This window comes from Equus caballus, chromosome 7, assembly GCF_041296265.1.
Source record: "Equus caballus isolate H_3958 breed thoroughbred chromosome 7, TB-T2T, whole genome shotgun sequence".
NCBI lineage: Eukaryota > Metazoa > Chordata > Mammalia > Perissodactyla > Equidae > Equus > Equus caballus.
In genome coordinates this window covers 37,597,568-37,882,841 of record NC_091690.1, presented here as the reverse complement: position 1 = coordinate 37,882,841, position 285,274 = coordinate 37,597,568, and the positions used below count along the sequence as shown (strand labels likewise).

General features: G+C 43.4%; 1 protein-coding gene and 1 long non-coding RNA gene across 10 annotated transcripts; both read left to right on the top strand.

The window, feature by feature from the left end:
- The first annotated feature begins 12,757 nt into the window (after positions 1–12,757).
- On the top strand, positions 12,758–76,248 carry LOC111774258 (uncharacterized). Of its 2 annotated transcripts, XR_011440560.1 has the most exons (7): positions 12,758–12,885; positions 22,535–22,692; positions 22,797–22,875; positions 23,223–23,415; positions 35,359–35,552; positions 35,843–36,032; positions 75,989–76,248. It is a non-coding gene; the product is annotated as an uncharacterized lncRNA (long non-coding RNA). The 2 variants fall into 2 exon arrangements; XR_011440559.1 differs by lacking the exon at positions 75,989–76,248 and having other exon boundaries at positions 35,843–36,056.
- An 11,167-nt stretch (positions 76,249–87,415) lies between these two features.
- ETS1 (ETS proto-oncogene 1, transcription factor) lies at positions 87,416–212,595 on the top strand. 8 transcript variants are annotated; one of them, XM_023645121.2, is made up of 10 exons: positions 87,416–87,564; positions 100,866–100,947; positions 114,956–115,100; positions 180,101–180,220; positions 181,839–182,039; positions 184,814–184,891; positions 185,870–186,118; positions 190,448–190,708; positions 207,727–207,845; positions 208,789–212,595. In XM_023645121.2, exons 2-10 carry the CDS (start codon positions 100,879–100,881, stop codon positions 209,002–209,004), a joined length of 1,458 nt encoding a protein of 485 aa, XP_023500889.1. In that variant the 5' UTR covers positions 87,416–87,564; positions 100,866–100,878; the 3' UTR covers positions 209,005–212,595. The 8 variants fall into 8 exon arrangements, with proteins under 8 accessions (XP_023500889.1, XP_070129042.1, XP_070129043.1 ...); XM_070272942.1 differs by having other exon boundaries at positions 87,444–87,573; XM_070272941.1 differs by lacking the exon at positions 100,866–100,947 and having other exon boundaries at positions 87,440–87,564.
- The last annotated feature ends 72,679 nt before the right edge of the window (positions 212,596–285,274 follow it).

The window sequence follows — 285,274 nt, the reverse complement described above, 5'->3', positions numbered from 1 at the left end:
TGCTTTGGTTCTGGACACTGAGAACATTTGTTTAATATCTGCTCCCTCTTCTCTTCCATAACCCCTACCCTCCCCCCTCAAAAGGCTCTGGAAATTTGTGACCAAAAGGCAATTGCTAGGATTCCGTTTCAGGAGAAAGCATACTTATCACCCAGATCTCCCCATGTGGGGGGTATGAGGACTGGCAGCAGGGTTATTCATTATTTCCTTCTCAACAATATCCCGATTTTTCTCTCTGTCCCTCCCCCAAAGCTCAACATATTGAAACATTTTGCTGCTTAATAAGAGCAGCCGGGAGAGCTAGGAGGTGAAAGGCCAGCCTGGGACCGTGACTGGGGCTGCCTGGGCTCCGTGCTGACGTCCAGGCTGCCCCCACCCAGCACATTCCTGACCATTGCTTAGGAAAACAAGACCGGGCTTGGGGAGGGGAAGGGGCTGAAGTGTAAGAGTCATTGCCCCCATGTTTTTATTTTTGGGATTCTTGAAGAGATCATTTTCCCTCCCAAGGGGAACCAGCGCACCATTCCAAACAGCCACAAATAAAACAGAAGGTGCTCCTACAGCAGATAATATATCTTACACCCACGTCGTGCATTTTAAAGATAGATTCTTTTTAGGAAAGTTGGAGATTGGGAAATGAGGACTTCAGCTATATCAGAGGAGATGAGTACTAAACAAATTGTCTCATTAATCCCTCACCATCCAGGTGAAATATTGCCACCTTCATCCTTCCTTTAATTTTCTCCCCCTTTTCCTCCCTCCTTCCCTTTTTCTTCCTTTCTTTCTCTCTCTTTCCTTCTTTCTTTTTTCTTTCTTTCCCTTTCTTTCTTTTCCTGAAGGGGATTTCTAAGAGATCACCTCCTCTAGATTTTAAACTCGTTTTAAAGCACCTCCTCTAGATTTTAAAGCACCCCCTCTAGATTTTAAACTCTTCCTTCTCAATGTTTTCACAGTTGTTAGTACATTCTTATTTGCGGAAATATCTAAGGTTTGTCTCTCTTCATTGGATTGTAAGCTCACTGAAGGCAGGAGTTGAGTTCATCTTGTTCACCGGCTGAATGCCCCACGTCCACACTGAAATTGACATGCAGACAAGTGGAACAATTATTTAGTTACATCCCTCCTTTCTGACCAATAACTAAAGAAGGGAATACAAAACAAAACATCACATTGTCCTTAAGGAAAAACTGACAGGAGAATTTCACCTGAGTGATACTGATTTGTTCTCTGCTTTGCAGGGTTACACGACATCAGTGCTCACCTGTTGTGTTCATTTTTACACAAACGGTTTAACCAGGGAGCCGGAGATCCTCCCTCTCCCAAGCACCCTGGGTGTGGTCAGCTGGGGGAGGAGTCCTGCCTCCACTTGCTGACCAAACCCTTCAGGGTTGTGCTTGTGTGTGTGTGTGTCTTATTCCTACTCGTCCTGTAATTTTAAAAACCAGAATGGGTATTTATCCAAGGATCATGCAAATAATAAAATCTTAGTGGTCCTGGAAAAACACATGAGCTTCGAATGAAGTGAAGAATAACCTGGAGTCCCTTTCAGATAGGAGCTCAGAGCTGGGCATAAACCTGGAAGCCTGCCTTGTTGGTGCATGTTGGTGGGGGGCGGGGGGGTGGGGATAGGGAGAGTTGTGGATGCCCACTTGGGAAGTGCCTATAGCCCTAACCACCTTGTCTGGGAGCATGGCGGGGTAGGAGTAGGACGTAGGCTCTCATCCTCCAAGAGGATATGGCCAACTCTCTTTGTCACCTGGAGCCTTCATTTTGCCAGAAGAAAATTGTTGAAATTAGTAACGGCTGCCATAAGGAGGAGCAAGAGAGAGGAGGATGGGAGAAAGAGGCAGGGAAGACTCATAAAAGCCAGCTTTTCCCTCCAACTCTTTACAAGGGGAGAAAGGATGGGAACTTGCTCCATAGTTATTGCTCCCTCACCAGTGTGTACCAAGCTGCTTCCTTGGACCATAGATTTGAAATCCAGAGCTTGGGTAGCAAGTGACCCTGGTGTGGAGTTTCAGAGACCAAGAGATTGGAATCCAAGAAAGGCTCCCAGTAGTGGAGCAGGGGGAAGATATCTGGGTGGTGCCACTCCGACTCATCCCTGTGTTCTATGATTCTAAGCAAGATAATTAGGACTCAGCTTCCTTATTTGGCAAATGAGAGTGCTACAATTAGATCGTCGTGAGATAGCTTCCAATTACAGCATGCTATAATTCTGTGAGATTATTTAACCTGCAAAAAGAACGTGAGTCAATATTAACGTTCTCGGGTTACAAACTTTGGGTTCTAGTCTTGGTTCTGCTCCTGATGACTGGTGTTAGGGGCTGAATTGTGTCCTCCTGAAATTTATATGTTAAAGCCCTAACTCCCGGGGCTTTACAATGCGACTGTATTTGGAGACAGGGCCTTTAAATAGGTAAATAAGGTAAAATGGGTGGGCTCTAATGCAATATGATTGGTGATTAGGATAGGAGATTAGGATACAGAAATGTGGGAGCCCAGAAGAAAGACCACATGAGGACACAGCAAGAAGGTGGCTAATGACAAGCCAAGGAGAGAGGCCTCGGGAGAAACCAAACCTGCCAACACCTTGATCTTGGACTTCTAGTTTCCAGAACTGTGAGGCCACAAATGTCTGCTGTTCAAGCCATCCAGTCTTCTGTATTTTATTATGGCAGCCCTAGCAAAGTAGTGCAACTGGCGATTAGTATTTTGCCATGATTTGGTTTCTCCAAGCAAGTAAAAGGGAACTGGCAATGTTGACTCACTTTACTCAACTCTTCTAGAACCTGCCATGATGATCGATATCTATTTATTTTGTACACGCAATGTTTTTGACCATGTGTGATCTGTGTATAAACCAGTGTTGCTGTCTTTGGGGTTCTTCATACCCCAAATAAAGTCCAAAGCCACATTGAATTTCAGCTTCCTTTGTGGATTTTCTATTCTTTTTGCCTTTAATGATGGGGAAGGAAGGAAGTTGCTTCCTGCGTTTCCAACAAGCAATTTCAGATTTTAAAGGGTAACCAGCAAGGTGTCACAGCCCTTATCTCTCATTATCAGTGTCCTCTTGTAGCCCTTGACAGGCTGCAAACCTAGATTGAGCTCCTGGAAATTACAAGCAGAGAGAAGGAGTGGGAAATGTGCTCCGGGAGATAAGTCCAGGAAATAGAGGCAGTGAGTAGAACAGAGGCCATGAGAAGAGCGGTCAGACAGGGGGCTCTGTGGATTCCAAGATGTGTGTGACCTGGTTGTCCTTTGACTCTCATCACATACCAACACACACACACACACCCACACACACACACACACACACACACGGGCACATTCATATACATACTCAGTGTAAAAGAGGATCTTAGGATGGGTGGCATGGGGTACACAACAAGGAGCATTCTGAGTGAGGATGGACGACTTCTGGGGCAAGAGATCTGCGATCAAAACCAGTGCAAGAGACAGGCCTCCCCCCCTCCCCCGAAGCTAACAGATTCACCCCTCACCCCCGCCTATAAATACAAAATATATAAAGTTCCCCAGGATTGGAGAGGAGGAGGTAAGGTTACTAGAGAATGTTTCTCCAGCTCCCTTAGCAAGTTTTTCTCCTCCTTACGTTATCTCTTTGTGGATGTCAATTAATTAATTTTATTTCATTAGATAATCCCCGAGGCCTATTCCAGCTTAAATTTTCATACTTCTAAGGAGCATGTACTAGTCTCATCTTGGTGATACTTTTCCAGGTTAGTGGGAGATGTTTTCCATCTCTGTTCCTCTTTAAAAACTGTAAAATTAATCCTTTGTAATAATTCCAGTATGATTTCAGTTAGGGTGAGGCTTTTTCTGGTTAAATGGAATAATTTATTCATTCATCCATTCATTCATTCACTCATTTGCTGGGGGTGAGAGGATGGGTCACTGAAAAGGACCTGAGTGGTGTCACTTTGCTATCTCTGAGAAGGCAAAGGTTTCAAAGACTATGTTATCTTTGCTCTATCAACGTGGCCTTACTCAACCCTAAAAGAGAAGAAAGAGAGCAGAATTAAAAGAAAGCACTAGGTTCAGGACCTCTTGTAGAAAAAAGTTGCCATCATAGTTTGAGGGGAAGTGAAATGGTGACTTTAAAGAATTCAAAATTTAATTGCATAGAGTGGGACAACTGGTCCATCCATTACAAGTGCGAGGTGGAAGATGATTGCATTAATTGGAAAAAAAAAAAACAAACCCCAAACCCTTTGGGACACTGTTGAGAAAAATGTCACAGAAATTAAAGTGTACTTACTCCGGCTACTGAGGATAATAGAAAGCAGTGTTGTCCAAAGCACAGATGCTGTATTCTTTGCCCCCTTCTTTCCTTCATGATCCCAATTAAAAAAAAAAAAAAAGAGAAGACCCAGACAAAAGTCAAGCTGGGTCAGTGCCAATTATATTTGACATGTGAGTCTATTGGGTGTAGCTTTTAGGGCAGTTGGTGGGAGGTGGGTGAGGTGTGGAGACAGTTGAATGAGGAGAGGTATAAATAATACCCCTAATACTAACGCCTGAGGATAGTCTTTCCGAGAACTGAAATGCTTTTGGCCAAGTGCTTCCAAATTCTAGGGGAAAAAGAAGCTATGTAAATACTTGCCTGATCAAACACTGGTCTGATGTGTCATTATTATTATTTTGGTGACCCTCAACTTTGAGAGACAGGGGACAATGGAGTCCCAGAGAGAGCATGGTCTCTCAGTATTACTTGAACACACTTCTCAGCTGAACACAACACAATGTACCCCACTTAATACAATAAACACTGGGGACTTGCCACCTTGCAGGTTCCTCTGAGGGAACCCGGTTTCCCGAGATAAGGGATCAAAAGAGGAGGATATGTTTTCCTTTTCTTGGTGTATGTTTTTAAATCAGACTTTGCGAAGTAAGGGGTCTCCTAGATTTTTGGCTGAGCGAAAGGGAGGCATAGATTTATTCCAGATCCTACTTTCTCTTTTAAAAGATCGGGCTTGTGAGTGACACATAGATGCACCAAGTATTCGCCTCTGAAATTCTCGTTGCTTCAAAGGACTTGGTACCATGGACACGGACAGAGTAGGGAATTGTATTGCCCTCTCTTCGCAGCCTGCATGCTGCTTCTTGGGGCGATGATTTTGTTCTGTTTTATAAAAGTTGACCAGAAGAGAAAGGGTGGAATGGAGCGGACCTTGAAGAGTTAAGATTCTCCTTCAAGCGTGTAATGCCCCATTCTAGCCCGCATCACTCCCTCGCCCAGGTCCTGACTGGAGAGTGAGTTGGCCCGTGTGCTTGGTTTACACTGAGCTGGTTCCCCACGTCTTTCATGCCTCCTCTAGTCACCCCTGCTGACTGTCTTGCCCTTTTGGAGTCGCTACCCTTTTCATTCTACTCAACTTTTTCTAGAAGCGGCACTGGCAGTGAAAAGTCAGAGCCAGGGATGAGTGTTCTCACCAAAGACTTCCTGCGTCCCCTGAGACTTCAGCTACCAGCTTGGGGAACCAGATCCCCGATCTCGTTTACTGTGCCCCCAGGTGACTCCAATATGCAGCCAAGGTGGAGGGTGAGATACTCTTAATTTCCTTAGGAATTCCCAAGGCGAGAACACCACTCATGGGGAAAAATCAGCAAGTTGTTTAGAGCGGTTTCCTTGCAAGGACTGACAAGGCTGGATGATCAAATTTTTTAACTGGGCAGTCCTTTCGATTTGGAACCAAACTGAATTTTGTCCTGCGTCTCTAGAGGAGAAACTGGTCATGGCTGTGGGGCCCAGAACCCTGACAGATGATAAGCATTTGCAATCTTGAGCGCTTATCTCCTCCTGTATCTGGCCTTCTTGCATTTATAAAGTAAATCGGGAAATCTCACCACAACAGGCTTTCCTGTGAGGAGGCTGGCATTTCCTGCCTGCCCCACTGCGGACTGGAGAGGAGGGGACACGTTGCTGATGCGTCACCCTTATTTCAGCTCCTTCAAGACTGCCAGGGCACGAAAAGTGGGCACCCAGCAAGATCAACAATGGTGTGAGCTAGAGCCAAGGAGGTAGTTGTTTTCCAGACACAGTTTTCATACAGCTTCTTACACATAAAATAAGAAAAAAAAAATCCATAGCTACTTGTTTGAATACACACATGTGCACATATACACATTAAGCATTTTTGTGTGCATGGATACTCACCTGACATTAATTGATGAAGCTGACACGCTTCTTACAAACTACCATTAAATTGGTTATATGAAAATCAGGTCACAGTTTAATGCACTGGGGAAATATTTACATAAATCCCATGGTTTAGCATTTCAAAAATTTTGTAAACAAATAATGCCTTTGTAAAGAGAATTGCCTCTCTCCACCTCTCACATCTGTCTTTAGGTTAAATTTTATTCCAATTTTAATACATGTGCTATTGAAAAGGTCATCTATGCTAATGAAAGATTTGACGTATCGCTTCTGTCAAACAAAGATAAGAATGTATCTAGAGAACCTGCTCTTGATCTACTATTACAACATTTATATGATATATTTTATGTCGCACTTGGAGTCATATATGATTGAAAAAGACTCTAGAAAAATTCATATTCAATTTCCACATGAAGAAACAGACTCTGAAACAGAAATTACTTCTTTTTTCGTGGCAACATTTAAATATGTTATTTCATTAGGTGACATAATTATTGTAATCACCATCTTTTACTTGGTGAAAACTGCATCACATGTAAGAAACCTGAGTCTCTAGAATCATCTTTTGTACATTATCTAAGTAATGTGTTTTAGACATTATCTAAGTAATTATACAAGCGATTTGTCAAACTTTGCAGGGTGAGCCACAGGGCTTGGCTAGAACCCAGGTCTTTTAACTTCTCATATTCCCTTGTTGAGTTTCTATCAACATGTCCTGTGGAATAGATTAATTTCCATCTCCTTGAGGTGGCGGTGGGGTTGTTCATTAACAATGCCAATTCACTGATTTCATAACTCCCTTCTCTTTCTATGTTTGGAGGTTCCAATATTGCCTCTATTTCCCTTCCTTTCATTCCAGGAGAAAGAGCTGCAAAGATAGTAGAGATTGTTCATGCACAGCTTTCCCCTGACTTCCCCCAAGGTTACCATATTACATGATACGATTATTAAAACTTAGCATTAGTACAATACTATTAACTAAACTACTGACTATGCAGATTTCAACACTTTTCCTGCAATGTCCTTATTCTGTTCCAGGGTCCAGTCCAGGATGCCACATTGTGTTTAATTGTCAGGTCTCCTTAGGCTTCTTCCATCTGTAGTAGCTCCTCAGTCTTTCCTTCTGTTTCAAGACGTTGACATTGCTGAAGAGCATTGGTGAGACATTATGTAGACTGTCTCTCATTCGGGTTTGTCTGAAGTTTTCTCATGATTAGTTTGAGGTTATGTATTTTGGGGAAGAATACAGCAGAGGTGCTGTGCCCTTTGCAGTACATCATTCCAGAGGGCATATGCTATTGAGCTGTCTTATTACTGGTAATGTTGACCTTGATCACTTGGCCAAAGTACTCCACTGGAAAGTGACTATTTTTCTCCTCTGCAATCAACAAGAATTTGGGGGAGATGATTTGCAGTTCACAAATATTTTGGAGGGAAATTCTTTGAGACTATGCAAATATTCTGTTTCTCCTTACTCTTCTGCTCACTAATTTTAGCATTCATTGGTGGATTTCACCTTAAGTAATAATTCCTGTGGTGCTCTAATGGTGATTTCACTCATTCTTCTTATGTTTGTCAATTGGAATTCTTTTGTAAGAAAGAGTTATCACTTCTCTTTCCCCCATCCTCTCTCCCTCCCTCTCCCTCTCTGTCTTCCTTTCTTTCATCATCAGTATGGACATATGGATATTTATTTTATTCTTTGAATTGTAGTACATTGCTATAATTTATTTCATTGCTCAATTGTTCCACTTGGGCCATTGGAAGCTCTTTTGGGTTGACTCCTGCACCCTTTTGACATGCCCCATCCTTTCCGAATTTTTTTCTTTAGCATCTCCTTACTTTCTGTTACCATGTGATGCTCCAGAATTATCTTGCATTTTCTCTGCCCCAGTCCTGAAATCAACTGCTTCTCCAAGGATCTCTGGTTCCTTGTATTGAGAATGGTATTGAGAAACCAAGATTTGGGAATTAGTTGTGCTTCTTGCTACTAGGTGTAACTGCTTCTAGACCCTCTCAGCAGACAGAGCAAGGAAATATATGTACGGACACTAACCTAAATATACACAGATATCTATATTTCTTTCTAAATCTCTTTATGTGTGTCTTAGTCTTCTAGGGCTGCCACAACAAAATACCACAGACAGGATGGCTTAAACATCAGAAATTTATTTCTCACAATTCTGGAGCCTGGAAGGCCAGCATTAAGGTGTTTACTTACTGGGTTAATTTTTTCTGAGGCTTGCAGGCAGCTATCTTCTTGCTGTGTCCTCACATGGACTTTTCTCTGTGCATGCACCTCCCTGGTGTCTCTTTCTCTTCTAATAAGAGCACAAATCATATTAGATTAGGGCCCCACCCTTTTGACCTCATGTAACCTCAATTACCTCCTTAAGGGTTCTATCTCCAAACTCAGTCACATTGCAGGTTAGGGCTTCAACATATGGATTACACAGTCCAGAACTATCTGTATATGTTTTAAAATGAGTTAATGCTGGTATCTCCAATGCCAATCCAGTTCCACAAGGTTCATTCCAGCATTTCCTCTTTGCTTATTTGTAATTTCTTTCTCCAACAGTGAGAAATCTGCCGTTTATTGTCTACAATATATTTATGTATTTGTTCAACAATAGTATACCTATGAACCTGTTTCAGAATTGCTAATCCATACCCTTGGGAGAAACGAATTCACTCAACTAAAGTACAGTGTTTATGCATGGTTTAATTACGCATGTTTGATTATGCATGGTTCTTTTTGTTTTTAGTCTTGCAGTATCTGGTCAACACACTGTTCCTCAAAGTTGCTTAGGTCATTGCTCCTTCTCAACCCTTCATTGTGGTTATGTCCTTTATTTGTAATGCAGTCAGATTCAGTTGTCATAGTCTGCGCTCCATCTCGGGTTCCCCTGAAATTGGGGTTGAGCTTTAAAATTTACACACAGTAAAATTCCCTCTTTGTGGTGTACAGTTCTATGTTTTTGACAAATGTATAGCATCACCAGAGTACTGGAAACAGTTCCATCAGCCCCCGACTTCTCTTGTGCTGCCCTTCCTCCCTTCCCCCACTCCTGAAAAGCACTGGGATTTGCTTTCCATTCCCAGAATTTTGTCTGTTTCACAATGTCATGTAAGTGGATTCATATAATATACATATATAATATATAGCCTTTGGGTCTAGCTTCTTTCACTGAACAAAATGCATTTGAGATTCATTCATGTTGTTGTGTGAATGGCCTATTCCTTTTCATTGCTGAGAAGTGTTCAGTTGTTGAGTAGTACTCGTTCTACGGACGTACCACATTTTATCTATCCATTCACCTACTGAAGGACACCCAGGCTGTTTCCAATTTTTGGTGAATGTGAACAAAGCTATAAATATTCATGTACAGGTTTTTGGTAGTATATAAGTTTTCAATTTGCTTGAGTGAATACTTAAAAGTAGGATTTCTGGACTTTATGACAAGCAAATGTTTAGCTTTATAAGAAACTGCCACACTTTTCTGAAGTGACTGTACCATTTTGCATTCCTACCAGGAGGTTTCAGAGTTCCACTTGCTGTTAACACTTACCAGTGCTTGGTTTTAATTTGCATTTCCCTAGTGACTAATGATGCTGAACATTTTTTCATATGTGTGCTTGCATCCATATAATTTCTTTGGTGAAGTGTTTTTTCAGATCTTTTTCAATATTTCATTGTTTTTTTTCTCATTGTTGAGTTTTGAGAGTTCTTCATATATTCTGGAAATAAATCCTTTATCAGATTTATGTTTGCGAATATTTTCTTCCATTTTGTGGCTTTTGATTCTTCTGACAATGTCTTTTTCTGAGCAAGTTTTTAAAAAATATTTATTTATTTAATTTATTTTTTGGTAGAGAAGAATGTCCCTGAGCTAACATCTGTTGCCAATCTTCCTTTCTTTGCTTGAGGAAGATTGTCACTGAGCTAACATATGTGCCAGTATTCTTCTATTTTGTATGTGGGATGCCTGCCACAGCATGGCTTGATGAGTGGTGTGTAGGTCCATGCCCTAGGTTCCGAATCTGTGAACACCAGGCCACCAGAGTGAAGCACATGAACTTAACCACTATGCAACTGCGCTGTCCCCAGCAAAAGTTTCAAATTTTGATAAATTTCAATTTATATTTCATCTTTTATAAATCTTGCTTTTGTTGTCGCGTCTAAAATCTCTTTGCCATACCCAAAGTCATACAGATATTCTCCTATGTTTTCTTCTAGAAGTTTGATAGCTTTAAATTTTACATTTAAATCTAGGATATATTTTACATTAATTTTTTTATAAGATGTGAGGTATGTGTAGTGGTTCATTATTTAATTACTTAATTTATTTTGCATGTATACATCTAAATGTTCCAAAATCATTTGACGAAAAGATTATCTTTTCTTCATTGAACTGCTTTTGTACCTGTTTCAAAAATCAGTTGACTGTATTTGTATGGGTCTGTTTGTGAGTTCTCTATTCTGTTCCATTGATCTATACGTCTAACTTTTGCCAGCACACACTGTCTGGATTACAGTAGCTTTATAGTCAGTCTTGAAATCAAAGTGCGAGCGGATAGTGTGAGTCCTCCCACCTGTTCTTTTGGATGATTGTTTTAGCTATTCTGGTGCTGTCGTATTTCCACATAAATTTTAGAATTACCTTGTTGAGATCTCAAAAAGCCTCCTGGGGCTGTGATTGTGATTGTGTTGAATCTATATATAAAACTGAAGGAGCTGACATATCAACAACATTGAGAAAAATAAAAATTTGAGTGTATCTTTTTAAGCAGTTATATGTACAAGACTGCTGTTTATTGCTGCATCTGACCATATTGTGCTATTTTGGCTCAACTTTGTCACTAGCAGCTAAGATGAGCCACAAATATCAATATTTAACATCACATAAAGCGTTCAGTGCAGAGATATAAAATATAAACATAAATTTACCCTGGATTATTAAGGGATTAAGGGCAATGTCTCTAGAGGGAGATGTGAACCATCATGCAATGTTATACATACACAAAGACTGATTTGTGCCTATATATATATATAATTATTTGTTGTTGTTGTTGAGGAAGATTGGCTCTGAGCTAACATCTGTTGCCAATCTTTCTCATATTCCTTGAGGAAGATTGTTGCTGGGCTAACATCTGTGCCAATCTTCGTCTATTTTATATGTGGGACGCCACCAAAGCGTAGCTTGATGAGCTGTGTGTAGGTCCGCACCTGGGATTTGAACCTCTGAACCCCACCACCAAAGTGGAGCACACGAACTGCACCATTACGTCACTGGGCCAGCCTCCTGTGCCTATATCTTGATATTTGTAATTAAAAAGAACCTCCCTCCTTTTTTTCCACTGGAAAACTCCTTGAACAAGGAAGATGTACAGAAATTTGAGTATATATTAAGGGATCAAAAATTTGATCGACTAATAGCTTCAAGAATGATTTAATAATTACTATTAAAGCACCAAGCTACCATCATGAGCAGTACAATGAGGCAACTTAGTGTGGTGGTTAAGAACCAGCTTTGTGATGGCTCTGCTATATACTGGCTGAATGACATCGACCGGTTGCTTAACTTTCCTAAGGCTCAGTTTCCCCCTTATTAAAGTAAGGATAGTAACAGCAAAGGATTCTAATATCTCAAAAGGTTCTAATAAAGATTAAATTCTTTTATGCATTAAAGTACTTAACATAGTGCCTGAAACAATTCTCAATAAATATTAGCTATGTTAATAAATAGCTTTTTATCTTAAATGTTTCAAATATTTTTTATAATATGGATGAAATTTGGTTACAAAAAAATTTAAAGAATCCAGGAGCTATCACTGCCAAAGTGTACCTATTCTGAAATGCAGTGACATCCCCAGGAAAACGTCTAATGAAAAAATTTGCTCAATTATTCCCGTTGAAATCAGTCTACGTATAAGGGATGTATTCATAAATTGTCATTTATCAGAAAAACCGAAAGTGTAAGTGACTGAATGCTGGCTGGTTTTTAGACAGAGCTAGACAGCATGATAATCTAATGGTCTTCTTGAATTAGTGGTTGCTGTAAGCAGACGCTCTCTGGGTTCCACATGCACACACGCACGCACACTGTGGTGGGTTGCACAGTGAGTTGTATTCCTTTAGAAATGCATCTAGCTCAGTTTATAAACAATTCTGTTTAGTTACTTTAAAAAAATCCTTACTGTTTCAATTCTCTTGCACACCCTCAGGAAAAGCTGCCTTTCTTGAGCCCCAAATCGTCATCATTTAGATGTATGAGTGTCATCCCGAGCTTGTGTATGTTCAGTCAAAGCCAGCACCAGCCACAGAAAAGAACCTTTGACCGGGAGGTGCCCGTAAACGGTGTCTCCATCACCACCTTCTTCGGACTCTGTCCTTCTACTTTTAGGTAAGTGAAGCAATTTGCATTCAGTTTTTCATTTGGTTAGGAGCAAGGTTGGGACCGCACCACCCGATTTTCAGCCAAGAGTTTCGTGTGTCACTTGACCCTATTGAGTCTGTTTTCAGGAAGCTCAGGACAGCCCTCAAAGGCGACTGGGCAGCACCGGCCAGTGGGGATCCAGACACAGGTTCACAAGGAGTTCAGGAAATGCAGTGCGCCACCTGAGCCCTAAGGGTTTGTTCAGGTGCAAACCCGGCTGGGGGCTTTGGGACCTGGAAGAGCTTGAAGCACCCTGGGCTCTCCATGGTGGGTAAGCTCAAGGCTCTCTTCTCCAATTCCATTTCCTGCCTCTAACTGCCACAGCTTGATCGTTGGGACTTAGCCACCCGTGACTGTTGAGGGAAATAGAGGGAAAATTGAGCTGCTGCATTCATCTCCTCTCCTGGCACAAGGGGCAGGGCCCAAGATAACTGAACCCCAGCCAGAGCCCGTCACTCACTGTCATCCTCTGTTTTGAAACCATTCTGTTAGGATCTGGGCACAGAGATTCTGAGAACCTTGCAGGAGAGCTGCTTCTGCACTTATTTTGCGCTTAATCTTTTTTCTTTGATCTCAGGGATGAGGAACTCAGTTTGTGATAGAGAAAGACAAGAGTAATTAATGCACAATAAAGGGGCAATATTTAATTCCAAGGAGGGAGCCACAAGTGAATATTGAGAAATAGAGATCAGGAATGATGACGTTAGAGTTATCAAGGGGCTGTCCTGCCTCGACATTTGTCCCTGCTCTTTAGTCACTGGGAGCTTATGCAAGTCATTCTCTCCCAGCTGGGCCTCAGTTTCCTCCTTCTTTAAGTGGAGATACTACCCACCTTCGAAAATGAGGTGAGGACAGCCACGGGTAGCAGTGGTCCTAAAAAACACATCCCAGGTCCATGTGCAAAGAACCATGTCTTAAGACTTGGTTCTAAAAATTCACTGATAGCTAAAAATACCCTGTTGACACAGGCCTGTCTGCACCCTCTGATTTTCCATTTTACGTGCAAAAATTTATGTTTTTCCATTTTCTTTGGCCAGGGCTCTGTTATTTGAAGGTAAGGTGTAGGAAGTCCTTCAGAGGTTCAATGGGAGACAGGGAATCGGATATAGTTTTTCTCTCTGGAAGGAACTTTCATCGAGATTTTTTAAAAAAATGTTTGGGCTCTGCTTGCTACTGTAACCTCTAGTCTTCTGCCAAATGGCAGTACAACAAAGGAAGCCTCCTTTTCAAGTTTCTGGTTAATAAAACAGCAAACGCAAGACAAATAAACAGACCCAGAAGGCTTGCACTTGCATAACTTAGTAAGCACACGTGCGGGGCCAGGGATTGCTGGTCTGCTCTGATGGGCATGTGACATCTCCAGTTGACCACCATCCCTCAGACCCGGGCCTGAGATCTTTGACCCACTCTGCAGGTCCCCAGGCGAGTGAAATGGTGGGCTGGAAAAACCTCACGAAGAAGTGGCTTCCTTTTGTTCTTTTGCACCCCTCCTCTCCCAACTTCCAGTTTTTTGTTCACGGAGACTTGAGTCGGTGACTGAGTTTCTGGAGGTTGTGGCCACAGACATGCTGGTTGAATGGTTCTTAACTTAGTGCTGGAAAGAGTAGATATGACTGGAGGCGTGGCGGTGGAAAGTCATTTGGGAGAGTTTGGGTAGAACTTAATGGGCAGCTGACTTATTTAAACTCTAAGATCAGCCTTCTCAGGCTTCTGTTCTTTCCTCTTAGTGATATTATTTGTTAGGACTCACCTGTGAGTGGGGTGACAGCTTGGGGTCTTGTGTGAGAACAAAGGGGAGGGTGGGTGCTGCAGAGGAGCTGGGTGCACCAGAGGCTGTGGTCTGGGCACCCTGTGGGACCTGGAATACTCACATTGCCCTTGCAGCTGTCTGTTCCCACCCTAGTGTGCGTTCCGGGTGGGGAGTTGGGCATGCTTAGGAAACAGTGTAGCGGCAAAATCCACTTATCCATTCCATGCTTCTCTCTCCTTCTCTTTTCTTCTTCAACCTGTAAGAATGCTATCTCACCTCTGGCTTCCACTGGGTTCTCTCTCCGCATTCCACTGGGACATGCAGAGCCATGGTTTTTACCACAGGATTGCACATAAGCCCCAAACCCCTGAGGAAAGCATTTCCTAGTAGTCGCCTTCCCTGGGCATGCAGGGAAGGGTTCTCTCAGCTCCTCATCTCTGTTCTCAGGGGAAGTCTTCAGGCCATTGTGAGGCCGTATCTGGGGATCAGCTGCTGCTAAAACCTGAAAACTAAGGGCAAACCCAACGCTTGATTTATGATGTTTCAGAGGAGAAACTGTTCATAAAAAGCTGACGAGCCAACTTCTCTGCAACGTGTTAAATAACAACCCGAGAGTGTAGCACTGCTTTTCGTTACTTGGAGCAAATTAAATGACAGGAAAGACCATGAAGCAGTTGGTGGGATGTCTGAGTCTTTGGAATTCAGCTATATGGAATTTTCATCTTTTTGAGAATTTCATGCATTTTGTTTCTCTTCATTCAGATTGTTGCTTCTCCTGTTTTTGATAAATGTCTCTAGGAGATCTTCTGGGGTATATGATTCATTCAGTTCTCTCAGAACTCTCCTCAAATCTCACTTCCTTGTTGAGGGCTTTATTAGATTCATCTAAAACTCTTTTTTTTTTTTTTTTTCCATATGATCAGCACAAAGAAAGTAGAAGCTGGGCAATGCCCCCATCAGGAAGTTTTAAATCATCAACACCATAAATGGTTTGATGATTGCCTACTTGGCTTCCCTTCCCTCTTCCTTCCTTCCCGAGAAAATCTTGGCATGGTGTGTACCTCTTTTCTGCTCTGCCTGAGTTTCTCAGGGACGGTTGAGCCATCCTCAGCTCCACGGCTATGATTTGACTACATAAATCAGGGCAAGTCCATCCTTGAACACATTTGATTCAGGAGTGGTTATGTGACCTTATTCTGTTTGAGGCAAAGATTGCAGAGGCTTCTGGGAAACTTCATTCTCACTTTTAAGAGGAGCAGTAAATAGCCATTTTCTCTCTCTCTGCCTCATGCTTCTGCCAGTGGACCTTCTGTGAACATAAGGGAAGCTGCTCTGAGAACAAAGCTGATACTCAAAGGAAGGCAGCTCGAAAGAATCTCCAGGAAATGTATCCAGAGTCCTGATTGTATGTTCTTGGAATTTGCCCAACCTCTGGCCATCCAGTTATGTGTGCAAATAAAATCCCTTATTGTTTAGGCCATCCGAGTTGTCTGACATTGTGCTAACTGGTCTAGGGGTATGGACTTTCAGCACCGTGTGGAGTGGGTCTGGGAAAGAGAACTCAGGGAGAAATGTGAGGGCCTAGCCGCCAGGCCTAGGCTACTGTGTGCTCATTGTGTGTCTTGGAGTAAGTCTGGTCAACCCTCCACGCTTGACTCCTGCGTTAAAAGGGTGTAATGGTCACCGTGTTTATTTCACAAGGCTGAGTGAGGATCAGATAAGTCAGAGCTTCAAAATACGTTGTGTAAAATGTTATTAGCATCATTTGTTAGCTCAATCCATTATTCCATTATAATGAAAATAGTAGTGGCTAACTTATTGAGAGATTATTACATGTCAGGCCGTGTGCTAATTGCTTTAATGACTTAGGTCATTTAATCTGCGTTACAATCCTGTAAAGTACGTTATTATATCCCCACTGTGAAGATGAAAAAAAGCATTAGAAAAAGTAATACATTTTTTTCAATATTATGCATCTGGTAAGTGGAGAAGCTAATAAGTTTTTAAGAATAATGATAATTACCCATGTGTTCAAGGAATTGTCAATTCCACGAAAATTGCCACCAGTCCCAAAGTTTGTATTAGCCTCGCCCCCATTTTCAGTGTTTCACCCCTCATGCCATCTTCATCCAGCTTCTTCCTATTGTCCTTAAGCAAATATAAATTTCTCCTTCACAATTAACTACTGTACGTATTTACTGCACTTGGAAAAGAAATAGTTTGTGCTGGAGGTGGTTTACACTCCACACCTAAATGTGTGTGTGTGTATGTGTGTTAGGGTGTTAATGGAAGTAGTGGGTGCTTCAAATATTTTGAGACTGTTCACATAAATACACTTGTTGGGATAGTGTCTGAAATCATGGTTTGCTGGTCACAAATTGTAGCTGTAAGTGATCTAACGTCTTGCCCTGGAATACTGAAGATGGGTACAGATTCAGTGTAGTAAGAAAGGGTTTGCTTACTGTCTAGACCAGTAGTTCTCAGATGGGGACAGTTTTGCACTCCTCAACACCGCAGGGTACTATTGGCAACGTTGTGACATTTTGATTGTGTTAACTATGAGGTGGTGGCGTGCTATTGGCATCTAGTGGATAGAGTCTGGCTGCTAAACGTCGTGCAGTGCACAGGACAGTCTCCACAACAAAGAATTATCCAACCCCCAATGGCAATAGTGCTGAGGTTGGGATCCTGGTCTAGATACACCCAAGGATCAGTGCTGAGCTTTTCTTTTTATACCCTTTCTGCTTGGTTGGGAGTCAGGCAATCCATCCTGTTCTAGGGGGGCTGGAAGAATGTCCTGGAATGTTCACAAGTTGACACCCACACAGAGGCTTAGCAAATCCTGGAGCCTGGCCAGGTGTCCTTCTACTGGAGCAACCACAGGCCTCTTGAGAGAAACCGATGCTGGAAGGCTCTTACTGGAAAGAGTTGAGGTCAGCTGACATGTACTTCTTGAACGGTGCACGATGGTCTTCTGCTGGGTTGCCTAGTGCAGGTGATGTGTGAGGGTCTCTCTGTGGACTCCTCCCTCTGCTCCTTATCCCCCCAGGTTTACCTACTGTCCCAACCCCTGACATGCTCCAAGGTTCTGACCTCAGCACTTTTGCTCCTCTGCTGCCAACCCAGGTTACCATCACCAAATCTCTTTAGGGTTGAGGGTATGATCGTTTTCCTCTCCTTCTAATTCTGTCTCATCTTTGCTCTGGCATACACATCATGTTCCATTACACTTAGGACCTTCCCTTTTGATACCCAGGAGCTTAGGTTAGAACCCTAAAAAGAATAGGATATTAGAATTTCTTTTCTTTTAATCCTCTTGCTATAGAAGTCAAAATTTTCCTCTGAATAACAAGAAAGGAGTCAGGACATACAACAAAGAAATAAAAAATTCACAAATATATGTCAAGATCTTATTTCACTACATCAGAGATTTCATAAGTTTTCTTCCCCCCTACACTTTGGAGTTAGGAAGGAGGTAGTGGTTGTAGAGGATAGTTTTATGGGTTTAGCCAGATGTTAGGGACATCTGGTGACTGGGTGTTTGTTTTTAAGCATTTCTGAATGTTATGCTCCGAGGACGGGACCTGGGAGTTGCCTGCTTGCTGCTCTAGCCACTCGGATAGACAGTATTTTGCTTTGAGGGAAGAAGTAAGGAGAAGTGGTTTGGGCCTGGAAAAAGGCAACATTTTCTTCTCTGTGCCTCCATTTTTTAATTTCAAGATGAGATTCTACCTATCCCATTGTGATATCATGATCATAATGATTCTATCTTTAATTTACAGAATGCTTATTTAGATGAAAGGTGCTGCACTGGACTTTTTGCTTATATTTTCCTATTTACATTCAGTTTTCATATACTAGAATCTGTGGTGCTCCGTTGAGATGGTTTCTAACTCTTCTAGAATTTATGTCATTATTTTTCTCCATTATCTGGGTGGATGTCATTCTTTAGACTTATACGGTTCTCGCAGTTCGGAATTTTACTGTTACCAATCCTAGTATAATATTTTTTTATTTGCTTTTTTTCCATGTGGTGTTGATGAGTCATCTTAAGTTATCACATTCACTAGTTTAACTTTCTCGGAGAACTTGCTAGGTTAATGGTATTATTTGTAACTGTGAAAGTTTTTATGTGAGATGAATTTCCCCACCCCCAAGTCAAACTTTGGGACCTTTGTTTCATAAACTCTAGGCTCCAATTAGGTAAATCAATTAGTATCTTTGAAGAGAGGACTAGATTTTCTGGAGGAATATCTCTTGGACTTGCGTCTTGTTCCATCAAAGGCAGCCTCATGAAATAGAGGATTGCATTTGATGCTCAAATTCATCCATCAGGAAAAGAAATGCTGCCATGGGAATATATTGGATGTGTGGATTTGAAGGCTGATGGAAGAAGATTGTGAACAGAATTCTACCTCTTCCCAAACACTTTGGTGAACACTATGGGAGTGTTATCCCAGTGAACTCTAGATGGCTCTTAAAGGGAGATTTTCTAGAGTCAGACAGACGTTGTCAGTGGCAGTAGGGAGGAGGTTCTGAGGTAAATAGGAAAGAAGCAAAGATGGATGATATACATTGAGGGAAACAAAAATCCAGAGAGTCTTTAAAAGAAAAGAGCAGTAGGTTCTACGAGTAGAAGGAAAAATATCAAAGATTCAGGAGGTGAGAAAATATCTTGACTTGGGGGCCAGAGACTAGTGGCCAACCAGGGCCTAGAGTAATCTGGGAGTTGCAGATCCAAAATAAAACCCTGGTCAGTGGTCTGGATCATGCTGGCCTTCCAGATGCTGCTCCCCCATCCCAATTGTTGCAGTGGAGCAGCCATGGAAGGATTCAGTGCAGAATCCCATGTGATTCATGGCAAAAGGCTGGGGAATAGATGATACAAATGAGTGAGCCTGTCCCTTGAGGGCCATCCTGATTGATATGCTCCAAGAGGATCTGTCCATCATCTGAAGACTAGAGACTCATCACAGCTTAGAGGATTTGCGGGGCATTTGACTGCTGCGTTGGAGTGGGCAGGCTTGCTGTGCTCAGGTGGGCATCCACAGGCCATGGTGTCTTGTTTTCTTAAACTGCTGGGAAGAATGTAACTAGTCAGGAGGGTCTTCAGGTTCAGGGAGTGGGGAGGGGTATAGAGTGAGGTGAGTAAGATTTACGGTGGAAGACAGAATGTATTTTGGAAGTTTCCTTGCATAATGATACGTGCATACCGCTCTGCTCTCAGGAAAGGAAGCTGATCTTAAAAACAACCAAACGCTAACAAGGAAAGCTTTAAAGAAGTTTATGAAACAACTGCGAAGACCAAAGAGACCCCAAATCAATCACATTTTACTTCTGCTGTTTTCCCGTGACCCTTGCTTTCAGTGTTGAGCAGCCAGAGATATCAAGAATTGACTGTAAACCAGGACCCCTACCCTTTTGTCACATCCTTTAAAGGGGAAAGCTTTTATAAAATTTAGGACCTTAAAAATAAAATGAATAGTTTGTGAATGGATCCTTACAATAAGCAAAGAAAACAGAATGCCTTCTGTGATATCAAATTTCATATACAGCTTAAATATTCTTACCACTTAGAATCAAGAAAATAGTTTCAAGTCTATAAAGTTTCCATTACTTCGTTTAGCCAGAGAAATCTGCCAGCTAATATTTTACTAAGTCTGAAGAAATTTTAACTAGCCCTTTCCATATCTATCAAGTTCAAAGAAATGACATAGTTCATGTATCAATATTCCATAAAGTTTAGTCCTAGAAATGTGGATTATATTTTCAACATTTATTAAAAAATTTTTTCTTTTTCTGTTGCATGACTTATTTTAGGCCCATGGGTGTGTGCTTTTCTTGCATGGTGGGCTTAATTCATGTGTTCAGTCTGGATGACTATAGCATCTTTCTGTTCATGAAAATCATTTAAGATGAAAGGCATTAAAATCAGGTAGACTTTAGATATCTAAGCATCTGTTTAATACAGTCTCTCTCTCTCTGTCACTTATTTCTGCGGCTGGGCATCAAAGAAAAAAAATGAAAAGTCGGCACTGTTCTCTTAAAAATACGTCAAGGGCCCCCAACTCTTTAACAACACAGGAAATGTCAAATATTATATGGATATAAATAACTCAGTAAAACAGGGTTACAAGAACATCTGGCTTTGCACAGTTCCACGCACTCGGCTGGCGCGAAGATATTTCAGTAATACTATCCAGTCGTTGGGTTGTGTGAGACTGCGGGGCACAGAAGGGAATTTGAGTGTCGAGTGAAAAATGTGCTTGTAAAAAGGTCTGAGTTGTTATCTGTCTAATCCGTCCTAATCTGTTCAGTCGTTTGCTCTGGGGGCTCTGAAGTGGGAATACTGACCCCCTCTGGAAGCTAGTCTCTTAGACAGATACCCCCCAGAGCCCCAGGGTTAGGGATGGAGGGCAGGAGGTTAACGACCCTCGAGACACAAGCTGCCCTAATGATAACTGGAGGGATCATTTTTAAAAGGGACATCTCAATTTTCTGAGCAACTTGCAACTTTGTTTCAGTTCTAACACTGCAAACAATCTGAAGGGGTAAATGGTGATATCCATCTCCTTTGCTCTTGCCAGTTTTGCCTTTCATCCTGTTCGGTTCCCCTGTTTGGTTTCTCTCCTCTCTTTACTGTATCACATTCTCTGCAGTAGGTTTTCCTTTTACTTTTAAGATCTGACTTCCTTGGGTGTTGGGCCAACTACCATTTGGGAAGACAGTTTGTGCTGACTATTTGGTGTTCATCTCACTTACACGTGCTTAAAAGAGAAAGTAAGTAACATCCCCGAAACAAATATGCACCAAAACTTCACACACTCCACTTAAGGTTTATGGTTTTCCTCTGTCTAAATTACAATGATCAGCATTATTAAGAATAAGGAAGAGCAACATCATCTGCATAAAAGGAAGGCAAAGCCAAATATAAATGGTAGGTATATCTTGGATCCTTTTGGGCTCATTCCCCAATAACTCTTTTACTTATTTATTCTGCAAACATTGAGTAACTGCTATGTGCCACACACTGTGGTAGGTAAAAACTCAAGGCCTTTCCTTGCCTTCAAGGAGTTATAGGCTAGTAGAGGAGGGAACACATGAGAATAAACAGTGATAAAACATGCAGTACAGTACAATACAATTCAGTACAATACAATACAATACATTCTAACAGAAAGTGAACATTGAAAGAAAATAAATACCAGGTAAAGATAACTTGCTTAAATATCTCTGACCAACGTTTGGAATGTCTAATTATGTTGGTATCTTTCTCTTCCTTCGCGAGACTTTTTGGGAAATTGCTTGATCCTGCATTAAAATCAAGTCCAGGTAGGGGAAGTTCAGGTAGCTTGACAGCTGCAGGGCGCTGCTGCGCAGCACGGCAACAGGAAGAGGAGGGGAAGCCGAGTGCTCTCTGAAGCACTGGAGGAAATTATTGAGCTGAAAGGAATCCCTTTATTTGGAGTGTGGTCGGTCAGCATGCGTGATAACCTGGTTCTTGCAGTGGTTCCTGGAGACTCCAAAGTGATACCCTCATGGCATATTTTTCGTTATTTCTTAAATGACCTTATTCTTTTCATTAATTGATTAATTCAATTCCTGTGTATCTATAGAGCCCTTTCTAGGAGTGGAGGCCCGCAGGAGATGACAACACTTAGCTTTCAAGGAGCTTAGTCAAGCAGGGAAAGTCATGTGAATAGACAAAACAGTGTGATAAGTGTTAGGGATCCGTGCTAGAGAGAGAAGGAAAGATCTGGTTAGAAAGCAAAACCCCAAGGTGAATGGGCTGGAAGCCATAGAATGGCTAGAGTAATTCTCACCCTAAATATTCATGTGTTAAATTGCATTTTTCATTCAAAATTATCCTGATTGGCTACACACTTTATTTGCATTAGTTGGATAATTTCCCAATTCCCTTTCACTGTGTTCTCTGTAGACTTGGCTTGCAGGGAATGACCAACTAGTCACTTTAATTAGAGACTCTGCCTAGACTGTGTTTGGTTCCCTAGAGCCTTGAGAGGGAGCCTCCTTAGGTTGATTTGTTGGCGGGCTCTGCACCTCCAGCCCAGTTCTAGATGAACACTGTGGAGCGTCACTTGCCAGCCTGCTTTTCTGCTGGTTTCTTGCACTCCCTCTCTGCGTTCTCTTCCCACTCTATTCCAGGGATTTGACGGAACAAACTGCCCCAGACACCACTGAGATCATGACATAGGCCAGCACACTTCCGGAAATTCAAACTGACAGAAACTCCTGCCTCCTGCTATTGCAAAAGTGGCTTGGTGTAGCAAGACGCCAGCTCGGAGCCTGGACCGCAGCTAAAGGTTCTTGACCCTCTCTGCAGAGATGGGAGTGCCTGGGGGGCTGAAAGCTTTGGCAGGGTTGACATAAACACTCAGGTTAAGGCATTTTTCATCTGTTTAACCAGATCTCATTATATTGTCAAACAAGACTGCAGTGCTCACAAGAAACAGCTATGGTATTCTTGTTGAGAGTTGGGACGAGAGGTAAGAATTTATTTTTTCCATGGGGGTTAATTTCCCTGATGCTGTGATGCCAGGCAAAGTTTTCACTGGGATGGAGGTAGGGGACGGAGAGAGCAAGCTCTTGGAGCCTTTGAAGAAAAGCCTTATGGCACTACCGCCCCGCCCCACCTGGCGTTGGGGAGGAAAGACGACTTTAGTAACAATCTTGCCCACATCCTGTGTAGAGAACTCCCTTCTCTAGGCCACCTACAGAACCCATCCCAAATCCCCACGTCCCCTTGCTATGTCATTCTCTCACATTTCCCTTCTGTTGACTCCAGGAAAATGCTACTTTAAAAAAAAATAATAACTTCTCTTATCTTTTTCAGGTTGAGTAAAATTTAACAATTGTTTAGTCCTGATGATGCTCAAAAGTTAGGTAAATTACCACGCTACCCAGCCGTTAGTCTAAGTTGTAAAGAAATCGTGGTGATCCATGTGAAAACATTTACAGCCAGTCCTATAAAGGAGTCTTACTGAGTGAGAATAGCTGTACTTTAGAAAATCCAAAGCAAATGTCTGGTAAGTGAACCCTTTTATTAACCACTGACTTCTATCATAATCCTATTTTACATTGGTATAGTGCATTTCACACATCTAGCTCATTTTTGTTTTAATTGTAAAACTATGATGTTGCTTGAAAACTTTTAAAGCTATCCTTTCTTATTCAGAAAACATTCATCGAGTTACTAGTTTGTGAGGATCATCTTACTATGTTCGTTTCCCACTTTTGCAACAAGTATTTTAAGCCTTCTCCACTCACCTCGCACCTCCAGTACTCCCACTTCACCTCCTGCCCTGTGGATGATCTTGGGTCCTGCTTCACTCACTGAGAAAATAGAAGCCATGGTGGGGGGGGGGGGGGGGCAGGGAGGAACTGCTCAAACTTCCTGCCACCAAATCTGCATCTTACATCTGCCTCCATGTTACCCTCCTTCATTCCTATGGCAATGGAGAAGGCTCTCTTAGGGAGCTATTTTATAGAGAAGGAAACATGCAGAACGACCTGGAGAAATGTCCAATATCTCACACCTAGTAAAAAGCAGAATTTGAGCTCAGGTTTCCTGATTTGGGGTTCAATGTCGTTGTTTTTTCTTTTTCCATTTTTTTAATAGACTTTATTTTTTTAGAGCACTTTTAGGTTCACAATCAAATTGAAAGGAAGGTACAATGATTTCACATCCTGCTCCCACAAATGCATAGCCTTCCCAATTATCAACATCTCTCACTAGAATGGTAGATTTTTTTTTTTCAACCAAGGATGAACCTTCACTGACGCATCATAATTACTCAAAGTTTATAATTTACCTAAGGGTTAATTCTTGGTATGTACATTTAATCAGTCAGGACGAATGTGTAATGACATATATCCATCATTATAAGACCATACAGAGTATTTTCACTGCCCTAAAAATGCCCTGTGCTCTGCCTTTTCATCCCACTGCTCTCTCCCCAACACCTTCTGGGAACCTCTGATCTTTTTATTGTCTTCATAGTTTTGCCTTTTCCAGGATGTCATATAGTTGGAATCATAGTATGTAGCCTTCTCAAATTGACTTCTTTCACTTAGAAATATGCATTTAAGTTTCCTCCATGTCTTTTCATGGCGTGATAGCTCATTTCTTTTTAACACTAAATAATATTCTGTTGTCTGGATGTACCACAGTTTATTTATCCACTCACTTACCGAGGGGCATTTTGGTTGCTTCCAAACATGGGAATTATGAACAAAGCTACTATAAACATCTGTGCAGGTTGTTGTGTAGACAGAAGTTTTCAGCCCCTTTGGGTAAATATTAAGGAGCACGATTGCTGGATCATATGGTAAGAGTATGTTTAGTTTTATAAGAAACTGCCTGACTGTCTTCCAAAGTACCTGTACCATTTTGCATTCCCACCAGCAATTAGCGAGAGTTCCTGTTTCTCCACATCCTTTCGAGGATTTGCGGTTGTAATGTTCTGCATTTTGGCCATTCTAATAGGTGCGTAATGGCTCTTCCTGTTGTTTTAATTTGTATTTCTCTCGTGACTTATGGTGTGCAGCATCTCTTAGCACGCTTGTCTGCCATCTCTATATCTTCTTTGGTGAGCTGTCTGTTAAGGGTTTTGGTCCGTTTTTTAATCGGGTTGTTTGCTTTCTTATTGTTGAGTTTTAAGAGTTCTTTGTGTATTTTAGATAACAGTCCTTTATCAGATGTGTCTTTTGCAAATATTTTCTCCCAGTCTGTGGCTTGTCTCCTAATTCTTTTGATACTGTCCTTCACAGAGCAGAAGTTTTCAATTTTAATGAAATCCAGCTTGTCTTTGGTGCTGTATCTAAAAAGGCATCACCATAGCCAGGTCATCTGGGTTTTCTCCTATGTTATCTTCTAGGAATTTTATAGTTTTGCATTTTACATTTAGTTCTAAGAGCCATTTTGAGTTAATTTTTGTGAACAGTGTAAAGCCTGTAACCAGATTCAATTTCTTACATGTAGATGTCCTATTGTCCCAGCACCATTTGTGGAGAAGACTGTCTTTGCTCCATGGTATCGCCTTTGTTCCTTTGTCAAAGATCAGTTGACTGAACTTATGTGAGTCTGTTTCTGGCCTCTCTATTCTGCTTCATTGATCTATTTTCTCTTCTTCTGTCAATACCACACTTTCTTGATTACTGTAGCTTTATAGTAAGTCTCGAGGTCAGGGAGTGTCAATCCTCCAACTCTGTTCTTCTCCTTCAATATTGTGCTGGCTGTTCTGGGTCTTTGCCTCTCCACATAAACTTTAGAAACAGTTTGTTGATATCCGTAAAACAGCTTGCTGGGATTCTGATTGGAATTGCATTGAATCTGTAGATGAAGTGGGGAAGGACTAACGTCTTGACAGTATTGCGTCTTCCTGTCCATGAATATCTCTCCATTATTTAGTTCTTCTTTGGACTTTGTTCATGAGAGTTTTGTAGTTTTCCTCAAATAGACCTTGTATATATTTTGTTAGATTTATGCCTAAGTATCAAAGTTTTTTGGGTGCCAATGTAAATGGTATTGTGTTTTGAATTTCAAATTCTGCTCGTTCATTGTTGGGATCCAGAAAAGCAATTGATTTTGTATATTAACCTTGTAATTGCAATCTTGCTGTGATCTCTTATTAATTCCGAAAGTTTTTTTCTTGATTCTTTTGGATCTTCTACACAAACAATCATGTAATCTGCGAAAAGACAGCTTTTTGTCCTCCTTCTCAATCTGTATGCCTTTTCTTTCCTTATTGTATTAGCAAGGACTTCTAGTGTGATATTGAAAAGGAGTGGTGAAAGGGGATGCTCTTGTCTTGTACCAATGCCCTTTCCACTCTATCATAGTGCCCTTTAATCGTTTATGTTAGTTAAGCAAGTACTATATTTTCAAATTTTTATGGCAGATCTGTCTGTCGAGAATCCATTCCCTTCTTGCCTATTTCCAATAGCCCTGAATTTCCGTTTGGTGATCCATGTGGCTCTAGGGAATCTGAGTGCACCTCCAGCTCTGGCTATGGAGAAATGATCTAGCATCAGCCCCCAGCCACAGTGATTGGTTCAGAAGTAGGCCTGTGTCCTAAGCTGATCCAATCAGAGTGGCACACAGATAATTTCTCTCCTTCTGTATGGTTGGGAATAAAGATGGGAAGCCTGGAGACGTGGCAGCCATTTTGATATTATGAAGGAAGTCAATCTGGGGATGAAGCTAAGCACAGAAACAGACCAAACACAAGGTGTTTTCAAGAAATGAAGCCAGGAACCTAATTAAACCATAACCAAACATTCTTATTATATTAGCCATAAACTCCTGTTATCATTTAAGCCACTTTGAGTTTAGTTTTCTGTAGGCTGTAATGGAAAGCATAATTGACAGATATAACTTTTTTCTGATTAATATATTTTTCCTACAAATAACTTAAAAACTTCTGAAAAATATAAAGAAGAATATTGAAATTATCCATAATTCTACTACCCAGAATAATTGCTGTTAACGTTTTTGGAATTCGTTTCCAGTTTTTATTGAGGAGGAAGTAGAAGTCAACATTGTATTATACAAAACTTTATATCCTGAGTTTTTCTCCTAACCATTATATTGTGTGAAAATTTACGTGTCCCTATATAATCACTGAAAAAGTATTTTTAAATTGCAGCATTTAAACCATTTGTATCTATTTTCAAAGCTGCTGAGATTGAACTTAATGATATTTAGGTTTATGTTTTGTCTATTCCTTTGCAATTTCTTGCAATTTCACTTTTCATCATTTGTGTTATATAAAATAGTTTTTAGATTTAGTTTTCATCAAACAAACATTTATTGAGTACTTACTACATGCCAGTGATGGGTTCTGGGACTGATAAGTAAACACTGACAGCAGTCCCTGTCCTCAAGGGGCTCACCGTCTGGTGCAGAAGGCAGGCCTTAGTCAGAAACATACAAAACTGAATGCGTTATTACACAATATGCTTCTGTTAAAGGACAGGAAATGCACACGATGTTAGGAACGTGTAGAATACATCTAGGCCTGTGCGTGGACAGGAGGGAGGGGAGTAAAGGGAAGGGAAGGGTTCCGTGCAGAAATTGTATTTGAGTGAATTCAGCAAAGGTGAAAAGAAGATAGCTACAGTGAGGGAGGGGCTGTGGGGCAGGGGAGACCATTCACTTCAGAGGAAAAGGAATGGGCAGAGGAAGTGTGCGGGGAGGTAGCGCCACACATTTGAGGAACTGGAAGGTCACCATGGTGGGAATGCTGGGAGAGAGGGGAGAATGGTGGGGCTGGAGGAGAGTGGTGTGGGTGAAATTGATAGGATGGCAAGGACCAGAGCAGGAAGGACTTTCTCTTTTCTCTTATTTTTTTCTGTTCTGTCTTGAGACAAATGGGAAGTCATCAAAGAGTTTTGGAGGGGGAAGCAGGGAGCTGACAGCATAGATCTGTGGCTGGCAAAGCTCCCTTGAGATGAGGATGGGGGAGACCACGCTGCCAGGAGGCTCCCACGACCATCTAGAGAGACTGCGGCAGCTGGTCTGGATTGACGATTGTGGAGGTAGAGGAGAAGTGAATGGAAAGGAGATGTTCAGGAAATACTATGAACAGACCTGCATGTACACTGAATGTGGAGAGTGAAAGAAGGAGGTGTCAAGGAGACATCTTGTGCAAATGGATGGAGAGCTGTGCACTAAGAGAGAGGATCACAGTATAGTGTCGGCAGGGAGAGCCTAAGGCGATGGGAGATGTCACCTGGGAGTGGGCTGGGTGGGGCTGCAGCTCATAGGAAAGGTCTAGGCTAGAGAAACACATTTGTAAATCACCAAAGACAAGGTGGAAATTACAATCTTGGGCATGGGGAGACTGTCCTTCATGCAGGAGAGCATAAGTGAGATTCCCACTCACCAAAGGGTCCAGGGCGGGTCTTTAGGAGCAGCAGCTTCTAATGGCTGGGCACGGAGGATGAACCTCCAGAGTCTACCGAAGGAGCAGCAGAGGAGTCAGAGAAAAAGTGGGACAGTGCGGAGTCTCAGCCTCTAAAGGAAGAGAGTTCGTCAAGAAATGCAAGGTCATGACAAGTATCTAGAGCCGTGGAGAGGTCAGCGAAGATGAGGACTGAAAGGGTCTCTTGGATTTAGCAGCATTGGGCTTTTGGTGACCTTAGCATCAGCTATTTCAGAGAAGTGATGGGGGCAGAAACCTGATTGTTGCGGTTTGGGGAGAGTTTAGGAGAAGAGGGAATCAAACAGGTTTTATGAAAACCTACTAGGAATTTTGCTGAGAAGGGGAGCAGAGAATTAGGACTAACATGGTTCTCAAGCTTGTCTGTACTCTAGAATTATGTGAGGTGCTTTAAAAAATCCAAATGCCAAGGCCACTCTCCAGACCAATTACGTCAGAGTCTCTGGGAGCTGGTCCCAATCTCTGAGATAGTTTCTCAAGCTCTCAGGTGATTCTCATACACCACCAAGACCGACAATCACCGGGGTAGAAGGAGATGTGAGGTTGAAAATATATGCAGATATATTTTGACGTTTGTGGAGACTTTGAACATGCTTAATTATTGATGGGAGGGGGCTGGTTGGGAGGCAAGAGGAGGGATGGTTGATGTGTGAAATCCTGAGCTTCAGTGGCAAGAAAGCCCTTAGAAAACTGTGCTTAAGAAGGAATGCAATATGCTTTTAACCACACTATTGTTACACGACATTTGAAAAAAATTTTTAATCTACATTTCTTTAATTATCCAAAGTCAAGAATAAAGTTGCTTTCTGAAGCATTTCCTATAGAAGATAATGCAATTCAGCCGTTTTGACTATTCCATAAGTCTTTTCCCTTTTCCTGAGTTTTTAATCCAGATGCTGGTTGCAAAATACTTATTTTTTACACTCTATATTTTCTCTTTTAAAACCACTTATGACATTTGCATTTAGTTTTGTAACCATGGTTTAAAGCAATTATTTAGGTTTAACTCTAGACGTAATTCATTTAAATACTGCCTGCAGGTATGAGGACACCACGACATCCCATTCTGGGGTTCTGAAATTGCTCCCTCATTTGGTATGTGTGTTCAAAAGAGATATACGATATTATATTTTCTGAATTCTTGAAAAACTGAGATGTTTTCTTGTTATCTTCACAAGTGAAAACAACATCAATGAGCATATAATTCTTTTATTTCAATATTCTCCGTAAACACTCTGCCAATCTTATTTTCTGTTCCGCTGTAGGTAACGTGGATTCCTACCTCCATACTTGTAGGGTATTTCCTGTCATCCTTATGTTTACAGTAAATTTCCAGATTGTGCCTATTTGTTGTTGACTTAGCCTTGGATGTGGTGAACACTTTTAAGGACATTTATTTCCTCCTCAAAAATGTTCTTTAGTTGTGATTCTGACTGTTACTCTGGTTGGAGCCCTTTTGGCTTATTTCTTAGGGACACTCCCATGCTTATACTAGAACTTCTTTCTTTGTCCTCTGTGTCTAGGATCCTTTCTCTATTTTCATTTTGACTGTTTTCCTTTGCATTCTGGACAAAACTTTCAAGTTTGTTCTCCAATCACCAGTTGGTTTTTCTGCAATTTCAATTCTACTTTTGCGTGCCTTCAGTGTAATTCTGCTATTGTGTTTTTCATAGCTTATAATTTTCCATGATCTTACTTACCTCCTTTTTATCTTTATTTTTTTCTTTTGAGGAAGATTAGCCCTGAGCTAACATCTTCAGCCAATCTTCCTCTTTTTGCTGAGAAATACTGGCCCTGAGCTAACATCCATGCCCATCTTCCTCTACTTTATATGTGGGACGCCTACCACAGCATGGCCTGACAAGCAGTGCGTAGGTCTGCACTCAGGATCCAAACTGGCAAACCCCAGGCAGCTGAAGCAGAACATGCAAACTTAACTGCTGCCCCAGTGGGCTGGCCCCCCTTTTTATCTTTTTTTAATTGTCTTTTTATCACACCCTGTCTCTCTGTAGGCTTTCTGTTACTATTTCAAAGAGGCCGTATCTTTGGGCATCCTATGGAAGTTGCCATTTTAGAGGTCTGATATTTTCCAGAGTCTTTAAGATGGTGGGCTCTTTATCATGCTCTGTAATTTTTTTTTCCCATAAGACCCATGGCTAACCAAACAAAATGTTTGCCAATATTCAAAGTGTGTGGATTGCCTGTGTGTACTCTCTGTATCCTTGGGCACGTGTTAAATCCCCCCTTTTTATTTCAACTGGAGTATATATGCCTGGTTAATATACACTCAGGGTTTAGTTAAATTCCCAACGCCTGGGAGTTCTTCACCTAGCTTGCTCTACTGGCGTGAGAGTGTCTCCTCTCCTACCTTTAGTTTACTCTTCTCCGTCAGGCTGAACATGTAGGCTACGTGAAAACCTATAAACTCCAGCAGTGGCGGCAGCGGACGCTCTCGTGGCTTCTGTCATTCTGCGTTCCCTTGTTGAGCTTTCCTTCTGATGCTTATGCCTTGCAGGAGGCAACACATCACTTCAGTCCCCTGCACCCAGCTTCTGTCAGTTTTATTCTTGGACTTGCACTCTCCAGTTAGTTGTGGCAGCAAGTACTGCTGGGAGTGTGAAAGAGTGCTAGAGAAAGGGCACACCTGGGGATGGAGATGCCCAGACTATAGAGGATGGCTGGACGATTTCCCCCACTGGTGCCGTCCGTGGCCATGGAGCAGAGCGGAGCGGAGCACAGAGCAGACTTGCCTTGTTCCCCGCACCGCTGGCAGCTTTTGTCAGTCAAGTTCTACCAGACTTAGAGTCTGTGGGAAGTCTCCTCAGATTCTATCAAGAGTCAATTTTTGGTATTTTGAATTTTTGTCTTTTTCTATCTTAATAATCATGTTAATGGGAGGACATAAATTGAGGCCAGATGCCATTTGTTACTTTTATTTTAAAATTTGAGTGTAGTACCATAGGAATAAATCTTAATCAATTAATGTGAAAGCTTTTGGCAAAGATGAGGAAATGGTGAGAACCGGTCCAGGGACAGGCAGCAGTGGTCTGTGCACGTGTAACCCCTGGCATGGGAGAAGCCCTTCTTGTCAAGTTTAATTTTTAAAAAATGTACATATGTGGTGAGTGGTGAGCAGCGCACGATCTTTAGCCAGAGCATTTGGGTTTGAAGCCTGGCTCCACTGCTTATGAAGTGTTGGAATTTAGGTCATGTATGTCATCTCTGAGCCTCAGTTTTCTCATCTGTAAAACGGAAATCACAATAATATTTACCTCAATATGTCCTTGTGGGGATTAAATGAGTTCACACATGAAAACTGCTTAGAGCAGTGCCCTATATATGTTAAGTGCTCAGTAAATATTGGATGCTGGTAGCCACATTCTTGTAAAATTATGGAGCTTCAAAGTAAAGGGGAAAATATTTTGAATTTCCAGGCCAGAAGAACACATTAGATATAAATGAGAAGCAATCAGACTGGCATCTGACTTCTCTGCAACAGTAAAGTTAGGAGATGCTCAGATACCCCAACAACTAACGAATAAACCAAATGGATGAAGAGTGGGCTGTGTGGAAATGCACAGTAAGTGCTAAATAACAAGTCTTAAATAACGATATAGACCAAAGAGACTGGAAGGGAAACTCTAACAATGTTCTGGAATTAAACAATTTCAACAAAACAAGCTAGTGAAGTGGGGAAGGAAAACGCTATAAAGATTCCTTTTGGGATAAAGAGAAGCAGGGAGAAGTAAAGTGTTCTAAATATCTCCTCACATTGGAATATGGAGGGGGTGGGGAAAAGGAGCATCTTAGCAGGAGAAATAGTCGGTATTTTGTTTTTAAGCAAGAGTAGAGAATAACGTATCAGATTAAGGGCAGTTGCAAAAGAACGGTAACAATTAATTTCTCCCTTTTAACTTTCACTTTAATTTAGGGTTTTCATAAAATATATGCAAAATGTTTACACTTTGAGTACAATTACCTTTTTATCTTTAAGTTAGTACTGTCAATAGAACATAAATTACTTAAAAAAATTACTTAAAAATTATAACAATATAATTAATAATTTGACCAAAATGTAGCCATGAGAAATAAAGTTTACGGAATAAATATAAAACAATTTATTATTTACATTTGTCTTTATTTTATTCTCACCCAAACTTTGTTGGGCCTTTAAGAGATCAATCGAGCCTTCAAAATAGTAATGAAATTCAGTCATCTTTGATATTTTGCTAACTTTCAGTACTATAAAGACTGTAGGTCTAAAAGTTTTAAAAAATGTCGTCGTAAAGGTTTGTTTATCAAGTTAGGAGGATAGAACATATTTATTTACCAGTTTGTTAGCTTGCGTTAAACATTTAAGTATTTAAACGTGTGCTATGTTGGCCTCCATTTGTCCTCCTGACTGAGACCCCCAAATGTTAGGGGTGGACCAGTTGCGCGGAAGTAGTTAGTGCTGTCACAGCGGCATCACAGAGAACTTGCTTAACCGGACATTTTGCAGTTGGCAATCTACTAGCAGTTGCCATATCACACGGTGGTGATGCATACTCGCATTCCTGAGGCAGTAGCATCCTTTTCTCCTGTAACATGGAGATTAGAGTACTCATTTTTTTCATGTATTAAGAAAATGGAGTTTTCAGCACAAAGTTGGAAAGAGTGGAAACTTAAATAGTGGGAAAAAAATCTGAACAAATTAGGGGGTCTCTGTAGCACTTTATGTCCGCAGAGTCTTCTCTGCTAGTGTATTGCAAATCACGCTCTTTCTGGTATTAGAGGAGGCTGGTAGAGAAAACTCAGTGTATGAGTGTTTGGAGCAGCCCCAACCCTGCTTAACACGGGGTGTCCCTGCAGTTCACGAAGGGCGTCATGCTTGCTCATCTTTTACCTCAAGGTCTGGAAGAGTTGATATGGAGTGGATGTTCGTTGAATTGGAAGTTTCTGAAAGTTACACGAGGCAGGGTTGTGTAATGCTGAGAGAATGGGTTCCGGAGCCAGACTGCCTGGATCCACAGCCTGTATGTGATGCTAATATCCTGAGTGTCCTTGGCAAGAACTCCGTCTCTTGGTGTCTCAGTTCTCTTTTTTATAGAATACTAGTACGTATCTTAAAGAGTCACTGTGAAATTAAATGAGTTAATACATTCAAAATACACAGATCGGCAGGCACTAGATACACATTTGCTGTTATTATTAAGAGGGGCCAATATTTGATTCAATTTAACAAATATTAATTGAATACCTGCCTTGTGCCCGCCCCAGTGGTCTAGTGGTTAAGATTCGCTGCTCTCACTGCTGCGATCCAGGTTCATGTCCTGGTCAAGGCACCAGGCCACCCATCTCTCAGTTGTCACACTGTGAAGGCTGAGTGCTGCTGTGATGCTGAAAGCCTTGCCACTGGTATTTCAAATACCAGCAGGGTCGCCCAAGGTGGACAGGTTTTGGCAGAGCTAAGATAGACTAGGAAGAAGGAACTGGCTACCCACTTCTGGAAAAATTGGCCATGAAAACCCTATGAAAAGCAGCAGAGCATTGCCTGATACAGTGCTGGAAGGTGACAGGATCGTGCGAAAAGACCATCCTCTTTGCTGGAGACGGGGTCACTAGGAGTCAGGATCACCTCGATGGCACTAACAACAAATCTGTCTTGTGCCAGATTGATAGAGGGCGAATGCATAAGTCTCGTGTGCCAGGCATTGTGCTTAGCTGTGGCTATCAGAGTCAATAGGACCTAGTCTCTGCTTTATTTGCATTTACACAGTAAGGGATTCAGATAAGTAATCAGGTGCCTACAGATCAGTTTATTTGATAACATGGTCCTGGAAGCTTTGGGAGCATGTAGGAGAGGTCCTACCCCAGAGTTGGGCAGTCAGAGGTTACTTCCTAAAATAAATGGAGTTTACACTGTGATACAGACACTTTATGCTTATAGAGGGTAGTGAGGAATCAAGATCCATTCAGGTTATAATGGCATTCGATTTTGTTCGCCTGAAATGTTAGGTATTTAAGGAGAGAGCAATGGGCGGGGGCTTATGCATCTCAACAATTGTCTCAGTGCTCCTCTCTGTGGCAACAGCAGTGGCAGCCACAGAGACCACAGGCTGTGGGGTCCCCCTTCGTGGTGGTCTGCCACACTTTCTGTTTTGAGGATCATCGGGTGTCCTGTTTGTCTTAGCTTGTGCCCGACCAAGCACCATCTCTGGGTTTACAGAGTGTTGATTTATCTCCTGAAACACTTCTTCCTCTTCTAGACACTTCCTCACAAGTTTCCTGTTTCCATCAGAACCAACACATCCTGTGAAGACTTTGGGCTCATGGATGGAGCATGTGCAACAGGAGAGTCAGACTGCATTGGACACTCTCCTTTCTTTTCTTGCTTCCTTCCTTCTCTCTTATCTCTCAGCTCCATTCCCCACTTGCCCCAAATGCTCAGACTTCTTCCTCTGTAGATTCAGAGACCCTGAGTTCTTGTGCCTCTATTAGGGCAGGGACCCCCAAGGCCTACTTCACTGTGCCTAAAGCAGTTACTTCGGGGCATGCGTACAAGCAGTATAAAATCTGTAGGTAACTAGAAAGCTCCGAAATCTCCCTTCTGCCCTACAAATATATCTCCCTGGCAGAGGAATCGACATTTCACAACTCTCACTCATTGAGGTTAAGGCAGTGAAGGCTGCTGAAATTTCAAATGTCAAATAAGAGGAGATAAACAGTAGTCACTGCCACCACAGTTTGATTAGCTTCTCTGCTACCCCTTCCCTGTCTCCAGGGGTCCTGAAGGCATGGAGACCCCAAACAGGTGATTTTTATAGGAGTGAAGGAATCTGGAGAATGGGGGATGTTACCCGAGGGCAGAGGAGTCCAACACAGTGCAGAGTCCCTGTTGGCATGGGCTTTGAGCATCTGGAAATGGAGGCAGCCCACTTACCTCCTCCCTCTTCTTTCCTCCTTTCCTCTCTTTCTTTCTTCTCTCTATTTCTCCATTCATTCATCTAATCATTTAACGAGAATTGTTGTGAGTGCCCTTCACAGGCAGACGATGCTCTCTCTCCATTCCGGGATTCTGGATGAAGGCTGCCCACGAGGAGCTCAGTGTAGTGGGAAGGACGGAGCAAACAAATAATCCTACTGTACAGTAAAAAGCGTTATGAGAGCTGGAGAAACACCACACCCTTTCTGGTGGAGTCAGAGCCATTTTCACAGGATATCTGAGCAGGAACTTGAAGGTGAATAAAGATTTTCCAGGTAGACTTGGTGGGGAAGGACTCTGGGGGAAGCAGTGCGAGAGCCTGATGTCATTGGGGAAGGGAAAGCAGCTGTGTGTGCCCAAGAGATGAGGCACCAGGAGGGTCCTGTGCGCCATGCTGAGTCCTGCTGCGGTCCCAGGGTGGCGGAGCCGCTGAGGGGCTAAAGCAGAAAGCTCAGGATGATGTTCTCAGTAAACATTTCCACTGTGTGGAAGTCAGATCAAAGGTCCTCATAGTTCTTTTATAAAATACATGTTTTACAATTTCAGGATGAAAAAATGAAAAGGAAGATGTCCGGCCAAGACTAAAGCAGCCAGTCTGAAGGGAATTGTGGGTTTTCCTCTACGCTGGGCGTCTGGAGAGATTGGAAAGCCTGTTCAGGATCTCCCATTCCAGGATGTCAACACAGTAATCAAACAATGCGAAAATGTGACAAATAGGGAACACACAGTCAATGCGGTAATTAAAACCAAAATCCAATAATTCAGGTTTTATTTTTCTTGGATTTTTCTCTTTGGCTTTTGACAATGATTGAATGAGGTATAATTTGCCAAAGCTCCCTTTCCCTTTGGACTGCCTGTATCAATCCTGGCTCCCTCGGGATGCCTCCTTTTGTAGGAGAGAAAAGAAAAGGAAGCTTAAAGCTTCTCCCCGGCCAGTGTCCAGAGCTGGGGACGGGACGCTGCAGAGGGGACAGAGATTCGTCTGTGGGTGGCCCGTTCTTCTCTGTTCCTTTTTCCTGAGGACACTATGGCCTTTTTACGAGAGACCCTGGAGGGTCTTTCGTGAGCCACATGAAGCGCGGGTGAATACGGTCCAAGTGTGTCCTTTTCCTGAGCGCTCCGGCAGCCCCCGCTTCCCGCGGGTCCTCTGCGCTGCCCCTGTTAGGGATGGAGGTAATGGGAAAATAATCCAGCGGGAATCGGGGGAAGAAGCAAACGTGTTTCTGGTCGGCGGCTCCTGTTGCTTTTGGCAACTCAAGAGGGAGATTCCCAAGCTGCCTGTGGCCGTCTCGGACAGCCAGGCAGGCCAAGGGGACGCTCGGTAGCTCTCAGGTTCTTCGGTAGGTCCTGCTAAGCTTTGTTATTTATTTACTTTTACATTTCAGTGGCTTCTAATTCACGGAAACAGGTGGGGAGAAAGGGAACGTAAGCACAGCGGCCCCGGGGCTTCCAGTCCCTGGCGACAGCCCCCGCGCTGCAGGCCGAGTCCGCGGCCACTAGGCGGCGGCCCTGCGCACCTTCCGCGGTCGCGGCTGCCTTCCTGGCGTCCGAGTCCTGCAAAGGACGCCTAGTGGGCTGCCCCGCGGTGGGGGGGACTTGCCGAGCTGACAACTTCCAGAAACTGAGAATCCTCGATCTGTGTATGATGTCTGGTGCAGGGGAGGTGGTCGCTAAATGCTTGCTGTTGGTGCTAGGAGTAAATTCTAGAGCCCGAGCTGATGGTGGTTCAGGTTCTCACGGCGCCCATCTTTTAGGGACCCTGAAAGCAAAGCACGATTGTGCTGGCTTCGTAACTCCTCTCCCAGCAAAAGCAGGACCTGCTGGTACCATGCTGACTATGTTCAATGTTTGAGAGTTTGTTCAGTAGTCTTTTACGCCTGTTTCTAAAATGTCAGTGTTAGTCTGCAAGTTCCAGCATTGGGCAGCGCTTGTCTTATTCCGTCTGCACCGTGGAGCACCGACGCCCCGAGGATGGTTGTGTTAGCAGGGGGGCAGGCAGCGATGCCCAGAGCTCATATGGCACTGAGAGCGAGTGCTTCTTGTGTCTGCACCCTGGCACCTGGTTTACCTGGTCCTGGCCCCTCACCACTGCTCCGGGCAAGCAGATAGCTCATCTGGGACAGATACGCAGAGATACAGAATGTAGAAAATGGGAGGACATTACCTGAGGGACAGAGCCAGCCGTGACGGACTTTTTGCTTCTCCAAGGCCAAGACTAATTCTGTGTTGGATCCTAGGTCAGTTTTGGCTCCAAAGTAATTTGGACCAAAGCTCAGGTATTTGAGGTCAGTGACATTCAACCGTACAGCTTACCCCTGTGACACCGGGCCATCCCAGGAGGGGCACTCCTCCCCACCACTCCACCAGTGTTCTTTTCCTTCCTGTCCCCTTGTCCTCCTGCTCCTGCTTCACCCCAGCTCCCCTCACTCTCCTTCACGTCCCCAGCGCTTGCAGTGCACACTCAGGAGTCCTCAGTCCAGCTTTTCATTATCCTCTACCATTTTCTAAATATTTAAAAACTACAATTTTACCACTAAAATTCGTGGGCTCCTAATTCAGCTAGAACTTGGCTGTCTCCTTCCACTCTTCCACCTGTTTCTGGTCGGCTCCGGCCTCCCTGCCCCTCGCTGCCCAGTGCAAACCTTCTCCCCCCACTTCAAGCCCCTGTGACTATTTCAGGGCCTGGTTCTGACGGCTGTTCTTATCCCAGTTCACAGAAAAAAAAAGTGAGTCGATCAGGAATGACCTTTTCCCCGTGTCCACTTGGCTCCTTACATACTTCTCTGTACCTTCCTTCTCCCGTCCTTGCCTGCTCCCCACTCAGCCCTGAGCAGACGGGGACTAGGCTCCTGGAGTGTGGGGCCAAGTCACTCGGCTCCGCCCTGCCTCCAGGTCCACCAGCTCTTTCTGTGTCTTCCAAGAGTCTTAACTTTCTTTTCCTACATCTTAACCTCTCCCACTCTGCTCCCTTCAGCTTATAAATGTGTACAACTTTCTCCCATCCTTAGCTCCTCGCTCTCGACTACACTCTTGCTCCCAGCTGCAGTCAAACCTCTCTTCCTCTTTTCGTGCACATTTCCACAGAGCAGTTGTCATTTGCTGTCTCATTCCCTCACCTGACATTAACTCCTTGACCCAGTTCAAATTATGTCTTACCCCATCAGATACTAGCTTATCCAAGAGCCGCGAAGGGGAAGTTATTGTACAGATGTGCACTGAGGCTCAGGAAGATCATCAATTAGGAAATGGCGAAGCTGGAATTCAGACATAGGTTTTGTTTGTTCCAATTTCTATGCTTTTCCCATGACTTGATGCTGGTGGGAGGGGCTGATGAGGTGCCTACAGTGCCTCACCACCGAATGGTATCTAGACAGGCAGGCCCTTGGGGGAGGGTGAGGGGTGGTTGTGAGAGAAGCAGAAGTTAGAGGAGAATGGTTTGCTGGGTGTTGTAATTCCTGCTCACTTGTCTGCGATACTCACTCCCCACCCCCCTCAGTAAAACACAGACGCACAGCTACAGAGACCCACACAGGTGTTTACCGTTCGTCTCACGTGCTTAGCAGAACACGTTGCAAGCACTCAATGATTGTTTGCTAAATGAATGAAAGACCAGCTAAGGGAAGAGGACAATGCCAGCGATATTTGATCCCGGGTTTGTGAGTGGGGAGGAGGCCCTCCTGGCCCGGTCACCTGCTCTGGCTGGGCAGGAGACCGTTCTTGAGGCACCTGTCCAGGGACTGCTGAGTTGGGTCAGGAGGAGCGTGCCTTTGAGAGGCTACACGCTTGTGCGCAGGCCGCAGGTCATCAGGCCAGGGGCGCAGCCCAGCTCTGCGAGCTCTGCTCTCAGCTAGGCACTTTTCTCACCTGGAAAACGGGCTGCTAGTGGTGTCCACCTCATGGGGCTGCTGGGAGGCTGGAGGCCTGAGAAGCCTTGGGTGCTCCTGTTGCTGCTGCTCTTGTTGTTTTGGTGATGATGGTGATGAAGAAGATGTAAGTCTGCTGTCAACTCAGTGCACTCAGTAAACAATGATTGAGCACCTGCTGCATGCTGGACACTGTGCCAGCCAGGGGAAGTGTAGGGATAAACAAGACCCTTGACAGGGAGGAGTCCGGACTTCTTTAAACCTGGGGGTCTCTGTGAAGCTCCCGGTCTCTGTGGCCTGAGTGGCCTGGCTCTTCCTAACAGTAGACATTCCCCACCTGGCAAGGGCCTTGGAGGAGAGACCCCTTCAAGATCTCAGGGAGCCCCTTTTCCTGCTCCTTCCCAGAAAGAGGACTGTCAGCGGCTTTTGAGTCTGTCTGCTCCAGCAGCTAGGGTTATTAGAAAGCCACAGGATGGGGAGCCTGGAAGGATCGTGTTACCTGACGTGGAGCCCCACTTGGTAAGAGGAGCCCGTGAGGCCATCACTGTCCTGGGCTGAGCCGTGGGAGAGGGCAGGCGCTCGAGGAGCCGACACGGGTGAGGCTGCAGGCTTTGGGGTAGTCCCTGGGCTCAGGGTCAGGTCAGTGGCTCCAGGGCTCTTTAGGAGAATGGCACTGCTTTCTGCACGAGCAGAGCAAGCCCTCCATTTGGTTCTTTTAGCCAAATGGACTTTTCCCTTCTCTGTACCCAGGAGGCCCAGACGGCGGGAGGTGGAGCCCATAGCCCAAGGCAGCCCCTATGTGTCTGTTGCATGAGCCACCTGCGGCCAGGCTTCGCTTGAGCTGGGATTCAGTCTTCTGATTCCTGGTCAGTTATCCATTTGGGTCTTATAGGGACCATTTTATGAGCATTTAAAAAATTACAGAGATGCTAAAGGTCTGGGCCTCTTGGGACACAAGTCATTTCAGTACTGGCCCAGCTGTCACCTCTTCCATCATATGAGGGTCACCTAGTGTGGCTGGATTGATGTGATTTATCTTCCTTAAAAACCTTACGTGTTCTTGGGCTGGACCCGTGGCTGAGTGGTTAAGTTCGTGCACTTGGCTTCAGCGGCCTAGGGTTTCACTGGTTCAGATCCTGGGCGCGGACATGGCACTGCTCGTCAGGCCACGTTGAGGTGGCATTCTACTTGCCACAACTAGAAGGACCCACAACTAAAATATACAACTATGTACTGGGGGGATTTGGCGAGAAAAAGCAAAAAAAAGATTGGCAACAGTTGTTAGCTCAGGTGCCAATCTTCAATAAAAACCTCACGTGTTCTAATGGTGAATTCAGTAATGCCTTTCTTTCTTAACATGTTTGTTTTCTCATCTCTTGACCCCCGTTGTGTTGCAAATCTCCTCCAGGCTGGATTCTAGCTGCCGCAGGAGTGCCCTGGAGGAGTAGAGACTTTTCTCTGGGTGATTTGTGTGGTTTAAGTTAGGAATTGATATGGGCCTCCATCGCCCGCCTTGCTGGTCATAAATGCATTGTATTGTGCTTCGGGAAGATGTGATAAATGACATTTAGACAGAAAAATCAAGGATAAAGGAAGATGTCCCTAGCTCTTTGGGAGGCCACTGCCCTGTCATGTTGTCCCTGTGTCATTTCAAACCCAGGCCAGGTAGGCATCCTGGAGGTTTCCCTCGTAAATCTCCATCATCCTCTGAAAACACTGCCTATAGGACAGATTGCAAACCCTCGGCGCAGCACACAGGGCCCTTCCATACCCCCGTCCTGTCTTTCCAACTTTGGCTCCCACCATTGCCCACTGCATACCTGACCTGGGAACGCCCCCGGGGCCTCCCGGGCCTGGTCTCCCTCTCCCAGGCTGCTGCGGCTGCACAGGCTCTTCTCTCTGCCTAACTGCTCTCCCCCCCTTCCGCTTGGCAGGCGGTCTGCTCTAACAGCTCCAACAGCTCCTCTCCTGGGAAGGTTCTGTGTGTTCCTCCGGGAAGGCCGTCATCACTGCCCTGCCATGCCCTGTGGCAAACACCCTGGCACCCGGCTCTCTCCTGCAGTGGGCTCTGAGCCTCTCATAGAAAGGGACAGTGCCTTGCACACCTTTGTCCCCAGCGACTCCCAGCACAGTGCCTGGCACCCAGCAGGGGAGCTGGGGAAGAGCTTGCTGAATGACACCGTGGTCCAGGGTGTGCACAACAAGGATGGAGTGGTGCTCTGACCTATCAGGGGCTAGAGGGGGCTCCCCAGGCCCCAGGTGCGTTTTGGCCTCTGTCTGTTTCCCAGGCATCTCGTATGAGATCTCAGCAGTTGGCTGTGTTGCACCACCAGCATTTGAGCAGAAGGGGTCTCTCCAGGCGCAGAACATGAGTTCCCAAGGCTGCAGTCAAGGGAAGCTGAGGAGAGGGGCATCTTCTAGGTAAGGGACGAGAGCAGACTTTCTGGAAAATCCAACTTATGCTCATTAACTGCTATACTGAGAGGATCTCGTACCTCTCCTCTCTCAAAAGAAATGCCCCCCAAATTTGGCCTCCCTCTGGAAGGCATGTTTCAAGACCCCCCTTTCCACAGAAGGCAGCTTCTCACCTCTCTCCTCCTCTCACTAAACGCACCTATCCTTCTCTTTAAATAAAGTGTGCTGAGAAAGAGTTTTCTCTTCATGCGTATGTGTGTTCGTGTGTGTATGTGTGTAACAGGTATAATTGGGAAGTTCTCTCTGAGCTGAATTTTTCTCCTATTGTCATAAGTTAATACCAACAATAAGAATACTAAAAATTTATAGTGAGTTAATTGTAATTTATAGTAAGAGTAAATACTTAATTTTTTTTTTGATGTGGTATGCCAATTGTCCAAATACTTTTCACTGGATTTTTTACCTATTAATTTGACAGTTTGTTTTCATATTATGTTTCCCCACAATGAAATATCACCTCACATTTGTCGAGATAGTTATTATCATAAAAACCCACAAAAGACAGCAGATGTTGGCAAGGTTGTGGAGAAATTAGAACCTTTGTACACTGTTGGTGTGAATGTAAAAGGGTAAAAAGCCACTGTGGAAAATAATATGGAGGCGCCTCAAAAAATTAAAACTAGAACTGACGTTTGATCCAGCAACTCCTGGATATTTATCCAAAAGAGTTGAAATCAGGATCTTGCAGAGAGATCTGCGCTCCCATGTTCATTGCAGCACTGTTCACAGTAGTCAGGATGTGGAAACAACGTAAATGTCCATCAGCGGGCGAATGAATAAAGAAAATGTGGTACAAACATATAATGGAATACTATTCAGCCTTAAAAGAAGGAAATTCTGCCATACGGGACAATGTAGGTGAACCTAGAGGACGTTATGCTAAGGGAAACAAGCACATTATGCTAAGGGAGACAAGCCAGTCACACAAGAGTTAGTGGAGTTTTAAAATGCAGTAAGTGTCCTCCTAGTTCTCTCTTTTTACCGATTCTCTGCATGTATGGTAACTTTCATGCTAGGTGCTAAATTTGGATTCTTTCTCCCATCCAAGAGCTGGAAGTAGAGCTCAGCCCCGCTAACCAGACCCCATGGTACACTACGTGCATTCTTCCTTCTTCTGCTACGTACACGCGAGTGTGATAGCGTAAACACTGTGTTATAGGGCGGACAAGTGAGCCTGGGAGTTGGGGGGGTGCTCAGAACGCTTGAGAGCCTGCGGACCACCTCTCGGCCTCCAAGCCTGTTCCCTAATCACATTGCAAAGACTCCTAACCAGCCTTACTGTACAGAAGGCTCCAGGAACCCTCATCAAGGGGCAGAGCTGAGGGGAGCCCCTGAGGGTCTCGGCTTTCACGCCTGTGGTCCACCGTGTTCTGTGTCTCTCTCAAGGATCAACAGAAGTGGCTTAAATGTCATTGCACCAGAGGTGTCCTGAAGGATCACCAACCACTTCTCTTCATTGATGAGGAAGCATCCTGAGAGGTGAAGTGATTGATGTGTCTAGTAGATTCTATGAGACCTTTAGGTTAGCGTAAAATATACACTCGAACTTGTCTGAGAGGGCGTTTTCATAGACCCGTTCTCCAGTTGAGGCACAGAGAAGTAACAACGTTTTGCCATGGCCTTGCATGTGGGAGTGGTCAGCCAAGGGTGGGAACTCAATTATAGCCACTATTTATGGAGCATTTATTCTTTGCCAGGCTCAGAGTTAGGCCGCTGACGTTTTCTTCCCGGTCCTCCAGCGGCCCAGCCAGGAAAGTGTGGGAGGCAGTGCGAGGTGCGATTGAGTCCAGGCTCCCGACCACCTCGCCAAGGTTCAAACCCGGTCCTGCCAGTGACCAGCTGTGCAGCTTTCTATCCCCCGTTTCTCCTTTGTACAAAGTGGATAACAATAGTGCATAAATCACAGGGGTTTCTGAGGATTAAATGGGTTAACATGTGCTAAGCACTTAGGACAGAGCCTGACACATAGTAAGCAATCCAAAAATATTACATCGCATTCCATATTACACAGAAAGGGAAACTGAGCTAGAGAGGTTAAGTAACTCATCTTTGCCAGAATTCAGTCCAAGGCCTGCCTTACGCCAAAGCCCACTCTCCTTTCAGCCACGTGCGCACATGCATAAACAGCTCATTGGGGTCAGAGCTGGGCAGTGATGCAGCTACTCGGTTTTGCTGGCTCTGCCTTTGGGCCTAGAAACTGACTTTTCACTGCTGGTCAGAGGCTCTAGCGTCCTCGCCTTATCCTCTTGTACTGCACCCCTCCGTGTTGGCCTTCAGGGGGCACCATTGAGCTGTAGTCACCGAGTTCCAGGCCAAAGGACCACAGCACAATTTGAAATTGCACACGATGAAAAGAAAAACTCAAAGGCTGAAATTCACACTGCTAAAACTTTTGTCTTTGTGACAAAACAGCTCTCAAGAAGCAACACTGCTCCCCTGAAGGAATTTGAGGACTTTCAGAAGTCAAGGTTATGGCAACGTGTGTTGTTTCTTTTCTTACTCAAAGTACTTAAAAGAGAAAACTATTAAGCTACCTTAACACACACGCAGACACACAGACACACAGACACACACACACACACAACGACTCTGGAGACAGTGTCAGCGTCAGACTCTGCAGCCCTAACCTTGTCAGGGATGGTGTTTTATGGCCTGGCTGTCCACCGGCAGAATAAAACAAATGTTTGCCTCTGGTTAATGCTAACAGGAATCTAACACGTCAGAGAGAATGGAAGCCCTGGAAAATAATTGGGACCACTTTTTCCTTTGCTTATTTGCCAAATCCGAGGTCCCAAACTGGGCGGCTTCCCTGGAAGCTTTCAACAGGAAAACCCAAGTGTCCAGATGCTTGGAACACGAGCCGTGCCCGCCTGGGCCATTGCCATGTCCACGTCCCTGCTCTCTGGCCTGACTCTGATGCCAGCCTCTTCTGTCAGCCTCCCTGTGGTCACTGTTTGGGCTCTTGCAGGATTGCCAAAGTGCCCATGGTTAGCTGTGCTTCTGTCCCATAAGGGGTACAAACTATCGTGGTCTGTCTCTCTCTCGCTCTCCTCTCAGGTGTAAGCCAAGTGAGAAGAGAGCTCCCTGGCTTTAAAAAAATGCTTCCAGGCCCACTGCCTCTGGTAACCATTTGGCAAACACTTTCTAACCATCTCTAAATGGAGGCAACTTCAAGTGCATTAGCTCATTTTATCGCCACCAACAATCTCCTGATCGTCCCTGTTTCCAGGGTACGGAGGAGGGAGGTGGCTTGAATGTCACACATTTAGAGGGGCTACTAGAGGGGCTTTGTGGAGGTTCTAGCTCTTTTGATTTCAGTCCAGGGGTATTTCACTGACCACATCCTCAACTTTTGCTGAGCAGCTGCCGGGCAATTCACGCAGCTTCATTGGCTGTCTCTCTTGCCCCTGCAGGACTTCCCGGGGTGTGCAGATCGGGCCACCTTTACTCTGCACTCCCCCGTGCCCCTGCCTCCAACTCATGCCTCCCCTCACTCTCCAAAGTTCACCTTTATCGAAAGGGTCCTCACTTCTGGCAGAATGATTAGGACCAATCTGGTGGAGTCTGAGGTGTGCTCAGAAGGCCTCTCCAGATCCCCCCGGGCTCCCCTGTGCTGGTGTTAGCCTTCCTGGCTTCATGTGCACCATCCACCTCCTGCAGCCCTGACCTGAATTCTTTCACCATGTGAAATGCAAATGACTCTATAAGGGATGGCTAATTTAGTCCCTACTGTCTTAACATGATCCAGTTTACAGCTCCTTTCTTCACTAAAAATAATTCGGAGTAGGGAGCAGGAAAAGAAGGGGTGAGGTGCTGCCTTTCAGGGCAGACCGTGGCCCCAGAGAGTGGGTTCTTAGACCACCCCCAATGAAATGAAGTGTGTTCAGATACAGGGTGTTGATACTTGTTTCAAAACAACCACCCTTACCCTCCACACCTACCCATGTACGCAGGTCTCCGCAGAGTAAGGTGGAGGCCCAAGCTGAATATTAACTACCCGCCCCACAAGCCTTTGATGGCATCAGTGCGGTCTAACAGTAGGTTCTGTTTTCTGCCCTGCGCTGTGGGTGATCTTGAAACGTGCCTCACTCACACCAAGAGAATCACGCGTCATCCAGAAAACCCCCAATTCTGATCTCAGAAGGGTCAGTCGTGGAAACAGAGCTTTCCTTAAAGAGGGCTTTAAAGAAAAAAAATCTAAGCCTTTAATTTATAAAAAACAAGTCAAGCCCATCTGCTTTTTGAAATAAACTGAGATGTAGTTAATAGTTTACAGACTTTGGCTGGGGTTTTTCCTCTTTCATTTGTTTATGAAATGTTTTTGCACCTCACCTTTAAGAAGAAATTTCACACCTCCCTTTGAATCTGTCATGACTTTGAGCGCTGAGCTAAACCTTACATTCAACTCTTTCAGGATCTCTCATCAAATGCAATCCTCAGGATTTAATTCCTGGAGAATCTTGAAGCGGGAAATACCTTGCCACCCCATTAGTAACCCTCTTTCAGAAAGCACACCCTCTGAAGGCCACCGAGGCGTGATCGTGTATAAGACATCTGAGCAACGTCCAGGGTCACTGGGCAACCCCGAACACATCCAGCCTGGCCAGAAGTGGACTGCTGTGTTTTTTTTTCCTTAGGCAGGAGGCAGCTGGATTCTAACTTACTACAAACAGGTCAGCTTCAGTGACTTGGAGCACAGAGGAAGCATTACAGTGTCAAGCAGCACTCTCTCCTCATCACTGTCCCTATTTCTTCCCTTAGTGTTCCACCCGGGTGGTCCTGATAAGAGCTGTGTTGCCAACAGAGAGCTCTTTACTTACAGCCTGCTGCAGGGGTGGCTCCTGAGCTCGCTGGGGGGTGCAGGAGCTAGAGGATGCAGAAGGTGGTGAATAGGCCCCAGAATGTTATGGGGCAGCCTCCCCATCACTCTACTTCTTTCTCTCCTCCACTCTGCCTTTCCACTGTTCCCACTTGGGTGGCTTTCCTTGTTAATCCCTGTCCCCCACAGGGAACAAGTCCCCTTTACCCTGACTCCTCATGACGTTTTCAGTTAAGACTGAAGGACTGGCATGCTCCTTCTAGTGGTCATTCTTCGCAGGACACCAGCGAAGACTGTTACTCAAATTAGCAAAAAGAGCGGCAGTTTCTTTTGATCTCTGGTTTGAGCCCAGTGCTAATTAGGCCGGCCTTCAAGCCCTGGCCCAGCCTCCACTGGGTCCCAGGCCTTCTCCAGATCCCAGTAGATCTCACTGTGGTGCACCAGCAGCACCAGTTAGGGTGGGGGGAGGTAAACTGTGGGGTGGTGCAGGGGCTGGCAAACTCAAGCCCTCGTTTGTCTTCTGTCGCATCTGCTGGATTAGAGCCTTGGCGACCATTCCCGCCCACCAAACAACAATTAGCAGCATCTCGTTGCTCTTTCTTTTCATTTTATTTAGTAACTGGGTTCAGCCCAGGAAACTCCGGCTTCCAATCCTGGAGTGTTTTGACTCAGGGACCGTAAACTGTCTGATTTCTTGGACAAACACAGTCTTGAGGAATTTTTCTCTTTACACAATAGCCGGGCTATGTGAATGTCATCGTCCCCCATTCAGGCCTTGGTAGTTTTTTCCCCTTCCTACAGACGTCAATCTACTTAAAATAAATATTCCCTTTGGTTTGGGGCTCTTTCCTTTGGATTACTCACCTTTATCGCTGGGATTAGAGAGCAGCTGGGAAGCCCAGATAGTGTTATAGCAGCTCGTGCGAGCAGGAGAAGCAGGCCACGCTGAGGGGCCTGCCTCACATTTCATGTTTTAGGGACTCTGAAGTCCACCTTCGGCTTCGAAGATGACACTCCTCTACTGTAGGGGCCATCGACCTGTATGGTTTTCCTATTTGGGGCGGCTACTGTCTCCCTGCTCCAGCTTCCCCTCCCCTGTGACCCCCACGCAGCCACCAGAGTCGTCTTTCTCCCCCATCCTCCTGCTGGGACCCTCAGAGGACTCGGAAAGGTCCCACCCCTCAGTCAGGCACAACTGAGCCCTGCACGTCCTTCTGAGGCTCGCTTCCTATCACTTCTCCTGCGCACCCTGTGACGCAGGCTGCCCAGACACGAGGGCTCTCCCTTCGGCTCCTCGGCATGTGTGATTCCTTCCCCCAAGTTGCCTTTTCCTTCCTTGTTGGACTCTCCCTTGTCCATAAAGACGCATTTCACTCCATGCTGTGTGACGCCTCCCTCCCTCACACAGACCTCCACGCAGGCGCTCGACTTCCATCCATCCAGATGGTGGCCAGCTCACTATTGTCATCATCAGTTCAACCCAAATAGACTGCTAATTGCTTTTAAGTTTTCTTTTTCTCCTTCTTTATCTTTCTCTTCACCTTTATCTCTTCCTTGTCTTTTTTGGTAGCTCATAATATCTTGAAATCTCTGCTGGGCCTTGTCTGGTACCTGACTCTAGCCAAAAAACAAAAGGTTTACATGCTAATTTTTGCATAATCAAAATATCTGCAATGCCTAGATGCCGACCACTGCCTTATGTTTGCTATCTCACCAAATGTCACACCCACCCCGCGAGTCAGATGTTATTTTTCCATTTTCACATGAGATAGACTGAGACTTAGTGAGTTTAAACTACTTTTTCAAGGTCACACTGTTAGCAAATGGGATAGTTCATACTCAGGTCTCTCCGACTCCAAAGCCTGGGCTTTTTTTCCTGCCCCTTAGCTATTGCACAGTGACTCCGGGTGTGAAGTAGGGCTGAGAGGCCCCCGGCCCCGGCTGTGGGTCTGCCGGTAGCTCTGTGTGAGCGCCTGACCTTTCTGCACCTCCACACTCTTGTGTGAGATGGATGTGGAGACGCTTAACACCATCCTCACGGTGGCTGCTCTGTGCAGCGGGTTCAAAACAAATCGTCTGTAGTTGTTTGGCATCACAAAAAAGTAAGATAATGAGGACTTTTACATCCTTCCCTGCTCTGATTTCCTGTCCCACCCTGAATTTATTGTGCTTTCCTGATCAAAGAAATTCATCCCTGGGGAAATCAGCTGCAATTAGTCTGGGTTGCTGGTCGAAACCAGGGGTTTTGTGTCTGGTAGATTTGGGTGCAAGAATGCTCAGAGACTGCGTGGAGACCAGGTATCACTGAGTGTTTGGTGGGAAACCTATGGAAACAGAGTGTTGGAGGATAATGGAAGTCGTTGGGGTGGGGAATGTGGTGGCAATGTGGCCACTGTGCACTGGAGCAGGAAAAGCTCCAGGCAGAGGGGTACTGAGCAAGGACCCCAAGTGTGGGGTCTGATGAGGTGGGTGTTCTTGAAAATACTCAGCGTAACCTGCTATGGGGCCTCCCTGCCTCTTGTGTCTTGTTCTTTGTTCCTTTCCTCTCTTCCAGAGATAGACTCCACTGCAATCGCCAGTGCATGTTTATTAGAGCGCTTACTGTGTACAAGGCACCGGGGGGCAGGATTGTGAGACAGGCCCCGTTCTGCAGCAGCTTAGGCTGGGAAGGGATAAATAATAGATTCCTACAGGACCCACTCTTTCAGCATTACTTATTGAATGCTTTAGTATGTTTTAGGGATAAAGTGGGAAAAGACGAAGGAACTAACACTATGTCAGGTGGTGATAGTTGCTGTTGTTCAGAAAAAGAATGCAAGGTGGAAGGTAAGCAGGAGCGTGACGGAGCGTGTGCTGATTTTTATGGAGCTGTCAGAGAAGGCCTCACTGAGCCGGGGCATGTCTGGTCCAAAGCTAGCCCGTCTAGGGTTGTCCATGGTTCTGGTGACTGCAGTCCATAGTTGAACTAGGACTTGTGGTCTAACAGCTGGGTTCTATTTATGGACACCTTCGGACCAGCAATTTGAAACTGGGTCTTGCCCAGAAACTCCAGTGTGGCTTGTCGCCCTACTGACCTGACAGTGCACTTTAGTCCCATGACACCTGCTCAGGAACCTCCGCACTCCATCAGGTCTTTTCCCGCCATTACATGGAGACTCCGCTGCAGGAAGGCCAGCTCTCAGCAGCAGCAGCTAGCGTGTGTCTCTGAGTCTGTCACCTTCCTTCAGCACTGCTTTCTCCGCTTCATGCTGAGAAAAGGTGACTGAAGCTGGTCAGCCGGTAGCTCACTGAATGCCTGTGTCCGCCCTCCTCGGGCCCCAGAGCCGAGCCCCTGGGTGGCCTCCTCGCTCTCCTAAGCACATGGCCTGCTTGTTTTAAAAACCTCTTGTGCTGGGAGTAATTCTCTCTCACGGTACCTGCCCCAGTTTTGCTGAAGTCAGAGGAGGACTGTTTTGTCAGAGTTGACTGGTGCCCAGAACACATCTCTGAGCTGCTACCCACCTCTTTTCTTCAAAAACAGGAAGTCACCTCAGGCCAGTGTAAGTCAGCCCCCACACCCAGGGGTTTAGTGCTCAGAAAGTCGGATTAAGACTTGGCAAGTCAGGTCTCTTCAGGGCCCAGCCATTTTCTTTTTGTCCCCTTCCAGACTTCTAGATTTCTCTTACTGCCCTCACTCTTACCTTGGAGCTGGACTCGGGCTTCTTGGGTGAGAACTTGAAGAAGAGCCCAGCATGGCTCTGGCAAAGACTGCCTGGATTTGGAGAGCGTGTTTGTTCTACAGGTGGGCTCTTGTCTATGGTAGCTGGAATAAAGGAAAAGGCCTCAGGTTCTGGAATCCACTGTGGTTTTTACGTTATTTGCTTGGTCCTCCTGCCTCAGAGCCAAAGAGCTGCATTCACATATTTCATCATCAGGAGTGAAAATACCAATTTTGCTTTTTAGGAGGAATGCTTTCAGCTTTATCCAAAACTGTTGACGTTGTCTCGGGGTAGATCAAAAGCACAGACACAGGGCTCAGGTGGCTGGTGATCAGGGCGGGAAGAAAGGAGTGTGCCCAGGAGTGACCCCTCCAGCACGCTGGCTGTGCTCACGTGGAGATAAGAAGACTCTTTGTAAGGAAGGCACAAAAGCCGGCCTGAGTTAGCTCCCCGAGGGTCACATGACGAAGCGCGTCCAGACATCTAACCAGCATAGCGTTCCCCTCCTCGTCTGCCATGTAGGCCACAGCCACCACTCCTTCCTCTCTTCTCCCAATCTCTATCCACTCTGATCTCTCCCTCTTCTAAATCTGAATTCCTTTCTGTGGAAATAAGAGACCTGTAGTGCTGAGAGATGGAATGAATAATGAATGAATGTGTTCGCTTGCTCTGCCATTGACAAGATATCCTTGCCACCAGGGCCCCACTCCCGTTTGACTATCAGCTGCGGAAAAATGTTACAACACTGAAAGGAATCCAAAGATGAAATTAGTTGCTGTGGAAGGAAGGGAGGAATTTAAGCCAAGACTCAACAAATCCAAGAAAGAGATGTTGTGGGAAGGATTCTTGCTGGGTAATCTTTGAGGGCTGCCATCTCAGAGTCTGTGCTTCCTGTCCCTCAGGTTCCTCTCAGAGGCATCCTGGAGAACAGACTTTCTTCTCCCAGCTCTTTGCTGCCACCTCATCTGCCCCATGACCATCTCTGGTATCCAGTGTGGGCCTTCTTGGAAACACATGTGGCACAGATTCTGGACTCCTCCAGGCTCTGAAATGCTTCGTGGCCAGAAGGAAGGTGACAGGTTGGGTCTCAAAGCTCCCTCTGTGAGGGAAGTTGAGAACATTTACAGCTCTGTCTTGGGACATTTGCGAAGTCATGTTTTAAGAGACAAATCACATCTGATGCAACATGACCCCACCACCGAGCTGTGACATGCATAGGTTCTCAGGCCCTGAGACCCTATGGGAAATTGCCTATAGGGTCCCACGGCCTGGGAAACTGGCCTAGAGGTTGTATAGAGTGACTAATATCCTACAGGGATCGGTTGGGTCTCAGGACTTGCATCAGAGTCAGCAGACCAGCCCCTCTTTGAGCAACACCCCTGGGACTGCTCATGTCCATCTGGAAGAAACTAGTCTCTGAGTTGGATTCAGGCTCTTTCCCACCTCTCACTCGGCCATGTGATTTACACAGCATTTTATATTTTCTGTTGGGAAATCTCAAAGCATCTAAAAGGCAAACAGTGATCCTCAAGTTGCAGCCAAAGGTGTATGTGTGTTGGATTTGGGGAAGGGAGTGCTGCTGAGGAAAGGCGAGAGAGAGAGGGAGGAGAACGTAGAAGCGAAGTGGCCAGGGAGAAGCTTGGTCTCCAAGGTTTAGTATGTAATATTATAAGTAATAATCCTGTCACATTTGACCCCCTATGACAATATTCAATTTAATTCACTTTTTATAGTTTGGACTATAGAATTGGGTGAAACAGTGTCACAGAAACAAAATTTTTTCTCCCCCATTTGGGGGTATTGATAGCAGGGGATGTTTTGTGTTTAACTGGTTGTCCCTGACCTGGGGGCTTGTTCTCCATTGCCCAGCCAAACATGGCACTTGCTGGTTCACTATTGTCCAGAGGGCGAAGGGATGTCCAAATCTCTAATGACTGCGCGCTCCTTAAACCCTTATTTCACACCACCAGCCTGAGGCTTTGGCAAGTGGCTATATTGACAAGACGTGGTTGTTAGTCTTCTGCATTAAGGACAGGTGCAGCTCAGAGCTGGAAGAGGCCCAGGGAAGCAGATGGATGAAGTGAAAATGCCTGAGACCCGGACGATGCTAAAATGACTTTAAATCCTGACTTGTTATCCGTATGACTCCATTAACCCCTCTGAGATTCAGTTTCTCCCTGGGGTAATGTCTCTGAGGGTCTCATTTGGTGCATTGCGCATGGTAATTGTTCAATAGATAGAAGCCCTTCTTATAATTTAGTATAACTGTCCTGTTTTGCCTACATGAAACTAGAACCCAGACTGGTCCTTTGCATGGAGGAGGGATTCTGTAAGTACTTCTTGGGTAGAATTGACAAGCTACTCAGGGCCCTATAACCCCACATGCAGGGCTCTTCACAATCGGTTTCACCGGGTTCCTTCTCTGAACAGGCTTCTTCTCTGCTTTCAATCATACAGACAGCGGAGGGTCCTGCATGGTCCCTTTTCCCAAAATGGGCTCTGCTGAGAATGTGATGCGGATCCAGTGAGTTTAGCTCAAGTTGCTTTCCTGGGACCAGCAGGAGTGGCTGCTTCTCTGACTAAGAGGCTGAGCTGGGGGTTCCATCCAGAAGAGGAACTGGCAGATTAAGCTCTCTCCCCTGCAGGCCTGGCTAGAGGTTGATAAGCGATCTTCAGAGATGTCGAGGGAGCTGTCTGTGCCTGCTTCCTTGCAAAATCATGACTCAGGAATATTGTTCACATCCTCAGGATGGCACTGAGGCTAAATATAAAACATGACAAAAAGACCCCGGCAAGGGGGTGGGGTGGGGGTGGTGGGGAGCTTGAGCGAGCCCAGAACAAGGAGACAGGAAATGAAAGGATGCCAGTGGAGAGAAGGAGAGAAAGAGGAGAAAGAGGGAAGGAGAGTGTACATTGGACAGGAGACGCACCAAAGGAGAGGGAGAGATGCAGCTAGATCCTTGACACAGGAGAGAGGAGACGGAGGAAAGAGCCAAGGAGAGAAGACTGCTGCATGCGAACGCGAAATTCACAATTTTAAATGGCAAAACAGACAGGCTGGACGCTTGGCTCAAGGTCATTGCTGCTGTCTTTGTCTCTAAGTGAGAGTGTCCCCGCCATTCAGCACTGGACTCTGTCTTCCTCAGAGATGTCGTAAATGTCTTTAGTTATCAGCTCTATGCTGGGGACCCCAAATCTCCCTCTCTGACTCTAATCTCTCAATGAGTTTGGTCTGTATCTCCAACTGCCTATAGCAGTGGGTTTCCAACATTCTTCTGAGGAACCCTCAGAATCTGAGGGGTGGAAAGTGGGGCCCTGAGGGGCTAGGACTCACAGCACGCCTAGTTTTAAACTAATGCATTTCCCTTTTAGTCTATTTTATGGGTTAGGTTTCTCCTAAGATTTTGTTTGCTGCTTAAAAACTATTTGGCAACCATTGGCTTTTGGGTTGAAACTGTCTTGGGGAAAATTGAAAATGTCCCCAGTTAGATGCGCCCCTCTCCTATCTGTTCCCCATCCCCCTTCTCTCCCTTCCTTTGGTATTGCAACCATCCTCCCCATCATTCAGACTCCAGATCTAGGAGTACACTCATGAGCATCGTTCCCACCTACACAGGAGATCCCATCTGCCGCCTTGGAAATGCCTCTTAGACTTGGCACTTTCTCGTCCCACTTGCGGTAGCCCCTTAATCCTATCCTGTTAGGCTTAGATTGCTGTAGCATCTCACTGGCTTTCTTCTCCTCCCCTCCTGTGCTGCACACCAGTGTCTGATTAAACTTCTTTTTCCACCTACATTATTTTGGTGCTCATCTTTCAAAACTCTTCAGTGTTCCCATGGCCTCTCATCGAATTCAACCAAAATTAAAAAGGTACTCTTGGATCCTCAAAAAATTAAAAATACAGCTGCCGTGTGATCCAGCAATTCCACCTCTGGGAATATATCCAAAGAAAATGAAAACACTAACTTGAAAAGATATCTGCACCCCATGTTCATAGCAGCATTATTTACAACAGCCAGGATGTGGAAACAACTTAAGTGTCTACTGACGGATGAATGCATAAAGAAATCGTGGTATATATTTACATATACCATGGAATATTATTCAGCCATTAAAAAAAAGAAATCCTACCATTTGTGACAACACGGATGGAACTTGAAGGCATTGTACTAAGTGAAATAAGTCAGACAAAGAAAGACACATACTGTACGATCACACTTGTATGCAGAATCTAAAAAAACCAAACCAAAACAAAACCCAAACTCAGAGAAAAACAGATCAGACTTGTGATTACCAGAGGTGGAGGGTAGGGGAGAGGAAGTTGGAGGAAGTTGGTCAAAAGGCACAAACTTCCAGTTATAAGATAAAGAAGTACTAGGGATGTAATGTACAATGTGATGACTACAGCTAACACTGCTGTGTGATATACAGGACAGTTGTTAAGAGAGTAGATCCTAAGAATTGTCATCACAAGGAGAATTTTTTTTCTTTTCTTTTTATTGTATCTATAGGAGATGATGGATGTTAACTAAACCTGTTGTGGAAATTATTTCACAATATATGTAAATTAAACCATCATGCTGTATACCTTAAACTTATACAGCGATGTATGTGAATTCTTTCTCAATAAAACTGGAAAAAACAAAAGGCCCCCCGTGGAGTGTGACCCGTCACTCTCCCCTGTCAGGCTGCCCTCCCACCTAGGTGCAGAACTCCTTCAGTGCTGCTCTTCCTCCCATGCTGGGAATGCTCCTCACTCTTTTTTAACTATCCCAATTTTGCCCATCCTTAGGTTTTCCTCAAATCCAACTTCTCTCCTTCCTTCTCTGAGACTCCCCTAATTCTTTTCGCCCATCCTCTTTCTGAATCCTTGCCGTCTCCACAGTCTGGAATGCACAGCTTAGTATTTGTTGGCACACAGATTGACCCAACCCCTGGCCCAGGGCATGTCCCCAGCCCTTGCTGCTGCAAATGGTGCTCCCTAGCCCCTAGCTGGGAGGCCCTCGGGCCTCTGTCTCTGTGGAGCTTGATTCCCTTTACTGCCTTACCTTTCTTAAGGCACAATGGGCCTCTCAGGCTGACTCACCTTGTCCCTGAGCCACAAGTCTTAGGTGGGGGTAGACCTCAACTTTACGTATTCTGATGTCTACTGCTTTGGATTACTTTCAATGTCTGGTGCATTGACGCTACAAGCCAGAATGTCTTAGTGTGCCCAGCCTTTCTCTTTTCCCATCCTCAGTGGAGCCACGGAGGCACGTTCTTTCTCACTGCACTGTAGCCGTGCTGGCCTCTCTGTCTCCTGGACAGCCCAGACTACTTCCAACCAGGGCCTTTGCTCTTGACATCCCCTTCCACCATCTTTGACTGGGTTGCTCCTGTCCTGCTTCACGTCCTGGGGAACATGAAAAGGCACTTCGTAGGGGACACTTTCCCTGACTGAGTCAGATTCCCCTGTCACATGCTCTCAGAGCATCCTATGCTTCTCTCTCATGCCATTTATCACAACTGCAATCCTATGGTCAGTTCCGTGTTTCCACACTTTCTCCAGTGGGCCGCATGCACCCTTTGGCCAGGGACCTGGTCTGTATTCTTCCCTGCTTTGTTCCTAGCACTGAGCATACATAGTGGCTGGCTCGAGCAGAATATATTTGTTGAAAAACTATAGAAGAGTTTTTGGACTTGACTTGGGAGTTAGGGGCCAGTTGGTACAGGACCCGAGGACTCCGCCTGCCAAACACACTGCTGAAGTTGTTCGCCTTTTACTACGTGTGGAGCTGAGGGTCAGCTTGGGGAAGATATCCTTACCCAACTGCATTTTCTCTCATTCCTAGCAGAAAAAATCAGTCTCTGGCTTCAATTCTCACTCCTCCAGCATCCATGGCAGAGCTCGTTCTCTACCACCCCCAACCCTGGCACAGATCCGAGGCTGGCAGACGACCGAACACAAAAGACAACGCTTCTGCCAATCCTGCCCGTCTCATCTCCGGGCCAGTTTCCTTTCTGTCTCCTGGCTCCACGGGCAGCTTCTCACACTAAGGACGGGGAGAGGCAGAGCTGGAAATCAGGAAGGGGAGAGAAACAGTCACCCTGTAGGAGCGCAGCCCTGGCAAAGGTGGCCCGGAGCCCGGGGGAAGGGGCTGGAACCTCGGAGAGAGACCTGCGGAGGATCACTCATGTCAGGCGACAAAGCCCCCCCACACATTCCTTCATCCTTTCATCCCTCCAGCCAGCGTTTACTGAGTGCCCACCTTCCTTCCTGTCCTCGCTGAGCTCCCAGTCTAGCTGGGGCGTCAGACCTCCACAGGGGTCAACAAACCAGAGATTATAGATGAATCTTAGGGCCAGGAAGGAGCAAACAGGATCCTGGGGTGGGGAACTGTGTGACCCCTGCTTTGGACTGAAGGTCAAGCACAGGAACAAGGCTAGGTGACCAGACTCATCTTGCTTCCCCACCTCTATCCTGTGATTGCTCTGTCTTCAGTGACTTCTTTCTTTACTCATCTCTGTCCACTCTCATTTGCTCACCTCCCTGTTTTCTGCTTTCCAAGTTCTCTGCCTGCTGGTTCTTGTCTGTTTGGTTTCTATTTATCAAGAGGTATGAAAACCTAGAAGCTTGCCTTTGCTTTTGCACTTGACTTTTTGCAGTGAAAATCCCAGGTTCTGGGTCATCCTCCCCAAATCACTAGATCTCACAGACTTGGAGGGTGGGAAGGGACCTTAAAAGTAAGCTGCCGAGTCCTTTGGTCTCCTGGCTCTCTGGCTCTCTCTCTCTCCCTCGTTCACCACCGCTCCGTTCTTTTCTCTTCTCTGGTTCTTTCCTCACCTCCTGGTGTTTCTATCCTGTCTGTCCGGCGGGATGACAAGTGGTCACAAGATAGGAAGGAGAGGCTCTCCTAGGGCGGCGCGTCTTCTCCCCAGGCACGTGGAAAAATCTTGTTTCAATTATCGCCTTTTTGATATGGGTCAAGTTGATTTGCTACAGTTCCATGCCTGTCACTTCATCTTTCTCCGCTTTTGTCCTTTGCTTCTTTGTTCTGTCAAACTCATGGGAGAAGGAACCAGGCAATTTACTTGTCTTTTTCTGGAGAAGGGAGAATGCAGGGAGGGGAGGACTCGGGAAGATCTCCACTGTGCTTTTTGGCATGTGGCACCTAGCATTCTTCAATCCTTTCTCCCTCTCCTTCTGGATATAAGCTACTGCAGGAGTAGGAATACTGCACGTAACGTAAGCCCTGATTATGAAGGAAGCTCGACTCAGCGCCCGCTAAGTTAGCAAGCCTAGGGACACCACGGAGATAGAGTTGGCTGATGTGATCCACTGTGGCCATCTATTAGCTGTGCAACCTTGGGAAAGTTACTTCATCTTTCTGAGCCTCATTTTCTCACTTGTCAAATGGAGACAAAAGAGTGATTAGTTCATAGACTGCATGTGAGGACTGACTCTGTGAAAGCATCCGAAGCACCTGCCTCTGGGCCAGGGGCCTGCTCTGCATTTCAGTTATTAGCACACACTGAACACCTCATGTTCAACTCTGCGAATGGTGCAGAGCCTGGATCATGCCTTTGTGGGGCGCAGAGAAGAGGCACCCAGGATTGCGGAGGTCGGCTTCCAGACACGCTTCCCTCCCCTGCCTGGAGGCTGCGTCCGGGCAGGGGTTGGGAGGGCCCCCAGCCAGGTCCTCGCCCCGAGCCGGGGTGCACATGAAAGCCTGTCATACCTCAGGAACCGACCCGCGCCAGCATCTGGACGTTCTTAGATCTCTGTCTGGATTCCTTCTGCTTGTCTTGTAGAATCACTTATCAGCGGCCAGCAGACCAGGGCTTGGCTTCCCTCTCGCGGCCCAGCCCGCTGCCTTCCTCTCCATAACCCCGCGGGGCGGGGCAGGAAGGCCGCTGCAGGGCCCGCGGACCAGGCCGCTCTGCGCGCTCTCCCTCCCGCCTCCAGACCACAGACGCCGCGGTCTTGATGCTACGGCAGGGCCTCTTTGGTGTCCCGCAGGCTGCCCTTCGCCCCCAACACCTGCAGTTGAGAGGTGCTTAGGGATGGGACGGAAATTTCGAAATCGTTCAGAAAGTGTGACTGTTGAGGGCTGTCTTTAGTCTCGGCTCACCACACCATTTCCATCAAAATGCTCCTGCCATGGACCTCCTTCCCTCCGGGTTGGACCTACTCTTCTATTCCTCACATTAATGCACCCGTGACTCCACGCCGAGAGCTGGCTGTGGTTCCTTCGGTGGGGTCCCCTCGCCCCAGGAGGCGTTCTCGGCGGGAATTTCACGCGGGGGCCTGAGGGGACGCCCAGGAATGGGAAGCGGTTTCGGGATGAGGCGTCTGCATACCCCTCCGATCATTTATTCGTAAATAAGAATGCGCATTCTCAGTCCTCTGTAGGTTTTCCAGTCAAACCGTGGGGACACACTCCCCGGCCTCTTGCCCTGCTTTCCTGGGGCTTTCAGGATGCCACCCTCTCTTGGTTTCCTCCTACTTCGCCGATGTCTACTCAGCTCCTTTTCTTGGTTCCTCATCTCTTCCTCCACCTCTTAACTTCGGACCGTTGTTGGCTCTCGGTTATTTTTATTCTCTTCTCTGCCTTGATGAACTCAGCTGGTCTCCTGGTTCTAGAAAGCATCTGGGAGCTGGCAATTTCACGTTTATATCTCCAGCCCAAAGTCCCTTCTGACTCCAGGCACACACGTGAAACTCACAGAATAGACTTCCGGAATCCCTCTGGCCTGCCGCAACCAGACCCCTGGGCTCCCCGCAGGCCGCCCCCTCACCGCCTTCTCCCCTCCCATGCTTCCGGGGCCTGAGGCGGGATCCCTGGAGTCAGGCTCGACTCTGTTTCTCACAAGCCCTATCTAGCATGTCGTTAAGCTCCCAAGGCCGGCGCCCTCCACAGAGACCCAGGCCCTCGCCCAGCCTCTGCAGCTGCAAACCAGGCTATGGGGACCCAGATAAAGGACACACGTGGCCAGGGACGAGGCCGGTGTATGCCAGGAGGTAAATGGCCGTCAGGGACCGTGGGTAATTCTGCATCTCTGCGCCCCGCTCCCTCCACACACTGTCTAACCTCGCCACCACGCTGCCTGCCGTATTGTTCCCGAACAATAAAACCCAGCAGATTACAGCGGCTGCAATCAGGCGCAGGAGCCGAGCCCGCTGCTGCCTCAGCAGAGCCGCGGAAAGCGCTCTATCCGCTGCAGGGCTGGGCAGGCCTCGCTGGAAAGCAAAGGGCAGAGGCAATACATAGATAATTAAAAACCTACTGCTGACGGGCCAGCCAGGTGGCCACAGGTGGCTTCAGGGTAGACCAGCAACGGCTCAGAACGGTCAGCAACCCTTCTCTCCTGCCCTGCCGGCTACAGCTGAGGGAGAAAAGAGGCCTGGGAGACAGGCAGGTGACTCCTCAGAGAGGAATCCGGCTCCAGCCTGGGACTCTGGCCCCATGGTCCCCGGAAGACCTGACCCAGCCCCCATATCTCTGTGTCACGTCTACGCCAGCCACACCTGCTTCACCAGGCCTCTTCCTGCCTCAGGGCCTTTGCACTGGCTGTGCACGCAACTCTCTTCCCCAGTATCTACACTGCTCCCTCCATTTGGGTCTGTGTGACTCTGTCTCTCACAAGCCCTATCTAGCATGTCGTCAAGTTCTGTTGGCTCTACTTTTAAGCTACATGCAGTACCCAGCTGTTTCATGTCCCCTGCATTGCCACCCTCCCAGCAGAAGCCACCTCACGTCTCAGTGGAGTTCTGCACTGGCTTCCTCTCACCTCTCCCACTCTGCCCTGGCACTCCTGCTGGCTATTTGCCTCCCAGGAGAGCCAGAGTGGACAGACTGTGGTTCTCATCCTCCCTCATCTTCCTCGAGTCTTTTCCCAAATGTCACTTCTGCAATCCAGCCTCTTCTGACCATGCTGTATGAAGGAGCAACCCGCCTCTCTGCCGCACTCCTCCCCAGCCCACCCATCCTTATTGCTCCCCCTGTTGTGCTCCCTGGTGCTTACATCATTATTTCCCATGCTTTTTGTTTCCTGTCTCTCTTCCCTCACCAGGTCATCAGCTCTACCAGGGCAGGGACCTCTGTCTTCAAGAGCCTGGTGACACAGCACAGGTGCTCTGTACTGGACAGAGCATTGCTGCATTGGAAGGCTGGCCCCTGCTCACCCTCAGGTCACTGCCAGAATGCTGCTTCCTTAGGGCCCGTCCCAGTAGAGTAGGCTCCTACTGCTCTCCAGTGCTCTCCATCAGGACCCTTCTTCAGAGCTTATTGTCACAGCCTGTAAATACATATTTACTTGTGTACTCACTTTTTTATTGTCTGTGTCCCCCCACAGTAGCCTCACCCAGTGTGTTTGCTTTACTCTCTGTGGTGTTCCTGCTACCTGGCACAGGCCTACAGAGGGTGCATGCTTAATATTGGTTGAATAAATGTGAAACACTTTTTATGTGTGTTCTTTGGTGCACACAGCAATCCTGTGAAATAAGTATTATTATAATACCTATTTGTTTTGGAGGAAGAAACCTGAGGCTCAGGTTTGAGTGACCCATAGACACAGAGTTAGGTGGGGAGCCAACCTTAAAGCCAGGTGTGTTTGAGTGTGTGTCTGTGTGTGTGTGAGCGTGTGGGGGTCTGTGTTCTTTCTTCAGTATTGCACTGTGCAAGCAGCTGCCTGCCCTGTACGCAGGGCTGTCCATGCTGCCTTCTCTTGTTCCCCTTTCACATTCAGTGCAGCCATACGAGACTCCTCCACCATTTACGATTCCTGATTCTCAGGAAACCTGCTCTGGGGGCCCCAATGCGCAGCATCCACTGTGAGGTCCCGTGACTGCCAGGCCTACAAAATCCGTGGCTTCTGAGGGAACAAAGGACCCAAAGTCCTGCTTCTTTGGACGCAGAGCACACGGCCTTGGGAGATTTTGAATGCTGCGCGGCGCCTGCGGCCACCCGAGCCGCCTCCAGCTGTAGGACCCGTCCTGTCCAGATCCCTCCACCACGCGGGAGCCGGCTGCGCTGGCCTGGCTCGGGAGCGCGCGAGCAGCCGTGGGCCCAGCGGGCGGGGCCAGCATCCCCGTTCCTTGCCACCCATACAGGTGTCACGCTCACATCTGTACCCCGCAAGGAACACACTGGCCTTTTCTGCGGGAAGGGAGACGGGGAGGAGGAAGCAAAACAGAGAGCTCTTTAAAAGCAGGTGAGGAGAAGCAGGGCTGCCCTCCGAGTGCGCGGAGAGAGCCCAGAGGCGCTGAGGAGGGACGCGGGGCCGAGCTGCAGACGCCGCGCGCTGGCTCGGCCAGCTTGGCTCGGGCTGGCCTCCTGGGGGGCAGTGACGGTGCCCTTGCGCCTCAGGTGAACGGGATAGCCGTGACCGTGGCCTTGCTGCGGCGTGACTGCCTCCCGGCAGCTGAGCAGGAGGGCTGGCCTGTGACAGGCGCCCAGCTTTGGCAGGTGTGGCAAACCCAGGAACCTGTGGGCTATTGCCCAACCTTGCTAATGCGCGGCCTGATTCACGGAAGCTGGCGGCTTATCTTATGTGTCCCCGGGCAGGCAGGGTGAGAGTAAAATGGCAAATTAAATAGACTCATTTTTGAAAATTATTATCTAGGAAGCTTTTCCACCCCGTTCAGTATTGGACATGACCATTATGACCCATTTGACAAGAGCTCCTTTCCTCTCCCTAGCTAAGCGCACCTTTGCCTCACTGGTAGACACACTGCTCATCAGCAAGGCTACAGAGGGCCAAGCCCGGGTCCGGGCGGCTGCACGGTGGCTGGGAAGGAGTGAGGTGCAAGCCTTTGAGTGGGGCGGGGACTCAGGAGCTGTGAGCACAGCCCAGCTTATTCGTGATTGCTTCCCAGCTTGGCTCACACACATACACACACAAGCACACTTCGTTGGCAATAGGCAATCCCTAAAGCAGCCCATTCAAAGCTGTTGCTATTCTATCAAATAAATATAGATCTATAAATAGACCTCACATTTTGCTTCCATACTGACAAGTGTGCAGAGATGATTTCACGAACAAGCTCAACGTCGGCGAGCTCCGCGTGTCTGCCCGGATGTGCGGGCGCCCCCTGGAGGGTGGGCTTTCCGGCAGATTATGGAGAGTTTACGATTGTGTTGGGATTGTTTCTTTGCCTTCACTGGCTTTTGGCTTCATTGTTTTGGATGAACTATTAATCTGTATCATTTTATTAAACTCTTCCCAGAGAGATACTAATACCAACTGGCATCTACTGGGGGAGAGAGAGACAGAAAAGAAAGAGGGAAAGAGAGAGAGGGGAAGGGAAGAGACAGAGGGAGGGAGTGAGAAAGGAAGGAAGAAGGTAAGAAAAAAAGAAAGGAAGGAAGGAAGGAAGAAAAAAGAGAGAAAGAAAAAAGAAAGAAGGCAGGCAGAAGAAAACAAGTCTTGTGTCTCTCGCGGGGTGCCCATGCCTTGGCTGTGTTCAGGAGAAGCCCACAAACAGTAACAAGGCCATCGGGGCTCCTGCTCCTGGTGGAGGAGGTTGTAGTTCATCGAGCCAGGCCTCTGTCAGCCTTGCTCTGTTGGCTCTTCTCATCCTCACCTGCCTACACCTGTGCTTACAGGTGGGTCCCAGGGTCCATCTCCATTCTGAGCCAGTCCTGACAATGGCACCAAGTATGCCATGATGTTGGCTCCATCACCCATTTTAAGACAACATTAAGTCTAAAGGCCAAAAGCACGTGCCATGTGAGGCCAGTAGACACATGCCACAGATGAACCCACTGTGCTCTGTAATCTCAGTGTCACACATTCCCCCACCTGTTTTGCCAACTGCTTCTTGGTACCAAGAACTTGCCTTGATCTTTTGCCTAATCCTTAAGTCAGTTGTACAGACTGAAGGCCTGTCCTAGAGACAGAAGGCCTCCTAGGCTTTCTCTTCCCCTGGGGGACACTTCATGTGCCCTGTGCAGCTACATGTGCCCTGGGCCCCTGAGTGGGTCTTGTACATGTGGTCAGATGTCTCAGCTCCCAGCCCTGCTGGCGATGATTGCTTTGCCCAGTTCTGCCCCTTCACCCACCTCCAGCACTGAGCTGCACGGGTTGCCTGACCGCCTTGCTGCTGGGCAGAGCCAGCCCCGGGCCCTGGGCAGTTTTCCAGACTGCATCACACCAGGTGTGGCCTCCTCCTCCTTTTTCTGCCATCGGCCTTGATTGCAAGGCCCAGTGGTTTTTGCACCAATGCCTGTTCACGTCAGGGCAGCCTGCAACTCACAGGTGCGAAGACAGACAGGGTCAGCGAGGGGAAACGTCTTGACAAGGACCCTTGGTTAGTTGAAAGCATAGTCTAGACAGTACCTACTGAGTCTTTAGATTTGTGTGTCTGTGAGTTTTCCACCTGGACCAACGAACTCCTACATCTGTGCCACATGAACAAGCGGGAGCCCTGAGAATACTCAGACATAGCACACAACCGGGCAAACCACACGGTCAGATACCAGCCACCCCACACTCCGCTCCACAAGTGGCTGTCCTGCCACCCCAGTAGGAGACACATACCCGTCTCTGCACACAGCACACCGGCCTGCAGCTGCAGGTGGTGATTTGCATGGGGTAGTGCAACCTCTCCCATGAGGTTTTGCCTATCGAAGTTTCTTTTCTGCTCTTGTGAGATGAGCAGCCTCTTTAAAAGGAAAGAAAAACAAGACACCGGTAACTCTCTGCTGGGACTCGGGCCTTAAGGTGTTTCAAAGCCTCCAGTGGCTATTTCTGGCCCCATTGTCGTCGGGGTCTGAGAGGAAGGCCTGATGGCAATTCTTTGCTTTAAAGGCAGAAACAGAACATTGTTTCTCCCGGCTTTGATTTAATGGCCAAAAACAGTTATAGGAAACTGTTCAGCAGATGTTTTATGAAACTCAGAAAAGATCGGGTCTTTTAGAAAGGCTATTTTTAGACAAATGCTTCCTCCTATTGGGGGTTTATGCTCACAAAAGGGACAGAAAAAGGGAGAGAGCAGGAGAGAGGCTCGGAGGGAGCTTTGAACATTTTGATGATCACGTTTTACTTTTCCTTCCACTTTCAGCATTAAATGTACCTGGGGATCTACAGCGGGCGGGGGTGTAGAGGTGGCTCCAGGCCGGAGGGGCTCATTTCACAGTTTCTTTTCTAAAATGAAGGTTTTCTGGGTGTGAGGAAAATCTGTATTTTTCATGATTCTCCGTCTCCTGCTTGAAGCTGAAGTGGTTTGGAGGCGCTTTTTCCCTGGCACACTTCATTCTCTGGCCTCCCTTTGCCTGAATCAGCCTTTCCTCCTCTCGCCCCGTACCTGCCCTCCTCTCCTCTGCCTCTTTTACCTCTGTCATTCTAAGCCCTCGTTGACACTCAGATCAGGCACTTCCTCCCCCAGGAAGCCTTTCCTGAACCCTCTAGAATGAACTGTTGTTCCTCCTGTATAATCTGCTGGCAGTATATCAAATGCTGCATTTGCTGCCTTTCTTTACAATCTATTTATGTTTCTGGCTCCTTCCTTAGGCTGTAAACTCAATGAGGTTGGAGGACTCTGTGTTAATTATCTTTTTAGGCTCATCATTTAGCACTGTTTAGTCCAAAAACCCACACAGAACAAATGTTTATTGAGTGAATGGATCAATGGAAGGATAAAAGGAGTGAGCGAATTAGGGAATTTTGTCTAGTTGAAAAGGTTTTCCTTCACCTACAGGAGCAGAGATTAATCTTTTTTTGTGTGTCTGCCGTTTAAATCAAACCCAAATCCACTACTACTATAGTAGAACAGAATAATTACTATACTTTGAGATGGTTATTCCTATTTCCATAAAACCGAGGCTTTGAGACAATAAGTTGAAGAGCTAATGTGAGAGCGTTCAGATTCAAGTATTTAATTCTGTATCTTTTTGTTATGTCCACTCTACCAGGGAGAGTGGGGCAGAGCGTTTAGAAAGCATCGGGAGCTCAGCTAAGATCCCCTGGTAAGGAAGAGGGCACAGAACAGGGAGGCGGGGAAACTCAAAGCAACTTTTCCCCCTTTGCTGCTTTTCCTGGGGCCACATCCAGCTCGAACAAGAGGACAAGTATGGCTACCCCAGATGAAGACGGACAAATGAGCTTCCATGTTCTCACTTGTCCTGCAGCTTCTGGCCAATGTCTCAAATTCTGGTGAACAGAACAAAAGCCAATTATCTCTAACTTTCTGGAAAGTCCTGGAACTCAGTTCAGGAAAATTGAGGTTCTCACTTCATCTGACCCCTCATTCACCATGGTCTCCCCAGTTTCTTAAACCCTCCTTGAGCACTTTCCAGAGAGCACTTTTAATTGACTGATGTTAGGTAAGTTCTGATATCTAGGAAAAGAATTATCATGGCTTGTGTGAGGGCCAGTGGCCACATCACGTCATATAAACGTGTTTCTTTATTATTAAGGACCATTATCTTCTTAGGTCCTAAAAACTGAGTTTTATCCTTACTCTCGTTTTGCAGATGAGGAAACCCAAATGGTTAGAGAGGTTATGTGAACTTGCACAGAGTCACCCAGTGGGTAGTGAAATGTTGGAATTCAAGCTCAGGCTTGGGGGACACCCCAGGACAAGCTCTGAAAGCCTTCGCTATTGGTTTCAATCTCCCGGTGGTTTTTGACGGAGGTCCCTGTGAAGCTCTCTCTCAGTGGAACATTCGTTTCCAATCTTTGCACACTCTCTCAGACAACCTCTCTCTTTTTAACTCTTCCCGAAGTTCTCTGCTCTTTTCTAGGACAATTCGTGGCATTTCTTATTCTATTAGATTCTATAGACAAAGACAGAATCATCCACTGTTAAGGTAGAGTAGCCTCAAAGTGGAAGAAATGCCAAAAGACATGAAATGTCAATGGCTTTGAGTGGTGCTTTTCTAGAAATGGGAACAACAGCACATGAGAGCTAGCAAAATTTTCTCCAGTGGAGGTGGCTTTTGCCCAGGGAATTACCAACCTGATTTATTTCCCTCCTACTTATTTGCTATTTGCTATTAATTGAGCCATTGTACAGAGCTCAGCAAGTATTTGTTGAGGACTTCCATACCAGTCAGGCCTGGCTAGGTTATGCTGTGGTGACAAGTGCCAAACCTCACGGGCTTGAAGCAACATTTTTTTACTCTTGCTACACGAACGTCGTGGGTTGGCAGGGGGCTTTGTTCCACCGTGTCTGAGTCACTCTGGGCCCCCGGCTGATCAGCAGCTGTCACCTGACACGTGCCAGAGAGAAAAACAAAATGGTTGAAACTATTTATGGGTTCTCCAAGCTTCTGCCAGAAGTGTTCTAATTTCATCAGCGAAAGCGAATCCTGAGGCCCCTCCCAATTTTAAGGGTGCCGGGAAGTAGGAGTCTACCACATGCTCAGACTGGAGGAGATCTGCAATATTTGGGGAACAAATGTGATGTGCTTGATATTAGGCTAGGTCTTGTTGAACAAACGAAATGAACAGGAGTCCTGATCCTGCCCTCAGGAGCTTTCCTGTAGTTGGTGAACCAGCACCTACCACACGTCAAATGTTTGAGGAACGTTATGCACTGATATAAAATAGTGTATCCTGCAAACCACAAAGGAAGGAATAGTAGGATTTCAGATACAGTGTTTCAAGCCCTGCGGAGGCAAATTAGGAGAATCTGATCTGCAAAAATTTCCCTAGATAGTGTGATGTTCAAATAGAAAGAGCAATTATACAAATTTTGGCGATAAAAGGATTCTCAGAGATGATCAGATTTACTTTCCATAACTCTTCCCTCATCTAACCCTTTACAAGCCTCCACTAAAAATTCAGATCATCTTATTCCTTGTTCCCCTGATAAACTACGAGCTCTAAGAACAGATCTTACTTTATCTTTTATTTTCATTTCTTATCAAATATCTGGAACACAGACAGGCTTATTACATGTTGTTTGGATGAGTTAATCCTGTTGAGCCCATTTTGTGGCAGGTTTCTTAGAAGAAAGAGAGTTTGAAGACCACCCGTGGAGGGTCCTCAGAGCATCAGCTGGGCTCAGAGGACTCTTTTCTCAGTGAAGGGTCTCAGCATTTCTGTTCTCTCCCCAGCAGACAAGCTCGCTCTCCCTCAGCCCCATGGCGCACCTTCTGTTCCTTGGGCATCTTATCTACACCTCTTGGCTTGGCCATCCCAGGAAGAAGACAGCATGGTTGTCTACAACAATTGTTTAGAACAAATATACTTCCCCTGCTCAGATCAGTCAGCATGGCCAAGAACCCTAAAAGCACTGAGATTTGAACACTGGGGTGCTATGGGGATCCTCTAAGCCACCACTGTTGTTTCCTTTGCAGAAACTGGGGTTTGGAGGGCTTGGGAGACCCTCCCTCCTGGTCCTTCCTAGGATTCACTGGGAGATCCAGACTGGAGTCCAGGTCTTTTAACTCACATTTCACTGCTCTTTATACTGTATGTTTATAGATCATATTTCTGTTTAGATATGTTGATAAACTTTACAATGATACCTAAGACCTTATATTTTCCTTTTATATCAAGATGATGTTTAAAGCAATGCAGGAAAGACTAAAGGAAATGAAAATAACACGGTTTACCTGCAAGGAGAAGAACAATCCTACGCCTGACATGAACGTGAGGTTTCATAGAAAACCTCTGCTCACCAGGAAAACGTTACCTACGTGAGTGACATCAGTGCTGCACAGAGTGGATCTTGAAATCCTGGACAAGGCAGACCATCTCTTTAGGACGGCATGAAGGGGCAAGCTCTGATGCTCATTAGAGTTTGTCATAGTTTTGTGGAAAAGAGAGATTTGAAACCAGATTTGACTCAAATCCCAACTGTATCTGATTTCTGAGCTTCAGTTTTGTTATCTGTAAAATAGGTTAATAATCTTGCCTGCCTAATTTATACGGATGTCCCACACATCAAATAAGACAATGAGAGTGAAGGTGTTAGATGAGCTGCACACAAATATTAGTTGTTCCCAGACCCCGATTCCTGGGAGGTGGCACTCAGATTATTTCCTCTCTTGAGCTGAAGGCAGGGGTGGAAAGAAAGTGGAGTTATCCCAGGTCATTGACCGTGACCAAGCTTCCTAGTACATCCATCATTGAGAGTTTTAATATGAAAGAGGCTAAAAAGAGAAAGTGGCAGAGGAATAATGGAAGACACCGTAAGGGTCAGTTAAGGACGAAAGAGGGTGGGAAAGGAAAACAACAACCTCTCAGATGTGGGGGTAGAGGTAAAATTATCTGATGAATAACAGCAATGATACCGTCTCTCACTTCTCTTCTCTGAACGCACTGGCTCTCCAAAAATAAACCAAGGGCAGAAAGACAGTATAACATTGTGATCAAGAATATGGGCTTAGGAATCAGACTAATCTGAATTTGAATTCAGATTTACTTGTATGTGATCTTCGGCAAATTATTTAGCTTCATTTTTTCTTTCAGCAAAATGGGAGTAATAATAATACCACCTCCCTTAAGAATTGTTAAATGGGATAATGCCTGTCAAATCAGCTCAGTGCCGGAGGAGTAGAAAATATGCAGTAAGTGTTTATACTTTCTCCTTCCGCTCCTCCCTTATAAAGTTAGACTCCTTTTCAATCAGTCTTACTTAATTAATTAAAATTTTATTGAACGTTTCTTAAGTGTTGGCCACAATCGAAGGCATGAGACAATTAATTTACCCATAAAGAGCTCAGTGAATTAGCTCCAATTTAAGAATTTCATAGGGTGATATAATTTTCTTTCTTTCTGGTGGTCCTATGGAATATGAAAGCAGGAATCTGCAGTATTCTCAAGGTCCTATTAGGGTTGTCAATGCTGCACACTTCAGCTCCCTGATGGTAGATGAGGTTTCAACACAGCCTTGTATGGAAGTGCAAGCTTTGCTTCCAGAAATCCTCCACTGCATTGTTCGAACTGGTATCATAATTAACCAAGATGAGACTTTATTTCCTGTTTTTTGAAGCCATGTTTGCTGTAACCTAGGATAAATAAACCCTGAAGCAGTCGTTAGACCAGGAAGCCTTTTTAGGGCCTATATCCTGTCCTGGCCACGGAGATTGGATCAGATGAGCTAATGGGTCTTTCCATGGCTAACTGCTATGACAGCTACCATGTTAATAATGGCAGGAGCATCAAAACGGCAAGCTGTCAAGGGAGAGAAGGCGTGAATTTTAGTTTCCATCAGCACAGGAAAATGAGCTATCAAGGCAGCCATGTTGATTTTGTTCATGTAGGAATTAAAATTAGAACAGGAGATATTTGAACTCACCTGTTTTAGGATGTGTAGCAGACACGTGACCAGAGGAAATAAGTAACAAAAACCAAAACAGAACATAATGATAATATAAAAATAAACCCATTTGGAATTATGTTTTAGATCTGGAGGGAAAATGTGCAGTTGGACCCCTCCACTGTGTTTGTGGCGGGGCTTCAATGAGCTAGAAGATCTGAATGGCAGTGAGGCGTCATTGAGCTTCTGTCAAAAGGAGAGAGTCATAGCCTGGGGAGGACACGTGAGATCTCCTCCTCTAGCTCTGCGTAGGGAAGACAGGCCTCAAATCTCTCCCACTCTAGCAAAGTTCCCCTGAGCCTTAACTTCCAGCCAAGTGGCTAGCATTTCTGCTGTCAAGCATTTGTCTGCTGGTCAGATAATGACATCTACTGGTAATGTGGTTTGGGGAAAAGAACAGAAAAGAAGGCCAAGGAATAGAATGTAGTCTTATCTGTGCAAATTGGCTAGGATCCCAATCAAATCTGAGCTTCGATTCCATTATTTATTAAATGCAGAAAATACAACTTGCCCCACAGATTTATCTGGAGGACAAATGAGTTAAACGTGCAAGCATTTTGAACTTAGATAGGTATCTACACATGTATCATGTGATACATACAAAATGATTTGCCTTCCTGTCTTTCAATCCCACGGTCTTGTCTCCACTCAAATTTTTTACTTGCTTGGACTGTAGAATTTTCTGGCTGCTTTCTCAAGCTACATTTTGGCTGCAGGGTGACTGGAAGGCAGGTTTGGCGTTCAGAGAGAGTATCTAGCCTGTGGATGTGGGTGGCATATAACAGAGCCAGGAGACTGATTACTCTTGTTGGCTCCCTTCCTCTGTTCCCTGGTCCCTTCATGGGAGCATTTTCTCACCTCCTCTCCAGTTTTTTGAGGGGTGCGTAGGCAATGCATAAAGTTTTCTCCTTTCATAAGCTTGACCACAGGAGATCCAGCTGTGTGGTCACCCTTTCTTACTCTTTCTGGCCCGGTGGGAGGAGAATGGGCGTTGGGCACATTTTAAAGCCATTTCTATAAAATTGATGCTGCAAGTCAATGAGAAGCCTGAACTCAGCTTTCCAGGCAGGGTTTGCCACAGAACAAAGATCTAATTCATACTAACTCATTGACCGCCTTATTTGTAATTTCCCCCTTAATATTATAAATGCAGGCAACCAGGAATGCAGACTTCCCCAATGAGGAGTCACACAAATCATTTTTGTTTTCCATTTTCTGTATATTTCCTGTCCACCCCCATCTCCAACCCAATGCACCCATGGAAACCCCATCGCTCTTGGGAGAGGAACTGGAGGGCCCTTTGTTTAGAAGATAGGAGAGCCATGCATGGGGGGAGAGAGAGGAGTTTTCAAGGTACCTTCCACTGTCCTCTAAGAACCCAATGCAATAAAACGGATGGATACCCAGAGTCTGTTGACAAATGCCTAAAATCCAGGTCTTTGAGATAGGAGGATGACGCTGGCTGCAGGTCTCTGTGAAGAGAGCTTCCCATTCACCACCCGGCCCCACCTGCGTGTTTTCGAGGTGTGCTGTGAGCTGTGTGGGTGGCTGGCTGCAGAGTGCTCAGTAAGTCAGTAGCTTCCTCAGAAGATCTTCATGCAGAAATTTGATTCTGCCGCAGGGAACATTGGAGCTGTTGTCTTAGAAACCATACTGAGTAATTTAAACAACATTTGGCACATTCATTTGCATGCTGAAAATTCATAAGAACTGCCCTGCTCTTTTCCACAATTCCTGGTTCATATAGTCTGAAAACAACTCCTGGCAGAGCTTCCAATAGCTTAGGATTTGAACTTCTCATCTCCTTGAGACACTGAATAAAGGACTAAAATATTACGGACAAAAACCCATTGAATGATGGGAAGATGGAAGCACAGAAATTTGCTGAAAGATTTGTTTACGATTACTATTTCTTTTGATTCCAAATTCTGTAGTCTTACCAAAGGTCTTCGTAGCCTCCTTGTAAACCAAATCAGAAAAATAAAGCCCAATTTTTTTGTTTTGAGGAAGATTAGCCCTGAGCTAACTACTGCCAGTCCTCCTCTTTTTGCTGAGGAAGCCTGGCCCTGAGCTCACATCCGTGCCCATCTTCCTCTACTTTCTATGTGGGATGCCTGCCACAGCATGGCGTGCCAAGCGGTGCCATGTCCGCACCCGGGATCCGAACCGGTGAACCCTGGACCGCCGAGAAGTGGAACATGCGAACTTAACCTCTGCGCCACCAGGCCGGCCCAGCCCAATTTTCATTTTTAGAATTTTCTTGGTCAGGTTTATCTCATCCTGATATACCAAATGTCATGAGAGAACGGGTTACAGGCCAGCACTTTCCAACACAAATGGTCTTCTCTTCTAAAAAGCAGAGATTTTCTTTAAGTATAAAAATTATATACTCGTGATAATGAAAAGTCAAACAGAACAGAATATTATGAAATGAAATGTGAAAGTCGACATTCCCATCCCACAGCCAGTAACACTCCTAAGAGGTAACGACTTAAATTATTTTTAGTTTTAGTTTTTGGTAGTTAATTCAGTATTATATATGATGCCCTTCTACTGCTATTTCTTTAAACCATACAAATTGACCATCAATATGAAGCATAAAATATGTAGCTCACTTACACTACACCCAACCCCATCAGTTTCCCAATCTTTAAATGATTTTGGCTATCATTATAATTTTGAATAATACAGCTCAATTTTTATTTCTTGATTCATCGTCTTTAGACAACATCTCTGATCTCGTGCCATGTGAAATGAGGAAATGAGCCCTCCCACATTTCTCTCCACCTTTTTAGGTACTCTCCACCTCCTAATGTCATCACACTACAGTGTTTGGATTCAATTTTGTAACCATAGTTAAGTCGTTCATGCTTTGTCTATAGATTGATTTTAAAAAATTGAAAGCTCGTTTGTATTGAGATGATTATGTGTTCATATTGGGAGGGTTCAGCACAGAATCAAGTTGTGCAATTAGACTTTATACAACGAGGTATAATTCTATGTCACTAAATCTGTGTGCCAATGGAAAATATTCTGTTTTAAGATCAAATGAATTCTCTTTCTTACATTCCATGAGTTGGTTAAAATCAAATCATATTCTCTTTTTATCATGTAACTTTCTCACAGAGCTTTTTGTCTTTCCTGATGTTTCTGATTGCTTTCCTTTTTTCTGTTAATGAAAGCAGTTTATGTTTTCACCTTTCATCTAACTTTTTAATAATTATACATTACAAGGGACGCTGCCTTCTTTTAAAGACTTTCTCCTGTCCTGTGTTACTGTTTATACCTCCTGCACATCTGGCTCCTAGATAAGGACCGCTATTTCTTGGATCTTATTTTCTCCTCTTTCTTTGTTTCTATTGCTAAAGTACATCTTATTTCTTCAGAAAGACTTCATGGAATGTAATCTTTCACATTCTTTGTATGCCTGAAACTGTTTTTATTTTGTTATTGTACTTGATTGATAGTTTAGGTATAGAAATTTAGGTTCACAATACCTTTTTCTTCAACATCTTTTAGGCGTGACAATTATCCGTTAGCATCCAGGGCTGCTAATTTGAAGCCTGACGCCAATCTTATCCTCATTCTTTTTAAGATAACTTGCCACCTTCTTTCTAAAAGCTGCTTTGTCTTCTCTTATCCTTGGGTGGAACTTCACCTTTACGACTGGTGACTTTCTTTAGCTCTCAAAATTTTCTCCTGATATTTTCTCCCCTTTATTTATAATCTGTCATGTCTTTGGGGAAACCTCATGAGGTGAATGTTGGACATCCTGGATTGATCGTCTGTGTGTCTTAACTTACCTTATTTGATATTTTTATCTCTTTACAATTTTGCCCTTTGTTCCAAGAGACTTCTCTGACTTTTGTCAGGCATGTTATTGCATTTTTATCAGGCAATCCTATTTGTTTAAAATTTTCAACAGTTCGTTCATTCATTCTTCGTTCACTTGTTTAGTAAATGCTTTTTGAGTTCTTGTTACATGCCCAGCATTCTTCTATGGGATACGGCATTGAACAAAAGCTACAGAACGTCTTTCCCTTTGATGAGAGAGGAGGCCAATGATAAACAAATGAACGAGTAGATACGTAGTATGTGAGATGGTGAGCACTCTGGAGGAAATAAAGCAGAGGAAGGTGGCTAGGGAGACCTGAAGGTGGGAATGGTTGATTTTATTTTATATAGGATAGTCAGGCAGGACTGCACTATCAGTTAACATCTTCATGTGACATGTATGAAGTGAGAGAAGGAACTATGTAGCAATGTAGCAGGAAGAGCAAGTGCACAGGCCCTGAGGTAGGAGCTTCCTTGCTCCCTGATCCTTTTCCTCAGTAGCCCAAAAAGTCATTTGGGGAGATTCTTAACTATATCTAAGATTTTAAGGTACTCATGTTTTGTTGCATTAGAGGCTGTCACAGGATCCATTTGCAACTAACCTTCTAGGCTCTAAAATAAATTAAAACCTAGGCATATTTCAACCAAATAAAACTATACTGAGCAGGTCCTAAAGGCCAGGCACCAAGTGAGATGCTGGAGATACAAAGATAAATACATCATCGTCCTTACCCTGATTGTAAACAAATAACTAAGGCATAAGGCAGCAAATACTTACTGGGTTTATGTATAAGGTGATTGGGGATGTGATTACCTGATCAAAGTGATGCTGATGATGAGAGGGTAAAGTCAGACGGGGAAGATTCAGAGAGGAGACGAGGTGAAGACTGAATAATATTTTGCTATGTGGGCAGGGTGAGGGAGGGCATTCCAAACAGTACTAACCACACACAACACCCAACCGCAAACAAACTTCCCATCAAGAATTTTTATTCAACTCAAGCTAGTTCCTGGAGGTCTGAGAGTAGCACATTAACTTAATATTTCCCCTTAAGAAAGAGTCTAAGAAAGGAAGGAGTTATAAGGCAGCAGAGCCAGAAGAAGACTCTCTGCAAATGGTCATTACCACATGGCTTTCCTCTGATTTTTAAAATATGGATTGCCAAGTTTGTGTGGCCTTGGATCTGAGGAGGCATATGGGACAGCGAAGCCAAAACTGGATTAAACGTCAGGAGTTTGTGTCTAACACTGGGGGGTTAGCTTGGGTCAGATTACTCTTCTAGAGTTATGCCTACACGAGCTTGAAATGATTAATTACATAACATTTCAAGTGTTGGAATATTGTTCCTCTGTTGTAGCAAAGCTCACCTTCCTATAACTTCTATCACCTAGGTCTAGTTTGATGCTTTTGAAATAAAGCACTTCCTCTTCTACATTATAGCCTTTTACGTATTTAAAAATAGGAGTAAAGATCATCATAATAGTGGATTCACAGATTCTTAGAGCTGGATGGAACCTCAGCTGTCATCTGGTCCAATGCAAGAAACTTCTCTACAGCATCCCTGCTGGTTGGTCCTATAGCTCTGTTTCAGCGTATCCAGTGCTTTTCCAGCCACTCATTTCTTTTTTGAATGGCTCCAAATGTTCAAAAGCTCTCTAAATGTTCAAAAGCACTTCATCATTTTGATCTGAAATTTGCTTCCCTGTAATGTTTATCTACTGATCCAAGTTCTGTGACACTTGTCTATTATGAGGCAATTTCAGTCCAACAGTGAAATATTATAATAGACTGCTGCAATGAGACAAGGCAGGATTCATCTGAGCTATGATAAACAAAATCTCCAATCCCGTTCACATGCAAAGCATTTTACTTTCAAAGCATTTTCTCTCTCTATTATTTCATTTTTTTCAGCATCTCAGTGAGAAAAGACCTGCTAAGAGCATAGGCAACAGTAGGGAGTAGCGCCTAGTTCAATGAATATTATTGTTGTGTTTAGTAACACTGACAAGGGTGGAGAGAAATAATCAAGAAGGCAATGTCTCAGAAGATGCTCAGAGATGTGATGCCATCATTCTTTAGAATCCTGCTTGCTGATATGTGGGGATATCAGCACCTCCTGAGATAATGAAATGTGCCAGGGCTATTCCTCACTCCCCTTCTATTTCACACCAGAATCACAAGTCTCTGGGGTCAATGGAATTCATGATAAAAGCAAAACATCAGAAGCTTCTTCTATCTTCTCTGTGGATATGCCACAGAAGACTCTGGTGAGATGTTGGCTCTTCTTGACATATGCAAATTGACAGACTCCAGAGATATGCAGAGATAAAATTCAAATCTGTACTTAATCTCTTGACTTTTGTTAGTCTTGGGCCAGTTACATGAGTAGCTTCATTAGACCTGAGGGGGCAAGGAGAGGCGAGGAAGACGGCCTTCCTTTCAGGCAATGGGCATGAAAAACACCTTAAGAACTCAGTTGTCCAAGATCGTATGTGGAAATTTCAGGAAACTTGGCAAATTTCTCTATGAACTATGGTATCAGACCTCAGGAATTCCTTTAAACTCCAAATCATGGGCAAATTGAGTCCTCCATTCATTTTCATAGGCTACAGTGGAAAAACATTGTCTCCTCCTAGCTTCTCTTTGATGTGGAATACAAAACCCTTACTAGCCCCTTTAAAAGAGGAAGAGATTAACGTTTCTGTTTCTGGTCCAAAGAAAATGAATGTGCCTTTTACATTTTCTCATAGTCTCTCTCTGGCTGGAGACTTCTTGAAGACAGAGACTTACTTGAAGCTCCAGGAGTCAATTTTCAACACGAGGGGAATGGAGCTTGGATGAGCCTGGTGGTAGGAACACACGTAGAAGTACCTGCCTTGTGTCTGGGGCTGGAAACAGACCTTGCATTTCACAGCAGGAGAGTGGTGCCGAGTTTGCAGAAGCATGGAAGAAGCCAACCACTCATCTTCTGATGAGCAGATCAAAGGCATCAAGTTTCATTGTTTCAAGGGAAAGGAAATGGAAAAATAAAAGGAAAACAAATCAAAAGATGAAGAGAAAGGGGAAATCCCTCTCATACGGAGTGGACATGGTAAGCAAAGTGGAGCAGTTAGAAACTGTGCATTCTATGATTTATGGATCAGAAGTCCTCCTCTTGGACTTTCTAGAAATAAACTACATAATCCTTTACTTCACAGATGAGAAAACCAATTCCCAGAGACCTTGCCCCAAAACATACAACTAGTTAGTAGAACTAGGAACTGAGTCAGGTCTCATGATTCTTTTCAGTACTAGAAAGGTCAGTATGAAATGAGGGCTTGGTTCTATGCTAAATTTCTAGACTTTTTAGGACTACCCGTGAGTAGACCAGGCAGCATTATAAAAAATTCTGTGGAAGACAACCATTTAATGGCATTAAAAGTAGGTTAAGATTTATAACTAAGCAAACATAGGTTGAAATACTATGTGTAATATGATCTATTTTATTTTATATAAAATAGAAAATACCTATCTACAAGGAAAGAGTGGAAAGAAATTATCCACTGAAATGTTGTCACTGACTATCTCTGGATGGGGGATTATAGATTAATATAATCTTCTGTTGTTATTTTTTTCCATATTTCCCAAATTTTAAACAATAAACATGTATTACTTTTGGATTAAAAAAGGATAATAATTATTTGGAAAAAGATATAAAAGACAGAATTGTTCTTGGACTTAAGGTTAAAGTCCTTGAATTTCAATCTTGGAAAATGATTTAAGAGGAAGAGCATAATTTCAATATAAATTCTTCACTCTCAGCTTCCATCACCTTTAACACTGATCTCTACAATCTGGACAAGTACCAGCCCTTCTGTACCTCTGACCCATAAGAGGATTTTGCCCTAGTCTAAGCAAGGAGCGACAGTGCTTTCTTTACTTTTCTCTTTTAGTTTCTTTTGGCCCTTTTTAGAAGTATCTATTATCCAAAATCCCAGAATTTCTAAAAACTCATTTTCAAAATGCCACCAAAATAAGGTAAAAAGTGCTGGACTGTATCATGTTGTGCTTTGGCCAGGGATGGGCTGTGACGCAAGTTGCAAGAGACAGTCCTAACTAGGAGTTCAATTTCCTTAAATAATGAGCCAGATTCTCTCTGGTTGCAAGCCTCTCCCTGGGAGCAAGGTCAGCATCTTTGGCTATTCCAGATGCTTTCTGGTTGCGCAAAGGTTGAGTTCAAGCCTATGCAACTTACTTAGCTGGCTCTTTAAAAAAAAATAGTGCTGTAAGTAACTGGCTTTTATGCTTATTTGGGAGTTAAAATACTGGATTGTACAACCAAAGTGTTTCTTTCCATACTCTATGCTTGTCCCATCCCAAATCAGTCCTGAGATCCCACTTCCGCACACATGTACACTGTGAAAAGTTTTCTGTGGCCAATAGCCATTGTTAAAAATGAGTGACATATTTCAGGGTTTTTTCGGACCTGAAACACTTTGAAAACAGACTAGGAGAGAAATAAACTCCAGAAGTCTAGATTTGGCCCAGCAATCACAAGTCAATTGCTTCTATTTTACTTATCCTTAAGGAAAAATAAGATGAGGGGTGTATTCAGGCAACTACTCAGATGGAAAAAGAAAAACACCCCAGAGGTAGACTGAATTACCCAGATAACAGACAAATCTGGTGTGAAGTGGTGACTCATTCTGTCTGTTTACACAGCCTGAATTTTCTGGTTAATTGTCAATTCTTCACTTCGTGCTATGTAAAAGATAAATTATTCTCCTGACAGGTTTATTTTTGTGTTGACTGGAAAAAGTTTATTCTGAAACAGCTGTGTGATGTGCATTCCAGGGACAGAGTTGGGTGCCAGAATTTGGTATCATGTTTTCTGACAACAGCAGGAATAATGGGAGAAGGATCAAAGATCAAAGAACCAAAGTTAAGAAATTATAAGTAAATTAGATAGTATATAGCCAATATTCAAATATCCATTTATCCATCTGTCCATCCATCCAACCATCCATCCGTCCATCATCCATCCATCCCGCCATCCACTCCATCCACCTATCAAGTATTTATATAGCCTTTACTTTAGGTTTCAGGGACAATGAGAAGAGTGACAGGAACACTGGTAAACAAGGTTGATCCATTTTTTGCCCCTGTGATTTTACGGTAAACAAAGATGGACTCTATAGAAATAATTAAAATATGATTTTTGCTACAAAAAAGAGAATAGTACACTATTGAAACACATAACGAGAAGACAATCTAGTGAGAGAAGGGGATGGGGGTGGTCAGAGAAAATCTCCTTGCAATGGTAGAATTCAGGTCAAAACCAGATGTATATAAATGTCTGAGACATCTGGATCTTCTTAGTTTGTCTCCCTAGTCCCTGAGTTCAGGAATCTTCTTGGCTATCTTGAGAAAGAAAGGGAAGTATCCAGGATAAAGATGTCATCAGCAAACCAGGCATTTGGTTGAAATGGTGTTGCAAAAAAGCTCAAAAACAAACCAATTTACTTCTAATCATTCATCAGCACCAGGCCAAAATAACGAGTACATTAACAACTGATGAACATGGCTCTCTATAAATCTCTCAACACATTTATGGCTGTAGCTGACTGTGGTTACTGGACTTCTGGTCCTAAGCACACTTTGAAACAGCAAAACCCATGATGATCTTTTGTGGTGCAGTGGATTGCTCTTTCCTCTCCCTGGTCTACTGGGGGCTGAGCTATCCACTGAATCCCCAGGCTTTTTGGGTAAAAGTGGGAGAATTACTCCATCAACAGTTTAATTAATCTGAATTTTGCTGCTTTAGTACTGATTACCTTAGCCCCAAACACTGACCCATAGGCTTACTCAAGGTGCTCAATATGCAGCAACAATGGCTCCTACAAACAGGCTAACCACCTAACTTTGAAGAGGTATGGTCAGGTTATTTATTAGCTTTCTCTTAACCAAGAGATTAATCTCTCTGATTCTGTTTTCTTATCTGAAAGGTGATGAGATTGCAGAATCCCTAAAGGTTTTTCCCAGCTCACAAACTCATGGCTTCCAGAATTGTTGGTCATGATGGTCCTGTTCTGGGGAGCACATCTTGTCTGAGCAGATGCACCTGAGTTAGTCCAGGCTTAGGGCACTGTAGGGAAAATGGGTAAGGCCAGAGAGAGTGTGCACTTAGAACTGAGGTGGCGACTTCCTGAGCACCTTGGAGAAAGCAGAGCTCAGCCTGCCTCCCAGAAGCCCTTACAGCCTGCCCTGGAGGAGGGGGAGTTGAGGATCACTTGTCCAGCATAGATCAGGATATAGATTAATAGTCTCAGTGTCCCTCCAATGAAAGTAGTCTGCCTGCTAAATCAGGACTAGAAAACCTGCTTGAGGGAATTCAAAGGGTGGCCCTGTTGTAGTCTAGGGGGAGAGGGCCTGACTCCAGGACTAGGCTCAGTCTGTAATCAGTGGACTGTTTCAAAAGGAAAAATTAATGCAGTCGACATTCCTTGTCACGAGCCACCAAGACACAGCTGCAGCTGTCCTTCTATAAACTCAGCAGGACACCTCCTGTCAGCAAGCATGTCCTAATTACATTATTGGCGCTGCATCAGCCTCTTCTCCTGATCAGCAAACCAGCACTCCAGCCAGGAGGGAGGATCAGCGCCTGGGGTCTCCTCTGAAGATTCCTGGAGCATGGTGGGGTGACCCTGGGTGGGAAACAGAAGCTTTGGGTCCAGTCCTGGCCCTGCCACTGATAACAATTGTTGATATTCATTGAGTGCAAACTCAGTGAGCTAATACTTAGCACTCACTCCCACTTTAATCTTCACAATAATCCCCGAGGTGTATGTATCACGTTCCTCATTTTACACATGAGGAAACTGAAGATCAGAAACCTTAAATAAAATACCCCTGGGGACCTAGAAAGAAGTAGGGCCGGGATTCGAATGGGGCAGTTTCACCTCAGAGTCTGTGTGGTGACACTGGACTTAGTCAGCCCAATAAAGCCACACACACAAAATAAAATTTTGCCTTTTTTCTTAATACAAATGGAGCATGTTATCATATGAAAATCGGAAAACACAAACATATAACCAGAATAACACAACAAAAAATCTCCTATACCATCAGAAATGACTACTTTAATATTTAGGTGATTTGTGCTTTTAGATTTCAAAAAAATGGTGTCGTACTGTACGTGCTATATTTTGAACTGTCAAACCATAACTTTCTATACTCAGCCAGGCCATGTTACCGTGCATTAGGTTCAAGGGCATATGCTGGGAAGGTCCTTTATATGATGTGAAATGTCAAAAGCACAGACCCTGCTCTCCCAGAATCACATTCGAGTTGGGGAGATAAGGAGGAAAGACGTGGAAGGAGAGATGAAAACTTCAATAACACATTGTAACGACATATGAGCCAGAGATGGCTACATGAAAAAGTGCAGGAAGAGGAGACTGCGGTGTTTGGGGAGACACAGAGGAAAAGGACCTGAGCGGGAACTGATGAGCTATGATGGAGAATCATGGCTTGGTTGCCGAAATGAATGGGGTAGCTCTGCCGGGGCTGACATGGGAAGACGACACCAGCAAATGGACTGCTCAGTGCTTGATAGCAGGTGACAGAGCAATACATATAACACAATTTCACGAAAAGGTATAAGAAAAAATCTGGAGGGCTGCGTATCAAACTATAAGGAGTAGTTAACTTTTTGGTGTGAGATTTTGTGAAAGGTGGCTGGGTGGTGATTTTCGGTTTTTAATTCATACTCTTCCATATTGTTTGAATATACTACAACCACATATTAATTTTGTAATTAAACATTGAGATTTAAAAATAGCTTTGTAGGAGTTAGATTGACAGAGAGAAAAAGTAAAGGTATTTTGAGGGAAGAGGAGACAGGGGGCAGAGTGACAAAAATACAGAGAAAGCAATAGAATCAAAGAAGGATGTGGTTAGAGATGAGTTTTCAGTGGGCCATGATACACCCACAATCATCCACTCTGGTTCTGTTGGAACTTTTTGAATTTATACAGTCTAAAGGATGTTCAGCAGCCCAAGAGAACCAGGATGGGGAAACGTCCTTCACAAGCCTTATCTCAGCTACTTTGCAGGGGGTCCATCTGGGGCTCTATCCCCCACCCATTTTACATTGTAGAGAGGGAGAAAACAACAAAAAGTGGGTGCAGGCCACATTGGAGCCACACCCCATGGGGTCCAGGATGACTGTGCCAAGAACTCCAGCTTCTCCCTAGGCTCTCTGGCACACGGAAGGAGCAGCACCTGGGTGCCAGATGTACACGCACACGTACGTGTGCCACTGCTGATCCGTCTGTGGCTCAAGACAAAGGCTTGCCTTTTGATCATGGAAAGAAGATAGATTCTTTACAAAGTGCAGGATAAGAAGTTCCAGAGCTGGAGCGTGAATAGACAAAGGTCCTCTGCTCCTTGCCTTCCTTTCATCTTATCTCCTGGGGCCACTTCGATATTTGGTGACGGCTGCACTGGTAACTGTTTCTGGATTTTACTCCCACTCACTTCTGATAATTTGTTTAGAAACTGCTTCCCTGCATATACGGAGTCTTCTGAAGCATCAGAAGTGTTTTCTAAGGGAGATGGAAGGAAAGAAGAGAGAATCTGTGAAATGCAGTAGATGGCTATTCTGCATTGTTTCTCATTAAATTTAATGCCATTGTTCAGTTCAAACTTAACTCTTTTTTGTGCTGAGGGTGGTTTAAAGAATTGTTATAGGTTGCTGTGAAGGGGATTCCTGCATTTTGGGGGCTTGAGGTGGGAGAGAGGGAAGGTCACTGGTGGTTGGGTTCAGAACCCCTGTGAGGCTAAGATTCTGGGAATTCACCTTCTCGGCTTTTCCTCTTAGGAGAGAAACTTGCCATGTAGCTTGTTATGCTAAGACAGGGAAAAAGACTTCACAATAAGAACAGCAAATAGCTTGGTGGTAATTATTCTAGAGCTTCACTTGGGCCCAATTCCAGCTGTGTCTGAGCGATCTTGACACTGTCACCCTTTAGGCTGGGCTACCGAGACGCTCGTCAGAGAAGCAGCCAACTCTTTGAACACAACTCTTACACACGGCAGCCAAAAGGTGTGCGTGTCTCCTAGGTCACTGGGTTTTAATTGTTTTCTTGAGGCTCTTAAAATATGTAGTCATCTCTGCTGAGGTCCTTGTCTATAGAATTCAATATTGGGATTCAGTATTGGAGAAGAGCAACCAGCATTGCCTTTGCAGTTTGCTGTTTACACAATCGTCCAATTACACAATCATCGCAACCACCTCGTGAAGTTGGCTGTATCATCACCCCTCTGGGACAGAGGGCACAACAGAGGGCTCTGCGTAGTGGGGGGAGGTCCGGTGCCCCTCCTAGGAAATCGCAACCTCTTCTTCTGGGGGGTCATTTTCCTTTGCCCCGCACCATCCACGTGGATCAGAAAGCATTCTTTCCGTGGATGGCCTACTTAACCCTAATGGTAGTTATTTTTTTCTTCAGGACAATGTATTTTTTTATCTTTGTAAAATATACATAACATAAAATTTACCATTTTAACCTTTTTTTTTTGGTGAGGAAGATTGGCCCTAAGCTAACATCTGTGCCAATCTTCCTCTATTTTGTACACGGGATGCCGCCACATCATGGCCTGATGAGCAGTGCATAGGTCTGTGCTCAGGGTCTGAACCCATGAACCCTAGGCTGCCAAAGGGGCATGGGTGAACTTAACCACTACACCACCAGGCCAGCCTCATTTTAACCATTTTAAGTGCACAGTTCAGTGGCATTAAGTAGCTATCACGACATCCATCTCCAGAACTGAACCTCTGTTCCCCTGAACACTGACTCCCCATTCCCTGTTCCACCTAGACCTGATAACCTCTATTCTGCTCTCTTTCTATGGAGTTGACTATTTTAGGCAGCTTATATAAGTGGAATCATACAATATGTGTCCTTTTGTGTCTGGCTTATTGCATTTAGTATACTATGTTCAAGGTTCATCCATGTTGTAGCATGTATCAGGATTCAATTCCTTTTTAAGGCTGAATAATATTTCATTGTTTGTATAGACCATATTTTGTTTATCCATTCATCTGTTGATGGACATTTGGGTTGTTTCTACACTTTGGCTATTGTGGATAATGCTGCTGTGAACGTTGGTGTACAAAGACATCTTTGAGTCTCTGCTTTCAATTCTTTTGGGTCTATACCTAGAAGTGAAATTCTGGACCCTGTGGTAATTCTATGTTTAATTTTATGAGGAACCACCATACTGTTTTTCCATAGTGATGGCATCATTTTACATTCTCACCAGCAATGTGGAAGGATTCCAATTTCTCCATTCTCCACGTCTTCACCAACACTTGTTATTTTCTGTTTTGTGTTGTTTTGTCTGGATAATAGCCATCCTAAGAGGTGTGAAACGGTATCTCATTGTGGTTTTGATTGGCATTTTCCTAATGATTAGTGATGTTGACCATCTCTTCATGTGTTCATTGGCCATTTATGTATCTTTATATATATATATATATATATATGCATTTAAATGTCTACTCAAGTCCTTTGCACATTTTTAAAAATTTTATTTATTTATTTATTTTATTGAGTTAATGATAGGTTACAGTCTTGTGAAATTTCAGTTGTACATTAATGTTTGTCAGTCGTGTTGTAGGTGCACCACTTCACCCTTTGTGCCCACCCCCCACCCCACCTTTCCCCTGGTAGCCACTAAACTGTTCTTAGTCCACATTTTTAAATTCCTCATATGAGTGGAGTCACACACAGATTATCCTTCTCTAGCCAGCTTATTTCACTTAACATAATTCTCTCAAGGTCCATCCATGTTATTGCAAATGGAATGATTTTGTTCTGTTTTACAGCTGAGTAGTATTCCATTGTATATATGTACCACATCTTCTTTATCCATTCGTCTGTTGATGGGCACTTAGGTTGCTTCCACGTCTTGGCTATTGTAAACAGTGCTGCAATGAACATTGGGGTGCATAGGACTTTTGGGATTGCTGACTTCAAGCTCTTTGGATAAATACCCAGTAGTGGGATGGCTGGATCGTATGGTAGTTCTATTTTTAATTTTTTGAGGAATCTCCATACTGTTTTCCATAGTGGCTGCACCAGTTTGCATTCCCACCAGCAGTGTATGAGGGTTCCTTTTTCTCCACAACCTCTCCAACGTTTGTTACTATTAGTTTTAGATATTTTTGTCATTCTAATGGGTGTAAGGTGATATCTTAGTGTAGTTTTGATTTGCATTTCCCTGATGATCAGCGATGATGAGCAACTTTTCATGTGCCTATTGGCCATCCGTATATCTTCTTTGGAGAAATGTCTGTTCATGTCTTCGCCCCATCTTTTAATTGGGTTGTTTGATTTTTTGTTGTTGAGTTGTGAGAGTTCTTTATATATTATGGATATTAAGCCTTTGTCAGATATATGACTTGCAAATATTTTTTCCCAGTTAGTGGGTTGCTTTTTGTTTCAATCCTGTTTTCATTTGCCTTGAAGAAACTCTTTAGTCTGATGAAGTCCCATTTGTTTGTTCTTTCTATTGTTTCCCTTCTCTGAGAAGGCATGGTGTCCGAAAAGATCCTTTTAATACTGATGTCAAAGAGTGTACTGCCTACGTTTTCTTCCAGAAGCCTTATGGTTTCAGGTCTCACCTTTAGGTCTTTGATCCATTTTGAGTTTATTTTGGTGAATGGTGAAAAAGAATGGTCAATTTTCATTCTTTTACATGTGGCTTTCCAGTTTTCCCAGCACCATTTGTTGAAAAGACTTTCTTTTCTCCATTGTATGCCCTCAGCTCCTTTGTTGAAGATAAGCTGTCCATAGATGTGTGGTTTTATTTCTGGGCTTTCAATTCTGTTCCATTGATCTGTGCACCTGTTTTTGTACCAGTACCATGCTGTTTTGATCACTGTAGCTTTGTAGTATGTTTTGAAGTCAGGGATTGTGATGCCTGCAGCTTTGTTCTTTCTCAGGATTGCTTTAGCAATTCGGGGTCTTTTATTGTCCCATATGAATTTTAGGATTCTTTGTTCTAATTCTGTAAAGAATGTCATTGGGATTCTGATTGGGATGGTGTCTTTGCACATTTTTAATCGAGTTATTTAGGTTTTTTGTTGTTGAGTCATAAGAGTTCTTTATACATTCTGAATATTAATCCCTTATCAGGGATTTGCAAACATTTTTTCCCATTCTTTGGGTTGCCTTTGCCCTTTCTTAATAGTGTCCTTTGAAGTACAAAAGTTTTTAATTTTGATGAGGTCCAATTTTTCCATTTTTTCTTTTGTTGCCTGTACTTTTGGCGTCATATCCAAAAAAATCATTGCCAAATCCAATGTCATGAAGTTTCCTCCTTTGTTTTCTTTTAAGAATTTTACATGTTTCAGCCCTGATCCATTTTGAGCTAATTTTGTATACAGTGTGAGATAAGGGCCCAAATTCATTCCTTTGCATGTAGATACCCATCTCATGTGATAGTTTTGAAGATACTGTTTACAATACAGCTTACAGCTTTCTGGGGCATTCTCTAGACAATTTACAGCAGTGGAGGCTTATTTTGCACTTTTCAGATGTCTAGCTTCCTTTCTTCCACACCATGCTGGGCAGTGGCAGAGGATGGAGCCAAGGTCCTAAAGGGCTGTTCTACATGAGCTCTCTGTGGATGACTCCCGACTCCAGAGCTCCTCAACCATCACACTGTACTCTCCTGTGGGGCAAGGATCCAAGTCTTCTCTACACTGTTTTTTCCAACTCTCTTGCAAACGTAATGAATACAATTATAATTAGTTGTGATTGGTTTAGTTGACCACGGGCTTTTTCAATGGGGCCTCATGCTGGAACTGACCAGGCTGAAGCTTCTGTAGCTCTCTTCATAGACTTCCCTCATAGCAAGAATTGCACTTTATTGAGATGGTTGTCTTATGTGTCTGTCTCCCCACTACAGTGTGAACTTGTTCTTTCCTTAGTGCCTAGCACAGGGCCTGGCAGAGACATTTATTAAACAAAGCTGAACCAACAGTCCTCTCTCTTCTTTTCTTCTAAGCCTTGTTAATGTGTCAAGGCAAAAGATGAACAGTAAAATCTTGTTTTAATTACAACACCATCTTAACCTCACTACTAGCTTTATCCAACGAAGGACAATGATGACGTTGCTCTGAGTGATGTTTATTAGATTTTCATAGACTTTCAAAGTTGAGCATTTGTGTTTCCATTAGAAAGGGAAAGGAGTCAACCATGGCAAATTTTAACTCCTGTTTATTCCTCAAAGAAAATGGAATCTTTGAGGATAAAAGCCTTAAATTAAGAAGCCAAATATTGGCTTAAAAAAAAAAAACTTCTGTAATAAAAAAAACCCTATTCATAGAGATGATCTTACACTGTAGCATTCAGTACCCCAGTTCTGAATATGAGAATATAAGATGCTGTAGGTTTTCACCTAGAACAGATGCGAGATTTTTACGTTTGCATGTTCTCTAAATGAGGAATATATGAATATTTCTGCCTTTTATTCCTGTCCCATGGACCATGAATCAGGGCCACTAAAACTAACTTATTTTAGAAGTCACCTAAAATCAGACTTATATGAAAGGGGTATTTGAGCTTTATTTTTCAGAAATCCCAATTCCTTATTTGGTCAGCTCCCTGCCATATAGTTATATTCTTTTCCTTAGGAAATATCACATTTCACATCAGGTTAATAGAGAGAAACAAGAAGCCTGAGCAGGTGGCTGGGTGGTGGACCCCCTGCTTTCTGATGGCCTTCCCTGCCTGATTCTATGGCAGTCTCCTCCCTCTCCGGACCCCTTGCCCAGGTTAAGCAAGGCTCCATTGAGAGAGTCAAGAAATTCGAATAATGAATATTCACATATTCAGAAGAGTAAATCGAATACATCAGCAAAGGATGAGACTCCCTATTTTCCCAGAGCTGGTTCTCTTTTGCTCATCTCCCTCCCTCTTACTCTCTCCAGGGCTGAGTTTTATTTAACTGAAGGATAATTTGAATGATAGGAATTAAGGTGAGATTTGGTGTTATCTCAGCCAGTGACATTACTTGCTCTTCTATCTAGACCGAAGAGCCTGTTCTAGTGGCTGCGTCCCTGGTGTCAGGGGCCAGCAGGGCATGGCCTTTTTTCCAGCTTTCCCGGGCTTGACCACACCCCCCAATTTAAGGAGGCAGCTCTATTAGAAACATTATGGTCTTTGCATCCTCTTTCGCCACCGAGCAGAGGATTCCCGCAGGTAGTTGGAAAGAGACCACAGACCTTGAGGGAAGCTCACCCAGGACCTGTTCTTCACCCAGTCTCTCCGGCAAAGTAGTAAGTGAGGTGTGAGTTTCTGCCTAAAACTTTGCAGTCCATCTTCCTTTTCCTTGTTTTTTTGCATTCTGTGGAATTAGTCGGTAAATTGATGGGGACCTTCAGGATTGAAGCGGTGTTCTCTTTCTCTTTTCACATTTTTGTATATTTTCCACTCAATTGTTTCATAACATTTTTCAAAAACGCTTCTTAACCTGGTTCGAATCGTCTGAAATCAAGACTGTATTTCACTCTTTCCCCGGCTTTACAAAAGCAAAATCATGCACGTTTTAGATACTCGTGGATTATTGTCAGAAACTCTGAATTTTCTTTGCATATTGGAGCAGTTCCAAAGAAATAAAGCTGCAGTTAAACATAGACATTTCTTTCTTTTTTTCTCTTTCACTCCCAGCAAGCCTATTGTTTTACATCTTTTTTTTTTCTTTTTTTTCTCTGGCAGCTTAAGGAACTGCTTTTATAGAGAGGACACTGCTACAGATTTGCAACTTTCTCTGTCTTGTGACCCACAGTTCTCCAAGAGTCTACCTGTCCTTCCAACGGCAGTTGAGATGTGGGGGGATGGTGTCTCGGGGTCGGGGGCATTTCTTCCCTTCACTGCCCAGTGGGCTTCAGGGGCAGTGCTATGGAAAAGCGGGGGTGTGGATGACCAGTCCCCCTCCATTCGGTGGTTTCATCCAGCAACCCCACTTTGTTGGGGGCTTCGCATCTGCTCTTAAAACGTCTCTGTCACCTCCTTTTAAAGTAGCATTTTCTGTGGGCGAACTGTTCAAAAAGATGCTGGGGTACCGAGAGCAGGGCATTTGACTGTAGGTTTTCATTGTGACCTTCTGGGTAAGTGTTTTTTTCTTCTTCAACTTAAGGCCACTTTTCTTCCTTCTTCATACCATTACTGGGCAACTGAAAAGAGAGATATTTGTTAAACAACAGAAAATACACATTCTAAAATGATAAGCCTGGCAGCTTCATTTGATTTGTAAAGTGATTGACACTTCGACGCTTTCGTTAGCCATCGTTCTGAACGACATCGCCTCATTTTTATCTAAAGAGAAAACCCTTTTTGCCTCTGCAGGCATGGGCTCTGCATGGAGGGTTCCTGGGTGGCCACTACTGCTGCTAAGATTCTTACTTACCTGTTGTTCCTGAATGGAGGGAAGGGAGAGATAATGAGCGAATGTCTGCAAAGTGCTTTGAAGATGAAAAGACCTTTTCATGTGTTCAGCATTGTAGTTATTAATATTAATATTTGAAGAAGCACGCTGCTTTTAATTGTAAATCAACAACTTCCATCCTTGCCAAGTCAGTAGTGAAAAAACAAACAGTGAAGGCAGCCACGCAAGCCTCTTCCGTCCGGGTTCCACTGCTGAGGATGTGGGAAGCCGAGTCTTGTTACAGAGGGGGCATCTTTGCCTTGCACGCTCCTTACACCGGGGTGCTAGTTGGTAGAGGTGCCAGGAGGTCCAAGAGTAAGGCCTGGGGAAGGGGGGTAAAAGGGTGTAATCCTTCCACATCTGGTCATCTGTGACCTTGGAGAATTGATTGAGAGCGTGGACTTGGGCCAGTTGCCTGCCTCGGATTACGATGGAGTTCAAAGGCGAGTAGGGTCAGAACTGGAAGCAGCACTGTATTTGGAGTCTGGAAAGTGGATGTGCTCTTGGGTTCTACTAAAGATAGGCTTTGTAACTGAGAACAAGTTATTTAACATGACTATGTTTTATTTTCTTCATCTCCAAAATGTGAGTAATGATTTTTGCACCCCTCCCACCTCAGTATTTCACAAAGATGAGAGAATAGAAGTAAATAGCATAGAGCTTTGAAGAATAAAGTTTTCAGTAAGGTTGAAGGACAGGCTGAAGCAATATTGTAAAATTCGGTGTGTGGGTCAGGTCCCCAGCGGAAGGTGAGGCAGAAGGCAAACAAATGCAACAAATGCTATGGAAACAAATAATTGGCACTGACATTTCTCTCTTTGCCCACAGAGCCTCAATGTACTACCGGGTGACTTACTGATAATTCAAGTTCTGCCGTACCTCAGGATTTTGTTTATTGGTGAACAGATCTGTTTTCCACAACAACTCTCCTATTCGAATTACCCATTCGAAATTCCCATTTCTGCACCAAACAGCAGAGAGAATGGTTACATCCCAGGAGCTGGGGTGACCTTTCTTCCTCTCTCCTTCTTCTTCCCCCTCCTGCTTGCCTCCCCACTTCTTTCTCTCTTTCTTTCTTCTTTATGGAAATTAAAAAATATTTACTATTTGAGCAAGATAAATGCGGTGTGCAGCAACTTGGTAGTATTTGGGGCAAATCTTGTGAATTTCTTCAATCCCGGGGAAACAAGTATGAAGGCAGCTCATTTTTTGCCTTTTCATCTCCTCTGTTCCTGCTGTTCTGAATATGTGGCTTTAGGGATCTCAGTCTTTTAACCTAGATGATTTTCTGGGTATCAAACCCGGTTTTCCCCACTTCACCTGAGGAAGGATAACAACCTCTGTCCTTTATGGATCCCTTAGTGTGTTCCAGGGCCCTTGCTGGGTGCTCAGCATGGACCACTCGACTTAATCTACAAGGAAGTCTTGGAGGGGGCCCTCTTACTCTCCCCATGTAACAGTTGAGGACTCTGAGGCTTGGTAACATGACCAACTTAGTAAATCATGGGACCTGATTAGAACCAAAGGAACGTGAGTCCAGCGCTTTTGGCTGGAGTTCTGTTTCACAGGGACCTTAGTAGCTTTGAGACACTTACACAAATTTAGACTGGATTTTTCTGCTTAGACTGATGATTTGTTTATCTGGGAGAATACTGTGGATTAGGCCTATTTTCCAAAAGAAGAATCTGTGGATTAATTATTCATTGTTAGAAAGATAGTGACTCTGAAGAAAGGCTAGACGGTCTAGTTGACTGGATCACTAAATCTGTCCCTCAGTCTCTCTTGTAACAAATACCGATTGAATTTCTCCTCTGTGCCCAACCTTGCATTGGGTGCTGTGAGGCATACAGAAGGAGCAATATGTAAGTTCTGTTTTTTAAATTAATGTAATTTATTTTAAGAGGCAAAATCTTACCTGAAAAGAGATTAAAAATGAAAGACAGCATAGTTGTTAAGTGATGTGATACTGTCTGTGAGTGCTTTGGGATATCAGATGCAAAAAGACGATGTCCAGAGGAGAGAGGCAAGGATGTTTCTGATAAATTTTGTTTCTCAAAGAAGAAGGTAGATTTGACCTTCTGGTTGACCAGGTTCCAGTGCTGTCTCAAAAACTTAGAGGGCACAGTCTGAATAGTATTTACTGGAATGAAAGAAAAGCGGTGAATTTTTAGCGCAGATGTCAAGAAAACATTGTCATGGGAGAGAAATAAAATCCATAAATTTTCAGGAGATGTGGAAAAGTAGAAAACCTCAGGATTTTAATGTTTTTTGCATGTAAATTTTTTTTAGCTTTTCATTTTGAAATAATTCCCGATGCCTAAAAATTTGCAAAACATCGTACAAAGAGTTTCCAAAAGATTTAAGTCCCTTAAAATTGTGAAAAATATAATGCAAATTACTCTCCTTAATCATCTTTTGGTGCCTCCGGTGCTCCAAAAGAATTCCTGCCCATGAGGGGGAGGCCGGCGATGCCAGTTTCTTGATGTTAGAGGCCAAGGAACTAAAACCACAGCTACTTAGGAAAGGCAAGAAGGCTTGTCAGATGTAGCCATCATGGCACGTGGCTTGAGAGGTAGGTACAGGTCCTGAGCTGCACATTCACCCTGGCCAGGCTTGTATTGCACTTAAGATAAAATCAAACTTCTGCTCAGCCTCGGCATAGAGGTCTTCTTGCCTGTTCCTCGGTGGGCTCTGCCTCCCAAACACCTGCCTTGTTATAGGTACTCATGAATTTAACCTGGTTAGTCCAGACATGACCTTGCTACTCAAAGTGAGGTCCTCCGGCCAGCAGCGGGAGCATCACGTGGGTTCTTGTTAGAAATGCAGAGCATCAGGCCTGCCTCAGACCTGCTGACTCAGGCTCTGCATTGTAACGTGATGCCCAGTGATTCCTATGCATATCAGTTTGGGAAGAGCTGCTCTAAAGGAAAAGCAAAAACAAAAAAAGAACACACATAAAAATCTTTTGCAACATTTTCCGGAGCAGCTTACTACTTCCTTATATCTAGTTGCTAAAGTGTTACTCCACAAAAGATTGACATTTATATCAAAAAGATGTTGGTTTAACCCAGGAAGCTGCAATATTTCCCCATTTGTGCTCTGCAATCTTTCAATGAGTTTGTTCCCCACTCTAAGAAAAACGCTTACTTCTTGGTTTTATGCATAACAATGATACAAACAGACCACCATTCACCAGAAATGATGGCTCTTTTCTCCTGTGAAATTCTTGACTATTGCTACTCAACCTATGATTGCAGAAGGAATCCTTTTCTGATGATTTAAATGTAAGTCCTTTAGAAAAAGATATAAGGGATTTAGGCCATGTGGGTTCTAGATCCAATACCTGAAGAAATAACCTCTACCCCTTGGGTGGTAAAAACTATAATTAATAAAAACCACTTTCCTATTAATTAGTGAATGCTTACTAATTCCAAGTACTGTGATAAAATAGTTGTAATAATAACTATTAATTATTGACCACTTTTATCATGTATAAAGCACCCTGCTAAATACTTATTTTATATAATCCTCAATAATCCTGAAAGCGTTGGTGTTATTATCTCCATTTTATAGTTGAAGAAACCAAGACTTTGTGAGGTTAAGACATCTACCCCTGGCTCCACACTCAGTATGGAGGTCCAGGTTCACCCACAGTCTGTGACTCCAGAGCTCTCCATTGCTCTGCTAAACACAACCTCCCTGGGCTCAGTTTATTCAAGTAAACAGTGGACAGATTTGATGAATTTTTTCCCACTCCAAAATTCATTGAATTTGCAACATCCCTCTTTATGTAAGAATGCCAGCAAGCTGTTTAGCATTATATGGAGAAATTTGAACCTTACAGTTTGCGCAATAAAACAAATGGAACTCCACCATGAAAATCACAATCAGACATAGGCCAAGAAATTGTTTGCTGGATTTGAGAGAGATGAGGCAGCTGGTGTCCTTTAGTTCAATTTTAAAAGGGCATTATTAAAACTATCCTGTCCCCTTTCATTGTTCTCTCAATATCTATCTGTATTTATGGTGTCTCTCAGTTTTGTTGAGAGCTTCTTAAGAGCCAGAACCATATCCAAATTCTAGATTATATCTGACATACTCCACACACTGTGAGTTAAAAAGTAATCATTTAAAATTCTGGGCTCTTTAGGGATTTCTTTGGCAGTGATCATTGGGTTAGAGATGACATTTTTAGTTCTGTGGCCCTTCTTTGGGTTTGACTTGGCCAAGAATCTCGTATACCATGACCTCTGCTACATCCGTCACTGTGCAGCAAAGCGTGCTTAACATCCTTCCTCCAGTTGACTCTTTTTTGTTTTCAGTTTCTTAGTAAAAAACCTTCCTAATTTTTTTATTCAGTTATTTATGAAGCACCTACTATGTGCATAGCACTGGAGTACATCTGAAGGCCAACTGTGATCATTTGCTGAATTTTGTGGTTAAGTATAGGATTTGAGGAATAGCATTTGAAGATAAAGCTGTGGCCACTTTTACTTTAAAACAGTTTATTGAATGTTTCCTTTAGTCTTCTAGAAGATGTTCTCACACGAACGCTGACTTACTAGAAAAAGTAGAGTGTTAGTTTCTGAAAAGTTTCAGAGATTAGGATGGGCATGGTGCTCATAATATTCCTGGACATATAAGAATGGGCAGGTTTGAAGGTATTCCCTTGATGTTTATGAGAGGCACCACCATTCTGCCCATTGCTGACAATGCCATTCCAGCAATGTCATGAGGGATTTGTTTCCATAACGAGGAAACATAAAATGGTCTATGAGGTACTCCTTGTTTCCTAATTGCTGTGGTGCAGCAGACCAAAACCATCTTATATTCTCTCCTCTTCTCAGGAGATATCAGTGACTTTCTTCTTGAGGAAGGAAAAAACAATATACTCTTGGACTATAATAACACAAGTCCATTTTTAGTATTCCAAGAAAGATTAGTTGAGCTCTGTCAATTCATACAGAACTTGAAAGTGTTATGCCTAATTAGGAGATGGGGGTTGTTTAGAGAAATAGGAGATGGTTATGAGTCATTTTCAGGACTCTATTCAAGAGCTGGGGACTAATTACCAGTGAAGTTGAGAAGAAATAAGACTGAGAGGTTAACTATACTGTAAGTTGTTGCTTTGTGAATTTACTGAGGGCCTGTGAATTTAGTTTAAAACACAGAAGCCAACAGCACATAAATCAGAACATCACCTTTATTGGTGAGTGCTGGCTACTTAAAATAAGACAAAGTGTTTATTACTGTAATGTTGTAATACTTACTCAAGAAAATGAGGTTCTTAGAGATTTAGGTGTGAGACAGAGAAATGATCTTCAATTCTTCTAACCATTTTATTTTCTACTTATTGTAACCACAAAGTTTCCTTGGGGACGTGAGGAATATTCAGCTATCTAAATATGCTGCAATTTGAGTTTTTGGAGAATTGGACCTGGTAGCTTTGGTTACACCACCAGATCAGGGGAGGGATCTACTCAAATGATTTGAAAATTACAAATGGACGACTCATGAGAATTAGAAAGAAAATAATGAAAGAGAAGAGACAAACTCATCAGTCTGGTACATCTGTTAATTTAGAGAAAAATACGATCCTGCTTGTAGTCAACATTGAAGAAGTCTGACCTCAGGGTTGCGTGTGGACACTGGTCATCAGAGGTGATGACTTTTTTTCTGACTCGGAGATATCTTCACTCTCTTGGATATACTCAGGCCCTGAGACCTAACACTCACACATACTAACTGTTTCATGTAGAGGTTCTTTCATTCGTGAACAAACATGTTGCATGTCTGCTATGTGCCGTCTAGAAAGACACAGGCTCGGGGCTGGCCCCGTGGCCGAGTGGTTAAGTTCACTCGCTCCGCTGCAGGCGGCCCAGTGTTTCATTGGTTCGAATCCTGGGCGCGGACATGGCACTGCTCATCAAACCACGCTGAGGTGGCGTCCCACATGCCACAACTAGAAGGACCCACAAGGAAGAATGTACAACTATGTACCGGGGGGCTCTGGGGAGAAAAAGGAAAAAATAAAATCTTAAAAAAAAGAAGAAAGACACAGGCTCTACTCTCAAGCAACTCATGATTCAGGAGCAGAAACAGACGTATGTGCAGGAAATTCTATGAACTTTGACAGGTACATTGTGGAGGAAATCCCGTGGAGGGGGATCAAGGACACCCATCCAACTTCTTGGTGGTCCAGGGAAAGCTTCCTGAAAGAGGTGATACTCAGTCTGAGTCTTCAAACACAGATTTATATGGCATTCAGAAAGAAGAAACTAAAACTCCATCCACTGCAGACTAAAGATACTGCCTCAGTAACGTGGATGACAGTGTCGACTTTAGTTTGGCAAAGGTGCTGTCATTCTGGGCAAGTTTCCTTAAATGCCTAATCCTTTTGGAAGCCAAGTTGTTTTTCTCCTGCATTCTGGGCCTAGAGGATATCTTTTTTGTATAAATTGATGGGAATCCTAAATGGTTGATATCAGGAGAAATGCTAATTGCAAATCTATTTATTTTGCGTAGCTTTCAAAAAGGAAAAAAATAGGAAAATGCTACATAATCTACATTGTCTGTCACAGCTTTATTGCACTTCTGTATTCCCCATATACAATCTTCATACTCAGGATGCATTTTAGCCATGATTCCTGACCTATGAAGCTAACATGAAGACTAGAGTGTGTGGTCAAATTTAGAACACCAATGCCTCTGTGGATGGCAGTAGCAGTTTGGCTCCTTTGTTATGGAAGGTAGTTTGTTAATTTGTATTCAAATATAGAACATGCACTTTCTTTGTCCCAACAATACAACCTTTAGGCATTTAATTAGAATACAAAATATTTTAGGAACTTTTATAATGACAAGGAATTGGGAACAAATTAATTTTACAATAATAAGAGAGTCATTAAGAAAAGTATAGTACATACATACAACAGAACACTTGGCAGCCATATACTTTGGAACGTAGAGCCGTATTTATTGACATAGAAAAATTTCCACAGCACTATGTCAAATGCCAATGTGGAAAGCAAATTGCAAAACAGCATGTAGAGAAGAATATCGTAAAGCTCAAATTATGATCATATGTATGTTATATCCATATGTGTATAGACACATTAAAAATATCCAGAGGAATGCTGAACAAAATATTAGTACAATTATTTCTAGATGGTGGGATTTCAGGTGATTTACGCATTCATTTTAGACTTTTCTGTGTTTTTATTGTATTTTTTTCCTCAATAAATATATATTATTTTGGCAAAAGCAATTAATTTTCAAAAGACAAAATTTTTAAAGTATAGTTTACTGGGTTATTTACCTAAAGGTATAGTCTTTCCTTGAAGAGCACACAACCCTAAATGAAAAACCCTTAACTGGGGCCGCAGTTATCATCTAGAAATGCAGCTGAGCAGGGCAGAGCTGGTGTGGATTGGATGCAGCCTCCACGAAGGCCTTGTCTCTCTGGAATTTCCTGCTCTGCTGCTGCCCTGGCCTGAAACCCCCTCCAACTCCCCAGGCTCTCTTCATTCTCTGTATCACTCGACCTGTCCCTGGAGAGACCTGGGTGAAAAGAAGTGTCAGCCTGCAGAGCCTGGCCCCAATTCTAGGCTTGCGGAGGGTGGAAAGCTCCAGAAGTGGTCATATGCTTGCTTTATGAAGACTGGAGCTCTCTCCCGAGTCCCACAGAAAACTAGTTCAACGTGCTTTCTAGGATGTGAGACAACCACACACACCAGATTGTTACCTTTTTCTCCTCTGCACAGATTGCCCACTTTTATCCCCCAAATCCAGGCTGGTGAGGATGGAGAAGCATGGGAGCAGGTGGCTGGAGACCCAGCGTCAGGTCTCAGCTTGGCCAGTTAGCAGGACTGCTTGAGTCTTTCTCCTTATCTGTGAAAAAAGTGCTTACGTGTGTTAAACGGTGTGTACCAGTTTTCTAACTTACACTCCTGTATTCAACAATGATCTGTGTGCCAGCTACTGACCAACACTGCTCTAGGGTCTAGGGAAACAAAGCGAAGAAACAGACTAAGTCCTTGCCCTGGGGGCCTTACATTCTAATGGGGTGTGAGTGGGGGAGACAATAAACAAGCAGCTAAGTGTCAGAGCAGGGAGCTTTTGATATGGGGTGGTGAGAAAGGCTTCTTTGATAAGGTGACATTAAATAGCTAGAGAGTAAACGGAGAAGTTCTCCCTTAGAAATGGATCATGAAACAAACCTATTATTTCAAATGGAGTTTTATCCAGATCTGCAGTCCATTCAGATTCTCTGACTTGAGAATCAAATGTGCTTACATCTGATCCACCTCTTACATTTTCAGCCTTGTGAGAGCAATTCATTCATTCATTCATTAACTAGTTAAAAAAAACTGAATTCTTTTATGCCCCATTGTCCATCTTAAATTCTGGGGATACAAAGATGAAGAAGGCATGGGTCCTAGCTTCAAATCGCTCAGAGTTTAGTGGGAGAGGCAAATGTAAGCAGATGTTTGTAAAACAGTATGTTGTTCACAGAGATAGAAACACACATGTGGAACAAAGAAAACGGGCGGCTAGCCCTGGCTGGGGAGAAGGGTGGCTCAGGAAGGATTCCTGGCAGCCAAAACTTCTGAGATGAGCCTAAAAGCTTGAGGAGGGTTTAGCTGGCCCTAAGGAGTAGGAGGGTAGACAGGCTTTTGTGTCAAGTGACCACATGAGAAGGGCAGGGAAGTGAGAAATCCCACCACGTGCTCAAGGAAGCAGCAGAGGACGGTGGGCGAGGCTTTGGGGAGGTGGGAGCAGGATCTGGAGGCTGAGCAGAGCACAGCTGGGAGCTCGGCAGCCTCCTGAGGACAAAGGCACTTCCGACACATTTATTCTGCTGCTCAGGCATTGCAGGTCCCATTTGAGAAAAATGAATTCAGTCAGCTCTTCACAAATCTCTGTTACCAAGTGTTCAAATCCTTTCTACATTTAGGCAAGCCCGTGGATGCTTCTAGGCTGCGGAGTAAATCTTAAATCACACAGTTGTTTTGTATTTAGGTAAGAAACGTTTATAATGCCAAGACAAAAAAGTTGGTCCAGCTGATGTTCAAATAGCTGTCATGTGGGAGGGAATTCTCTTTGGCCAACAAGTCAAAAAAAAAAAAAAAGATCACTCCTTTTGCTTTTTCTGAAAGGGTTTACGTCTACAGCAGCTGTTCTGTGTCACAATCTACAAGTGGAAGGGGGGGGGGGTTCTTTTTTTCTTTCTCCAAAAAATAATAAGGCAGTAATCCATTTCTGTCCCAGAGTTATTTCCTGAGACGAGAGCCCTTGAGAGCCCTGGCAACTCCCTCTTTTCAGCTTCCTCCCTGGGCAAAGGGCTTTTCCCCAAGGGAAGTGTCATTCACATAGCGCGAAGCTCCAAGAATACAGCCCAGCACAGAACGCACCATATGTGGGGCCGCAGGTTTCCTCCCTCACTCTGTCAACTGGAAAGAGAAAACATATTTCCACTGAACCTTTTCCCGAGCTATGTGGAGTGTTGCTATGAGGAGGAGTGCTGTCTGGCCGGCAGATTGAAACTCTTGGTACCTTTGAGCTGGGTTTCAGCACAAGGCTGCCAATTGCAAAGGTCCTCTCTCTTACAAATATGTAAGTCAAATTGGAATTCCAAAGAATGAAGGTCTTTTGCTGCTTGTGGAAATGTAGGGATGATTCATAGGGCCCTGTGTTCACACCTCCCACTGTGCAATCTTCCATGATTCCCCATTCTCCACACCCAGCAGAACTGACTAGTTATTTTTTTTCCAGATTGTTGGTAAACTACTCATCACACTATATTATAGTTGTGTGTAAGTCTGTCTTCTCCATTGCCTAAAGATAGAGACCCTGTCTTAGTTTTGTCCTGAGTCTGATAGAGTATAAAGTCCATGAGGTCAGGGATCTTTGTTTACCAGTGTGTCTCAGTGCCCAGAACAGTGCCTGGCACGTAGCAGGCGCATAGTAATTATTTACGGAATGAATAAACAAGTTACTAACATAGGAAGCCTTCAACACGCTTGTTAAATAATGACTGAGCTCTGTGATGACTCAGGGGATCCGTGGGGCTTTCTAGAGGAAATCGGAGGGCTTGAAAGGCTGCCCAAAGCAGTCCCGCCCCACCCCCCAACCCCGTACCTGAACTTTTGCCAAAGGTGCAGGGCCTGGAGGGATGAGCATCTTGTCCTTAAGGATCTGATCACGTTAATGCCTGCTCAGCATGACACAACCCACGTCGTTAACTTTTAAGTCTTATCCGTGACTAGATCAAAAACTCTGAAGTGAGGGCGTGTGGATCAGCGATGATTCATTAGGACCTGAAAATTCAATTTTAAGATTAAAAATAAAGAATGCTTCAGTAGGAAGGCAATCTTGATCTCATTGAGACTGTCCTTACAATGTATGGTCGGGAGGAGCCCGGGCTCACCTACGTCATGTGCACCTTATGCTTTTTTCCTGCTCTGGGCCCAGCACAGAGTCTGACACACAGGTGACCACTGAGACAGATGTTAGTGTGTCCTTGACTGGAGTCCTTTGATCTTTTTCTACTCTTCAGTCTTACCACCTCAGAGTTCTTCCTAGGGTCCATTTTGCTGCCATGGAGATCAAATCCCTGAAAAACTAAAAAACAAAATCTTGATTAACATGGCCTAGCCACCCTTAGTTATTTTATTTTTAAAAAATTAATATTATTTTGGTTGCATTCTATTTTTGGGAGAAAAGTCATCCTAAAAATGTTAAGTTTTAGTTAAAGACAATAAGCACAGCTCTGGGATAAGTTATGTCTTCAGAAGGTTTGTAACTTACTTCTCTCAGCCATATGCCACTAATCGTCCGTGATGGTAGCCACTCGTCAGTATATTTTTATTTGGCTGGGCTTCTTTAACTGTGTCATTTACATACACTTCATGTGAAAGAATATACGCTCATTGGCTGTTGTGCTGTATCAAGTTGGGGAGCCAAAACTGCAAATTGAACATGTGACATATAGTACTCTTTGTTTTTCTTGAAATGTGTCAGTGGCTTTAAATGTTAGCAAGAATAAAGGAAAAGAACAAACAAATACAAACTGGAAAGCATTAAGTTGAAACTAAAATGTCACTTCCTGGAGTGATAGACCTGGGAATTTAATCTTCTAAGCCGTTGAAAAAAGACATTTTTTATTTTTAGTGTATAATACTGAATTTATGAAAGTGTGTGAACTAATGCACTTTAAAAAGTATTTAGATCAACAGAAATGTTTGCTATATGAATGATTTTCCTGATGAGCGACAGCTAGCTGGAAAATCCCTTCAGCCAGAACACGCCTCCAGTGTTCCCGTCATTCGGATTTCCGATGCAGATGATAGCTCTCAGCAGGACTTATTTAATAGTCCTCCCTTGTTCAAGACGAAGGGCATCCAATCCCTTTTTCAGGGCTTCTCTGTTTATCCGTGTCTCAGGGGTCCTGGTTGATATGCCTTTTGGGTAGAGCTTTTTCTATCCTTCTTCTCTCCAACCTTTTCTCTATTTGTTCCTTTATCCACTAATGTTTGCCACAATTGTCTGCTATGTGCCTGGCCTGATTGGAGGTGGAGCGAGGGTGATACATGGATGGGGATGTTACTAGAGAAGACACTCAAGGGGCCGGCCCATTGATGTAGTGGTTAAGTTCGTGGGCTCCGCTTTGGCAGCCCTGGGTTCCTAGGCCCAGATCTGGGGTGTGGACACGGCACTGCTCATCAAGCAGCACTGTGGCGGTATCCCACATATGAATAGAGGAAGACTGGCGTAGATGTTAGCTCAGGGCCAATCTTCCCCCGCCACACACATACACACACACACAAAAAGACACTCAAGACCCTGTCCCTGCCCAGAAACCGTACAAAAGGGTCTTTTTGTAGACTCTTACTGCTTATTGTGTGCAGCACCAGGAGGTTATCCATGATCCATGCTACCTTGCAGTCAGGGGACTGGCTCTGTCTGGGGTCTGCCCCACTGTCTGTGTGCAGGGAGTCAGTCATTTTGTTTCTCTGAGCTTTAATTTCCTTCTCTGTACACAAAGAAGTGAACTCGATGGTTCCCAAGGAGACTCCCAGTTCTAACCCTCTTGTGGTATCTAGTCCACACCTCGGTGCATCCAGCGGCTCAGTGACGCTTTCTCCCACACAGGCGGTGAAGCAGGATGAGCTACTTTGTGGATTCCACAGTGAGCGGCCCTGCCCCTTATCCAGCGGCGCATCCTGCGGTGGCGGTAAGTGGGGTCCCTTCCCTGCTTCACCCCTCACCTTGCCCACCCGGCCCTCTCTCCTCCCCTTCCTTCCCGCATGCTGACCTCTCCTAGGCAGAAGAAGCCAGGGATCCAACTCCAAAGTTGGAGTCAACTCCGAATCTTTTGGAGAAGTTAATTGTCTTTTTATCAGCTTATAAAGTGAAAACCCAAGACTGATGGATTTGCCGAGAAAGATTTTTTAGTATGTTTGTGTGTCAGAGAATATGACTCAAACAGGATTAATGGTTAAAGCTGGTGATATTTCCCCGCTCAGGTCATTTGGTCAAGATTTTTCACGTACTGATGTACCTTGGATGTACTCTTATCATAATTTAACTTATTTTGGGCCACATACATAAAAGCTAAATAACACAAGCTTTCTAATCACAGAATTTGAAACTGGAAATGAAATGTGACAATAAGTAATAGGAAAATTACATGAATCCTAGAATAAGAGGGATAAAAGGAACTTAAAATGGGCTGGATGAAGTCTTGTGTTTAGGGAAGAGACTCACACGCAAGCTATATGCCGATCTGCAGAAACGTTTGGATACATTTCTTATAAATCTGCTGTCTGAGACATCCCATAATGCTGTCCTTGATCAATTTCAATGTTAAATGAACCTTTAATATTAGCAGATGTGTCATTAACGGTTCCCTCTAAATTCCTTATGGTTTTGTACAAAGATGGCCATGACGAACTCTGAATTTTTTAACTCACTCTGGAAGTGGAAGATAAATTTATTGTAACTCTTCCCAGTACGTTTATGGGTCTAAATAGACACCGATTGACCAGAGTTCTTCTCTGACTCCAGTCTTTGACTGTCCTGACTGACGTTCTGTAGAATTTTTGACACTGATATCCATAAGTTAACCATGACCCTTCTCTGTAATTGTAAATTGAAAGATCTGGTGTGTTTGAAATTATTTTCTGCAGTACTGAAAAAATAATTACTCAAAAGCTATTCTATGTTCAAGGGATGATCGACACGGCTCTTTCACTGGCTGTTCTGTAACACATGTTTCTTCTTTTTTGTTTTAAAGGGTTTCTGTTTTCATACAAACACCATTCGCTATTCTAAAAAATTTAGAATGAGGAAAAAGCTAAGACTACAATTTACATTAGAAACATGTAAAAAACACACACATACAACCAGTCCAGAGCAGGAGTCACTCGATTTTACTTTGTAGCAATTGCCAAGGGACTTGCCCTTCGAGGTCACACAAGGACTGGAGAAGTTGCCAGGAAGAGACTCCTTCCTCTTGGTTTTTACACAGAGGTTATCACCTAAGGTCAGCACAAATTGCACTAGATTTTTCTTAAAGGTGATATTGTAGCGATTTGTTAAAATAAATAAGGATATTGTGATTTTAGGGCAAAATTTGTCATTGACTTGGAAAAGTAGAGTAAAAAACCAGCCTATGATAATTCTCTTTAAAAGTATTGTAATCAAATTAAGCAAGATTAATAACTTGTCTGAAAAAGCAACGCCATGCAAATTTGTATTCATTTCATTTTATTTTAGATATGGAAATAAAAAATTCTATTGTAAGGATACAAGTTGCAGGTATAATATTAAATTATCCTAGACAGGGTATCTGGAAATTGTATGAGATTAAAAAACCAAAAACCAAATTAAGTGCATATTTTCAACTAAAGGCCCCCTACCCCCAAGTGATACACTGGATATTTTTAATGCATTTTGAATGGTTTCCACTGGTTTCAAAACAAAGAACTCATTTGTCCCCACCCCCAAGAACCATATCTAAGAAGCGTTATCAATAAGTGGGATCCTTTTCACTATGAACTTCAAAGTTGCTTCGGTAAAAGCAGAAGTTTGCATAAGAAAACTGCTAAGTTATTGTTCCAGCACTTTCACTCATAACTTCTCTCTGGGCCTCAGTTTTTCCATCACTGGGGCTAGTTTCAGAACCATAGAGCAAGCAGAAAAGTCTTTTAGCTTCTTCACACACACTGTCCTTAATAAAAATAAATAAATAAAATTTATTGGCATGAACTCAAGTTCAATACACCAGCTCCTACAGATGACCTCTATCTTTACTATAGACTATCTGGACTATAACAAACAGTCGAAGAATCTGCAAATTGTCTACAGATAGAAGCTTGGGACAGGGGCATTAGAGGATCTAGCAAATGGCACACTCTCAAGCCCAACCTCAGATTCCCTGGAGGTGTGAACACGACTCCATTAACTTTCCCAGACAAGAAAGTCAAAGCCACAGGCACCCTAGTCTTCTCGTTCTATTGGAGCCTCTCTGTCTAGAGCTCAACCAATGGGGCTGAAGCCAACAATCTAAGTCCTCTCGCCTGGTGCCCTGGCTCCTGATTTTGTTAGACTGGGCCACCAAGAGAAGAAACTCTATCCAAGTTATAGGAAGTTTGAGGGTGAAGAGAAAACCATAAGAGCAGTGCGTTTTCAATTGGAGCTGATTTTGCCCCCAGAGGATATTTGGTGATATTTTTGTTGTCAATACCTGGGAAGTGGGGGTGCTACTGGCATCTAAAGGGTAGAGACCAGGGAGTAGCTAAACATACCATAACACACAGTACAGTCTCCACAGCGAAGAATGATCCAGCCCCAAATGTCAAGAGTGCCTAGGTTGAGAAGCCCTGGCCTAGGGTAGCCGCAAGATCAAGGTGGAAGGCAGGGTGGTACTATGTCTGCAGATTAGTCTAAGCAGGTCTGTATAACCTGTAAATTATTGCTTTTGAAAGAGAAGTCTTAAAAAAGGGAAAAAGGAGAATACATTCATGTTATGTGAGGCTCTGCTTAGCACACTGCTTCAGTTGGTGAAGAAACAATCTTCTAAATCACGATGCGAATATTCTCTAGTCCCTTAAGATCGCTAAGTCTCAGATATCTTATTTGTAAATTAGAGGTAGCATTAGCATTTTTGATTATTTGCTGTAGCAGAAGAATGCTTAGAATAATCACAGCAACAGTTGTAAAACTGATGCCATCAATAGGTAATAGACACTTTACACAGAATGCACATTATCTGCCTCAGGGTCAGTTTGTCTAAACCCGGACATGTGTTTTCCCCTCTTGTAAGGTCAGCCTTTCAGGAGACTATAATGGATGAAGTGATGTCACAGCTGGGGAGGTAGAGCAACAACACTTTTGGAAGTTGTCTGGCCATTGTGTGGGAGGGGTGACGTTTTCAGGTACTTATATGGGTTGTGTGTCAGGGACCCTTTCATCCAAGGGGAGGAAGCGCTCCTTCCTGTTATGCTACCTCGGCAAGCCTGTTGTGAGCCCTGGAAGTCCCTCTCGGAGCTGATGCCCTGTCCTCTAGTGTGTGCGTCATCTTCTCCTTCATGTCACTGAGCTGGCAGAGCTGGGGGGCGGGGAGCAGGAATGGGAGGGATGAGCTGCTCCTAGTTTTGACCAAACGTGTCCCCGTCCTTGACTACCTTGCAAGCAAGGAGGATGTGTGGGGGAGGTCCTCAGTGATTCATGGCCCCTGGGCTGTGGGAACTTTAGGAAGCACCTTGAACAGTTCAGAGGAAAGAAATAGCACTGCCCACTTACCTACTCTCAGCGTTCAGGCCTTTGGGGATACAGCAGTATGTTGGGGCAAGATTGTAGGCCCAGAGTGCCAGGCCACAGGGAAGGCACCGATGCCCAATATATAAAGGGAATATTCCAAAACACTGGAATCTCCAGAATAAGACCCTGGCTTTAGGGAACATCCCTTGAAGTTTGAGGCGGGGTAACCACTTTGAAAACTTTCCACTCTTTCACTCTCTCTAGATCAAATGCACTTCTCTTATACATATGGTGACTATGTTTTCTGAATGAGAACAGCGTTCAGAAACTGTCCAACAAAAGGCTTTTTTGACTTGTGAATTTATTATAAGAAAGATTTCAAAATTGTGTAAATGGGATAATGTTTATTAGACACTTGATTGCTCTCATTGTGTAGAATAACGTGACACGAAATCAGAGCTATTTCAGACATATGATCACTAAATAAATAGGGTGATGGAAATCAGCTGGAGTCCATGCTGGATGTCAGCTTGGGAAAGGGCAACAGAGAGGCTGTGAGCCATTGGCTGGTTTTTTGGCATTGGCCTCCCTCCTTCCTTGCTGTTCCTGTGGGACTTGTAGGACTGGCGGGCCTTCTGAATCTCTACTGTGGTGCCGTCAAAGAGGAGTAGCATGGCCGTGGGGCTTAGCTAAGTGCATTGCCAGAGTGAGTTCTATACCACTGCCCTCAGACACAGCTCACCATCACAGAGGCCCTTGAGACTGTGCATCTTGCCAATCACTTCATGGTTTGAGCAAATCCTGTTTTGTACATTTTCTTTCTTCCTTCCGTGATTGATTGATGGATTGATTTTTTGGATATGTAACTCTATTTCCACCTTGTGACACTGGTGAGGCAGATGAGGGACCCACCTTGTTCCTGCCTCTTTTACTCCAGACATTAGACAGAGCCTTCGGTCCTGGGCCAGGCAGCTGTGGAATGTGGCCCGGCTGATTATCACAGAAAGCCCTTGGGCTTTGGAGTCAAAAAGACCTGAGTTAAATTCTAGTCTGTTATTCCTTAGCTACGGGACCTTGGGCAAATTACTTACTTTCTCTGAACCTTAGTGTCCTCATCTGTAAAACAGGCAGAGTGCAACTTACCATGTGAGGTCATTATAATGGCCAAGTGAGAAAATCCTTGTTGAGGGCCTGCCACAAAGATGGCCTTGGTTAATTCTCTTTCTCTTATGTTCACCATTTTCTCTGTTTTTCTCTGGACTTCTTGATTGTGTTAGATGGACACATTGGGGGAGGAGTGGAGATGATTCCACCTATTGTCCATACAAGGGTGTGGCCAGAACAAGATGGGGCTCCTTGGGTAAAGAAGGAGACATTCTTACTGAGAAAGCTCCTTGCTTCATCCCTGCACGAGAAACAGCTCCCTTGCCACCAGATCAAAGTTTTCTTGTAATGGGCTGGTGGTTTACAACCCCATTGTGTAAACAGACCTGGTTCTCTTATCTTGAGTAATTGTAGTTTAATTGGGCTTTCTTGGGAAGCAATTCCCTTCTTACCCGGGGCTGTTCACACACTCTTCACCTCCACCCCACACGCCTCAGGATTCCAGCCTTTGAAAGTTCTCAGAGGAGCCTGTGCGCGCCCTGTGCTTCTTGGGAAGGGCTTGTGCTTGTTACTGTGAAGCCTGGTGCATACGCCTCTCCCTTCTCTTTGGGAAGCCTAGAGAGCAATGGACAAGGTATTCGGGATTAGAGAAGTAAAATACAGAAAAAGACATTTGGAATGTAAATGGAAACTGGAAAAGAAATTTTTTTCTTGTTGCTTGGGATGGTGAATTCTTTACCCCTGGAGAGACTGCTGGAACATAATGTTTAGGGACATTATTTATAGCTATAGCTCTTAGCAGTCAGAAAAATTGAAGGAGAAAAGACTGATTACAGAAAAGAGAGGCTTTTCTAAGATCCCGGGTTCAGTCAGCACAAATTAGAGAATTTCAGTGCCAGACTACAATCTAGAGACCGTCTCCTGACAGCAGAAACTTAAGGTCCTAAGAGATTAAATGAATTGCCCAAGTTTACAAAGCTGGTGGAGTGTGGGCTCTTGACTCCTGACTCAGGGTACTCCTTACTATTGAATTCATCTTAATCAGTTTTTAGCTATGTGGTGAGATATAAGAACTTATAACACACTTTCATTCATGCATCCATGTACCTTATTGATGGTGAATTGGCCTTTCCTGATTTGGGAAAAAAACCAAATTTCATTTTGTAGACTGCTGAGCAAATTAGAATTACTTCCGAGTCTTTTCGCCATGGCAAGTTCTCCTACCCATGTCCCCTAATGAAGTTCTGAGTCAGCTTCACCCTCCATGTCCATGCCAGGGGATGCCTGGAGCTGTCACCCCATGGAGTCACGGGGAGTCTGTAGGCTTCATGCTAAGTGAGTAGAGGCAGGAGAGCGTCAAGTCCAGGTGCCCAGGATTGTCGCAAGGTTCAGGGCACTTTCCAGCCTCAGGCATCAGGCAGGTCTCACCAGCTGTGAGCGGAGGGGGCTGTGGTCTCAGCCTGGCATGAGGAGCTGCTGTGTTGGTCACATCCCCACTGACTTGGTGTGCCGCCCAGTGCCAGCAGGTATCTGGGGGTAGCCTCTGCTGTGGTCCCCAATGAGGCAAGACACAGCTTTTCATTAAGAGCAGAACTGGATATTCTCTCTCTGTGCTTCAGGTTTTCTTCTCTCTCAGAAACCTGCCATGTGTTGGGCCTGCCCTTTCACCAAGGCCCAAGCCCATCACTCTTATTGTTTTAAAAAGAATTTCCTGGCCTTGAGTCTAAAATTAAATTGCCCTTTGAGAGTTTCCTATTTTGTCTGTTCCTGCCTCTCCTGGTGGCGGCACCACCCTAACCCCCCTCCTCCTTGATCGGAGTACTCAGGAGAGCGGAGGAGTATTTCTGTTTTGCCTTCTTCCCTTCTGCCTCTCAAGGGAGAAAGACAAATGTGACCTCCTGAAGCAGCTGTGTCCCAGTGTCCCCCTGAGGGCCAGATACACTCAGTACTTCTCCTTGCCATTGCCAAAGAGCTTCTCCGTGACACATTGGACAATCTTTGAAAGGAGGCACTAGCTCGCCTAGCATCTTCTCAGGGAGAGCAAGCCCAGACTTAACTAGAAGTCTGCAGAGTTGGTCAGCCCAGTGTGGAAGGGCAACTATGTACAACGAAGTGAAAGGTTGTAAGCTGAGAAATTGTCCATCTATCGCACAAACTTTTATTGAGCACCTTCTACGTGAAAGCCCTGAGAACCGTTCAGTAACCAGTACTTCCTAAGTTCCACGGTTATCTACCGAGAAAAGGGGAATGTGGTGATGAACGGTATTTGAGCGTGATTTTAAGGGAGAATTGAGACAAACAAAATGAAGGCTTTAACACATTTGAAGGGGACATTGTACGAATCCAAATTATGACTGCGACAACTTTTGGTTCTGTAGGCTTCTCCACCCTTGGGTGGTTATTTATCAAACGAAGGTTGTCAGTCACAAGGTCAGGAGAAAGAATGTGGAAAGATCAGAAAAAAGGAGACAACATTGGAGAGGAACTTGGAGATCACTGGGGCCGACCTCCTCAGGAAGCAAAAGCTTAAAGAGGTTAAAAGACAGGCTGGAGGTTACACAGCTCCTTAGGGGCAGAGCAGGAGTGGAATCCAGGCTTCCTGATTTCCAGTCTTCTTTCTTCCTACCAGAGCATACGAACATCTATGACATTCCTAGAATAATATAGAGTTATCCCTGTTGATGGCAAACCCCCGAGCCGACCCATCCAGTGTTAACTCAGCTTTACCTCTGAGTGTACATTTTTTTAAGCAGTAGCATCTAGAAATATCTATTGTGTATTATATGTTTATGGCCCAGTGCTAAGGCTAAACCCTAGGATTCTGAAGTTCATCAAAGACAAGACAGATTTGCTCCCACAGAGTTTGTGCACTGAGTAAATAGTAAGGAGGGATTTAAGAAGCAAGCCCCTGAACATTTAAGGCGGCTTGGCTAAGAGAAACGAACTTGAAGAACCAATCACACATACTCTTACAGACACGCAGACTCCAATCTTTGCAATTTAGTGTTGTGAGAGTGTTCCCCTATTCCCTTTTTCCCAATTTTGAGGGTCCTGGTCGGGCAGGGAGAAGGAAGACTATGAGCAGAAGCACTGGCTGGGAGGCTTGGGGGGCTAGGGTGGAGAAAGAGGTAGGTACGTGGGGCAGAGAAGGCAGATAGAGGCCCCTGACAGAAGCATTGAGAAGTGGAACTAGAGAGAGGTAACAGAACAGACGAGACTCTCACAGGAGGAGGAGTCAGGTGGTCAGCTGTGGCAGTGGCCGTTAGAGCAGAGCAGGGATAAGCCTGTGTCTATTGTTCCAGGGCTTCTTTTCATTCGTTTCCAGGATCAGAAAGGCAAAGCATTTAGGAGATGGGCTCATGTCTTCTGACAGTTAGTTTCTGAGAGGACAGGGAGAGCAGTGCTGATCCCGAGGCGGCTTGTCACCGTGTGTGTGACAGAGCAGGGCAAGGATGCCTGCTTTCCTGAGATGCCCAGGGGACCCAATCCCCCTAAGCCTGCCTGGCTACCACCCTTTCCTTAGCGGCCGCTTGCTAACCACTCCTGGTTCTTGGAGCTCTGCTCTTGGCTTCCCTGACACTGGACACTTTCTTGTTTTTCCTCTGATGTCTTTACCTGGTCCTTCCTTGTTGTGTTCCTCATAATTTCTCCTCCTCACTCTTGGCAACTTTGCACGCTGTTTTTGATCCTTTCTCTTTTCATTGTAACTGCTATTTTTCTGGACTCTATACTTTAACTGACCAGCCCTGGTGGTCTAATGGTTAAGATTCAGCGCTCTCACTACTGCTGTCTAGGTTCATTTCCTGGTCAGAGAACCACACCGACCGTCTCTTGGTTGTCACACTGTGGTGGCTCTGTGTTGCTGTGATGCTGAAAGGTCTGCCACCGGTATTTCAAATACCAGCAGGGTCACCCGTGGTGGACAGGTTTCAGCAGAGTTTCCAGAGTAGACAGACTAGGAAGAAGGACCTGGCCACCCACTTCTGAAAAAATTGGCCCTTAGAGCCCCATGAATAGCAGCGGACCGGTGTCTGATACAGCGCCAGAAAGGGAGAGGATGGCGCGAAAAGACCAGGGAGGGTTCTGTTCTGCTGGGCATATGGTCGCCAGGAGTTGGAACTTGATGGCGCTAACAACAAATCCTCTAAGTAGATCCTTCATGCTTCTAGATCTAACTTTACCCTCTCCTGTTTTCTACCATGCAGCCACCTTTGGGACCCCTCCACCAAGTTGCTCTACTGTTGCTCCATCTAAACCCAACTGCAAGTGAGATTGTCTTCCACTCTCCTTCTTCATGTTCTTAAGCTCACCATTTGCACTGTTATAAAAGCAAGTAATCCAAGTGTTATCTTGGATTCCCTCCTTCGCTTTATCTCCTATCGTCATGAAGTCATGTTGATTCTTTCTTTGAGACATAGGTTATAGTTCTTGTTTCCTTTTCCCTTCTACCCTCATGACCCTAATCAGCTCTTTCTTCATAACTGGACCGCTTAGTGCTCAGCGCCAGAAATAGGGTGAGATGCGTGAAGCCTCAAATGGGGCAAAACTTTCAGGGGTGCCCCCAAACTCAGGAATCAAGCTAACTAATAATGCAATATTTTTAAAAATCAAAATTAATACAAAAATTATTATAAAAATAAAATTTTAAATAAATTTAGGATTAGTAGAGTACTGATTTTTCCTTTTTGCCTCGGTCTCTATTATGGCTCTGCAGGGCACTGATACTGCCTGTGTCAGCTTCCTCACATTCTGCTCCTGCCCAGTCCATCCTGCTGTCAAATGAGTCTTTCGACAACAACTGACTCACCATGTCACTACCTCTAATGCATCCTCCAGTGCTTTTCTCCTGAAGCCACATTCCTGTCTGGTATTCACGGCTCTCAACACTGTGGGTGTACGCTGTCCCTCCAGCTTTAATTCTTACTAACTTCCCTCCATTGGGCACCCTCACTGCCCAAGAGAACACCTTTCTCTCATGCTTCTCACCCCCAAGCCACACAGTCTTTATCTCTCTCTATCGTCTATCCGAGTCTTTCTTATTCTTCCTTACATAGCTGTATATGGTCCTTTTCGCCTTTAGGTGTGTCATCTTTTTCTTTTGCTCTCTAGGCCCTTCACCAAGTATTCTAGGCTAAATCTTACTCAACCTTTCAGTTATTACCTTACTCTGCTTCCTCCAGGAAGTCTTACCTGCTGCCGCACCTCTCCCCTTGCACATCAGAACTCAGCCCTGTCACATCCCCTCACTGTAATTTCCTGTTTACTTGTCTCTATGCTCTGAAGGGTAAAGTTCATTTCTTGCTCATATTGTATTCTTAGCATCTAACGTAATACTTGGTATAGGCCAGGTGCATAGTATAGATTTGTTCCATAAATGCACATGGCTATAATTCAGCTAGTATCTACCATGAGACAGCAGTCACCCTGCTTGAGCAATCTGTACTCAAGCTACACAAGCTTCATCTTGCACAGGTAGGTGAAAAGGATGTCTGAAATCAAGTCGACCTGAGCTAAAATTCTCCATTATATTATTAGTGGTGTGGCCTTTGGAAATTTACTTGCCCTCTTAAAGCCTCAGTTTGTTCTTCTGTAAAATGGAGATAAAAATACGAACCTTGCATGACTGTGGTGAGGATTAAATGCAACAATTTCTGCACAATGCTTATCACAAACAACTGGCCTGGAGCGAATGTGCTGTATACCTTAGTTCCTTTCAGTAATCACCTGTGGAATGAATGAGTGAGGACCTGGCAGAAGGTTTCCTTAGAACAGTGACAGGGACTGAGAGTGTTGCTTGCATCTCATGAACTGACCTCCACTTGCAGCCAGGAAAGGAAGGTGGGACTCGAACTTGTTTTGGGTGGTACCCTTTTAAAGCAATGAGTTTGGTGCTGTGCTGCCCAGATTTCTGACTTGTTAATAACCTGTTTCTTTCTCTCCAACTGAGACAGTTTCATAATGAATTGGAACTGGTATGTGGTTATTTTGAGTAAAAACGTCATTTTCATACTCTATGAAATAGGTATTAACTCAGTTTGTGAAATGTCTAATAAACAGGCAGGTGTCTAGATAACAAGTCATGTTGCTTCCAGGAGCATCTGCCAGCAAAGCCGTTTGTAGTTCATGGCGGACCTGGTACATCATCTCCTTCTCATTCTTAAAAATAGGTCCCTCCTGCTCCTCTGAAGATACCTAAAGATGAAATATGTCTTAAAAATAGTGTTCCACTTATAAAATAATAAATGAATTAGCCCTGACAACAAAGAGCCTGGTTTGGGGGCAGGAGAGACTTTACGAGAAAAGCCAACCATGTAAACTCAGGCTGCTGCTGTGTGAGGCTGTTACTCATAGGCTGTGAGTTGACTCACTCTAGGGCTATGTGTCATTGCCCAGGTCTGGAACCTCACTGCTTTGTCCCTAACCCACTAACTACTCCTTCTGCCCTCCGTCTCTCCCCTGCACATTACTTCCAGATCGTTTTCCTTCAACACCTGTTTGCACACTACACTTGGTCTTCAATGGCCTTTCCTTAGCAGAGAAAGCCTAAACTTTAAACCTGAAATCAATGTCTCCTCAGCTTCCCACCACCCTAGCAAGGCCTGTAACAAACTACCCACTGCCTAAGAATCCTGCCTTTGCTGCCTACTGCCATCTTACGAGGATCTGGTTCAGGGAAACTATGCACACACTGTCCCAAAAGAAGACAGGGTCGGGCAGCTTAGAGTTCTCCTTTATACCATTTAGAATCAAAACATCCTTGCTCAAGACGTTATTCCTACAGCTCTGATACTTGACATTGAATTTTGAGAAAGACTCTGGAGAAATATGAAAAGCTGGGGCTAGACATTGAGAGCACGCAGCTAGTCTAGGAAATGTGTTTCAGATTGATTCAAAGTATTGTTGAAGACCTACGTATCCTGGAGGATGCAAAAGAAAACCTTAATGTAGTTGCTTCAGGAGCTTACAGTGTTAAAAAACAACGTCAGCAAAACGGCTCTAAGTCAGAATTCAGGAAACATTTTCAGACTGAAGCTCAATAGAGAGTTCTTGCTGATGATTCCCTAAATCTCAAACACGAGTAGCCAGCAGAATTGCCATCGCCTGTTTGTGTTCTTCTGGTTCTCACCAGGAGGCCAAGGATGTTAGCCTCCGACATACAACTCAAGGCAACTCCATTCAGTCCCAAGGGTGTCATTACATTCTCAGGACCTTTAGCCCAGTTGAGAGATGAACACCCCAAAGTAAACTTCACCCAGCCCTAGTTTGAATAATTTTATGAATATTATGCGAAATTTGGTCCAATTAATGTGCATAAAACCTTCTATATTTTGGGTTTGATTTTCATTTTTCTCTGTGGCAATATACTCTCTTCTGTTATTTTTACTGAGCTTAAGTGAATGGACAACTGCAAAATGGGGAAGAGAGTATAGATAGTGAATAATTGAATCTAGTGTAACTGTGCTGAGTTCTTGTACTACAGCTCGAGGGGAGAGAAGGCATAAGAGGTTCTCCAATTAGAGGATCTTACTGGGGGTTGGCGAGCTACTCTTTAGGGATGAGAATATTAGCTGAGCAGTGACGCTTATTAATTAGCACCTTAACATCAATAGATTTAATCACATCAAATTCTAACAGAGTTTGGTTTTCTTAATTGGGGTTTTTATGAAGGTGGACGGACCATAAGAGAAGAGAGAAAGAATAAAAAAGCAAAAAGAAAGTTGCGGAGGGGTCAGTGTAGATTACACTCCTATTCTCAGGAAATCTTCTTTCCATAAATCTGCTGCTTCTCCTTTTGTTGTGTAATTTTTGACTCTTTTGCCCAATCCCAGGAATGTTAAGGGTCTCTTATATGAAAGTAATACTTCCCTTATATTAGGCTTCACATACACTATTTATTACATGCATTTCATATAATACATAATTTTATTATACACATTTTATGTTTTATTTTGCTTTCTATATAATTTTCTTACACGTGTTGTTTCATTGAATCCTCCTACTTTATGAGGTAGGCATTATTATTCCCATCTTACAATTGAGTAAACTGAGGTTTAAATAGAGGAACAGGCCCAGGCCTCCTATTAGTAAGTGGTGGAAGCAGGATTTGAATCCATATATCCTTGGCTTCAAGGAATAAGCCTCCCTATTCCTTGCAAAGCATCGCCTCCCACATAGCACATTGGTCTTCCTTGGAGAGTACTGGGTGGATGATATATTTATCGGACTTCATAAAACTGATGAGACAGTGGCACAAGTCCCCAAACGTTGGGGGAAACTGAAAATTCCTGTCTAGCAATCAACATCTTTAAAACCTATGCACACTGATTAACTAAAAATGAGCGATTTTTGCTACATAGGTCCATTCTTTGCTTTTCCTTGGCATTTGTCACCTATCGGTTCTATGATATTGGAATGTCTTGTAAATACCTCCTTTCATGGTATTTTTACAGAGTAAGATAACATAAAAAACCAAAAGGCAGGATTGTATAAAAGGTGACCAAGATTCAGCCTTGTTAACCATGGATCCTTATTTGAAAATTAGTAAAGGTAGTCCTCAGATGCTTGAAGAAGTGGATGAAAATAAAGTGTATGCGGAGTCTAAGCCGGGGCCCTTCTCATTCCCTGTGTCTTTTTTTTAGAGGGGGGAGGGTGATCAATAGTTGGTCCTATTCTGTTATCATCTATAGATGATCCCTATTTGTATGTGGTTGGATGATATAAAGTCCTTGTTACATTAGGGTTAGAATATAGAGATTTCCCATACACTGCTGGTGGGAATGCAAACTGGTGCAGCCACTATGGAAAACAGTATGGAGATTCCTCAAAAAATTAAAAATAGAACTACCATACGATCCAGCCATCCCACTACTGGGTATTTATCCAAAGAGCTTGAAGTCAGCAATCCCAAAAGTCCTATGCACCCCAATGTTTATTGCAGCACTGTTTACAATAGCCAAGATGTGGAAGCAACCTAAGTGTCCAGCAACAGACGAATGGATAAAGAAGATGTGGTACATATATACAATGGAATACTACTCAGCTGCAAAACAGAACAAAATCATTCCATTTGCAATAACATGGATGGACCTTGAGAGAATTATGTTAAGTGAAATAAGCCAGCGAGAGAAAGATAATCTGTGTATGACTCCACTCATATGAGGAATTTAAAATTATGGACTAAGAACAGTTTAGTGGCTACCAGGGGAAAGGTGGGGTGGGGGGTGGGCACAAAGGGTGAAGTGGTGCACCTACAACATGACTGACAAACATTAATGTACAATTGAAATTTCACAAGATTGTAACCTATCAGTAACTCAATAAAAATAAAATAGAGATTTCCTTCTTAATAAGTTTTCTTTTTTTTCTGGTCACAGAGGCAGGGACCTATCAACTCTTACGAAGCTCCTCGAATGGCCTGTGATTTCCAGTCCAATTATTACCCGCAAAGAGCTTGCTACCCGTTCTGGGATGAGATGGCCACTCAAGAAGTTCCCACTGGTCTCGAACACTGTGGCTCAGGTAGGAACATAAACAAGGGCTGAGAATGAGGATAGAGTTGAAGGACAATGGAAATTTGATGAGGGCTGCATTCTTTGAAATAACAGCTGCCATGACTTACGTGGGTACGGGATGCTATTGTTCTCTAATGGAAAGTCCCAGACCCTCTCAATAATATTGAGTGACTTTATTCTCCAATGACAGGAAGACTAAACTCTAGGAATGGGCCCAAGAGAGGTTGCTTTAGGTCTTCATTTTCTAAATAGTTCTGTCTACTGTGCATTTCCTGAGACTTATCCACTTCAGCTTGGCTGTTGACTAAGGGCCTAGAAGTTTTACAGTCATAAAGTATGAACTGGATAAACAGAGGATGTGTGAATTAGTCAGCCTTCTTAACAGAACATAATTTCTTTCATTCATCTCTTCTTTCCATTATTCTCTACCTCTCTGTCCATCCATGCCCACCTGCATCTGGCTTCTTTCTCCTCTATCCTCTTTCTCCTGCTCCCCAGCTCTTCTTCACGAAAGCTCCTCTCCTCCTCTCAGCATTCCCTTCACTCTTTGACTTGCTGGTCACAGTGCTGCCCTCTGGTGAACAGGAGTCATAGTCCAGAGAACCCTAATGGATCCACTCTCCTGAGGACCTGAGAAGTTCAAAGTCTTCACCCCCATTCTAATTTGCAGGAGTCACTGTGTTTCTTAGACTTTGTTTACCTGCTAAGCTTTTTGTTTATTTTTAATGCAAAACGTAACACTTGAATTTGGGGATACTGAAATGATTGATTCAGATATTAAATTCAATTTTTCATGAGACCAGGTTGTGATAATACATCGAAATACCAAAAAGCCAGTTAAAAATCTGTGTTTCTTCCCAGAAAGAATTCTTAGTATAAGAAATTTCATTACTCTTGCATATGGAAAATATGTAATTCTGAGGAATTATATAGGGAGAAAGCCACTGGAAACTAACTTAAGTGCAATTTTTTTGTTCGGTGTCTCTTTACACCACGAAACTCTGTGATAAAATACTGTTATAATAGTGGAGAAATAAAATAATGTTTGCTTTATTGTCCATATTTTCTCTTTGACCAGAAATACACAGACAGACACAGAACAAGATGCTGTGGCCCTTGGTGGGCATTGGGGAGGAAGGCATGGGAGTTGCTTTCCAGTTGCTTGGTTCTTCTACAGGGTAGAATGATATTAATTCCTGTGTTCCATAATCTCTTGACTCAGTAGCCATTGATCTTTGAGGTATCTTTGGCACCACCCTGGATTTCAGACATAATAACATTTGTGCTGTCACTTTCTGCTTGGTATCTCAGTTCCTCCAGCATAAACAGATATGTGTTGGCTGTCTACCCATTTCATGAGGAGGTAGGGAGGACTTTGCACCTGTTCACAGGTTAGACTTAAGGACTTAAAATTTTAAGAGATGAAAAAGGTGATTCTTTAGAATTCTAAACAAAATAGATTTTATTTGTATAAGCAAAAGACAAAAATGGTTACGTCTATTTTGTACAATTCTTGAATCCTATTAATGCTACCAGGCTTAAGTCTTATACCTCCCAATGCCACAGAGATTAAAGCTACCTTGACTTAACACTTCATCTCTGGGTGGTGCTTCTGCTTCCTACAAGTTACATCTTAACAGCTGAGGTCATCTCCACACTCGCCCATCATCTCAAGATCAGAATGGCTCTTCTTCATAGCAAAAAGACATAGTCCTTCTCTTTTTTAGCTGAGAAGTATGTAAATGAAAGATGATCTTTCATTCTCCTCCTTGTCAATGTTCTCAAAAGCAAAAGAGGTTTTACTTCAGGGCCAGTGGGACAGTGTCTGTGACGCGTGTGAAGAGCCTCTCAGGATGAAGCTGCTTTAATATGCAAGGATGCAAGGATGACGTAGTCTTCTTCCCACAGTGTACTTTATTGTTGCAAGAAGAAGGAAGCTGGGGTCACCCAGACTAGTGGCTTTTGGGTAGGGTGGGAAGATGGGGGCATATAATAACCAGTCCTAAAATGACCTAGGTTGCCCTCAACTATAGCTCAGAAATGCTAGAAAGCCTCCATGAGGGAGTGGTGCCTTGGTGGGAAATGTGGTGTCTGTAGTTCCTTCCATGCTAGGCTTCCTCTGATGGAAGTATCCGGCAAGAACCCTGAGCTTTTCCAGCCCCTCCTTCGTCTTTTGGGCTGTCCAGATGAAGGAGTTGCAATGATTATTTCTGGGCTGTGGTCCAGCCTTCCCCAGTGATGGGTGTTCTCTGGAAGGAGATCTTGGGGTTATAGGGAAGGGAGATGAAGACACGGACCAACCAATGATTTCTCCAGCTGCAGCACATTTCCTTGGAGATGTGTTGAGTAAGAAGAAAGAGAGAAAAAAAATACTCTGCATTTTTTTCATCTTCTTTTATCCTATTTATAACTTCAGTTTCCTTCCCGTCCTCCGTCTCATGGCCACTCCCCACCCCCGCTCCCGTCTCACGTTTGTGCTCTCAGAAGGGATGAATGAACTTCTTTTCCAAGGACTACACATCTGTCAGTGACTGGAATACCCAACAGGAGGGGCCTTCGAAGAACCATTAGGCCCATTTGTCTGAATGTTGTTCCTCTTCACAAAGGGGCAGAGGCTGAGACGGAGGAAAGGAGTGGAGGGATGGAGGGGGCAGGAGAGAATAAAGCTGAGAGAAACCATGAATGGGGAGAGCTTTACCAGGTGAGTGAGAGAGAATACTTAGTAACCAAGACAAGTTGAGAATCGGTTGGACAGAAAAGCTGGTGAAAGATGTTCTGAGGAAGAAAGAAGAGATGTTTGGAAATGGATGGGAAATATAAGTGGATCTTAGTAGAGAGGTGGTGAATACCAGGAAGAGAAAATAAAAGATGAATGGGAAGGGAGAAAAAGGGGAGCCCAGTAAAAGACAAGGCAAGAAGCAGAGGGGAAGATGACATGAAAGAGAAAGAGATGAATCTGAGGACATTAACTATACAGCTAAAAAGGGAAGCCACATTTGCATGCAATTGCCTGTGCAGCTGTACATTTCTTCATGACAATCTTGTAGTCATCATTTTCTTTCATTTCTACCTCCTCCTCCCATCCGCCTCTTCCCCCTCCTCCTTATCAGCCTGGAGCCATTAGCGAGAGCCAATGGGGATGGAGAGCTGGTGTTCTGCATGCATGAATGGGCCCTTTCTGTCTTAGCTTCTCGTCATCCCTCTGTCGGGAGCCTTGTGAATCAATGGAGCCCCTTACACAAGACATGGCTGAAATGTCTGTTACTGTTTATAGTCTGACTGGAGTGGAACCCGCTGACCCCGCCTCCTCTTTGTTCCCTTCCTCTATTCTGTCCCCCAACCTCAGCCCTTTCTTTCAATCATCATAGCACGAATCATTTTTTTTATGTCAATCTCTCATTCCGTGTCTCTCAGAACACACTAACACTTCACTGCTATTAACTATTATAACTAGTTCCTACCTACAGCCCCATTGAAGGGATAAAGTAGATGACAAACCGATTTTAGATAGAGGCAGTGAGCTCAGACTGGTGCCCAGACCCAGCTGGAGTCATGCAATGCCTGTTTTCCACTGGCGGCTAGAAAACTGACATCAGAGACCCAACTGTGCACCCAGGCCACAAAACCACAGTCCGTCCTGTCAACTGACAGCTGTTCATATTTGATTTTAACATCATAGTTATGATGATCATGAATGACAATAGTTGTATCAGAAAATATGATGCTTTTTTGACACCCTTTCAGAGTGATATGCTATCAAATTAATTTTCATTTCAGGGATTGATTTGTCTTGAATCAGCCAGACTTAGGGATGTGATGTTGGGACCAAAGTTCACTTTTGCAAAATAGTTCTTAGAGCTGGAAAGCAGTCTGTACCTACAGAACAGAGTAAACTCAACCTAACCTCATGGGAATGAACCTATGGTCCGATTACCATGGTCCTTGATTTGAGAAGCGAGACAATGCTTTTTTCTTGTATAGTGCAATTTGGTATGCTTTTGGTCATTGACCACAGTAAAACCTCATCTGCCTACATTCACAGCTCACCCTCCACTTCTCATTCTTCATGAGAGAGGCGGTTTATGGTACAATGGTAAAGAGTTCAGACTCTGGAACCAGATAGCTTGGGTTTGCACATCAGTTCTTCCTAACTATGCGACTGTAGGCAACTTACTTAATTTCTGTATTTCCTCATCTAAACCACTGGTTCTCAAAGTGTGTCAGAATCACCTGGAGGGCTTGTTAAAATACAGGTTGTGGGGTTCTATCCCCAGGGTTTCTGACTCAGTGAGTCTAGGTTAAGGCTCAAGAATTTGCATTTCCCACAAGTTCTCAGGTGGTGCTGCTGCTGGTCCAGAGATCACACTTTGAGAACCGCTAAGTTAACACAAGCAAAGCTTAAAGCAGTCCCATCACTTAGCAAGCACGATACCAATGTTTGCTATTAGAACTCGTCCTGAAGTGCCCGAGAGTCCAAGAACGAACATCTGGGTGTCATTGAGTCAGAAAGTGACCCGTTGATTGCATGAACACTTTCGGTGGCCAGCACCACATTCTGGAACCAGAGAAGATGTGTGAGAAAGGAGAAGACTCATTCCTTGTCTCTAAGCAGCATTTATTCAAGTGCGTATGTGGGCTACATTTACTTGATGGAAGAAATGGTTCCAATAAGAAGCATTACACTTACTTATGACATAAATGTTGTCAATGTAAGTGTCTGTCTTCGGATGTCACTATTTAAAATTTCTAAAATAAAGTTACTAGTAAAATGATAAAACTAAAGAATGTCTTTCCCAAATAAACTTTGGAAGTTCAAGTGGGAGATATATTGCGAGTCTGAGTTCACGGTCTCTCCCGGGGCTTTCTCAGACGGCCAGGCGGCTGGGAGAGATCAAACCTGGGCCGCTGTTTGGAAAGGGCCTATTGACAACCAGGTGGGAAGTTTCAGCAGGAAAAACAGATGCCTCCAATTTGGCTTTTAAGTGTTGAGAACATTGAGGGAATGCCAGACAAACTTGTTAAATGGAGATTCACCTTGCTCTGAAATGTTTATTCTCATAGCAGGTTTGTTCCTTCAACTGACCATCTCAGATGGCCCTGTGGTTTTAAAAAACAGTATTTTAAACTCTATCTGCTGCACATATCTGTTCTTTCCTCATTCAGGGTGTGTTTTCCTTTTCTAGAGGTCCTGTTTCAGGGTCTTTGTTCTTCAAAACAGTTCTGATCCTGTGTGTGTGTGTGTCTGTTTCTGGGATGTAACGTGGACTGTTCCTTTCAGGGAAAATTTTGACCCTGTCAGATTCTGACTTGGTAGTTGTGGTGCTCGGGAAGGAGGAGGCTGTGATCTTGTCTCAGGTTTTAGCCTTTCACAGAAGGCTGTGGTTGGGGCCCAGCTGCCCTGATAAGCTACTTCCAGGGGACAGCACTGGGGGAAGCTTGATGCAGAGACATCCTCTCCCCACCAGCATCCCATCTCCGGGAGGACCACAGGTTTCAAGGAGGAAACCCTGGAGGAGAGAGCAGCAGACCTGCTTGTCCAAGGAGTATATTAGAAAGAGAATCCATATGCAAAAATCTATTCTACATGCTTGCTAGATCATTTTGTTCTGATAAGTGAAGGATAGTTCTCTAGCTATGGACTGAATTTGCTCCTATTGACCAATGTCACATTACCTCACCCTTTCTATTCCTACCTGCTTCTCCCGTGGTAGCCTTCCAGCCTGTGCTATTTCATATTCAGATTACAGGAACTTTCAGGATAAGTTTTTGAGTATAAGCTGAAAGATATTGAGTCCAAGCAAAGGGTTTAGTGTGGTGTGGTGGGAAGAGCAAGAATTTGCTTGGGATCTTGTGCCCTTACCTTTACCAGGTGGGTGGGATACTCACACTTATTTCAAAGACTTCTTGTGCCCACTAAATGGGGGAGTCTACTTAAAAGGTCATGTCTATAGCAGGTGATCAGTAAACGCCACCTTCCCTGTTTTTCTTTTCAGCATGATGGGAGTGTGAATTTAAGTGAGCCAAAGACACTAGATGTCCCACCTTTGTCAAAGAGTCCTGCCCACCCTCATCCTGCCCAAGGCTAATTTTCTGACACCTGCCAACTTTACCCTTCACTGTGCTTCGTTCTACCAGGGAAAGGAGAAGGGAGCCTGGTGCGGACCAGAGAGACGCACTGCCCGGTTAGGGACCAGAGACCTGTGTTTGTAGTGACTCAAGCAGCCCGGGGCAGTGAGGGTTGTAGAGGCCGGTGCAAACGTAAATCGCCTCTGTAGGTCTTTGGGAAGAAAGGTAACCCAGAGGAAGAATCCGCGGCCACGGATGGCGGAGTTACAATTAGAACGCAAGCATTCTGTTGGCTCTCCTCCGATTCGCTGCTTCTCAAAAATCCTAGGAAGTAACAGCATTGCACTGGAAGTCCCAAGGGCCTGGGGAGAAAAAAGTTCTCCTAACTTTTTCAAACCGCAAATATTCGGTCCGAATTGGGAAAAGGTCCCTGGGGCACCGAGTTCTTGCTCGATTCAGGCAGTTTGACCCCCCTTCTGGCACTCCTAGAGCGGAGCTGGGGACGGGAGATGCAGCGCCTGGCGTCAGCCCCCGCCTGGCTCACCCGCGGCGGGCCGGGCGCTGCTCCACTCTGTGAATGGAAACCTTCGGGCGGGCGGATGGTGTGGGAGCTGGAGTCCGGCGGAGGGGAGGGGGCTGTGTGAGAGCGTGCAGGGTGGGGGATGGATGCGCAGAGACAGCCTGTTTTTCTCAGCGTCTGGCCGCCGAGAGACTCTTACTCTCCCTCCAGATGTTCGCTGTGTTTATAGCTGCTGAAGCAGGAGACCCAACTCCCTCATTAATAAGTTTCTTTCTTGCACTGCAGCCAGGGGTCTCAGCCCGGAGCCTGCAGCTGGAAGAGGCTCGGTGGGGGAGGGCCTGAGGGGAGGCGTCTCGCTCCCTCCCCCAGCCTCCGCGTCCCTAACCCCTACCCCGCCTTCCTCCTCTGCAATCCTCCCAAAATACACGAGCACACAAAAAGAAAAACACCAGCAGATTTTTTATTTCAGAGAGTAAACACTTGGGCCATGGGGGTCTGGAGGTTATGGGAAAAGAGGAAACCATCAGGCTAATCAGGCAGGCACACACTTCCCCTGCTGAAATAAAACAGAAATCATTGCTCCGCAGGGCTGGCCGGTTAACCCCGGCGCTGCCAGCAACGCCCGGGGCGCGGGCAGAGCCAGCCCAGAGGGAGGGCGCGCGAGGACGAAAGTTAAATCCAGGTCCACGCCGGGAGGAGACGAGAGAGGAGGGAACTGCCAGGGCCTGAATGCCTCCCATTCAGCCTGTGGTAGCACATCTGCCCCAAGCTGGGCTTTAGAAAGAGACGGTTGGAACAGAAGAGATTCTGGACTTAGATTCTGTTTTGCAAGAGGTTGGCGGGAGTTCTAGATAGGTCGGGGAGATAGAGAGATAGGTAAGGGAGCGTAACGCTCTGCCCAGAGCACACGTGTGGGTTGTCACTGTTTAGAAATGAGCAAGAGGGTTTTGTGAGTCTGGTTTGGGCCAAGGTTTTAGCCCTGCCACCTACCAGCTCTGCAACCATGGCCAAATCACTGACCCATTCTGAGCCTCAGTTTCCTGTATATAATATAATAGCCCAGCTCGCAGAATTATGGTGAGGAACAAAATGTGGAAATGGCAAACACCACAGCATGGCTCTCCATTCATGATTTCATAGGTTACTTTAAACAGATCAGGTTCCTCCCTCCTTCCTTCTTTCCTTCCTTCCTTCCTTTCCCTATTAAATGCCTTCAGCTTCCATCTTCACTCTCTTGCCCCCTCGCTGCCTGTCTAGAGAGCATAAATATCTCATGGGCCAAAGGTCATAGGTCAAACATGAGACCTAATTGCACTCTGAGAGAAATTACTTTTTTATTGATGTATAGGGCAACCTTTGGCTGTTTCTGAGGCAGCCAGTGTGAGTGGCCCCATCAACTTTCAGTTCAGAGCCCCATCATCATGTGAGTTGACCATCTCCTCCCCCACATCACTACTTTTTAAATAGGGGTATGCTTTCCCCACTTCATTCTTGAACATCCCAGTCGGAGTCACTGACGACCTCGGAAGAAACACTTGATTCTCCCAGACTTTCTTACTATTTAAGAACGCAGACCTTAGGGAACTCTGCTCATCCTTGCAGGTGGCATTAAAAAACCAAAAAACGAAGTTACCAATTCCTGAAGTTGTTTTCCCAGTCTTTTCCAGGCCTCCTCAGACTTGCTGGAGTGGTGCTTGAGAAACAGAGAGACCAGTGATTTAAATATCCACGGAACCAGGGTTCTAGTGGCCTTTGCAGTTGTCATTTGATTTCTTACCTGCTTCATACTTTTTTTTTTTTATCAACCCTGGCAACTTTCTGCCAAGTTTTAGACCTGCAGATTCTCATAGAGTGGGGGTGCCTGATCCTGATGAGTTTCAGAAATGTGTGATCCCTCTGAATCTGTGTGCAAGAATCTCTCTAAGGGTCTGTAGCTTTCCTTTGATTCTCAAAGTGGTCTGAGACTCCCAAGAGGTTATGAACTTGCCCCAAGGGGAAAGGTGCCTTTGTACCCCTACAGCACTTAGCGTGTTGTATTTAGAGAGCATGCCAAGCATATTTTGTTAAACTGGATTGAATTCCCTGGTATAAGCTTCCTTCCTATCAATCTCTACTGGCCCCTCTGGCCAGTCTCAAGAGAGTGTATTTAAATCTGCAGGCTGTTTCCATCCCATTGTCTCAGAGACGTTGGGCATTGAAGCTTTCCCTAAAGTCCAGCCACATCTCTCCTTTTCCTTTTCCCACGTCTCTTTTTATTTCATGCTCCTGAGAATGATCTCTCCACACACCTAGGAAGCTTCTGGACCTGCGGCCTTTCTCCTGTGAGGTGGGGATGGGGCAGAGCCCGTCCCTCTACTTCAGAGCGCCTGGGAGAGTCACGCTGTAACCTGCTTCTCACAGACTTTCCAGTGCGTGATAGATTTTCCCCAGCATTGCTGTCTCATGCAAGGGGGAAAATGAGCGAGAGAAACAGTGCCTCAGAAGGGGACAGAAATCCTCCTCCAAGAATATATACAGAAACAACCATGGCCCAGAAACCTCAGATGCTGCAGACTCCCAGCCAACTGCCTCTGACTTTGGGCCGTTAGCCCTCCTTTCTGATCTTTAGCTTCTCTTAGAACCATTTACTGTTATATCTCCTGCCACAAATTAGCTTAGACAAGTAAAGACCATTTTCAGAAGTCTGAGATCTGGCGAGAGAGATCACCCCACCCTGGGTCAGCTACTTTGAACTGCCCAGTGACGTCCTTGCATTTCCTTCTTTGGTCAGTACAGATGGACATTCTTAACTGAGAAAGGCTAGCATCCCATTCAACACTCATAGCTTGAATAGTGGGTTTTATAACGAAAGTGGCTGAAATGCCTGTGGGCTGTTCCTGGAGAGTTGAGTAAAGACTGAAATAATAGAAAAGTTGTTGTGTTTGCTTCAACCGTACCTGAACTATTCAGGCATTTCATCAGTACCTTGTGCTTTGAAAAATATGAGTTTAAGGTTCCTGAACAACAAACCAACCTATCATGATGCTAAGATTGTTTGACTGTTAGTGGGTTTTCTTCAGCATGGTTCAGACCCCTCAGAATTTCCAGTTAGATATCTGTGCTTGTCTCTATTTCTTGTTGTTTCTTTACTGAGCAATGAAAAAATTAAGAATATAGAGTAAAAATAGTTCATATCCCATTCTTCTTCAATTTTAAATAATCTTATTGTAGAAAGTCAACAGAAAGCTGGCTTTCTTTCTAGAACAGCTTGAGAGGTACAGAAATTGCCATTCATTAAATACTTTTATATGCTAAGGATCACACATATGTGGTCTCTTTTACCCTTACAATATTCCTGTGAGGGTGGTATTATTCCCATTTTACAGATGAGAATAATGAAGCTCGGAGAGGTCAAGTTTCTTCCCCAAAGAAGTCTAAGTCTAATTCTGGGAGGTGGGAGAGGGCCCATTACACTGGGATCTTACCCCTAAACTGATGCTCTTAACTATTAGATAGACTTTGCCTGCCCAAACATTTTTTTAAGTCTTTGTTGCCTCATCCTTAGTGGCAATGTCCTGCCTCTAGGATAAGAGAATATAAGCTTTCCTAGCTTTCCCACAAACTAGAGACCTATGGAAGTCTTACAGAGGTGACATATAGGGGAAACGAGCCTCTGGGCCAACTTGGTCCAACATTGGTTATTCAAGGGTACGAAGGAGCTCAATATTCTGCAAGCCTGCTTCTGAGATTGGTTTTCCTTTGCTGGGCATTCACTTAGGGTCTGTCACGTAAGTATTGCACTCCCTTTGTGCCCTTACTCCTCTTCCGCTATCTAGCTCTGCGAGCAGACAGTCACTGAGCCAGACTAAACCCGAAGAAGTTTCTGAAAGGTTATACCCTTGAAGCCGTCCACAGTGTACATAGCACGTGCTGAAGTTTACACAGACTTCTCAGACCTCTGAATAGAGAGACTAATTGTGGGGAAGCTGCTTTTCAGCACACAGGATGGGCTGTTCTCTGCGGGTTTTACTATCAAAAGGCTTTTAAAAGTGCAGTGTAGCCATTGTTGAATATTTCACAATGAATTAAATACCATTTCTCTCCTCGCAGCTGTTCCATGTGAGTGAGTCTAGAGTGCTTTTTTTTTTTTCCTGGCAGAAGACGTCTGCTGTATAAACCTAAGCACTGGGGTAATGAGATTATTTGTGTGCAAATTCTTTAGGAAAAGCATTTCTTTATTTTAAACTCAATGTGATGCAGGGCTGCTGCTCTGGAGATGGGGGAGGAGGGCCTCGGAAAAGAACGGAGTTGAAATGTCTCTGAGCAGAACTGGGAGAAGGCAGGGGCTCGGGGCTCGGGAGCTAGGCGAAGCCTCGGCACATTTACGCACATTTCCCCAGGGCCGCCTGCCTCGCTCAGCCCTGCTGGCTGGGCTCTGGAGGAGGGAAATTCCATGTATTTTTTTTAGTAAACAATTAATCACTTTTCCATCTGCCCTTTCAAAATTCCTTCCTGATCTGACAAGTTTCTAGTGGGATTGAAGGAACACTTGTTTTGCTTTCTACCTATTTTTATATCAAAAAACACTTAAAACTTTTAAATTCTAAATATACACGGAAATGTTAGCTTTTTTCTAACATTTAAGGCGTTTTCCATAATTAGGACATGTTCGACCTTACTGGTCCTGTGCTAAGTGTCTGCTCATCTTCCCTGGTGGAATTACTTTTTCTTGTCAAATTTTTCATTGCCTTTTGTAGAAATCAAGCTTCAGGTAAGTGGTGGGTTGGAACTAACTATAAAATCAGTTAAGATTAAATACTAGAGTAGACTCAACTCTTCTTAAAGTATCATTGGGAGTTACCAGCTGTTCTTTAGATCCGTTGAAGACTAAGAAAAAGATGGGACTAAATGGGAAAAAAGGATTTAGATTAGCTATGGTGAAATTTGACTCTGAAATCCATTATTAAGGGAGTCTGTGAATTACCTCTCTCCTCAAATATCTTTCAGGATATTTCAGAAGTAGTTTAAGTAATTTTCTATTGTCCTTCTGCTTCTATCACATAAGACAAAAATTTCAAAACCTTTTAAGGGAACTTGAAGGGAATGTTTTAGGAAATGATCAAGTGGGAAAGAGCAGGTCAGATATGAAAAGAAAGCTATTGACTTTGGGAATAATCTTTTACTTCTGTTTCGGTGAATGAGGCAAAAAGTGACTCAGGATAGGCCTACTGATATGAGAACTCGACCAGTAAGATTTGGGGCTAAGGAGAGAAGGTTGGAAATGGAATTCTGCACCTCGCTCGTTGTTACTGATCACTTACTCTTTTCGCTTCCCAAGTTTCCCAGCATCTGTGAGCGAGTGGGTGGCTGGAAATGAACCATTCTTCCCTCCCTCCAGCAGAAGTGAAAGGTCTGCTGAAAGGCAAGAGAGAATCTATGCTATTTTGGTTGCTTTAAAACACATGATGTTTTCCTTCTTTCTGGCTGTGTCTTAGTACTTTGGCACGTGCATATATACCATGTTTTGTTTATTTTTTTGTAATAATCATTATAGAATAATACATCTCATTAAAGAAAATTTGTAAATTAAAGAATAGCTGGGGAGGAAAGGCAGTTTAGTCTCATCACTTATTGGTTAATATGTTGAGGTCTCTTCTGTGGGTCTTTTTCTGTGAGTAGTTCACGTGGCTGTCACACAGATGTCTCAGAGTTAACCTGAGCTTCTCACTGTCCCTCCTGCCTCTGTCACCTAATCTTTACCCTCTGTCCTGTCTCGGTGAATGATACCACCACCTACCAATCACCAGGCTAGAAAACTGGTAGTTATTGTTGACTCTCCTTTTCGCTTTAACTCTTGTGTTGGTTAAGGCTCTTTTCGTTTGCAAGTGGCAGAAACCTGGCTCAACTAGCTTAAATTTAAGAGGGATATCGACGTACAGAACTGAGAAGTCCAGTGGACGAGCCCCCCGGGGGAACTCCAAGAAATCAAATAATCTTGTCAAGTCCCTCTTTTCTCCGCCTCTTCTCCCTTGCCTCCTCCTCCTTCTCCCCCTTTTCTCGCCTCTTCTCTCTGGCTGACGTCTTTGCTGTAGTAGAAGACGTAGGAGGGAAGTGGGCGGGGTCCTGCACTAGAAGAAGAGGGAAGAACTCCTGGGAGATAAAAGCAGCAGATGACCACCATAGTCTTATATTTAGTTGGTCACAAGTCTTGTCAACTTTATCTTGTAAATATCTCTTAAATGTATCCAATCTTCTCTATTATTATCATCTATATCTTAGTTCCAGCCCCAGTTGTGTTCTCCCTGTCCCGGTGAGGACCTGTATGGTAGAGATCAGTCACTGGTTTCTGTCTTCCCTGTTAGACTGTGTGTACCTTGAGGGCAGGACTGTGGCCTTGACATGGTCCCTGTACCCAGCAGATGCCTGAATTGTCATAGGCCTTCAATTAAGGTCTGCTGGATAACCAAACCAAGGTTATTAAATTCATCTGTCAGGATGATTGTAAGAACTACCTAGGATTTTATAATCAGTTAACAAATAATGAAATTTAAAAAAAATCAACAAAAACCCAAAAATCCATCAGAACAAAATCCAAAGATTGTCCCAGAAGGCTCTTTGTGTGCTGGTTCCTTTCTTTCTAAGGCCAACGGACTTTACCATTTAGGTCTTCATCCCTAGTGCTCAGCCCAGTACTTGGCACAGAGCAGAGGATGTGATCAATATCTGTATCCTGATTATCCACACTCATCATAGCTAATGGAGGGCTGTTTGGTGTCTCGGTCCTCAGTTGGATCAGAAATAATTCAAGGTTTTTGACTGGTTGAGGCTGTTGGTTACATTAGAGCACCTTTATTCTGTGCCTCATCAATCAATGCATATTTATTGAGCCCTTATTCTGAATGAGGTATTGGGGACACAAGGTAGGTGGCACACTTGTCCTCAGGGAGCATCAATGTAATTTTGATGGGGAGCTAAGACAGACGTGACCATCCTGGGCAGTCAGGTGAGCACCACGAGAATGGAATGAATAGGAGAGTATTTCTGCTGCAGACTGGAGGTAAGGAGAGACCACACAACCTGGTTCCCCTGGCGGCCTCTTTCCAAACTGCCTGAAAATGAAGGTGGAGGGAGTTTCCCCTGAGGAGCACTCGTTTGTCCAAACTTGGTCCGCAGAAGGAGGACAGGGAGTTTGATGTGAGAAGGGGCTGCTGTGCTTATGTTTAGAATAGTGGTTGCTCTTGCTCTGCTTTATGTATCCTACTTGCCTGTTATTCTTTCCTTCCTCGCCCTGGGTCGATTTTCACCTCCCTGGCCCTGATCTGGCCCCTCCTGGGCCTTCCTGCCTGCCTTCAGAGATGAGTTTCGACTCTGCTCGTGTCTCCCAACCTGAATGAAATGTTCCATTCGCTAGGTCTGCTGCTCCTCACTTCATTAGCGTTCCTGATGTTTATAAAGCCAGGAGATAATATTTTTAGGTTCCATTCGGAGTTTCCTGGGCAGCCTCTCTCTAAGCCACTTAGGAAGTTTAGAAAAGAAGGTCATGGAAATGTTAGATGTTTTTCCATTGAACTTTGGTTGAGCAAATGGTCTTGGGATGATGTTCACAGACTCCAGTGAGCAGACTTTACTGGAGCATAGGAAGTTCTTTCTCTCTCTTTTATTTGTCTTGCCTTCACCTCTGGAAAAGGAGAGTTTTCTTTTATAAACAACTTTGAGATAAGTTTTATTGAGATTTAATTTCCATACTATACAATTCACCGTTTAAAAGTGTACAATTTAAGGGCTTTTAATATATTCACAGGATTGCACAATCATCACCACAATTTAATTCTAGAACATTTTTGTCCCTCCTAAGAGAAATCCCATACCCATTAGCAGTGAGTCCCATTCTCCCTGACCCCTCCCGTTCCCATGCCCTGCTGTCTAATTTTTGTCTTCATAAATTTGCCCATATTGAACTTCTCTTCTTATAAATGGAGTCATACCATAGGTGACCTTCTGTGACTGATTTCTTTCACTATTCTCAAGGTTAATCTATGTTGTAGCATTTATCAGTATATGCTTCATTCCTTTTTATCACCAAATAATATTCCATTACATGGAGATGCCACAATTTTTTTTAAGATTGGCACCTGAGCTAACAACTGTTGCCAATCTTCTTTTTTTTTTTATTCTTCTCCCGAAAGCCCCCCAGTACATAATCGTATATTCTAGTTGTGAGTGCCTCTGTTTGTGCTATGTGGGACACTGCCTCAGCATGGCCTGATGAGCGGTGCCATGTCTGCGCCCAGGATCTGAACCAGCGAAACCCTGGGCCACTGAAGTAGAGCTCGCGAATTTAAACACTTAGCCATGGGGCCGGGCCAGCCCCCAGATGCCAGATTTTATTTACCCATCATTTGATGGACATTTGGGTTGTTTTCACTTTGTGTCTGTTATAAATAATGCTGCTATGAACATTCACGTATAAGCTTTTTGTGTGAACACATGTTTTCATTTCTCTTGGGTTTAGACCTCGGAGTAGAATTGGTGGGTTGTATGTTAGCTCTATGTTTAACTATTTGTAGAACTGATAAACTGTTTTCCAAAGTGGCTGCACCATTTTACATTTCTACCAGCAACGTCCAAAGGTATCAATTTCTACATAACCTCACCAATACTTGTTATTGTCTATCTGTCTTTTTGACAGCTCTCACAGTGAATGTGAACTAGTATCTCATTGTGGTTTTGATTTGCATTTCCTTAACAATTAATGATCTTGAGTATTTTTTCATATGCTTATTGGCCATTTGTACATCTTTGTTGAGAAATGTCTAGTTAAATCTTTGCTCATTTTTTAATTGGGTTATCTTTTTTCTATTGAGTTCTAAGAGCCCTTTACAAAGTCTGGATTTCCTTATCAAATATATGGTTTGCAAATATTTTCTCCCCTAATATAGGTTGTCTTTTTACTTTCTTGATGTTTGCAGCACAAAAGTTTTTAGTCATGATTAGCCCAATTTATCTATTTTTTTCTTTTGTTTATGGTTCTTTTGGTGTCATATGTAAGAAATCATGGCTTAACCCAAGGTTAGGAAGATTTCTTCTTGTGCTGTCTTGTAAGAATTTTATAGCCTTAGCTCTGCATTTAGGTCTATGATCCACTTTGAGTTAATTTTTGTGCATAGTGTGGAGAGGCCCACTTTCCTTCTTCTTGCATATGTTTATCTCGTTGTCCCAGCACTTTTGTTAAAAGATTTTTCTTTCTCTATTGTCTTGGCACTCTTGTAAACAGATATTTTTAAATAGATAGGCCACCTATATTTATGAACTGTCTTAATCTATGGCATAAATATTCATCTGTGTTAAGTGGTTCTTCCACAATGCTCATTATGATGAATGAGTACTTATATATAGTAAACTAAATGAATTGAGGATACCTGAGTTCTAAGACTGGTTTGAAATGTGATTTTTTATTTTGAAGCTGAAAAATAAACCCAGTTGGGGCCGGCCCAGTGGCGCAGCGGTTAAGTTCTCATGTTCTGCTTCGGCGGCCTGGGGTTCGCTGCTTCTGAGCCTGGGTGTGGACCTATGCACTGGTTATCAAGCCATGCTGTGGCAGGCATCCCACATATAAAGTAGAGGAAGACGGACATGGATGTTAGCTCACGGCAAATCTTCTTCAGCAAAAAAAAAGAGGAGGGTTGGCAGGAGATGTTAGCTCAGGGCTAATCTTCCTCAAAAAATAAAACCCCAAATTGCCATTTATTGTGTATTTTGAGCCAGATACAATAAAATATTTTACATAAATTATCTTATTTAAATGTTACCCCCAAATTTTTTAAGTTAAATTATTAACTTGGTTTTATAGATGAGTTTTGCGTAGTTGAAGTAACTCACCAAAAGTTAGACTGTTAGTAAGTTACAGAGAGCTCAGGTTAGCCTGACTCTGTAGCCTGATATTAAACACTGTGCTGGGCCTTGAGCAACTTATGTGAAATAATAGTAAACAGGAAAAGGCAACAGAAAGCAGCCACTATGTGTACAATTTGTGAAGAATGCAAAGTCTGAAAATCTAGTTCTGCTAAATGATTATCAATTTCCTCATCTCTAAATATGAACATAACACCTTCCCCTTACCTCCTGTATTACAATTAAACCAAAAAAACCAGTATTTACTTTTTAAGTTACTTCAGTGTATTTTAATTCCAAGAAGGAAAAAGAAAATCAGCAGACTTTTCTAGGAAAATTTCATCATCATCTTTTGAATTCGTCGTATAAATTTCATTTAATGCAAGTTTGTTTGCCCAAGACAGTAACATTAGTATTTCTTTTTTACTTCTTTTTTTGTCTCATTTTTGATAGGTGTCAAAGAAAGTCACTAATAGTTTTCTGTCAAACATCCTGAATCGATAGAGTTTGCCTTAAATAAGACTTTTAATTAACTTAATATATTCACTTGGGGCATCTTAAAGGAATAACCACTGTGAATTCAAGGCAATCAGAAATACCTCTTACATTGGAGGTGTCAACAGGTATTATACCTGAAGTCAACTCCCTGAGTCCGCTTCCCCATCTCTTTTCTGTTTCTCCGTTTTTTCAGGTGCTCGCTTGGCCTTTGGTGAAGAATTTGGGATATGTGACTTCAGAACAATGGGACGTGTCCCAGACTGTATTGTTTGTGCATTTGTAATGCCACGTCCTCCTTGTCCTGAAGTCTCCATTGGAACATGTTATTATAAAATCCCAATATACATATATAAATGGAAAAAACAACAATTAGAAATTTGTGTTTTGTGACCAGCTGCTCCTATTTCTATTGCTTTCCAATGTTTTCCTGCTGCAGCTGCGAGGGAGATGTGCCGCAGACATTGACATTCTGAGTCCAGGAGTTTACTTCATGTCAGTTTCCCTCGCCCCTTAGTTCCCAGGGGAAGGGAGCTGAGTCTTTCCTCCCCTATCCCTTAATCCCCAGTCCTGATCTCATTCCTCCTCTGGTTCATCCTTGAGCTCAGGCAGATTCATCACTTGGGGTCCTACTCTGTCCGCCTCCCAGTGACAGCTCTGCTTATTCCTATTTTGAGTAGAGATGAGTAGGAATTAATGCATTAATAATCTCTTCTCCACCACACCATGCCCTCCCTCCTTCTCCCTCTAAAAACATTTTCTTGGTGGGAAAATAATGACTCAGATGGTTTATGGTATATAAGTGATAAAAGGTCTAATAAGAAATCCAACAAATGATGACAAAAGACTTGGCAGGAGAAAGCCACGTGGAAAGGTCTCCGAGTGGTAGATGAGAGTGATTTGGGGCATATGAATAATTTGAAAGAGTAGAGGGAATCTGCGTCTTCAGTGTTTCGTGCAGCTGACTTGCATCAGAGTTGTGCAAAGCATTGGAGGGTTTCTACACCCTGGACGGACACTGCATGCTGAGGGCTGGGATGCTTGCCCTCCTCCTAGACATTTCTCAGAGATGCTGGAAGATGATGTTGATGGAAGTGCTTTGTTACCTTCCAGGCCAGACACGGTGAAGCATTGCTGTTATTTCTATCACAGGAAAGGAGCCGTGCTTACTCACATTTAGTTCTGAGGTTTGGCATATAAAGGATTTAAAGTGACCCAAACTCGATGAAGATAGTGTGAAATGGATGTTTCCTAATTGCTCTTCTAAGGGATCCCATTTGCAGAATTACACAGCCAGCTTACCCTGATGTCATTGCTTAAATAACCTGCTAACTGGAGTGCATTGACATGAGCTATCAACACGGCTGCTCCTACAGTCAATTCTGAGTTCTTCCTCCTCCTAATGGGAGGTTTCTTGTGTCTCTTGATTTGTCCAAATCATGCCTATTAATATTGCAGAAAACCTCAATTGGATTTAGAAGCAGCTATTTCTATCCCACATAAAGTATGTATTTTCTAAGACCTTAATAATATTGTGTTTACCCAATGTACTTAATTCTGGTACCTGATATCTCTGTGATAGTACTTATGTTTACAATGCACATTTCTTACCTTATGTTCCTACTCTTTGATTAAAGCGCATTGATTATATGCATCTGATATTTTTATTTGATTAATACTATGACATTGACACTTATATTCATTTCCAATAATTCTTCTACCAAACTTCTACCAAGTTTTCTACTTATCTTTGTTGTAATAGTTTCTTTCTGCCATGTAGTTTATTTGGTCTGTCCTTGATAAATTAACAGGTGTGATTTTTACATGCTCAGTGCTCAGTAGCTGCTTTGTATTCATGCCAAGTGGTATCTTGAGAAGATAGATCTATATAAAAATGCCCATCTATTTGTGTTCATTTATTATCCTATTTTCTACCTACCTTAAAGGTCTTGGATGAGCTTTCCTTAAGTTGAGACTGAGAATGGAGGCACACTGTGATAAAGAGTTTATTGCCAGCCAGAATCTAGTTTTAGAGCTTTCACTCCATTATGGTCATTATGAAGTGGGCATTCCACTTTAGCAAGTAGGAGGCTTGCCAGAACAAAGTGACTGCCAAACGGGTGACAGTGTTTTCTCCCTTAGTCTCAGGTTAGAGAGAGGTTATGAACTTGTTTGCCAAAATGATTACTTATTGCTGCATGATCATGGAATCTTCCTCTGTGACTTTATGCCTTGATTTCTCTTTATATGTGCGAGGTGCATATTATTAGAAATATTAGAAATAAACAATATTAGAAAAACACATCTTTTTAAAAGTTGAGATTGTGACGGTAAAATAACAAGAAAAGAACTGACCCCAAATGTCATCATACATAGAAGTGAATTTATACAAGAATCATGAGGCAATGACTTGTGCTCCAAAGCTTTTTGTTTTAGCAATGGGAATCATTCAATGTCTTTGGCTGTTTTTAAATGTTTGGGGATTTGGCAAAGTTCAAATTCTGTTTTGCCAAGTGCTTTAATTTTTCTTTTTTTACTGCAAATTTTGAGGTCCGTGAGTATTTCATAGAAAACTTACATTGTATATGGGATAACTTTATAATTTAGTCATCTCCTCATCGGTATAGGAGGTCCAAGAAGGTAGGGAAGTCTTCTTCAAAACACTTGGGCGCCGGCGCCTTGGCTGAGTGGTTAAGTTTGCCCTCTCCGCTTCAGCCCCCCAGGGTTTCGCTGGTTCAGATCCTGGGGGCAGACATGGCACTGCTCATCAGGCCACATTGAGGCAGCGTCCCACTGCCACAACTGGAAGGACCCATGACTAAAAGAATATACAACTATATACTGGGGGGATTTGGGGAGAAAAAGCAGCAAAAGAAAGGAAGATTGGCAACAGTTGTTAGCTCAGGTGCCAATCTTTAAGGAAAAAGAAAACACTTGGAAGGAAAAGTTTTTATACTCTAATGATTAAATGAGCTAGAAACCTCAAAGACTGGAGTTAGTTTGAAAAGTTAAGCTCTAGAACAATTAAACAGATTTAGAAAATGGCTGGCCTGGTCTCCTTCCATTTTATTATTGAAAAAATTCTATCTGAAGAGTGTGTGCATGTGCGTGCATATGTATCAGATGGGACAACTTTAGACAAAGAGAACCATGTCATAAGATAATAATGTCCTTTTCCAAGCACACAAGGCCATCTGTAGTGAAGCTGGAAGTAGGCCTGCTTTTACCATCTCAGATTATGTTTGCTATCAAATGGTTGTTTTAGTCATTCATCCATTTATTCATTATTTCATTCACTTATTCATTTATTCAGTTATCTATTCTCTCAACATTTGTTAGGCATTTACTATGTCGCTATGTCCAAGTCACTGTGGTTTAAGCTGGAAAATAAAATTTGAGTACAGTATGGTTCCTGCCCACGAAGGGCTGAGATGATTTTCAGCAACGTTGTAAGTCATCAGTTGGACGGCTGTGTGTGCTGACTTGAAGGCGGTTTGTTGTGGGAGAGCAGAGGAGGAAGTGTCTGATTTTGTCTAGGGAAACTCAGGGAGCCTCATGGAGGGTGTGTTTGCTGCTGTGTCTTGATGGATGAGTGGGACAGGTGGGCTAGGGCTTTCCAGCAAGGGAAAGACCTGTAAGAGTGTACAGAAGGGTGAGGCACCAGGGCGTGTTCCAACACGGGCGTGTTCGTGGGGTTCCAACACGTCCCGCATTGTTGGAGAGCAGGTTTCCTCTGGGGCAAAGAAAGTGAAGCGCGGTTCAAAGGTGGGCAGGGGTCAATTTGGGCTTTTGGGCTAGGCTTGGAGTCTACCTGGTTAACAATAAGGAATCTTTGGAGAAACTTGTTATTTCCACATCACATTTAAAAAGTTTGGTTGAAATGTCTTCTCTCATCCCTGCTTTCCTAGAGTACCTTTCTGAGAAGCTCCTGCTTCTCCTTTCGCACAGATCTGAGGATGTCCGCGGCGAGTGGCAAGCTGCCTGTGGCCGTCTGGCTGCGTCTTCCCCAGGCTCTGAGACTTTTGTTGAAAACCCTTTACAAACACTTCACTGCAGTGGCAGTGGGGGCACTTTGGGACTGTTATGTGAGTGGATTCCTACCAAAGATTTTACATTGTGACAGAAATTTTGCCTTCCCAAATCATTTATTTTTAAAACAACATAAATTTTGTCTATTCCTTTAAGCTGGAGATGACTAAAGTCTGAGCTATCCATAAATATGGAGCGTGAACAAACTCAACAATATTGATAAGATGGCTTTTCAAAGGCTACCAGTTGGCAGTGGGGAACCTTATGAGAAGTGGAACATTGGCTTGTCTTTCTCTAGGCACTTTGCAGAGGTTTTGGACAGAAGAAAGCTCATCAGGAGACCTGCATGGGGAGAGAGGCGTGTTATTTAATTAGCTTTACAATGGGCTGACTTGAAGGCACGTGGTGGCTTTAATAGAGGGAGATAGATGTCCTTCTTTGCAGGGCTAATTGTTGGGAAAAAGCAGGGTCTTTGTGCAGGCCCAGCATGAGGGCTCTGATCTCTTGGAGCCTAGGGCTGCCCCTGCTTATAATTTTAGACAGAGCTATTCAAGGCTGCTCTGTAGAGACAAGAAGAACAAGAACAGTATTGTGTATGCAGGATCAGTGCCCAAACCTCCCCAAAGTCACTAAGAAAAAAAAAGGAGACTGAGAGGACCCAGCCATGTGCGTTTTAGAGTATTTCCCCATCATTTATTTGCTAGAGTTGTTAGAAAGGGCAAAGCTACACTTTAATCAACTCGGAGCCGAGGTGGGGTGACTTAACTAAACACCCCCAGAAAACCAATTAAGTCCACTTTCCCGATGATGTGGCATTAATCTTGCCGGAATAGGGCAGGCAACCAGTGAGGAAACTCTGTGTATTCCGTGTTGCCAGCCCTGATGGCCAGGTGCCAGGCACTGGTAGCGCCAGAATACAAATTATGAAGCTGATGCCCGCTAAATAGCAAAATCTGTGATGCTAGAAGGCAGCGCAAGAGCAACGATGGTGCTGGCTGGATGGTGCTGACTGGCAGCAGGAGGGGCAGGGGATATGCCTTTCTGTAGGGTTCTTTGGGCAACTGGTCGGCAGAGGTAGTTGCCACTAGCAAGTAAAACACTTCATCTGAATTCTGAGTAGCAAGTCCAAGCTCAAAGGGAGGGCTACGTGTGTTCAGAATTCTGTAACTAAATGCATGTGTACAGCACAATAAGAGATGGGTGGAGGTTCAGGTTTACAGCACAAGTTAGGTTATTAGAAAACTTTTGGCTATCACAGAGAGATAGGTAGGGAAAATGTAAGATGGGCTAACACAAGAAAAGACTCTCGCGAAGTGAATGCAGTGGTTGGTGTACTGCCCAATGAGGGGATGGTTTGGGGACAGCCCCAAGCAGCATGGTATAGGGCATGTACTGAACAGTGTGCAAGATTCTGCTAAGTTACTGACCAGCTTGAAAGCCAAATGGGGAGGCCATTTGGTTCAGGTCTTATTTTGCTCAGGTTGTATGAAATCAGTGAATGTGTATCAAACCTACAACCAAGAGTAGGGAAAATCCAATATTGGGAGGAATCTTAGAGGGTGCATTTTCCTTGCTTTGCTGCTAATGTGTAATGTAGCTGTGAACATGTAATTAGAACTTCCATAATTGTATTTCATGTCTATATTATGGGAATCAATCCCCTTTCATCCAAGAGGGATGGTGTCAAGATCTATGTGCTTTGCATACTCAGACCTAAAATTATCTTTATTACTATGTCATAATTTTAATGGCACACGCCAAGAGGGACCACCACATCCTAATCTCTTTGTGAGAATACTATATGCCACAGCTTGGATTAACATCCATGAAAATTTTATGTTCACTAAATCTGAAGTCACAATTACAATTTTTCAAATTAGTAACAGCAGTGAAGTGTCGTTGAGTGCTTATTCTGCAGCAGACACAGTGCAAATCACTTGGTGCAATCCGTTCCACACTCAGTTCAACTCTGAGAACTGGGCAGTATGCTCAGCTCCGTTCTGTAGATGAAGACAAGGAAGCTTTCCGAGGCGAAGGAGTGACAACTGCAGAGTGGCCACCCTGAAACTCAACCTCTCGTCTGGCTGCTGCTGGTCCCCGCTCTACTGCACTGCCTCCCCAGTTATTTGAGAGGTTAAGTACATTCTGCGTAGTTAGGAAATCAAGGCCTTATAGTCGATTTGGCAAGAAACTGCAGATCTTTCTATGGGCTATTGGGAAGCAGGAACATTTCTTTGGAATTGTCTCCTTACCTCCACACCTCAGTTCATTCAGTTCAATTAAAAACATACTATCCACAAAAGAGAAATGTTAGCTCACTGACAATGAGGAGTCTGTGTGGGTGCTGGGCCTTTCCTGGATCTGAATGGTTGTTGCCAGCCATCTGGTCTTTCTCCATGCTGTGGAACTCCCTGAAAGAAAAGTCCATAATCTTTTTGATTTTTAAAAATTCTCAACATTATTTAGAAGTTTTAATTCCTGGAAAGGGTTCTCTCCTGGGAACCTGCCACAGGAGAGCTGACTGCCGTTTGTTCTTTCCTCCCACAGTCTGCTGCCAGCGCCCCACCCAGCTGCGCCCCCCTCCTCCCGCTCAGTGCGTCCCTTGTGGTTCTTCCCACCCAAGGCCTTTTTGTGAGGAAGCCTTTCAAGATGGTTTCCCATTCTGGAGAAAACACATGTTTCTGATCAATCTGATGAAATGTATTTCCATTAAGACGTAATTTCTATATTTTCTACTTTCTTCATTCTGCACTGTACCTATCATTCTGAGTCCTGAATGCTTGAAAGTGCTTCACAGGCCTGACTGATTAAATGGCGCCTTCTTGCACGTCACACATGTCGGATTTGCTTCTCTCCTCTTCACCAACTTGAAGGAAGAAAGGTTTTTATTGTATAGGAGCCAATTCAGATAGATGAGATGTGAGCTGGGGTCTGTTCCACCTCATGCGTCATCGCCAGGACCATCCACTACATTCCGACTCCTTCACAGGGTGATGCAACTCGCGGAGCGAGCACAGCTGGCTTCTTGTAAATTAAAGAAGCCTTCCTCTCTTTTTGGCCCTTAAGAACAGAGAATTAAATGTGAGCTGTAATCTCAGAGAAGTTGACATATCCCTTCTTGAGGTTGTTTTTCAACTGTCACCTTCATATCAGTGGCATATCTGGTGTTCAGTAAATTCTAAATATGAATAATTACACCGGACACCCGAGAGTTGTTTTTATGGATTTATGTTCCTGCATATTTATGAAACTCAGATTCTGTGCACATTTTTCAGGATGGTATCCATACAAAAAGAGGTTTGAAACAGCAAAAGAGTTAAAAAAAATGTTCTTCATTTCACTTCCTGTTACTAGATTCAGCATTGGCAAAGGTAGGATTTGTATTAATTCATATGACACACTAATGTTGTGCAGTGACAGATGCTAAAAGTAAGATAAGAAGAGATTCCTGAGGAAGATGTTTGTGGATGACTGCAATGACGTACTCAAAAAAATGCTGTATTTACTGGCTGGTTAGATGTTCTCAGTGTGACACATTCAATTGTTTCCTGGGCCTGTTATTGGGACCTCGGTCTGGAGGGAGAAATATAAAATAATGTGTGTTCATGGTCCTCATTATAGCTCAGCGGCAATAGGGGATCCTAACCAAACCCCTTATTTCCTTGGGTTCTGTGGTTTAAGATCCACTTTTCCATTGCAACATCTCCTTTATCCATCAGCAGATATAAGGAATTAAGTGTGGAGAGTAGTAGTCTGCCACAGTCTAGCCAGCAAGAGAGGTTGGAACTTCCGTATGTGTTTTTGTGCCACCCGTTAGCTGGTGGTGGCTCAGTTGACTCTCCCTGCCCTCCTCAGTCCCATCTCTTCTCAACTCACCACCCTCCTCACTCTAGCATGGCCAAAGGATTTAACAAATTCAATGCTTCTAGGGACCTGACTGGTTATAGTAAATTCGAGAAGGTGGAGGAGATTTGCAACAGGCACTGGGCTCCCCTATAAAGCATCCAACGGTCTATTCTTCCTCACAGTGATGGAGAAAATTGGGTTCATTTCATGTATTCTCTTATCTCACGAATAGTGGATGTAGTGATTGCAGATCGTCCCTTCCTGGTAATCAGTGAACTAAAAGATTGAACTTAAAGCTCAGAAATTCTTGCAGACTGCTTCTGAGCAGTAGTCTGAGAATATGAACAGTATGCTACACAAAAGTTCAGACTGACAACGAAACAACTGGTTTGCTTTGTGGTGAGCCAAATGCCATTTTTCACAAACAATTATGCCTGAATATACTCAGATGAAAAATAAAATGAATATGGCAACCTTAGGCAACATTTTCCTTTAAGGGCATGGGAAGTAAGAGATGAGAGGAGCAGAATAAAACTTTCTAAGACTTTACAGTGACTCTTTTTGGAAAAAAGTCACTTCATTAGCTCTTTAGTCTTAAACTTCGGGCAACTTTGAGTCTCACATTAGACAAAAAGAAAAAAGACTGATATCTGAGCTAAAGATCCATATTTAGGATGTTAGAAAGCTATCTGTTCATTAATTAAAATAAGCAACATAATTTATTGAGTTCCTGCTGTCTTGAGCACTGGAGGTCATAATGATGATTGAAACTAGCCACAGTCTTTAGACAGTGGAGGAGGCAGACACGCACATTCAGATATTCACTAGGGGAGTGCTCAGGCTGCCGAGCATAAAAGGAGCACCTTGTGGGGATGAGGAGGGAAATTCTTTGCATGCTGCAAATGCCCATGTGGGGGAAAGACTGAGAAATATCCTCTGTGCTCGGTGTAGATTCTCAGCTTGACCTTCTCTTGCATCTTCTGTGACCTCCTGAGACCCCTTCACCTCTATTCCATTCTATATCCTTTGCAACTCTGCCAGTCTGAAAACTTCCTATTGGTTTGTTTTATGTCCTTCCATGACTGTTGGCCATGTAAGACAATTAAACTGGCTCTGTGAAGGTACTGGATCCATCACCAGGCCTTAATTTCATTTTGGAATCTTGGGGATTGAAGTTCCAGAATGACAAGGACGTAGAATTACTGTGACTCTACCTCCTCAATGTCCCATCCCGACCCCCCAACTTATCCTTCACGGTTCTCGGAGGAGGTCCCTTCTGCTATGTCCTCCTACACCATCTTCCTTTTCCTGTCAGGGCTATTTCTTCTTCTTCTAGTGCTATCTGCTTTCTCTGCCTGGCTTCCAGCTTCAAGAACCGGATGGAGAAATTCTCTATCCATCTCTGCTCCTTCATCTCTAGGGTGGTAAATGTTAAGTCTTTCGGGGCAATTGACTTGGCATTTCAAAATGAAAGGGGTAGGAGAAGGGGAAAGATTCCACAATGAAATTATGCTCATTTAAGATTCAGACTACAACTGCAGAGAACATCTGTTTTGAAGTCTGATGTTGTCTTTGTAACCCAAGAGAAAAGCAAGGTAAGATCAGAGGAAGGCTTTAGCCTTCTACCAGATGAACCACCTGCAGCCTGCGGAGGGGGCTGGAATTCGTTCTCCTGGGGTGTGGAGCTCCTTGCTGTGAGCCTGGTTCCCTGGTTCTGCTATGCTATTAAAGAACATTGGTTCTCCTGCCATATGTGCTAATGCTATCGCCCTTCTACCTCCTCAAGAGGCCAATTTAGGACAACTTAAATTGGAATCCAAGTTACATGATCCTCAAAGTCTCGCAGGGTAGCCTGCATTCTGCATTATCCAGGCCCAAGAGGGAGCAACAATCCCGGGAAATATGCTCAGTCTGCTTTAAGGAGGCAAACTGACTCTGGGTGTGAAGGAAGACTCAGGGCCCTGTAGCCTTGATTGGCAGCTCCTCACTTCTTTCTGTGTGAGCAGAGCCTGATTTGCTGCAAGACAAATACATGATGTCTAAACTGGTGGATTTTAAAATGTCGATTGGTCTGTGGATTAGGCCAATCCATCCCACATTGTTGGGGCTGCAGATGCAGCTGAATGGTTCATAATTACAGTCTAAAGAAACTGCAGACAGCAATAGAGCCAACCCAGACCCTTTTTCTCCTTGCAGTCCATGCCAAGCTGTCTCCCACAGGGAATGCTAGTGTGGTTATCCTACAGTGTGCTTGCCCAAAGACAACACATCCGGTGCAGAGAAGATTGTTAGATTTCTTGAAATTGTCTGATCGTCTATCTGTTCCTGTGTACACTGTACCCTGCTTCATGTCTCAAGAGTGTCCAGTAACAGACCAAGCTGAATGGCAGTGACTTCCCTTGCAAATACGATATCTGTAAATGCAAGGAGATGCCACGGAGAGCACTGCAGTCAGGGATCCTGTCCTAGTACTGATACTGCCCTGTTCAGGCTGTGGGGCCCTGGGTAGAGTGAGTTACTCTCTTAAACTAACTTTTCCCCTCTGGTCAATAGGAAGGCTGGACATGACCATCTCTAAGAGACTCCCATCTAGCTCTCACAGGTGACGAAGACAAGACTTAAAATGTTTTCTCCAAAGGGGCACCACAAATGTGATCTTACTTCTGAAATTCGAACTCCAGCCTTTCTATGACAAACTACAAATAGCTGAAGGGGATTAAGAGGTACAAACTTCCAGTTATAAAATGAATAGGTCGTGAGGATGTAATGTACAGCATAGGGAACATAGTCAATAAGATTGTAATAACTTTGTACGGTGACAGATGGCTACTAGATTTATGATGGTGATCATTTTGTAATATAAAAAATATTGAATCACTATGATGTACACCTGAAACTAGTAGGATATTGTATGTCAATTATACTTCAATAAGAATAATTTACAAATCTCCAGTTTTCTCTTCTAATCAGGGAGTCCTGGAATTTCTCAAGTGAGGTGGAAGTTGGGCAGGTATCCAAGTCAGGAATTGAGGAAGGGGCTTAGAGAGATTTTTAAATTAAACATGATCCTTCTCTCTATCTCTCCCTGGAGACAGTTCAGGTAAATAGAGGGTCCATCTTACCCTGCAAAGGGGACGGCCAGAGAAAAGAGATTTAACATGATTTCTCAAATATTCTGCCTTACACTGGCTCTTACTAGCAGTAACAACGATTTGACTTTAATGGAGCACTTTTTCTGACCTAGACGCTGTGCTAACTGCTTTGCATGCGTTATTTCATTTAGTCCTCCAAACAGCCCTACAAAGTGTGTGCTGTTATTATCCTTTCTTTAAACGCGGAGGAACTGAGGCTCAGGATTGTTTAAGTGACTTACGTGTAGTAATTTGGCTGTTAGTTAGTAGAGCTAGAATTTGAACCTAAGTCTTATTCCAGAGCAGACGCTACTCACTCTCATATTGTTTCAGTGTGCAGAGTTCTTCCGGGGCAAACAGGTCCCCAAGCCCTCCCTCTCCCTGCCCCCCGACTCCTCCTGCTCCCCTGCTCCCTGCAACTCCTCTTATCGCTCATTGTTTATTGTACCTTCTAAACAATAGCTAATGAGGCTGTATTACAGGGTAGGGAGAGCCAGGGGTGATTTTATTCCCTGAAAACAGAGATGAGGTTGTGACACAAAAAGGTTAAGTGGCTCTGGTGAGGTCACAGAGCCAGCCCGTAGTCAGTGACAGCACAGTTCTCAGTCCCCGCCTTGGGTTCTTGAACTGACCCTAAGGCCTTTTGGCATCAGAGTTTAATTAAGAGAGTTATTTTCATTTTCCTTTCGATCTCCAATTTCCCATTTTATTGCTGCTTGATAATGGTAGATATCGAAGCCCCAGGCATTTTTCTCCCCCAGTGTGCTTTTAATGACTCAACTTATCACATAGAAACCACTTGCTGCAGAGTTAAGCTTTTGAAGCCTGTTTCTGTGTGTGACAGGGACTGTTGCCTTTTCTCAGAGAAAAACAACCACAAATGCAACTCAGGTTGTTAATTGAGCACTTTAAAAAAAAAAAAAAATCTTACATTTAAACCAGTAAATCAACATCTGTGAGTCATAAACTTGTTCTGCACCAGCCGTTAGTGGTCTGAATGTTTTTGCACCTACCTCCAATAAAGCATATTTTAGCTTAAAACTCAAAGATTCCTTGGTTTGTTGAAGTTCAAGATTCAGGAAATAGACAACTTACTCTATCACACTTATGGAGAGGCAGAGTGTCTTCTATGGTTGTTTGAAATTAGGTGCATTTTTATATTTCTTTTTTATTGAGTTGAGGTGGGGTGGAGGGAGGAGTATAAAGAGAAAGTATATGTTTTTGTACCTACTCCGTGTGTTTGAGGGAATTCTTGTAAAAATGTGACTATTTTCTTAATATCATTAACATCTAGCTCCACACTCCTGTCCCCCAGCTCCTGCAGCCTTTTTTTTGACAGTTATTGACAGGATGTTCCTAGTTTAAGGAGTTTCATTACTTGATGGATATAATTCTCTAAGTCTCCGGAATGTTTGAAAATCCAGTTCTACTTTCTCCCAAGTACAGGCACAGAATGCTGTATTTCAAGCAAAAGTAAAGAAGTATTTCCTTGGTTGATTTTTCTTGAGTGCCTCAAAAATCAGATATAGTCTTGAAAGAACTTGCCCAAGTGGATAGAAAGCAAGGCTTGGCTGATCCTGTTTTGCCAGTGGGGAAACTGAGGCACAAGTGGAACTGAGTGAACATGAGTGCTGGGAAATGGAGGTTCTGCTCTGCCACACAGAACAAAGGGCAGACCCATAGGCAGAGTCGCTGACATCTTTTAGTTCATCTTCACAAGCCATAGTGTACGAAACTTACCTTTGAATTAGAAAGAGTTGGTGGCAAAGTAGAAGACCATAGTGACCAGGAAGTTGATAGTTCATTATTCAATATATATTTACTGAGCATCTGCAATGTGTCAGGCACTGGGCTAGGCACTGTTTTTTAGGATATGGTAAGACAGAAATATCATCTAAGGTTCATAAGAACATTTAGAAAAATCTACTTGGGTCCTAAAGAGAACAAAAATTTCATTTATCAAAATTGGTTAGGTTAATCAAGTGTGATACTTGTTACAGGCCTTATCGGATTATTAATATCCCAAATATGTACAAATATTTAATTTGTCCATATTAGCGTTCCTTGTCCTAAGTGAAGTTTCAACCAGATCCTACGTTAGATGCATAACTTCTGATGACATCAATATTCATAATCAGCTCCATGTTGAAGGAAGTTTTCTGGATGTCTGGGGTGGCCCCTGGCTATCTCCCCAACCCTCTTATTTTACCCAACCCCATTTCTTGATTTGGACGTTCAAACATTTTGAGCTTCTGTGCTTCAAGACTGGGTTAGAAGAGTATGATTGACAAGTTGAGTTGTCATTGTTGAAGCATTGAAGGAACAAATTCTCTCATTGTTAGAGTGGAAAGTGTGGTTTAATCAAGGTAGGTTCTTTTAGTGTCTAATTTGGGGGCTGTTGTTAGGAGCAGTGTTTAGGTTAGGCCAGGGAAGAAAGCTGAGGAGCCAACTGGGGAAGACAGAAAGGACTTGCTGTGAGGAAGCTGCATTTGAAAATATAGAAGTACTTACACTTGGATTGAACAATACCAGCATTTTCTTAATACAACGTCAATAAAACAAAATCTTCCAAAGCAACTCTTGATTTGTCTGTTCTTTTGCTGATGTGTTCAAAGTGGGTAAGGCAGGATTGTTTCAAGATCCTTTTCTTTGCTGCTCATTTGGATGTGTAAATGTTCAATTCATTCATCAGCTGTTTCCCCAAGCTTTTCCCAGGATCAGAAGTGTCTGTTCTTGTCATCTGGAGACCAGCATTGTTTTCTCATACCTTTTGGAAACACAGCTGGATTACAACAATTCTTCAAAAATTAGAATTATCACATATAAATATTTTCCTCTGGTCACTGAAGGAGGGGCGTAATCTGAAGTTTGAACCAGGAATCCGAATTTTATTTTCTATTCCTGGCTCCTTCCCTCATTTCCTGTGGGAAACCTGCAAGTTACTAATGCTTCAAGGAGACAAAACTGGGATTAGATGAAGGTAAGCAGTTGTATTAAAAATAATCAGAGGCAGAGGTTACAGTTATAGACAAGTGGTGGGAGTTCAACATATACTTAGAAATCAGGAAACAGTATTAAAAATAGCTTGCTCTGAGGTTGTTCAGAACAATTTATGTTTAATCTGTTAGTTAATCAAAGATAGACCTCAATGCCTGGCTCTAGCTATACATATGTGTTGTGTGTGTATTATGTACCTTTATATCTACTGATTTATTTGGAAATTAGGACCAACTCTATTTACGATAACCAATGTATCAGTGGAAAATTATTAATTATTTGGGATCATGTTGTGGTATCTGATGTGTCTGGAGTTCCCAAATGAAACAGGGATTTTGTCATGGCTGCAAACGATGTACTCCAGAAATTCCAAACCACATAGCCTTTGCATCACTTTTTTGGTGGTGGTCGCAGTAGGGTTGTCAGCTGTATCTAGTAGAGAAGAGTTTGTGAAAGAAAAGACAAAACTTTGACCAATGGTGGCGTAATTACAGGAACAGAATAATAGCTTCCCCTTCCACCCAACCACTGCTGTATGAAAGCCCACGACTGGGTTCTAGTTTGGGGTCCCTGTTTTCCACTTTCTCGATAATACGGAAGAATTTGGGCCTTTGTTTTGGGGTCTCCAGTAGGTTGCCTTGGGCATGATCCGTATCAAGGGCAGCGAAACAAGAATTCTGCCCATGAACTCTGCCTCCGTCTTTTCTTAAGGATTGCATGTGTGGGCTCAGACAAACCGAAGTCTCCTCTAGAAACGCAGCCCCGATCCTGACTCACTAACCGGCTAGAGTCCAATATTCATAAAGCCCTTTGAGGACACTGGCTCACGAATGCCCTGCTCCTGCTCGCACGCACGCCCCTTCGTCCGCATGCCTCACGTCCTGTGTGTCAGTCTTTGTGAATGAATGATGTACACGCACTTGGAAAACTATGCTGCTCCTGGGAGGAGGGCAGGAGCGAGTGACCAAGTCCTCAAGAATGCGTGGAGAATCAAACGGACTTTCCCCAAATGGTCGAGGCAGCCTCTGCACCCAGCCTGCTCGCTTGTTCTGGGCCCTTCCCGCCCGAGCAGCAGGGCCCTGCGGCCCGCCAGCTCCGCGCACCGCTCCTCGGCGGCCGGGCATCAGGGCCTCGCCGGGAGCGGGGGCGGGCGCGGCTGACTCCGCCCGGCCTTCCTTTCGTTTTGGGCCACCACCGGCGATTGGTCGCGGGTCCTAGGCCCGGCCCCCGGGCCGCCCCCGCCCCTCGCTGCCCCCGCCCCTCCCTCCCCCCTGCTGAGATCCTGGGGGATGGGGGGGCGGGGGTGCCGGGCGCGCAGACCCAGCGGCCGAGGCTCGGCGCCGCGAGAAACGCCCTAAAGAGGGGAGGAGAGCGCGCGAGGGAGAGAGGGAGGGAGAGCTGCTCCGGAGAGCGAGACTGAGCTGCAGCAGCCTGCCGGCGGAGAGGAGGGAGCGGGGCGAGGACGAGAAGGAGGGAGCGGGCGAGGCGCAGGCGAGGCTGGGACCCGGGGCGCGCGCACTTTTCCGCAAAGTGCCAACTTCCCCGGAGAGAGTGCCGGGCGCGCACCTTCTGAGCGCGGGGGAAAGTCAGCAGAAATTTGAGATTTTAGGGAACAAAGTCGGATTCCCCCCGTCCCCTGTCCCCCTTTACTAGTCCCCATTAAAAAGAAAAACAACAAGAATAACAGCAAACTTGCTATAATCCTGTCTGTCCCCCACTCCTGGCACCATGAAGGCGGCCGTCGATCTCAAACCGACTCTCACCATCATCAAGACGGAAAAAGTCGATCTGGAGCTTTTCCCCTCCCCGGGTGAGTGGTGACTGTCTAGGCCCCCACCCCAGCTCTCGGCTAGGGGTCCCCTCCACTTCTCCCCTCCTTCGCTGTTCCCTTCCAGGCAGTGCGTTTTCTGCCTGAGCAGGGCGATGCTGGTGGCAGCTGGAGAGAGGTAGAGACAAGGAGGGAGGACTGTTGGTGGCCCAAGACCCGTGTTTGGGGGGTGGTATTTATTTTCACAGCTGTGTTTTTGTGAGTAGTGGGAAAAAGCTTATAGACTGTCCAGCACTCCCATTCCAGCTTTTTAATTTTTCCAAACGAGCGAGAACCCTCTGGCCTTATTCCTTAACGTTAGCGGGGGATGGACGCTGCTCAGAGGACATCATTCCTTGACCCTGCATCCCCCAGCGTTGGAGCTGGATGGAGGGCCCTGGGCAGTGAGAGCCGGAGCAGTGTCTAACTGGCTAGGCTTCAAGCACAGTTTCAAATGTTTTGCCTCCTGAGCTCTCCTGTCACATGTCCCTTTGCTATCCAGCTCCTCTTTTGTGAGTTGGGGGTAAGGAAATGGGAGGAGAACTGAAATTATCATCTTAAGTTGGGGAAATATCCGGATTCTATTCACGCAGGTTACGCACTTTACCCTTCTTTCTAATCTGCCATAAATCTGTCCTCGGGTACCAAAGATCTGTTAGAAGAGGGAGAATTCCTGACGCCAGACCTGAGTTTGGGTCTTTGGTTGGTGGTGTCATCCAGTTCTTTGATTTGAAGGATTCGAAGAAGAAAGGGATAGGAAAGAAATTTCATCTTTTTCTTAGACACAGATTTGAGTGTTAAGCAGTTTAGAGGAGTCTGGCTCTTTAGAACTCCTGGAATAAATGCACCTTGAGAGGAAAAGATGCTTTCTTTTAGGATAGGGAACTGCCAGTTATCCTTAGAGATTAGTGATTTGGAGGTAAAGATATAGAATGATGTAGAGAGAAGATGATTTCTGGAAAATAATTGCAGTAACATGTTGCTCTGTTGTATCTGATTATCAATAAGTTTAGCTGCTGCTCTCTGTGGTTAATACTTCTTTGCCTCTGGCATAATTAATTGCTTGTTTAACCCTTTCTTAATCTGTTTAAACTTTTGACACAAGCCAAGCTGGTGTTTTGTCATTTGGAGATACTTAAGAAATGTTAATAAAGAGACTTGGTCATGTCCTCTCCTTTTGACGCTCTAACATTCAACCCCGGTACTGCTGTGCACAAAGAAGTCTGAGCTTGTTTGTTGTCACAAGGATGACGATGGTGATGGTCAGAGTGCTGCTGAGATCAGCTAGAATGGTGGAGACAAATCAGGCACTTAGAGCTACAATGCAGAAATGATGTTGCTATGATGGTTGTGTTTGGGGGTTCAAGGAAGCCAGAATAAATTCTGTTAGTCACCGTTGATTTAAACTATATATCAATAAGTGAAAGGATAGGTCCCAGCAAAGATATAAACTCAGCTAATAGGTCCTTTCCCTAAGAATGGCTTGTTTATATGTGTGTTTATGGGGAAGAGATAGATTTGATCATCTGGGAAATATTGTGTCGATACGTCAGTCCACATACCTACAATGGATCTTGTGTGCTGGGAATGAAAAAGAACCCCTGGCAACATATGTTTTAGATCACAGTAAACAGCTGAAGCAATTTTTTTCTGGTAATTCAATATTAAATATTAGAGACTAGTATATGGTGCTGTTATTTGGGTTATTGATAAAAGAAAACCCTGGACAAGTAATTTTCCCATCTATAAAATGGGGACAGAAAGGCCCAATGCTACAGTCACTATCCATTATAATAAGCACCTTTACAGTACCTGTCTTTTTCAAAAAAGGTTCACTAGCCACTGATCAGGTTTTGTAAGTAACCTTCAATACAACAAAATTTCATTGGGTCAAAGAAATTGGGCAGCCTTTCACTATTCATTTTGAGATTTGATTTCTGGCACGATCTTGGGGAAAATAAAGAGAGAAACTTGAAAATATGTATAGAATATAATAACTAAGTTTTAGTTAATTTTTTTCTGGATGTTTAGTAGCATATATGTGAATATTATACCCATATCTCAGAGAGTGAAATAGAGGCACAGAGAGGGTAAGTCACTTACCTAAGAATATCTCGAGAGCCAGCGGCTGAAGTAAAATTATTCTGTGTTTCTTACTTCTCAGTATACGTTGCCTTGAGTAATACTGCAAGTTAACCTTTGAAAAGCACAGCAAAGAAACTTCAGTTGAGACTTAAACTTGCAGGTGCAAGGATGGAAAGAACACTGGCCAGCACTGCCTGCTTTTGACAATGGAAGGAGAAGACACTTGCTAAGTGGGGATTTGCTTTGCCTCTCAGCCCATATAGGACGTGTGTTTAAAGTTTAACTTCTCACAGCATGGCTTTATGTCCACAACTGTGACTTAAATATTTGTCAGAATGATTCTGTGGGTTGTTTAGTTTCTTATGTGTGGAGACAACTAGTTTGGGATCTTATCTGGTTTAAATCATTAAACCAGCTCCCCTCACCCCCTCCAACCCCTCCCAACATTTGAGAGCCAAAGAGAGGCAGTAGGGAGGTGTGCGTCAAAACAGGGATCCTGGGTGATTTGACTGTCTTATGGCTGGGACCAGATCAGGAAGCTTTGTTCCCTTTTATTCTAGATTGAGACCTCACAAGGTTTTTGATAGCTGTAAGAACCAAATTAACATATACTTCGAAATAACACTGGAATTGAATTTTCCTTGTAAGTGTAAAATTGGGTATACCATTTTGATTGCAATGTGCGATTGCAACTTCTCAGATCTTAAATGGGCTAAAACAAACAAAGCCACTGAGTGTCCATGGAGTTCCTTGCTGGTGTGGAGCTTGCTGAGAAGGGGTGGAGGCTGGGTGCCAAAGCAAATACATCCCCAAGCCGCTTAATTTTTCCTCTTCTTCCCCACGCCACCTTCTTGGTGAGGTGAGCACAATGCCCAGAGAGCGGGAGTTCTAACTCTGGATGTTTGCTCTTGTACCAGAATAAAAGGATCCTCCCCGCTCCGACCCCAGCAGAGGATGTCCATCGTCGGAGACCTGTGCTGTCTTTACGGATAGGAAGCAGCTTTGTCCTTCTCCCAGTCCCTTTGCTCAGTCTTTGTATCTTCATCAGTGTAGACAAGAAAGAAGGGCAGAGCTGCCCAGGCTATTAGGATCGCTCAGACCCCCATGTGCTTTCAGACCCCCATGGACCACACTCCATTAGTGACTAAAGAGCTCAGTGGTTCAGAGTAAGGACTCTGGAGCCGGCCTGTCTGGGTTTGAATCCCAGCTCTGCTACTTGCTAGCTGTGTGACTTTGGACAAACTACTTAATCTCTCTGTGCTCTAGCTCCTGCATCTCTAAAATGACTGTAATAATCATTCTACCTCGTAGGGTTGATATGAGAATTAAATCTGTTAATGTGTGCAAAATCTTAAAACAGTGCTGACCCATAATAAATTGTATTTAACAGTTAACTAGAAAACAAGTCAACAAAAAGTGACCCTGACCAGTGTAGAATTTACAGGGGCCCTTGAAATGTTTGATAGGAGGTATTGTTGTATTATTCACCTCCCGTCATCTCTTATTTGAGAGGGAAAGAAAAGTGAGAGAATGTTTTCACCTGCTTAGCTGAGACCTCATGCCGGTGGAGCTCTGTTCTGTGCTCCAGACAGCAAACACAGTGAGCCCGGTGACTTGCAGAGTGTCCGAGTAGCTCCAGGTTCAGACTGTCAGAGTTAAAGGCATAGGGATCAGTCATGTACTTTGGGTGATGGAGATTGTCAGTGCTACCTCAGAGCCAGAAGGACACCAAGACTAGGGGCAAGGAGGACATTTGCCGGGTTGATGAAAAAGTAGAGTTTTTCAATTATACAGAGTTGAGAAATGTATCATGTCCAGTTATTATAAAGAATCGCACATTTTATTTATTTATTTGGTTGGCAGAGCTTGCATTCCTGGCATTTTTGGTTAGTTTGTATTGCTGTTTTTTTGTCTGTGTAACTTTTTTCTTTCTTAAAGAGACCAGACCACCCTGTAGGAGGATCACCTCCCTCTAAGAGACAAACCAGCCCGTGGTCAACCTCCCAGAGCCCAGTTTGCTTTGGGCTCCATCAAAATCTCTGCAAAACCTGGAGCTGGTTAGTGTAGGTCAGGATTTTTCAGGAAAGCGAGGCTCCCTATTTCAAAGAGCACAGAGAACTCTACAATGGCTACAGTGGCTGTGCAATTAAAGATCTCTCTCTGGTTTGCAGAGTGGATAAGCCATGGCTGTGGTGGCATTCCGTGAGCTTGCACCGAAGGTAGATCCTTGCCATTCACAAATTATGGGGATATTTCTGAAACATGCATTGAGTGTGCACTATGTGCCAGGCCCTTTCACATAAAATAGCACTTCCACTTCACACTGACTCTGGGGTGTGGAGAGGTATTATTTTATCCATTTTTCAGATGAGGAAAATGGTATTCAGAGAGATGCATGATTGCCCAAGGCCACACGGTTAGAAACTTACACACTGATGAGCTGTTGCGGGCATTTTATCCCTAAAATAGAAGCACCATGTTATTCACAGAAACTCTGGACATTAAGAGAGGGGCGTATGAGAAGGCAGGGATGGTCGGTGCTTTGGGGGTTGAGGAGGTGCGGGGGCTCCCTGCCATCCTGCAGGACTCCTCTGAGCTTGGGGAAAGGGCCTGTTCCATGGGCTGTCTCCATGTGTGGCAGCCCAGATGTGTTGCTTTAGGAAGATGCTTGGAAGTACGAGCAGCGCTTGCCTCAGATCACCTGGCAGAGCACCAGGGTTCTTGGTTTTTCAATGTCTTCCAGATGTACTTCCTTCTCTCACAGGTGGGGAGGTGATTACGTGACCACTTCCAAGGTCACCTCCTTCCCGGAGCCTCCTATTGTGCCCGGTTTAGCTCTTTCGTTGCAGGCACTGCTCTCCATATAATCTCACTCACAATCTGGGTGACAAGAGACACAGATCAGCAACTAGTTCATTTTCTTAATACAGTTGTAGTTTAATTTTCCTGCAAAGAAGCCATAGGTACCTACATTTGCTGTCTACATAGCAGATAAGTTTTATTATTATTTTTTTGTCTAAAATTCAGTGTTTTCAAGTCCGTTTCATGGGTCAGGGCACATTGTTTGTAGTTATTCTGGCACAAAGAGGGAAGGCAAGTCCTGAAGTTCTACCTGTGCACCTGCCAGCCCTCCACGGCCCATGGCTCATAGAGAAACAAACAGGCACTCTGGCTACTTGTCTGTGGGTAAGGTATTGGCTCCTCTATCACTGCCTTATGGGGGGCGTTTTCTCCAAATAATTGATATCCTTGGGCTCACACAGTCATCACAGACAGGAATTTGTATATTAGCAACGTGGTCTCCGTGTTTTTTTCTGGCTGTTCCAGAATGAAATGTTGGCTCCATTTCCCTGCTTAGATGGAATCTCTGATGGGATTTGCCTCCATGTTCACAGAATTCTAGGTCTACCCTTTGCTTACAGCTGTTAAACTCTTCTTAACTCGGGGTTAGGAATGTCAAGGCAATTCCCAAATCTATCATTTTTACTTGTCATGTGTCCATAGCTACTTTTTGCTTTTTTCGGTTGGTTGAAGATATCTTTTTTTCAAAACATCAGTAGATGTTTTTCAAATTGTGTAAACAGGCTATTTCTACTTGGCTACTTTTCCAAAGCCCCGGATCTATCTGTGTTACCTTTTTCTTTTAATTGTGCAGTTTGTAGTCTCCACTGCAGATACAGAGAGAAACTGGTCTGTAGTGTAGGTTGCAATGGATCCAGTTTCACTGGCAGGGAGCCATGCTTACAGACACACTCAAAACATTGCTGTTCAAGCCATAAATATTTATTGATTATTTGGCCAACTTCATCATATTTACCAGGTGCTTTCCAGTTTCTGGTGCTTGAGTCCTAGCCTGTCACTGGACACTCGAAATGTGGCTTTTTTTTTTTTTTTTATCATCCTATCAGTTTTTTTCAGTTGTCCTTTTCTGTAGCATTTAGGTCTGTCTCTGAGAATTGTAAAATAATGACCCAGATGGTGCTTTAAGATCCAAAGGAGCATTGGAAAGTTTTAAGCTGTTCGATCTGAGTTCTTGATGGTGTATAGACAGGGAGATCACATAATTTACCATCCCATAGGGGACGCTTTTTAGAGTGCACTGTTAATAATTACACCAGAATGATAGACGTAAACTGGGACTCTGCCAGCAAACGAGGGTCACCCTACTTTGACACTGGATTTGGGTGATAATATGCTTTATAATATCTATTCTGAATGTCTAACCTTAGGGTTTAGAGCGTCCAAAGTAAGCTAACAGGACCAGATTAAGAGTTTGAAACAATTCAAGCTCTGTGTGGTTTCCCCCAACCATAAGTTATATTTTTAAATGTGTTTTTGACACATAATATAATATTTCTCAGTCCCTGAGAAACTAAAAATCAACCTCAAACAAGTTCACTTCAAGCATTTGAAACTTCTCGGTAGCTTTGGATTGGGTGGTTGTGTTAAGCTGTTGATTTTTGCTCTGCAAAGTTCTGGGGAGGAACTGTAAACTTTCTGCGTGTATTGTGTGTGTGAGAAAATGAACTTTGGAGGAGGGGGAAAATGTCATCATTGCACAAGTGAAGACAATTAAAATTTTTTGTTTTGTTTTAATGTTTATCCAAAATGAAAAGTTTTACTGTTGGGATCAAAAGGGGCAAAAAAAAAAACCCGAGAGATATTTTTTTTTTTTGTACCATTAAAGTGGGTAAAAGCAAAAACAAAAGTAAAAAGCCAGCCCTCAGTTCTTTAGGAGGGGACGAAGGGAATGGTGGAGATTCAATTGCAGCATCCATTTTGGCTAAAAAAGAAGAGAAAGAACGAATAATGATGACAGGAAAAGAGTCAGAAAGTGTGAAAGAACTAAGGAAAGAACAAAAGGAAATAATGAAAAAAAGGAATGAAGGAATTTAAGTGACATTCATAGACTTTTGGAAGAATCCTCCTGGGGACCAAGCATTGCACTTGGGTCGGATTCCAGTCTCAGGTGTCCAGGTGGGTAATTTTGGGTCTGTCGTCTCCATTCTTTGTCTGTGTAATCGTTTCTGAATACTTTAGGTCCCTCCTGGGTGTGTGGCTGGACAGGATGACTCTCAGATGAAATACTCCCTGTGCTCCAGGTGCTCCCATGGAGAATAGTGCAGGAGGACCGTTGTTTGAATTTATGGAAATGTATGTGGATCCAGGATTATTTATAGTTTGTCTGCCTTTTGGGCCCTTTCTTCCAACAGTTCTAGGCTAAAATAATTTCATGGGTCAACTTCCAGGAGGACATGGGTATTTCAGAAGCATTTGCAGGAGGCGAAAGAACAGGGAAAGGATTATTTAAGATATAGAGAAGAGCATGGGAAGGATGCTGACAGTTTGGAGTGAAAGAAAGGCTTACATAAATAGGAAGAAAAATACGTTGATTGTGGAAAGGGAAGAGAGAAGGAAGTGTGAGGCCAGGACCTACACGAGAGCATTCTGAATCTCAGGATGAATTTTGCCTCTGAAAGTAGGGAGATTTTAAGGACAGAGCAGTGTTATTGAATAGGCTTATGAGAGAAGTGAGGTTTTTTTTTTTGGCTAGCGTTACTTTACCTCCCACGCAGACTCTTAGTTGTTAAAACCTCTGTATCAGTTTATCAGAATAAGCGTTAAACCTCAGAGAAGATGACAAAATCAATCAGGTACATATTTTCAAAGTACAAATGGAAAATCAAGCATCTAAGTCAGGCAAGGGACCCTGAACCTGGTGAGTGTTTGTGAACTCCTGGTTTTGGAGTATTTAGGGACTCCTGCTATGTGCTGCGTATTGTATCTGCTCTCACTGAGTGACATTTCTGTGCAATTACAGTTTTGTGCCACGGTAATTCATTACTTATTATTCATGTCAAAATCAGAGTGTGTTATTGAGTCTGATTTTAAAATACTCTTTGGGAGTATCCATCACTGGAAGTTTTCAGTGGAAGAGTTTCCATGTGATGACTTCAAGTACTTCTTGTATTTATACGGTCTTCCTATCTATTTGATATTCCTTGCCTAAGATTTAAGTCAATTCTGCACATCATGCATAGGTTGTCTTATGTCATTGAGATACTAATTAAATGCATGGAATGCAGTGAGGATTCATGCATGATAGGGGCAGACATCAGCGTAGTAGGAATAAGTATTGTGTATAAAATAGGGTGTACACTCTGGGGGGCTCATCACTGGGTGGAGAGTCAGGTGGCCTGGATTCTGGCCATGGCTTTGCAACTGTTTGTCTACGTGACCTTGGACAAGTCACTTCGTTTTTCTGGACCTCATGTTCTTCATTGGTCAAATAAATTAACTAGAGCAGATGACCTATAAGGTTTCTCTAAACACTGACATTTTAGGACTCTATGTAACATTTAAAATAATAAGCCTTGGAGAGAGCATAGAATGTCATTCAAGAAGTAGGAAAAATGGGGATGTTTTTCTTCTGATCCCCAAATTCTGTTAATCACAATTCAATCATTGGGGGAATTTTGGATACATTCGTGAAGGTTAACTTTCAAGGAGAGAGATGTTAGAAATTGTTACCGGCCTTCCTTACAGTTGGAGCAACTGGGCACATTGTCTCAGGGGTGACACTGGACCAGGAGTCACACCTTCCTCTTGGTCTCCCTCCATGAAACAGCTTCCTTTTTCCATAAGCCTTTGCTACAGTTGCAGCGGAAGGCAGCTCCAGTGCGGGGTCTGGTCTGGAGGAAGGAGATGTAACTTAGGGGTCCGGTAGGTGAAGCAGCCAGCCCCAGCTGCATCCTCAGGGCTGAGCATGTGGTCTGAGCCGGGAGCTCACTTCATCTCAGCTGCCCCTTCTCAGTGCACTGCTCTGTGCATAAACACTCCCCTCCTGCAGCAGGAATGCATTCTGCTGAAAGCCACCTCAGAGCCTCTTCCTGACATCCCCAGAGTCAAGGCCCCTGCCTCCTGTTTGTGCAGAGGGAAGGGCCCAGGCACGCTTGCTCCTGGCTGCTCACGGAATGGCGTCTGCGTGGCAACCAGCTGACCCTTCCACAGGCGCAGGCTGCCTGGCAGAGTTGGGGGGCAGACAAGATACCTCCTGCTCTGGTTTCCTCAGCAGTTCAAAAAGCTACAAGTGTGTGTTGGGGTGTGGTAAGCACAGGCGCTTGCTTTCAAAGGCTGCTTGCGCAGCAGCGCAGGAGCATGGCCTGCACACAGTTGTTATCTGAAAATCATCTTCTTGATGTTATTTCTACATTTTGAGAAAGATCTGTCACAGTTACTCTTTTCTTCCAGAAGCAGAGACCTACGATCAGCCTGCCAGTTTTGGGGAAAAACAAAAAAAAAACTGCCATTGATAATAGGGTAGAGTCTGTCTACGGGGACTTATGTAGGCATTTCTCATTGCCATTCATTTTAACTTTTTATTTTGTTTTCTTTCTCTTCTATTAGTTGTTGTGTGCTAACTTATTAATGTGCTGAGAACCTCATTCTTTTACCCTAATCCCTAATAGCTGAGTATTATTCTCACTTCACAAATGAAGAAACTGAGAGGTTAAACAACTTGCCCAAGGTCACCCGGCTGATAGGGGGAGTCTAGATTCCAACCTAGCTCGAGCTAACTCTCAAGTTCTGTCTGTTGCCTTCAGAATTCTCGGAATTATTTGGATGTTTGTTGAATTTGGGGAAATGCTAGGGTTGGTTTGTGCGTGTCGTTTACCAGTTCACTTAATACTTGGTGATAATCTGGTAGCATTTTACAGTTGGCAGTGTAACTTCACCACACTGCGCCCCAAGGTAATGCTTAGAGTTATGGACATTTGGCACATGGGGAAGCTGCTGAGCAGCGATGCTAAATTTTTTTCCTAAGGGTACATGGTAAGTAAGTGAAGCTAGACTTCTCCAAAGCACCGGTGTTCATTCAGCCATGCACATTTTAAATATTTCTTTGATTTGATGAGTACACGGTGTGCTCACTTTAATAGTAATGATCGTAAACGTTGGTTTGTGATCAGAAGTGCACACAGGCACTCTCTTCTCTTTTGGTAGAGATAGATTCCACCACATATTTTATATGTGGATGGCGGGTCACGCCCAGCAGGCTAAGTATTGAGCGCTGAGTGGGTTGTACAGATAACTATGACATAGGATCTGGGGAATTTGCACAGCTTTCTGTGATGCCAAGCCACTGGCCAAACTTTAAGTAGGGTGGCAAGTTAGTTCCTTCTCAAGAAGTAAAAAAACGTGAGTTGCCCCACAGGCTACTAGACACATATGCAATTTCCTTCTGGGGTAGATTGATGTTGGACTGTGAGAAATATGTTTCTTTTTTAAATCTAAAGAGTTCTGAAAAGAATTCTTGTCCAACCTGTCTTTTCCTATGTTCAAATATATGGCATATTGCTTTGGTCTTCTGTGCCTCAGATTACCCCTTTTAGCAAATGAGATTCATTTTAATGACTAGCAGAAACTTCAGGTAGTTTCCTGAAGGAACACTTCAGGAAAAAAAATAAAACAAACCCCAAAAACCTTTGAATCTCATACTACATGTTATGGGAAAGAATTGTGCCAAAGAGGCGTCCAGGAGTTAATGACTCTTAGATGCGTGATATTTTTCCCCGGCTAGTTTCCATTTGGGGCAGGGGCGTTTGCTCTGGCACCAGGTATATACACTTGGAGTTTGGCAAAGTTATTTTAGATTATCCTCCTAATACAATGTGTTGCTCCTTAGCCATAAAAATAAGTTCGCTTTCCACTTGTTTTGGTCATTCTGGAAGCCAGAGCATTCCAAGGCCAATGACAGGTTGTTACACTGAGAAATCTCTCCTTGGCACGTTGCTGTTTCCTTGGGAGTGAGTGTAATCCTAAGTAGCCCGCAGTGCCCTTAGGGGCCTCTGGTTTATTGGGGAAGAGTAGGTGGGAATGGAAAGTAGAGGGTGGCACCCCGTTGCAGCAAACATGGAGATAATAGGTTTAAGTTTGACGTTTTGAATCTGGCCACTAACTTTACTGCTTGCCAGGCAGATTTAGTCTTGTAAAGCAAATCTTAGTGGGGCTGCAAGGTGTGTCTTCTCCTCAAGCCAGGGTTCAGGCCTCCGGCTTGGTGCCCTCCGCTTGTGAATAGTTTTGGTCAGGCCTAAGGAGTCCTTGGTCTTACCTTTTCCTGGCTTGAACATTTTCTATGCTGACAACTGGGCAGGTCCACCCATGGGTAGTCATCCTTTTACCTTCTGCCTGGTGTGAGACTCCGGATACTTGAGTCTGTTTTTACTCTGAGCTGCCAGATTATAGCCACCTCTCTACATCACCTCTGTGTTCTTCTGGAAGAAGGGTGCTTCTAGTGAGTGGACTGCCTTTCATTGGGAGAGAGTGGCAGAGTTAATGGCTTCACGATTAGAATGTCCTCTGGAGTCATTGGTGATGCAAGGAGTGTGATTAAATTAGGGGCGGTATGATACAGAGTGGCCATACTGAATACTTATGAGTTCTCTAACAGTGAGTCGTGCCTGTGCGCGCGTGCAGGAAATGCTTCCTTGGTTTCACATAAGATCAAGAGTTCAGTCTTACACCTTCCTCACCTCCTGATGGAAGCCAAACGTTCTTCAAAACTGCTAGGTGCCTGTTTTTGGTCTCTATCCATATCCATGCTCCAGTTTGGAGGAGTGAGGGACGTGAAGCTCATATTTATAGAGTACCCACTGTGGGCTCCTCAATGCACTTTACACAGGTAATCGCATTCTTCAAACAATTCCATGAGGTTGGTATTTTGTCTCATTTTGAAGATAAGCAATTGAGTCTCAGAAAGGCTGCAATAATTTCCCCAAGCCTGTTGAGCTTTCAAGTCAAATTTGAACTTAGATCTTCTGATTACAAAGTCCTACCAACTATTTCAAATCTGTTTGTAGAGAAATTTTGCTAACGTTCGCATCACAGGCTTTGATTCTTGGAACATCCTTCTGTGCGGTGTGCTCTTTTAGGCTTCTTGTTATTATCAGTGTAAGGAAGAAAACATTCAGTTTGTCTATAAATATCTACCATTGGGATGTGTTATAGAGAGGAAGCCAAAAAAAAAGTTCACATCATTTCCACTGTGCATTTTCAAATTCAAAATGGACAAATGAAAAGTGGCTAACTAAATTTACCAAACTTGCATACAGCACTGGTGCCTTGACCCCCATTTTCCAGATTGGGAAATCGAGGAATGAAGTCAGAGCTCCACCCGTGCTTGAGAATTCTCTAGGGAGGGGATATTCAGAGGCACAAGTCTGGGCCTTGAGGCCACTTGATGCAACAGGAATGTTTGTAGAAAAATAAATACACAGATGGAATGAATCAATGTGTACGTGTGGACCTGGAGTTAACCTCTGATTCAATTGGAGATTTTTTTTGTTGTAATAAAGTGTCTTTTTATTTCTGGATTTCTGAAGGCCTCTCTTAGGGGAGCTTTGTGGCTTTTCCATGCCCTCGCTCATACCCTCTGTGATGGATGGGCTAATGGGAGACATTTGAAATTCCAGTCTGGCTGCAGTGTCTCCAAAGGGTTTTGGGTGCTGGATGAACAAAACAGAGACTTTCTTTTTTAAATGAGATTGGGCCCTGGCGACTTGCTGCTTGCTGGGTTCCTGGGGTGTGATCAGTTGGTGCTACTCACAGGCGTGCTGCAGACAGCGAGCAGAGAGCGAAGATGAGTCTAGTCTCCAGTGGCCCCCAACGGCCTTGCTGTGTAAGAAGAGAATATTCTCAGTGTTTTTATGGGTAAACCAATTCCAAGGAATTGATATTGGAACTTTCAAAAGCTGGTGCGGGACACACATTAGGCTCCTCCTACACAAACCAGTCACAAGTTTATTTGTGAATCTTCTCGAAATTCCTGTTCTAGTGGAGCCTGAATGCAATTCACCTTTTTTAGTAATTGGTATTTGATTCTTCTTTTGGTCAGGTGGATATGTTTATGCCACAAGTTTCTTACCGTAATCTTAAGATAGAGATGGATTCATTTCCCTCTGTGGTAGAGGAAACCTCGAAGTCACAGAGAAGGGATTTCTATTTAGGTTGCTTCATAGAAAGTAATCTTTGTCCCCGAATCGCACAGCCTCTGCTTCATTATGTTTGTAATAATGATGTCCCTCCCTGCAGGTACCCTGGTGTCCTGGAAGGAGCAGGATTTGGAGATGAGACAGCCCTGGCTTTGAATTCAGGCTTTCTGCTTGCTAATTTGTCCTTAGGCAAAGTGTTTAATTTCCCTAAGCTTTCCCTTTCTAGTCCTTACAATGGAGAAAATAATACAGAGCTTTCAGGGCTATTGTAAGGATTTGAGATAATTCCTGTAAAATACTTTTCCGCTGCCACAGGGTCTCAATCAATGGTATTTGATCATTTTCTCCTAGGCCACCGTATTCTGTACAAGTGTTCTTTGCTGACAGAGCTGTTATTACTTCAGTGGTTGTTAAAACTGTGGTTACTGTTAACCTGGTTACAGAAAATTTTCCACTTGACACCCCCATAACCAAGTGGGCCAGAGCAGTCCCTGTGGCCAGTTACAATATTTTCTTCCTCTCACGCATACTTACCCAACTTGAGTTAAGGCTTTGGTCGCGTTTCCAACTCTGAGGCATTATTTTCAGGCATTGCCCCTTGCCACTCAACAAGGCCGCTTCTCGGAGTTGCTGTTATCAGGATGTAGAATTACTGTAATTGCTGAAGTACTCTCCTCTTTGCCCTGGAATCCTTTCTCTTCTGGGAGTGACCCAGGCATTGAGGTTTACTCCCTGTTAATAGAGCAAGCCAGGAGTAGAACTTACATTCTCCCAGCTGTCACTTCCTTAGCCAGGCTGCCTTCCCCATAAACGTGCTGTGAAGGTCCAGGTCTGTGAATCCATCTGGCATCCTCCTGAAGAGAACAAGCCTCCAAAATGGAAAAGCCCGCTGTCCTTTCTTTCTTCTCCACACCCCATCCCTTGTCCCCCAGCAAATGCCGATTAGACCTTCCCAGTTCTAGCAGACTTTCCCTAAAGTACTTTGTGACTGAAGACGTTTGTAGGATGCCAGTTGCCAATTGCAATGGTTGATTTACAGCCAGAATCTGGCACCTAGAAAAGGGGATCCTGTGTCTTTAAACAGCTGTGCGCCAGTGTGTGTAAATGTGCTTGCTAATCCAATGACTAATTCAGTATATTATAAAGCAGCAATGAGCAGGCTGCCAAGGCAGGGCTGCATCCCAACTGGAGTGGTGTGTAAGGCTCAGAGAATTATGTCTTGAATTCTGCCACACCACCCGGCCCTGGAATGGACTTGAAATTTCATCTATCATTTCCCTGAACCAGAGTCAGCACTTGCCTTCTCCTGGTTCCCATCCTGCTCTCCGCCTGCCCCCTCTCTTTCCTCCACTCTCCCTCCCTCTGTTCCTTGGGTCAGTTTATTTACTCATCTGAGGGTGGAGCTGTGCTCAGTCTGAGTCAGGGCTGGGGCACCAATCAGAACTGCTCTGGGGCATTCCAGGGGACAAAACTCATGATCCCTCTTGGAAAAGAATTTTCCAGAAGATCTCTTTTGGTCACAGTATTATGACTGCACCATTCTGCGTTCATGTCCAGTGAGCCTGGCCTGGAGTTTGCCTGAAGCCCTGGCCCTGTTCTACCTGCCCTTCCTTTGTCTCCCTCGAGGAGTTGGGAGAGAAACCTGCAGAAAGAGCTGGATCTCCGTGGAAACTTCTTTCCCGTGAAAGCCTTACACATAGAATATAAAATTGTAAATGTCGCTTTAAATGAGTGTTTGGGCAGTGTCTTCTGGGGACATCTTTGGGTTAGGGGAATTGGAGTATTCTGCTTGTCTCCTGAAGTCTGTGGCCCTCCCTCTCAGTCCCCACATAAGTGGTTCCAGAAGTTGTAGACACCAGGTGTCTGCCTCTGGACATAGATCTTACCCAGCTTCTCCCACGGACTCTCAGTGAGCGGAGCCTATCTGCCATCTCACAAGGCTTACAGAGGTCCCCCACTCTCCCGGTCTTCCGTCTCACTAATGCCGTCCATCTGTCATTAGAGTTGTCCTTGACACCTTGACCCCTTCCTCTCCCTCCCTACACTTGAGACGTCAGCAGGCTCTTTCCTCCCCCTTCTCCAGTGCTTCTGGAACCCAGCCACATCACTCAGTCTCCATTGCAAAACCTTTTGTCTTAGTCATCATCATAGCGCTCATCACGAGTTGTGTGTGTGTAGCTCTTGTTTGTGTGCTTATGTGGGCTTTGTTGTCTCCACTAGAAGGGAAACTCCAAGTGAAGGGGTCCCCTCTCCCAGTCATCAAGGTATTCCCATTGCTCGGCCCATAGCAGGTGGTTCACTAGCTCTTTTTAAAAAAAACAATTTATTGTTTTTTGTATTGCAATATGATTCACAGAACATGATATTTACCATTTTAAAGTGTACATTCAGTGGTTTTTAGTACATTCACAGAATTGTGCCACCATCACTGATATCTAGTTCCAGTACGTTTTCATCACCCCCAAATGAAACCCTATATCCATTGTAGCAGTTAGGAGCTCTTTTTGGATAAAGGAATGCTGATCAGGCTGTCCAGCAGGGGATGTGAGGAAGTGGACCCATGTTTCCTGACGAGAGCCCCCTCCCATTCTCCCCTGATGCTCCAAGCACATACCTGGGGAAGCTGCCTGCATCTCCCCCGTCTCTAAGGACTTTTTCAACCCCTGCACCCTCACCAGTGAGGCTCCAGCTTTCTGGTGGCTCCCTTGGTTGGGCTGCACTGTGTAGTGAGCTAGTGCACGTCTGTGCAGAGATAATGAGCGCTTTCACCAGCTGCATGCAGACCGTTCAGTCCGGGAGCTTGGGGCTGTGGTGGCTGCAATTTCCTAATGGCTTCCTGATGAGGCAGAGCCATTTATTAGCAGCGGATGAGGGCTGCAAGTCTCAGTCTCTCCCTTCCCCACCTGACGCAGGCAGATGGAGAGTGGCTTCTGCTCCCTCCCTCTTTTGCATTGATCACTTTTTCTCTGCTCTCCACCCATTGGCCTATCTCGCCCATTGATCTGGAGATTGGGTCTGACTGGCGACTTCTAAGCCTCTTGGGTTTGCCACTGGGAGGGGCATCTGATGCTGTCTACTCTGGGCCAGTGTGGGCGAGACTCTGGGGCAGCAGTGGGATTGTCAGAATGCCCAAGTCTGGGTGTTTGGGGCCATTAGGAGAGGCCCATTCTGAAGGGAGAGAAAAAAGCCTGTGGAGGCTCAAAGAGATTACAACTAAGTATATCTTTCCTTGAACCCTTAGTTCTTTGCACTCTAAATGCATTTGCATTTACAAGTGGAGCTGCTTGTACTGCTTCAGGACATGGCCTTTTTGAGTTAGACATATGGCCTCACTAATTGGATGCATCAGGTTCAGTTTACAGGCTGATGCCCCAGATTTTATGTTCTAGCTTTGTTAGAGGGGTTCATGTATCCCCTCCACCCTATCACTGTGTCTCCATTACCCTATTGGTATACCAGCAGGACTGGAATGGTGGTGGTGCAGAACCTTTGAATGACACGGTGTGATCTGTTTTCCAGTCAATGCTTTTTAATAAAGGTCAGTAGATCCCTGAAATTTACTGCTGACCTCACTCTTTCTGGATCCAAAGGAAGAGCCCCCTCTAATTTTAGAGCTGTTATACATAGTGGTATCATGCCGTTGACACTGGGTATTGAAGATTGCTTGCTTTATAATCCCAGTATTCCACTGGAATCTCTGCTTGAAGGAAACTCTTCTACTAGAGCGTGATCATTATTGAAAACTCATAACCTGGAGTGGGAACAGATAGCATCATGGGTCTGTAAAATCCCACATCATGTTTATCAGATCTTTGGATGGGTTGTTGTTCTGTGGTTCTTAGGAACTTGGGGAGAAGTAGTGTTTGTCCAGAATGATGAACCAGGGCTTGATAGAATCAAAGATATGAGGGAGAGCATCTCCCTCCCAATCCACTGCTGTAAGTAAACAGTAATGGTGTAGAAAAAAAATACTGGACAGGGAGTCAAGAGTCTAGAATTAGTAACCCTGTGACCAAGGGCAAGTTGATGTCACCTCCCTGAGCTTCATTTTCGCCATCAGTAAAAGAAAGGGTTTGAGCTAGATGACGTCTGAAGTCCCTTCTAATTCTGTGTTCCCGGAATAGTGCAGGACCCCTGCCCGGTGACAGTGCTCAGCTCCTCCCCCTCTCTACCGCAGCTTACTTTTCATTCATCTTATAATTATGTCGAGTTGCCAGGAAGGAGAACATCCCTCCAAGGAGTTGTTAAACTTTTATAGCAAATTCTGTAAATTCCTCTTTCCTGCTTTTTAGCCCTGGATAAGGCTTTATGCATCATATAGCCATAGTGAGGGCAGCCTATAGGAGAGGGACGAGGAAAAGTGTGAACATACGAGGAGAGCGCATGAGGTGACACTTACTGCCCAAGGCCATAAAAAAGGCCAGAGCTGAAGAGATATAGGGGCCAAAATTATAGATTAGGTAGGACTAAACAACCCTTGGCGCAGCCTCAGATGAGAGGGTTAGAAGTGAACCTAATGGTTTAGGGAGAGTAGCCATAACCCTTTGAAGCTCTCTCTCAGGGTCCTCAGTACCTCCTTGGCAGCTCAGGAAACTTGAACTGAGACTCTGAAATTATTACCTAAATCCCTTAAAGCAACAAGATTTCTGCCTCCTCATTAGGGACATGCATTTGGATTTACTGAACTGAGTGGGGCCTTTATTTCATGAGTTGTCGAACATTTAAAGCCTGATACTGTAAACTCCGGATGTTCCACGTTAGGGCAATGCCATGGGGTTTTGGTGCATTGAGCTGGTGTGCAGGCATTTTTGAAGACTGATAGGTTCAGAGAAGGACTGTCTCAAGTGCTTGCCCAACACACTATGGATGGGAAGTTTTGCTTCTCTCATGTCAGACTCCCTTCAGGGTGGCAATGTGTGTCTCGCTGCCTTCTCCCTACTCCTGCCATGTGGCTCCCACGTGGCTCTTTTGAATTACACTGGGACAATTCAGCAGGGCCCTTGGAGAAGAAGCGAATGCTTAGAGTACTGGGATGGGGGTGGGGGAGAAGTCAATGAAGCAGTGTTTGAAAGAGGTATTGGACCAAGTTTGGTGGCCCGCTCACCCGCTTAGATCTTCATAGTTTGGTCTATTTTGGGTGGTCAAATGTTTCACCTGGGTTTCAGTCTTCACCATCTGCTTAGAACAAAAGATATATAGGAGCGTTTGCTTGTCACGGCCTTGTACATGTTATCTCAGTTATCATGGTAATTCAAGTTTATTAGACTACCCTACAGATGGTCTGAACCCTGAATGCCTTGACTCCTGCACTTCTGAAGTCAGTGAAGAGAGTGTGTGGGTGGGGAAGGAACACAATGCATCACTTTTAACCATTCATTGATTGCGTTGGGCCCAGTCATGTCCAGCACTTGTCTGCTCTGTGCTTAAACTTTTAAATTATAAAACATTTAAGTGCTTGCCTCTAGTTCCCTTGGAATGTGGTGACGTTACCTGGGATATTCTCAAGGAGATACCTTAAGCTATTTAAATGAAAAGGAGGAAAATGATCATATTTAGGTTCCTTTCTACTTACTTAGCGCTGATTTTCCAGGAGCAAGGAGGGAAGTCAGTGTCAGGAACTTGTAGGCGTGAGTGGGAAGCGGAAGTTACTTCTCAGGTGATCTGTGTATTAAGCCCTGAATTTCTTGCCTTGGGAGAGTCCAGCTTTGCACTGAGACTGGAAGGCTGAACTGCATCCAGACGGTGCAGTTGCTTACTCTATCGGTTGCCTATTGATGCTGAGGGCTGTCTGTGGAAACTCACAGTGAAGGCTGGCCACAGGAGGACTGCCTGCAGAGCTCATGCCTGGGGGCCCCACCCCTTCTTCCCTGGCCCAGGCTCTGTTCGTTTTCAGATTGGGGACTATCACAGGCTTCTGTGACCACTGGTGGCCTCTTTAGTGAGCCTCTAGGAGCATTAAGAATATAAGTATCACAGTTGGGAAGGATTAAAATTGATTGTTACTCCAAAGTTATGTTAGGGCAAAAGATGACATTTCCAGAAAGTAGAGAAACTGTCCAAAGGGGCTGGAATAAAGGGGAGGCAGAGATCTTCATTGAGACATGAGGCACACATATCTGTGAATTTTAGTTCTTGGCTTCTTTATGCTAGCACCAAAGAAGTGAGGAGGGAACTTTTCTGTGGAAAAGCTCTTTCACATAAAGTGCCTCTAAACGTGTATAATTAACAGACCTGATGGAACTAGTGTTTCAGGAACCAGAGTTGACCTCCAAATCTACTGGTTAGTCACCCCTCTCCCCCTTCGTTTGACCCCTGTAGAGAGAGGCCTTAATTGCTCTGGGCTGGGCTGAGCTGCAGTTACATTTCTGACCCACCCCTTCTCAGTGATGGCTGTATTTTAACAGTAGGCAAGCAAACCTCTTCCCTTGGCTAAAGAGATCCTTTAGGCCAAGAAGAAACTATGCGAGCGAGAAAGGAGCCTGTTCCTAAGCAGGCAACATTCTTGGTGACCTCATCTTCCTCCCAACTGGGGTCCAGTTGGAGCTGTGCATACAGGGCAGACTTCCAGTTCCTCCTGTCTGGGACTAAGAGTGGCAGATATAAATAGACCAAGACTTTGTCTGTAGCCATTGTTCTCTAACTGCCCATTGTTTCTGGAAGCAAAGTGGCTGTAGCTCTTGAGCGTTCGGCTCTCTCTACCCCGCCCTCCCTCCCTCCCTCCTCCCTTTCTGTCTCTGTTTCTCTGTCTTTCTCTCACTGTCAGAGATCTGAATCCCAGCTCCGCCATTTCCCTCAGCCGCCTTTGCCATTGTCTGGAGCTTAAACTTGAGGGGAGGACGGGCGCCACAACAGGTAGATCAGCTGACTCCAGTGAAGCTTGTGTCCGAGTCTTTCTATGATATATTTGTGGTCAAGATGAGTATATGTGGATGCAATGATAGTAAAGTCGGGAGGATTTGTAACTGGTTGAACAACCGTACCCAAAGGGTCTTGATTAATGTGTCTGTGTCAGAATGATGCATGGTCTCTGGTGTTATGTTATGGGGCTCAGTGCTTGGTCATTGCCTTTCCAACGTTTTTATCAGGGGCTCAGATTAGAGAAGGATGCAGAAAGCATACTTAGTAAATTGCAGACAGTGCAAAGCTAATAGGATGAGGACAGATTCATGATATAGAAAAGACCTCTACACAAGGAAACATGGATCAGAACAAGGCGAAGCTTAATACGGATAAATGTAAAGCCCTACATTGAGGTTAATAAGATTCAGTCAACGGATGCAGAGCTGGCTCAACATCAGTTCCTACAGAGAAGGTCTGGCAGTGCGCTTTGAGTGGCTTTTGCAGTGTGGCTGTTAGAAAAATCAGTGTCAGCCTCCACCCACAGAAGTGCATGGAGCAGGCGATCATGTCAGGTTCTCATTTTACTCCTGAGAAGCATGGCGTCCACCTGCGAATGCTCAGGATGCTCCTTAGGAACACAGGAATGCAGGGCTGCCTCTGGGTGGAGGGACAGCCAAAACCACGGCATCGTAAGTGGTTGAAGGAACCAAGGAATTTTAAAACCTGGACAGAAGTGATGACAAAGGAGATGAGTGAAGCAGTTGAAAAGCTGATAGATGAGGAAAGGTTCAACTTTTGCTGTGCAGCTTCAACCAACAGGACTAGGGTCCATGGACAGGACTCATAGGGAGGCAGACTTTAACGCAATGTGTGTAATCATTTTAAAGTAATTATTGCAGTCCATAAGTGAAACTGAGTGGCTCAAAAAGTTGGAGCTCCTGAATGTCTTAGATGAGGCGTCGCAATGAAGTACCTCTGTGGGGCCTTTCTGGGAAGTGTGATGGTCGCCTCCAGGTCCTGCCCCACTTCTGATTGTTACTGCTCATGGGCAGGTGGCCCTTTGTCGATCTGGAAAGCTTGGGCTGGTTGTGTATGTCTAGCATGTTGCTTCAGTGCCTGCGGTTGGCATGTGGAGAACGTTTGTCCCTGTACTGGGAAAATGGACTTATACATTCTTACTTTGCATTGTGGTTTCCCTGGGCTGAAAACAGTTGCGCTGTGTGAATGTGTATGAGTATGCTTTTTCCTTCTCTGTCCAGATTTATTTATTAAAAGAAAAACACATCTGCATAAAAAAGCCTTAGAACACAGGAAGAATGTCCACTTTGTTTTCCTTTCTGTAGCACCAAGACTTGTGGGGTTTCAGCTTCCTCTGAGGGGTTTTTGAAGACTGGCTTTCATCTCAAACAAGGCTTTTTCCCACTGGAAAAAACGGTCTTTTTTTGGTTTAAAAATGTATTTATATAATGTATAAATAAATAAGAAAGTTGAGAGAGAATTTCCTTTCAAAATTTCTGGAAAAATGCTGCTTTCTGAACATCATTAATTGGGAGTGAGTTGCTAGCTCTTCCCAACTCGCTTCCACTTTGCCGTCTGTCTCTGTATCTGGTATAAATTTTCCAATTTTCTCTTTTTCTCCTTTCTCCTTTCATTCCCTCTGTTTCCTTCTCTGCTCTCCTTCCTTCTCAGTCTTCACTGCCAGCTCTTCTCCTCCGCCTCCTCTGCCAGCCCCTCCCTGCCTCCTCCCCCAGTGGACCCTGCCCCACTGTCCCAGACGTCTCCCGTCTTGCTCAGCCCCTGGCCCTTCTGCTTTTCCCGGGCTCGCCCTCAGCGCCGGAGCCCTGCCTGGAAGAGGCCTGTCTCTGTGTTTGTTTCCTGCGTGGGAGGGAGAGGCAGGCCTTGAGAAAACAGTTCAAAAGTGCAGAACAACTTTACCTCTTCCAGCCTAAATAAACGGGCTTCACTCCAATTGTTTGCCCAGATTTTTCCTTTGCCCATGGAGAAAACTCCTCAACCTCCACCTTGACCAGCCTGGCCTTCCTGGTGATCCTTGGGAACCCCCTCCATGCCCATCTTGCCCGCAGACCAAGTGCCAGGTGGGCGCTGAGCTAAGCATCTGTCTCCTCCGGTTCTGGGTCGCCGTGCGGTGGAGCCCGAAGTGCCGGTGCTGCAGCCACTCTCTGCAGAGTCCCAGGGATGGGGACGCTTCCCTTCTCTGGAAAGCACTTTCTCTATAGTGAAAATGATGGAGAAAAAGAAAAGAAATGTTCTTGTGTCCATCATTTCTGCCTCCCTGCCTTTTACCTCTGCTAATTGGTACAGGTAGAAAACACCTGGCTTTAGTGTCTGACGGTCTGGTTTTGAGTGCTGATTATATCACCTGACTGGCTTGATCATCTTGATTACATCACTTCAGTAACCTTTGGGAGCCTCGGTATCCTCACCTATCTGATGGAGAGAATTCTAAAAACTTGGTTTTTTTCAGGATCATATTAGAATAAGATTTAGAACATTTTCTAAAATGTAAAACTCTATTCAGATAGCAGTCCTGAAAATTATAGATGGGAATCAAGTGAAATTATAATAAGTTGGTTAGCCCAATTAACCAGCGTCTCCAGGATCTCAGAGAGTGACCCATCAAAGACTGATACGTAAACGAGAAGTAGTGGAAGCTGGGATAATAGAAAGAAGTAGGTTGTCAAATATTTTCCGTATTCTTCTTGACTGGGGTTATACTATGCCATGTTGGTACCAAAAGCATGATGACCCTGTCATGAGTGTTTTAGCTGAAGGCAGGGCAGGAGTTTGCCCTCACTCAGAAGTGTAAGATGTGGGAAGAACCAGTAGTATTCACTGTGGCTGTCTGAAAAGCCTTGGGGTTTAAAGGGTCCAATTCTTGCCTTCCTCCTGAGTGATATGGAGACGGTGGCTGTGTGTTTTTTTGTGATAAAGAAGTCACACTGTTCTGGGCTGTTGAGGACTTGTAAAATGCATGGTGGGAGTCAAGTGTAATCATCTATGTGGGAAATGATTTGAAACATGTGAAGCACTCTGTAAACGGCTTTAAATGATCGCTTAAGAACTTTAAATTCTTCTTTAAAATACTCTACTGAGCTGGGACTTGTATGCTGGGATCCTAATCTCAGTAGTTAAGACATTCTTTTAAATTGTGAGCATGTCATTCATTTAAGGGCACCTAGAGGACTAGGGTAGAATGCAGCTTGAGATTTGGCAAATTCCAAACATAGAAAGGAGATTTGAGCACAAAATTGCAATTTTGTTCTATGCCATATTTACTCTAAGATGGTACTCTTAGGAAGTTTTTAAAACCAAAAGGCATCCTGGGTCCACTGGATCCTGTAGCTGTGAGGTGCTGACATGTCCAAACATGTATTTTAGATCTGTTTAAATGATCATTGCTACAAAAAGTTTTCCCCCTTAGCAGATTGGAGCCTACAGAATAGGTAAGAAATTAGTCTGTTCTGTTAAAAGAACCAAATTCAGGGGATGTTGGTTTCCATTTATATCTCAGAATCTGAGTTTTACTTTCATTTTTCTCATTTTCTCAGTTGCTTAGTTGTACCTGGGGAAATTGCCAGATTCCTTCTCCTTGCTGTCTCTCTCCACACTGGGAAATAAAATTGTGTATTTTTTTTTTTAGTCTTTATATTTTATAAGACACTTTTGGGTTCAGTTCAAGTCACCGATGATTTATTGAACACCTACTATATATTAGGCTTAGGCAGTTTCACACATCCTTAATTTAATCCTTACTGCAAAGCAGGTAGAGAATCCTAGAGAACGAACGAGAGAATGCTCCCTGTCACTGGTCTCTGAGACCTGTCTCACGTGCTTTCACGTACCGAGGCCCAAGGCTGCTGGAGACAAGGCGCAGCTGGGAGGCATTCCAGCGCAGGGCACATTCATTTAAATATTTCCTCTTGCAGGCCATTTGCTCAATGTTTAGGGTGGGAGATTTGAACTGTTCTAAGGAAAGAGAGAGAACACTGAGCTGCAGGACCCAGGGGGCAGTTCTGCTTTCTGGCTCAGGTCCTGGAACGGAAGAGCCTCTCTGGGTTTCCCTGAACACCTGGAATTGATTTGGGTTTTGCTCTGACTTCGAAACATTTGCTGAGGCGGAGGATGGTGGAGGGGGTAGGAAAGAAATAAATCCAGTGATTAAAAATAGCTTTTGCATGTCAGGTGCCTGAACGGATTTGGGAACATGCCTGCAATCCCTTTTGTCTGGCAGGTCTATGGTCGGTGCTGCCGAATTACAACTGCTTTCATTTGTCTTTCCTGCTCCCCTACCATGTAATGGTCAAGGGCTCATTGGAACCATGTGTGAGCCTGGTGAGTCACCAGGTCCTCAGGACTTCAGTGGTAATAATGTGTTAAAACTCCTTTTGGGGGATGGGGCAGGGGGTGGATGAAGGGTAGAAGGGAGAGGACTGAAGTCACTTCCTACAGATGTTCAGTGCGCTCAGCCCTCGGCAGGCTTCTTTCCCAGGCCTGGCTTCAGGACGCAGGCCGGCTTCCCGGTGCCATTTGGAGCATGCCTTGCCTCTCAGAGGGCCACCTCCTTTGTCCCGGGGCAGCTTCCCTCTGAGAAGAGGCGTCTACCTCCGAGTTGGCACGTTGTCCCCAAGCAGTGTGCATTCCCCAGTGGCACTGTGCCTTGGCAGCAGAACCAAGATGCTGTAATTGGAGACTGGCTTGCATTTTTGGTCAGTCAGGTCACTGGGGATTTTCTGTGCAGCTTCTTCCTCCCGTCATTGGAGTAGTTTTTTATTGGCTGGTGACGTCGAGGGGGTTGGATATTAAGAGAAAGGCAGAGGCCCAGTTGTATGTTTCTCTGACTGATAGGAGTCTGCTTTAGGGCTCATGGTGTCCCGTTCTTTGGTGCAGCACTGGACCGTTTGGTTGGGATGGGTGGCCCAACAAGGGCACGGAGCCATTTCTTGCTTAGTTCTTGCTGGAGCCAGGAGTCCTGCTTGTCCCTCATTGTTCTGTCACATCATTAGGTTTATGAAAGTGGAGCCAAGGGGCTGAGGAGAGTCACTTATTTCCCTTCTTTGCATAAACCTCAGCCAGAAGCTTTGTGGATTGTACTAGCTCCCTCAGCTAGAAGTCCTGCTGCCAGGTTTCTAGGGCCTCTAACAGGATTTGGAATCAGGAGTTTAGGAGAAAGAGGACCCTTCCGACTCCCTTCATCCCTGGTTCCATTCCAGCCTTCCGTGAATGAGAGACAGGGCAATAGACAGCTGTTGAGAGTCCCTTTCACATTCTTCTGAGATATTAGCATCTTCATTGAGTAAGTCTTCCTCCAGACCAATAACGACTTTCCAGGGACAGTCAGTTTCAGAGTCAGAGTATCAGTCACTGGCCGTGGCTACTCTTCTATGAAGGCGTCTTCTCTCCTACTTGTTCTAGGCAGTTTGACAACTGCCCTTTGGGTGCTGGCCGGAACCCGCAGCCTTTCTTTGCACACTTCGAGGTACAGTTGTAGGTCCGTGAGGACGGGACAATGAGGAAGAAATATCCCTGTAGCCTTCTGCTTGTCGGCCGTGGGAGTCCCAGGGACTGGCTCGCCATCCTGGTTTGAAATCCTCCCGCTCTGATCCAACGGCATCACTTTCCAGATCGTGAGAGTGTCGCATTCAGAGAAGCTGTGTGGTTTAAGTGGGCCAATAAATGAACTGTAGGCCTAGATTTAAGCACCACGGAAAGTAATCTGAAGCCTTTTCTTTTTCCATGAATTTCTCCGTCTCCTGTAAGCTTTCGTATTATGATCCTCCTTTATCTCAAAAATATCCTCGTGACAATAAAATAATTTATGGGTGAAATGACATGTTGCCTGGGACGAGCTTTACAGTTTTCAGTGTGTCGGGGAAGAGAGGAAGTAAAAACTGGCAGTGTTGATAGATTTTGAGTAGGAATTCATTATGCTATTCTCTCTACTTTGGGGTATGTTTGAAAATTGCCATAATAAAAAATTTAAAACTCTGTGAGGGATATAGACACTACCCATTAACAGACTTCTTTTTAGCAATGCATCGATTAAGTGACTGCTAAGTGACAGTGTGATTACATTAGTGGCAAAACTGAGATAAGAACCCATAGATTTTGACCAACAAGCCAAGGCAAGCCCAGTTCATGTCCCCCTGTGTCTTTTTTCCTTGTCTTCAGAATCCTATTTTTCCATTTGGGATAGTTGCTTTTTTCTCCTTCCCATATGAACCAGAAGGTTTCTTTTTGGTTTCCTTTCACTTTAAGAAACATTTCAATAAGACTTTACGTAACTGATTAACCTTATATTTGTGCACAGTTGCCCATCAGGGTGACTCAGGGGTGAACACAGACAGCGAAGGAAGCCAGGTTGTCATTTAACCCGTGTCACTTTGTGTGAAAGGAAGGAAGCCTCACTACCCTTGGTCCCAAGAAAAGATTGCAGTCGGTTCTGTAAATGGCTTTTAATTATGTCTTTATGGGGCTAGCCATATAAAATTCTGTATTTCCTCGATCCAGGAAAGGTTTTAAATTTTTAGGTATTTCCTCAAATGAATCTCATTTCCAGACTAAGAAATAAAAGTCCCGTTTCTTTCCCTCAGCTGTAGAAATTTTAGTTTTCTTGGATCTCCGATTCCTGTTTGTAGCAGCAGTGGAATAGAGTTGAAAGATCAGGTTCTGGTCCTGGCTGGGCCCTCCCAGCCCTGTGACTTTAGCTAAGCTCTTGATCCCTCAGAGTCCTGGTTTCCTTATCGGTAGAATGGGGATCCTGTAATGCCTTCCCAGCCCCTGGGAAATTCATGATGTCAGGATATTATGGAATAGTATATGTGAAGCGTCTTGGCGGACTGTAAAGTGGTTTCAGAGGTAAGGCATATTATTTATTCCTGGTGTTTCTGTCATGCTGCTCTTGGTTGGGACAGACCCCACCACACCGGTCTAGTGTCATCGTGGTAATCCGCTAGAGTTTGGCCAGTCTAATGGTCGCACAAGACTGGGCGTGTACCTTGGTTTTCTGCTTCTTGGCTATATCGCTCCTTGCCTAACCTTCAGGTCCCAGATGCTCCAGTCTCTTCTGTCATTTATTTGAGAGTGGTGAGAGGGGGAACATCGCCTGTCAATAAGGCCATAGGTCTTGATCTTCTCCAAGAACAAACACCACTCCAGGCCGAGCTTCTATGTAACATTGTTGATATCAGCCATTCAGTTTCAAACAACTTAAAAGAATGGTATAAAAAGTCACATGAAACGTCTTTGATGGCGTCTTGGACACCAAGCAGCCCTTAACTTCGAGTTACATATAAGTGCATTGAAACCCTTGTTCTGCATTTGACTTAAAACATCCATGGGGTGTATAAACTTTTGTTCAGAGTTGGGCCACAATGGAAAATGAGCAGATGTTTCCCTACATTCAAAATGCCGCTGGCTCTTTATGCCCCTGATGATTCAAGGCAAGCTACCTGCTCATTTCCACCTCCACACTGTGCAATCCTGGGGAGATGGAGATTGGGACTGTTATTTATTGACTATCTTCCGCACAATTCTCCTCTCAGAAACTCACGGAGATTCTTATAAATATTAACTCAGATTTAGGGTCCTGAGGAATAATCAGTGGGTAAGAAATCTAATATATTTGTGTTTTCAGTTTCTAGTGCACTGTGTTTAGAGTCTCCACTCTATTAGCATAGTATGTCTCCAGGTCAGGTTCTCAGCATTTTGAGACAAATGCGTTATTTGAGTTTAAGAGATTGCAATTACAATTTTTAACACAACGGGAATTTTAGTCCTTGGCCATAAAATACAATTAGTTAATTTCTATGGAGGCATTGATTAATTTCTAGATGCTCTTCCTAAAATTAGAAATATTTGGTACCTAATGCAAAAGCGTTATAGTAGGTAATGAGATAAAGTATGTTAAGAGTTACAGAGACGCCTGCTTGGGCTAAACCACATCTGATTCTCCACCTGTGTAATGATTTCACTAGTGTCATTGATCTGTATAATTAACAGAACTGCTATGCTGATAAACTAGCAACATAGAGAATTTTTGCTTTCGTATTTACACGATGAGTTTAACATTTTGTATTAATATCCACTTTTGAATGTGATTATTCATCATTTAAATACAATGCATTCCCTACTGAGAAAGACAGTTCTGGCTAATTGTTCCCTCGTTTATAGAGGCGGTTTGATTTTTTTTTTTAACCAAAATTCCACACTTTATAAACATGGTTAAGGCTCTGACTTCCCTGTCTGCATCCTTTGTGTCTGAAGGCAATCATACGGCTTCTCCTGAGTTCATCAGTCCAAATGCAGGGGTCTCAAGTGTGGGGGCTTGGCTTTCACCAGCTGGGCTATGAGCACTGAGTCCTCACCGGGGCAGAGGAAGGGGCAGCCCCGGACACTGTGCAGCTGCAGCTGACAGGGTGTGGACCAGGCTTTTGGAGATGGCACTGAGGTGGACAGGCAAAATAATCCCAGCTGCTTGCCTTGGAGAGAACAAGTGAGAACCTGGAAATGCCGGCTCCCTGACAGGAAGCAGAAACCAGAGTGGGGAGCTGTCAGCCCAGCGGTCCTGTCCAGCCCATCCTGCCGGAGTATGTGGAGTTATAGGAAGCAGACTCCAGGAAGCCTCTTTCTCAGACTTTCGGCTGTCGTCCTTGGCCTTCACATCACCCTGGCATCAGACTGCCCAAACTTTCCTGTTTAGAAGATGCCTGGCCCTCCTAGCCAATCTTCTCCTTCAGTTCCAGTGTGCAGCAGAACCACTGCTTGCCCGCTTGGCCTGGCCTGAATTTCTCATATGTGTTGTCCTGGCTAATTTCTGCCATCAGTAAAGTCTTTTTCATTGAGTCATACATCTAATGGAGGGAACAAACACACTAAACAAAACCCACACAGTTCAAGGTCATGAATTTGTGTTGGATGGGAATGAAGGGAAGGAAAGTTGATTCAAATTCGGAAAACATTTAATTTGTTGATTGACTCCTGTGTTTCGCTCTGAACTGGTAGCTGAGGATGCCTCAGCTGTCTCAGTATTGCTTTCAGAAGCAATGCTCTCGGATTCAATAAAGAGTCCCTTTCTCTCAAGTAAACCTGACTTCTGCTTTAAGAGGAGACATTTCTGGACCTGCCACTTAGCTGTTCTTGAACGTGTAGAGTGGGGACGAAGGGGGAGCATCCATGTCCTTCTTAGTGACTCATTTGATTACTCCATTGTTTGAAGGGCTAGATGTTATGTAATCAACATTTTATCCCCTCCCCTCATTTTCCCCCCTAACAATCTGGGATTTTCCATCATTTTGTCAACCTTCCTGGAGGCATGTTGATTTTTCCACTAGATTTTTTTGGGCATGTCCCAGGGCAACCCAAACTCTCCACTCCCTAGAGCTGCAGACTCCCCCTCCGTGGTGGGCCTGGGAGAGCAGCTGCGATGAATCCTCCCGTCCTCCAGGGCGGGGGGCCGGACTCTCAGCAGTTTCCTGACAGCATCTCTCAAAGCAAACCGGAGGGAAAGTGCTGTCTGCCCTTCTTTCTTGCAATGCAGTTTCCATTTATTTTGACATTCAGAGGCAATATATTTGCTCCTTTTCCCAGAGGTCACCAATTGTCCTCTTTCCCCTTTGATATTTCCATTTTATTCAGCCAATAACACATTATGACTGTCCAGGGAATTTCTTAACTAGCCAGAGTGTAGAGCTGGTTAGTTGAGAAATTTCTACAGTAGCCATGCCTGGAACACAGCCGTTTCATAAGTCAGTTTCATATGATACACTGAAGATTCATGGTGAGGAAGAAGGCTTCTGGAAATTACTACAGTAAAGTGTGTCACTGCCCAACGGTCACAGGAAGGCTAGTAGGAATTCTTAGGTCATTTCTTTGCTCACTAGGTTTTTGTGAGAAGTGCCTGAGGCGAATTCAGAGGGTGTTTAACTTGAGCCATGTGTATGTATCTGTGTTTTGAACCTGTCTGCAAGTACCAGAGGGATTGGACCTAGCAGAGAGAAAGATACGCGTGGGCAGAGTAAAGGACGGCACATTTGCGAATCTGCATCCTTTCATCTTCACCACCTACGTGAATCACATTTTATAGATATTACCTCCTGTATGCCCTTCAAATTTGTCCACTCGTGTTATCTGCATTGCCGCCTTCCTCGTCAAAGCCGCTATCATCTCTCACTGCAGTTAATGCAGTAACATCTTAACAAGTCTTCTCATATCCATTCATAGTTTCTTCCGAAACTATTCTTTACAGAGCAGCTAGGGTGGTCTTTTTTTTTCCCGTGTTTTTTTTTTTTTTATTGTGGTAAAATAAACATAGCATAAACTTTACTGTCTTCAGCATTTTTGAGCGTACAGTTCAGTGGTAGTAAACACATTCATAATGCTGTACAGCCATCCATCTCCAGCAATCTTCATCTGAGCTGAAACTGTCTACCCATTAAACAGCAGCGCCCCTTTCCCTTCTTCCCTCCAGGCCCTGGCACCCAACATTTTACTTTGTTTCTATGGATTTGAGTATTCTAAGTACCTTATATAATTTGTTTTTTTTGTGACTGGCTTATTTCACTTAGCATAATGTGCAGGTTCATCCATGTTGTAGTGTATGTCAGGATTTCCTTCCTTTTTAAGGCTGAATAATCTTCTATTGTATGTATTTTGTGTATCTGTTTATCTGTTGATGGACACTTGGGTTGCCTCCACATTTTAGCTGTTGTGAATACTCCTCCTATGAACATGAGTATACAAATAGCTCTTTGAGACTGTGCCTTCAACTCTTTTGGGTATATGGAGAACTAAAACTCAACAATAAAAAACCAAACAACTCTATTAAAAAATGAGCAAAAGGCTTGAATAGACATTTCTCCAAAGAAGATATACAGATGGCCAATAAGCACAAGGAAAGATGCTCAACCTCAGTAATCATTAGGGAAATGCAGATCAAAACTACTACCCAAAAACCAGAAAATAGCAAGTGTTGGCAAGGATGTGGAATCCTTGTACACTGTTGGTGGGACTATAAAATCATGCAGCCACTTGGAGGAAAACAGTATGGTAGTTCCTTGAAAAATTAAAAATAGAATTACCATAAGGTGATCTCAAAACAAAATGTCATGTCATTCCTCTGTGTAAAGCTCTCAATGACTTTCTATTTTACTTAGGATAAAATTATAAATTCCTTAATGTTCTTCCTACTTACCTCTTCAACCTTGTCTCAGGGAACTGTCCTCCTGATCACTCTGCTCCCGCTGCTTTGATCTTTTTGATGCTAAAACATGGCAAGTCCACCCCCCATCCCCTGCCCCCATCTCATGACCTTCATGCTATTCCCCTTAGCTAGGACCATGGTCTTCTAACTTCAGTGATCATCAGGATCATCAGGTGTTAAAAACACAGACTTCTGGGCTCCACCACCCCAGAGGTCTGGAGGGGGGCCAAAAATTTGCATTTCTCATGATTTCCAGGTGATGCTGATGCAGCTGGTCTGGGGACCACACTTTGAGAACCACTGGTCTAGAATAATTTTCCTTTTTTAAACTCCTCTGCATCTGGTAGATCTCAGGTCAAACATCTCTCTTCTCCTAAGAGAGGCCTTCCCTGATTCCTCCAGACTTACAGGAATTCCTGTTGTATGTTAACATTTCATCTTCTCCTTCTCCTTTGAAGCCCTTATTGACATTGTATTTGAAGGTTTAACTGTGTAAATAGTTTTTTAATGACTGAATCTCCTGCCAGAATCTGATATCCAACTCCATGGGGGTAGGGATCATTTCTGTCCTGTTCACTGCTGTTTCTCTAAATCCTTGCACATATCAAGAGCCAAATAATTATTTGTTGAATGGGTGGATATTATTTTCTTTTCATAGGTAAGTGGGAGTATGTAGTAACATTAATACTCTCAGTAAGCGTGAAGGATAAGTAGTGAGGGTGAGTTAGTAGATACATACAGAAAGAGTGAACATATTTTGTTTGCCAGGGATGCAGAACATTCTAGGCAGCAATCAGCTTTTTTTTAAAAGGGCCTAGCACACTGTGGAAAGCCCCCCAGATTTTACCTGCCTTGGTGAGGATGCTAGTACAATTATCTCTCAGATTGCCTTCTTTAGACCATCCATGCCCTGTTATGTGTTATGGGTGGTTAATTACCATTTAGTTTTTTTTTAATTGAGATATAATTGACATATAACATTATATTAGTTTCAGGTGTACAGCATAATGATTGATATCTGTGTATATTTCTAAGTGATTACCACAATAAGTCTTGCTAACATTCGTTACCTGTTTGGTTTTTATTATTCATATGCTATTTTTTCCTTACAGATATGGAATGTGCAGATGTCCCACTATTAACTCCAAGCAGCAAAGAAATGATGTCTCAAGCATTGAAAGCTACTTTCAGTGGTTTCTCTAAAGAGCAGCAACGACTGGGAATTCCAAAAGGTATGTTTTGTAGTTGGAAAAAGAGAGGATGGGATCCCACTTTTAGGTAAGGTCAGTTTTTCTCATCTGTAAGGTCAGATGGATGCTGTTACCAACTACGCCTCAGTCAGCCCACTTCACGTGGTGGTTGTAGTCAACTGCCGGAACAGTCATGGACACATGCTAATGCTTCTCCATGTCCCAGGTTTGTCACTAACATCTTGATCTTAGGGCACTGCTTCCCAAACTTGTTTACACATTAGATTCAAGATCTTCAAAAAATTCCACAGCTCAGGCCGTATCTCAGACCAGTGAAATCACAATTGCTGGTAGCATCAGTATTTTTGAAGCTTTTCAAGTGATTCTAAAGTAGAGACAAGTTTGGAAAACACTTGGAGTCATCCAGGGCCACCATTGGGTGATCAGTGAGTCTCATTTCCTGGAATTTACTGATTGCTCTTTTCTTTTCCATGTACGTTGGTGAAATGTGTTTATACTTGGGTGTACCCATCTGAAAGGGTTTATTCAGGAGTGCAAGGGGACTAGAGATGTCAGAAAGGAGAAATGACTGCAGAACGATTAAGCCTTTGCCAAGCAACATTTCCTGAACAATTGAGAGTAGAAAGAACACTGTTCTATTGAGTAAGAGTCCTATTGAGTAAGAGTAATGCTGTCTTTAGACCAGGCCAGTTTTACTGCTACGTGAGATGCTTCCAGGGCCGTCAGACCCATGCCTTAGATAGAGTCTGTGAATGCGTCTGTACACCTTTTCCCATGTATACTACTTTACCACAAACCTCAGCTGACAGCAGTGCCCAACATCCTTTTAGGATCACAAGGCAGAATAAAGTGAATTCTGACCACTGGGTTGTCCACATCTCATAAAGTGATCTGGGAGGTTGATGGGATAACCTTGAGAGCAAGCGTGATGTGGGCACCACAGCCTGCCGTCATCTGAGCTCTTTGTGTCATTGGCTGGTGTAGCCATGTTAAACCTTGGGCCATGCATGAAGATTATGTATGGTCTGTTCTACAGTGCTACCAAACGCAGAGCCTGTGATATATGTACTTTCCCGGCTATCTGGGTGTGTTACAGCAACCTAGTAATGTTGTTACTACTAAGTACCATTTGAATGACTATTACTAAATGCTATAATTATTACTAACCATAATTAGCAAAGATAAAAATAATTAAGAATAATAGTCTCAAGTATATTATAACAGTTAAGAGCAGGGAGACGAGTGCAATCTACAGAACACACTTGACTTTGTTATTATTGCTATTAAATAAGTCATTTGTTCCCTGTCCTGGGCTTTAAAAAACATCTCATGGAAAAAGGCAGTGAGAGAGAAGATTCATGGAATCCATAGAATGGAATTCATAGGAAATACTCGTGTGTTACTTTTTCGCTGGTGATGGTGATTTCCTGGCAGGCGAGATAGAGAAGGTGGGGATGTTGAATGTGGGGAGGAGGGTTATGGAAGGAGCCCCGCCACATGAGTTTACAGGTGGTGCTTCCTAATTCTGTGAATCCGAGAACATCGTCAGCTGAGTTCAGGTCCTTTTGTGTCCTCTCTCAGGCTTGGGTAAGAGTGGAAAGCCTGACCTGCCACATTCTCATTTGATGTCTTCCCTCAGACCCCCGGCAGTGGACAGAAACCCACGTTCGGGACTGGGTGATGTGGGCTGTGAACGAGTTCAGCCTGAAGGGTGTGGACTTCCAGAAGTTCTGTATGAATGGAGCAGCCCTCTGTGCACTGGGGAAAGACTGCTTTCTTGAGCTGGCCCCGGACTTCGTTGGGGACATCTTGTGGGAACATCTGGAGATCCTGCAGAAAGGTAACTGTGGGGACAGAGTGAGGTGGACGCTGTGTGGGGTTGCTGTGAGAGTAGGTAGAGGAATATAACCCATGGTGGGACATGGATGCTGTTACCTCTGGGTGTCCTCTCACGGCAGGTATGGTCTACAGAGATGTGTCATGCAGGGCCTGGCAGACAGCAGGTGCTCAAAAATGCTAGTGTCTTTTCTTTCTATGTATTGGAGGTTCATATTTTATCTTTAGCAAGATTGCACCCCTGAAGCTTCTTGGTATCCAAAATTCTGATCCCAACTCTATCCCAGACTCATGCACTATTTGAACAGCAATGCCCACAGCCAGCTCCAGGATTTTTCTTTTTGCAATCTTAAAACACATTGCCTTCATCTATGGCAGTGTGATACCTGGCCACATTCACATGAAAGCTTAGTTTCTCAGAGCTTCTTAATAAGCCAGGCTTCTCTGCCTACTAACTGGACTGGAATTGTAGTAGTGCAGTGTACCTTTTTCGTCTGGAGCAGAATCTGGGGTTATGTCAGGACGCTGGGTTGCAACCTTGTAATGACATGGCCTCCCCTACCAGCCTCTTCCAACCTTTTTGGACCAAGTGACTCATGCACCACAGTCCTGGCTGAGGATAGAAACAGCAGCAGGCGGCAAACTTGGGTGTTTTGCGCTTATTTTTCTGAATTTCTTCTTAAAATAAATTGCAGTTACCAGCAGTCAGCAGTGCCCTCCAGCTGACTGTAAGCCTAGAAGCCTGTTGCCCTCTCTGACCCAGGCCCACCCTTTCCCTGTGGTCACCAGCTCCAGCCCTTGGCGCAGACGCTGGGGGCAGGGAGCAGAGCTCAGGATTAGCACTTTTATCCATATAATACCTTTCTTTGTTTAAGGATATTTTCCTTCTGCAATGCTCAAGGGAGACCCAAATTAGATTCCTCTGGGTACAGGAGTGTTATCTTTTTTCCTTCTCTTCAGCTTCTGCTGAAAAATAAATAAATAAACACAGTCGAGAACTAGGTGATCTCGCCGTGACTGCCGTTGCCGAGGACTGCCGGGCAGCTGAGCAGGCTTCCCCGAAGCACTAGTATGTTCTCCATGTATCTGCACAAACGCCCACCCGTACGTGTTGACGTGAGCGGCCTGTTTATAGAGGAAAAAGCAGGGCAGGCTCATAACAGATCTGATGTAACCGTCGGCTTTTAAACACAACAGTGGCTTCTAGCCGACCACGTAACCCAAATGTATTCTACTAATGTACTGTGTCCCCCTGTTTATCACCATGGTGCAGCGAGGTGGTCCGGAGTGCCTAGGCCTGCCTCCGATCATAGTTACAATTAATATCTATATAGCATCTCCTGGTTTCCAAAGTACTTTAAAGTACATTTTCTCTTTGGATTCTCAGAACAACCCTGGGAGATGGGAAGGGCGCGTACTGTGAGTATCCTCATCTGTAGAATGAAGACAGGTTAGGTGGTTTTCTCAATATCACTCATTTCCATAAACCTAGGTCTTTTCAATTGAACTTCCTGTCTTGTGTTCTTTGTATAGTAATATGGACTCATGGGAGAGCTTCTGGGCCCCTGAGACAGGTTTGGCCTACCTTCCCACAAAGGAATAATTTAGGAGAATTAGGAAATAATTGAGTATGTTTGAGAACATAATTGTTTGAGAACAAAAGTCTTGTCTTCCCACCCATTTTCTTTTGCGAGAGACAGTGAGAATCTTTTGTCTCCAGATCCTTGAAGAGCCGAGCGAGATGTCGTATCGAGGCTACAGCTTTTGTTCTGTAATTAAACTAAAGCAACACAGCACCAAAAGAACATAGCTGTTCAGGGTGGGGTGCAAGGCCAAATGTACAGGGGATGTTTTAATCTGATAAGCAGCTGAAACAAAGTTTAATCGTTGTATCTCAATTGGGAACTGTTTTTTCTGTGCAGGCGCAAACTTGTTTTCCCATCAGTCTCTGCTCCCAACGAGCTATCAAATACCTGAGGAAAAACCCAGACCAACACTCTCTTTTTTATGTCTGATTCTTATAGTGAAATATGATCAGACTACTCCATGCAGTGGCCAGAGGCCACACCTTTTGATTCCAGGGTAATTAGAGGAGCCTCTAGCCCTTGCCAGTTCAGTGGAGAGAGAGCCTTTCCATGCTTAGTTTCCTCCCTCCGCATCCTTCCTGATGCCTAGGGAAGCCGGCACCTGGGCAGCAATTCGATTATACTGCTCTTCTCTCTCTTTGCATGAGCCCTGTCGTATTTCACCAGGCACCTTACCAACGTCCTGCTTCCTATCTGGGCCTGAACTTGAAATTTCAGGGCAATGGAAAAAACACAAAACAAAACCCAGACATCTATTAGAAGAAATGGAGGCTATAAAATTTACCTGCTTAAAGGTTTAATATATTTCTGAAAAGTTTTGGAACTGATCAGTTTGAGCTTGGGGACTGAGTTTGGAAACTTCCCAAGATGTCTTCAAGCCTTTGATGCTAATGTGGTACACACACACATCAGAATGAGGGTGGAAATGCCTTCCCAACCCTTAGAGATTACTCACTGATGCTCTTTCCAAGATATTAAATTCCATTTTGCAGCTACTGAAATAATAAACTTAGCTATACTTTTGTGATCTCATCTCTAGACTGGGCCCTAGACAGAGTAGACTCAGTTAATGAACATACAGACTCTTAGAAGAGGGGCTGAGATCATTGCGGTGCTGGGCTCCAAGATCCTTTTGGGCCAGGCCTTACTTGCTCTTTGACCTCTGTTTCGTTTCCTACCCTGTCTGTTGCAGAAGATGTCAAACCATATCCAGTTAATGGAGTCAACCCCACCTATCCAGAATCCCGTTATACCTCGGATTACTTCATTAGTAAGTTCATCTTCCTCTCTCCTTTCCTCGTTGTGCTCGTTATAATGGGAACTTAGGAAAAGATTCCTGTCCTGGTTGATCTTGGGCTCTTTCATGGTAATTCTACAAAAAATAATATTTTCTTAAGTGTAGACTCTTTATTATTTATTTTGTTGTTCCCACAAAGCACAAGGCTTCAACCTATTTGCATGTTTTATTAACCTCCAAGCTGCTACACACTAGGATCTCTCTCCTATATCTTCAGCATGAAAATCACATAGAGAGAGACCACATCTTGACCTGTAACCTTTGATCTTGCTTGATCTGTGCCCTGTGGCGGCCCTCAGAGGTTTGGGTTAGGCATTTGGTCTCGGCCTTTGGTCTTTCCCTTTTACTATTAGATATGATGGCATTCCTCTGAAATCCTTCCTCAGGAGTGTGCTGTGCAGCTGTAAGAGCCGTTATAGAAAATGAAGCCTTCCCCACTCTGGCATGTGATACGTAACCACACTGGAGAGGTGGCTGGAGGAAGAGAGTTAGTGTAGGGCTGTTCTCATCTAATGGCCTTGTAGGCCTTGCTTTCAAAGGAGTCTTAAGCAGGTTTGTTTTCATTTGATCTCTTTATTATAATTTTTATTCTGACAACAATAGTATTGACTACTATGTAGCAAGGGCTTAGTGTGTGCCAGAAATGTTGGTAGGCATTTTACATATATACTCTCATTTGATCTTCATCACAACACTGAGGAAGATTGCAATCATCCCCATTTTAGAGATGAGCAAATTGAGTCAGAAAAGGGAAGTATCTTGTCAAGGGCCATAGCTATTAAGTAGTGCAGCAAGGTTAAAAACCCAACCCTTCTGACTTAGAATATTTTCCTTTTATTCTCTTAGGTAGTCAGCTTGTCTCACATGCGGGGCTGTTGAAAATGGTGAAGAACTGCCTGTTTTAGATACAAATCTCTCCTCTCTCCAATTGCTAACCTGCTCTGCTTCCAGGCTATGGGATCGAGCACGCTCAGTGCGTTCCTCCGTCGGAGTTCTCAGAGCCCAGTTTCATCACAGAGTCCTACCAGACGCTCCATCCTATCAGCTCGGAGGAACTCCTCTCCCTCAAGTATGAGAACGACTACCCCTCAGTCATCCTCCGGGACCCTCTGCAGACAGACACCTTGCAGACAGACTACTTCGCCATCAAACAAGAAGTTGTAACCCCAGACAACATGTGCATGGGGAGGACCAGTCGTGGTAGGTCAGATTTCTTCTCTAGAAGCTCTTGAATTTCCAAAAATTACCTAACTTTGTGAGTTTTTCACCCCCCCTCCTTTTTTTTTTTTCCTCACTATTGGCCCCGTACACTTCTGAATTTCAACCTTTCTATCTTAGAATATCTAGATCTAAGAACTTTCCATCATGGAATTTTAGCCAAGTCCATCATGATGACAGAGACCATGGGTCCCTGGTAAAATTGAAATCTGGCAGGATGACCAATGAAATTTCCTATTTGGGTAAAATATTTTATCAAATAATTACTAGTCAAATGTGGTTGTTTTTTAAGGTATGTTTTATTTTCTTTGAGAAGATTTTGTTTAGGGAGGACACAATCAAATAAAAGAGGTTCAGGTGGCCCTCCTGAAAAGCCCTTAGGTTCACATGTGTCCTGATGTTCCTCCCGGAGTATTCTTGGGTCAGACTGAAAATCCTGCTTGGTATCTGAGTGACCTCTGCTTTCCGGCCTGGGCTCTCCAGCCTCCTGTGACTTCTTTGGTTTGGGAAGATACAAGATGGTTAACCAGCAGTTTATTTGGAACCAGTCATCAGCACTGTGGTGAAAGTGTGTATTTAGCTAGAGGACCAGGGAAAGAGGTGGCCAGAAGCTTCCAAAAGAAGGTATTCTTGTTGACGTGACTATTATGACAATGATAAAATATTCACTGACAATGAAGTAAATGTTTCAGAATAGAGCTGGCTGACTTTATAAAGCAAAAAAGGTTAAATACACCCAATTTTTAAGATCAGGAGGTAAACACTGAGAGGCGCAGCCTGCCTAGTAAAGTGTCCAGATTGTTTTGTTTCTGAGAAAAGTGCAGTCGATCGTAAGGAAGGATTTGTTCATCCACTGAGACCTAGGTGATGTCTAAAAAGTTGAAAAAGATGATCTTTCCGATGGATACACCGGAAAGAATTACAGACAGGAAGAGGAACAGGAGAAAGCCCATCTGGGGTGCTCCCAGGGCTTTGGTCCCAGAAGTCAGGCTTGGCTGGCCTCGGAGCGATTTCTGCCCAGTGATGACCCTGCCACCTCGCTGAGGCTCTGAGAGGGGAGCCCAAAGGCGTCTTTACTTTGAAGGCTCATCCTGTAGACATCACGGGCCATACACATTGTCATCTTCTTTGAGTGTTCAGGCTCCGGCTTCCTCCCAGCAGGCCTTAGGATAACCAGCAGGCCCTGCGTAGGGAAAGTCCCTAGCACAATCTGAACCTATAATCTTCCTTCTTAGGGCCCCAGGGTGTTTGTGTTTCAGACTGAAGGGTGGGACCAGTTTTGCCTTCCCCTTTCTGACTCTTATTTTTGGATGCATGTCTATTTAAATACGTACACACATGTGTATGTGTATCTTTTTTCTCAGGCAGGTCAAAGCAGTAGAACAGCTTTCTTTCTCATGAGGCTTTCTGTACATACATGCGAGGAGGCTGAGTCTGTGGCTTGGGGCTCAGCCATATTGTAACTGTTGGTAGATCTGCTGTCACGTTGTGTTTAAAATGCGTCTGGCTTTGCATTTGTGTAATTGTTCCTTCTCCCTCTTCTTCTCTTGGTTCTTGGTTTTGGTCCTTACCATCCCTCTGACCCCAAATTAATGACTGTGGACCCTATAGTGACCCGTTCAAAGGGACATGTGGTATTTCTCTCTGGCCTCATTCTCCCTCCCTCACACCAAGCTTGAGACCACGCAAACTTGAGGGGCAGACTGTTTTCTTCACGGCTGGTTTTTGCACGTTAGAAGTGCTCAACAGGACATATTCCAAGGGCTGACTGAGTGGGACATGGTGTGATTGGTCTAGACTGAAAGCATTCCTGTTAGCTGATTACTATTAATAATAATCTTAGTATTCGTATGCTGCATCGCAGTATACAGAGTGCTCCTCTGTCCCTCTTCTTTGGGCTCTGAGAACTGTCCTTGTGCTGGTTGGTTGCTGTGGGGCTGCCCCATCCACTGTTTTGAGTGCTCTGAGGTCTGTTTGGTGGAGTCAGATAGCTTTGGAAGGACCTTGCTGAGATGTTTCTCAGAAAAGCTGGCCAGTGGATGTCTTAGAGGACACGCGCTTCCCTGCATGAACACAGTAGCATAACTGAGTGCCTAATCCAGTTGGATGCAACCCACTTTTGGAGACAATACCCGTAAACGAAGGTTCCCAGCTCCAGGATTGTGAAATAGAACTAAAATGAAAGCAGCCTACTGCTATAAACCACAACTCTCAACAGAGTTTCATTTGGCTCATGTTTGAGTGGCTGCCAGAGAGTGGTTATGGCCTAGTTTAGTGCCCTTGCTTATTGGGACTCCTTGAAAACACAACTTTCTTGCTCGTGGAAATTTCAGTCTCCATGCCCTCCAGATATAAAAATGACTAATAGAGATAGGATCATTTTGTATATAATATGTATAAGTATATAAATACTGCCCAGTTATTGGTGACTTGGCGGGGTGTTCTTCATGAAAATATAAATTCTCTTTCTTCGGCATTTGTGTGTTTGTTTCACAGAGAAATTGAATGAGCTTCCAGATGGGTGGCTAATATGAGCAAACACCTTTTTATGAGATGCCACAAAATCTCCTGTTCTGTTAAAAAGAGGCTGTTGCATCCTGGTGGTGGGCTGTTTTCCTGAGTCATTTAATGTGAATTTCTGGAAGGGGCACTTCGTTCATTTTTAATAATAATAATGAAGAGTTGCAAATGTGACAGTGGACTGGATAGGCAGGGCTGATGACTCCATGAAGCTCTTCAGTTTGCCTTCTGGAGGTTACCCTCCTTTGAATAGATGAAGGGAGGAAGGAATGAGACAGAGCAGAGCAGAAAGAACTCCCTTTCTGATAAGCAGTGCTGGAGGGGATGAGAGGCTCAGGAAATCTACAGCAGTGGATTGTACAAAAATTACATACTTAGCTGAATACATTTTATCTGGAATATTGTTTTTTTTTTTAATTTTGAGAGCCACATATTTTCTTTCCTGATTACTGTATTTTGAATTTCGGTTTGGGTACCTGTTCATATTTGCATTTCATTGTTTTAACCAGTCCCCACCATTATAAAGGGGAGAATATACCAGAAACACACTAATATTAGGTTGTATAGGCCAACCTTATTCTGGATTTAAAATTTGTAGTAGATCAGCCGCCCCTGAACAATTGAGAGCTGACATAGCTAGTTCTACGCACACATTTTTCACATCCTTCTCGTCTCTTGACCTGTGCACAATTGAGGTGGCCATTTAGTCTCCCATGATTAATTTAGATTGCCTGGAAAGCATCTGAAAGTAAAACATAGAAAATATTCCTGTGAGCCTTTTCAGCTCTTAGATGCATTTATTTTCCTCCCAAAAGTTTTTTGTTAGCCTCCTTTTTAATGGCATTTTTGCCAATGGAAATTTCTCTAGGAGCTATTATGCAATCATAGCAGCTGTTTATAACCTGGTTTGGGAAATTAATGAACTTGCATGATCTTGTGGTCAGTTAAGAATGCCTTAAGCAACTCACAGAGTAAAGGATTTCTGATACTGCTATGGACCTTAACTCTTGAGTCAACTCCTTTGTTTTTATTGCCCACACTTCCCCAGTGAAGTATAAATTTCAAGTACAAAGTTGTACTTGGAGAGGATAAAGAATATGGATTTCTGTTTAGAAGAGTGATGTATTTTTTTTTTTAAATCTCTTGGAAAAAGCACCTTATAACTTCCTTCTCTATTTGAGAAGGCATAGAGGCAGTACATATATTTCATTTTTAAATAGTATTTGGGAAAAAAATGCTAAAAAATAACTCTTTAATTCCAAGGTCAAGGAAGGTCAATCTGCTTAGTCTAATGGAATCTTTTTTTCTTATGACCAAAATACTTTGCCAGATTTTGAAATCATCTCATTGGCTTGAATCGGAATAGGGAATTGAGCGTGACACTGCTCTGATTTCTTCATTGTTTCGCTTGATCTAATACGTCAGCCAGACGTCCCATAATAACATGAACGATTCTTGGCTTTTACATTTCTGGCTGTAGAATTTTTGAGGTCCCAAACACTGCCGTCTGTCTCTGGCAGATGTGAGCGGCATTTGACTCTGACTGTTTGTTCTCGGAGCTGTGAAACAGGACAGTGCGGTGGCAGTGGAATCTCAGACTGTGATCCAGCGCAGCCCCCTTCCCCACTGTGAACCCGTGACCTTTGGAGCTCCCTTCCCACTGCCCTCTCCCCTCTTCTGCGCCTCCTGAGGACCTGATTAGCAATCTGTCCTGGCTAAGAGGGTTTTTACAGTTGTCTTTTCCCAATCCCTCCTCCCCTGCCCTCTTCCTACCTCCTCCTTTACCTCCAGGTAAACTCGGGGGCCAGGACTCTTTTGAGAGCATAGAGAGCTACGATAGTTGTGATCGCCTCACCCAGTCCTGGAGCAGCCAGTCATCTTTCAACAGCCTGCAGCGTGTTCCCTCCTATGACAGCTTCGACTCAGAGGACTATCCAGCCGCCCTGCCCAACCACAAGCCCAAGGGCACCTTCAAGGACTATGTGCGTGACCGTGCTGACCTCAACAAGGACAAGCCTGTCATTCCTGCTGCTGCCCTGGCTGGCTACACAGGTAGGCGCCCTGCCCCTACCTCCGCAGCCTCTGTGTGTGTGTTGTTGTGGGTGGGCTCAGTGGAAGGCACTGTGCGCGTATTCCCAGAGACTGAAGTCAGCCTCTTTCTTTCTTTTTCGGGGTCCGGGGGAGAAGAAGACTCTAAGGGGTCTGGTCAGTCTCTCAAGCCACTCTGCTTGTGAATAGCCATTGATTTTTGGATGCAAACAGTATCATTCTGCCCCAAGGGATCATTTCCAAGAGTGGTAGGAAAAAGTTATATTTTGGACCCTTTTCCATATCTGGGGGAGGGAATTATATTGATTTCGCATTTCTGGAAACTCTGCCTACTGGCCTAACATCAAGGGACTTTTCCTAGCCTGTTCTCTGGAGGTCTTTCTAAACATAAAACCAGAAACAACATCTCTGAAGGGCATCATTGAGCAGCCCACACTCTAGGATCTTCTGTCGTAGGGTACTCACTAGCTTAGCAGTTCAAATGGGAAAAGTATTCTTAGTCAATCGAAACTTTGTCCAGATCCTGGCCTATATAGGAAGCCTTTTTTCTCACTTAGCCTTATTATCAATTTTCTTCCAGGAGTGAAAGTGATGGTAGTGGTGAGTGAAGGAAGATTGTAGAGAAAGGAAGATGCAGGTTGAGAACTTGGGCTTTGATTGAGAATCTGGTAATAGAGAAAAACAATTCATTTTCCTAATGGGTTGTCACGCATATGCTGCCTAACCCTGGAAACATCTGAAGAGTATATCTAAGACATATCCAAGGAGCGTTAATGTGCTAATTCTCAGATCCTTTCTATCAGATTGTGTTGTTTTCAAAGATTAGGAAGTATGCTGTGAGTGGACTTTATTTTAAGCTTTGATTGCCCAGCTGTGGGCTAGGCCTCTGTTCTCTTATGATTTACTCCACCCTGGACCATGTGGGGACTCTGTGGTGAATGACGACAAACAGCAAAATCTTTGTTTCTTTTGAGGTATCTGACCTTAAGAGTGTGCTAGATCCTTATTCTTGTGTTCAGGGCTGCTGACCTTTGAGAACAACTCAGATACTTAGAAAAGTGACTCCTCCTTCAAAGATCAGGGGTGTGTCTCTGTCTTGCCTGCCGCATAGCTCCTAGTGTGGTTCATTGCATGAACAGGTGCTCGGGGATTATGTCTGGTTTTGAGGTAGGACATGGTCTCTATATGGAGTCATGGACCAGGAAAGGAACTTAAAGATCCACTGTTCTGTTCTTTCTGCACTATCCCCCATGGTCTTCGCTTGTACATCACTGGTGTGTGGGAACTTGCATTTTTCAAGGGAGTCCTTTCCCATCTCTGACAGCAGACTATTAGAAAGTTTGCCCATTTCCGTTGAAGAATGAAGAAAAGTACATTAAGTCTCTTTCAAGATGTACGAGAGTGCTGGCTTCTGTAGTTATAACTCCTAGGTATTTTAAGAACTAGACTCCAGTTGATACACTGATGAAGGAGGGGAGAGGCCCTGCTTAATAAGGAAGAGAAATGAAGGGTCGAGGTTGCTCGAAATGGCTTTGTGGGCTTTGGAGGGGCAGGTGTCTAACTGGTCACAGTTGCCTCTGCCCTTGTGGTGCAGGAAAAACTTTGCCCTGTCATTTGCCCAAGTGTAAAGGCCAGCTCTTCTGCAACTTCCACCCTAACTTCCAGTATCAAATCCTCAACTTAGTTTCTCCTTATTCAAGGTATTTCTTTGTTCTCCCTGCCATAATCACCGCTATAACACCGTCAACACGCACAGTCATAATTCTTCTCCCATGACAGCTTTCATCATTCTCTCTTAGCTGGGTCTGAAAATTTCGCTAGTTAGGGCAGTTTTGTGGATAATGAGATTAAATAAATGGACTTTAAGTTCTAAAGTTTGAGCTATGGCCAAAGAAAGCCTCATGATTTAGGTCAGCCTTCATGGGATAAGATTCTGGTAAGGATCCATGGTTACACTGCAGAAAGTCTAGAAGTTTCTAGAAATGGTGCAAGTCTGATCTCCACTTCAAATGGAAGCTCCTCTGAAAGTGTTACATGTATTAGTTAGTGGATTTTCTATATGGGAGAAACCTGCAGGGCTAATAGTCTATAAGAGTGACTTAAGTGGTTTTGACTAAGGTGATCTTAGTACCCAGACAAGAATTATCTGAGAGTTGGGGATCTTTCCAAGTGTCGTAGTTTCAAGGAGAGAAGGAAAAGGATGAATTGAAATTTATAAGAAGTAGGAATGAGTGTGAAGTACAAATTAGGGACATGAACTCCCATCAAGAAAGCCAAAGCCAGGATGCTACTGTGAGGCGTCTCTGGCAATTCAGTCTCAGAGCCAAATAGATAAGAGCATCAAAAGCTCTTTTAGCACAAATACAGGTATGTCCTGGAGGTCTGAGTTCTGTTTCATGTCCCCTTTCCTTTGGATAGATTGTTTTTAGTAGTGCCCTTCTTTCCTTCCTTCCTCCTTCCTTCCCTGTTTCCTTCCTTCCTTCTTTCTTTCCTCTTTCTCTCTCTCTCTATAAGGGAATGAAATTTTAGTGGGTGGAAGAAAAGGGAGAGTGACTATCAGTTAAGAGTTGAAAGACTAAAGTAGTCATTTGAATTAAAAAATATTTTTTAAAGCATCTTACTATTCCATTGTTTCTTCTTTATAATTGGGGATTTAACTTTTCATACCATCTCAAATGGTGGTGAGAACAATAGCCCGGAAAACGGAAGTCCTCTGTGCTCCCTCCCATCTCTAACACACTGTGTGATTTTAGGCAAATTTACCTTGTACCCTTTTCTACTTTTAGTGAAGTGGAAGTGCTCATCCTTATCTTGGTACTAGGAGATCTCTGCAAATGTAATTGAACTAAATCAATTAATTAAACAAATGAGTGCTAGACACTGTGCTAGACATGAAGGGAAAAAAGCTCAATTGTAGCAAATCAATTATTTCAGCAAATGTTTCTGAGCACGTGTTGAGTGCAGATAAGTGCTAGTAACACTTGGGGGTTCACTCTCTTGTCGAATTCAAGATACTGTAATTGTCCTTAGACTGGAACTGGATTTTCTTATTGCTGCGGTGTGAACGAAGGTCAGAATTTGTGAGGCATGTAGGGACAGCCCAAATTTTCGTGGCTGTTTTCCTGTGCTCAATGCCTGGTGAACATTTCCTGCCGACACTGCAAACTCACTCTGCCTGGTGGTTCCCTTTCCCTTGCCCCCTCATTGTGGCCCCTTGTATTTCAGATACCTCCTGGGGAATGGGGGAGGGGATGGAACATACCTGTTCAGCCCCCTCCACCACCCGAGGAGCATGCAATAACTGGAGTTCCTATAAATGAGTCTCTGACTTTATGCCCACATTCTGAGATGAGCTGAAGTTTGGAAAAGTACTTTGGAAAGTGGAAATCATTATATAAGGGTTGGCAAAACTTTCTATTGCTTGTAAAAGTCACACCTATTTTCTGTCTCAAGTTCTGCCCTCTTTTTTTGTGTGTTCCCTTAAAATTCGATGACTCCCAAGTTTGTGTGGCCACACAGTAGGAGCACTTGTATCTTTATGTCACTGTTACTCAGCCTGAACTATAGGGTGTGTGCCTAGATTCTCCAAGCTGGGGAGAGAATCCATTTTCCTGCCTTTACACAAGGAGCCTAGGGCTGCATCCATATCACCTTCAAAGGAATGGATTTGACTTCTTCATATGATGTCTTAGTTACTGCACTGTAAGTGTGGAAATCAGTTAGAAACTGAATTTTCTCATTCTCTTGCACAGTTACATTCTTCCTCCAAAGATAAGAAAATTGCATCAACCTTCACTGGGCTCCCATGGCAACTTGTTAAATTAGGTCAAGATGTGGGGACAGATAACATGGCTTGAAAGCCTGCCTGTTAGCTGAGTTAAGAATACATCAAATGCAGTGCTGGCTTCCGCCAAGATGTACCTTCCTACCTTACTGTGAACTGCTTACGGTTATCAAACTGATACCATCAGAGAGCTCCATTTTCTCTTGTTCGAAGATACATTATGAACCTCATCTAATTACCAAACAATCAGAGAGAAGTGGCCCAGTGTTTTCTATATATCTGATAGACTTAAGCAAAATGCTTTCCAGATCCTTGAAAAACATAAGCATCTCTGATTTTTTTTTCAATTTCAGTAGGTATAAAATAATATACAGGATTGTCAGTTAGTATTGTCCCTTCCTCACTGTCCCTCCGGCCCTATTTTATGGATGGTGAAACTGAGGCACAAAGAATGACTTACTCAAGGCCGTATCATTGCAGTCTGCACAGAAGGTAGCTCCTGAATTGAATCAAAGTGCCGCATGTCTCACCTGAGTATAAAATCTTTCTCCATGTTAAGAAACCAAAGCATACTCATTGGTTATCTCAGTTGTTTCCATAGAGGAGATTAGGGGCCTTGTCTCCCACTTGCCACTAATTAACACTGGATGTGTGTGGGAGGAGCGGGCAGAGCTAGCCTTTGGCTTCAGTCTAGAGTAACTGGTCTGTAAATCAACTTCATTCCAGATTGCCAGACATTGCTCCAGATAAGGAATCCATTCCTATGGCATTGAGTCAACTTGGTGGTAATGTTCTTGTTGTCAGTGTCTAGGTGTATCCCCCTCCTTTGAGTTGCAGTTGTGAATGAAGTGGCTAGGAGGTCTATTTTTTATCCTGGAGCCTGAAAGAGCTAAGCCCAAAGCCATTCATTAACTGTAACAAAATTATGTTTTATTCTGCTGTGCAGATTTATGAATAGATAGCCTCTCAGTTTCCTTAAGGCTAAATCTGGGACTATGTGGACTTCAACTTCCAAATATTTTGCATGAGACATCACACAAAAAACATACCAGTCTTGTAGGAAAGGTGCCCCGTGCGTTCCCCTGTAGGTCCTCTCAAATTGCTTCTGGCCTGAAATAAATCTTCTTCTTGCCATTTCATAGGTGATACCGGAGCCGGTCTAAAGTCATACAATAAGAAAGTTCCTCAGCTAAGCCCAGAAGAACCTTGGCGTTCTGGCTCATGGTTGAACTTTAGGGCTCAGTAACCCAACACTACTGCTAAAACATGTTTTTGAAAATAAACAACTTTGCTGCAAAAGGAAGTGCTTCAAAGCCCTTCAATTCAGAATGAAACCTGAGATTTGGCAGCATTACCTGAAATCACAGTTTTCTGAAGGAAAGCTGGATTGCAAAATAATCTCGGTGTGCTCAGGTATAAACAACTACTGAGGAAACTTTTGGTATGAGCCTAAGTTACTGATAAGGAGAGAGGGGAGGGGTCACCGGAGAAAATTATCAGTTCAGAGTGACTTTGTGCGGAGGAGTCTTAAAATTCTAAACCCAAGTGGATATGTTATTAGGCACAGTGTAGCGCTTTTTAATTTGGAGGGATTATTACCTGAGCCAAGCTCTGGAATATAGTCTTTATTTAAATACTGTTGGTATAAGACAGAGTGAATTGACTAAAGTTGAGAAGAACCAACTTGTTGACATGAGCACAGAACTCTGGTGTCCATTTTGTGCAGTAGCCTCCTTTTACAGGGCCTTGAGGTTCTTGGGCCAGGCCAAGCTGGAGCTGGCTTGCCAGAAGCCATCAAAGTCTCAATGTCAAGCATCCTTGGGCAGCACCTGGATGGATAGGAAGAAAGGAGCTGGAAAATGAGAAAGGCAGCAACAGAGTGTCTTCCCTTTCTGGCTCAGAGGGCCCTGTGATTATCTGGTTGCAGGAAGCCAGACAGACCCCCTCAGCCTAAAGGGAGCCTTGCTGCCAGCCAGCATCTTAGAAGCTGGGAGGGATTCTAATTGGTTGTTCTGTGTTTTGCTGTAGGTCTAAGGGGAGGGGGTGGAATGGATTTGGGGATCTCCCTGGAGTAATGGGTTAACAGGCTTCTCAGTTATGAGACTGATGGGAAATACTTTGGAGCATGAGGAAGCCCCCTGAAAGATGTGAACTGGATGGAAGCAGAAGCCCCTTTCTATTGCCTGCATAACAGTTTCACTGCTTCTGCCTTCTAGCTGATTCTTATTGTGACAATTTTTCTTAATCATCTGCCACCAGTAGAAAAAGATCACATGGTAGGAGGATTTAGCCTCACTATTAATTTTTTTTGAAATGTCTTTTAAAAGTGTGGAAAGTGGAGGTTCCTTGTTTCCGTCAGTTGCCTTTGAAGGCCATAACTGGCCGAACCACCTCCATGACTTGATTCAGCTACGGTAATACCTTGCAAGCTGTATTTGGGGCAGAAGGGGCTCACTTATACTTTACAAAATAGATCTCAAACCATGGTGCTATTTACAACTCTCTGAGGCCTCGTGGATGCCTGGATTTTGGATGGCAGGTAACTTGCAAATTGACTCAACTTTTCTGGGGACAGCCCCCCGCCTGTTTTAGAGGAGTCTCTGAGTCCCACATTTCTGGGGTCACTGTTTCTTTAACGAAATCTAACTACAAATGATGGAATTGGGTGGTGACTGTTCTGGAATTCCACTCTGTCTCCAGTTTGAAACTCCACCTTTTTCTCTTTGAAGTAAAATGTTTCCACTGAGCAGTTCAGCCAGTGTGCTGGGGGGGCATCCACACAGCTCTTGTTGCCTTTAAACAACAGGCCTTGGAAACTGCCCCCAACCTCTGTTGGGAAAGGCTCTGCCAGAGGTCCCAGATATTCCTGCTCTTGCCCCTTGGCATCTCGCTCTTTTCCCGGGAGGGCCTTTGCTGCTCTGGAGAATGAGCAGTGGGCCTCAGTGTAGAGACCTGATCCCAGGGAAGCTGTTCCCCTCCCTGTTCTCCTTAAACTGACTTTCATGGGACGCCTGCAGGTTGGACGGTTCTCACACCTGCTCTGTCACTTGGGTACGCCTTTAGATTTAAGTCCAGGTTAAACACACGGCGCAGGGCGGGCATCCCGTCTGTTTAACCATTGGTTACGTTTCAGGAGTGTGTCATGTAGGGGCTAAGCGCATGGGCTTGGGACCCAGGCAGCCTGAGTGTGTCCAGGCTTTGCCACTGACCGGCTGTGTCACCTTGTGCAGCTCACTTCTCTGTGTCTCAGTTTTCTCATCTGCAAAATGGTAATAATAGTAGTTCCTCTCTGATAGGGTTGTTGTGAGAATTAAATGACTACTTTATGGAAAGCACCCAGAACAGTGCTAGGTACATAGGAAGTACTCTCTAGATGCTGGTTGTTCTTTCATATTATTCTCCAACCCTGTTGTCTTTCAGTATAATTCTACATTTCTTGAGGTCAGGGGACAGTGTATTTTACTTAAAGAATTCCAGTAATTGCTAGCAGTGTCTTGGGGGCACAGCAGATATTTAATAGTGGATTAGGTCACTTCAGCTATTCAGCTCAACCCATGTGTGTGTTAAGCTCCTACTGTGTGCTAGACTCTTTCACAAACGTTATTTTTTTTAACCATCACCAACAACCACATGAGGAAGATTCTGTTATTCTCATTGTAAAAATGAGGGAATTGAGGTTCAGAGGGGGAAAGAGGTCTAGCTCCATGTCACATAGCAAACAGCAACAAAGATGCCTTTCAAAATTTTTCACAATGTCAGACAATTAGTAGGAAAATACCCAATACTAGTAGTGTGTTAGTTCGGTTCTGTGAGCAGCAGATGTCAAGACATGGTTAGACTTGCAAGAAACTCATTGGAGGGGGGAAACAAACCTCTGTGAAGGACAAAGGGGTAGGAGAGAGCAAGAGAAGGTGGGGGAGCCTTCAGGCCACGCCGCAGGTCTGGCCCCAGTAAAAGGAGAGGGAAGGAAGGAGATTTGGCTAGGAGGAGCCTCCAGCTGCAGCTCAGTTCCAAGAAAGGTCTGGCCAGGCTGACGGGGAGTCCTGGAGTCCGGGTTGCCCGGTGGAGGAGCTCTGCGTCTCAGAGGAATGGGCCTCGTGCCCCACCATGCTCAGTCCCTGGCTGGAGCAGACCCCAGGAAGTGTGGCCTTGGTGGGGATGTGGTGGATCCAGTCAGTTATGCCTCCTGCAGCGGGAGATCTGGGCAGCACATTGTCGTGGGCGCCACAGTCACGTGACAGCCACATCAGACCTGACTGCTAAATTTGGGTTGTCAGGCCGGCACAGCTTTTCTGTCTGGCTAGACGTACAGCAGGACTCAAGGCCGTGGTCCCAGTTCTCTTGGTGGCCCACCGTGCATGTTGTTGACTGTAGCTAACCAAACTGCATTGTCTTCCGTGTGACTCACCTCTCCCTGAGAGATAAGAAGAGTGAAAGTTCTCCTCATGTGAGTGAATGTGAAAGTTTAATCTCTGAGACGAGGATGGGACTCGCACTGCTGGAGAGGTGCTCACAGGTCACAGCTATGTGGAGGTGTTTGACATTCAGAGTTGAGGTGCTGTAGTTTCTTGAGAAGGCCCCTCGGGGCTGTGTTCTCAGTCCTTTCTTCTTTAAAGGCGTAGGTAGTGCATTTTCAGCTCATCACATTATAGTGGAACAAACAGGGTTTCTTCTGCCACCTCCATGCTGTTGTTAATATTCTGTTTTGTTATTCAACCCAGTCTGGCAACAATGCCTTACATTGGAGAGATGTTCAGATATCATTTGCTGTATAAATGCTTGAGAAATTTACTGCTCAAATGATCCTTCAGAATGTAGTTCACCTCCCCAAGAATTCTAATATGCTTAACTAGTCATCTCTCATCCTTGATATGCAAGGAAACTTTACCCCTGGGATAAAATAGATTCCAGAGACTGCATTAAGAATCTACTGAGAAAACAGAGGCTTCAGACTTCTCCAGTCTGATAGTCTAATGCTAATCAGCAAACACATCTTTCTTCTTTTTACCTAGATGCTTAGGAAGGCATTTTCTTTAGACTTTATATTGGTTGGAGAAAACATTTCTTTGGTTTCTAACAAAATTCTCACCCCGTACCCTCAAATCCAAACCCAGCCCATTTCTGGTGACTTCTTAAAACAATCAGTTACCTAGAAGACATCAGGAGGAAAAAGCTCTAAAGAAACCACTTCCTGACTTGAGCTTCAGCGGCTCGCTGTCCAAGTTTGCGTCGCAGTGTTATCTTGTACCTGGTTAGACAGAGTTCTTGGGTTTAGAGGAAAGAGGCAGCTGCATTTGAATGTAGGCTGCCCCTTTAAGAGAGGAGCGGTCTCCTTTCTCCTGCAGCCGCCCCCACACACGTGTGCTTGAGCACATGCAGGTGTGAGGAGCCCCAGCAAAAACAAGGGTCTTTCCTCCACACACCGGTGTGTGTCACTGTTTTGTTCTCAGGCCCAAGGCAAACTCACCAGGGAGCCTCACTTATGTCTGTCCCAGGTGAGGCAGCCTGGCCGGCTGTCACCGGCCCACTGGGCAGCCTGCCTTGGACATTGGTGGCTGGAGAGGATTTTCTGCTTTTCCTTTAGTTTAATGCTGATGAGATCCATCCCTTTACACCCAAACTACCTGCCTCTGTGGGGAATTCTGCTGGACTCTCTTTAGGTTGGCCCCACATCGTAGTTAGGTGGAGGGGTAGTTAGGTGGAGGGTGCTTGGTGAGGAGTATGAATAATTAGGGAAAAAAGCGCACTGGGGGAAAGAGGATCTAAGTCTGTCTGTGGCCGAGATTTCCCCAAACCATAAATGTCTGCGATACTTTCACTTGCAAAGTAGCGTGCATCTGCTCTGTCTTTTTGTGTGTACTGCTTTGAATTAGAGCCAGAACTTCACAGAGCTGTCTCTGCATGAAGAATCTTAACTGGCTATTCTCATCTACAATATTTAAAAAATTTTACATGTATATACTTTAACCTTTTTTGTTTTTAGCCTCCAACTTTCTCCTTTTCCAAAGTCGCCATGTAAAAGGCCAATTCAATTCTCAGAAGAATAATTGAATTTTATCTAGTGCTTTTGCTATGTTCTTTTTTTTGTCGATTCCATCTTTTTTTGTTGTCTTTCTTTGAAAAGTCTGCTTTTAAAAATACATTTTCTGTCGTTTCCTTCTTCTGTTTAGTTCCATTGTTGTATTTTGTATTATTCCCAAACTGCTCTGCGCCATGGTCACCTCTTTGTATAGATATACATATATATTTTTTTCATAATAGGAACTTAATTTACATCTCTCTAAAGTAGAGAGGAGCAGGGATTCCTGTTTCCATTTTATGGATGGGAAAACTAAAGTCCAGAGAGGTTAAGTGAGGTTCATAACATCACAGAATGAATCAGGGAAGAATTTGGATCAAAGTCCTGCCCCTTGGCTCCTCGTTTTGGGCTTTCCCATGGGCGTATATATGTATATATATGTGTATGTGCATATACATATATATTATATATACATAAATGTTATAGGTTACTGTCTGCTGTCATCTCTCAGTTCTCCACTACTTGACACTTTTTAAACATTTTTTTGAAATGCTTCCCTTTTTCTTTTGGTCTAATGTGTCAGAGACATAGACTTGACATCAAAGGCTGGTTTTAATTGATTTGAGAGCTGTTTTCTGACTTGTTTCTATTGTTCAATACTGGCTATTTCAGCAATAAATAAATGCAAGCTCATGAAGTTATTGCCCTTCATTATATTCGTGAAGTGTGTTTTTCAAGCACCTGTTAGAATGCTCTTTGTGATTATGAGTTGAATTATTAGAACTTATATCCCCAATTGTTGTCCTAGAGTTATTAGCCATTCATACAGGAACATATGTATGGAACGTATTGACTCCACAGTGATTCATTGAACCAAGGCATTGTTGACTAGTTGTAGATGTGCCGTATCTAGATCATGTTAGAGATGACATGAGATTGGGTCAGGGTTGGGGAGCAAAGGAAGGGCATAACTCAGAAGAAATGGGAGAAGGCACCTCTAAGCATAAAGCCAAGCCAAAAATATCAAGCATTCCCACCCTTTCTTTTCTTTTGAAAATTTTCCCAGTGCCTTGATTGCCAAACAGTTCAGCAATATCATCTCTTGAATTATTCATCCTCAGGCGGAAGTCTTTGTACAGCTTCAGGTTGAGTTTGGTCCAGAAGGCAAGAAGCAGTCAAGATGTCTTCCATTTGATGTGTTATTAAAGTTCATTTCATGAGGACTTAATGGAAATAGAGAGATTTTGGAATCTTTTGTGAATGATAATTTAGAAGGAGATTGACAGGAAGCGGGTGACGCTTAGACTCTGGGGTCACCCACTCCACTCCCAGAGATGGGCTCTCCTACAGTAGTGTGAAAGGAAAATAGGCTTGTGAACAGATGGGTCATTTCTGGATTTGAGTGTTCTGTTTTTGCCATCATCGTTTGGCTGTGGTAGAGACACCTGGGTGGAAGGGAGGGGCCAGTCAAGGCCTGTTCCTCTGTTTTAGGACCACCTGCCAGATGTGTGCTATCAGGGCAGAGTCAGCCCTGTTGCAAGGGTGGCCAACCATGAGAGTTTCATAGGTTAAAATAAATGTAGTGTCTTGCCCACACTGAGGTATTTGATTTGACTTTTAGCATTGAGCTAAAGAGATTAGCTTCTCAAAGTAGCAAATTAATCCCCAAAGGACAGAAGGTGTGGTCATTTTTATTTTGGGGAACATGTTGATGAAACGTAGCCTGGGAGTCACCCATATTGTTTGGTCCCAAATATAGTTTAATAGAGAGAACCAGTTGGGTCGCTTTTTAAATCCTTACATCTTTCCTCAGAGGAGGATTGTTTACTAAGACAGTTCAGTAAATGTTTATTGAGCACCTGTCAGAGACCAGATACTATACCAGGCACTGAGAAAATAAGGATCAATAAGATAGAGTCCATGCTCTTGGGAGCTAACAACTGGAGTCATTCATTAACAGATGGCATTTTGATTGTTGGTGTTTGTCGAGGAGGCATCGTTCTAGGCTTGGGATTACAGCAGTGAAAAAACACAGTCCCACCCTTGGGGCATATATTCCGGTGCTGAGAGAAATAGATAGAGCAAACCATCAGGCTTGGTTTTAGTGCAAGCAAACCACAAGGGAGGCTGCCTGCGAGAGTGACTGCCCGTGCTGACCTCTGGCTGTATGGAAGTCAACTCTTAAATGCTAGCCTCGCGCTGGGGTACAGATGACAGAGTGAGAACTTGCAGTTGAAATGAAAAGGAAAAACTGAAGTCCCATCCTGAACCCCGTTCACTAGCAGGCAACCCCCGAACCTAGAAGATAAGAAGAAAGATACTGACAGATTGCCAAATGCAAAGGATTATTATCGAGAACATCTTAACTAAAATTTTGTCCAAGCTCATTGCTATATATTTCTTTAAGTTGCTCCCTCTTTAGACTCAGAGGGAGCAAAAAAGCAGGGTATTTTTAATGAACAACCCTCATCGAGATAGATGGTGGGCTTACCAGTTCCTAGACAAGGAGAGGGGACTTAAAATATGATCAAAATGAGTAGGAATTTACTCAGAGCTTTGCCTTTTAAGAAAAAATGAGACTGTAACCTTGGATTTGAAGTGCCTTGAGGGTCCCCTCTGGAGGGAAACATCTTTCTGTGCTTTGCTCTCCTGGCTTGGGGTCCCACCAGGTACCCCACCTGATATGTCTTCTTCTGAGGTTGTATCATGTTCTCCAAATCAGAACTGTCGCTGTTGTACTAGGAATTTTCCTCTTACCCAGAAGCAGAGAAGAACAAAGCAGTCAGAGGAAATCCCCCACTGCAGCCAGTGAGGGAGAGCGAGGGAGCAGACAGCAGGGGGTGTGGAGTTGGGTGTGTGTGTGGTGCCCGCCCCCACTCCCTCCCGCACTGCCTCGGAGAGGGACTTCCTTCTAACAGGGACCCCTCTGTTGTTGTGGCTCAGGGCTTCGAGTTGAGAAGCATAGTTTCCCAGTGATGCCACCGGATTCCTGATGCGTGACACCCCAGGGCAGCATGGTGAAGGACGCCGTTGACTGCCTTGGGGCCCCCAGACAGGGACACCATTGTGAGTCACATTTAGTATGTGAGCTCCCCCTTCCCATGACTGGCACTATTCTTAGTACCATTCTCTGCTCCCTGGGACAAAGGTCACTGAGACCACAGTCCAGTTGGGTGGGTGGAAGGGGCCGGGCCCACGGGTGAGGGGGGTGCATGGAGAATGGAGAAAGAGGCTTTACAGTTTTAGGATATTTTGGAGTAAGGGCAACGGATGGAGCCCTGCAGCCCTGGGGATTTGGACAGACCTACACTAAGTAATACAGAAGCATCCTCTATGAGAGTTGTAACTGGGGGTGCTAGCCTTATTCAGTGTTTCGAAAAGTCTGGGGCATGAGAACTTCCCACGGGCTTAGACTCGGATGTTGCTGGGAGGTTTGCTGGCAGGTCAGGGTAGCCAGTATGCATTCCAACCCTAAACTCCCTCCTAGCTGTGGGCTTCCCAGTGGCCCTGATTCCCTCTCAAGGACCTGAAGTGAGAGTGACACTTGGTTGTGGAGACAGACTGCTGTGTTAGACCGTCCACCAGTCCAGTCAGGGGACCAGCTCACCCTGAACCCTTCACTTGTGCCCTGACCCAGCATTTATGGCTTTGAGAATAATCCTTGTTCTTACTATTCTTTTGCTCCCCACAACTGAAAGGGCAGAGTAGGAGTCATCAGAAAGGTACTAGGAGGAATCATGGCTTCCTTTCCTTTGGTTCCACAATGTGGGCTTTCTGAAGGGTGAGCAGCGACTTCCAGAAAACCAGGGTGAGGGCACTGTGGGTTCCCGTTAGCCTTGAGTGGGCTTGCAGGACTTTTCTTCAAGAATTGGGGGAAGGAGACTTGAGCTGACATCACCACTATTTTGACTTTCCTATTGTGAAGCTAATCAGAGACGCTCCTTCCTGTTCCGGTCCCTTTGCTTTCTTCAGGCATCTGGTTTTCCTATTGGTGTAAATAGAAAAAAGAGTTTGAGAGCACCGCACCTAGGACCTGCGCTCCTGGTTTCTGAATTCCACGGTTTCACATTCCTGTGAACAAAGGAAAACCACAGGGAGAAAAGACAAGGACTCACTCTGCCCCCTGGCCGTCTACACAGACGTCAGGGGTCAAATACGCACAGAGAAAGGGGAGCAGGGCGTACAGAGCCTGCTTCTCTGACTTTTCAGTTCAGAAAATGACACTGGCAGGAGCAACAGCAAGGAAAATTCTGTCTGAAATTCCTTCCTCTGAGAGCTGGTTCTAGCAACAGGCATTGAAGTCCCCTTCTCTGCTTCATGTCCAGTCTCAAGGACAGGAGAATGTAGCCTGCCCTTGGGCCTCCCTCTCAGCAACATGGGGTGTGCTTGCTGCTCCCTGCCAAGGACCATGACTTGCCTGGCAGAAGAAGCCCCGATGTTTCCTTCCTTTTCCTTGGTATAATTAGCCTCCTTCTCCCCAAAGGGATTTAAAGATAAATAGTGTGAGAGAGGTTTCAGGGTGAATAGTGGGAGGGAGAAATAATGAAGTAACATAGCCTAACCACTGCCACAAGGGGACCATATAATTGGGCTGGAAATGTCACCTGTGGAGGTGGATGCTGAGGTCACTAGTGGTCAGATGGCCGGGAGAAACATTGGCCATCCAGTGTCCTGGACTGCCATGAGGGGTGGGAAAGACAAGATGATTTTTAAAGCCACGTTCTTTTGTGCGTTGGTTCACTGCAATCAAGCAGGCGGTTTAGATGCCAGCCTCTGAGTTGGTGTTGTGTAGGGGCAATGTAGTGTTGACATGAAGAAGTCGGGAGTCAAACTGCCTAGGTTCCAGTCACGGCCACTCCACTTCTGATCTGAGTGGCCTTGGACAAGTTACATAGCCATGCAGTGTGTCAGTTTTCTGTGCTGTAAAGTGGTGAAAACAAATGCAATAACAATAGCATCTATCCTGTGGAATTACTGTGAGGAGTAAATGAGGTGGCTATAAAGCATCACACAGAGTGTGGCACATAGTAGGTGCACCAGAAATCATAGCTCTTGTACATAGTTTTCTTTGCCTGAGGTCTTAGAGCAACCTGTCTCTCTCTTTTATCTCTGTAGTCTGTGGTCTTGACTCAGGAGAGGACTGTGGACTCCCCGGCTCATGGACATAGTTCGGGGTAGCTGATTTGTCTTTATATGTTTCTCTTCAGGGATCCTGGTGGGTGTAGTCATTTTGCACTTCTTCAGGAAATTTAGTATGTCACAAGCTGTTGCTTTTTCTTACTTTTTTCCACCAGAAATTCCATAGCATTTCTTAATAGAGATTTGTTTTCTTACTCTTGCCCATCAGGATGGTTTCTCATTGGATTCCTCACGTAACCTCACATTTAGTCCTTTGAGCCCAGGCAGAGAGTAGTAGCTGGTAACTTCACTCAGCTCCTAGGAAACTGAAGATGTGTCTGAGTTGTATATTAAATGGTTTTTAACAAGGGATAGCAACAGAGGAGAGTAAGGCTTTACCAGTGTAGCCCTCTGGGGTATGTTAATTTATTTTATAGGCATTTACTGAATCATTTTGTTCTAGAATATGTGTAAGATATTTCTTGCAAGATAGTTTTAAAGAGCTCAAGATGCATTCTTAGAAGGATGAGGGAGAGATATTTTGTTTTCCATATTTAGCTTGGGGTGTGCCTAGGAGGAGCGCTGGAAACCACCAGTAGGAAGCTATTATTGAAGGAGCACTTCCTCTGGCTGTCCCATGGTCACGCAGCTCAGTTGCTGTTTCCTCATAGGCGCCCGTGCAGGTTGCGCTCGTGCTGGGAGGCTGAAGGCCGGAGCACCAGACCCAGCACCACCATTTTCTAAGTGTTCCTTGGAGCAAAGTCACGTTACTTTTCTGAGCACCCTTTTTGGCACCAATAGGATGGAAACAATGAGACCACTTGTGCTTGCCTCTGGAGAGGGGTGGGGAGTGGCTTTTAGGAGCAAGCAAAATGATGCATATGAACATGTCTTGTAGAAGTATAAGACAGAAGAAGAGATTACCCTTGTGGATCATAAAGGACATTTATCTTTTAGATTGAGAGGGAATCTAAAAGCTTGTTTCCTATCAACTCTATTTACTTTGGATTAGACAAATTTGAAACTTAGGTTAAGGATTAGGGCCTTGAACAGTCAGGTTTTCCTTTACGAGGGAGAGCATCAGGCTTCCTTCTACACAGACTGGGTCTTTCCGAGTCCCACTCTGTCCACACTGTTCCCGAGATGGTGGTATAAGACACACTGTAACGTGTAACAGGCAGCACAGACCCTTGAACCCGTGTTTGTCTCCCTGGCTACACCCATAAATAAGACAGGGATAACTGGCAGCATTGTCATTTCTGAATAGAAAGTTAGTCCAAAAGGACATCTACGTGGCTTGAATCCTTTAGCATAAGATAAATTGACTGTCAGAGTATGCCAGGCCTTCCAGAGCTAAGATCTTGGCAGTGTGGGTGGCTAAGACAAGAGAATAGTGCGTGTGTATGTAAGTTAGAATATGCTGAACCCATGAAGAATTTCTGAGATGGTCCTCACCTGACCTCTGAGGATTTCCTGGGTGGCAGGTTAATCCCTCACAAAGTCATGATGCTTTCCTTTCTTATTGTGGGAGCTTGCCTGGGATTGGCCTAGGAGGACGGCACGGTGGTGGAGAAGAGTATTAGGACCAGAAGAGCATCTCACTTCTGTACCCTTGTTAGATCACCTAGGATAGTGATCCTTCCCACTTGCAAATCAGGGACTCCAGAGGAGTGCTTATGAGCTGTGACTTCTGATTGGAGCTGGGAAAAAATTCCTTAATAATACCTTTCTTACTTCTTCAGGCAAAAACAATGACAGTTTTTGAAAGCACAAAAGATTATGCTGATATTCTAAAGTTTAGGGTAGACCCAGTATTTTCTCTCTAATTTGCATAGCAATAAAAATTAACTGACCCTTAAGTCAATCAAAATATGGCAATTGATATATTGTCTTAAGTGCTTTTTTTTGGTCAGAAGTTCTTCACCTTTCAGTGTGTTTGAGCTCGTAGCACCTCTTCCAACATTTGTTTTATATGTTGCCTTCATTTTCTCCTGGCTGGTGGACTGCGAGAGGAGGGAACCAGGAGTGCTGTGTAATGGGATTAGTCCCTGTGAGTGCTGAGCATCTGGTGTAATGATTCACACTGGCTTGTATTTCCAGGCAGTGGACCAATCCAGCTGTGGCAGTTTCTTCTGGAATTACTCACTGATAAATCCTGTCAGTCTTTTATCAGCTGGACAGGAGATGGCTGGGAATTCAAGCTTTCTGATCCAGATGAGGTAAGAAGGGAGGGACTGGAGAGTCACTGAGGGAGGATGAGAGAGAACTCTGGAAAGGGGTTGTGTGTGCCTGGATGACATTTTCGAGGATTTGAATCCCAGATCTGCCACTTGCTACTTATGTGACCTCAAACAAGTTATGTAGCCTGTCTGAGCCTTTGTTTCATCATTTGGAAAATAGAGAAAATATCTGGGTTGCCCATTTGTTTTCCAAGATTAACTGATATGATGCACATAAAGTGCATGGCACATAGTAGGCCCTTTGTAAATAGGAGTTGGCTTCTCTGACTTAGCACTCTTCCTGACCCTGTGGCTCTGTGAATCTGAAAGGGGTCAGACAATTCAGGAGCCCTGGGAAGATGGGTACAATTGGTTCATTAATTCATTCTTTTATTCAACAAATGCTTATTGAGTGGTTGCTCTGTGCCATGCCCAATTCCGAGGCTAAAAGACGATGAATGAGAGAAAGCATCTCTGTTCTGGCAGACATGAGAAGATGTAGTACCCCAGGACAGAAAAAATGCTTCCTGTTAATGAAAGGCAGGTATGATTGCAGCCCAGCTCTGTTCCACTCCCTCACATTAGATTTTATGCTTTCAAAGCAAGAACATTCTGCTAATAATGTCGGGAAAGAGGAGAGTCCATGGTGTTGCTTTTCTTATTTTTCAATATCAGAGGCTTTAACTCTATTACATAGAAGTTTCGGGCCACTGTGTTTTCATCAACTTAAAGAATCAATTTGACTGCCATCCTTGCCCACTTCTCGAATATTGGAATTCAGAAGAGAGAGGTCTGAAAAGTATCTTCCATGGACATGAATCTCTAACCATCTTACTTGACATCATGGGTCACCAGGAATGGGTATAGGCATATAAACATATATATTTGGATTATCCTATAGATTTTTACCTCTCCTTTTTATTATCATTTTTTAAAATTTCAGGTGGCCAGGAGATGGGGAAAAAGGAAAAACAAACCTAAGATGAATTATGAGAAACTGAGCCGTGGCCTACGCTACTATTATGACAAAAACATCATCCATAAGACAGCGGGTAAACGCTATGTGTACCGTTTTGTGTGCGACCTGCAGAGCCTCCTGGGGTACACGCCCGAGGAGCTCCACGCCATGCTGGATGTCAAGCCCGATGCCGATGAGTGATGGACACCAAAGGGGTTGGGGAAACTCTGCTGAGACATTTCAAAGAACAACCACATCGGTTGGACTCTTAATTTTTAACTGTTATTCTATTTTTAATTTTCCAGAACTCATTTTTTACATTCAGGGGTGGGAGCTAAGTCAGCTGCAGCTATAATCAATTGTGTACAGTTGGAAAAGGAGAGCCAGGACCTGTAGGGTGGGTGGGACAAGAAATTCTTGAGTAAATTTTCAGGAGAGAGAGAAAAGGGTCTTCTTAGGAGCTTGAAGAATTTTGCTTAAGGGAGAAAGAAGCTAATGTATCCAGTCATTTTTTAAAATCATCCTTGAAAAAAACGTCTTGAGTGATGGACCTATTAGCAAAAGAAATTGATGCATCAGGAGTCATGAAACCTATGAAAGGCAATTAATTTCCTTTTGTTTTTAGGTGTGGGAGGGCAAAAAAGAGGGAGGTGGGATAAAACATTTTGTTTGGGGATGCACTAAAAACCAAGGACTATTTACTTTTTACTCTACTTTCAAAACGAAGATGGACTTCCGTGGGGTGGGGCCAAAACTGTTTTTGTGTTAAATTTTATTTTATTAAATTTTGTGCCAGTATTTTTTTTCTTAAAAATCGTCTTAAGCTCTAAGGTGGTCTCAGTATTGCGGTATCATGCAAGTTGGTTTTTATTTGCTGGCTGAGGATTCTGTCACAGTGAAAGAAAACTGTTTATATAGACCCCACTGGAAACGCAAAGGGCTGTCACTGAGATCGGGGATCCCAAATTCATGTGACTTATGTATGAAGGAAAAAATAATGCTGATCTGAGTGCAAGGGAACTGTGCATGTGAATTTCATCTATAATTTAAAGAAGTTATCACACCCTCTACTTATTTGCCATTAGTGAATTCTCGGGGTTTGGACTTAACGTTGAGCTAAGAAGCATTAAGTCTTTGAACTGAATGTATTTTGCAGCCCTGGTTTTGGACCACAGTAAATGTAGGAGCTCTGTTGACACCATGGAAAGGAGGTCAAAGGAGGAAGATTGACTTGGTTGTTTATTGGTTCTATGCCTATAACATGTATGACTTGGAATAAAGGCTGTGTGCATGGGCATTACCCCTCAGGTCTCAAGAAATAAGTCCTGAATGCATGTCATTCCGAACTAACACTCTACACTTTCTCCTTTATGTTTTATTTCCCCAGTACCCCACATTTATTGCTTTCCCCCCACTCTGTTATTCAGTAGAGAGAAATGTACAGCTTTCTGATTGATGAGTGAAGAGTAATTGCAGACATGAGACCAGTTGAAGTGTCTGATGAAGCCATTTAGACTTACTGGGTTTTAGGAGCAATGGAAATTAAGGTTGCGTATATGTAAAATGTGGGCTTGGCTGTTTTGGGGAGAAGTGCAAGGCTTTCCTTTGAAGAATTTAGGCTAGTTGAGTTGGATGTCAGGTGAGAGTGTGTATGCAAAGTGAATAGTACAGATGCTGTTAGGTCCTTGTGCTTGGATCTGTTATCTTGGCACAGGGCAGGGGAAGGCTAATAATTGCAGAAGAAACAATGACTTGAAGGCAAAGGAAACATAAGGAAAGGAGCTTGAGTGAAGAAAATAAGGTGGTCCATGAGTTATTCGCATATTTGTAGTTCCCCCAAAGCTTAACTACAAACGTAATCAACTGAAGCAGTCGTCTTTCTACTGGTTGTAAAGGGTGATCTGAAAATGGGGTTTTGAGGGGGAATCTAACGTCTAACTAGTGAGGAAAAGTGCCTAATACCATTAGAATCCCCCCACTATAAAGATGCCCGATTGAAAAGATGACGACAGAGGGGCGGCTTTACGGACGTCCGTGAGAGAGGTGGAGAAGCATTTAAGATGGGCTTCTCAGGGCTAGCCTTTTGGGCTCCAGCTGAGAAACTGGAAGTACTAACTACCTTCTAGCATATCCTCAAGAAAGTGGATTGTTTACGCCCAGGTCCTCTTGCAGACCCTCAGTTATCAGGAACTTAGCTCTCTGACTCATGAGTTTTCTCATACCGATCAATCGGAGCATCCACTCGGAAAGCAAAGGCAGAATTATCCCAGCTGTGTATTTTGATCTTCTTCTGGATGCAGGTGCCTTAATGAAGCTCTCGAAATATTTTAGGAGCTGCTCAGGGAGTGTTAGGCGGAACTGTTTGGACTACATTGTTTTCTCTTAGATTATGTGATCTTTGTTGGGCACTGACAAAGGTATGTGTGAATGAGCATACGTGTGTGTGCGTGCGTGTGTGTGTGTGTGTGCATGTTTGCAGACATGCAAAACTGCAGCTGAGATAATACCTGGGTTTTCTAGTTAAGTCTTTCCACATTTCAGTAATGGGCGAGAATAGAACCAAGGCTGGGCATCGGTCGTTGCTTGCTGTTTGCAACCAGGCATAAAATCACTTTCTCAACTCATCAACCTTTCTCATTAAATTTATGCTGAAAACTCCCCTTGTGTGAGTGTGTCTAACTCCATAGCAGAATAGATGTAAGAAAGTGCCTCCTCATGCTCCTCAGCCCGCTTGTTTGCTAAGATGCCCTTTCTCTCTAGTTCCACCGTTTTCAGTATTTGTAGATAATGTATTAGTTAAGACAGCTTTGTCAATCTGGCCAGATGCTTTTTCTCCTTCTGTCCAAAGGCCAGAGACCATCCCAGGAAGAGTGGTGGGTGGTTTATACACTGGAAATGTAGCAGAATTGTTGCATTTATGCTTTTTAAAAACACATGTTAACTTCAGAGGAAGGATGGGCAAATCTGGTTTAGCTGGGTGAAACCCTTATTTTCCTGGAGATGCCTTACCCCATGGCGGTTTTGGCTGTAGGGTTCAGGGTTACTTTTGTTGCCCTCTCCATTCGGCGGAGGGACTGCCCTACACAGAGCCCTGGTCTTGTGGCTGTGGGGATTGGAGGTAGCATTCAAAGATCAGATGTGCTTTTCCTCACTTTGGAGACAAACACTCTGGGTTTTAGAGCATTAACCTGCCTAATCTTCATGGTGAAAATTACACCTTCTCTATTCTAGTCATGCTGTGCATGCTGCTGTCTCTGTTGGGGTCTATATAAATGTGTTGAAATGGTATCTACATTCCAAAGAAGTTTCAAGGAACCATAAATATATGTATACGTATACATATATAAAATATATATATAAAAATGAAATTATCTCTATCAGGAATACTGCCTCAGTTATTGAACTTTTTTTAAGAATACTTTTTTTTTAAGCTGAGAAGTATAGGGGTGAAAAAGATGTTATATTGTGTTTGACTATTTTCCAACTTGTATTTTCATATAATTTATATTTTTTAAAAGCTGAAAATTTAAAAGCAAGATGAAAAAAGGAAAAGCAGGTGCTTTTTAAAAATCAGAACTGAGGTAGCTTAGAGATGTAGCGATGTAAGTGTCTATGTGTTTTTTTTAAAAAAAATGCAAAAAAATTTCTTATGGGGGAGTTTTTTGTTTGTTTATTTTAGTAGCTGATGCTGGCACATCATTTTGCTGGAGAGTTTTTTATATACTGTAGCCTGATTTCATATTGTATTTTAAACTGTGTGAGATTAAAAACAAAGAAATTCATTCATAACAATGTGGGTTTGACTCGCTTCTTTTCTGTCTGGTTCGTGTGTGAAAGCAGGACAAATAACCAGCCAGAGGCAAGCACAGGAGGGAACACGGTTCAGTCTTGCTGATATCACTAGCTTGGGACCATTTTAGATAAAGATTTCCAAATAAATTGAGAACTATAATAGGAATATAAGGAAGTATAATCTAATACCCCAGTTATTGAATGTATGGTGTCATCCTTTGTGGAATGTCCCTGGCCTTGTCATACCTCATTTTGTTCATGTCTGAAGGATTAAGAGCCATGTGAAGAAAATTTTTAATGACTTGGCAGATAAACATTTGATCCCAAACTGGCTGAAGTTCCTGATATTAATAGAGAAAGTTGAACATCTTTAGTCAATATTCTGGACAGGAACAGTATTCACGTTTCTTCTTCTGATACTAATTTTGCTCTGTGCCAGTTTGAACCCATCACATCCGTCTCCTTGGCCCCAACTCTTACTGGAGCTGAAAATTGGGAATGATAATATCTGTCAGAACCCCCAGCAGCTCACGTCATGAGTGAAATCATATTCGTAAGTGCTTTGGGGAAGAGTGCTTAGGAACACATCCTGCATGGTGCTTTTCTCTTGTTGTTGAAACTGTAGAAGGTGGATGTTTTTAATTAACACCAGCATTTGCAACACAAATCCCAACTCACAGCTGGAAAGAGAAGTTTTGCTGAATCGTTCACAAAGAGAGCTCTGTTTTTGGAAAATCTGTTTCTTCAGGCCTGGAGCTTGAGGTTTGCTGAGTGCACATTAAATACCGACTGTGTGGTCTAGTGGTCAGGGAGCTGGACTGGCCGCGAGGGGGGGTTCTGGGTCCTACATCGCAGTCGAGCCACCACCACTCACTGGGAGACTTGGGGAAGATGGCTTGAGGTCTTTTATTTTTTAGTCTTCAGCTGCAAACCTGGGCAAAGCCACAATTCCTGAGCCAACCTGAAGCCACATCTGCGCTATTCTCCCCCTGAATAAACAGTACACAGAGAATAGGTTTCTGCCTCAGTCAAGGATTTGGTAGGAGAGCTTCCCTTCAGTGCCAAGTTGCTGTTATCCCCCAAAGTATCTGATTTAATGCTGACCAGGTAAAAAGTTACAAGATAGGCTTGAATGAAATCAGCTTAGACTGCTGTTTCTCAAACTTGGAGCTAGAGTTTAGCTGGGGAACTCTCAGACAACTGGGCTTTGGTGATCTCTCTTCATGCTGCTGCTGAGACCACCATATTGAAGCTGTGATGGTGGGAGCTGGGGAGAGGTAGTATCTTCTAAAACAGCTGCAGGGTTTGAGGGAATGGGTAGGGTGAGGATAGAAGGAGACACAAGGAAAACAGGAGCCGTTCAAAGAAGCTGGTGGTCAAAAATCGATAGATGTGACAGGCTTCCGGGAGGTTGTGGGATGAAGTGATTGCCCGAGGCTAGTTTGGCCTACCACCGCTTTGGCTTTGGAGTAAGCTACAGCACCTATGCCCCCACCCAAAACAATTGAGCAACAGAGCTTTCCTGTATAATCAAGTACAACTATTTTAAACTAAAAAGGAGGAGGATTGTGATTTGTGCTTTCGGTAAAATGAGGCAGGCGGTGTAGACTAGAGGTTTCACACGGCTGACTGTGGGCTGCTTCTGTGCCATAGAGATGTTCAGTTTGGCGTTCGCAGTGTTGGGACTCACGTGTGCAGCGCTAGTGAACAATGGGCTGCAGTAGGGTCATGGGGTCTTCGAATTCTGGCATTCCTTTACAGGACACTGAGTAAAAGATGCCCCCTCTAGATGAACATGAATCTCCTATTTAGTTTCTAGTAGGTCAGCCCCAACACTTACATTCCTGCCAAGTCTCTGTAGAGTTTGGCTTTGTGACCCCTGTGAAGATATCTCTCCACATTCCATGTTTACTTGGCATGAAACTCTTTTATTCTAGAACCGACAGTGGAAGAAAGTACAAGAGGTCATCAGGTTCATCAGAACCATCTGACTTCTAAGCCGTTGTCTTTTCCGTGATGCCGTGTTGCCACCCAAGAACTCTGAAAGGTCTCCTTTGGTGATGGCTGGTTGATGGCTCACCATCTGCAGGAACCACAGCCCTCGTTACTAAGAGGCACACTTCATACGCCAAATATAGGATGACAGTCTTCTTTCAGAAGGAAGCCTTTCCACTTCCACAGCTCTTTCCAATCCCTCCTTTCCCCAGTGGCTGCTCTGGGAAGGTGGTTTGTGGTGCAGTTCCAGTTGTACAGAGGCCTTTCTCTAGCTCAAATATAGAGATACTTGAACCTCCAAGAAGCTAGTGCAAGGACTTGGCCAATGCCATTTTATGGGTATACTGGCTCAGTGTATTGCCGGTGGTTCACTGCTCTTTGGGATCCCTCCGTGCTAGGAGAATCCTCACCTAAGAACAACAAATAACAGAAGAGAAATGCACTTTCCTGGCACAGCTTGCAATGAGGCAGAGATTTAAGGAGTCTGAAAGAAGCAGGTGCTGATCACTTGGTGAACATTTTAAAAGGCTTAAACTTGAGGAAATAACATTTATTGAGAATTTAGAATTCCAAGTATGGGTAAGCTGGCTCTGGCCTCTCTGCTGCTTGATTGGTGCCATTTCCTGTTTTACTCAATGTTCCAGTCCCTTTCCATTTTTCCATTTTCCTGGAAAAAGCTTCTATCCTGGGAAAGCCAGTTTCATTCAGTCACTGGGTGTATCTCAATGTGCCGATGCCTGAAGTAAAGATAGTGACAATCACCTGCCCATAGTGACACCAGAGAGTCCACAACGACCAGGTCTCATGACACGCTACGCAACACCCAGAGCCCTTTGAGTTTACAGTCCCGTCTCTAATCTCTCGTCCCTGCCCTTCAAGCTCTAGTGGTCTCTCAGCTACAGCATTTTTACAGGGCTTTGACGTCAGGGCCGCTCTGGTCGCTCCATGTGATGTGACAGAGAGGAGCAGTGAGGTTTTCAGCAATCACTTGTGGGAATTACGGCGGATCGAGAGAGAGCCATGATCTTCTCCCTGCCCATTCCACACTGTCGGCATGTGACTTTTCTTACACCCTTTCACGCCTGGGCCCTCACATGTGCCTGGAAATGGTAAGCGACTCGAAGAGATGGCAACAGACTTCGTCAGTCTAGCAAATTGATAATGACAATTGGCTTTGACCTGGGATTGACTTTTTGAAGCCAGAATATTCCAAACGTTAGAGAAGAGGTGACATGAGAACTTCAAAAAGGCTTTGGGAATTGTGTAGTGCTCATATGAACTGGTCGCTGCTCTTACAGATCTCAGGGGAAAGCAAGTTCAAAACGTTAAGAGGGATTGAATTGGGGAAGACTTTCTGCTAGTCTACTACTCAAGTGGACCAATCTTGTCCACTTGTTCTGGTTTCCATGGTAATAAGAAAGTTTGCAAATATAGTGCAACCAATGTACCTGTAATCTGGGATGTTCACGGAGGAAAGGTAAGGGTGATGGTAGAGACGATGACCAGTGCTTGGAGGGTAATAGATGTCTCATTCAGGTATCTGTTTTCTCTGTGGTCAGTTGTTTATGGCGATAGGATAGAGCTGTGCACTTGAGCCCAAGGGGTTTAAAGTATTTTCTTCAATGACTGATCTCAGGCCACTGGGTGGCGGAAGGTGGGGTGTGGGGGAACTCATCAGGGTGTGGCTGGGAGGCTGTATAAACTCTGGGCTCAGGCTTCTTGTTCAGGAGCAAGTAGGGGAAGCAGGTGGGCCACTTGCATGATGGTGAGGCATGTTAGCTGCTTTTGGGATCCATGTGTGCAGCCTCTTTGAAATCTTAGAACAGATCCCTGATCACAAATTCCAAATAACCTTCTTTGTGACCACAAGTAACAAGCAAAAACCCGAAGCCCAGCTAACAAAAACTGAATTAAAACAAGGGTGACCATACATTCTGGTGAACCTGAGACAGTCTCAGTGTTCACTCATTGTCCTGGCATGATTATTCATAGCAGTGCCTTCTACTTCCATGACACTTTACGCTGCCTCCTTATAAAACCCATTAACGGCCTAGAAGTTGATGAGTAGAAGAACAAAGACTATAATTCTAAATTCTTTGTTTTAGAGTCAAAAGAGACTTTAAAGATTATTGAGTTCAACTTCTTCAATTAGGCATGTATGAACTTGAGGTCCAGAGAGGCCAAAGGACCTGCTCAAAGTCACTCCATCAGTGAAAGAACTGGTGCTAGAATATGGACCTGACTCTTCCCGTGTCCTCCCAGCCCCATCCCTCTTCCTCTACTATATTGAATCTCATTCAATTTCCAGGCAAAGCATCCTAGTTTAAAGTTGACCCCAGTTAATTCAGAATTGATTGTGACAATTATTTCTATTAGTTCTGATGGATTCCAACAATCTGCTATATGCTGATGTTCAGGTTGGGAATGGGAGACTAAGAAAGGTGCAAAGTCTCTGAGGTCACAGTTCATGGGACTATAGGATGTTGTAGCTGGAAGGGATCCTACAGGATGACACTAGCAAACAAATTTATTCAGGTAACAAACACTCATTGAACTCTTGCTGTGTGGTTGGCACTGGACTCAATAATAGGGACATCATAAGGGAAGATAGACGTCACTTTTCCTTTACTCTGCTTTTAGTGAGTTAAGGGTTATAGACAAGTAAAGGGAGAATTACTATCCAGTGTAATAATAGTATGATTTGACACCTAGGAGGAGCATCTAACCTGGAGGAATTTATATCCTAAAGGGGAGAAGCAGCTAGCTAGGTGGAAAGGGAAAGAGATTCAGGTGGAAGCCTAGAGGTGAGAAAGTTCACGAACTGATAGAGAGATTGGAGGTAGTTTTGTGAAACCTGAGCACGAGGTGAAACAGAGTCACGGTGGGAAGCGAGGGGGGAGGAGAGTGGAAAGGAGATGTCAGGGCCTTGTGGGCCTTGTGAAGAGTAAGGTAGAGCCCTGAGAATCTTCCCACAGGCTAAGTCTGTCTGATGATGATCCAGTCTGTGCTTAGAGAGATCATTCTGGCTGTAGAGCAGAGAAGAGATTAGAGGGGACGAGGATGGAGACAGGAAGACCAGCTGGAGAATGGTCTCATTTGCTCAGAAAAGAAGCCTCCAAAAGAATCAGCAGTAAGCAAATCAGAAAGGTATTTAGGAGGAGGAATCACCAGGATTGGATGATTGGTTGGTGTGGACGGGTGGTGGGCCACTGTGCTAGGTCCAGGACTTGAGGTGGTATGCAAAGATGGCTGTGACAGTTCTTGTCCTTGGTCATAATGTCATCAGAGTATGGATCTTAGATCTGGGAAGAATCTTAGACATAAAGTCCAATCCTGTCATTGTGTGGGTAAGGAGTATAAGGTAAGAGCGTTTTGGTGACTTGTCTGAGATCACATTGCTAACTGGTATCAGAGGCAAAATAGGCTCCTGGGTGTAGTGACTCAAGGCCAATCCTACTATCTGGTGAGGGTCGAGGGTTTGTTCTTCCAAACACAGGCAAGAAATAGTTCATCTCTTCTCTCTCTTCCTTCTGCCTTCCCTCCCTCTCTCCATTATTCCCTCCTTCCCTTCCTTCTTTCCTTCCTCTGGGGACAAGAGCTATTTAGCTTACAAATGGATGTGACAGGCCTCCCTGCATGACTTACAAAGGCTGTCTCTTCTCATCAGGGTGCTAATCTCTCCCTGGAGCCCTGGACACCTGCCTCCACCCCAGGCTGCAATTGGAAGAGAAAGAGAAGGTGCTCAATTCTCTGCTCCAGCTGCCTGCCCCTAGCCTCCCAGAGAGCTGTCTGAGTCCCACTTGCTGAGTGGTCTCTGCACATTATTCCAAGAATCCTACTTGGGGCATGGGAAAGAGCAGGTGTCTGTTTGACCAGTACTGTTATAGCTTCTATTCCCAACTCAGCATTTCTTGCCATCCCTGTCTTGGTCTCGTACCTCTTCTCCCAGACTGACAGCCACCTGCTTTTTTTTTCCCCCCAGTCTTTCTATTATTCCACTCTTTGGTGATTCTTCCTTTCTCTTTCTCATCAATTCCATTTATTCTCCATCTGAGTTTCCTCTCTTTGTCTCTCATATATTATATTCCTAGAAAGGAGACGTGATAGGCTGAAGAGAAGAGGCAGTGACGTTTAAGAGTGCAGACTCTGATGCTAAACAGCATGGTTTTAAATCCTGGCCCTGCCACTTATGAATTGTGTGACCTTGGGAAAGTTATTTAACCTCTCTGTGCCTCAATTTCTTCATCCATAAAATAGGGATAATAGTACCAACGTCGTAGGATTGATATGGTGATTGCCGATTAATATACGTTGGTGCTTGATACACAGTAAGTGTTACGTAAATGGGAGCTATTAGTAAATCTGAAACTATAGCTCAAGAAAGCCTTTTTCTCCCTTCTTTGAGAACCGTTTTTTCTCCTAGATTCCTCAGACAAGGAAAAGACTTCAGCATTCAGGGCCAGGTCTCTAGAGGGCCTGTCTGAAGAGAGAGGAGCGTCTGTTCCCTGCCGCCCCAGCCCTCGGCCAGGACTCTGGGTGCCAGGCCTCCCTGCCTGCTGTGGGCCCTGCTTGCTATTGCAGCTGCAGGTGGGCAGAACGGCTGGCTCAGAGCGTGGAAAGGCGAATGCTGTTCCGGCCAGCTCCAGGACTCAGCATTTTCCACTACTCCTTGCTCTGTTTGTTTTCCTCTTTGGGCTCCCCCCGCTGAGTGGGGATTTCTGAATGATGTCCAACAGCAACGTTGGACCTGCCCAAAATCCTCTCCCACTGCCGAACTCCCAGCCCTCCTCTTGTCTCCTCCTGTTGGCAGGCAGAAGGAAGTGGGGCCCGGCTGGCCCATGCAGAAAGCTCGCACACAAAGTGCCATTGTACGGGGCTGGTCTGTGGGAGACAAGTGAAAGGGATTTCAAAATCAACGGCAAGCTATTTTTATCCATGGAAGGGCTGAAATGCCTTTATTTTCCATCTTGGAAAACAAACCTTAAGGGATCATTGTGCTGCAGAGTGTGTTTTCATTTACTCTGGTATTCAAGTATTCTGGAGAGAGGCTTCTGACAGACCTGGACTCAGAAAGGATGAAATCTAGAAACCCAGGCTTTTGCAGCTGATGTGGCCCCTCCTCCAGGATGGAGTCTGCTGGGGATGCTCAGAGCCTGTTGCCAGTGCCGTCTTCAAGCCCTAGAGCTTTGCTCCTGTCAGCGATCTGAGCCCCCACTTTGGTCCTCCTGAGTCACCACCTTCTTGGCCCCACCCCTCCGATCCCAAAGGTCTTCACTGGCTGCTGTTCTCATCCAAACCCTCAGCCTTCTGTCTCTGAGCGGGGTCCAGCTCAGGAATATCGTGTCAGCTTTCTTCCAGGGCAGGGGTCTCCCAAGTGGGGAGTGCACGCTCCAGGGATAGCACAGAATACGAGGTGGGGTATGGGAGGAAAGCAGTAGAACTTGTATTCGTGTTTATTTTTAGTCTAAGAATAGGAAATACGTTTGTGTTTTTACTGATATTAACATGCATATTGACCCTGATGCCTTCAGTCTTTCGGTCATATTCAGAGCCCTGTCGGGGAAAGCGGGAATTGCGCAATGCGGAAGGAAGTCTACACTGCTGCTCTTATTTCTCTTTTTGCGTTTAGTACATTATGGTCTTTTAAGGTCTACATATATACAGTGAGTAGATTTACAAACCAGATTATCTAATTTTAACCAAATAACCCTAGAAAGATGGACAAGTGGCTTACAATGTTTCCTGGAATGAAACTGTGGATTGCGCACAATAGGAACAATTCAGGCTCAAGAAGACAAGAACAAAAGCCAGATTACTTCTTCCACTCCTTGAACAATTTGTCAGCCATACAGGGAGATTAAAATAACAATGTTTAATTAGATTTGGCCAAAAAAAATTTCCAAATTATCAACACTATGTTAAATATAAATTTACATCCATTGTCATTAATGATGATTAGTGCTCTGTGGTATTATGTTGTCAATCAATGCTAATAGATGTTAGCTAGTGCATCTAATTGATAAATAAATATGCCTATATTGGAAGTGGTGCTTAAAAATATTTACTAATGGGGCTGTAGGGTCAGAAAAAACTTTGAAAGGACTGCTCTAAAGGAATGTTTGCTGTGGGCCTAAAGATTTCTGCTTATGGTGGGGAAAGTTCAAGATTTGCAGTCAATTAAAATTGCAGTTTAATTCTAACTCTGTCATTTAATAAACTACATGACTTTGGGAATACATGTAATTTCTCTGAGTCGCAGTTTTTACAAAATCACGATAATAGTTGCCTCACAGGTCTATTTTGAGGATCAATGAAATAATTCATGGTAAGTGATAGAACAGTGCTTAACATGTAGTAAACGCTCCAGAAAGGTTTTGCCTTTCCCATTTTACCTTGCTTTTACTGGGAAACTAGGCAAGATCAGAGGGTTCAAGACAGAGCTCGTTCTCTACAGAATCCCACTATCGATCCTTAGAGAGCTTTCCTTGGTGGCTGAGGCGGTAAGCTTATGTTTCCCAACACTCACTGATTGGCTGGTCTTGGCTCTAAGAGGGGAGAAGGTTTGAGTGTGCATGTGTTTAAAAACCTCTCTGGGTAGGCCTTCCTGGTGGCTCCCTAACAAGTGTACAATAAATGCTTGTGTGTTCATTTTAGTCCAGTTCCCAGCAGACCATTTTTTTGCGTCAGAAGGTATAACACAGTAGTGCCACAATTGACAGTAATTAGCCCCCTATGATGCAACTCAGCCAAAGGTCTCAGAAGTGAATGGGCCATGGAAACGAGGAAGCCCCCACTGGGCCTGGGGCCTGGCCTTTGGAAGAGGATGTTGCACAGCCAAGCTGTGTTATAAAAGAGGCAGTGTGTGTGTTGGGGTGCTGTGAGGAGTGAGGCTCAGTTCTTCTGCTTCCTCTTCCGAGCTCCCATTTTGCACACGCAGATTTGCCATGAAGGATGATGAAGCCATTAAAATGTGAGAGCCATAATTTTCCTCTCTACTAACTCTCATGCATGACTGTTGCTCAAACTAGAATTTAGATTATCTTATTGAAGTCATATGCTACCTTTGAGAGAACATAGACCAGCTTGTACACATGGAGGCCGCTCACTTGTCAGACCCCCATTCTAAACAGAGCTTCAGGTTCAAGTCTTAATCCCTTGCCCCCTTGCACTTGGACCTTGGAGAGCTTTTTGGAAGTCAGAGATTCCATTTCAAGCCCTAAGAAAGTGATTAATGAATGTTTCATTCAGAGTTCTAAGCTGGGAGATGCAAGAGACTGCAAATGAGGTTTTGAAAACCCTGCATTCAAAGTATGTTGTTGATATTGAAAGAGACTTGCTTCGCAAAGAAGCAGCCCCCAGGGGAAGGTGGAGTGTGAGCTGGTATGATCTGAACACAGGTGACAAGGAAACTGCTCTCCGGGTGACCTCACTGGTGTGCTCTCCCACAGTCCATTCCAGACAGGTGACCGACCTGTGAGTCAGGCTCGCCTGGGTAGGAGGTAGCTGATATAGAGACTACACCTATTCCTGTAACCTGACAGCCTTGACCCTTGGCCTCTGAGGGGTTATTCCATCTGGGGACAAAGCAGCCTTTGTCCTTATAAGCTGCCCACAGGTTGTAAGGAAGGAATATATTCCTTTCCTCTCCTACCACCTGCCATGCAGGGTGTAGAGCTCGTGGATTTTCTCTAGGCCACCGACTTCTTTTTTTAATCTCAGCTCAGACTTCCTTGAGTTTCAGATTAACTATACCTGGTTCATGACTCTGCTTTCACGAATAATTCACTTTGTCTTTTTCTCTTTCTTTTTTCCTGCTTTTTCTCTCTAAATCCTCCCAGTATATAGCTGTATATTTTAGTTGTGTGTCCTTCTAGTTGTGGCATGTGGGAAGCAGCCTCAGCATGGCCTGATGAGCAGTGCTGTGTCCGAGCCCAAGATCTGACCCAGAGAAACCCGGGGCTGCCAAAGCGGAGTGCATGAACCTAACCACTGGGCCAAGGGGCCAGCCCCTCACTTTGCCTTTTTAAGAGTGAACTCCTAGAGCCCATTGTGACAATTCCTAAGCCGGTAGGCAGTGATATATTTCTGGGGCTTTTTCATCCTGCCAAGTACTCTTTACTCTCTGAACTTCAAAATTCCATCTCAGGGGCTTAATTTTCTTTTTTGAATCCAAACTTGGACTTCAGAAGTAGGCAGACCTAAGGTTGATTTGGAGGACCTTTGAGGCGTAACAACTTGTCTGAACCACCATTCCTCTTTTTCAAATGGGATAATACCTACTTCATAGAGCTGTTACATTGATCAAATGGAATAATGTAATAGAGTGCCTTTTAAAGGACCTGATACATAGCAAATGCTCGATAAGCATTAGTTTCCTTTCTTTGATCTATTCCATAAGGTGGAGAGTCCCCACAAATACTTTAATTTTTTAAAATAATATTAGTTTTATTTATTTTTTGAAAAGTTGTGTATTCACTGAAAATTTAGATAACACTGAAAAATATTCAGAAGATAATAAAAAATCACCTTATATTCTTCACTATTGAAATTTCAGTATAAATTATCTCAGAATTTCTATACATACACATACATTTGATACTAAACATGCTTTTTTATTCAGGTAAAATTTACATACAGCAACATGCACAGATCTTAATTGTTCAATTTGACAAATCTGTGTAAGCAACACCTCAGAAAATTTGCATCTTTACCCCCTGTAGGCAATCACTATTCTTATTTCTAGTACCATAGGCCAGTTTTGCTAGTTCTTGAACTTCATAATTCATGAGGCATTGGGTAGAGTACTGAGAAAGATTTTGCATCAGTCATGGAACAAAATTAGCCCTAGACTAAATACTGTTCTACTCCTGCCTAATGAAGCTTAAAAGCAAGACTCAAAAGGGTCAAACTATTTCCAAGTAACTTCACTCAAGGATATTTTTAGGGATATAAAAATATCCAGCAGGGACCAGCTCCATAGCCGAGTGGTTAAGTTCGTGTGCTCTGCTTTGGTGGCCCAGGGTTTCACTGGTTCAGATCCTGGCTGTGGACATGGCACCACTCATTAGGCCACACTGAGGTAGTGTCCCACATGCCACAAATAGAAGGACCCACAACGAAACTATACAACTATGTACTGGGGGGATTTGGGGAGAAAAAGCAGAAAATGAAAAAGAAGATTGGCAACAGTTGTTAGCTCAGGTGCCAATCTTTAAAAAAAACAATCCAGCAAATCCAGTGTATGGCATCCAATAAAAAATTACCAGGCATACCAAAAAGCAGAAAAATATGACCCATAATGAGAGGAAAAAACCAGTTAGTTGAAAATTTCCCAGAAATAACACAGATAATGGAATTAGTACACAAGGATGTTAAAAGAGAGTAACAATTTCACATGTTCAAATATCTCTAGGAAAGACTGAACATGGTGAGTAGAGATATGGAACATATTAAAAAAAGACCCAAGTCAAACTTCTAGAGTTGAAAGTTATGAATGAGATGAAAGATACACTGGATGGGATTGATGGCAGATTTAACACTGCAGAAGAAAAAATTAGTGAACTTGAAGGCATAGCAATAGAAACTATCCAAAATAAAGAACGTAGAAAAGAAAGACTGAGTGGAAAATGAGCAGAGTGTCAGTGAGCTATGGGACAACTTTGTGTCTGAATAAGCATGTAACTGGAGTCCCCAAAGGGGCAGGAACTGTGATAGAAAAAAATATTAGGAGAATCACTAATGACTGAAATTGTTCCAAATTTGACTAAAAGTATAAACTCACAGATCCAAGTGGTAGAAGCCTAACAAACCCCAAGCCCATGAAACTTGCAAAACAATTTTATGCCAAAGCACATCATAATCAATTGCTCAAAACCAGAAGAAATCTTAAAGGTAACTGGAGAAGAAAGACATTACATATGGAAGACAAAAACTAGGAAAGGCAGCAGATTGCTCATTAGGAACAATGCAAGCAAGAGCACCATGCACAACATCTTCAAAGTACAGAAAGAAAAACATCAGTTAACCTAGAATTCTATACCCAGTTAAAATATCTTACCAAAAAGCAAAGGCAAAACAAAGACTTTTTCACATACAAAATACTGAAGGATTTTTATCACCAGGCAAGCTGCACAATAAGAAATCATAAAGTATATCCTTCAAGCAGAAGGAAAATGATGCCAGATGGAAATCTGGTTACACACAATAGAATTAAGAGCTTTAGAAATGGCAATTATGTGGGGAAATATAAAAGACTTTTTCCTTATTATTTAAATATCCTTAAAAGAAAATTTATTGTCTAAAGTACACATAAAAACAATAAAGTGTGGATTCATTACCTATAGAAATAAAATCTATGACAACAGGAGTGCAAAGTTCTGGAGACAGAACGGAAGCATATTGTTATGATTTTTTTAATACATGTAAAGTGTATTATGTTACTTGAAGGCTGACTGTGATAAGTTCGAGACATACTCTATAAACCCCAAATCAATCATTAAAATAATACAACAAAAGAGACAAAATGAAATAATAAAATATATGCAATTAATGTAAAAGAGAGTATAAAGAGAGGGGAAAGGGAACAAAAACAGATGGAACAAACAGAAAAAAATAGCCAGCTGGTAAATTTAAAACCAACCATATACATAACCATATTTTTCTGACAGAGCTGTCAGAGTGATGAAAAGAAAGACCCGGGGCTGGCCCGGTGGTGTAGTGGTTAAGTTCGTGCACTCTGCTTCGGTGGCCAGAGTTTCACTGGTTTGGATCCTGGGCACCGACCTACACACCACTCATCAAGCTACATTGTGGCAGCATCCCACACACAAAATAGAGGAAGATTAGAACAGACGTTAGCTCAGGGACAATATTCCTCACCAAGGAAAAAAAAAGAAAAGAAAGACTCAACTATATGTTACCTACAACGATGCACTTCAGATATAAAGATACAAATAAGTTAAAGCTAAAAGATGGTATACAATGTTAATACTAGTCAAATTAAAGCCAGAGTGGCTATATTAATATCAAAAAAGGTGGATTTTAGAAGGAAGAATATTACCAGGGATAAAGAGGGTCATTTAATAATGATAAAGTGGTCAATTCACCAAGACGATATAACAATCCTGAGTGTTTACGCACCTAATAACTGAGCTTCACTACACGAGACGAAAACCGATAAACTAAGGGGAGGAGCAAGCAAATCCACAGTTACAGTCAAAGATTTCAATCCTTGACAGAAAATATAGACAGAAAGGCAGCAGGTATCTAGAGGTTTGAATGCCACTATTAGTCAAATTGACTTAATTGCCAGTTGTAAAGCACTGCACCCAACAACAGCAGAATACACTTTCTGTTCAAGTATCAGGGAAAGATTAAAGATTTACTAAGATAGACCACATGTGTTATAAAACAAATTTAATAAATTTAGAAAGATTCAAGTCAGAAAATCTGTTGTATAACCACACGGAATTAAAGTAGAAATTGATATCAGAAGATAGCTGAAAAATCTCCAAGTAGTCCCAAGCTAATGTTCATAAATAACTCATGGGTCATAGAATGAAGAGAGAAATTGCAAAGTATTTTGAACTGAATGAAAATGGAAACAACGCTAAAAAATGTGGATTCAAGTAGTACTTAAGGACACATTTATAGCACAAAAGGCATTATATTAGAAAAGAAAAAAGGCCTTGAATCAGTGAACTCAGCTTCCACCTTAAGAAACTGGGAAAAGAAAAGCAAATGAAACCTAAAAGAAGTCAAAGGAAAAACACAGAAAGATCAGAGCCAAAATCAATGAACTAGAAGATAGAAAAACAATAGAGAAAAATCCATGAAATCAAGAGATGGTTCTTTGAGAAGAGCATTAAATTAAAATCAGTAACCTTCTATTGAGAACTGAGCAGGAAAAAAAAAGATGTGAATTGCTGGTATCAGGAATGAGAAAGTTGGTGTAGCTAGTTTCTAAAGATACTAAAATATAGTAAGGAATAACAGAGTATGTACGTTATGATGCTATCTATATAAAACTATAGAAAAAAGCGAATTATTCAATACCGGGAGCAAGCAGATCAGCAGTTGCTGGGGTGAGGGGGAGGGAGGAATGCAAGACGAAGGGGCACAAAGGAGCGTTTAGGGTTGATTAAATATTTGTTGTTTTGATTGTGGTGATGGTCTCGTGAATATATACATATCTCAAAGCAGATCAAATTGTACACTGTACTCACGTGCAGTTTAGAGTACTTTAATTATGCCTCGATGAAGTGTCTTTGTAACGTTATTGGTGGCTGATTAGCTCAGTTGGTTGATGTCCAGCGTCCATGAGGCCAAGACCATGAGCTTGAGTTATTCTTAGGCCAGTTGGCTTCTCTATTTCCAGCAGCAACAGGATGTCCCTCTGTTTTTCCAAAGGTCATCAAATTAAAGTGTGAATGGCTCAGGGAAACCCATAACCTCTACAAGGAAAAAATAACTTCTCCAAGTAAATTGTTTATAGGCAACGGATCTTAGCAGACCCTTAGTTTATAGTGGAGAGCACTGTATTTTCTTTTTTCTAAAAATGCTTTCTAAATAATCCCACTTAATTCTGAATTTCACTTTATCTCCTAACACTAAAGACCTAATTGATTGACACATTAAGACTAAAGATCTACGTAATTATCACTCACAAAAGTAAACTCATACCTCTTTTCATGTCATTTCTTTGTGTCTAAATATCTTTTCTCTCTCTTCCTCCATCTTCATAAAATTTAAATAGATTCACTGAGGTATAATTGTCATGTAATAAATTATACAAATTAAAATGTATAATTTTATAGAGTTTGGCATATTGTACACTGGGGAAACCTCACCACATTAAAGCTAAGGAATACATTCATTACCCTGAAGTTTCCTCAAACCTGTGTACCCCATTCCTCCCACGCCCCCATCTCTTGTCCTCAGGTGACTGTTAATCTGTTTTCTGTCACTGTACATTACGTTGCCCTTTCTAGAATTTTGTATAAATGGAATCACATACTATGGATTCTTTTTTTGTCTGCCTTCTTTCTCTCAGCGTAACAATTTTGAGATTCATTCATGTTGTTGCATTCATCAACAATTTATTTTTTATTGCTTCCTAGTATCCTATTGTATAGATTCACCACAATTTGCTTATCCAGTCATTTGTTGATGTATATTTGGGTTGTCTATAATTTTTGGCCATTAACAAATACAATCACGTGTTGTTTAACAGTGGGGATACGTTCTGAGAAATGTGTCACTAGGCGATTTTGTCGTTGTGTGAACATCACAGAGTGTACTTACACAAACCTAGATAGTATGGCCTCCTACACACCTAGGCTAGTACTAATCTTATGGGACCACTATCATAGATGTGGTTCATCATTGACTGAAACCTTGTTATGCGACACGTGACTGAAGACGTTGGGAACATTCATGTAAAAGTCTTTGTATGGACATATGTGTTTATTTTTCTTGAGTAAACACCTAGGAGTGGAATGGCTAGGTAATGTGGTAGATGTATGTTTAATTTTTGTTTTTTTAAATCAATTTTTTTAATATAAGGAGTTAATTTTTTAGAGCAGTTTTAGGTTTACGACAAACTTGAGAGGAAGGTACAGTGATTTCCCACATACTCCCTGCCCCTACACATGCATAGGCTCTCCCATTGTGAACATTGCTCACCAGAAAAGTACAATTTTTACCAAGGATGAACCTACATTGACACATCTAATCACCCAAAGTCCAAAGTTTATCTTAGGGTTTGCTCTTGGTGGTGTACATTCTATGGGTTTGGAAAACGTATAATGACATCTATTCATCAATATAATATTATACAGAGTATTTACACTGTCCTAAAAATCCTCTGTGCCCTGCTTATTCAGCTCCCTCCAGCCTTAACCCCTGACAACCATTGATCTTATTGTTACCATAGTTTTGTCTTTTCCAGAATGTCATATAGTTAAATTCATAGAGTATGTAGCCTTCTCAGATTGGCTTCTTTCACTTAGAAATACACATTTAAGGTTCCTTTATGTCTGTTTTATGGCTTGATAGCTCACTTATTCTTAGTACTGAATAATATTCCATCGTCTATATGTACCAGTTTATTTATCTGTTCATCTACTGCAAGGCATCTTGGTTGCTTTTATGTTTTGGCAGTTATGAATAAATCTGTGATGAACAACGGTGCAGGTTTTTCTATGGACATAAGTTTTCAACTCCTTTGGGTAAACATCAAGGAGAATGATTGTTGGATCATGTAGTAAGAGTTTATTTAGTTTTGTAAGAAACTGTCAAACCGTCTTCCAAGTGGTTGTCCCATTTTGCATTCCCACCAGCAATGAATGAGAGTTCCTGTTGCTCCACGTCTTCACCAGCATTTGGTGTTGTCAGCGTTCTGAATTTTGGCCATCCTAATATCTGTGTAGTGGTATTTCATTTTTGTTTTAATTCTCATTTGATGCAAACAATTTAAATTTTCATTTAATGACATATGATGTGGAGCATCTCATTGTATGCTTATTTGCCATCTGTATATCATCTTTGGTGAGGTGTCTTAAGGTCTTTAGTCCATTTTTTAATCTGGTTATTTGTTTTCTTATTGTTGAGTTTTAAGAGTTCTTTGTATATTTCGGATAACAGTCCTTTTCAGATGTGTGTTTTGCAAATATTTTCTCCAAGTCTGTGGCTTGTCTTCTCATTCTCTTGATATTGTCTATTGTAGAGCACAAGATATTTTTCTCTTCATTAAAAAAAAATTTATTTTTTTAATTAAGGTATGAGTGACATAATTTTAATGTCCATTATACCTCAGTTGTTTTTTTTAACGTGAGTGCTTTGCAATTTTCAAATGGCTGTCACATCATCTCATTCTTTTTTTTCTGTCTGCTTTTTGGTGCGGAAGATTGGCCCTGAGCTAACATCTGATGCCAATCTTCCTCTTTTTTTTATTCCCTAAAACCTCAGTACATAGTTGTATATCCTAGTTGTAGGTCATTCTAGTTCTTCTATGTGGGACGCCTCCACAGCATGGCTTGAGGAGAGGTGCTAGGTCCACGCCCAGGATCCGAACCGGTGAACCCCAGGCCACTGAAGCAGAGCATGCTGACTTAACCACTTGGCCATGGGGCCAGCCCCTATACCCTCAGTTTTTAATTTTAAGGAAGTCTAGCTTATCAATTATTTCCTTCATGGAGCATGCCTTTGGTGCTGTGTCTAAAGAGGCATCACCATATCCAAGGTCATCTAGGTTTTTTCTTATATTATCTTCCAGGAGTTTTATAGTTTTGCCTTTTACATTTAGGTCTATGATCCATTTTGAATTAATTTGTGGAAGGTGTAAGATCTATGTCTAGATTCATCTTTTTCATGTGGATGCCCTGTTGTTCCAGCACCATTTGTTGAAGAGACTACCTTTGCTCCATTGTATTGCCTTTGTTCTTTGGTCAAGGATCGGTTGACTATATGCATGGGGATGTATTTCTGTGCTCTCGAGTCTGTTCCGTTCATCTATTTGTTGGTTTGCCAATGTCACAATGTCTTCATTATTATAGCTCTATAAGCAAGTCTTAAAGCTGGGTAGCATCAGTCCTCCCACCTTGGTCTTCTCCTTCAATGTTGTGTTGACTATGCTGGCTTTTTTGTCTTTAAATGAACTTTTTATTTTAGAATAGATTTAGTTTTACAGAAAAGTTGCAAAGATAGTGCAGTGATTTTTCATATGCCGCACACCCAGCTTTTTCTGTTATTAGCATCTTGCATTAGAATGGTACATTTTTCAATTAGTGAATGAATATTGATACATTATTACTAACCGAAGTCCATATTTTACTCAAATTACCTTAGTTTTTACCCAATATCTTTTTTCTGATCCAGGATCCTTTCCAGCTTACCATATTACAGGTCTCTGTAGCTCCTCTTGGCTGTGATGATTTCTCAGACTTTGTTTTTGATAACCTTGATTGTTTTGAGGAGTACTAATAAGTATTTTGGAGAATGTCATTCAGTTGGGGTTTGCCTGATTTTTTCTCATGATTAAATTGGGGTTATACATTCTTGGGAGGTATGTTCACTTTTTAAAAGACTTCTGTCACATTTTTGATGGTCTTTAGACCGTATTACCTTCTCACCAGCAGTGCTGGAGAGTTCTGTTCACTTCTCACCCTCATCAACTCGTGATATGGTCAGACTGTGCATTTCTGTGTGTAGTGGGTGTGATGACATATCACTGTGGTGTAAAGTTGCATTTCTCTAATGACTAGTGTTATTCAGCATTTCTTCATATGCTGATGGTAATTTATATATTTTCTGTAAAGTGTTCAAATCTTATTACGTAGTTTGTCCTCCTATTGAGCTTTAAGGGTCCGTAATATGTTTTGGATACAAGTTTGGTGTGTTTTTTTTTTTTTGTCAAATATATGTTCTGTGAATATTTTCTTGCAGTCTGTGACTTGCCTTTTCGTTTTCTTAATGGTATCTTTTGAAGAGTATATTTTTTTTATTTTGATAATTCTCTATTAATTTTCTCTTTTATAGTTTAGGCTTTTGGTATGTATCAAAGAAAATGTTTCCAGGGCTGGCCTGATGGCATAGTGGTTAAGTTCACGGACTCTGCTTCGGCAGCCCAGGGTTTGCAGGTTTGGATCCTGGGTGTGGACCTACATACTGCTCATCAAGCCGTACTGTGGTGGCATCCCACATACAAAAAGTAGAAGAAGATTGGCACAGATGTTAGCTTGGGGACAATCTTCCTCAAGCAACAAGAGGAAGATTGGCAACAAAGGTTAGCTCAGGGGCAATCTTTCTCACCAAAAAAAAAAAAAAGAAAAGAAAACATTGCTTAACAAAAAGATTTGCTACTATGTTGACTTACAAAAGTTCTACATTATTAAATTTTCCATTTAGGTGTTTGATTTGTTTGAGTGAATCCTTGTGTTTAGTTGAATATAGATCAAGCAGTTGTTTTCATACAGATAAGCAGTTGTCCCACCACCACTTGTTGAAAAGATTTATCCATACAGTTTTAATATATTTGTCAAAAATAAATTGAATAAATAAATGATTCTATTTTTGAACCCTCATTCTATTCCACTGATCCATATGTTTATTTTTTTCACCAATACCAAACTATTTTGGTTATTGCAGTTTTGCAGTAAATTTTGAAATTAGGTAGCTAAGTCCTCCAACTTATTGCTTGTTTTTAGTAAAAATTGCTTTGATCCCTTCCATTTCCATACAAACTTTAGAATGTACATGTCGATTTCTACAAAAGAGCCTGATGCAATTTTGATTGATATTGCCTCTAAGCTATAGATTAATTTGGGAAGAATTACTCTCTGAACAATATTTCATTTTCCTACTCAAGTGCATTGGATACTTTACTGTTTATTTTGGTCCTCTTAATTTCTCTTAGGAATATTTTATTCTTTTCAGTATAGAGCTCCTGGGCATCTTTTATAAGATTTATTGTTAAGTATTTTATATTTCATGGCAATACCGTAAATGGAACTTAAGAAATATTTATTTTCCATTGTTTGCTGTTAGTGTATGTTTGTCTGTTGACCACATATACATAGTCAATTCCATAATTTGAGTGTAATGTTTTTGGTGCCTAATTCTTTTTGTTAGCTTTTACATATCGTGCACAAGAGTACTAGTTCCTAACACTTGACATAGGTTTGCCTATCTGATGCCACTGTCAGGATCCACAGTTACAGCGGGGTACCTGTTAAGCGCTCCACCTGCCTCACTTTCCCATGCATTATTCCATTTTCTTACATGACATTAATTTGAATAACATCTTTGAAATTTTTGGCAATAAAACTTACGTAGCTCTTAATTCCTCATCTGTGAAAATCAGAATAATAGTAGTTAGCATTTGTTTGGAACTCTTGCTATACGCAAAGCAATGTGCTAAGCAGTTTGTATGCTTATCTTAAAATAATAGTACTCATATTCCAGGGCTGCTATGAAGATTAAAATAGACAGTGTAAGGCACAAAATCTGCCTCCTGGTACAAAATGAGTATTAAGTAAGTGATTAAGTATTAACTAATAATATGAGTCTACTATTACTACTATTATGTTTTATTTTTCCAGTCACATTGATGTTATTGGAATCGATCATTTCATCACAATTACATACAATGCTGTGATATTTATCTTTACATATGTATAACTTTGCACATCTGCAGCTACTTCCTGAGGCAAAACTCTTACAAGTGGAGTTATTGTTTTTTAAAAATTTTGTTGTTGTTGTTGAGATATAATTGACATATATTAGTTTCAGGTGTACAATGTAGTGGTTTAATATTTGTATATATCGTGAAATGATCATCACAATGTCTAGTTAACATCCATCACCACACAATGGAATTATTGCTGAGACTCCTTTAGTTGCAAGTAATAAGAGACATCTTGGGATCTCCTAGGGAAAATATATATTTTGTGGATTCAGGGTGAGTGATGGGCCTCTGTGACTGTCAGGAAGGCAGCTGGAACTCTGAATGTTCCAGAACCAAGGACTGGAAAATCATCAGAACGTCCTCTCCATCTCTTTTTCTGCTTTCTGTTCTTCTGCAGCATTCTTCCTTTCCTGCAGGCAAACTTCCACTATTTGTCTTGTTCCACGTGATAGGAAACATGGCCTGGTGAAAGTTCCAGTTAGGTGGCATGGGTCCATATACACAGCAAGAACCCAAATCTCTCTCTTTCTCTGTCACAAATTAAAAATCCCAACGAAAGGGCTCTGATTAGGCCAGCAATGGGTCAAACCCTTACCCCTGACCATGTAGCTATGGGAAAGTCACCCTCTTGCTGAGAGTTTCTCTGTGGGTAGGGCAGGCAGTGTCCCGAGAGGAGGAGCTGGGCAGGAAACTCACTGTTTCCATTCTACCTGGTCAAAATGTATGCATGTAACCATTTTAATGTGTGTTACCAGGTTTTCTGCAAAATGGTCTACATTCCTACCAATGGTGTCTATGAGCAACTGCTTTGAAATCAAAATAACAACTCTCTAGTCTGTTCCACCACGTCCTAGTCTTTCAAATGTAATATTCAATTTAGATAATTAAGATATGGGGGAGGGAGAATCTAATGTTATGTCTTTTTCCTACAGTGGAACATCTCTCCTATATCTTTAGCTCATTCCTATACTTTTTACTAGTCTCTTCTTCTTCTGCCCATAATTTTGGGTGGCCTCAAAGGATGTGGGCTCAGTGCTCAGAGAGCTCACCAACTCTCATAATTTCATTTAACACTTTTGTAATAAAGATCCCCAACATCTATAGCCCCTTCCTAACTGCTTTCCTAGTCTGGTATTAGTATCATAATTCTTACATATTTGTGGCCAGAAACTGAGACATCAACCTGGACTACCCTTTTTCCCAACTTGGCTATAGCCAATCTCTTGCCAATTTTTTGTTCATGTTGGCATCTTTCTTTCCTATCTGGCCACCATCTACCTCTGTTATGCAGTCTACATGAGGACAATGAATGGCAGACCCTCAGCTCCCAAGTTTAGATTTCACAATTTAAGTCACATACAAGGATGGACTAACTCTTTTACCCCAGATTCCAAATTCTCTGCATGGGTCAAGTTTCTATTTCTGGACCAATTAGGTATAGCCAGGGGTCAGGGTCACACAGTAGAAGTGTGAATGGTTATCAGCTCCTGTGGGTGGGGTGTGTTGTTCCCAGAAAAGAAGGTCTGGGAGGAAAATTCTGTAGGTGACCACTGTGTGAGTCATAGAGAGAGTTTCAAGTGTTATCTGAAATCAGAATTTTGAAATATATTCCACATATTGTTGATGACGTTTAGGTTCAAATATAAATTTCCTCAGTAAATAAAGTTTAATTGTTTGCTGGAAATTTTCATATAATTATTTCATGAAAAAAATTCTGCAAATGTGAATAAAGGAAACATCATCCCATCTTCCTGGATATCATTTAAGTAGAAAAATCACCCCACCTGCCACCAGCAGCCTTTTCAGACTGTCATTTTTCATCATCTAGACATGCAGTATGTGACTCCCCTGATGCCAAGGTTTGCGGCCTCCAACTCCATATTGCTTCATACTGCTGGAGTGACATCAGCGCTCCAGGTTTGCCAGATGTGAGCCCGGAGGCTCTTAGTATGAGATTTTGGACTGGGAAGAGTAAGCAGACAGGTCTAGAGGAGGCTTCCTTGCAGCTTGAAATATTATCCCTACCACATTAATGATCAAAATTAATCTCAAAGAAAAGAAATTCAACTCAAGGAGAGAGTCACTCTTTGGGCTGTTAAATAGTTAGCTATTTCTATTAAGTATTACAGGGTGGAGAAATACATTAAGCCCTTCCTGCCTCATCTGCTATGTTTTACGCTACATTCATGCAGGAGTTTTTTTCATTTAGGGACTTGCTTTACAATCTCATGCCTCCGGGCTCGTACAGCTGTTGTTGCCTTTGGTTTTCTGTGTAGTAAGCATCCACTTATTTGCCAAAATTCGGCTCAAATATCTCCTCTTCTGTGAAGCCTTCCCTCCAATTTTCCCTTCTCCTCCACTTCTGATGACAGAGCTGTTCCTTCTTAAGTGAACCTGCCACACTTTGGCTCTTCACCCTTCAACAATATTTAACAAATAGTTTGAACATCTACTTTGTGTCAAGTAGAAGTATTTGACTTGTGCTTATATAGGATGAAAGTATAGGATGAAAAGGCAAGTTTCTTGCCTGCAAGTATCTTTTAATCATATGGAGAGACAAAAAAAGGGAAAATACCATATAATATGATTAAGAGTTATAATGTGTATATGTGTAGAGAGGAAAGGATAGGCAATTTCCTTCCCTACTCCTGGTGTTTCCTTGAATGTGGAAGGAGCTTCGTTAGTGTAACGCTCCCAGCCTTTCTCTGCCCTTTACTCGTTCCACTCCAAGGAATGACGTATTTGGCGAATTTTGAAAAGAAATTGGTCCTGCTCATAAGGGACTCATATTCTTTTCTATTAGCCCATGCCATAGATCTGACACTAGCAGGCCCTCCAGTGGGGAAGTCTGACCCCGTCCTTCTGAGCCTGTGCCTTGGAGGTTAAGTTAGCCAAATTCTGGGGGTCATTACAGGAAGTTTCTTTGTCCAGTTGGCCATGGGTATAAACTCCTCACTGTTACATCAGCTTTATCAGTAATAAGGGTAATATTTTGGTATCCTGTTCCGTCTGCCCTTTTTTTTTTTCATTTAGCTCAGAGCTCAGGTAGGAAAAACAGACAGGTGTAGGCTGCAGGGGACTTTGATAAAGGGGAATCCAGAAGAATTAGAGAAGTTGTTCCAAAGGAGGTGATGCATGAACTCCTTAGTAAAGAAGTGGGAGCATGCTGGGTGACAGGACAGAAATGTGTCCACAGAAAGAGCATAGTGATTTCATGGAAGAATTTGTCACCTGGGTTGAGGGGCTGGGGATGTCCAGAGATGTGACTGCATAGGAAAACAAGAATCAGATCACAAAGGACTCTGCCATGTTAAAGAATTTAGTTGTTTTTCTAAGCCAATGGTGGATTCATTAAGGATTTCTGAATTGAAGAATGCTGCAAGGAAATTTGGGTGCCAAAGATATGATTCCATTAGCAGTAAGAAAAAGACTTAGTAATCAAAACAGTGTGGTATTGGCGTTACAACAAACACTGTAGACAAGCGGAACAGAATAGAGAGCCTAGCAATGAACCTATGCGTATGTGGTCAACTGATTTTTGATTAGGGTGCCGAGAACACACAACGGTGAAAGAATAGTCTCTTTAACAAACGGTGCTGGGATAACTGTGTATGCACAAGCAAAGGGAGGAAGTTGAACCCTTATCTCACACCATGCATAAAAATCAACTCAGAATTGATTAAAAACTTAAAAATACTTGAACTTGAAGACTTTAAAAAACTTAAAAATAAGACCTGAACCTGTCAAACCCTTAGAAGAAAACATACGGGAAAAGTGTCATGACATTGGTCTTGGCAACGATTTTATGGATATAGCACCAAAAGTATGGGCAACAAGAGCAGAAATAGACAAATGGCTTATGCATAGCAAAGGAAGCAACCAACAGAGTGAAAAGGCAACCCACTTAATGGGAGAAAATATTTGCAAACCATATATCTGAGAAGAGGTTAATGTCCAAAATATGTGAAGAACTCCTACAACTCAATAGCAAAAGACTCAAATAACACAATTAAAAAAAAGAACTTGATAGACGTATCTCCAAAGAAGATATGCAATGGCCAACAGGTATATGAAAATATGCTCACTATCACTAACCATCAGGGAGATGCAAACCAAAACCACAGTGAGATGCCACTTCACACCTGTTAGGTGAGGTGATGATGTGGAGAAATTGGAAGCCTTGTACACTGCTGGTGGGAATGTATAATAGTGCAATTGTTATGGAAAACAGTATGAAGTTTCCTCAAAAAGTTAAAAATAAAACTACCATATGATCCAGCAATCCCATTCTTGGGTATATATCCAAAAGAATTGAAATCAGGATCTCAAAGAGATATCTGTGCTCCCATGTTAATTGCAACATTATTCACAACAGCCAAGATATGGAAACAACCCAAAAGTCCTGCGACAGACAAATGGATAAAGAAAATATGGTATATACATGCAAAGGAATATTACGCAGCCTGAAAAGAGAGGGAAATCCTCCCATTTGCAGCAACATGGATGGATGTGGAAGACACACTAAGTGAAATGAGTCAGTTGCAGAAGGGCAAATACTGCACGATCCCACTTACCTGAGGGATCTAGAATAGTCAGACTTACAGAAGCGGAAAATAGAATGGTGATTGCCAGGGGATGGGAGGAGGGGGAAATGGAAAGTTGTCCAACACAGTGCCTAGGGTTAACAAGATGGTGTCATGCACTTAAATATTTGCTAAGAGAAAAGGTCCCATGTTAAGTGTTGTCACTACAAGAACAAAAAAGGAAAGGGACACAAAGAAACTTTGGAGGTGATTGATCTGTTTATTACCTTGATTGTGGTGTTGGTGTCACGGGTGTATGCGTATGTTCAAACGCATTAAATTGTATATATTAAACGTGCATTTTTTTGTATCAATCATACCTCAATAAAACTGTTAAAAAAAAAGAAGCCGACTTGGTGGAGGTGAGGAGAGGGCTGGAAATACGGAGACTGGTTATGTACTAGTCCACGTGAGAGGTGACAAGGGGCTGGAGTAGGAATAACAATGAGAAAGGAGAAAAGGGATGGGATTCAATAGATCATAAAGAAGGAGAATCTGTATTGAATGATGAGATTGAATGTGAGAGATATGTGGGGGTGGAAGACGTCCACGCCAGCTCCTAGATTTCAGGTTTGATCATCTGGAAGGGGGGAAAAGATGAGATGTCTTTGATCAATACCTCTATCTTACCACCTAAATTACTGCATCATAATTCATTGACAATTCAATTACACTTGTTCATAACTTCCTGAAAAAGAGGGACTACGTATCCAGAGGGCCTTGCAAATTGCTTGATATATAGTAGGCTCAAACTACTTCTCAAATTTTTCATTTTTTTGGAAAGACACATAGTGCTTACTATGTGCCAAGTACTATTCTAAATGCTTTACAAATATTATTTCACATACTCCTTGTAACAACCCTACAGGATAAGTAGTATTACTGTCACTTTACAAATTAGGAAACTGAGGCATAGAGAGATTCATTAACTTGCCTAGTGTGATAATAAGTTGCTGATCAGGGTTTCAAGCTTGGCAGTCTGGCCTCAGAGATGTTGCTTTTAAACATTGTAGACACCGGACAAAAATACAAATTTCTCGGAGCCTGCTAAGTTAGTGCCTCCCAAGTGACTTCTATCCACCTTCAACTGAATAACATCTCCAGAACTCTGCTCAGATGTCATCTGCCGTTCCAGCACTCACCTGAGCCCCAAGGTTGGGTTCAGAGTCCCTCTCACATGCTTCCACAGTGTCCAGCACTGACCTCAATCCTAGGACAGATGCTACGCTCCTGGAACTGCCGATTTCTTTCTCTGTCTCCTCTGCTGGCTTCTGAGCTCCTTGATGGCAAAGGATTGCGTCTAACATATGTCCGTAGTCGGAGCACCTAGCATCCATTTATTTTAACTAAAATTAGAAAAAAATGACCCAACAAGGTAGATACCCATGCAGCAGGGTGCTGGGAAGACCCTTGAGAGTCAGAGCAGCAGTTGGTGGGGGGGCAGGAGGGAGGTGAAATTCAGGTAGAGCGAGCGACTTAGCCCTTCTAATCTCAGTAAGAGACGGGGTCGTGGGGGAGAATTCCCTGCCAGGGAAGGCTCCAAACATCTGTTTTTCATCTTACTATCCGTTTATGATTTTCTCCTTCTTCCTCCCTCTGACTCTTGGGGTTGGCTGCAACCGGAAAGCCATGTGGAAGTGCAGTTCTCGGTAAATCACCGAGAAGGCTCCGGGGCTTTAGGGCTCATTTTTCACTGGAAAGGGCCAAATCTACTGGAGGCTGGTGAGGGCTGGTAAAGAAAGCCTGGCCTGGGATATCTCTGTGTCCTATTTCTCCTCTGTACAATGAGTGGGGAGTGAGGGGATGGGTGTGGGTGTGTGTGTGTGTGTGTGTGATTCCAAGTGATGCCTCAGACCCTTCCTTACAGCTCTCGGCAGAAGTCAGAAAGTCAAAGCCTCTAAGTGGCTGAGCCATGACAGCCATGCCCACACTCACCTGCCCCATCTTGTTAAGGACAAGGGTGTTCCTCCATGAGAGAGTCTCTGCAGCGGCCAGGTCTGCACCAAGGCTGCTGCTCCATGCTTGCCACCCACAGACTTCACAGAAAGGAAACAGGAGCAGGGAGAACGCGCCCAAGTGACTCGGGAGTAGAGGCCAAACTGGAGCAGAGCGAGGCCGCGGAGATGGTGAGGCTGTAAAAATTAAGTAATAGGAAGTGCCATCTTCTGGAATCTCTGTAGGGCTGTGGTGAAACTTAGTTTCTCTATAAGTGTTGCCTTTTAAATTTAAGCTCCTTTCTACTTAATTAAGCTAGTTCATGTTGACATTTGGTGAGAGCCAGGTTAAGGCACATGGGTCCACAGGCTAAGAAAATCCTGGATGAAACTTTTAGGACAATAGAATTCCAGCCTGAGCTCTCTCATAGACACTGAGACTTCATACATCATTAGCGTCCAGGTCTTTGTTTCATCACCCTTTAAAATTCAAGTGGTGGTGTATTAGGAATGACTAGATTTTGCTCTGAGATTCTCAAGGGATGGTATTAGTAATAATTCTCTATCATGAGCTCCATTATTCTTGGGGGGTGGTGTTTCCTGGAACTTCCAGCATTGGCACTTCTTTCCGAAGGCCTGGAAATGAGCTCGAAGGGGCCCCTATGGTACAGTGCTTGGTTCTGGGTATTGTCAGTGGTCTCCTCCACTTCTCAGCCCACCAACGTCCTAGAGTGACAGTGGAACTGATTCTCAGTCTAGGCTTCTTTCCGTTAACGAATTGGCCCACTTCAACAGACTACATTTGAGACTCGTATGGTATAAAAAAGGATTTCTGTACCACATCCAAGTGTGAGAAAAAGCCTGGGAAATTTAGTTTCCAGAAAATGTTGAATGTTTATGAGAATAACAGATGATATTGTTTGAAATTAAACCATTCCTGACAACCTAGGACTAAAGGTTCCCATTGCACAAGTGCCTTTCCAATTTAGTTTTTAGGATTCCAAGGAAAAACCTCTTGCTTTCCACAGCATTTGCTATAGACTTCCATTTAACCCTGAGAATAAATTTTTCAATGCTTCTACTGTGAGGGAGAGATAATAGTCTGGAGGAATTCATACTAAGAGGTAAATGACTACTATCAGAGCCTGAGGGCCATGGGGAGAGAGTTTGAATATTTGAACTGAACAGATAACTCCACGTCCCTGCTATAAGCAAAGTTTCGGGGTCCTGTTTGAGGGGCCTCGATTCCATTCACAGGAGCATCTGGGAATCTCCCCACAGCTTTGTTTGACTAAAGCTTTGCTACTTGGACAATTCACCATACCTATATCTAGCTCCAAATGAGTTCTCTCCGGGAGACCCCACAGGGCTAATAAAAATAAAAGTTTTGGATGTTCTCAACTATGAATTTGATGGAAATGTGCAAACATGTTTGAGTCCAGCAGTGTACACAGCCCAGACTGAATAATAATAGTAACAACACCAACATCTAACACTTGTTGAGTCCTTGCTCTGCGCCAGGCACTCTGCCCATCACTCGGCATAAATGGTGTTGTTTAATTGTCACAGCGATGCTAGGAGGAAAGCACTCTTATCTGCCGTTTGGCAGATGAGAAAGCTGAGGTATGGGGAGAGAGGTTAAACAACCAGCCCAAACTCACACTAATGAGTGGCCAGCTTATTTGTACTCAGGCTGATTGACTGCAGAGTCCCTACTCACCCCAGCTGGGTTTGCTGCTTCTCCGGAAGCTGAGAGCTCTGAGATGTCAGTCAACATTTAGCCCAGAACCTCCACAAAATCCTCGCCCCCTAACTAGTAAACACAAGGATATGTGGATACTAAGAGGCCGGGTCCTGGGGACTCAGATCCTCAGTACCTTTGGTCTTCTGTCTTCCCGGGAATAACTACTGGCAAAATCTGTAGTTCTGGTACTCGTGTTAATTCCACCTCAGTGGCTGGATGTGGGTGGGAATGGGAGAGGGTGAACTCGGTTGTTGTTGCCTACTGAAAATGTGTAAAGGAGTATTACTATTACTGGAAATGTCAGGATACAGCTGTCCTTGAGCAAATCCAAAGGAAAGGTGAGAAGAGGACAGATGATTCTAGCCCTCCAGGTTTCTCCTCCCACTTTTTTTCGTTTTTTAAAGATTTGCACCTGAGCTAACAACTGTTGCCAATCTTCTTTATTTTTTCTTCTCCCCAAAGCGCCGCCCGCCCCCCCGCCCAGTACATAGTTGTATACTCTAGTTGTGGGTCCTTCTAGTTGTGGCATGTGGGATGCTGCCTCAGCATGGCTTGATGCGCCTGCTATGTCCGCGCCCAGGATCAGAACTGGCGAAACCCCCGGCTGCTGAAGCTGAGCATCCGAACTTAACCACTCAGCCATGGGGCAGGCCCCCTCTCCTCCCACTTTGAGGCAATAACGGAAAGAATGAGAAGGCCAAGTGTGACAGACAACAGTGATAAATGTCCCCAGGTCTGGGCCAACCAAGGAGAATGTCCTAGGGCCAACCAGCTCAGTCAGAGCGAACTAGATCCTTCAACAATGTCCTAGAGCCCAGTGGGGCCCTGCATAGGTGGCCAATCCTGTCCAGGGACCTGCCATTACCTTTTCATTTTGATTATTCTTATGAACAAATCCCACACTTTGGAGAAGGGAATGTCCCCTTTCCTCAGTCTGCACAAAGGCTACAGTCCTGGGGCCTCCTCTGTTCCTTTGGCCTCAATGCTCCACACTTGAAGGGGGAAACCCCTGTTGACATTTTGGAGGGAAGAGAAGGAAGCGAGTGGGTGAGTGGGTTCCAAACCCTCTTCCCGCAGCTGTGACCTTTAGGCAAGCTCTGCATTCTTGGGGCCCCCAGAACCCTCAGGAGGCTCTCCCAGGCGTCTGATTTGCATATCTTCTAACTGCCTTAGACAGACAAGGGCCAGGAGGTGGAGGGATCTGTGGCTGGGAGGAAGCTGCTGAGTTGGAGGGAATCTGCCTCAGACGCTGAGCACTGAAGCTGTGTCAGCCAAGATGACACTAGTCAGGAAGGGTTCTTCTTAGAGGTGGAGGGAACCCAAGCTTTGAAGGTGGCCAGAGGGTCCTCCCGCCACTGCCTGCCCCAGGCCTGGACTTGCCTGCTTGCCTCACTCTGCCTGGGCCTCCTGAAGAGCGTGGCATGATGTTTTCCTGATGTGAGACGTATTATCTGAAGGCCAGCCTTACAGGTGGTTGAAAAAGCCTCTTTCTTGGAGTCTGAAGGTCTGGCTTTGAGTCTAGCAAGTTGCCAAGTCTCCTCAAGACACATCTTGAGGAAAAATAATGCTGGCCATTCTGTTGGCTAGCCATAAGACTCAAAGAGGGTATGGACGTTAAACATCCCATAAATCCATAATGGACCATTCCCATGTAGGAGGTGATTTTTATTACTACCCAAACAGCCAGTATGTTATTAGTTAATGATAAATCTTCATTATGTTAGCAGTTAATAACAGAAGCATTTAATATTTATTTAACAGACACTACTTTAAATATTTTTAATTTAATAAAACAAATACTTATTCAGTGCCTACTGTGTGCCAGGCACTGTTCTGGGAGGTGGCAGTACTGTTGAAAACAAGGTCCTTGCTTTCCTGGGGCTTCCTTTCTCCTGGGGGAGACAGACAGTGAGCAATCATAGGAAAGTACTAAGATAATTTCAGACATCAGTGAATACTGTGAAGTCAATAATACAGACAGTGGGACAGAGGGTCTCTGGGGGTGGGGAGCACAGCAGCTTGATGTCGATGGCTGCCTTCTGAGGAGGCACCTTCTGCGCCGAGACTTGGAAGAGGTGCGGGAGCTGCCCGTGTGAGAGGCTCGGGGAGAAGAGCACGTGTGAAGGCGGTGAGGCAAAAGCAAACTTGAGGACCAGCAGGAGGGCGGGGGTAGTTGGAGTAGATCTGTGAGTGGGCCTGGGGCATGAGGCAGCTTTACGGGGCTGTGAGTGGGTGTGGCCCTGTGGGTTGGCTATGGTAAGAATCTCATTCCTGGTGGAAGCCATTGGAAAGCTTCAGAAGGGAAGCGAGGTGATCTGATTTGTATTTCAACAATCGCTCTGGCTCTTTGTTGATAGGAATTAGAAGGAGGTGAGAGAGGAAATTGGGAGATCCTTAGCAGGACACTACCTAATTCTCTCAACTGATGATCATAACAGCTCATGAGGGCTGATGTGTTACTATCTAGATTGGGAAACAGGCGTTAGGGAGCCTGAATGGCTTTTGTGGGGCCATGCTGCTAGTGAGTGGCGGAGCCAGGGTTTGAACCCAGGGGCTCTGCTTCCAAAGCCTGTGTTCATAAAGCTTCAGTGTACTGTCCCTCCCATCGCAGCCTTTGTAGACCACTGCAAGTAATGCCCTTCATTGTGGCTAACCATGGATGGAGGGAGCCGGATGAGATGGGAGAAGAGTCCAATTGGGGTGGGGCTGGAGCTGGTGGTGGGAGAGGCCAGGCCGCTGTTGTTCCCATCGCAGTCTAGATGGCCTGGCCTCACTGCAGCAGGAGGCTCTGCTCCTCCCTCCCGTGGGTTTTCCCGTCTCCGTCACAGGGTCTCCATTCCCACCACAGTGTGTCCCAGCCGTTCTGTTTGTGTTTGTACCCAGAGCGCTCCACTGAGGCCTGTGGTCACTGGATGGCTTCCCTCCAGATTCTGCCTCAGGTTGCAAGTCATGGGGTGAAGATTGGACGGTTCTGTTTTGCCAAAACAGTTGCCTCCATGGTAACAGCATGTGATATCCTTGGAAAAGTGATCTGTAGGACTACTGAGTTGGAAGGAGGAGACGGGGCTGGAGCAGGAGACGGAGAGGGCAGGTTCCAGGCCGGCGCTGGAAGGTGTTGTACACACATGCCCCTTTCTGTGCTCTTTGTCGTGTCGCATCTTTCGGTTTAGGCTTAGCCAGGCCAGATGTTCTTTGAATAACTCAGGCGTATTTGGCCCGGCCATAAACTTCTCTTCGTTCTTTGTCCACCCTGACAAATATTTGTAATAGCCTCATTCTATGAGTCCCGGGACCCCTGCGGGCTGGAGGGGGTTAATGAGAACGAACCGTCCCTGCACAGCTTCCCTTCCCCTGTTCTTGGTCATGCCTGGGCCAGGAGGACTCGCTGTCCAAGGACCTCGTAAGACATCCGAGCAGTCTTTTCTTAGAAACAGGAAACTGTCTTCAGCCAAGTACAAATGAACTGAAGCGCCCAGAAACCTGAGGATTGCTCCAAACTCGGAGGCCCGGAGGCAGACAGGGAGGGTTGAACTGCTGGCAGGGTCTCCCTGACTCATGCACTCATGAATGGGATTGATCTCAGCTGTGGCCTCGGCCGTTCCTCACTGCGCTGAGGCCATTATGTAAGTGCTGGTAACAAATCCATTGACATCTTTTCAGCAAAATCTTTTTCAATCCTAAAACCAAAGTATGAATCAAGACAATATTGCTTGTTATTTTTCATAACCTCATAACCTTCTCATTGGACAGACACTAATCACTAGCATGATTGGGAAGATCACTGACAGGCTGCTTAGGCAGTTATTTCAATAGAGGAGAATGAAATATAATGAAGCTTATATTTCTTTCTAAATATAGCAGGAGTCGTAATGGGGAGCACTGTGTGGAGAGGGCTATTTGCAGTGTCTTATTTGCTAAGCTGCTTTGTAATTCTGCAAACTGTCTTTTCAGGGCATAAATAGATAGCTCTATGCTCCTCGTGGATCAGGAGCGCATCTCTAAGCTTGCTGTGGCATCCCCAGCACCTAGTGTGATGCAGGAAATTCTGTACCTGCTCAACACATAGTCGTTGGATGGATGGGAGCTAAATGAGTGAATAAATCAATGAAATTAGTTCTCGATTCATTCAGGTTGTAATAAGTTAGCGTTGGAGTGGGGAGCACTACTTGCCAAAGCTAGGCAAAGGGGAATGGACTAGGGAAAGAGAGTTGGTGTAGTGGCGGGAAGAACTTTCTCCAGGGGGTGGTGGTGGGAAGTTGGAGGAAGGATGTTAGACTTAAAATCAGAAAAGCAAGGATTAAATCCTGACTCTGTTAACTGGGTAGCTGTGTGACCTCAGACAAATTGTTCAATCTCTCTGAGCCTCAGTTTCTTCATCTTTAAAACAAGTCTTTTAGTACGTACAACTATTCTTATAATAACCTTGGGATTAAGTGAGACAAGGATGGGAAAGACCATAAGAGTGTCGAGCACACAGTAGGGCCTCTGCACACTTTTGATAAGTTGTCATTTCAGCAGGCTTGGCTCTGGGGCCCAATCTCTTTTAAACGTACAGTGTAATTTATTTTCCCACTGGTGGAGCTCGCCATATATTCTTGTGACCCACCAGTGTCGTACTCTCCTCTTGGTGTCCTTTCCTGTAGGCGCCACAGACAGCAAGCCTCCTCCTGTCCCGGAGTGCTGCTTCTCCTGGGCAGTCACTCCACACAGTGTGACCGTGATGATCAATGCCATGAGTCTGGATGAGCACATCATGAACACTCTAGAACACATCCTTGTGTGTTTTTGGAGCTGTGGGGTGTCAACCATTTATGGGATTTTTCTGCGTGTGTGTGCTTTTACCTGGGATTGGGCCTGGGACCAGCATTAGTGACTGTGCTGGGCCCACCCTTCCTTTATGAGCAACCACTCCTGCTGAGAGGAGAGCCACACCATGGCCCAAGCTCCCCTTGGGCTCGGCACTTCCCTGCCTGTCCCTGCCACCACCTACACAGAGACACCACAGTAACAGCTCTTCAGGAGGCAGCCCCCTCCCCCTCCCGTGGCCCTTGGGCTTTCCGAGGAGCCCGCCAGTTGAGGGAGTGGTTTCTGTGGTACGGTCTGCCACAGCTCATTTTCCATTAGGGTCACCAGGCAACCACCAGAAAGCGACAGCTCCTGACGCAAACTCCTCTTTGCCCAGTGACCAGCTCTGGATCCCATTACTAAGCCTGGGCCGGCTCCAGGGCTGATGTGCCAAAGGCGGGGTGCCTGCGAGGGTGGACTGGAGGCTTCTCCTCTCCGCACCCTTGTGTAGCTGAGGCTGGGCCCAGCTCGTGAGGCAGTGTCTGGTGGGTAAGGTAGAAGCAGCAAGGTTTAAATCAGGTGTTGATCCCAGATGAAGCCTTCTCCTTTGTCCCATTCCAACTGGAACATTTTTCTAGAAGTGTGTCACCCAGAAAATGAACTGCTTTGCTACTTAAAAAAATGATACCAACATTTGTTTTTTTGAAGGTGATTTATAGTGTTCAAAGCACATTTTTTTCCACAACTGAAATTTGTCCTCAAACTAGCTGTTTGAGGTAAGCATGGTATTGTCCCCATTTTAGAGATGGGGAAACTGAGGCTCTGAGAACAATTTATTAGCCCAGTGTCATATCAGTGAGTAATTAATTGACTGAGACCAACCTTGGGACTTCTTTCCCATCAAGCTGTGGCATTCATCTATCCTCCTTTGTCAAGGACTCTGCTCTCCCTTGAAACAGCAGTTAATTAACCCAGTCATTTACTTACTTATTCATTTAACAAATACCTATGTAACACCTACTACATGCCAGGTATTAGTAAAGCAGTGAATATAGTATGCAACCACGCTCTCCTCGTGGCCCCTTAGATTCCGAGAGGAGACAGACAAATAAATACATGTACAATGTCAGGTGGAGATAAGAGCACAGAGAAAAGTCAAGCAGAGGTGATGTCAGGGAGAGCCAGCGTGCAGGTGTGGAGGTGGGGAGAGCCTCTGCTTCATACTGGGTGCTTAGAGAAACCTTCCAATAAGTGATCAGAGCCTGAAAGAAGCGAGGGAGTGAGCCCTCCCGCTGGTGGTTCTTGGGCACGTGCAGGATGATGTCATGGATTTGTTTCTGCACCCCAGCTCTCCAAGGGAGGTGTGGTTACCCCAATGAGAGATGAGAAACCTCAGAGCAGCTTGCCCGAGTCCCACAGCCGTAGACAGGAGAGAGGATGCAGAGCAAGGTCTGTCTTCAAAACTCCGCTCTCCTCCACCACCAATTTCAGGCAGAGGCCCCGTATCAGGAGGGAAGATATTAGGGGCAGTGTCCTCTTTACTCACATTCCTCAAAGAACACTTGGTGTTTGCCAACACCACCTAGGCAATTCCAACGAGGCACATGCTGGCATAATAAAAACCGTGATCTGTTTTTATTATTTGACTTCCTTTTTATTTCCTGTTTATATTTCATATCAGGCAAAGGACCAGAGCCCAGAAATTACCGTGAACATCAAGTGTGTTGTAGCTAGAGAGCCTGGACTAACGATGATAACATTTCTTCAGATGTCACCATATGCCAGACACTATGCTAAGTACTTTATATCTCACTTAATTTTCACAAAAATCCCATTGATACAGATACTATTTTTGTCTTCATTTTACGGACTATGAGCTCAAGTTGAGTAACCCAGCCAAGGTTACATTACTAAGAAGAGTCTGCTTTCAATTCTTAAGTGGCGAGGGAAATCTTAAGTGGCAGGAGGTGATGGAGAGGAGGCCTGAGGAGAAAGGCAGGAGAGATTGTGGGTCTGCTTGGTTGGGGTCACACATTTACCTAACACACCCAAGTGGAGGAAATTGGGATTGGTTCTAAGTGAAACATTTTTTTCTCCTTTTCAGAACTGCACTGTCGAATTCTGACAAGCAATTTATTAATTCACTATGAATGTGGGGTAAACTACTGACAAATGTAACATTTGATTTTTATATTTCCACTTTTTTAGGATTATTAAAATATAAGGTTATTGACAAAAAATGAGAACATGCAGAGAAAGGTGATGAAAATTAAAACATCTCTAATCTTACCACTCGGAGACAATCGTCATTGCCATTCTGATGTCTTAGTGTTTTTTATAGCCCTCCTTAAAATAGAACGAAAGATCACCTCTTTCTTGTGACCCGAGTTCCGCCCCAGTCCCTGCTCCCCACACGCAGAAACGCTCTGGCTCGGCTCCGACGCCCTCCGTTCCCCTTGGTTTCTCACCTTTGAGTCGCACAGGAGTTTGCAGCAAAGCCAGGCCCCAGCTGGGCCTGCGTCTCCGGAAGGCTTTTTGCTGACCCCGGCTCTGGACAGCCAAAGGGCAGCCGCCTCTGCTACTGAGCTATACGTTTCCCCTGACAGGAGCTCCCCTCGGTCCTCCCTAGACGGCGAACATTCGCAGGCAGACAGCAAGATTCACGGCTGTCTGGCTTCTCCCTGTCCTCCCCCACATAAGTTGAAGCCAGATGATAGAGCATTAGACAGAGCCGGGAGGAGCAGCCGGAGGAGCGACGGGAAGCCAAGCAGAAACGGACACTATCTGGTCCCAGCTCAGGCTTTGGCTTAATCGCAACCACATGAGCAGAATCAGGGCTGGAAGCGTAGCTGTGATGAGAAGAGTTTCCTTTGGGATAGAATGAGGATAGAGCTGTTGCGGCCTGAGACAAGGTACTGTTGCAGACCCTTCCTTTTGACAGTGCTAGTCACATGAGCTAACGTTGACTGAGTGCCTATCATTTGTCTGGCCTGGCGTTCAATGCTCCAGGAGGATTACCTCATTAGTTCTCATAACACACTGCAGAGGTAGGTATTATTGCTGTCCTCATTTTGGAAATGAAGATTCCGAGGCTCAGAGAGAGTGAGAAGCTGCCCAAGGTCACCCAGCTGGTATGAGGTGGAGCTGGGGTTGGAAACAAGGCAGTTTTACTGTAGATCCTAAACCTCTGACTTGAGATTTAATTTCTTTCATTCATTCACTCGTTCATTCATTCATCCATTCACTAAGTAAGCACACTAATTCATCTCTCAGCTGGACAACAGGTGACAGTACCTTCCTGAGTCTTGCCTCTCTCTGATACAGAGAGTTTCAACCTTGGATGGACATTGGTATCACTGGGGAAAATTTCACTGCTACAGGTGTCTAGTCCCAAAGATACTAATTTAACTTGTCAGAGATGGGCCCAGGCATAAGATAAGATATATACATATATATATATATATATATATATATACACACACACATACATAGACATAATCATATATATGTATAAACTCTGATCATGTCCCGCTCCCACTTAAAGCATTTTCGCAGAGAAAGGCCCAAATTCTTCACATGGCTACACTGTATGATTCTGCCACATCCAGCCCCTCCCTCCTCACCAACCTCCTTTTACTCATCCTCTCATTCTCAGCATGCTGCCACTCTGGCTTTTTTGACTTCCTGGAATGTTCCATGCTTCTTCCTGCTTCCAGGTCTATACACACTGACCACAATTTGCTTTCCTGTTTGTCGGGTTGACTCCTACTTATTCTTTAGGTCTTAACTTGGTGCAGTGGATTACAAAAATGGCCACATTTCTCCACCCCTCCTCTATCTGCACTTTTTGCCGTGTGACTTTGCAGCTCTTGCCATCTGGGGTAGAGTCTCTTTTCCCACCCTTAAAGCTGAGCTGGTCTATGACTTGTTTTGGTCAATAGAATGCAGCAGAAGGGATGTTGTGCCCGTTCCGAGCCTGAGCCTCAGCAGGCTTTGCGTCGGCCTTCTGCTTGCTCTCTTGGAACCCTACCATCACCATGTGAGCAAGCCTGGTCTGGCCTCCTGGAGGATCCTAGCTGAGGCCATCCCAGACCAGCGAAGCCCAGCTGACCTGGAACTGATCACAAACTCACGGGGAAGCTCAGCTGAGATCAGAGCCTGGGCCAGATCAACAGAACCTTTCAATTGATCCACAGATTTGTGGGCAATAATAAATGGTGATTGTCTTAAGCCACTAAGCTTTGGGTCGATTTGGCAGGCAACAACAGAGAGCTAATACACTTCAATCCCACTTCTTTCTTCTCTTTCAGCCTATATCTGCCTCTCCCGTTTACCCACTCTCATAACACCTTGTACTTGTCAACTGTAGCATTTATGACAATTCTATCACAGCTAAAAATTGTGTAATTAAGTCTTTTTTCTGTCTCTGATTAGAGTTTAAGGTCTATGAAATCAGAGACCATATCTGATTTCCTTCCTGAAATTTTCCTGTCATCTAGCACTGTTTTGCACTTAGTAAATACTAAATAAATATTTATTATAAAACAAATGTAAGAATGAATGAATGTATTCACTACACATTCATAAAGTGCCTTCTGTATATTGGCTACCGTGCAAGATTTTAAAGATATAGGAATGAATAAGGCATAGGCTTTGATCTTAAGGTGTTCACACTTTAAAATCTGGGGCATGAATGTATAAACAAAAATTGTAGCCCAAGTTAATGAGTGAATTGAAGATGTTTTTAGTGTTGATGAGAGCAGGGTAAAGAAGTGGGTTGAATGTATCTGGAAAAAAGAGGTTTCTGGAAAATGCTTTCTAGAGGAAATATTTGAGATGACAGTTCTATATCTGCTGAGTGTGTTGCAATGAGTATTCAAATGCTCTAAGTGGTACTGCCATTGGCAATATGACTTTTCAGAATGATTAATGAAGCTTGTTAAATTTCCATGCAGCACAAATAGCCATCTTCCCTCAATTTACATAGCAGTTGCATTTGTGGAAAATTCAAACTACACAAAACCGTGTTTTAAAACCGTACAGAAATTAGGTCCTATGTGTTTATATGTAAGTGTACTTAAATATTAGTCTCAGATAATTATACAGAGGTTTTCACCCACATGAATGTCTGGAGGGATCTTTGAAAAACCTTGTGGAATGTGGAGTAATTTTTCATTGCGTGGAAATGTCCTGTGCATTGGAGGATGTCTAGCATTCCTGGCCAGTGCACACCAAATGGCAGTAGCATCCCCACCCAATACTGTGACAACCTAAAGTTCCCTTCAGATTTCTAAGGCTCTTTTACCAGCGTGGAGCCAGATCTGCCCTGAGGCACTGATGTAAAAGAAAATTGCTTTGACTATTAACGTTAATGTTTTATAGAACAGTGTTATTTGAAAAGACAGCTATCCATGCGTGTTCTAATACTTCCAAATTACTTTGGTATTATTGAAAAAGATGATTCAGTAGACTTTCTGGAAGGAGAAAGAAAGAATCTAAATACTTTACTTCTATCTCTGGCAGCAAACAACTTTCCTCTCTGAGCCAGTCACAGGAAGGATGCAGCCAGGAAGACCAGTGAGGCTACCTTTCCACAGTACTGGGAACATCTCCGCTGAAAACCCATCATGGTTCTGGGTCAAAAGCAGCACGGAAACAAGTGGAATTGCCTGCAGACTCATTCTGAATAAAGTGAGTCTTCCTTAATTAGTTTGGTCTAGTGACGAATCCTGGTTGTTATAAATTTGTAAGCATTTAACACATCATTTTTAAGGGCAAACATCTGAACAACTATCTTATGTGAAATCACGATCCCAGTTATTTTGAGAATACAAAGAATTTTATTAAATGTTTCTGATCTTCAAGGAACTGAAAATCTAAATTTGGAGATAGAATATAATTGTGCAAAATTTACTGACAACACAAACTGCAAATGCCTGATGACGGGGACAGACACTAGGGGCTTTAGGAGTTCGAGAGTGAAGAGGTCGTCAAGAACTAGAGTGACAAGAAGTTTTCACAGAGGCTGGCACAGGCCAAAGGGATAGATATGAATCAAGTAAGAAATTTAGGGAGGGCATTCCAGGGGGAAGAAATGGCGTGGGAAAAGAAAGGAGGCAGGAATATGAATGTCATCTTCTGGAGACTATGAGTAGATTCATCTGGCAGAGTCATACTAGGTAGTAGCTGATAATAAGGTTACAATGGTGGTTTCGAGCCAGGTAGCAAGCATCTTTGATACCAGACTAAGACATCAGAATTGGTGCTCTAAGGAAAGAGGGGTCATTGGACATTTTGATCAGGAGAGGGAAAGGAGCAAAGGTTATTAGGAATTGGGAGAAACCATTTCTTCTTTTTCTGTGGTTTATATTTCATCATGGATAAACTTCTGGCATAGAAATACCCCTGGCCTCTGGATCCCCTAACTCAAACCTCCCCAGAGAAGGAGGAATTATTTTTCTGATTGAGAATTTGGGAGAGAAACCTGGGCATGCATTGTTCAGCCCCCTCTTTCCACCTCTCCTGAGATATTCCTGCACAGTGTATATATCCTTGCTACTTGCTTTCTTTTACAGGGGTGGGTCCACATGGAGAAGGCTGCATCCAGATGTGCTTGTGATTGGGTAAGAAATTTGCCTAATTCGGAAAGAATTATTAGTATGCCCGCTTGGCTACAGACCTTAGCTGCATTCTCCAAAATAGATTTTAACTTTAATAAAACCAACGTTTTGATTCCCACCTGTCTAACTCCTGTCTTTCTCTCTTAATTAATTCCAACTTGGGTGGAAGATGGCTAGTACTTATCAACCTCTACTATGTTGGAGACAAAACATCCATTTAGACAGAGGTGGAGGAGAAGCCTCACCCATCCAAAAGCCCTGAAAAAGATTCAGCAAAGCAAGCTCGTGCCTGATACACTTTCGACTTAGAAATTCAGTTGGCACTGGAATAGTCAAGGTCCAAGGGCAGCAAATAGAGAAACTTCAGGGTGTTTGAGATCAGGTGGTTGACAAATTACGGCCCCCTGGGTCAAATCAGGCCCATCGTCTGTTTTTGTAAACAAAGCGTTATTGGAACACAGCCGCGTTCATTCATTTGCACATAACCCATGGCTGCCTTAGTGTTTAGATACACTCAGTGCTATATTTATTTAGATATATTCATCTCAATTGAGGGTTACAACAGAGACCATGTGGCCCGCAAAGCCTCAGCATGTTTCTGAATTCTGAGTGGTCGCTGAGAATCAGACACCGTTTACATGTTTGATTTTAGTTTGCAAAAGCATAGTTTACTAAATTGGAAGTTTGAGACAGATTACGAAGGGAAAGGAAAGGTCTTCCGCATTACTTCCATCAGAATATTGAACATTAAGAGAGAAATAATCTGCAAAAAGATAACCACAACTAAATATCCCTTATCAGTTTATTCCATCCATGAAATTAGCTTCTTGTGCTGCTGGATTTTGGATAACAGTTCTGCGTTCTTGAAATTCATCTGCTTTTGACCTAAAAGGACTCCTGGAAATCCTTCCTTAGTCCCCTAGTACCATGGGATAATTAGCTAATCATTGTCAGCTTTAAGCTCTGAAGGCCGTATCTGTGGATTTCTGCTCTGAGAAATATCAGTAGTTAAAAGTACTTGGTAGAGTTCTTTGCATGAGGTTCTGAGAACCTTTCTTGAAGACAAAGGCTGTGGGCCTTCAGTTAAGCATCAGAGGAAAGCAGAAAATATTTGTGGATGAAATTAAATTAACCATAGCTTGTGTCATTAATTTATGACAGTCATCAATAATATCCAAATGGAGGAGCACGAAATTCTCTACTGGGGGACAATACATAACTATTTCGTAAAGGTTTGACAAATGTTTCTCCTGAGCATAAGAACATATTATAGAGAATGAAGAATTAATAATCTCCAGGTACTTCCAACTCATACAGTGTACAATCTCTGAAACATTTATAATAATGACATTTTACCTACATAAAATTATCCTTTGATTTAGCAACTCTTCCCATGCAGGTCTGGGAACATCACGGACCTAATTAAGAAGTACAGGGCATACCAAGTATACCTAATCGTTTCTAGCATAGTCTTTATAGAAGGTGAAAGAAGAAATCTTTGTGCTTGTCCAGGGCTTCTTTGAAAGTTTCAAAAACAGTTTCAGCTATAAGATAAATTGTAATTTTTTTCTCCAATTTGGGATATGATCTTAGGGAAATAAATTCAAAAGAGTTCTTAAAGCAGATTTGGTGGCTTGATTAAGATAGCATCATGGGCGCCTGAGAAACAAGACTGTGATGATTAATTTTATGTGTTAAGTTTGGCTGGACCAAGGTGCCCAGATAATTGGTCAAACATTATTCTGGATATTTCGGTGGGGGAGTTTCTGCATGAGATTAACATTTAAATTGGTAGATTTTGAGTAAAGCAGATTGCTGTCCATAATGTGAGGGCACTGCATCCAATCAGTTGAAGGATTGGATAGAAAAAAAGGCTGATCTCTCTGGAGCAAGAGGGAATTCTGCTGGCAAATGGCCTTCAAGCTTGAACTGCAGTGTCAGTTCTTCCCTGGCTCTCCAGCCTGCTGGCTCATTCTCATGTTTACCTTGGTAAACAAAAACACATTCCATCACTATGCAAACACAGTTGTATTTGCCTGCCACCGTCTCTGCTGGTATAGTATTAATCACCCATATTACTTTAACTCATAACTAAATTAAATAACTTCTACTTTCATAGGAAAAACCTGAGAGATGGTGATTGATAACTACCTGTCCATTCGTAAGCATTTTAGCAGCCTTGCAAGGAGGTGATATACATAGTACAACTAGCTATGGTCACACACGTTTATTTTACACCTTTCTAAAGTGGCAGAAGTGAATATATTCATTAACGTAGCGCAAAGGTATAGTCACTCCATAACATAAAAATAAGAAATGAAAGTATATAAATTATGATATTTATTATGACCAATGTTTTAATATTCTATTTTACTTAGAAATTATCCAGGTGTACAAAGATTAGCCATTAATTAATTTAATATCAGTCTTAGTTAAAGTTAACTAAGAATCTTGGAAGTTATTTTTAAGCTGAAGCATTATAGAATATGTTAAAACTTTTTTGAAACTATATTTTAATTTAGTGGAACACACAGTGTTACAATTTTCACAATCACAGTGATGACGTAGGAGTAAGATTAGCTAATCTGATTAGTAAACCAACATAAGAAATTTAGGAAGTTCAGAATAATTAGTCTCTTCATGAGACAACAACTCAGATCTTATAAAGTATAGGCTTATATAATACTTAACACTAATAAAATCAAGGTTTGAAAATATGTCTATTTTCAAAGAAAATGACCAAACCAGTATGGATTCACCTTAATTACATACACTTGGATTTTTATATAAAAATACTTCTGGGCTAGCAGCTGCTGTGGAAAATACTTTTTATTCTCTTAAAAATATATTTAAAATATTAGATGTTCAGTTTCTTTATTTTCTGGGAAACTATTCTGAATTCTGGGAAAATATTAGATGTATGTAGGCACTTATTATTCACTCTAAACTAATTAAAACACCACTCCTTTAATTTAAAATACTTTCTGGTCTAATTTCTTAATACACTCCACGGGTAGAAAAATATTTCACATTCACACACTGAGAGGTAAAGACTTCCCTCACTTTTAAATACACAGGGAGACCCTGGCTTTACTTTTACAACTTCAGCCATGGGTCAAAGTAAACACAAAAACTCGCCAGACGAGATCTCAAAGATTTATTCTCTTTCTCAGAGGACATATAATATTTATTTGAGCTTATAAGTAGACAGAAAGACAAACAAAAATGAATAAACCAGATTCTCTGTTGTTTCTCACCTTAGAATACATCCCCAACTTCCCAGAGAGATCACCAAATGGTCAGTTGATAAAACTATAGTCATGTGCCACATAATGACATTTCGATCAACGACAGACCACGCATATGATGGTGGTCCGATATGGTTGGTACTGTATAGCCTAGATGTGTAGTAGGCTGTATTATCTAGATTTGTGGAAATATGCTATGATGATCGCACAACAACAACATTAGGAAATCACCTAAGGGTGCATTTCTCAGAACGTATCCCTGTCATTAAGTGACGCATAACTATAGATTCCCAAACACTGCTGCCATCTGTGAAGAATAACTCATCAGCCATTGTATAAATCAGACCCAGAAATGAACTTGTAAGTATAGAAACAAAAACAATAACACAAATCAGGAGAAAAAGGCCAGAAAAGAGTCAGGACAGGTTAAGTTGTAGTGCCACTTGAGAATCACTCCAGGAACCAAGAAAAGACATTCTTGGACTTAATCCATGAAATGGACTTTTAGACAATACGGTGTAATTGGCTCTGTGAGCATCTCCGTGCAACCGCCAAAACTGTTAAAGAATAATTTTCAAAAATTCAGAAACATGACTATCATTTAAATAGAGAACTACTTCTTCAACATTATTCATAATTTTTCATTATTGAAGGAAGCGGTAAGATGGTAAAGCTGGCTTAAAGAGGACAGCTTTGAGGAACTGGATATTTTGTAGGCATTATAAAAAAAAGGAAGATTAGTATAAGGTTGCTAGGATAGATATCAAATCAGTTAATGTCCTACAGGGCAATAAAGCTGACCTTTGGGATTATCTTGTCCACCGGACAAAGATGTGCCAGTTAACCTGAGACTTTGCAAGGTCTGGGCTCTAATTAAATTGTAATATCAGGTCAAACAACAACAAATTCCCCAAGAAAATGAATGAATCCTCAGGCAGTCCTATTAAACAATGCTTCTGCATGATATTGAGAGAAACGCCACCCTACCCCTTGATTATTCCAGCTTCTGGATAATTTTCTTAATATTTTATTGCCCTTGTACTGTTGTATGACTCAAACTTGGTTTGATTTTGCAAACTATTCCAGTTCCTCTTGAACTTCCTGAGCAGGCTTGATTTCTAGAGATCAAGCATTTTAGATATAGATATTTAAATTTCTCATCTAGCTTTCGGGTTTACAATAATTCTATTGACTTTTTTTCTCTATATCATTCCAAGATCTTTTAATAATACTCTCCTTCCTTTTTCTTTGTTTATCAAACCATCTACTGTTCTCTGGGAGAAACCATAGCTTAGGACTCTGAAGTCTAAAGCCTCCTTCTAAACTTCTCTGAATAACTAAGTCATGCACATAACTAAGTTTACTCTGGGGTGACCCTTCAACCTGTGGAGGAGCTACATGAATTCCTTCCACATTTTCCTCTTCAAAATAGCAAAAAAGATGAACAAAGTTGTGGGCAGCTGATCTGGGACTCACTATTCCTCGTTTAAAAATTTAAAGCTAGCATCTCACAAGATAATGCTCTATAGCACAAATGCAAGGTAGCAACGTCTGAAGTCAAAGTCTGGACCTACTTTCTGGACTGAGAAATGCCGCTGAAGCAGCCAAGTTTGTTCCGCAGCGTCCCTCGATGCTGCCCCAGCCCCTCTCTGTTCCGCCGCAAGGCCTCAAGGAGTGTATTAGCCGACTCTTTTTCCTTTGATCAAATCCTTGCTAGAATTGGCACAACTTGCACATGTTTACTAAGCCTCCCACATTTGTTTGGCATTTTGCTAAGGTCTGTGGGTGTTAAGAAAAGCTACTCACCTGCAGAAGAAACTGCCATAAACTACAGTGACTTGCAAAGGTCAAAATCCCTTATGGTTTACTTCTAAAGCCTGAAGCCCAGCTCTGCCTTCACAGACTGCACTCGTTAAAAGCCAACCACACAACTATAAAAACCAGCCCCATGGCATAAGGTCAAAACCCCACAATACCCACTGTTGCTAAAATCTATGGCCTAAAGCCTGCAATCAAGACCCTACTGGGAGCCTTAATTTAAAGGTGCTGTTTAGTTTTCCAAATTCCAGGCCTTTTCTGTTTCTGAAAGTTTCCAACCCGATACACTGGGTGCTGGGCTTCATAGAGAAAATAAATAGCATCCCATGTTTTTCTTGCCTCAGTTTAGATACGGAGAGGTAGCCTATGGAGTCAATAGGCTGAAGATTACCATCTCGTCTTCATGACCAATAAAGTGGTTGGAGAATATGGCTTGGGCGTGAGGTCATGTGGGCTTGCTGGGGGGTCTCTGCATTGCATGAACACTTCCTTCTCTCATTGCCCTCAAACAAAGGCAGAGTTCATAGGAATTGAGCAGTGGTAGAGGGAGTATGAGTGAAGAGCCTGCCAAGCTACATAGCCGAGGTATACGGAGGGAAGGTACTCTTCTGGGGGTTGAAGGAGTGAAGGGAAGGTGGAAATGTCCTCTAATGGAGGTCTTTTCACAACAGAACGTGAAGCTCAACATTAGGCACAGGAAACTAGACTCAGTTTTTAGATCAGGGCTTGGAACAAAAAAGCCTGACAAGCATTGGGATCTCAGAATCTTCCATTCATGCATTATTCATTCCTTTGTTCATTCAAAAATATTGATATTTTGCTATGTGCTTCCCCTTGTATTAGACACTGGAAAACAACAATAAATAAGACTCATGTGGTTCCAACTCTCATAGAATTCCCAGTCTAGTACGAAAGACAGAAATTGAGCAAATGCTTACCCACATCATGACTGCCAAAATGCAAGAAAACACAGGGCTCTCAGGGACTTCTCTCGAGAAAATGAGAGAAAATCCAAATCAAACTGGCTTGAGCAAAAAAAAAAAAGGATTTTATTTGCTCACATAATTAAAAAGTTGAAATCTTTAAGCATATCTGGCAATTGGGTTCCAAAGCCATCTGAGCCTGGTTTTTCTTTCTCTGTTCCACAGCTCTGCTTCTAAAGTGTGGATGCTATTTTGAGAAGGCTGTTGTAGATACAGTATCTCCAGATCTTACATCTCAACTTTAAGCCCACTGGAAGAGTGAGAATCTTTATTGCAGCATTCTCAGAAGAAAGTCTGATTACCCATCACTTACCATCTCCTTACCAATCACTTTGGCTTGGGCCAGCACCACATGGAGCCCTACCAGAGGAGACATGTGGTCTATGAGTGAGGATGAGCATAGTTCCCCAGAAAGGATGGAATAGGCTTGTTATTAGAAGGTTGAATGGATACAGGAGCACAAAAAGCACAGATGCTCACCACGAATGAATTAGTCTGGGGACAATAGAGAAGGCTCCTTTTTGGAAGACATGATATCTTTGTGATCTGAAGGATGTGTAGAAGTTAGTTATATTTTAGAGAAGGTGAAGAGCATTCCATGTTGAGGGAACAACATATTAAAGGTTGCCTAGGAGCGTGGTAGGGAAGAACATTGTATGTTTCAGGCCAGCATGATCAAAAAATGATAAAGAGGGAGAGAGACGGGAGAGAGACAGGAGAGAGACAGGAGAGTAGGTTGGAGATGTAATAGGTATCAGATTGCATCAGGTCTTGTAGGTCATAGCAGAGCCTCTATCCTTTTGGTTTTCATCTAGCCATATGGATCAATGGACGGCAGACAAGGGACTAAATGAAAAAAAAAATTTGAGATAACTTGCCTGAGTGACTGTCATGTTCCACAGACAATATTTCATTGCAATCTGAGTGGTCTGCCCACTTTTTAAAATGTGCTTGATGTAGATATATCTAATATTTCTTGAAATCAGTGATTCCTTAGCTGAGCATTAGAAATCATTGTGCTCACCCGAGGTGTTTGATATAATAGTACTTAGTGGGAGTAGGATATGACTGACATAGTGAGAAAAGATGTTATCATCATTCTCTTTTGATTTAGACTCACATATCCTTCAAATAACTTTGCTAACAATCTTTCAATGGTTGGAACTGGACCACTTCTAAGCAATAGTTAATTATTAATATTTAAAGAAGAAGAATGAGTGTGCAATGTCTCAGCACAGCCATAATTTCGTCAAACATGAGGCGTAGGGGCTGAATCACCGGCTGAGCCCTGGGGTCTATGCTCCTTGGATCTCAGAAGACAGGAACATCTTAGAAAACAGAAGGCAATAGAAACTTCAGCCAGGGGATTGTCTTCAGATTACCACCTCCTTTCACCTCACGAGTTTCCACATTATTAAGAGATCAAAAGCTACTGTGGAAGGGGTGACCTGGTGGTGTAGTGGTTAATCCGCTTTGGCAGCCCGGGGTTTGTGGGTTTGGATCCTGGGCATGGACCTACACACTGCTCATTAAACCATGCTGTGGCAGCATCCCACGTACAAAATAGAGGAAGACTGGCACAGATGTTAGCTCAGGGCCAATCTTCCTCACCAAAAAATAATTAAATAAATAAAAAAAATAAAAAGCTACTGTGGAGATAAGGGGACAAATCAGGAACTTTTGTGGCCAACACTGTAATGAGAAAGTTAGTGACTGAAAATATCTGGATCCCAACAAAATTGAGATGAAATAAAAGACTCCTTCCTAAGGGAAATGGTAGAATCTGAAAGAAGTGTTACAGAAACAGGGTCGAAGGAGGTTAAATCATGGAGTGGATCCTTTTGCTAACATAGGTTTAGCAACAGTGATTTGACAATATTTTCCCAAGCTTTTCTTTACTGGAGCAATGGCAGAAAAAATTAGGGGTGATGCTAAAATTGGCAGAATCTGCCATCTCTCAGAAAAACAAAAGTTGCAACCATGTGAGGTGACGGATATTCACTAAACTTATTGTGTTAACCATTTTGCAGTATACACATAAAATAAATCATTATGTTATAAACCTTAAACTAACACAGTGCTATATGTCAATTATATCTCAATGAAACTGGAGGAAAAAAGGAAACTAGGAAGTGACGAATGACAGTCTTGTTTATGCCAGATGTGTACAGCTGCTGATTCAGAAATATAGGAAGTCTTAGACTAAGAAAAAAAAAGGAAGAATGTATACTAATGGATGGAACTCTCTCTTAGGATTAGAAAGATGATGAATGGAACCCCAGCTTCCTGAGAATCAAAAGTGTAGAAAATATAAGTGAGATCTTAGAGGCAGAGACGTTAACCAGACATATTTGAGAACTATCCTAGTACTGATCCACCCAGAGATAAAGGTAAAGACGGCCCCGGCCCCTTGGGCTGCTAAGGTCTCCAGTTTGGAACGTTTGTGACAAGGAAGTTGTGGAGGGTTTTAGGTTTAGGGTCACATGCAGAAGGGCCTTGGTTTGGGGACGGGCGTATCTAAATGTCTACGGTGAGTCTCTTTGCTTCTTGTGGTCAAGCCACCTTCTTGTCCAGCTTGTGAACTCAGGCCAGTTGTTTCAAAGTTGTCTAGAAGAAGAGGAGATAGGAAAACATTAGGCTGGACTGAAAGGAAATCAGGCTATGATGTTTTTGAATTGGGGTCAAATTCCAGAGCTTTGATACTAAACTCCTTTGGGCAATTTCTATCAGATATATCATTACTGGCCTGTGTCTAGTGTCAGAAGAGATTTATAAGCGCTCTGTGGGCTAGCAGAGTTGAAAAATTGCTACGAGGTTGTTTCAGCTAATCTATCAAGGATGAGTGCTTCTTTTCATGTCTTTTTGGGATCCAAAATGCCATGCAAAGGACCAGCACTAGTCCCTTAATTGTTTGGGGTCAAATGAAATTTGGCAGAGCAGCAATGGGCTTTGGTTTTGCAAATTGATGATTGCACAACTTGAGGAATGGGTAACAGTTCCTCTTAAAGAATGGCTTTCTCAGCATATAGGAACCACAAAAGAGTTAGGAAGGTCTTGCAGCAAACCATTTGGCAAAAGCCAAATTCCTAGGAATCATACAGTGACTCGCTGGGGGCTCTCCTTACCACAGGCAAGAGTGCATACCACGGCTCGTATAAGCTAATTCACAGTGTTGCTAACCTTTCTTCTGCCTCTCCTCAGCCTTGTTCCAAATCAGATTTGGTCTTTGGTTGGTGGATCCCTGGAAAAATAGTTTCCCATCATTCTTTTTGTCTTTATCTTCAGAGGAGATTGAAGGAGGCAGACCGAATGAGGTCTGTCTGTAGTCAGCATGTGAGCGAGAACTGTTTACATCTGTGTAAGCATACGGGAAGGACACCATCCACTCTCTAGGATAGCTGCTCGGAAGCAGAATAGGGAGATGTGGGTGAGAGGTTGCGGGAGAACCATGGGAGGGGGAAGGAAGAGAGGCACGGGGAAGTTCGAGAGAAGGGCTGTTCACAGAGTTCAGCCTGCTTTGAGGTTGTCTGTACAGCACAAGATTGCCCTTTCGGTTCCTTCCACACTGGGGATGTTTTCCTGTGGCATCTCTCTCTTTCTTTCTCTCTCCTTTCACCTCTTGTTTAGATAGTCATAAATTTCTCAGGAGCTTTTCCCTCTGATGTACTATCTTCCTTCTTTCTTTTTTTCACCATTGCCGAAGGCAAAGACAAGGAGCATTTAGAGGCTGCTTAATGGGCAAGACAGTCAGGATCGAAGTGTGGGAAGGATAAGGAACTTAGCAATGAATTGGGGACCACTGGGGCTTTGTGTGTGGCAGACAGCACCAACTTCTTAGTCCTTTCTTTTTGTTTTTTGCCCCTCCACCCATAACCTTGCCATTATGCTCTTAAATTTGAGTGATTGCTTATTGAATAAATACGTTTCTTTTCTTACCATCAGAGTTACATGAACTTTTCTCTGGAGGGGAACAAAGAATTATTCATGTCAAACAACAGGCTAAGGCATGCCAGAGTGCATATTCGTGGCATATGTTTTTACGTCTTACTATATCTAATATATCTGTTAATCTTTCTATGTAGACATGATGTCACGTGGCGTTGGGGAGAATTGACCAACTTTTCCTATTCCTTTCTTCAGAAGTAGGTACCATTCCATAGGCTGCTGGGAAAGAGCACAGATTTCCCCGGGAAATCCAAAGCCTTGGCCAAGGATACTTTGAAGAAGTAGTGAGCAAGGCAATTCTTATCTCTTCTCGCAGAACTCTGTAATTCATAAAGTGCAAGAACAGTAAAGATGCCTAGAGACCATCGACTCCAAGCCTTGTCATTTTACAGAAAGAGAATCTGAAGACCAGAGGAGGAAAGGGACTTGCCCAGGACTCCTATTTAGAACCGGGACCAGCATTTAGGTCACTGACTCCTTGTCCAGCGCTCTCTTTAGTCAACAGCATAGCACTCAGGGGCTCTTCTTCCCTCTATCCAAACCCTGGAGCTGTGGTGGGATGGATGTGGTAGCTTTAACTCTCAGTTGTTTCTTTCAGTTCTCAGACTCATCAGCTTCTCCACAGGAGACTTACTTGAAATTTCTTCTCCCTGTCTCCTGAGATTCCTGGTTCACACTCCAGGCTAACATCAGACAGTTCCTTCCCAGGGGCATCCAGGACATGTCAGCAGTTTTCATTTTCTTTGGGACAGAAGTGGCAGGACTTCAGAACTCTTGCTTTTCAAGACTCAGCTCAATTGCTACCTGACTCAGCAGAGGTTTCTGGAATCTTCCCTCATGTGCCCACCAACTCTCAGATCAGCACTAACCAGAAGTAGTAGGTTGCCTCTCTGTTTCTGTAATGAAAAGACCAAAAAAGCTGACGATGACCATTGAGAAAGAATATGCACAACATGTAAACACAGCATTCTCTGCTCTATAAATAACCCTAATTAAAATGAAAACACCCGCATAGTCTCATCTTTTTTTATTTTTTCTGTTGGACATCATGGGAGGTCCTTGCTGCAGAACCACTGGCGCTTGCCAACAATAACCAGGCTCTGAGAAGGAGAAATTTCTATGCTTCTTCAATTTTTCTTGTTAACTTGAATCTGATTCTTTTCTGAGGCTTACTGCTGGTCCTTCTTTCTTTCTTCTTCTGTCTTTTAAGGTGAATTAAAAGACATGTTAACATATTAACATATTCTCTCCTTAAGTTCCAAGCATTATTCAGTTGATTTATGAAGGCAGTTCAGCAGAGCTTAATTCATCATGCAATTAAAATAGTGCGGTGAGGGTTTCCCTTGGAGGGAGGAGTTGCGGCTATTCTAGTCTCATTTTTAAAAGGGACCAGATAACATTAGACATAGCACAGAATCTCTTTCCCTTAGAAACTGGTGGGAGTGGGAGAAGTGGCTCAGCTGTCTGAGGGGGCTGTGAGGAGTCTGGGGGCTCAAAGGGAGGACACTGGAGTGGCCTATAGGCCCACGGAGGCGGGTAGGTGCTTCTGCAACTGACCAGCCTGAGAGCAAGCTGACCGCATGCACAGAGCTTCCTGAGGTCCCTGCCCTGCCTCTGGCTCCTCAGAGAGGGGCTTGAGGTTCTCCCATCCTGCCCTGAAGGCTGGAGGGGTTCTCAGGGGCCACACCATACAGCTCTAGGGCCCAGAGTGGGAAAGGCAGTGAGAGAAGTCATCTAGAACCAGAGAAATCGTGAAATCACCCAGCTTAAAATTAGAACTTATCAAAATCTGAACTTAGAAATTATTGTCATTCAACTCTTAATTTTGAAAACAAAAGAAACAGATTCCAAGAAGGTTTATTTGCTCAGTTTCACATAGATAATCAGTGGCAGAGCCAGGGCCGCTCATAAATAAACAGACTCTAGCTGGCCTCTTCAGAATCATACTCTGCATTTGTACATCTCATGCCAACTTTAGATCTCCAAACACTCCCACACAGTTAGGCCACAAGTATTTATTGAGTATAAATATTTAGTGCCCTTCCGTGCTCCCAAGCATCCCGTGAATAACTCTATCATTTTTCTAATAACATTGGACTCATCTGTTCCTAATTCTGCCTCTTCTAGTTGTAAAGATTGAAACCTTGTCATATTCATCTTCAGATTGCTAGTACCTATGTTTGCTGAATTTTACTGATTTTTTCAGACTAAACTCTGCTCTAGATGCTTAAGAAGATATAAAGTATATTCCCCTTTATTCCAGCAGCTCATAGCCTAGTGGGAGGAATAAGAAATACATTTCTGATCCTTTTATTACTTTAGACAGGAACATATTCAAAAATCAACTTATTATATTTAATTCAAAACCTTTAACATGACGTCCAAAGTGATCCTTTTCTTGGTCCCGTCATCTTCTTCCTCTCCCTACTCCTCCCCCCGTGTGTTTCAACTATATGAACAATTCTAGGTTCCCTGCATTCTCCAATTTAGTCACTTCCTGTATGAAGTGGACTCCTCCCCCATACCCTGGCTGAAATCCAAGCTATCCTTCAAGATCCATTTTGAATGCTTCTTCTTCCTGATCACTTTCACCCAGGAGCGGCTTTGAAAGTCCTTCAGCATGCTCTTTGTCCCTTTCTCATGACACTCATTACAGGGCCTTTTATATCATGGTTGATGATCATGCAATGTGAATTGTACATCTAGTTCTTTCCCCAGCCTGTATATTCCTCGTATCTAACTAATTTCTAATTCAGTTCAGTGCCTAGCATAAGGGAGTGCAGATAACATGCTCAGTTCACATTTGGGGCGTGGATAAATAAATCTACTTTAGTAGTCTGAATTACTGTAGGCGGGGGATTATGTCTTGCCTTTGCATCCCGACCACATCTAGTGCAACATCTTTCTCCAAACAGGACTGGTCCGATCCATGTTTTTGACTGAAAGAATGACTCCTAATTACAAACTAGCATGTCAAAGTGCTAAAGTGTAGGGTGTGTCTTGAATGTACTTGCCTAGGAAGCAGAGATAAGCAGTCGAAACACCATGCTCCCTTGAGAAGGTGTTTCTGAGCCACAATCTGGGTGGAGGGATGGGTGGGGGAGAGTGCAAAGATGGAGAAAATAAAAAAATGACCAAAAGGGAGTCTTCTGAACAAAGGGCCCAGATAGATCAACGTCATATGCATTGCTTATTTGTCTGTTCTTCCGAGGATGTGAAAGCAGGTGGAGAGATACTGGTTTTGGGGGTCAGAAGACCTTTGGCAAGGGGTTTATTCACTTTGAACCTCCATTTTCTCATCTATAAAAGAAAAATTGATTTCAAGCCTGCTGGGTGGATCAAATGAAAGAATATACAAATATAAATTTGAGCTGTTACTCTTTTGACATTTGAAGCAGCTTCTGGCATTTCTCTTCTGTGGTTTCTCCTCCACTGAATATATTTTTCTTGTTTGTCTCCACTCTCTGAACACAGGCATTTTGTTTACTAGTAAAAGGAATATCTGCACATCAATGTGCTAACTGTTGGTGTTCCTACTAGGAATTCTTAAGTAAATAATCATGGATTCAGCTATAAAGTTGTTCTTGACAAAACTGTTTATAACACCTGAGAACTAGATGCAATCTAAATATCTAGCTATAAAGGACTAAATAAAATCTAAAACACTCATGTAATAAAACATTGTTCAGTATAAATTTTAGCCAATCTGTGAGGTAAACATTGATAATTACATTTTTAGTACCCATTTGCATTTATTTATTTGTTTAGAGAATTGCTGAGCATCTTTTTGCTTATTGTCTCATTTTATATATGTATATATTCCATGTATATATGTATATATTAGTGTGCAAATATCTCCAAAAACAAGGAAGTCAAGTATAAGTGACCAAAGATTTTATCTACCTAATCAAGACACTTTTGAGAGTGAAAATGGGAGCTATTAATAATATAACAGGAAAATAAGCATCCACTCTGATGGCCAGGGCCTACATTAGGGATGTATGGCTGCCCTCACACACTAAGACTTCCAGCTTTCTTCTTCTGTGTTCCTTATTCTTGTCAAGGGTTTACTTAAAAATATAAAAAGAACTTTCTATTTTGTAAAGACTTTAGATTTACAGAAAAGTTGCAAAAATAATATAGAGAGTTCCCCTATACCCCTAATGCTGACCATCTTACAGTATTATCAAGGTACATTTGTCAAAGAAACCATATTGGTGCACTGCTATTAACTAAGTACCTGACTTTCATCAGATTTTGCCAGTTTTTACAATAATGTCCTTTTGCTCACCCAGGATCCAGTCTGGGACACAACATTGCATTTAGTCGTCATGTCACCTTGGCTGTCTATGGTTTGTGATAGCTTTCCCCCTTGTTTTTCCTGATTAGTATAGGTAATTTGGGTTTGAGTGCTGTTTGTCTCATGCTTAGACCGAGGTTGTGGGTTTTGGGAAGAACACCATAAAGGTGAGCTTCCCTCCTCATCACACCATATTAAGGGGTGTTTTTTATCAATATGTCTGATCACTGGTGAGGTTAACCTTGATCTGTTGGTCAAGGCAGTGTTTGCCAGGCTTTTCCACTATAAAGTTACCTCACTTTTTAAAACAGAACTTCAATCTCAGTGATAGAAAACTGATTTTTTAGGCTGATGTTTCTCATAAATTTTTTTTGATTTGCAAAATGTCAGTTCTATAGGCCCAGAATGAAGACTGAGGCTAAAGATTCCTTCAAAGTCCAAACTCCTTCCCTGACAGTCATGGTGTGCGGCTCCTGGAGTGTAGTCTGTCCTTCAAAAGATGATTTCATCAAAGACGTAGAAGGGAAAATCTGCAAAGAGGGGCTAGTCCAGGCCAAGAGTTCTGTGAGGAACAGTCCAAGTACAATTTAGACTTAATTTTCTTAAAAAAATACCCTCTCACCATTCCCAGGGTCACTCCAAGGTGGAGGCTGAAGGAGAATGAAAACATCTGCCCTGTGTGCAGGCAATAAGAAGATGCACCTTCTATAATGAATTTAAAAGCAATAGTGAAGCTCACCATAAGTCAATCTGCTTTTTTATGGTCACCTTGCACTGGCAATTCTAAACACTGTAAGTGACCAAATACTCCTCTCCACCAGGCTAGATGTCCCCCACTACCCCCTCCTTGACAAGTCACTGACCATTTCATGCCTGGTTAAGAAGAGCTGGGATTGGGTGCTCCAGCCGTCTTAAGGTATCTTAACGGCGGCGTTGGTATAATGGTTAAATGCCCAAACTCAAGCCCAGCTTCCGTCATTTCCTAGTTTTGTGACTTTAACAAGTTACTTATCTTAAAGATGTTTCTTCAGGAGTAAAGTGAGACTAATTTAATATAATTGTTATGAAGAAGAAATGAATTAACTTATGTAGAGAGTTTAATGCATATGGTAGAATTCAATTTTTAAAAGAACAGTCCTACTTCAACCACTTACTCCTGGCAACTGTACTAGACTATGTCGACTTTGAGGATAGAAAACCTTCATCAGCCTAATACTCTTTGGCCTCCAAAATGCTTTTGGCTTTCAAAAGTGCATGCCATACTCCCAGGAAGTAACTAAATTCTGGGCAGAATTGGCTGGGAAGTGTGACTCTTTGGGTCTTTTGGTCCAGTCTATTATTTGCCTTGCTAAAAAGACTAAATTCACTGAAAGTCTTTCAAAAAGAACTGAGACATAGAAACAGTGACAGCACAAGGAGCCCTTGGAGTTAAGGGTTAGGAGATAACCACCTAAGGAAGAATCCTACTTACGATGAATGGTGAAGACAAGTCTGAGATCAGACATGTGTTTGCTGGCTTGGGGAGATGAAGTTCATATACAAGCCACATTTTAGTTTCATCATCATTATTATTTGTGATTCTGAGAATGTTCAGAGGGCTGAGCTCCCCAAAGCTTGGAGACCATAAATCCACCTGTAGATTGGAAAAAAGGATCTGTAAGGTTGACAGTCAACAGTGTTTCTAAGGCTAAATAAGTTGAGAGGCTAATAGTGCACAGACTGGGGACAGTTGAGCAAATGTGTCTAGTGGAGCAAATGGCACCCCCCACCCCCCATATCTTTTCATCCTTAGCCTACAGTAAACTGGAGCCCCGTAGGTCAAGCATCAAAAGCCATACAGATTGAGACTGAAAAATCTCATGCAGATCACTTGCCTTTCCACTCCTTGCTGCTGTGACCATCGATCATATCTCCGTGGGTAACTTGCACTTCTCTGGAGCTGTTAAAACCACCCTCTCAGCTCCCCTAAGGTGGGAAAACTCTTAGATCATCTGCAATATGGACAAACTAGTCCTTCCAGGAACTAGCAGATTTTGGAGTCTGCCATGAATTCCCTGTGGCTTTCTCATCTCCTGTGAGGACCTTTCCCTCATGGGGAAACCCTACTCTGGAATTAGTACTCAGAAAGGGGACTTAAAGCTTTGCCATTCTAGATATCCAGAGAATTTTTAGCACATAAATTGGAGGAATTTTCAAGTGGAAAGACACTGGTCTTCTCTGAGTGAACTTTTGGGTGAATGATTATAGATCTCATAAGGATTGTATTTAACCCATTTTATTTTTTTCTGACTGTGCCACATTGAGTCTGTAAGATTCGGACATCTTATCAAGTACCTGCTATACAGAAACAAAAGAAAAATTGTTGAAAGAATAAGTCAGTATATGTGGTATCAACCCTTTTGGGTCTCCCCTGAATTCAGAGCCATACGCTTTTTGGTGACCCAGCTTAGTGACTTAACAGGCAAACTGGGGCTCTTTTGTGAGAAAGATCCTTGAATCCCAGTTTATAGTAGATGAAAATGAGGAAAGGAGGTAAAAAGTTACATCTAAACTCTGTCTGTAAATTCTTAAGAAATGTACTCTTGTTTACTTTTCTTGTAACAAAGATTGTTACCCAATTATTTTGGGCCATCAGGCATCTTGGTAAATCAAATAGAAAAGTTCCAGCAAACTAGTAATTCCAATTTTATTGTTACATCGTTTGATCATTTCTGTTGGAGGTATGTAACGAGTACAGGAAGAGGGAATAGGAAGAGAAGCAACACAGAAAATATAAGAAGGAAAAAAAAACGAATTCCCACAGAGAGGTGGAGAAATCAAAGAAAATGAATTCCCCTGTCTAAGAAGAGAGGAGGGCATGAGAGGGATGGGATTCTGTACATGGCTTAATTGTGTACCACCGTGCTAGCATCTGAAACTTGCCTCTTCATCACTGACTAACGGAGGGTCCTTTCCAGTCTGTGAAAGGTTTCCCTCTGATGCCTGGGTTACCTGGAGTTGGTGAGAGTCAGAGCCTTGCTCTTGCCTGGGCAGGGCAGCGAGGGCGTGTGTTTCAGTGCAGAGCAGACTGAGATCCGACACTTTTCTGAGGGCTCGCCCTCTGGGTATGTGCAACCTAATTTAGAGACCACTGACTGAGTCAGACCATTAGATAACACACAGTGAACTCCTGTTGTAAACTATGAGAAAGGAGCAGAAGCAAGGAAAGTGCTATTTATCGTCAAGCTCAATCCCCTATTTGTCTTCTGGAGTGGAGATAGTCATAATTCACCAGGTTAGAATCAGAGGATTTTCCATGAAAGGATCCCAGATAGTAAGCCTGCTTATCAGACCCTGTGGGAGAAACTAGCCTAGTCCTTCCCAAGCTAATAGATCTGTTGGGCATTCTTTCCTTTTTTTTTGCTCCATGATTAACTTTTACAAGAGAATTTAAAAAGAATATTGTGATAACCTGTTAGGACAAATGTGTCTCCTTCGCTTTCCTCTCTCAAGGAAGTTTGCTGGGCAGCTAGCAATGGAGGTGAGAAGGCAGGTAATTGTAGTGGTCACACGGATGGACTTTGGAATCCAACAATCTGCATTTAAATCTTATTTCTCTTTAAAATCTCTCTGAGCTTGGGCAAGGCATTAATTTCAGTAAGTCTTAGTTTTCTGATCTACCTCAAAGGGTTGTTGTAAAGAGTAAACGAAATAATGTATGCAGTGCTCAAAATGTAGTACTTTCACTCCCATAAATGCTATGCCAAGTTAGAGCTGCCCTTGCTTCATCGTTTCCAGATACTGTAGCTGAGGTTTGGATTCGACATTCATAACTAGGATCTGCAACTTCTCACTCAATGGAGGAGAATTCTGGCACCAGGCTACACCTGTGGTCCCCAGGCTGGCTAAAAATGTATTGTAGACCTCTTTGAGGGACCCCAAACTTGGTTTTCAGGCCCATTTCACTGTGTAGTTTGGTTGTTGCTGGTTAATGGTGAAGATAGGACCTATTTCCAATTCAGATGAATACCTTAGCATAATACCCAGGTTTAAAAAATCAGCTGAGAGTTTCATATAAGTCAGCAGTGAGATGTGATATCAAAAACGGCTGTGTAAACTTAGAATGTAATAATGGACACCTGAGAACTAGAACGAGGAAAACGATGCCCCTGCTGTATTACATGCTCAGCAGAACTCCTCATGAGTCTCAATTATTCCTGAGCATCGTGCTTTGAAAGGAACAATGACAAACCAGAACATGTTCAGAAATTTGGAATCAGGGTAGCAAAGAGTCTTGGAACTGTGTAAGTAGGGGTAGTTGAAGGAAACGGTTGGACAAAACCAAATGGGGACACCATCATTGTCTTCAACTATTTACAAAGGAGAATAATTAAGCACATCTTTCCCTCTTAAAAGAGGACCCAGAGGGTTATAAGCAGCCCAAAGGGGAAGAAGTTTAACCAACTTTTGACTTAATATAAGGAAAATAAAGTCCATGAGGGTAGGGACTTCTTTTGGTTTATTTGTTTATTTCCTGCTTTTCTCTAGTGTCTAAAATAGGGCTTGGGCGCTTGGTTATCACAATAATTATTTGTTGAATAAATGAATAATGATTTTTCAAGCAGTCAGAGCTGCCTGCAAATGGACTGGGAATTATACAGACATGATCTGTGGTGAGAGGTGATAGAAGACATTCAAACACGAGATGTGGGCTGGGATGGGTGACCTTCAAGGTCTACACCAACTTTGAGATAGGATTATCCTATAAACCAGCGAAAGGTCCAGTGCCCAGTGAACAGACATGAAGTTGGGTGCCTTTCCAAAGCAGTCTCTTAACAATTCATTTTTCCCCCACACCCCATCCCCCACTCTGAGTTTTGGTTAGAATGAACTCATGGCTGGTGGAGGGGTTCATTCCTTAACTGAATGATTGCTATGGCCTCTCTGATCTGACAAGGACACAGCTTTCAGCTCTGACTTCCATCATCTTCTCCTGAGAGTGTCCCTGAATGGAGTCTGGCAGTTATCAAGGCCAGGGAAGGATACACTGTTCACTAGGAATCTGGGATTAGTGAGTCCCCTATTCCTCTTCCCATCACCTCTCCCCCCCACTGCTAGGGAAGTGCCCACAGCCCCCCGCTTAGCTGCTTGGCCCCCTCCAATCCACACCCTCCAGCCCTGCACTCTTTTTTTTTTTTTTTATCAGAGCCGGAACGAAATTCTCTGAGCCCCTAACTGATGTGTAGACTCTGAGTATAAACACGAACCCTGGCATTAATCATGGGTAATGGAAACCAGAGATGAACTGTCACGTAGCTGGCTACCCTGTTGCTGAGTCAATGCAACCTTTTAAAAACACACTAAGAAATACACGCGCAGGCTGGGAACAGAGCATGAAAGAAATTCCAAAGAATATTTTCCTTTTTTCCCCTCTAGCTTTTCTTTTTTTAATTGCACAAGAATTCAGTAACCAGAAAAACATAAAAAATTAAAAATAGAGTCAGGACTTCTAAGGATCTGCAATAGAGTAGTATGTGGAGAAAAAGCTTTGTATTATTTACATATCATTTTTGTGGCAAGAGATCGAACTATTTCAACATGGAAAATAGACATTGTCCATCTTGTGGCTCCCTCCTCACTTCAGCTGCTGCTCTCAGCAACCATGTTGTTGGGCATATGTCGTAGTGGACAGAGAACCAGTCTTGAGTTTAGAAGATATGAGTGTAAATTTTACTTCTTCCCTTTATTATTTCTGTAAGTTGGGGTAAATTGTTTACCTACTTTCTAACTTTTAGTTAACACACCCGCAAAATGAGAATCAGAATATCCACCACACAGGATTTTAATGAGGATTTAATGACGTAATCATCTGTGCAGTTCAAACCCTGAAATATAGCAGGCACTTGACAAAGGTTAATTGATTCTAGATCTGGTCTTAGTTAGGAAACATCTCAGAAGCGTTAAGCCTGACACTGCCCAGGAGCACAATAGCCATTCTTTGCCACTTCTACACACACACACACACACTCACGCACATTGTATCAAAATATAGGATATGGTTTTTTTGTTGTGGTATTTCATGCTGACAGAATAATATTTGCAGTGAGATGGAATCATCTTTTTGGTCATGCTAACACTCCTTTACTGTTAGGGTCAGCAGATGCGAAGCAAGGCATGGAAATGATACAGCATCTAGACCAACTGATTCAGGATTGATACTTTCTGAAGGGAAGACACTTAGAAGACATATACAATTAAAACAAGATGATCAGCAAGGTGAAAATGAGAGATGACTTATTCACTTTGTGTTCATTTGGACATCCGTCAACCACGATCTGATAAGCTATGAGCATTTTGCTCAGTTTCTGTGCAATTCCAGAGACTCATTATTTCCTAGACCATGTTTAGTACCTGGTGTGGTGGGATTGATGCAGTTATTCCCATTTCACAGTTATGTAAATAAAGACGGGATAAATAATTCTACGAAGGCAACCAATGTCTGCTATAGAGTTGGCTGAGGATTCAGACAGGTCTGGAGTTATTTTAAAAAAGAATGGCTTCAGCAGAATGAAGTTAGGTTTGCCTAATAACCTCTTATTAAGCCTTGAGCACAGGGCCATGTATGAGAGTGGCTCACTGAATGTTAAATGAGTAAACATAGCCCATTTGGTCAGGATAACTATTTTATAATTTACCATTCAAAGCAGAACACTTCTGAGTGTGAAAGGGGGCACTATAATAAATATTCCAGAGCAATATGGGTAAATAAGACTGTCATGGAAAATCCAAGACATATGATCACTGTATCTAAAGCAGACTACCCCGGGGAGCTGTCTGGGGCTCTTGCTACACCAGGGAGCTAACTCTCTACAACAAGTAGCCTTCAGCTTGACCCTGGAATTTGCAGCCCAGGCTGTCTTGAAGAGTCTTGGTTTAGAATTATGGAAATGACATCATATCCAGTCAAATGACCATATCCTGTTTTGTGTTGTAGGTAGTGGGTACCATGTGCTGAAGAGAGAATTTCATGTAATTACAATTGATTATGTAACTGCTTCTTGTCACATTGGTCTACATAACTGGAGTCAAGTTTTCTTGAAGGTAACATGGAAACTAATATAAAATGTCTAGTAAATGTCCAAAATATGGCATTTCTTTCTTTGGGCAAAAGTGGCTGTTTCTTTTACTTTCAACCGGTTTTTGAAGAGACTAGTTTCAAGCTTCTGAATCAAATACAGATTTTCTTAAACTATTTGCATCTTTAATTTCCTCTTTTAGGTCTTCTGTGAAAGTTCATTTTCTTGTAATACTTCAGTAAATTTAGCTCCTTATGTGTGACTTGGAGTGAACTGTTTGACATGGTACTATGATATAGTGGAAACAACATGAGACTAGAAAGTATAGTATTTTGTGTTTTGATCCAAGTCTGCCATTAAGTTGCTCTTGAGTTGAGAGAATTACCCAAGCTTTCTAGGTCTGTTTCTTTCTCTGTCTCTTTCTGTGTCTATCTACGTATATATACATCTATCTATCTATTTATATTTTTATATTAAAAAAAACACATGCACACACAGACACAGCCACACACACAACGACAACCCAACCAGTGCTCTTGAATACCCCTTCCAGCTCCAAGTGTCTGTGGTTTGATGCTGAATCTCATGCTGATTCTGTGAGGATCCTGAGGTAGGTAGTCGAGTCTCTGAGTATATTTAATTACCCTGATAGCCTTCTATTTATTATAATGTGTCCAAATTCACTCTTAAGAATGATAACTGCACTTCCACTTCTGGGATGCTTCCTTAATAAAAGAAGCCTAAATTTGAAAATCAAACAAAACCAAAACCTTTTACCCAAAGATGCCTATTATATATGAAAAGAGTGAAAATTATCACTCACCTAAAATAACCAACTAGGTCATGGATTCAGTAATTCATGGAGCATCTCAAGGGTGTTTTTTTTCGATCCATAAACATTTAGTTTTCAAAGAGTATCTATTACATGAAAAATATTTTTGATGTAATAAGAAAAAAACAGGTGGAAAAGCATATATCAAATTTGTAATTTTGTTAAAAATACACTGTGTAATGGAGAAAAGACTGGAAGAAAATACAATAAAATGTATAGTGAGTGTTTTTGGATGGTTGGAACTATGGGTAATTAATAGTAAAACAAGACGAAGTACATCTTTATTTTCCAAATATTCTTAATAATTTTAAAGGACATAAAAATGAATAATTTTCCAAGAGAGAAATAGCATCTACTCTAAAAATGTTTACTCTCTATGAGAAGTCTCTTATTTCCAGGACGACATTCAGGTGGGACCCATTTAACAATGTGGAAGTTTTGATTGGCTGGGCTTCTGTTCTGATAGCCCGCAATCTGTGCTGATTGGCTGATGACTGTTTGAGTATTACTCCTGCTTTTTTTTTCAAAGTGAGAAATTTTTCATCTACTGGTATGTGTTGTTCAAGGAACATCTGACTGGAGGAGCTGTTGAGACCTGCTGCTGCATCATCACGGCTGCAGCACAGTGAGAAAGAGCAGGGGTCCTTTGGTCCTTTTGGAGGGTGGGGTGAGGTGGGCGGGTCAGTGTCATTTTTATCTATGGTAACTCCACGATCCTTGCTTTACTGACTGAGCTGAACTTACAAATTCTGTTCTATTCCCATGTGGCTATTCTTTTAATTTTTTAATTTCTAACTCACTTTTAGTTTATTTTTTGAAGTGTGCAATTCAATGGTTTTTACTATAGTCACAGAATTGTGCAGCCATCACCTTGATCAATTTTAAAGGATTTAAAGCAACTCTTTATCCATTATCAGTCATTTCTCATTTCCCCTCAAACCCCTCTTCTCCTCAGGTTGAGCACTAGTCTACTTTCTGTCTGTATAAATGTGCTTATTCTGGGCATTTAATATAAATGGAATAATATGTAGTCTGGTAACTACATACATGCATAGTTGCATTTGGTAACTATGTTTAAACTTCTGAGGAACTATCAGAGGTTTTCAAAGCAGCTGTACCATTTTATACTCTCCTCAGCAATGGATAAGGGTTCAGACTTATCTATATCCTCACCAACACTTGTTGTTATCTGTATTTTTGATTCCAGTCATCCTAGTGGGTGTGAAGTGGTATCTCATTGTGGTTTTGATTTGCATTTCCCTGATGGTTACTGGAACTACTATTATACTGTTAAAAGATAAACTGAGGTATATTAAAATTTTCAACACTTATTTGAGCAAACGTCAATTTGAATCAGGCAATGCCAAACCAAAAGTGGTTAGGAGCGCTCCACCCGCAGGAGCTAGGAAAAAGTCTTCTACAGAGCAGACATGGAAGCAAAGCAAGGAAGTTATTTGGTTGGCTATAGCTTAAGCAGTTGCCTTATTTGGACAAGACTGGTTGGCTGTTTGTAATTGATTGTTCTTAAATTTCAATTTCTTGAGTGCTATGGCGTTTATTGGAATTGACTCCAGCTTAGGTTTTGGTTTGCTTAGTTAGGCAACCAAGGCATTAGAGCCATCTAAGTCCATGGCCTCCTTGTTTAATTACTTTAGCAATACCCATGCAATCATTTGTCCTGAGTGGAGTTAAGAATTATGAAATATTGTAAGTATATAAGACATTCCTACTCCTGGGATTGGGTGAACAAGTGACAATGAGAGATATGGTTAAAGTTTAGCTTTAACCTATGGAGGAAAACTTGGTTAGCTGAGTCCTTGACTATACAAGAGGCTAGCAGTCTCTCTTGAGGAAGAATTGAGTGTAAGGTAGTCTCTTCAGGCTGGAGCTTTTGCCTGCCAGCTGGCTGATGTCCATCAGTGATCAGCACGTTAACAGATTGTGCCCAGTCCAACACCTCTGCACTTGCCCCAATGGTTTGTTTGTCTAATGGCACTCCACTAAGATGAGAAAGAGAATCACATCTCCCTTGAACATGCATCCATCTTTCAGTTCCCGAGATGACATTTACTTGCTCTGACCTTGGCAGTCTGTCTCACTCAGCCTCTTAATATATCAAATGGGTTGTGTTAAAACCTAGTTTGAGAACAAAAAGTAAGCAAAAGAAAAATGTGTCATTTTGCAAGACTTGAAACCCATCATTTTAAAGTAAGTAACACATCAGTGAAGACAAATGATAAGACACTGCATTCAGAGTATATATTCTCATGGGCTTAGTTTGCTTAAGCAGTTCTCAATTTTTGTGCATGCCAAAATTATGTGTGAAGATTTTTTCGAAGCCTGTACGCCTATACCCCAATATCTGTTGATCTGATTCAAAGTGGAGCCTAAATAACTGGTATTTTCCGTCTTTGCAATAAATTCCATCATTACCTGTGTCGCTGGAATTAAGTAGGAATATGGATAATCAAAAACAATGAATTATCCAAAGTTGTATCTATTTGGCTTCAGAATAAAATATAGACTATTTTTTTCTACACGAGATATACTTTTCATGTTGTGCTGTGGGTGTTAGGACACCATTAGATTGATCTTATGTACATACACTGACAGGGAGGGATAGAAGGAGTATATTCTCTATTGCATGCCTATAGCATAAAATGCAAACTTCTTATATTTATATTCAAGGTCTTCCACTCCTCATCTGTTTCTTCAACCTCATCCCTTGCTATTTTCCCATTTGATAATCTACACTCTAGCCATATTAGGATACTTATATTTCTTTGAATGTATGTTTTCTTTCTTTATGAATTCGCGTATGCTCTTCCCTTGGAAAGTTCTTTGGCCAGCTTGTCCATCTCGTGAATTCATGTTAATTCTTCAAGGTTCAGCTCATAGTCTTCTCTGTGAAGACTTCTCTGACCCTATATGCTCCCTTACTCCAAAGTTGACCACTCCCTCCATTGTGCTATATTTATACCATATACAAAAATAACTTTTTCCCACATTTATTGAGCATTTATTACATGTTGGACATTTTGCTAGGCTCCAAAACAATTGTAACATAGCCCATTTCCTTCTTAGATTTTTGATATAGTAGAGGGGAAAGAAAAATATACAGATAACTGCAATGTAAAGTATGTAAAGGCTTTGTTAGGGAAATTTTAGCTATGCTTTGAGGGCAGATGGGAGAGACCACTAACCTCTTGGGAGAAGATGTCATTGACGGCTTTTGAGTAAATTGACGTTTGAGTTGAGCCTTGAAAGATAAGTAAGAATTACTTGGGAAGAGAGGGCAGTATAGAAGGCTAATAGCAAAAGGAGAAATAGTAGGCACATCTTGATGGCAAGAGAAGGGATGGCACATTTGTGAGGCTGCAAATGATCAGACTGGTTGGAAAACAGTTTGAAAGCATTGCAGGGGCAGAGGCGGGAGCTCAGGGGAATTGCGGTGTGAGTTAAAGCTGGAGAGTTTGACTAAGATCCATTCCAAAATATTTATTTATTTATATCCTGTATCCTTTCCTCTCCTTAAGAGAAGGGGCCTTGTTTTATTCAGGTTTATGTTTCAGTGATGAGTGCAAAACAAATATATGGAGGGCATTACAAAAATGTTCACTGAATGAATGAATGAATGAATGAACACATGGTTCGGATGATCTGTATGGGGCTGGGATCACAACTTAGCTGTGAACAGTCCACGTGAAAGAAACATGGCTTTTTCACAAAGCATTTGGTTGACTTTGAAAAAGGATGTTGATTTCATTCTTTTCACTCCCCATTTCATCCATTTTATTGCCATATATTTCCTAAAAAGAAGGTCTGGCCAATATCAAAACAAAGCACACTACTCTGTTTCTAATTACCTTTTTCAAGGCTTCACTGGCAATGCAAATGCTGCCTGGGTTTAACTAGAGCAGCACACAGAAACATTTTGTCTGCTTTCCTTGAAAGCGCTGAATGGAGTGCATGAAGCTTATATTGATAAGGGTTGAATTTTAGGTTTTATCTTTTAATAGGGGCGATAAGATTCTAATGCCTCAGCCCTCTATGCTATCTGGATGCTGACGGTGGGAACAGTCACCAGAGTGATGTACTAGGCGGTGGTGGGGGCCCTGAGTTAACCTCAGAAACACAAATACGAGTGGGTGGAGTGGTTGCTCTCCATGAGAATCTCTCTCCCTCTCTTTCACAGCCTGGCCCACACGATCAGGCATTTTGCCAGTAAGCAAAGCAATGGATTATTTTTTCCATTGGTCAGAGGAAGTTTTCTTTCTTCTCTCTTTTTTTTTTTTTTTTTTTTTTTTTGTGAATGGAGATAAAACCTTTCACTTTAAAGGGGAACTTTAGGAATTTCATTTTAGTAAAATGAAAGACTGCTCAGATTCCCAGGAAGCGTTGGAGGGAAATGCAAAGCCTGAGGCAACAAGGGTCCTTAGAGTCATGCAGATGTGAGTGTGAATCCTGTTTCTATTGCAGACCAGCTGTGTGGACTTTAAAGTTGCTTTACCGCTGTGAGCCTCAGTTTTCTTGACCATGACATGGGGGAAATTTTAGGTAAATAAAATGAAATGAGAGCAAGTAAAATATTTAGAAGACAGTCAATATTTGTTAGTTTCCTTCTTTTGCTTTTGAACTAAGACAAAGGATTATATCCACCTCCCACCAGTCTTCTGTATGTTTGGGAACAAAGTTATGAATACAAATCTAAGAAGCCCAAGGGAAAGCTTTGCATACAAAGTGTCTTATCCTGCCAGTTGATCTCATTCACTTCAATTCAACAAATATTTATTAAGTGTATGCTGGTGCTTAGAACTGCTCGAGACTGTGGGGTTTACAGTTGGATGAGAGACAGTTACTGACTTCTGTCTCCAAGAAACTTGTCTCTTACTTCAATAACAAAACTTTACACGTAGGGCAGGTTAGTAGTACAAGGCAATGTGTGTTCGTGTGTGTGTGTGTGTGTGTGTGTGTGATCATGCGCATATACAGTTTTGGGAGGTGAGAGAGCAGCAAGCCTGGACTAATGAAAGGAACTTAAGTTTTTGGCTGGGGTGGGAGGGGCTGTACAAGGAGCAAAAATGTCATCCATACAACTGCTCATCGTTATGGGCCATGGTTTGGTCAAAGACAGAAGCCTTTGGACTTCATAAATACCCAGTTAATTTCTCTCTTAATACCACTCAATATTTCTTTAAATGCCAAGAACATTGGAGCCTCTATGTCCCCGGGCCAGCTATTTCTTCTGGCTGTAATTCCCTTCTCCAACTGTAGAAGTCTGACTCACTCTTCCAGTCCCAGCTTAAAGCTTTTCTATTAAGCTTTCTCTCCTTTTGTATAACTATTACCTAATGTAGACATGATACATATTTTAGGAGTGAATAAAATCAGTCTTATAAGTGGTTTCAAAAGTTAATTTCAGTCAAAAATATTCCACTGGCCCCCAAAGTGGCCTGGGACCTTTATTAACTTGCCAATAACCGCCTCTCACTTCTTCCTATCCTCATCTTCTCCCACGTCCCTTCTTTGCAAGGTCAGAGAGCAAAAGCTTCTACAGAAGCATAAATTCCCCCCTGCTATTAGCTTTCCCTGAATGTCAACTCAACAGTCACAAGAAAAAGCAGAACACTGTTTTGTGACACACCAACCCCTCTCAACAAACTCATTAATACCATAGGGATCAGTGCTGCTGATGTGAGACAAACACATAAATTAAAGAAGGCCACGAAGAAAGTAAAGTGTTAAAGTACTGGGTGTCATGCCTTTTGTCTATTTCAAGGAGATGTGACAAGTGAAAATTCACTTAGTTTGTACCAACATGACAGCAAACCAGAGGACTGAAAACAGGAAAAAAAAACCCAAACAATACAATCATTCTGCCAAATAATTGATCAGCTGATTTTCTATTTCGACATGTGTGAATTGAATTAAAGGGTTTTACTAGCCTGTAGATACTGTGAACAGACCATAACATGAGGCAAAACTCCATAAATACGTTGCCTCTTAGTTTACTCATCTCTGTAACGGGCATGATCTCTAATAAATGATTCTCTATCTCTAATATATATGCTCATCTAACTGAAAGTGACTCATGGCCTGACAAAGCCTTAGGACCTTGGCTGATGAGTTTTTCAAAATATCCTAAAAAATCAATGAGTCCAACAGGACAACTGAAATTTGTTAGGAAGCCGTTGGGTCTTCCGGTATTTATAGAGAATGTTCAGGAGACAAACTTGCAAGAGTATGGCTCAAATTCTTACTCAGTTTCTGATGGAGTTGAGTTCTACTCATGCCACACCCATATCCTCTACCTGCCCTGGTTTTACCCTGTTCATCCCTGTAAGGTATAGGAGGGAAACTGAGCGAATGGCCTTGTGGCAGAAGAAAGATGATATCAGGCCTCTTCTCAGCTCAACATTCATGTGCTTAAATTGCTTTCTCTGAGATTTCAGTTCCTATCAAGACTCATTTTCAGCTTCTTGCTCCACATGCAATTTGTCAGGAACGGGGTAATTTTTTTCTTTTATTTTTAATTTGGAAGCAGCTCTAAAGTGTTTCTAGGGCATCAAACAGCTGGTTTTTGCTGACTGAGTTCATAGCATTTTCTTTGACTTTTTCCCCCAAAAATCAAATGGAAACTCATTGGCAGTGATACGAAGCATTTATGTTTTTTCCACCTCTTTTTTTATCGGGAAAAAACATTGGAAAAACAGATTGCATGCCCAGGCTGTTGGCTGTTGAAATTCCCTCCCTCTTTAGACCTATTATCTCAGTAACAAGAACAGTTTAGATAACATAAATCTAACCAGCATTCACTTCAATTCTCCTCTGGGACGAGTAGGTTGGGCTCTCCCTCCTCTTTGGTGACAGGAAGTAGGCTTTTGCAGGAATTCAACCCCATCAGCAATGGAGCAGGAATTTGAGCCATATTCTGTCAGTCATTCCAAGTGAAATGGACTCTTTTTGGATATACATTCAAGAGAAGGGGGAGTCTGCACCACCCCAGTCTAGGCAACAAGACCTGTTCTAGAGGGCTCTGTTCTGGCCCATATCTGGAGCTCACGCCACCCCTTCTAGGCCACACTTGGGGTACTTGTGGCCCTGGAATTCCTGCCCAAATGGCATTCAGCCTGCTTCCAGCGTTTTCTTGGGCTTCTTCCTCGAGTGTGTTTTCTGGAGGGTAGATGCGATGCTGTGTACATCTTAAGCCTGAAGGGTGGCCGAGGGCTGGCTCTTTATGGGAGTGCAGATGGAGACTGAGCTTCCATGCTGGACGACAGCGCAGGGGTAAGAAGAGATGCAGTGCGGGCCAGAGATGGACCCTCTTCATGCTTCCGTGTTTTGGTGAAGAAGTCAGAGGAGACTGAGAATTCTGCATTTGGTCCATGCCTCGTAGGTTGTTATGAGGGTAAATGGGATGGGATAGAAATACAGGACAGTCAGTTAGCTAGATACACCGTATTTGATTATTTAGACTTACGGCATGTTGCTCTCCATTTACATTATTGCCTAAAGCACCCAAGTGTTACAGGGGAGCCTGGGGGGAGATATGTTGTTGTTACTGAGGCCCCTTGATCTTGTGAGCTAAGTTAGGAGGAATAAGTTGAGCATACCTGCTGGGTGGACTTATCTCTCTACCTTCTCTTTGGGAGTAGGGAGGAAATTTTCTGTTTTGGAAAGAACCCGAGATTTGGAGCCAAAAAGACCTGGATTCAACAAACACTTGTTAAGAATGTATTGTGTGTCAGCCACTGAGATAGCCACTAGGATAGATAAAACACAGCCAAAATTCTCAGAAATTTATAGCGGGAAAATGGATGGTTATGCAAAGGATAGTAACAAGACAATGTGCTAAAAATCCCTGTTAGCTTTAAACAAATAAGGGTGAACATCTGAAAGCAGGAGGAGGTCTCTGGAGGAAAAGTTGAGGAAGACTTCACAGAGGGGATATTTAACCTGGTAGTTAACCTGAGATTGGTAGATGTTTGCAGGAGAAAGGAGGAAAGCACGACTGGGGGGAATGGGTTGTGCAGAAGAGTGGAGGCCCGGGAAGAGCTCTTATGTAGATTTCACAATTAACCTTGTCACTTACTTGTTGCACGACTTTTCAGAAAATTACATAACTTTTCTTAACTTCAGTTTCCTCTTGGGTATAATAGTATAATATCAAGGCCATTATACAAAACAATGGATTTGAAACACATATTTTAAATTCTAAATAAAATACTAACCAAATCTTAATGATTGTTAAAAGTGAGGCTCCAGGCCTCTATCCCTCTAAATCCCAGCTGGCGAGTGCTCTGCGGATTTTGGCATGTGAGTTGGGAGGTCTCCTGGGGTCCCGTTGGCGTGTGTCCTGAAAATATCATAGTAAAATATGGCTTTTCTTACAGAAGAAACATTGGTACAGGGTGGGCCAGCCTGGGTTGGTGCAAGGAGGAAAATCAGGAATAGAAGGGCTGCCTTCTTCTTTTCTTGGAAGTAAGCCAGTGCTTTACGGCAGCGCAGAAGTGAGGCTGAGTGTCTGATCTGTGATCATGCAATATAAATTATAGCATCTTCTAGATTCGTGGTCAGGCCTCTCCAGTTCTCCCTTGCAGAGCCCTCACTCCCCAGATCCAGTTTTCTTTATCATTCTTCATGCAAAAGATGGCATTTTGAATTCTTCTATTGGCACTGGTGTTGCTGATTAATAAATAACCTGAGGACAAAGACTGTATTTTATATAATTCAGAATCCCTGGGATCCTGAACCAATAATGAGCGCAGCGTATTTTTTGTCAAACAAATGAATATTGGAAAGGAGGCTGTTCCTCTAGGCTCCAATAGGGTATATTCCCTTCCCTGCTGATTTAGAAAGACAAAGTGTCTGTGTACTCTGGTCAGTTCTTCAAGCCTGTGCCTGTCCAGTCTAATTGCCAAGTGCCAGCCCAGTGCAGACACGTCAATGATAGTGCATCTTACTTGGGGTCGTCTCCTCAGGGCAGAACTGCGTGGCCCAGAGGACATTGACAGCTTCTGTTTCACATCTGTTTTTACTTCTGGCTAAGCCTTCTGGGTCACTGCCTTGGCCCAGCCATCTACCCTTTCACCTCGGTTCCCACTCCAGGTCAAGACAGGGAGACCTCCTCCTCTCTTCCCATCCCGCAGGGCCTCTCTCTGCTCCCTCACCAGACTCTGTGGGTCCCTGTCAGTTGTCCTGTGGCCACAGAGTTTGAGGCTGTCTCCCTACAGCAGGGCCCTCAGCTTTCAGCGGCCTGGACCTGCTCTTGTGGCTCAGTGAGTGCCTGTTTGCTACTCGCACGTGCTCATCCGGACCTGTGGGTCTTGGCACGTCAATACATACATGTAGTGAAAGAATCCAACCTGCCAGAAGCATTAGGTCTTCAAATAGAACTCAGGGAGAGGCTTCTTGACATTAGCATTGTGTCAGCAGTATGTTTTCTGGACTTGTCACCCCCCACCCTCCCACTTAATCATTTGGGTCACAGTTGAGGGTACACGCCTAAAGGCAGGGCTGAATTGTTTGTAGTAAAAGGGAGAGAATACAGAGTCTCTCGGCTCCTCCTCCTCCTTTTCTTTCGTCTCAAAGGGCTAGAACAAAAAACGTGTTCATTGCAAAAATTTACTGATTAGAGGGGTAAGGGAGCCCACCCTTATAATGTAACCTGTAGTTACGTTAGTGGTTATCAAGGAAACAATAGGAATAAAGGATTGGGTGTGATCTCAAGGCATTTATAATCTCATTGTGGCGATAGACCTAACCCACATGAAACCATCGCAAACCATGTGAAAGTAATTATTATTAAGGGCCTAACTGGCACTTAGTAATAAGTGATCGTGGAGGCTGTGAAGATCTGAGAAGGCTGCTTGGAGGAGATGGAGCCTGAGGCAGATCTATAAGGATGGAGTGTGTGTGAGTGTGTGAGTGTGTGAGTGTGTGTGTGAGTGTGTGAGTGTGTGTGTGTGTGTGTGTGTGTTTAGTATATCCCCAGCATCCAATACAGTGGCTGGCAACTCATAGATGATCAATATGCATTTTGTATAAATTAATACATTGGAAAGAGAAGAAAAGAGGAAGGGGGAATAAAGGGGGAAAAGATGGAGTTGATATGGCACATTTGCAACTCACTGACTAGGTGCCAAGTGAGTAGAAATCAGCCTGAATAGGTAGGAGGAGGGGAGAGAAAAGTAAACCCTTGCCAGCTGCCCGAGTTTCTGTTCAGTGGGTGTCTGTGGTGTCTGATGTTGCTGGTTGTGTTCATCAGGGCGGAGCGTCCTAAGCTCGGATCACTTTTCACTTTCTGAGCCACTTTTCTCATTCCAGGGGTTTTTGGGAAAATGTTGCTGGTATCACAGAGATCAAAACATGGGGCTGCAGATAAGGAGGGTAGGGTGACTGCAGGTGAGCAACAAGGGTCACTGAGATACGCCTCTATTCTGTAGCAAAGCTAAACAATTCGGCCCTTCACACCCACAAACTCAAACCCAAACAAAACTATAAAATGGGAGGGAGGGGCTGTAGGGAGGGAAGTATGGGCCTAATGTGCAGAAATGCAGCTGGGCCAGAATGATGTGGCGGGACAACTCTACTTTAATATTATTGCTTCTCTGGTAAGAGTGAAAATCTGTGGAAAAGTTTGCCCTACGTGTG

What these genes read in the sequence shown, in the direction of transcription:
- ETS1 (XM_070272941.1), top strand. Translation starts at nt 87,442, where the DNA reads ATGGTCTTTGCATCCTCTTTCGCCACCGAGCAGAGGATTCCCGCAGGT. An exon ending in CATGGGGAGGACCAGTCGTG is followed by an intron (nt 186,119 to 190,447) that starts GTAGGTCAGATT and finishes CTTTACCTCCAG; the next exon opens with GTAAACTCGGGGGCCAGGAC. An exon ending in AGCTTTCTGATCCAGATGAG is followed by an intron (nt 207,846 to 208,788) that starts GTAAGAAGGGAG and finishes TTAAAATTTCAG; the next exon opens with GTGGCCAGGAGATGGGGAAA.